General features: G+C 41.0%; 15 protein-coding genes across 34 annotated transcripts; 9 read left to right on the top strand and 6 right to left on the bottom strand.

Moving 5' to 3' along the window:
* The first annotated feature begins 28,329 nt into the window (after positions 1-28,329).
* Positions 28,330-50,798, top strand: LOC135262992 (apelin-like). Its single transcript, XM_064350503.1, has 4 exons — positions 28,330-28,827; positions 36,345-36,428; positions 41,123-41,291; positions 46,671-50,798. Exons 1-3 carry the CDS (start codon positions 28,761-28,763, stop codon positions 41,284-41,286), a joined length of 315 nt encoding a protein of 104 aa, XP_064206573.1. The 5' UTR covers positions 28,330-28,760; the 3' UTR covers positions 41,287-41,291; positions 46,671-50,798.
* A 15,277-nt stretch (positions 50,799-66,075) lies between these two features.
* Positions 66,076-78,864, bottom strand: LOC135262991 (desmin-like). The gene is made up of 10 exons (XM_064350502.1): positions 78,737-78,864; positions 78,026-78,167; positions 77,569-77,715; positions 76,752-76,871; positions 73,344-73,439; positions 72,271-72,399; positions 71,241-71,357; positions 69,228-69,338; positions 68,867-68,991; positions 66,076-67,817 (listed from the first exon to the last, which is right to left on the bottom strand). Exons 1-10 carry the CDS (start codon positions 78,823-78,825, stop codon positions 67,775-67,777), a joined length of 1,119 nt encoding a protein of 372 aa, XP_064206572.1. The 5' UTR covers positions 78,826-78,864; the 3' UTR covers positions 66,076-67,774.
* Positions 78,865-80,172: 1,308 nt separating this feature from the next.
* Positions 80,173-102,292, bottom strand: LOC135262986 (inositol polyphosphate 5-phosphatase OCRL-like). 4 transcript variants are annotated; one of them, XM_064350490.1, is made up of 24 exons: positions 101,711-102,292; positions 100,825-100,904; positions 98,770-98,861; positions 97,718-97,756; positions 96,880-96,993; positions 94,637-94,768; positions 94,287-94,533; positions 93,804-93,965; positions 93,469-93,570; positions 93,029-93,143; positions 92,530-92,646; positions 91,264-91,445; positions 90,855-90,966; positions 90,409-90,518; positions 89,630-89,765; positions 88,840-88,950; positions 88,184-88,349; positions 87,756-87,991; positions 86,430-86,453; positions 85,173-85,289; positions 84,977-85,061; positions 83,619-83,746; positions 83,102-83,213; positions 80,173-83,001 (listed from the first exon to the last, which is right to left on the bottom strand). In XM_064350490.1, the coding sequence occupies exons 1-24, from the start codon at positions 101,756-101,758 to the stop codon at positions 82,877-82,879; spliced, it is 2,892 nt and encodes a 963-aa protein (XP_064206560.1). In that variant the 5' UTR covers positions 101,759-102,292; the 3' UTR covers positions 80,173-82,876. The 4 variants fall into 4 exon arrangements, with proteins under 4 accessions (XP_064206560.1, XP_064206563.1, XP_064206561.1 ...); XM_064350493.1 differs by lacking the exon at positions 86,430-86,453 and having other exon boundaries at positions 101,711-102,291; XM_064350491.1 differs by lacking the exon at positions 100,825-100,904 and having other exon boundaries at positions 101,928-102,291.
* Positions 102,293-102,519: 227 nt separating this feature from the next.
* LOC135262988 (protein eva-1 homolog C-like) lies at positions 102,520-112,391 on the bottom strand. Of its 4 annotated transcripts, none has more exons than XM_064350499.1 (8): positions 112,216-112,391; positions 108,487-108,534; positions 108,332-108,384; positions 107,902-108,028; positions 105,564-105,716; positions 104,210-104,353; positions 103,758-103,829; positions 102,520-103,257 (listed from the first exon to the last, which is right to left on the bottom strand). In XM_064350499.1, exons 1-8 carry the CDS (start codon positions 112,319-112,321, stop codon positions 102,935-102,937), a joined length of 1,026 nt encoding a protein of 341 aa, XP_064206569.1. In that variant the 5' UTR covers positions 112,322-112,391; the 3' UTR covers positions 102,520-102,934. The 4 variants fall into 4 exon arrangements, with proteins under 4 accessions (XP_064206569.1, XP_064206570.1, XP_064206567.1 ...); XM_064350500.1 differs by having other exon boundaries at positions 107,902-108,025; positions 112,216-112,390; XM_064350497.1 differs by having other exon boundaries at positions 108,332-108,534; positions 112,216-112,390.
* Positions 112,392-114,712: 2,321 nt separating this feature from the next.
* Positions 114,713-125,812, top strand: LOC135262989 (chloride intracellular channel protein 2-like). Its single transcript, XM_064350501.1, has 6 exons — positions 114,713-114,999; positions 118,115-118,224; positions 119,285-119,410; positions 119,509-119,609; positions 123,930-124,111; positions 124,798-125,812. Exons 1-6 carry the CDS (start codon positions 114,946-114,948, stop codon positions 124,957-124,959), a joined length of 735 nt encoding a protein of 244 aa, XP_064206571.1. The 5' UTR covers positions 114,713-114,945; the 3' UTR covers positions 124,960-125,812.
* Positions 125,813-133,520: 7,708 nt separating this feature from the next.
* On the top strand, positions 133,521-138,825 carry LOC135262985 (C1GALT1-specific chaperone 1-like). 2 transcript variants are annotated; one of them, XM_064350488.1, is made up of 2 exons: positions 133,521-133,741; positions 135,589-138,825. In XM_064350488.1, exon 2 carries the CDS (start codon positions 135,599-135,601, stop codon positions 136,544-136,546), a length of 948 nt encoding a protein of 315 aa, XP_064206558.1. In that variant the 5' UTR covers positions 133,521-133,741; positions 135,589-135,598; the 3' UTR covers positions 136,547-138,825. The 2 variants fall into 2 exon arrangements, with proteins under 2 accessions (XP_064206558.1, XP_064206559.1); XM_064350489.1 differs by having other exon boundaries at positions 135,586-138,825.
* A 3,249-nt stretch (positions 138,826-142,074) lies between these two features.
* LOC135262987 (cullin-4B-like) lies at positions 142,075-157,568 on the top strand. Of its 2 annotated transcripts, XM_064350496.1 has the most exons (21): positions 142,075-142,469; positions 142,576-142,847; positions 143,481-143,596; positions 146,901-147,005; positions 147,615-147,683; positions 147,980-148,053; positions 148,800-148,962; positions 149,498-149,587; positions 149,688-149,770; positions 149,874-149,941; positions 150,110-150,228; positions 150,584-150,776; positions 152,658-152,762; positions 152,898-153,008; positions 153,229-153,314; positions 153,678-153,785; positions 153,875-153,988; positions 154,206-154,311; positions 155,476-155,648; positions 155,795-155,947; positions 156,352-157,568. In XM_064350496.1, the coding sequence occupies exons 2-21, from the start codon at positions 142,673-142,675 to the stop codon at positions 156,445-156,447; spliced, it is 2,307 nt and encodes a 768-aa protein (XP_064206566.1). In that variant the 5' UTR covers positions 142,075-142,469; positions 142,576-142,672; the 3' UTR covers positions 156,448-157,568. The 2 variants fall into 2 exon arrangements, with proteins under 2 accessions (XP_064206566.1, XP_064206565.1); XM_064350495.1 differs by having other exon boundaries at positions 142,075-142,847.
* A 3,557-nt stretch (positions 157,569-161,125) lies between these two features.
* Positions 161,126-175,234, top strand: LOC135262983 (lysosome-associated membrane glycoprotein 2-like). 3 transcript variants are annotated; one of them, XM_064350486.1, is made up of 6 exons: positions 161,126-161,285; positions 167,221-167,852; positions 168,233-168,358; positions 168,643-168,700; positions 168,791-168,958; positions 173,648-175,234. In XM_064350486.1, exons 1-6 carry the CDS (start codon positions 161,240-161,242, stop codon positions 173,788-173,790), a joined length of 1,173 nt encoding a protein of 390 aa, XP_064206556.1. In that variant the 5' UTR covers positions 161,126-161,239; the 3' UTR covers positions 173,791-175,234. The 3 variants fall into 3 exon arrangements, with proteins under 3 accessions (XP_064206556.1, XP_064206555.1, XP_064206557.1); XM_064350485.1 differs by having other exon boundaries at positions 172,646-173,791; XM_064350487.1 differs by lacking the exon at positions 173,648-175,234 and adding an exon at positions 169,842-172,478.
* Positions 175,235-178,960: 3,726 nt separating this feature from the next.
* LOC135262982 (protein ATP1B4-like) lies at positions 178,961-191,969 on the bottom strand. The gene is made up of 9 exons (XM_064350484.1): positions 191,785-191,969; positions 191,470-191,539; positions 187,244-187,478; positions 183,201-183,329; positions 182,992-183,099; positions 182,400-182,596; positions 181,281-181,337; positions 181,087-181,179; positions 178,961-180,858 (listed from the first exon to the last, which is right to left on the bottom strand). Exons 2-9 carry the CDS (start codon positions 191,533-191,535, stop codon positions 180,697-180,699), a joined length of 1,047 nt encoding a protein of 348 aa, XP_064206554.1. The 5' UTR covers positions 191,536-191,539; positions 191,785-191,969; the 3' UTR covers positions 178,961-180,696.
* Positions 191,970-193,470: 1,501 nt separating this feature from the next.
* On the top strand, positions 193,471-205,105 carry LOC135262549 (transmembrane protein 255A-like). Its single transcript, XM_064349563.1, has 8 exons — positions 193,471-193,857; positions 194,818-194,960; positions 196,024-196,188; positions 198,916-199,134; positions 199,474-199,562; positions 201,232-201,394; positions 201,726-201,869; positions 202,345-205,105. The coding sequence occupies exons 1-8, from the start codon at positions 193,803-193,805 to the stop codon at positions 202,480-202,482; spliced, it is 1,116 nt and encodes a 371-aa protein (XP_064205633.1). The 5' UTR covers positions 193,471-193,802; the 3' UTR covers positions 202,483-205,105.
* Positions 205,106-207,681: 2,576 nt separating this feature from the next.
* zbtb33 (zinc finger and BTB domain containing 33) lies at positions 207,682-212,434 on the bottom strand. The gene is made up of 2 exons (XM_064350471.1): positions 212,308-212,434; positions 207,682-211,302 (listed from the first exon to the last, which is right to left on the bottom strand). The coding sequence occupies exon 2, from the start codon at positions 211,298-211,300 to the stop codon at positions 209,339-209,341; it is 1,962 nt and encodes a 653-aa protein (XP_064206541.1). The 5' UTR covers positions 211,301-211,302; positions 212,308-212,434; the 3' UTR covers positions 207,682-209,338.
* Positions 211,587-218,585, top strand: LOC135262979 (NF-kappa-B-activating protein-like). 7 transcript variants are annotated; one of them, XM_064350474.1, is made up of 11 exons: positions 211,755-211,991; positions 212,784-212,857; positions 215,289-215,355; positions 215,617-215,952; positions 216,085-216,164; positions 216,349-216,413; positions 216,646-216,738; positions 216,833-216,875; positions 216,969-217,157; positions 217,290-217,439; positions 217,571-218,585. In XM_064350474.1, exons 4-11 carry the CDS (start codon positions 215,626-215,628, stop codon positions 217,743-217,745), a joined length of 1,122 nt encoding a protein of 373 aa, XP_064206544.1. In that variant the 5' UTR covers positions 211,755-211,991; positions 212,784-212,857; positions 215,289-215,355; positions 215,617-215,625; the 3' UTR covers positions 217,746-218,585. The 7 variants fall into 7 exon arrangements, with proteins under 7 accessions (XP_064206549.1, XP_064206544.1, XP_064206546.1 ...); XM_064350476.1 differs by having other exon boundaries at positions 215,286-215,355; XM_064350475.1 differs by lacking the exon at positions 211,755-211,991 and adding an exon at positions 212,324-212,465.
* On the bottom strand, positions 218,045-225,559 carry akap14 (A-kinase anchoring protein 14). 3 transcript variants are annotated; one of them, XM_064350483.1, is made up of 6 exons: positions 221,541-221,676; positions 219,639-219,721; positions 219,294-219,521; positions 218,954-219,133; positions 218,477-218,529; positions 218,045-218,396 (listed from the first exon to the last, which is right to left on the bottom strand). In XM_064350483.1, the coding sequence occupies exons 3-6, from the start codon at positions 219,369-219,371 to the stop codon at positions 218,312-218,314; spliced, it is 396 nt and encodes a 131-aa protein (XP_064206553.1). In that variant the 5' UTR covers positions 219,372-219,521; positions 219,639-219,721; positions 221,541-221,676; the 3' UTR covers positions 218,045-218,311. The 3 variants fall into 3 exon arrangements, 1 of the variants encoding a protein (XP_064206553.1); XR_010332365.1 differs by adding an exon at positions 225,431-225,559 and having other exon boundaries at positions 218,045-218,529; positions 218,954-219,152; positions 219,294-219,721; positions 221,541-221,713; XR_010332366.1 differs by lacking the exon at positions 218,477-218,529 and adding an exon at positions 225,431-225,559 and having other exon boundaries at positions 218,045-218,434; positions 219,294-219,721; positions 221,541-221,713.
* On the top strand, positions 221,402-226,343 carry si:dkey-251i10.2 (uncharacterized protein LOC562682 homolog). Its single transcript, XM_064350482.1, has 5 exons — positions 221,402-221,722; positions 223,050-223,162; positions 223,280-223,389; positions 223,606-223,670; positions 223,783-226,343. Exons 1-5 carry the CDS (start codon positions 221,515-221,517, stop codon positions 223,896-223,898), a joined length of 612 nt encoding a protein of 203 aa, XP_064206552.1. The 5' UTR covers positions 221,402-221,514; the 3' UTR covers positions 223,899-226,343.
* Positions 226,205-234,744, top strand: ccnb3 (cyclin B3). 2 transcript variants are annotated; one of them, XM_064350472.1, is made up of 13 exons: positions 226,205-226,343; positions 226,731-226,832; positions 227,119-227,202; positions 227,277-227,330; positions 227,703-227,806; positions 228,871-228,982; positions 229,716-229,814; positions 230,093-230,185; positions 230,309-230,446; positions 232,353-232,508; positions 233,543-233,692; positions 233,848-233,978; positions 234,172-234,744. In XM_064350472.1, the coding sequence occupies exons 2-13, from the start codon at positions 226,755-226,757 to the stop codon at positions 234,236-234,238; spliced, it is 1,266 nt and encodes a 421-aa protein (XP_064206542.1). In that variant the 5' UTR covers positions 226,205-226,343; positions 226,731-226,754; the 3' UTR covers positions 234,239-234,744. The 2 variants fall into 2 exon arrangements, with proteins under 2 accessions (XP_064206542.1, XP_064206543.1); XM_064350473.1 differs by lacking the exon at positions 227,277-227,330 and having other exon boundaries at positions 226,206-226,343.
* Positions 234,745-236,022: the final 1,278 nt, after the last annotated feature.

The raw sequence follows: 236,022 nt of genomic DNA, 5'->3' as shown, positions 1-236,022 counted from the left end.
GTGATAACCGGAGGGTAAGCTTGGCTTCCAAAGCAACATTAGCATTGTGACCAATCAGACACCCAGGAGAGACTGCTGAGTTAATGTGAACGATGGTGCGAATGGCAGAGATATTACCGCATCAGCCCTGCTGCGATTCTCGGAGAGCTTGATGCATGCTGATTGAGGATGATGGAAATTTTCACAAGGAACAGCTGCCTAGGCCCTCTTAGCCATCCAGCCAATTTCAAGATAATTACCCATGGGTGAGGAGTGTTAATTAGAAAATATAGCTCAAAAGTATATTTAGCCAAGACTGCCATTTGGAGGCCTCTGTTAGTCTACGCAAAGCATTTTACATCTCTAAACGTCAACTGTCAAAATGCATTTGTGTGAGGATGCACCCTGAGAATTAACTGTTTAAGTTCTGTTAATTCTCTATTACTCCAATTCATTCTTAGAAAATGTGCAAAAGAATGATTAAATATTTTTTTAAAAGCTGGAATGCTGATTCAGGACCATGGAGGAACGGGGAAAGGGAGGCTTTATCTGTCTCAGGAATCTAAACACTGTGGGGACTGCCATCATCAGCGAGAATGTCTTTATTGTGCATCTCACCTTCAATACCCTCCCACAGCATACTAAAGCTGTTTACACTCCTGTCTTCTGAGGACATGCTGAATCTGACTTTGGGCCTGTAAATGCTGAATATTAGGACAGATTGAATCCAATCACACAGGATTTAACCTTGAGAGGGTCATGTTTGAGTACTATCAACACAGGCATTGCTTTACATTGTCATTAGTTAGAGTGACCACTCACTAATACATGTCATTTCAGTACAAGAACAAAACAGGACCTGCATGTTTTTTTTTTTTTTTTTTTTTACTATGCAAAGGCAAGGATACATTATAAAGCAGAATAATTCAGTACAGACTTTAGGGAGGTATTTTATGCAACAACATCAATACGTGACAAAGACATATTAACCTTAAAAACAAGATTCAACAGGTCCAGGAGAGTCTTTGTCCTCACAGGAAAATCGTGCTAAAAAAACGGTACCATTTCAATGATTGCTGCCAGTGATGAAGTCAATGTTCTTGTCTCACTCACACAGTAATCCTGCAGCTAGATTTATATACAGTGATTTCTGCATGCCAAGACTGGTCTCAGATAGCAAAGTATTAAAGGTTCATTATATTAGTTTAGGAATCTGCATGCTTGAGCCTACGGAGGATGTGGTTGCAAACTCAAGCCTAAGTAAGAGAAATTTGCTCACCTGAGAGAAATTAGCTAAGCTAATATTTAGCTATATCTGGGGGAATGATGCATTTGACTGCATGAGACTTAACACTGTCAAACCCCAGAAGTCAATTTCTAGAAATCAGAGCATTTTCACCACATTCTCTCTCTCTCTTCATTCGGCTCTTTTGAAAAATATTTTAATGGTGCACCAATTTGAAAGTCTCCTCATGTGAGCAAATTTAGCTAATTGCTTGCCATGAGGTAGGAGCTGGGCAAAGGGGGAAGCAGCGAAGGCCTACTGCGCTGAATTTTCTGTCTGCTCATGCGTAAAGCTTGTGAGTGAGTGATACTGGAGTGAAATTGGAGCGAGAGAAAAGACCACCGCTCCATCCTTTCGACACCCCGTTGCACACTCTAGTCAAACTGTCAACTCCAATCTTCCATCTTCTAACGCTCTGCTCCTCTCACATGCTTTGCTAGAGATCCCACCCACCTCAAGTGGTCTTATTTGCTGAATTGTCATTTTTATAAGAGGAGTGCTGTTATTGCATGTCAAGATCTAGTTTGTATCCTATGCCTTGAGACGGTGTTGCAGATCCTGTTGTATGGGTGAACTGTGACGCAACACTGGCTCGTCTGATAGTTGATGTATTAACGCTTTATTTATCAACTGCAAAATTACACAGTCTGCTGGCTGCACTGGCCACCTTGATACCTGGGCCTCTGCCCAGCATTTCAGCCAGTCAAAACAAAGGAGAAACTATGCCTGAAAAACAATTGCAGAGTATATAAAGTCTGCAGGTAATTACTATCAGTGACAAACAGCGAAAGGATTCAAACAATGTCAAACGTCTTGTCCGCCAGGAAAGCTGAGGAAACAAAGACAAGGCTGACGAGTGACTTCCTTGACGCACGCTGCTTCACCTTGATGGTCCCTCTAGGCAATGACACATTTTCCAGCTTACAGGAATTCCAGGTTCCAGGCAGCAGGTGCAAGGTCAAGGTGGAATTTTCAAGGATGTCAAGTAAACAGAGGCCTCATTAAAGTCTTCCCCGGTGCACAGAAAACAAAGGGGAAGGAATTCAGGAGGAAGCAAGCCTGCATGTCTCAGATGGGGAGATAGGCAGAGATAGACAGTGCTGCATTGGACCTCAGTTTGGGGTCAGGACCTTGGGGGGATTTTCCTTGTTTGCTTGTCACTCGAAGCAGGTGATGGTAAAAATAGGAAACAGACTTTGTATGATTTTCAAACTATAGTTATTTATCACACATTACCACCACTGATGGAATTGATAAAAAATCATTCTTGCTTTAAGATACACAGTAAAGATAAAGAAAGATTTAACAGCGTATTTAAAACTTTGAAACCAAAATATTTCAGTGCAGTAATGGTTTTTTCCCCTTATTTGTGTGTATTTCCCCTAGTAACGCAGCATATGAATGAACAAAAATAACCAGGTTCAAAAAGCAAATATGGCTGAAAGGGCAAATATTCATTAAAATTCACACAGTTATACACTCACTCAAACCAAAAATACCCACTCATACTCTTATAGGTGTTATTAGTGAAATAAGACCATTTGCACCTCATCTGGTTCCTTTCTGACTTTAATAACAGCTCAGATATTGCCATGGTGATTGCTGGAGAAAGGTCTAAAAGCAAAAATTGCCCATAATTGCTCTGACTGAGGTCAAAAGTGTTCTTAAGCTACTGAGATTCCCAAGCGAAGCTGGCAAAACAGCAAAAACAACAACAACAAAAATATCCAACACAGAGACATGAAGTCAACCAGAAGTATATATATATATATATATATATATATATACATATATATACAGGTGACAGAAACCTGAATGAATGGGTGGAGAAACATAGTGAATGCAGATGCTTCCATACAGGTGTACTGCATGGTACCATTAAGCAATTAACATCCTATCACGTTATTTGGCATGCATAAAAATGCTGAGCAGGCCCAGCTGACCTCGATTTTGGATCAAGATGGCAAGAGGACAAGATCTAAATGACCTTGAAAAAGGATTTATTGTTGGGGCACAAATGGCTCCAGTCACAAAGACAGCAAAACTGGCTAGTCTTTCAATAGGAACAGTGATGAAAGTGACATCTGCATTTAGATTTATGAGAAAGACATCAGCAAATAGGGTTGGAAATTATGGTTGAAAGTGCACATTGCTTGTGCATTAGTTCACTATGTAAGGAAAAACAGAAGAGCAACTCTTCCTTGGGTGACTGAGAATGACAGCAATATCATTTTTCAGTTTGACACTGCAAAGCAATTATATCTGAATCTGCCAAAATCCTCAGTTAGAATGTCTAGTTTATTTCTCTTTGGCTTGTGTATATTGTCAACCTTGGGTTGGGTCACTGCCACCATGGCAGTGACCATGGCTGAAGCAATTGATTGATGAGTTCTGAGTCAGGACACATGGTGCACAAATCACCAAATTATTTTCAGTGTAGGAAACAAACACAATTACAAAACAAATAAGGAATGATATCTTCCATGCGACAACATCCTGGTGATAGCAAACAACTTGATCACAGTGGCTAACAATTAACCAGAGAACGCAGTCATGCATTGGCTGGATTATGTGGAATCAGACATTATTGCTGCTGGATTTATTCTGTCAACAGATTGTTGGAAATAGTGGTGGTCCATACCTCTATGGAGAAGGGGAGCAGTCAAACAGCTGTACTCACTTTTGGATGTTATAATGTTTCTGACAGTGAAGATTAAAGTGAGCTGCAAAAAACTGTGTGCAGGTAGATGAACCTCAAACAAAGGTTTCTCAAGGAAGCTTGCATGCATACAGTTTTAATCCATGCTAACTGCTAACCTGAAAATGAGTCTATGATTATTGCATTCCACCCAAATCACTGAACATATGAAGACTAATTCAGAATCATCAGATGTATCGCTGGATATAATCCTTGCACTGAGTGTGTGTGTACGTGCGCGTGTGCATGTGTGTGTATACGTGTGTGGCAATGGTGTTGGCAGGGAGGTGAAAGTTATGGGGTTGGCACACCTCCAAAATGAAATAGGAAATACACTACTCTATAATTACTTTTTTATCGAATGAAAAAATATGCACTGTTTCCATTCGGAAAGAAAAGGAAGCGTTTGGGAAAGAAAATGAATGAAACCCAAAAAACTACATGGCAGTACACTTTGCATATAAAACACTCATTTCTTTTTTTTTTTTAAGGAGAGTGGACAGTGTATTTAAGCGAAGTGAAGGGATCACAGCTGAGAAGGTGACATGGCAGCGAATCCTCCGTGCAGGAAAAGTCAGGTATGGCTCGAGAATCGGCCACCCTATGGACTGTGTCACATCTTGCCAAAACTTTTCATTTTTTTTAATGATTATTTTGACAATAGACCCTGTCAGAAATATATGTCTGATATTGTCATCAAATTTTGTCCTCTAATTGTTCTAAAACATGAACAGTGCAATGTACAGTATGTATAATAAACTTGTAATGAAAAAGTTGAACAAGCTGTAGTAAGTTAATTCAACTCCTTTTTTAGGAAAGCAGACATCCAAAGAAAATGTTTTGAAACGTTCTAATATGCACCTAGAACTTTTAATCTGTACCACAAGAGTTATTGGTGTATATAAAGGGGCCTATTTGCCATAACCTTCATTCAGGCCTTTATTTATTTATTAATAGAAATGGGAGGTCTAATTTGTTTTGCTGATAACTTCCATTTCAATATGATATGATCAATAAGATCAATGACTAACATAAATAAAGATCAATTCCTGAAAGGATTCTGAGAGGCAAATTAAACTTAATTTACTGATGATTACATATTTTAAAATTTAGTACAAAAGCAAGATAGTCTGCGTGTCTTAGAAAGTACAGGAATGCTTTAATACTTCTGAAATGTGCACATCGAGGAGGAAGCATTTGTTGGTTTTTCTCAGAAATTCAGGTTTGATTTTCCTGTAACCCCCAAAATACCAGGAAACCTGTTTTCTGTAAACATCATCGAACATCTGCCCTCGCCCCGCCGTCCTCCACCGCCGACATCCCTGCCTGTGTGGAAACCCTTCCCCTGTGGGAATACTAGCGCCCGGCCCTCCTCTTCCAGGGAGAACTCACCTCCTGCATAGCATCTCGTAGGTGCCAGTGGGCTACAGCTTCGAACGCAGATGGGAGAACGACGCTTTGATGGCTTCCATATGTCGCTCCATTTTTTTGTTTTTCTTTCCCTCTTTTCGTTCGCCCCCTCCCCCTCGTTTTGCCTGTAATGGAATGGCCAGAGAGGTTAGCTGCGTGCAATCGCTCTGAGGGATTTTGAAAAGGAATTGTGGCGCTGACATCAAAAGTCGGGCGGACCTCTCCCCTTTGAAACCACGGTGAATTGGGCTTTGCGTGTACCTTCAGATCTTTCTTTGTTGGTTCATGGTCCTTTTGGGATGTGGTTAACTGACAATCATAGAGCTGACATGGTTTTTAAACGGCCTCAATTTAAGCAATGTAAAAGTGATTTTTCTTTTCCTGGATAGGTGTGAAGTAACTGACAGGAGATGAGAAGACATGGCTTAATAGACCAGCAGTTTAGGCGACATAAAGTGTCGAGTGTCACACTGTATAAACTTGCTAGGACATGTTGAAATTGGCTTAGTGGGGCAGTAGTGTAGCATAATGGTTAGGGGACTGGGCGTGCGATTCTGAAGTTGAAGGTTCTACTCCCAGTGCTGTTGTACCCTTGAGCAATGTACTAGTAAATATACAGCAGTATAAATGGGCTTTGTATGTAAAAGAATCAAACTGTCGAAGTTGCACAGTGGAAGTAGTGTCTGATAAATGGCCAGAAAGTAAATACTGCACTGCAGAAGAAATAGCCCAGAGAAATAGGGAGAAACAAAGCCCCTCTGAACGTGCCGTCATAGGAGGTCTCCATCTTGCCTCCCACCTCATGTGAGCAGCAGTATCCCCTCTCAGATTTTAATCCCTGCGGTGGACCTCATTAGCCAGGCAAGCGCGGTAGACCCTGTCCGAAAAGAGGCAAAGGCGCTGTGCTGTCAGTCAACACCAATTGCATCAAACCCGAGGCACCGTACGAAACAATCCAGGGCTGAACCCTTGTTAAGGAAATGTCAGGGATTGCTCAGACTCTAAAGATTTCCCAAAAAGAGGTGTTGAGACATTGAAAAGGCAAGAATTCAGCTCTCAGATCTGAAATCCAGTTTTAACTGTTTTACTTTTGAAAGCTGGGGAAACCTGGCTAAGGTTTTCACTGCTGCTGACCAACACCAATCCTTTCATGGTAGCATTTCAGACACAGTGCAGTCACTGACTGCATGGTGTCCAGAGGGGAGCAGGATAACAGCTGCTCACATCACAATGTAAGCAATAAACAAAACCCAGCAACAAATCCTTCCTTACCAGAACACCTGGGAACAATACAATCAATTAGTCAAATAGCTGCCTGCATCCATGTGCACAAATCTAACAGTCAGTTCATGAAATTGGTGAATTAAACTTATTATGTAGAAGTTTTGTAAATGAAAATACCCAAAAACATACAGTACATGCACACACGGACATGCACATGAATAATTTTCATGTCAGGAGTTAATTGCTTTTCAAAGCTTACATTTTCAGGTGTCTATTATAGTGTTGCCTAAATTATATCCAATGTTTGAATAACCCCACTGTAATCCTGCATTTTAAACTGCTACTGCTGTGACAAGTCTCTAGGTTTGTTAAAGGTCAGGGCCTTGTTTCACAAAAGTTGACGTGCAAGCTGAGATATACGAGATGCAATTGATTTCTCCGGCTCATTTTGAAGCATTTCATGTAGAAATTGTAAGCCACAAACACATGTCACAAGTGGGTTCATGTAGGCAATCAATAAATCGCTATTGTTCTCATCCATCAGCCTCCTTTTGGTTAAATTAAAGTTTCAAGGGGTATGTGAGGAGTGGAAAAATTCAGCTTGCGGTCAGATTAAATTAGATTTATAGGCTTAAATTGTAATATAAAAATGTTATTTTAATGATTTATTTTATTTGAACTATTACTTCTCCCTAGACATAATATAACCTATACTTTATAATGTTTTGCTATTTGAAATATTTAAATTAAACTTCACTTAGAAGCCAAGCATCAGATGGGAATTTTCGAACTGTCAATTTTACCGAAGACTTTTGGAAAACTAGTGCATAAACGTTTTACATGACACCTGTGGTGGGGCTCGGTAACCTGAATGAAATCAGTATGTGTAATACTTTTGCTTTTACAGATGCACCTGGATGGAGGTTTTGCTTATTTCATTACAATGTCCAACAACCCTGAGAAATCTGTTGGTTACAAGGAAGCTGTCAGTTGCATAGAGCTGTCAACCTTTACAAATAAGTTTAGAAAAATATGCCTATAGTAGGCCTAAACTTTAACATTTCAGTTTTTGTCATGCAATCCTAGATTAGTTGTCTTTACTAGGAACCCGTTGCCTTAAACCATGTATGTTTTTGCATATGGTTAAACATAACTGGGTAAGTAGTATGTACTTAAAGTCCAAATTGAATAGAGTAGACATTTTAAGTGCAATACATTAATCATTAGTAAACACAGAGGACAGGATTTTCAGCTATAATAATAAGGGAGGACCATGAAATATGAAACTGATACAGTGCTGCTCTGCATACACATACTGTAGATAACCATATTATATAACCATGCCTCACAGGTCGACATGGACACTGTCAGACCACTGCCTGTAGAACAGGTGGCATGGAATACCAATACTATTATCAGCCCTGCTATTAATGTTAAGATCTACAATCTGTCTGCAGTATTGGTCTGTCTATACCTTGAGTCAAATCCATTGCCTGGGAGAGAGATTAAGAGTTATGCAAAGGGAAAACTAACTGGACAGCTGAGCCTCATTAGCAAACATACGGTTTGCTTTTGCAATAGCTTTAGCTTTAATTTGTGAGACATAGGCACAGAAAGCCATAGGCACAGAAATGCAAGTACAGCATTCTGTTCCCTAAAGCCCACAATTAGGAGTCTGAAAGGGAATACACTGTGTGCTAACACTGATCAGTTTTAAAATCAGTTAGTCATTTAGGTTGGACCAGTGACTTATCAAAGCCTCTTCTGGGTGAATATACTGTAAGAAAAGATTTGTGACAAGAGAATTTAAATAAACTGTAAAAAATAAAATGAGAAATAAAAATACCAATATAAATAAATGCTGAATAATAAGCTTTGGAGTTATAGGATCAAATACAGTCAGAACTGATTTCCCATGAGAATATCCATCCACTGGGACAAAAGCATGGTTGGCTTGCTGGGCTGAGTAAAGAAGTACAAACACAGGCTGAACAGTGCGTTACAGTACTTGCCCCGTATGCTGTGTGTTCATATGAATCATGAAAGATGATAAATTGAACAAAGTATGACAGAATGCCCTTTCTCCTGTGTTTTTCAGTCAGGATCGGCTTGGCGTCTCTCGAGCAATCGCCACTGTTCAAAGGCTTGCAGCGGCAACAGCATGAGGCCATCTTAATGCGAGCCCTGAGCAGCACACGGCGCAACCCACTGACCCTGCCACTTGCAATCAATCAGACAGGAAGTGATTTGATATCTCAGTGAAAAGAGAAGAAGCATGGTGTCAGAAAATCTAATAAGGCAAACGCTAATATAGAATAACACTGTCAGGGTTCGACACTGATGTGTGTGTGCGTGTGTGTGTAAGGAATCGACCTTGGAGCCGACTGTCTGTTGAGTTGGGGAAGATGGCTCCCGTAAGACCTTGCCACCTGGTTTGGGTGATGCTGAGTGGAGATCGGGCCGTTAAAAAAGCAGCCCCATTCTGCATATCGTCTTACACTGTGTGTGATGTTTATCAGTCCAAAGGGGCCGGATCTCAGGCTGACATACACACACAGAAGAGGTAAAGAGCTGCTTTTGTCTGGGGAAAATGTTGAACCATGGGTGGCAGGCTCTTGTCAGAAATGTAGATTGAAGCCATCTCCTCTACTTTGTGTGAGTTCTGAAATTTCCTCCATTCCACTGTTGACACATTTCATTTCAAAACTAATAGTAACCTTAGGCAGAGGTCATACGTTTTGCATTCTCACACAATGATTCCATATTCAGTGTAATGAAAATTGAGAATATAAAAGAAAACAACATAAACCTACCATGCGTAGGGTTACTGGTGTCTAGGATGGCTTTGATTGACTGAAATCCATTACTCAAACACTATTTCAAAACTCCACTTGGCGTGGTATTGTCTTTCTCTTTGTTGTACGTGCAGTATGTCATGTTCCATTTGTTGTGCCAGAAGTAATTATGCTCATGAACCACAGCACAATGCTCAGCTTTAGCAATTGATCCAGAACTAGGAGGAATGAGAGACCATTTTTCAGGAAACTGTCATCACTCTGCTTGCTGATTTACAGACAGCTGCAAATGACAAGAGGTCAGTGAGACTCTCCGGGCTGGTTCTTGTGTTCTTGTGTGCTGTGTCAAGGTCAGACCTTCCAAACTTTTTACAAAGCTGCCTAGACAGTCCCGGTTTTATGTGATGTAGTCTTATTTCTACCCCTGTTCTCTTTGAAGTGACTCCCCAGTGAATCCCCCCCCCCCCCATCTTCTGTCAGAGGTGCGCTCCACCGTCTCAGATTGCCACACCTGTGAAGATGTTACAGACACAAGGAAGAAAGCACTCACGGTATGGCTGGCAGGAAGCCAGGCCCATATAAACAGCTAGTTTCACATCTGGAAGTTTCACTGCAGCTGGATTAGGCTGCAGAGTGGGGTGGGGAGGGAGACAGATAAATGACCACAGTGCTGGTTATGGAAGGTCTTATTACTCCACAAGGGCATCTCAAATGTACCACTTGGATGCCCTCAATCCGTTACCCTCTCTAGGGTCACATGTAATAATTTGTCAATGCCCCGTCCCCCACTAACCTCAGGGAATGAAAGTGAATGAGTTATTTTTTTTGTAGTGGTGAGAAGGATGCTGCCACTTAGTGCTATGTGCCTGGTGAACACATTAGCTGATCTGACAGACTTTACTATCTGCATCATGAGTTAATATGTATTACAAGCTGCAAACAGGTGACAAATTAAAGGAAAAACCTGAATAAATGAGTGGAGAAATATAACGAATACAGATGCTTCCATTCAGGTGTACTGCATGGTACAATTAAGCAATTAACATCCTATCACCTTATTTGGCATGTATAAAAATGCTGAGCAGGCCCAGTTGATCTCGATTCTGGATTAAGATGACAAACGGAAATGATCAAAGTGACTTTGAAAGAGGTTTCATTATTGGGGCACAAATGGCAGAAGCTTCAGTCACAACGACTGCTCAACTGGTTAGTGTTTCAATAAGAACAGTTACTAAAGTGACATCTGCATTTAGATCTATGGGGAAAATATCAGTAAATACAGTATGGTTGAAAATTGTATTTGAAAGCGGACATTCGTGATTCCTGTGTATTAGTTTGATATGTAAGGAAAAACAGAAGAGCAACTCTTCCTCAGGTAACTGAGAATGCCAATGCAGGATATGATCAGACTGTGTCAGTAAGAACAGTCCCTCAACAAGTACATAAAGAGGGATATTATGGAGAGGTTGCATTGCATAAACCCCTCATTACAAAATAAATGCACATTTGAGAGTTCAGTAGTGCAAAAACTATAGGCACTGGTCTACAGAGATGTGGAAAAATGTGATATAATCAGACGAGTCATCCTGCACCATATTCTTTACAAGTGGGTGAGTGCATGTGTGGCATACAGAAAGAGAACCGTACCAGCCTGAATGCTTGACCCTAGAGTTGAGGGGTCCGGTGGCTCTGTTATTCGGTGAGGGGAATTTTCCTGGTATGGTTTGGGTCCACGTGCCCCCTTAGAGGGAAGTGTCACTGCAAGTCAATACAACTTATTCCGAGTGATCAACTTTATTCTACGATGAAAGATTTCTATCCTGATGGTAGTGGTCTCTTCCAGGATGACAATGCCCCAACGCACAGGGAATTAATGATTTGATGAGTATGAAAATGATGTGAGTCATATGCTATGGCCTTCACAGTCACCAGATCTCAACCCAGTTGAACACCAATAGGAGATTTTGGATTGGCGTGTTAGACAGTGCTCTTCACCACCATCTTCAAAACACCAAATGAGGGAATAGCTTGGAAGGTTCCATCCCTCTGGAGTTCCATCCCTCCAGTGGAGTTTCAGAGACTTGTAGAATCTATGCCAAGGTACATTGAAGCTGATCTGGTGGCTTGTGGTGGCCCAACACCTTACTAAGACACTTTATGTTGGCTCATTTTTCATTTTAGTCATTACCTGGAGGAATGGCTACAGGTCGGGGAAAAAACTATTTGCAGATGAGGGTAGAATAAAGTAAAGAGCTGTGAGCTGATAGCTTATTGAACTGCTTATAGGTCACTGTTTATAACTCATTCAGGAAGATAGAATGTCTAAGAAAACCTTTAATGGTGGACAGGCCTTACAGGCTGAAAATCATAGAGCAAGCGGACCAAATGAAAAACAGAAACAAAAAACACCTTGGCCTATTTTTAGAAACTGCGTCTGAATTTCTTAGATATACTGACACAATGCTGGGATCCAATCAACATTTGTCTTTTCATTTGACTAATAAAATCAGGGTAACTACAGTAACCTGACAAAATGAGGTTATGAAGAGAAGTTAATGTAATTCTTGTGTTTACTTGTAAGTAAAAGTTAAGTACAAATGTTGATTGAATACAGGCCAAAGATTCTCTGAGACAGATATGATGGAATTCAATGTCTATCCTTTAATTCCACAGGAGATCCTGCAGCTCTAGGAATTAGGCTATAATCAACAAATGCAGTCAGCTGGCCTGCACCACACACATGCACCATGACATCTCATCTGATCTCTGGCCTTCCCCTCTCTTACTTGTTTCAGATCTGTTATATGGAGAAAGCACCCTACTGTCTAATGCGGTACATCAACCCAGAACATCTCTGCTGCCCCCAAGGTGACATCTGTTTTGGGGGAACTCAATAGACATCAAAGGAAGAAAAGGGAAATATGATGCATGAAAAGGAAAACTGTCTGATGCTCTTTGAAAATGCTTGATGAAAGATGGTAAGACTACATTACTGATGTTTCTAGACATTATTGTCATCTGGAGATTACAAGATGGTCATACCCATTTTTTGCAAAGGCATACAATAATTCTTTAATTTGCTGTTCTCAAAATAGCAGGAATAAAATGGCTGGAAGACTTCCCGTCTGTTTACACTAAATCACAATTCAATATCCAAAGGATCGTGTAGCATCTGAAGTTTACTGTCTTAGCCATCAATCATGCATAGCAGAATGGTAGAGAATTAGTACTGGAACAAATAGAAAAGACAAGCTGACACGACACTTAAAATCGGAACAGCAGCTTGCTATAAAACAATTGCACGTGTGTATCTCAGGGTGTGCAACAGTCATTTACACTATAGTTTCTGACTTTCCTGATCTGTTTTTCCAAGGGTTTGTAATTTCTCCTCTGTGCTTTTTGGGAAAATACTTTACCCAGGAAGTTTAGTCAACACATTAACACCAGCTATAAATCAGGCCCTTAGTGGATTACTGGAGATCCTGTGGAACGGACCTTTGGACTGATTCCAGCTGCTGGAAGGTGCCTCTCTCAAAGGGGTGTCTCTCTTCAACCAGATGAAGGACCCCACTTGTTTCACTCTGAGGTTTCACCTTCATGGCTTTCTGTGTTTCCCAAGATTAACACTGTTGAGGTCAAGCACTGTATTAGTACTTGTCTAAGATCAGGTTTCCCATATTCATAACCCAACCTTATCTATTATTAGCTAAAAGGCCAAACATATCCTAGATCAGCAGTCCTACTCTGAGACTACGTGAATATGGGCTCATGTCTCATAAAATAATACCCCCCCTTTCTGTTTCTAATTTTCCAGCAATAGTTTATAGCAGTGTCATAATTCTCTAGAACATCTAAGGATCTATATGTTGTTCAGAGGAAATCGCCATTCTCATCATGGCACTTTGTCCCCAGTAGCGTCTAAAAACCTGTTAACAACATGCTTTAGTTAAGCTTAAACATGAAAATGCTTCTGGCCAATTTGACTGAACTATCACTGCCAGAAAAATGTGATGAAAGTTTGCTGTGAGTTCCAAGTAATGCTATGTGCAATATCCTGGATTCCATAATAAGACTATTGAGCATAAGCAGGGATGTATCATGGTGGCATATGCCGTCACAACTCATCTCCCCTGCATGACAGCAAAATCCCTGTGTCAAAACACAATTTTGGGGTGTGCAATACATGTGTTCAAACTCTTGGGTGGTGCAAACATGATGACTTATCCTCATTCATGGTAATAAAGGGTTCATATCCCCTTTGAGGATCATGTGATTACACGAGGACACATGGGGATCTTAAAGCACAGAAAAGTGTAAAACTGCTATGATGGATTTGCGGGCATTTTTATAAGTATGACAGACTCCAACTGATTTGTTGACAGCCTTTACCTCCGTCCCTTTCACACCCAGGAGCAGGTTTGGCTTGGCAGGTTTGGCTTGAAAAAATAAAACTAAAGGAGATTTGATTCAAATAATAATGTGAATAAAATGAAAACATGGCAGTGGTCAGGTTTTCAGGTGTGCACATGTTACAAACATCACACCCACCTCCCAGTTCAACAGGTGGAATATGTGCGAGAATTCTCTAGAATTGTTTTTTTTTTTCTTTTACTGGTTGTGTGAGTGCTGATGTCAAGCCCTGTGTTGGATGTTCAGGTAATAAAACACAGTCCCTTTGAACAGAAAACTGAGAAAACAGAAAGCCAGAAGTCTAATGGAGGGTGCTCGGCTGTTGAGAACATCACTTTGATGAGACAGAAATGGAGATGGAGCGGCCGATGGCTAAATTGGACCCGGTCAATAAGAAGCCAGATTGTATTCCATCAATGCAGAAGTCAGACTTCAATCTAATTATAAAAGAACCTCATTAATAATACCTCAACACAAGCCACCACCAGAAAACCTTTTTTAGACCCTGTCTTTGAATATTTCTTAATTCTTGTGTTTTTTCTCATTGCCAGATTGGCGTACCAGCACTTAACTTCAGACAGAGTGCTCCGCTCCCTCCCTCTAATCATCCTGGGGAAGGAAACAGATGACATTATTGGCTGCTGATGAGCTGCTCTTCCTTATTAAACCCAGGTCCTAATGAGAGGCCCTTCCTCTGTGAGGAGTTATCGTGCTGGGCGATGGCCTCTCGCCTCTCGCCCACAGTGAGTCAGCTCCTTGTGTTTTCCTCCAGATAACAGAAGGATGGCTCACACCTCACCCACGGATGGGACACAACGACATGCCGTCATCACGACAACATGGAGGCCAGGCCTTGCTGGGATGCAGCTGATTACAGCTCACCGGAAAGCAACAATGATGCAGAGTTCAAAAACACAACGCAGTGCAAAACAGCTAGAGGCCCAATAACGGAACGTTGGTGAAATTTTCAGTTGTATCATTCATTGTATCATTCTGCAAAAAAAGCTAAAATGTGTTTTTGTGTGTGGCCCGAGCATCCACACTTCACAGGCTGTTTAAGGGTTCCCCTTGGTCCACATAATCTTTAATGAGTGGGGGGCGCATTTAAACAAGAGGGTCAACAGAGCCCTTCAAATGCAGGCCATGGCCACTGCACTGAACCGAGAAACTTGACATTAATCCTGGGGGTAATGTGCGCCTTCCTGTGGCTAATGAAATCTGAGGCTTTAAAATGGCAGCAACTAATGACACTCCCTGACAGTTTTTGCATTAAGCAGTCCATAGCTGTTGGGAGCAATTTAAATAGCACACAGATGGCAGACTGTGAGCAATTGCATGCGGTTTTTATTTGTGAAACAAAGAGAGCTTCTTTCAGCATATCTATGGGAGTTTTGGTGGATTGCGTTTTATCGATTTTCACAAATAGCTGTTTTCATGTCAACGGATTGTCTTTTTCCCATTTTTTTCTATTGCTTTTCAGGAATTAAAAGTAGTTTGATACTATCAGAAAAGGCAGCAAACATTGCACCAGCCACTTCCATCTATTTATTTTGAAGCCTGTTGAGGATATTAAATTATATTGTGATTCCACCACAGTGCCCAAGGACCGTTTACTTGAATGACAAGGACAAAAGAAACAGGCCAGTAAATGCCATCCAAACTTTCATCTTCATGGAACATTTTGGTTTCTCTAATGTTAAAGCAAAGGCTTCTGATGGGTAATTTATTTAATCCAACTGTCTCATTTGGGTTTAAAAAACCAGATATGAAATTATTTTGTGCTGGCAAAAGAGTGAGATTCACATTATAGGATTCCTTCAAAAACCATTACTTCTGAGGCTGAGCACAGATAATGTATTTTCAAACTTTCCAAATATATTTCCTCCATTGGCCAACAAGTATGAACTTTGAATTATAATAAAACCATTTGATTTCCTGCAATTAGAAACTGGATTGTGTCAGTCTTGGCCAGAGTTATTTCACAACTTTCTGCAAGGTGGTATTGTTTCCATTGAAATGAATCTGGTATGGAGTCTGGTATGGATGGAGTGATTGAGTAACTTCTGGCCAATGACTAGTTATTCATCAAGTCATCCATCAAGTCTGAATGCCATTGCCTGTGGTTCAGCTTGCATTAAGCTAGAAATGTCCGTTTCTAATTTACTTGTTAATTGTTACATCTTCCAACATAGAAATCAATATTTGATGCCGTTAAAGTGTTACTATTTACTCTTTCGAAGTTCCACCAATGCTGTGATGTCACAATACAATAGTTAGAAATACAGTCTGATCTTAAATCAGAGAGAAGTGAAGCAGCTCTGCTAACCTTATAATAACAACCAAACTTTCACCCAAGTAACCATGGCAACGAACAATGACAAAGGTACCCTTTTACTGAAGACACAATCTTTTTTCTTCCTGTGTAATAGAAAATTTCTTGTCCTGAACTGACATTTCTAAATATTGCATGGACAAAAGAAGAAAATTGAACTTCACTGATAAGTATTCCTTTCTATTTTGGGAGAAAAGAGCATAGATACCATGCCAGGGCAACTGTGATGATGATGCTTTGGTGAAGACTAGGGCAAGATTGGCACAGAATGTCAAACTGAAAATCTTGCATTGACTTTCACTAAGTTCTTAATTTCTATTCAGTTACAAGCTTGGACCATATATATTCCCTGAACCATCTTCATTTATTCTTTTTGTTTTCGATTAGCATCATAATGCCTGTCAAACTGATTTTGTGAATTATGGTGAGACTAAACTTTGGGTCATCCTTTATAAAATTTTCCTCAACATAATATCCTTGGCAACATCAATTTCTATAACATTGCTTATAATCAGAATTCATTGTTTTAATTTCAACAAGATTCGACTGTAACAAATTAGGATATGTTTGCATTCCAGCAATGCACTTTTTTATTTGTGACAGTAAAAGCCTGTAATACAGTAAGCTTGTAATTAATATGGAATTTGAAACAATTTAACTGTCCTGTCAATAAGAGTATGCCTCCTCCAAAACTGAACTATTTTACAAACTAGAGCCTGAATCTGAAGGTCTGCATCGGTACAGCCACTCAAAAAGACCTAAGTGAAATGACATCTGCAGTGAGAGTTAAGAGCCTGTTCTTTCATGAGGACATTGTTTCAGCAAACTGCCACAGCACAATGCAGCAGCAGCCAGAGTAAAAACAGACTGTGAAACGGCTGATGAATAGAGGGGAGGAATCGCAAAAAAAAAACCCTTCAAAAGCTCCTTCCAAAAGCCACAGCCCTTCCAATAGCTTTTTTTCATTGTTTTTTATTGTTTATTAGTTCTCAGCAAAAGTCGCCAGCATTATTCCGAAAAACCACCACGCTATTAATTTGACACACAAAAAAAAAATTAAATAAAAATCATGTCACAGACTGGTTTTCTGCTTAATAAGAGACCGGAGGGCAAGAGCGTCTCACCAAGGTCAAATAAATCAGAGACACACTCTCTCTCTGCACTGGAATGAAAGCACAAGTATTTTGGCTGCAGTTAAGAGTGAGGATCAGGGAAGATAATGTTTCTCCGTGTTGGACGTGAGTCCACCTACAGCTGCCTTCCTGGAGTAGTTGGCTGTGTTCGCGGGAGAACCGATGACCTCACGTCCTTGCCTCTCTCGTTGACTCTCGCAGGCACGTATGAGTTAGGGCAGGCTGTCAGGACTCAGAGTGTTTGGAAGGGGAACTTACAGATAGCTGAGCATGACCACACTGTAAAACACTGTTCAGTGTGGATTCAACTCCAGCAGTGTTTACACTATATGAGCCCAGATGAGACCAAATGCAGTCTGTCAGATGAAAGTGTACTCTAACAGAGTTTGATCTAACGGTGAACATTTTATTGTGCATTCTGCTTCTTCAATGCACTGACACAAGACCAAAAAGAAAACCTAAATAACATAAATATACACTGTTGAATTAGACCATGTATAGCACACGGTCTGATATAAGCCTAGCAGTCATGTATTGCACTGTTATAGTCCCTGTGGCCTCTGAATTCTCTTCAGTAGCAGTGTCTCCTGACTTGTTTGGTGGACTGCTTTATGTTTCCTACATCACATGTGGATTTTGAATAAAAACCTCCAAAGAAATTTCTGGGAGTATTTCAGATCCATTGACGGACATAAAAGCACACAAAACCTCAATACTGTACACACATATCAAAAACTTTTGGTCCTGTCCAGCAGGACAGTAAATAGTGCGTTCAGCTTTCACACTGAGACGGGTTCTTGGAAGGGTCCTACATGAGCCCCTAGCATATCGCTGGTGATGGCAGAAAGTTGACCAGGTGGCTGGAGGGGTCAATGGGATATTTCCTTGGGGGTGTCTGCCAGGGGCCGGGCATGTGACCCTGAGGGGCAGGGGGGCTCCGCGCTGTCGGAATGTGGTGTGATCCTCGTGCGCGAAACCTGAGATGGGACCCCTGAGGTCAACTCGGCACAGACCCCAGACAGATTGTCAGAATCAGTCTATGGCACTGGTCTGCACTGCGCAGGGAACCAATTGGCATTCACGTATGAGAGAGCTCAGTCATCCTTTCGCTCTGTCCCTTCGTCCAAAGCGCTCATACTCTTACATCAGCGTTTACAGTAAAAGAGAGTGCAGCCTTGCGTGGGAGTGGAGGTCAGCTTTTAAAGGAGATGTACAAGCTGTTCAAAAGGGCTCCCTGTGCTAAGCTCACGCTAAGGTTTAAGCTCTTACCGACTTTACACGGACTTTGAGTTTTCTAAAATGTCATCGGCAAAATATAGTGAAAAATGTTCTTTGTTAATTTACCTTTGAGAAAGTTTATGCAAGTCTGAAATCTATGAAAATTACTAAATAGATTTTAGATCAGCCAAAATATAATCATGATATGATTGGTGGACTTAACTTTTTCCCCTCTGTAGAGAACATAATACACATCTGACTTGATATTTCAAGCACGTTTTGGAAATTACCAAGCAATAACATTCACAAAATTCAAGATTTTCTTCATATGGGATAAACATTTTAAATGGCATGAAGTGTAGATACTATGTAGTGATAATGGTAAACAAATCTAAAATCTGTACAAGGATCTTGGCACCAGGTGTTGGGAGTTTCCAAAAAAAACACTTGATTTGGGGACACATTATAGCAATCTACTTCTTTGGCAGGCGGCTTGTCACTTATATCAAAGCCCATTTTGCACATAAATTCCTGTTACATCTGGTAGCTTTTAAGAGTCTAGTACGCAATGAATAATGTTGATTATTTGAGAGATTTTGTGCTAAACACAAATGCGGTCCACTGTTTTGCATCTTGAGATAAGAATGATCAGAACTTTAGGATAATAATATAGATGGAAAGGTCTGGCCGTTAGTGGGCACTTCAAAGAGCAAAACAATGTGCTGCACTTTAAAACAGCAGCTTTAAAATGAACTGGACCTTGAAGAAAAACTTTAAAACCATTATTATCCTCCTTAGAAAAGTTACTTATTTATTTTACTTATCTGGAAAATGTAAAATATTTATTAAACATTCACAGATAAAAACCAACTGACACCCCATTCGTATCACTGAAAAGCTGGCTGCTCATTGGCCAGGAGCTGGATGTGTTTTACATTGTGGTTAGCTTTCTCATGCAAAGTCAGTTTATCAAATGGTGCTACCTGCCATACTCACAAAGGACACTTTCTTCATTTTCTACTTTCATCTTTTTCTGTCTTTTACTTGTTTTGCTCTTTTCCCTCTTTCTTCTCCCTTTATTCTTTGTCCCCATTCACCTGAGCTGGCCATCACCAGAAGTTCAAATACAGTCAGACTCAAGGGCAAGGCCAGAATGTTTATTCTGATAGGCTTTTCAAGAGTGCAGAACATTTTCATTATTTTTCTCCTATTACAAAACTTAACCTGCTGTTCTCACATACTACTCTGTGTGCTATTGTGATAAGCAGTCAGGGCAATTTAAAACTCAAAGTCAGTGGGCATCTTCATACTTACACTATGTGTACAGTGGATGGGTATGGATGAGCAAGACAGAAAAAGAAAGTATGATTTGACTAAATATGGCATAAAAAATAAATCAACAAAATATATTTTGAGGTGTCCCATTGTGGAAATTTGAAACTGTTTCACATTTGTGCTTCTGCAGCTTCTGTTGGGAAACTCCCCATGAAATGCCATCAGGAGCAGGTGGGGACCTAGAAGGGTGAATAACAAAAAAGGCTGATTTATGATTTTAATATTTGCGGCTCCAAGTTGGCCATGAAGCATTACGGGTCATTAACTGAATTGGCTTTCTCTTTCAATTGTTAATAGTCCGCAGCTGGGAGAAAAATGTAACAATTGTACGACCTACCGGCTTTTACTTTATAAGTGACACAACGTAAATTATGGTGCTTAATAAACAATGCACCGGGAAAACGCTAAATAACGGAGCAGACTGTTTTGTTATTTTCCAAGGAAACAACAAAAAAGTTCATGAAGAAAAGGTGACAGCACTTCAAAGCCGAATTTCACAGAAAGATAATGCTGGGTGTTGACAAAGAACAGCGAGTTCAAACCACCACCATGCATTTGCTCTTGTGGGGGGTGTTAGCTTCCCATGAATTCAATGGTGGAGACTTCTGAGCTTAATTTTTTTATGTTTTCAGGCCTTTCTTATACATTTTTGTACATCTGTCACACAATTTAGGTCTTCTACTGCATGCAATTTTGATTTTGTGATATTGTGTAATCGATTTTCTTGATGACCTAATTGGCAAAGGAAAAAAAACATTCATCCTCAAGGGTCACCAAACAAGCAGACAAAGACAATCTGATAACTGATTAATTTCTAACCTTATTTACATAGATCCACAATAAAACGTGCCTTTTTTTTACTATAAGGAAGAACAATCACAGCCTCATCCCTAGACATTTTTCTGCATTTGTATTGATATCTCCCCAAACTTTTTTGGTCCCTGACTCTGATAGCATTAATAAAAAGTGTCCCCCTCTGAGTTACTGGTACGTCAGTGCCTCTCCAATGCACCGTTAATTGAAACTAACAGGGCATGGCGGGTACCTGATTCACAGATTATGGCAAATGAACAACATAAAGAATCACTCACTGATGATAACTTGCAATAGGGTACCTCTGCACACAATAGTACATCATACTTAATGCTCATACTCAGTCACTTTTCCCGGATGATGTTCTTGGCCTCAGATGACAGTTTTCCACCCATTACGGCAGAATTTGGAATGCCTGATTTAAGTTTTTGTCCCATGCACTGCGCAGAATTGTTTTGTCCTAAAACTTTTAGAATCTCTCACCAAGAAAGAGAAGGAAATTCCGTGAGATGGTTCAGTGACTCACACGCAGAACCAGTGATCTATGGTCTCATTTGCTGTCGTTGGCCTAATCTTGGTGCTCATTCAAAGATTCAGTCAGTGAGACTATAAGGCTGTCAGCAAGACTTGTCATTTCCCTCAGAAGATATCATCTGCTAGGTGAAATCAGTGTATTCTACAATGGGCAAGAACACCAAGCTTGAGCATGCTCAGTCCTGTCTTCTGAAGCCCACAGCCTAGAATACAGAGATCCATAAGAAACCAGCAGTCCATTTCCAAACCTTGTGTGATTGTGTGAACTGATAGAAATTCTGATAAGCAGACACACTTATGCACCCAAAAAGATTTTTTTTTTTTAAAGATGAGGAACAAACCACCACATTTTGGACAGTTCAATTTGTTTTGACTCCTTTGATCTCGTACTACTATAAAGGGACTACTGAGGAGCCCTCAGTCTTCTTCTGGGGACAAAATAGAAGAAAGAAGAAGTGCACTGAGCTGCAGCGAGACCCCAACTATTTGAATTTCACCAGAGCGTGTGGAAAGATGGCCGCAATCCATTTTCTTATGTAGTACCAGCAGTGGCATAAATATATCTATAGTATTTATTTTAGTATGGTGGTTTAAAACATATTTTTGCTGTAGTAGCACATATGTGCAGATATCTCCTCATTTATTTACAATGAGGAATATTTACTTTTCTCATAATTACATATTCCATTGCATGGCTGTCTCTATGGCTGAATTGAGGCGGCCTCTTAAGTCTGTTAAATATGACAATGCTAAGCCACACCCCACAAACAATTGACCCAGCCTCATTCCATTCATCCAGTGTAAGTGCTAAACATCTTCACACAGCTGTGTGGTGCTCTGAAATGTCAGTCTACCCTTGGGACAGCTGTGTTTATACTAGCAATGGGCTTCTTACATCCTCAAAATAGAGTCAATGAGTTCATTAACCGTGTGGATATGAATGGGCATCCTTTAGCCCCAGCTGTAGGTTGTTTATCAGCCATCCTCCTTCTGTTGGGATTTCCTTTTAGGATACCATCGCTGCAAGTAAAGCTGTGTAAAGATAGGTCAGCTGTGCACAGGCGTGTACTTCTGATCACAATATTAATTATTAGTTTGTTTGGCTAACTTTACACTTATTAATTATGAATGGATTCTCTGTCATCTGTGCGATATCACACTTTTATATTCTTGTGACTAACATTGACATTCTCCAATTTGGAATGTCCTTCTGGATAAGAGCATCTACTAACTGACTGTAATGAAATTTAATGTGATGTTTTGGCTGAAACTTTAATAGTCCCATTTATAATATAAACTAGCAGTGAAACATGTACTACATGCTTAAACACCAGCTACCATCAACATGGAGGTGAAATCCTCTAGATTCAGCCCCTGGGTCTGCCCTCAGTCGAGCACAGTTGAGCACCTGCCATCTAGGAGAAAGAGACACATCTTGATGGAGTCATGGCTCAGGAGGGTAGGAAGGGTATGAAAGTCACAGGACATGACATTCTGAACACTGATGAAATCTGTCATTTACCATGTCTCAGATTCTACAGCTTCTTGATCTGGTATTTTGGATACCGTGGACCATGAAAACCACCGCTGTGGAGTCACGCAACATCACAGCATTGTGGTAACTGGCCCTGACAGGTTAAAATGATGGCTGGAAAAGCCACAAGCCACGCCATCGGGTGTGTAGAAATTACTCCAACACTGTAAATGCAGTACCCTCCTCCTTCCACGACTTTTCTTGAATATGTGGGCTTAAAATAACAGTGTTTTTAAAATTCTAAAAAATATTGACTCCGTAAAAATACATGCAGCTTGTGTTATTCATTTTCTTAAATTCATTTTCTTCTTAGACATTTTCAGTGACTCAGATTACTCTGACTCTGATGAGTCTGTAGAAGATATAATTGCTGATCCTGGTACCACAATACAGCTGTTCAGGTTTGAGCCAGAGATGCAGGGATCAGAGTTGGAGGATCCTTCCCAAAGCCAACAACCAGTAAAATTAGCTTTTTAGCTATCTTGCCCAGATTCATACAAGAAGACTGATACCAATTGTGTGCATGCCTGTGTGGCCAGTACAAGGATATTAGATATTAATAGGATGCATGCTAACTGTGCTAGCTGTATCAATGGCTGTAGCTGGACAGCAATAGTTTAGCTCCCACGTCAGCTCTGTGAAATTAGGGAGTTACGCCTTCCAAACATCTCCAAATGTATGGAACTTCATAGAGACCATGCAACAAACCAAAATTTTGGTCTCGTTATCTCAATATCACAGATTATTATCTGTTGATATCCACATAACGGAAGTTGTTTTCTCGTGATCACTTATTTAGAGTACCGATTGCAAAACCAAGCACACAAATTAGTATTATTATTTTCTTTTGAATTTTTATTGGTTAAAAATAGATATGATTTCTCCCCAACTAAGACATGTGATTGGAGCCATTGTTGGCACTCTTCTTGAAACTATACTGGGTCAAGGTTTTGCTTTTCTGAGTTTCTATTCTATTCACATACTGTAAGCTGTGAACCGCTCATTTAGACTATTGAGAGTTATACATGATTACATTGGAGCACCTAGCAATTTTCAAAGACGTGCAATTATTCCAGTTAAGCCCTGTCCACAAATGTTGTAACATTTTCCTTCTAGTTATGCTGAAGAGAAAAGTAATGGAAATAGAAATGCTATATTCTGCCTTTATGTCTACTTAAACTGTCATGCCACTGTGTGACATACTTAAATGATTTAATTTAAGAAATTACATTTCTTACAAGTATTTCGGTAGATATTGGTGAGCTGTCCATTCCCGGCTACAGCTTCCTGACTTTAAATGGATGTAATTTTTTGTTTGTGTTTTTTAAAATTATTTTTAATTAATCTTTTTTTTTTTTAGCAATAATATGTATTTAGTAACTTTTGTATTTTAGTTTGAAAAATGCTTACAGGTGTACATCAATAAAAACAACAATGTCTGATTGTATGATTCCAGACACCACTGCAATATCTAGCTGAGGCCAAAAGCTAGTGTGAGGGTCTGTCTTTTCTCTACGGAAGAGAGTTTTTTTTAGAGGGGCTCCAAATATAACCCCTTGATTAATCAGATATGTCATGTTCCGGACACACAAACGGAAATGGGATAAGAGTTCCTATGTTCATATGTTACTCCTGAAACACCACAGACTAACCTGAAAATCCGAGACCCCTCCAGGGCAGCTCCTGCCCAAACTCAATGTAATTGAATGGAGCTGTTTGCTCTTCATAAGATTCACCAGCAGATAAAAGCTTGGGAAATTCAAAAGGCCCCCATCTCGGTTCTCTTTCTATTATTCCAGATCAAGGAAACCGGTCGAAGCCAGCATACCGCAAGAAGAGCTCAGCGATCTGTAGCAGCTGACCTTCTGAGGAATACGTGATTGCAAAGGGCTTTTGATTGGTCCAGGAGATGTCCTGGGGGGGGGGGGGGGGGGGGGACTGAGTGCTGCTGCTCTGTCTCAAAGGGCTGTTGACAATGCTTGAATCTCAGTTCAATCAAAGGCAGTATGATAATGTTGTGATTATGAGAAAGATAAGCCATACTGCAGGTTTTCAGATTCCTGACATTTGTGATGTGAGGCACAAGGTCTGGACAGGCTCTGCATGTACTCTGTCATGTAAGCTTCTCACATGTAACTGATTTTTTTGATTCCCAAAAGAGCTTGTGCAGAATTGTTTTGATATCTGGACTAGTTGTCACTTTCCGCACCTGATGTCCTGAAAATATTCCTCTTCACATTTGGACTCAATAGAAAAAAATTTGAAAGTAAAAACAAACATACAAACAAACAAAAGGCTTCTGGCACAGTAAGCTCTAAGATGGAGGCTGTTAAATCGATTAGTATAAAAAATTTAAAAAAGACAGGCAAACAGCAACAAAACAATAACAAAACAAACAGGTCAGGTGCATACATGCAAATTTAGAACAGGACAATAAACAGGAAGAAAATAAATGATGACAACAAAAACAACAGAAAGGCTATATATATATATAATGGTGTAATGGAGGCTTTTGAAAGGAATGTGTCAATCTTCACCTGTTTGTCAATTATAAATGGAAACACAGGAAATAAAAATGTCCTGCTCTCCAGAAATCAAACTTACACTCGTCTGACTCACCAGCCACTGAAAGTTCAGTAAACAACCTATTAATACCGCCTTGTTTCACAAAGAATTAATGACGTTCCAACAATGACGCATTCTACAGTATTTTCATTGATGGAAGTTGTTGGAGTGGGTATTGTCACAGGAAACCAAACCTTGATGAAATTCAGACAATTTCCTGTAAACATCCGAGTACTTCCTGTGGAATTGGCAGATGCCAGGGAAATGTGGAAGGTACCCCAACATTCTTCTTGTGTGATTCAGACTAATTCTCCTGAGGTGTCAACACAAATTCTCAGGATTTTAGTCACCCCTATCACAAGTTAACTGCCACCTGATTGTCAATCTCAACGAAGCTATGACGTACAAGTTTGCAAGGTAAGACTTATAATAAGGTCACATGAATTGACATTAACTAATGTAGTTATTGAATGAATTAATGATGTACATTAATTAAGCATGAAATTAACTTTTCATTAGTTAGTAGTCAACAAATAGATTAACTAATGTATTACATGCTTATTTATACATCAGCAAAACACAGGATAAACTTATAATTAGTTAACTATTAACAAATACATTAGTTACAAATACAACTAGTTCTTTATTCCAGTATGAATTGCCATTAACTAATATAGTTAAATAATGATGTACAGATACATTTAAAAAGCAGAACAAGAAGATTGACTTTTCTGTAGTTTCAGTAGTTAGTAGTATGTATTCGCTACATGAATAATTATATATGATCACAGGCTGAATGTATATTCAGTTCACTGTTAAAAAAATAAGCATACTTTCAATATGAGTTGGCATGAACTAATGTAGTTGTTAACATGAAATCATGACGTGGGTGAGAGTCAGTATAAATGTAATGCATCATAAATGTGACACAGTCAATAACTTTTAGTACACTGCTGCTACAGTAGCCATTTCAGGTTTGTATATGCACAAATTTAGTCATTTACTGAGTGCAAATTTAGTCCTTTACCCTTTGACAATGCTTACCTGGTTGTTAAGAAACAAAAAAAATACCATTTTAGTCATTGATTTTGACTACCACAACTCACCTCATACAAAGCTGCTTGTGCGTCAAAGCTTTGACACGGTCTTTTTTCGTCCTGCAACTGTAGGTGAGATGACCTCCCATGCTATTTATTTTTGTTAGTTTTTGGGTGTATGATGCCATTCCATTTTGGGTAATTCAGATGATATTACTGAGTCAGTCTGCCCTTCTTATTATTATTTTTTTAACTCTTTTTTTACTATTTAATTTATTCAGCCAAGGAGAGAGGGTTATGGAGAGAAATGGAATCAGAATACATACAGTGCAGTGGGTGGGAAATGGAACCCGCAGCTACATGGGGGATTTGTATATGGCGTGAGAGTGGGCTGACCTTGTGAATACGAAACATGCTCTCTCTGCGTGTCAATCTGTAACACATTGGCTTAGGCTGGCTTAAGATGCTATCCTGTCCAGTGTTTGCATTTCTTCACTGTCAGTTTATTTCTTCAGGAAAGTCTAATTGTATACTGAACATGCTTGCCTTTATTCCAGCAGGTAATGTCTTCTACGTAATTGCTATCCATCAGAATCAGTGGCTGTAGTGCTGAAGACGATAATGAACGCTTGGCAGTCTAACGCGTGTGGAATATGCTTACATTATTCCTGAGGCAAGGCTCCAAATGGCATTGGGAATACCCCTACCCCGTCCATTAACCTGACATTTTAACTTTTTTATTTGCTTTTGACGAGAAGTATATCTCATACAACTGGTCATGTTGATGGAAGACACAGGAGAAAATGAATCTGAGTTCTTAATAAATGAAAATTGTATTCCAAACGAATGCATCTGTAGCATAATTAAACTAGCAGAGTCTGAAATTTAAGAAGAAAAACTGTATGATTCTACCACTATACTATTCTTATATCCATAGCACTTTCAACAATTGTAATATTGCACAATGATGTTATGTTACTGTCCCCGTGTTAAAACTTGGTCGGTATACTGCAGAAATAGTTTAGTGTCCTAAAAGAAAAAATGGCAAAGCCCCAAATCAGTCAACTGCAACTGGGCCATTTCCCACTCCTACAAGGAGTCATGCAGAACATTTTTTTACTGAGAAGCAGAAAATGGGAGAGTAGATGAGAACCTCACATCCAAGATTTGCAATAAAAATGTTTTGAACATTTAGTTCCATATAATTATGTATTTAAGATATGAAATAATTCACAATTTAAATTAAGACAAGGACACAACAACAAATAGCTTGTCATGACCATGGCAGAAAATGGATGCTTATAGTTTTGATATTCATCTTGTTTTTCATAATTCAAGTTGAGAAGTTTTCCGTTTATTGCACAAATTTGGAGTTTATGTATAAACTCTTATAAAAAACCCAATCACTGACATACCCCTGAACTGCAAAAGCCTTTTCTCACAGAAAGAATATGCTTATTGAAATTAAATAAACAAATGACCGAATCAATAAAGCAGAAATCACTGATGATCAGATCAGATACAGGGTGTGATATCTATTCCCGAGCCCGCCCAGTGTCATTGACAGAATGTGGAATTACTTACAAAATGCTTGCTCTATCTAGCTTCTATCTCTAGCTTCATGCGATTTGTCACAGGCGACAGGGTGAGAGAGGGGGCAGGGGGGAAGGGTCAGAGGGCAGGGACAGAAACAGGAAGACATAAGGACAAAAAGGAGGAAAAACAACCTGTTTTTTTCTTACTGTTTTTTGCTTCTCATAAAAAAAACAACCTTAATTACTGGTAGACTTCCTTCAGACCACTGACAGTGTTTTTTGTTTGTTTGTTTATTTTTGTACTAGTCAACATGTCTGAATGAACCTGAACAGAATTCACATCAGCCCCCCCCCCCCCCCCCCCCCCCCCACCATCTCTGTCGCTGTCCTCAGTGGGAGGGTCGGTGGGCGTGTGTATAGGAAGGGGGCGGGGAGGTTGTAAGGGGAGGCTCCCTTTTTTCTGACCCAGAGAGTCAAAGATACATAAGCCACATGACTGCTGGCTGGGCTTCTTATCCAAGGCAAACAGCACGCACACGAGAGGCTGTCGCTAGCTGACTCTCTGCACATTCACAGCTTCGCTCAACTTGGCACGTGCTGCTTTTCTCAGAGGAAATTAAAACACAGCTCCCCGGCGGAGCTCAGATAAAGACCTTCCTACAGTCTCCGAGTGGCGCTGTCACGCTTGCACACTGATACATAAAAAACCGCACATACAGACGGATTCACACACCCACACACAACGTGTGCGTACACGCACACACACGCACGTATACACACACAGACTCACTGGGAGACAAGCGCTCCCTCTCTCTCGCACACTCTCTCCCTTACAAACTCACACACGCACGCACAGACACACACACACACACACACCACTATAACAGCCAGTGCCTGACAGGGAGTCGGAGTGGAGTGCAGAGATGAATGTGAAGATCCTGACGCTGGTGATCGTGCTCCTGGCGTCTCTGCTGTGCTCGGGCAGTGCCGGTAAGTCAGGGAGAACGGGCTGCCACGTCCAGCCTCCCCACGGTGCGTTTCCTCTCCCTTAAGGCAGGGTTCAGTGGACCAGTTACACAGCGTGGTTAGGCACCTGCTCCAGCACTGCACTGCAGTGCTTTTCTTCTTATTGCTTCTGTCTTTTTTTTCCCCCGGTACTGAACTTTAACAGCCAGTTATTTGCTTAGTTTTATAACTTGCTTTGACATGCAGACACGCTGCACCAGTGGCTTAGTTTGAAATGGAGAGCTCAGTGCTTTGCGTTATTTTGATTTGTGTCCTCTGCTCAGCAGAGCAGTGTGGTGACTGAATGTACTGTATGACGCTCGACTGAAGCTGTACAAGTGTGTATTTGTATGTGTGTCTTGAGGCATCTGTGCTGATATTATTACAGCAGGCGTGCTGGCTATTCTTTAGGAGAATGCTTCAGTTGGCATTGTTTTATGCAAAGATGCCTGCGATAAGAGAAGCTGATAATGCAAGTGCAATGCTTTGTCAAAATGAATCCAAATTCAGCGTCCCTGCAGAGACGCACGTTCCTGTGTGTTATGAAATGGCATTGAGTAGCACTTTAAAAAAATATGCTGAGCATACCCTCAAGGGATGCATTTTAACATGTGAAAGGAAAGCAGTGGCTTGAATGAGAGAGAGCCTGCATTTGCAGGGCAAGTGATAATTTAAAGGGGAAAGAGGGAGGAGGGTTGTGAATTCCTAGATTGCTTCTCAGACCGAGACCCCTCCGCTATCGGCCGCTGCAGCTCTCGTAGGGAGGCGTTACCCCCTCGCGTTTCAGGTACCACAGCATGATGTTGGGCTCCCCCCACACCCCCTCAGCTTATAGAGGCACAGTGCATTAATAAGGTTTCATTTTTCTCGAAGCATCATGGGGTTACGAGGCTGCACGTGTGCATGAGCCTGTTATGAGGCTGCGTGGCTGAGTCGCGCTGAGCGCTGCGGTCGCCCATGGAGATGAGTGGCAGAGGGCGAGCGGCTCCGGGTCTCGGGTTGTCGCTCTCTCCCCGTCCCGGCGGTGCCAAGTCCGCCGGCGAGAGGCTGCGACGCTCCTCGCCATCCGCTCGAGCTGCGGCGGGGACACGTTGGTGGGGCGGAGGGGGCGCGTGGGGGAGTGGTGTGCCGGCAGTGGGCGTGAAAGCGCTCGTCTGGAGACCGAGCGGCTTCCCGGCTCGCCGGGGGTTTGCCGGGAAATCGCAGGCTATTTCGGTCATGTGCGTCTGGCCTCCGCGCGCGCTTCTGAGTGCTGGGTCTCACGGGCGAGGGGAGGGCGGGGAAACGGAACCAAACTAATAGCGCAACAGGCAACCACGGCAACCTCATTCAATATGTCCTAAGGCAAGAGACTGCCATTTAAAGAAACGAGGGAAAGGAAAGGCTGAAATGCAGATAAATGTCAATTTTCACTCATAGAAAGATGTAGCTTATTAATTAAGCAAACTCAAGCAGGTCGGAATATTAGAAAAATAAATGTCAAACTATATCCTTCCTTTATGGATGTGAAACCTTATAGTGTGTCAAAAAAGTAGCTGAATCACTCAGGATAACCATAACTTTGCCTTTCACTCTTTCACAACTACATAGGTAATAAACTGCATATGTAATATGTAACTGCACACACACACACACAAAATGGTTTTCAGATATTAAGTTTTACCTTCCTGGTTGACTTGAGTTTGAGGATCATGGTGCTCAGGTTCTAGTCTTCGACTGTTCAGTACTGCTGTGAGCGAAAGGACAATTTCGTGCAAGCTGTCAGCATCACTATTATTCGCCACAAAACTTTGATGTATTGTCGAACGGGGGTTTCGCACCAGCACAGCCGCCTCGGCCGAACAGCCACGCGTTCTGGGTCACCGACGCCCAGAGAGAGGCCAGGAAAATAAATACGCCGCTCATTAAGCCAGCCGCGGGCGCACAATGTTTCTTTTCAAAGAAAGAGGGAATGTTTTGAGAAACAACAAGGAGAGACCTACACTAACCGCAAGCAGGAAGCATTAAATCATAATTCCCACTCATTCAGCTCACTCTGCTAATGTAAAGGTGTCTGGGCCCATGGCTGCGATTATACGGGTCGTAAAGAGAAACAAAAATGGGTCCAAACTTTTCCAGATGTGCCACAGTAATGTAATGGCAGGCGAGTAACGATGATAGAGGGCGAGCTGTCAGAAGGTTATTGCAGAATTATATGGGATCGGTCAGCAGGTCTTTTGAGGTGTGGTGCATTTTTGGCAGGCAGTAGCCAAGTTGCCCCCTTCTCTCTGTGTCTCTCTCTTTCTCTCTCTCACTGAATCTCTCGCAAGGTCAGAGGTTCAGATCTATTTTGCGAATAACCTGGATTTGCTCTATATGCGGAGCAGGCAGCAAATTGCAACCAAACTGCAATTAAGTTAGCAACAAGGGCTTGTCGACGCTCTGCCTGGAGGCAAGAGTCTGCTTGAGAACTCATCAAGCTCATTACAGGAGAGCTGGAGTCCATCTGCCCAGCACTCACAGCAAATTGATTGGCTCCTTTTATTGGGTACTAGTTGAAAATTGCAGGGGGAGATGTATTGTCAGTGCGGGGTGGAAACATCTGCATGGCACTCCCTGTCAGCGGTGGCTATTACCTAAGAAAATCAAACGAATGTCAGTTTCGCCAAAGCAGCCAACCCATCCTGTACTATTTTATCTTTGGACAGGTACAGCTAGCGACAATCAATCAAATTTTATTTATAGAGCACATTTCATACAAGTGATGCAGCTCAATGTGCTGTACATAAAAATAAGAAAGAAGTAATTAAAAAGTGTTACAGTGGAGAAAATAGAAAACAGTACAAATAACACAGAGATACTAAAAACATTATACAGAGAGAGCTAAATAAAACAAAATGAAATGAAATAAAATTAAATTTAAAATTCAAAATTAAAAATATTTAAAGTTTAAAAATCGGGGGCATATGAGAGCATTCTATGTAAAGGCCATGCTAAAGAGGCAAGTCAGTTCCTCCTGGTTTCAGCAGGTCACTGTCTGGTATAAGACACACAGCTTTTGATGAAGTTAAACTTGAGGGCCGGCCACTTTGAGAAGTGCAATAATGTACTCTATTGTTCTGCTAAAGTAAAAGAGGTTCATTAATTCATTCTGAAATGAATGGAAGTAGAAGAACATAAAAGGAGGCCTCCTTAATCATTACTCCATTTTTGATAGGGATGTAAAATGATCCTTATATTAGAGAAAGTTTCATCTTGGTAAATGCTTAAGATGAGGTGACTACTTGTGGAGGAGGCTAAAAGTAATTCCTCAAATATATATAACTCACTGACAGTACAGTTGGGGTAAAATGAAAGGAGAGTATTGGGTTGAGAGGAGGGTGTTGGATTAACTCTCAAGAACAAGGGAGAGAAAGACAGAGGGAGAGAGTCAGCAGGAGGCCTGATAGACAGGGTCAAAGAGAGAGAGAAAAAAGAGACAAGGAGAGAGACAGCAGGAGGTCCGAGTTACACGGGTTCTGCAGGCTGTAGGCAGGGAAGGAGCACACACACTTTGAAATATTCAAAAGCCTTTAAAACTGCACAGCTGGTGGTCCTGTTTGCCTTCCCCAATTTGCAGGTGGATGAAGGAGTAAAGTAAAAAAGGCACATGGGGATAGTAAAAAAAGAAAAGGCTTCAAACAATGTGACGGCATTAAATCTTCTTAAGGCTCGCACTTCTGCATTGAGGCTGTAGCTGCAAGAGACTCGGCCAGGGAGTTGTCCCTGCCACTGCGTTAGCAATCACTCCATTCAACATCAAAACATATCCCCAGACTAGACCCAGAAAACTCCATTTTCATCTTCGACAGCTTAATTAAACCCAGATATTTCAAATGACCTACCATTTCCACCTGGGCCCAGTATTAAAATGATTTATTGCTCCCGTCTTGAACATACAAAGTTACGTTTAGAGCTGTTGCCAATCTGATACGATGAGAGTGGACACTTTTATTAACTGCAGGGCTAACTGCTGAATAAATATTTTAGGTCACAAAATGAGTGTGCTTTAATTATTTTTCCACGGTCCATTTGTAAAACGTAAAGCAACATATTCCAGCGTTGATGATTCTCAACAGGCCACTGGTAGCAAACACATGTTTACTAATGTCAAAATGCATACACTATCTCAAGAGCATGTTGTTGAATCTTTAAGCAAATGAGTGCAAGTGGCATTGATGACACCTTGGTTCTTACAAATAAGGGACCTTGATGGATGAGATTCATTCACAGGTGTTGGTTTCTGAACCACTGTCATAAGAACATGCGGTTCTTCATCTAGGTCTTCAAGTTCAATAATATGATTCTGTTCAGGTGACTTCAGTGTTGCCAACTAGTGGGGTCCTACTGAACCCCACACAGCCAAAAGATTTCCAACTAGCTCTACTTTTCTCATCTTTCTCATGTTGGTATAACCTTTTATAAGCATTTAAAAAAAAACTTTTAAAGCATTTATAATAAAATGCTAAATTATAAAAGATGTGTACCCATCTGGCCAGACGACAGTCCTTCAATACAACACAGGAAAATGTGATAATGAGCCCGCAAAATAGATTATTTTTTATTTTTGCAGTTGCTTCCTTGCAGGTGTTTATGTTCTGTTTTTCCCTGCTTGTGCCGCCGCATCAATCTCAGAACCGATGCTGCGACTGCAGGCGAGTTAGCATCCCGCACGCACATGTGAACTCTTTACTATCTGTCACCATCGACAGCAATTACACCGAGAAAGAAATGTGTGTTCCTCTCGCTCCAAACAGCAGGGTTCCAGGGAGAAAGTAATGATGTGTCAGACTCCTCTCTACTTCAGTTGTAGGAAAATGCTGAAAGCTTCACAACTTTTTTTACAAAGTTATTATAAAATATCTATCTTTTTCTACTGTTTGCAGCTCACCACCATGTCCCACGGTGCTTTTCTCCGAGTATAACAACAGGCTGAATTTATAATCACATTTCAAATCACATTTCTCATTTCAGGCCCTGTACTGCAGACTGCTGTTAAGAAAAGTGCCAAAATGAATATATCCAGAATTTGTAAATATATACACTAAGTAGTTTTCAAAGCAATATTACCATATATTGAATAAACCCTTACTGTAGAACCAGTATACAGTATGTACATGTAGATCAGCAAAACATTTTAGTAAAATGCTAAATAAATTTACAGTAAACATATTTTTGCTGCAAATCTTAATACACTGCCACAAAAGGCTATGTGACATTGCTGCCCTTAAAATTTGGGTCATTTTCAACAGTCATTTTGTTTCTATAGTTTTTGCCAGCACACCAATCAATCTTTCACAGTCTGCATTGTAGCCTACATTCCTTTATGAAAAGACTGTGTGAAAATTATAGATTCACATGTGAATTCAGCATGTGAAATGAAATCATTTTTCCCAATGTGAAAAGAAAATGTTACATGAACAGAAAATGTTCACATGCAATTGGCCTTTTTCACAAGTGAATGAAAATTTCATGTGACAGGCTTTTTCAGGTGTGAAATACAATTTTCACATGTGAAAATAAAACATGTGACTTGAAATAGCACAAGTTACCTTTTCCCACTGTCATCTTATAAGTGGGATTATTATAGCCCACATGTGTACTCTTCACATGTTGGGTGTTCCCATATAGTTTTTGAACCAGCGGCTTTCCTGGATAGATGATGTTTCAACAGCTGGCCACACTCGATTGTTCTCATGTGTAGTCACCGCCTTACTTTGCTAAACACCTTGAAAACTGTGATAGTAGTAGGTTGTCCACAGTGTAAGGCTAAATTGTAAGATAGATTTGTGAAACTGAAAATCTTGGGTTTATCCCAAAATGTTCTTCCGTATTTACATCTGCCGGCTTCATACAAAGCTGTGATGTGATTGGACAAGCTATGAAATATCAGCTTCAAATAAGGTCAAAGTTCAAAACTTGACATTAACTTGGGGCTGCGCGCCATGCCAGACTTAACATTGCTGCCAAGTCGGGCATCAACACTCCTTCCATCCGTTTTGACGCTGATCGTGTGCAAGCAGCTTTAGCCTACTAAATGCTGACTGGTGAATCTTGGGCCACACTCTAAGGCTGCTGTCCTCAGGATTAAATCCTCTTTTAGACAGCCTGCTGCTTGCTTGAGAAACCAATTCAGGAGAAACCTCACTTAAGATGCTTTGCATGACCAGCTCTCGGGTTTCTCTGCATTAAAGGGCCAGCCCACAGTAACCTTTAACCACAGATTCACCCCTTTGCGGTACTGAGAGACGATAAGTAAGCACACAGCAAACAATCTTGTGTGCTTAATTAGGTGCCGTGCTCAAACCCAGCATTTAGATCCCACTAAGCAATCTGTCACCTCATTGGCGAATGCATTCATTATTCTGGGTGCACACATACTTGTTGAGCCTTTAAACATAAGTCCAGTCCAGGAGGTCAATCTGCAGCAGCCAGCAGGCAGTACAACTCATAAAGTGAATTGAGGGAGCTAAAAGGGTAGTTATGATAGGTGGTGGGTGAAGTGTTAATTCTGAAACTAGTCTCTATATCATCACAACAGTATGACACAAAATATCAGCCACAAGACCTCACCATCAAACGCCTGCCCTTCACCCTTTGTACTGCAATCAGGGTAACCTGAGGCAGGGCAGGTGGGCCCAAGGACTCTTTAATGACACCTGAGGAGCTAAGCATGGGTTCCAGGCTTGTGTGCTGAAATCTGTAAATTGGGAAGCCTGACCCATGTCAATTCAGTCAATGAACTCCTGACTGAGCGTCATTCACTGCTGCAGGCATGGAAACGTGACCTGAAATCTGCTAGGGATTGGTATCAGTTCTTGAGAGGACCTACAGTCACTGGCTGGTAGGCTCCCGATAGAGAGAGAGAGAGAGCGGCAGGTGCAGAAATTCAGACCATTACCATGTATTTTTTCAACTTAAATATGATAGATCCTTAGTGGCTGAGAGTGTTGTATATATGCACAAAGCTGGGAGTGCCTCCGTGTGCTCTGCTGCAGGGCTGAGTCCATAGTTGCAGACAAGAAATAAGTACAAGAACTGCGAGTCATAAGTGCATGTTCACAGTCCCAAATCCAGCAAGATGGAAATCATGCTTTAACACTAACACACACACACACACACACACACAGTCCTGTACTGCTCTCCTTGTGAGGACTTCCCATTGACTACATTCATTCTGTAACCTCTAACCCTAACCCTAACCCCAACCACTACATGCCTAACCTTAACCCTAACCTTAACCTAATTGTAACCCTAACCCTAACCCTAAGTCCTAACCCCAAAACAGCCTCTTGACCTTGTGGGGACCAGCAAAAGGTCCCCACAAAGATACATTTTCCTCATCTTTCTATCATCGTGAGGACATTTGGTTCCCACAAAGATAGTATTACAAGTTCATGCACACACACGTACTGTACACACATGCACACACACACACGTACACCCACGCACTCATGTATGTTGCTTTCCCATGCATGCTGCAGAGGATGGAGATCATAAGGAAGAGCTGAGGGAGGGGACCCTACAGCCCTTTACCTTGGAGCCTCCAGTTTCTTACCAATCAACAGGCAAGTCCTCAGGCCCTAGAACCCCTCCCCATTGTGCTCCAGTGATGTACCACATGCACCAGTTAGTGAAGCACAGAAATGAGCCTGTATATAGTGTAACACATTAACAGGGAAGTGTGCAGTGCACAGCCCCACACTGGCTGACCTTTGCCACTGAAATTGTCTCTCATCTCAGATGAGGAGATGGGCTGTACTCTAGGGGTTCTTCAGTGATATTGTCCATGCTACTGTAAAACCTGGAGTGAAGGTAATTAGGTGTGCCTCTTCATGAGGTAGAGCTCATTACTTCCTGTCACCTTTGACTCAGGGTGCATCACTGAGACAGGCATGAATGGCAGTGGAGAGGGAAGGCCCACATGGCATCAGGCTGTGGGCGCATGCAGGCTGACTGCCCACAGACCCCCTATAGCTCCTGGCTGCTCGCCATAGCTACTGGAGCCTGCAGTCCCAGGTAGAGGTCGACATAGCCAAATTAACTGCTTACATGCAGGGGGACAAATAGACAGAAAGAGAGGTATAAATAGCACAAGATGGGAGGAGTGTGGACAGGATGAAGGAGGAGAGACTAAAGGATGCAGTGAAGGCAGTGGGGAGGACAAATGCAACAAAGACATTAAGGGCTGTGCTTTTGTGAAGCTAGTTTAAATACGTACCTGGTTTAGCCCTAGATCTAAATGTTTGTTTCTGTAGCATGTAGGTTTTTACGGGCTGGGGTTGCTAGACCCAAGCCCAACCTTCCACCATTTCTGGCTGCTGGTGCTTCGAGCCAGGGTCATAGATGAAATCCTTTAGACTATCACTTGTCAATCTCCCACCTCCCATCCTCAGTCTTTAATCTGTAGCTTTCAGTCCTATAACCTATGTTCCATCACACATTCCTACGTCCGTATGTCTGTAACTCCCTTGGTTAGTGGCACTGTGCTGTTCCACTAAGGCCTGCTCAGGAGTGTTCGATACACAGCGTATCAAATCCACCAGAGCTCCACCTCTCAGTCTTCGTCATCTGATGGACAGCTGTGGTGTGATGGAAAAATCCCTGTACTTTACTGACAGGCCACGGTAGAATTTACAGGAGCTCTTTGCGTGCCAGCCAACCCCAGGAGAACCAGTGAAATGGATGAATAAGGAAACCTGATAGATGGCACCTGAGAAATGAATGGGATACTATACAACGGCCTGTTCATCGTTAGTCCCAGGAGAGGTTCCTTTCCAATGTTTGTCTTCCCCTTTTTATCAGGGAGCAAAATGGTAGCAGAAAAATGGAGGCATTCCTGAAATTCCCCCTTTATTAAACTTTAATCAGAGAATTACCGACTAGGGCCAAACCTGCACTTTGCTTCTGCTCCAAGGTCAGATCTGTGCGATAAGCCTGAGAAACGCCTTTTCCAATAGACCTCCTTCTCTCGCTTATCGCTAATCTACAAAAACACAGGGGGGGAAAGGTCAAGGAGGGCACTTCAGTCCTTTAAAGTTCCTGAAAGCTCCCGGCAACTTGTTTTTTGTAGGCTACTTTTTGGAGTCCAGGGCTCCTGTATTGGAACTGTCAGAAGATTTTGATTCATTTCTCTTCCTAGCAATAAAACACCCCCAGTACGACCCACTTCCATCCAGGTGAGAACTCCATATGTAACAGCCAGGCTTATTGCTTTGACAGAATAACAATTTTTTATTTATTTTTTGCAGCTTTCATCTCACTTCCTGTGGCCAGACAGGCTGAGATTTTTCACCACAATGAATCTGCCATTCCTCCCTTTCGCGCTGACAGCTCAGAGCAGCCAAAGACATCTAAATTGTCTCATTATAGAGGAAGCTTTGACAGACAGAAGGCAGAGATATGAGCTCATGATACAGAGCCTTCCAGACAGCCCGTTTGTTCGTAATTGCAGGTGTGGCTTGCTGCAATCTGAGCTCTCCAGCGGTATTACAGTTCTGTAAGACCTGGATGTCTTTTTTTGGGTCGAATGGATTTTCAGAATTTGTGGTGGCCATTGTGGGTGTGCAAAGGGTTGCCTAGGTTTTCCACCTGCAGGAACTGCATCACTGATGAAGAGTGAAATCTGATGCCGGTTGCTAAACTCAAGAGCAGTGATGCATAGTCCATAGGGCAGCCAAGTGAAGCAAACCCCCCCAACCACCCCTCCCCCCCTCCCCTCCCAAACACCGCAGGTGATGGTTTGATCCCCACGTGGCACTTTCTCATCTGTTCACTTTTCTGCTGCCGACCTGTCTGAATAAAGCACAAATGTGAAAGTGTCCAGCTCTCCTTAGTGAGAAAAAAATCAATAGCACATGAGTTACAAGTTAATCCTCATAGATCTTTTTAAAAATGAGCAGAATGTATAGACTTCCTTAATTCGACTAGTATCTGGCATCATAAGAAGGGTGTAATGCAAGGATTAGTGAGAAGATTAGGAAGGTGGCTTTTATTTTTCTTCAAGATGCTGAAATTTGTTCTCCTGGATGAATGAATTAGTTCACCGTTCATTGCAAATGTACATAATTTTCCCAACAGAATATTAAGTAAAGAATTAATTTGGGCTGTCTGCCATTTGGGAACAGCCCTTAAAAAATATAGAATTTTGGCCTTTAAATGTATATTCCTTGTCATCTACTGTATGCAAATCTCAGCTCTTTGAAACTGTACAAGTGTGCTCTTCATGTGTGGAGGAGAAAAAGAAATACTTTTTATAGAAGTGGGTTGGGGTTAAATGCTTCCACTTGCCTTCCCTGCTACATTTATTTAATATTTTACTTTAAACTGAACTTTTACTCATAGTGATATTTTATGAGGAAGAAATGTCAGATAAATCTGTTATGATTCTGAAAGTCTTGAGTTTTTGACACCAGTCTCTGACAGTTTTGGAATGGGTCTGAATTGTGCCCACATTTATGATGAAACATAGAGCATTGCTAAAGTTTGTCCACGTTGGAATGGAACAGCCCTGAATATTTGGCATGAATATATTGGTCTCAGAAATAATGATTCATTGTTGTGTGTTTTCTTCTGATCTATTCATAAAGAAATGTGTATTTATTTTGATCAGTGCTAATTAAGTCCCTTGGTTGATGGTCTGTATGGACTCCAAGATATTTATCTTGGAAAAGTTACAAAACTAACAAAGTTTCCACATGTTTTTGTGAGTTTCTTAACGGCACTGTTCTGGTCCATATATAGTGGGAGCTAGAAATGTCTTCACACAGTTTGTGTGATGTCATTGAGGCTTCTGACAGAGAAGCCTGTGGGATTGTGTGTTTATTTTTGGGAAAGGGTATTTGACTCACTGTAAAAGATGCCCTCTTTAGGATTGTAGATATATTTTAGGGTGTAGGATGGCAGCTAAGGACAAAAAAAGAGATATTGTTAAATTTATGAGAAGAGGAAAAACAGTTGGGACACAAACAGGGCAGACATTTCAGGCTTTATGGAAGACGGGGAAACTGCAGCATCCACCTTAGGAAATTACCTGTGCAGATTCTGAACTAAAGTACAGCTTGGAAGCCATAAAATACAAAAGAACGTGCTTGATTCAGCAGCCCGAGTCCCTTCTGTTCCTCTGGGAAAAAGATGAGGCTGATGAATGATGATTTAGAGGAATGAACACCAGCCAAGCTCTGCCTCTGGTTCAGCAAATTGAAATTGTGAATATTTATAGAGCTCACCTCAGTAATTTTTCCCAGCTTGAGCTTTGGGATTTTTCCACTTCGTTGGTATCGCAATTTGTGTGAATCGAAAGCTTTCAGGGAATATCTGGAGATATCAAAAATGAAAAAGAAACCAAGCAACAGGTGGAGACTTGAAGTCAACAAAAAGTTTCTCTCCAAAGAGTTACATTACACTTAGGCATTTAGCAGTCTCTTATCTAGAGCAACTTACACAGCTTACAGTCTTTACATACAAACCATTCATAGAATTGGAAATTTCATTGAAGTAATCTGGGTTAAGTACCTTGCTCAAGGTTACAACGGGAACTCCTGAGAATTGAAATTGCAACCTCAGACTTACAATCCACTACTCTAAGCATTGCGCTACACTGCTGCCCTGCACTGCTGAGTTTGCAAGGACAGTGGCAATGGACCAGGCAGTTTGTCTGCGTGGGCCTTAAGGGATTGAGACGCTCTTATTGCAAGATGACTGAAAACATCTGTAGGCTCATGGACGTGAGCGTGCTCTCTTCCCCCTCTCTGTATGTGCAGCGTTGGGGGTGGGGGGTTGGTTTGACACTGGTCCACGGACAAATATCTGCATTTAATTGCATGATAACTTACAAGTGAGATGTCATGGCTACAGAATACTGCAGTGCTGAAAAAAAAAAATGGGCAAATTACCCATCTGCTTCACTTTGGTGGCACCCCGTCCTCTGCACATTGACTAATGATCTAAAAGGCTGGGTGGGCCCACACATGCCCGCTCCTTTGGATAATGATTAAGCTTTACGTGTATTGAAGGCTGCTATTTTAAGCCTTTGAACAGATTATTAGTAGGTGTGGAACAATAACAAAGTAGAGTGCTAATATTGTGATGACTCATAATTTGTGATAACTTATGTCTTATGTTTGCACAATATGTCTCAATATGGACAGTTATACACATGTGAATGAGCATAGATAGATAGATAGATTGCTAGGTACAGTAGGTGTACATTGATAGGTATGTGTAGTTCTGATTAATGTTGACAGATGTGTTCCTCCCACAGGGCCCATGACCTCCACAGAGCCTGGCAGACCATTAGAGGAGGGGGTTGTGAGGAAGGTGGCACAGCCAAGCCCAGTCAGGAGCGCCCAGAGCCACAGACCGGCCGGCTGGAAGAGGAGACGTCCTCGGCCTCGCCTCTCTCACAAGGGGCCCATGCCATTCTAGAGCAGGTCAGTGACGTGCGCCATCTCCTGTGGGCAACAACAACAACTTTTAAATTCGGTTCTCATCACAGTACACTTTCATCTGATGTAGTTGTGCACATCAGTCCCCCCTAGGCATATTTTTTTTTTTAATCACATCCGTAAATTATGAAGTAATTGTTTCCCATTGATTTAGCCGGTTAAACTACTCCATAATATGTAGGACACTTTCATCAGCATCTGACATTACTTACTAATCTGGTTATTCAGGGGTTAAAACCATGGAAAAAGAAACTATCCAAATGCTTAGATCGTAAACATTTTCATTTGTTCAAGGAGCCATTCTACAGCTCTATGGAAAACAGATTATCTCCATAAACGTGGATACAGCATGACCCCATCTAGAGAAATGTCTGCATTCAACTTTTAGAAGTACTTGGACGGTTTGTCTGGGAGTCATTGAGAAGCTTGTAAATCTGACTGTTCTCCCAGCACAATTGTATGCTAAGACTGTGAGATATTCGAAAACAGGGTAATATGAAGAAGGGGTAACTTTAAATGTTCACAAACCCACATCCCTGCCCACAACACAGATGCATTATTGTTGGCAAGGAGAAAACCACATCTTTATGAGGTTATTGGACTTCAGCCTCTCCTTTCAATATCCCCAATAACTCCTTAGGTTTTATTTACAGATCGTGTAACCCAATACATTGCTGTGGGTGGCAGGCTTTAAGGCTTAGAAACTGCACTTAGAGTACCTATGTCAACTTTTGAGGGTGAAAAGTCCTATTCTATTCAAGCAAATTCAATCACAGCCATTTACCAAAAACAATATCCTGGAGAGCCCAGTTTCACAGAGAAACTTTCTCTCTCACAGAATCACTCTCACTCTTACAAGAGGATGTTTAACTTTTCATCTGAGCTACGATTTTCTTCGCGATATCTTTAATCAGAGGAAAGCTGTAGAAAAACATATTTCCATTCTGTTTGCTCAGCCTTAATGTCACAGGCTCCAAAAAAGCCACCAAGTAATTTAATACAGCTCAGAGGAAGTTATTTCACACTGCAACTCTCTAAGAAGGGACCGGTCATATCCCAGAATTTCTATGAAGTGGCTCATGTCTGTGGTTGCTCTTTTTTTCAAAATTGAAAAGCAGTCTTCTATGATGACAGACTTAAACAATGGCATTACAATTAGGAATCATAAACGTAACATCTTGAACCTGTATCAAAACCCTATGGTATTTCAGGCTGTAGTTCACTCCTCACCTCACTTGAGCGCACCCCTTTGTTAACTTGACTTTGAAAAGGGAAAAACAGCTTGGGTTGGAGTGAACCGGAGCGGGTTCCATTTGTCCCACTGCTCATTCATTCACATTTTTATCTCATGCTTGTGATGAGACAGGAGATCTCTGTGGAGGGCATGACCTTCCCGCAAGGGAGCTCTACTATAAATTCTCCCACAAGAAGAAAACCTCTTTTGTTGTTCCCTAATGAAACAGTTAATCGCTTTCCAGGTTTATGAAAGAAAGGAGGTGGGACTTTTATTTCTTCCTCACTTTCACAGTCTGTTACTTATTATTCTTTCAGTTGCTTTTTTGTGTTTATTTTTAATGGATTTTATAAACCCCTCTGGCTACAAAAGCAAAACTGAACCTCAAGGGAGTGGACAGAATTTGGCCTGAGCCAGACCTTCAGGATTTGAAGGAAAAGTGACACCTCCCAAGTACAATTCATTGCTTGTCCATTAAATCCTTAGCATCTCTTCTCAGCACGTTTAGCGGTCAATGCTCGTTTTGAGAGCTGGAATGCTGGCCGGACAATGATAGAGTCCACAGGATGTTGTGTGGCTGTATAAAAAGAGACGGCTCAGTGACTCACAATACCACTTCAGCAATACAAGACCAAGACATTTTTGAGAGATTCCTCCTCTTGCAGCTTTCATGCCTGGTTCATTTCATAGTTCATCGCTTTCAGGCTTTTTGTTCCAGATCCCTCAGACACAGTAACAAGGACCAATATACTTCTCCTGCCTGCAAATTGAGCCTCAATGGCTACTGGGCAATGGCAGCTCGTAAAATTGCAAATCCCCACAGTTAGCATTCAGGTTGGTTTATCTGAGGCATCTGTAAGAACCTAAAGTGATTTTTAAAAAACACAGATTTTCTTTTATATGATTCTCTTTTACGTCTCTTTTTCTCATTTTACTTCGGTCAAAGTTCAGCACCAATAATTAAGAAATTATCTCTAAAATTGTAATTATGAACCTGTATCAAAATTGTACAGCCATTGCAACTTCAGGGCAGGCTAACTGGTAGATATATTATAGCCAAATGGATGTCTATCATAGAAATCATACTAAACAAGTAATTGTTAAGCGGAGTGAAAATCAAGTGGTCTCAGCCAGGGTGGTCTGAAAGGCACAATGGATAGAAAGGAATGTGACTATTTTTCCTAGCCTGGTGAAAAGCCCTCGGTATGGAAGGGCTCTGACACGTAGCGGTCAGACCACTTTATGTCTGAAGTACTGTAACGTACAAACGATCTGAAGCAGGGCAGGGCTAGAATATATCATCACAGGGGGCTTGGTGGGTGAGAGCAGTGCTTTCTATTGGTTCTACTGACCAAAATATTTTAAAATTTATGACTGTAAAATAGCCGATAACTGATTTATGTTTATGTTAGGTTATCATCACATACTGAGGCAAGCAGGCCTAGTGCATGTCCTGATAATACACAGTGGATTTTTGCCAGAAAGCATGTGCTCAGTGACACAAAAAAGTAAAAACAGGTTGCCAGCCACAATACAATTTCTCAGCATCAAGGACAGCAGACATGGCTCTGGATTGCATGGATTGGTGAATGATTCAGCACCCCCATCAGCGGTCCTCTTTAAGCTCAGTACACAAGACCTAGATTCAAAGAAGGACACAAAGTGGTCTATAACACTGCCACTATTCAAAAATACAGTTATATCTGTAGCACCATAGGTTCTACCAATTCAAAGACAACATAAACATGGCAGTCTAGAACACTATAGATCTATTCAAAGATAAAGTAGACACGGTGGCCTGCAACACTATAGCTCTGTATTCAAATATAAAACAGACATGGTGATCTAGTGTTACAACTACAAAGCAGACACAGCACAAGCAATGAAGACACACAGGCAGTCACACACACATGCCGAAATGCGATGAGGAACGAGTTGATCTTTTTATATATTCTTTCCTCTTAATCTAATTTGAAGTAAATAAACAAGACGTTCCACTCACCGTGTTGTTGTCTCTGCTCAGTTGATGTAGCCCAGTACATGGCATTTTTTGATGCATGCCATGTTCATTCCATCATCATCAACAGAAAAAAGTACAATCCAAACAGATGAACAAACTATGCTCTGAACACAGGCATGTATTAGAGTTAGTACAAGCGGCAACGGTTGTATTTTCCAAGCAAGTTGACCTGCAAAGAGTAAAGTAATGAACACAGCTCTGCTGCAGAGCTTTATAAAATTAGCAACAAGAGCTTTCCAGGGTTTCACTAAATCAAATTATACACAAATTTCCCTTGTTTTATTTATTTATTTTTCTTTGGTCTTTAGTGCATCCCCATTAAAAAGTAATAGCCATTTGAAACAATAAATCCTTATGGAGCTAATAGTGGGGGCCCTTCTGAGGGTAAGGACCGGGGAGATCACACCTTTGCCCTCCCCTCCCTCTGCTATTGATCTGCAGTGATTTCTCAAACCTTTATTTGAAGAAATTCCCAAAATTCCTTATTTGAAATGTTCTCTTTTCTGGGTGTGATGCTTGCAGTAAGATTCATCCCTACCCAGGATAATCTTCCCCATGTTTTAGCTTCACAGTCCATTACCCTTCACTGATGGGTAACCCTTTTTCCAGAAACTGTTGGGCCAGGGCATTCTCCCACCGCCCTCAAACTGAACAATCCAAACTTTTAACAGTTAAGTGAGGGGAGAGAGCCTTTCATGCTCATCCTCATTGGTCCATCAGTATTGAACCCGTTAGTGAGTCTTTGAAGAGAACCGGTGCTTTGTTAGAGCCCTGACCAAGTGACCATGTACTCTTGCTCACTGACCAAATCCCCCCTGGGCTTGGAACCAAGATGTGATCCAAATGGCCTCTTCTCCAGCTGTGAACCAGTTTGGATGAGCAGGCAGGGACATGAGCTCAGCCCTTTTTGCTGTGCGCCCTGTATGTAATGATGAGAAGATGCCAAGATCACCAAATAATCAATTCGCTTGAGGAAATTAGTTTTTCATAAAAGTCAGATGCAAATGCTATGTTTGCATGCTTGTTTCCACAACAAAATTGTAGTAATCTTGCAACAAAACACTACCCTGGCTCATGAAAGTTACTGTCCGCTATTTTACATGTGGCTGGCTGTGATGTGTCAGAGCAGAACTTTAAAGCATGGGCACGGTTTACTTCAAAACTAGTGGTCCAGTCACTCTGCAGTCATAAAAGTAAGATGGCACATGTGGAGACTGGCCTTGGGAAGGGCAAAGACAGACCAGCTGCTCTCTCACACAGAGGGAACCAGCAGTGGGCTCCAAGCATGTGTCCGGGTGGGAGACTGGCTCTGCTTATTTACTCAATTTCACCCTCCATAAACTCCCAGGCTCAGCGAGGTGCTGCAGGATTATGGGAGAACTATCGCCTCCAGCAGATGGATACTTTTGCCATAGATAAGACAGCAGAGAGGATTAGTGTTAATCAGGAAAAGGGTTGTAGAGACATTTTCTGCAGGATCCCAAAGACTTTTGGGAGGAGGGAGGATAAGAGAGGCACCAGCCGGCCTATTAACCTTACTAGAGGGAGTAGCAGGTAGAAGAAACTGTTCACCTGTCTCTGCTAGCCTCCACTGATCTAACCAAAACATTAACACTTGTGCAAAAAAAATCATAGGACCACAGTATAATTCAGATACAAAATCCTTTAATAGCATGAAACATGTTTTATGCCATATAGATATGCACCATCAGCCTTCTATTGCTGCAAATTTATGTCAAGGTAGATCAAGGTACACAGGTGAGTTATTGTATAATAAACTCACATGCATATTTCATTGAAGCACAATTAATCACCAGCTGTGGCAGAGGGCATTGATTACCTTTCTAAATATGGCAGCCTTCATTCAATACACGTAACACGGCTATAGTGTTTCCTTTCTAAATCTAGTTTGTAGCAGGCTTAGATTTTTAAAGGTAATACTGTGGGAAAGTCATATTAGGTCGTGTTACTGTATTTTCAAGCCAGTGGAAAAATGGCCGGAACACTTTTTTCCATCAGGTTTAGTGCACAGTAACCTTGTGCAGTATATTGTGCTGTCAGGACCAGCAATGACCTTACCAGTGCTGTTCCATGTCTTTGCTTCCCACAGGCATGGCCAAGAACAACCACCCCCAGGTTCTGACTTCTGTGCTCCTGTTCCTCTACACTGGAGGCCGTGCAACAGGGGCCTAGGTCAGGCCAGCTTGAAGAACTCCGTGCCTCCTGGTTCTTTTAGCAGCTTATTTGTCTGCCCAAGAAACTGGACAAGCTTTTTTGCCCTCGGCTCTGCAAAGGACTGGTGGGGGGTGGGGGGGAGGGCAGGTTACCTACGCTGTAAGATTCTCTCTCTGTTTTTCCCCTCTTTCCTCTCCCTGGCATTGCACACTTTGCATGCCTTCTGGCCTGTGGGGGTGTCGGTTCCAACTAGTGTTAGTCTTAAAGCGTCAGATGCTTCCTTGAGGTGTGGTGTTCTGTCTGGTATAAGGTGATCATGACCATTAATTCCATACCCATATGACTGTTTATATTAGGAGTGGCAGGGGTGATGGCAGTGTGGGGGGGGATTAGTGGTTGAGTGAAGTAACTGTAAATGGACCCCACACTTGGGTCTGTCTGAACTCTAAATCCAGATCAGATCAGGTGAACTTCACAAAGGCTCTTAAGCAGCTTAGCTCAACAACAGACTTTCCTCAAAAAATTAAAGGAGCTGAACCTGTTATTCTGCTGTTACCCTGTGATCTTATTTAGTTTTTACAATGGTGATTGTTACTCCAAATGAATAACCATAATGAGGTTAAGTGAACTTGAGAGGAATTTATCCGGGTCGTAAATGAAGGTATTTGAGCACCTCGTGCAAATGAAATGCAAACCCAGACACACACCCTCCTTAAAGCTTAGCGGTTCATTTGTTCATAAGGGAGATGCTATCTAAAAATTCTGGAACGCTTGCATCCCACCGTTGGTTCTAATGCACAATCCCAAGCCCTGTCATAATATCGCAAAGCCTCACCTTCTGCACACCCAGATCCTGCACAGCTGTTGTATATGACTGTTAACATGGCCAGGAGTAATCTGCAGCACAGACAAACTTCTCCTGCATTCAGTGAAGTGCCAAATGATCATCCATTACACAACACTGTCCGGATGAGACAGGTCACCTCTCGTTTTAAAGAAACCATTGACGCATACAGTAAGTGGGCATTTTTGTAAAAAAAAAAAAAAAAAAAGGTTAATGTTCTAAATTTGACTGCATGCTCAAGGGAGGATGTATGAAAAAATTGGACCAAAAAAAACTGTTCAGCACTTACTTGACATTTTGATATATAAGCCACCTTATTCAGCCTTCCCACAGTGCACCTGTTCTAGAGAGCTGGCACAAGGGAGTTTTTACACCTGACTCACCTCCATTGTGGGCCGAGGCTTTTTGATTGGTGTGCCCTGATGCCTTTTCATTTTATTGAAAATTGTTCTGATTTTGCTGATTTTGGATTTTTCTTTTTCTTTTATATAAAGGTGCTTTGATTGAGGTTCGTCGAAAAGCAGTGTTTGATATGTGCATTATGAAATTGACACACATACAGCGGCATGTACAGCATATATACTTACTCTGCAACCCTGTCCGTGCATGCGCTGCTAGCCCTGTGTCCGGATGCAGTCCTTACTGAACACTGTGTCTTTGGTGCAGCTGCAACTTAGCTTCATCCTGCAAGGCACAGGTGGTCCCACCTTTGAGAAATCGGGTCATAAAAACCCAGTGGATAATCTCTGTCCTACGCTAGATAAATCGTTTCATTTGACTATTATGGTGGTTCACAAAACAAAAACTAAAACAAATTCAAATTAAATAGAATATATAAGCGCAAATTGAAGAGGAAGTGTAGTTCAATTGATATTTACACTGCTCGGGAAATTTGTCTTTGTATAAAGCTCTGATTTTCATCAAACAAGTGGACCTACAGGACAGCACCGCCAAAATTACACACCTGGGGCTCTTAGGTCTTCAAAAAAAGAAAAATGCAGGGCATACAGGATTCCCCCTCTAGAAACAAGAATAAAAAGCTGTTCATTTTAGCTGCCTCTGTCTCCTGTGGCAGCACCTCTTATTAAGACAGTGTCAGTAATCGCAGGGGTAATGCACCCAGCCAAGCTCACCTTGATTAAAAATGTATTAAATCTGAGGGCACTCCGAATACTAATAATTTTCACTCCCACTATCATTCACTCCTACCGTTCAAAAGGGAGCTGGAGGTTTGATTCATGTGTGTCCTTTAGGGTGCTGGTGGGGGTGGTATGAAAAGGGGATGTGTCACCGAGAGGAGTACAGACCAGTCAGGTCCCCATCTTTCCTAGGGTGTGCCTTTTGTGGTGCTGAGTTATCAATGTAATCAATGCCCTGCTTTTGACGCGTGACTGTATCAGCCCCATTTGCATTAGCAGAGCTACCTATCCACAGAACTGGAACCAACTGTTGCGTGACAGAAAAGGTATTGGCATTCCCTTTTGTGCTGTCACTAAAAATGTAGCCGCGACGCTCTCTGAGGAAAACACCACCAAGATTTCCAAATCAATGGCAGCTCAGTGGAAACGTTTTGTATCCGCTCCAAGTTCCCCATTCCCCCAGCCATTGGCCAGCTTCCCCTCCGGACCTCTTGGTATGGATATGCAGAGCAGCGCTTTTGCAGTTGGAAAAGGAAAGAAAACCTGAAAATTCTTCCTTTGCTGTTTAATGTTTTTTCAATGTACAGTGACTGTTTTTTGTTGCCTTGCTGGCTGTCCAAAGCTACTTTGAATTCAGTCTGGAAAGCACTATTTGCTATGATAGCACAGGTTTAGACAAGGGCCTGCAGCACAATACAATATGTGGCAAGTACATTAAAGCTTCCATGCATTTCACTGTACAGCCCACAGTCTCCTCGAAGGCAGCAGATTAATGGGGCTTGGGGCATAAAGAGGCTAACACATCAAGGCTCAAGCCCAAATGATGAATCAATGCATTACGTGCAGAGAGCAGAGGTTTCTTCTTAATGGACTTCCAGCAAAGCTTTACACCAGAGAAACGATTCCCGATTTTCTTTCTCTCTCTCTCTCTCACTCTCTCTCACATTCTTCCTCATTACATCACAAGGCCTGGGTAATATTGTTCCTATGCACAAAAAAAAAAAATGTTTCATGATTTAATGACTGATGTTTGGGGTTTTAGCTCTTGTTCACTCTTGGTAATGTGCATTTGGCTGGGGCTAGGATTGGCAGGATTGTGAGAAATATGAAAAGCCCTGGGGAAAGAGGGTAGAAGGCAAGTGAACCACCAGCATGCAAAGTGTGGCAAAAAGCCTCGCTCACTGTTTTTTCTTGTGGCTCAGCTGCAGACACCCACACCCCCCTCCCCCTTCACTCATGAGAGACCATACAAACCTAATGGTGCCACAATCCTGGCCATAGGTTGTCATAGCATTAGCTTTGCTGGCACTTTTTGTTTCAAACAGTATAAGCTTCACATGTTCTGCACATGTGAAACAGAGGAAAGGCAGGAAGGCAGGTGTGCAGCATGTCTCATTTATTTGCTGTTAATAATAACACAAGCTGTGGAATCAGCCATTTGAAATCCTACCACTATCCTAAGACCACTAGCTGAACAATCAACCGGATAACTAGATTGGATCTCCCAGAGGAATGACATAAGTCCTAGAATTACCTTTCATTAGCCCCAGCAGCTTCTGATAGGATTTAAGGCCCAGAATAGAACAGCCTACATGTGGCACTTTTTCGTATGGTCAGTCTGTCTCACACCTTTACTCCACAGTGTGGAATGAGGGAAACAGAATAAAGAATTTTGGCCCCTGCCATCCAGTCAGTATCACAGCATTACAAAGCTAATGTTCCAATGCCACTGTAATATTACTCCCAGTCTCTCATCTTTACTGTTGAAGATATGTGCTCATATTAGCCAACTGGGCCAAATGTACAGTCAGTCTCTGTCTCTGTTTTGGTGTTGAACTGGGCAAAAGTGTAAAAAAAGAAAATTAAACTAAAAAAAAAGAAATGTATCAGAAATGTTTGAAATACTATGTACATATTTGAACTTTTGGTTTCTAATTTATAAATGAAAAGCTTTAGCTCTTGGAGTACTTTCATTTCCTTTTCATGTGTAGCTTTGTGTTTTTAATTTCTATTTCTGTAAAGTGTGTAAATATATCTTTATGATAATAAGTAATATTAAAAATATCTTATTTTAAGAAAATATTGTGTCAATTGTCCTTTTTTGTCTGGTGGTGTGATGGTAACAATTTGAAAGGTTTCTAGGATACAGACATGCTGTAAACTGTTGGTGTGTTCATGGAAGCTACAGTAATGAGCAGTGAAGCATGGAAATCCAGTCAACCTAGAATATAGATGCCTTCGAAACCAGGGCTACAGTTAGAGCTGTGTGTGCTAGGAGATACTGTACCTGTCAGAAAATATCATGTAATGAGGAATTCATACTTACCCCTGCTATCACCTGCTCCCTCTCTAGTGACAGATGCTCTGACTGCATGTGTTGCATATTAATGCAGCATGTGTTGGTATGTACCATAATGGTTATTTTTATGTTTTTTGTAAACCAGCAAAAAAAAATCCACCAATAGCACGGTTCATTAGCCGCATGAACTGTACTCAACCCTTCCCTTTACTGTTCATGCTTTGAAAGCACAGCACATTGTCACTGTTCCTCCCGTGGAAGTATGAAAGAAGAAGAAGAAAGCCACAGGAGAGCGATGTGTGTTTCTGTGGCACCTTCCAAATCATTTTCAAGAAAACGTGACCTCTGCAACAGAAAAGAGGCAGTGGAGGGGAGGGATTTCTCTTGCCATGCTGGACTCGGAGGGCAGTCTCTCAGGGATGGGCTCAAGGAGCCCTGGGTCCCACTTGTTAAAGTGCCAAACGTCTGTTAACAGAGTCTACCCCAGCCCACACACCGTAGCACCAGGGGAACGCACACCATAAAATGAGAGGAAAAGAAAATTGAGGGGAATAGACAGTAGCTTGGGGAATAGTAGGCTAACCCTTGAGTATTCTCAGGGAAGTCTAAAGACAGCGCAGGCTCACCCCTGAGTCCCCACAGGGCAGTCTAAAGACAGCGCAGGCTCACCCCTGAGTCCCCACAGGGCAGTCTGAAGACAGGACAGGCTCACCTCTGAGTCCCCACAGGGCAGTCTGAAGACAGGACAGGCTCACCTCTGAGTCCCCACAGGGCAGTCTAAAGCACATTAATGGAGGACAGAGAAGAGGAGAAGTATACTGATGATACAGACAGAGTTGCACAAAGATCGATTCAGCTGTCTTTTAAATCAAATAATCAGACAAACCAAAATTAATCCACCTTCTCATTTCTACCTCTCAAACATGCAATGTTCATATTTTATTTAGCAAGTATAATTCTCTTTCTTTGGATTTTCAGTTTTCTTGTTGTTTTTATGGTACAATTCAAATGTTCCACTATGATAAAATAATTTGTTTTACATTCTAATTACATAAATATCTGCAGGCGGTTCATTATGCAAATTTGCTACTATTTCATGATTATACAAATCATAATAAAACATTTAATAAGAATGCAAATGTTCAACCAATCAGTGTTTCTTAATGAGGCTGTTGTGACACACTCCATTGCTGGCAACAACGTCTCTTTATTTTAACAAGGAAAAATTCAGCGGCTGTCCAAAAATGCTGATTTGTTGGCATCAAATTGAGAGATGTGATCAGCATACGTGTTTGACATATCTGTTAATGTCCCAACTGGCAAGGCAGATGTACATAATCACCAGAAGCCAGATCATTATTTTGTCTGGTTGTCTTTTGTTTCAAACACTCCATTTTGCAAAAGTCTTTTTTTCATCCCAATGCTGGTTCCATAATTTTGCATCATTTGCATTTGTGCAGAATAAACTAAAATTACTATACTGATTGTGCAGCCTCTTAGATTTTATTTTAATATATTGCAACTATCGATTCACAACAATTCAATAAATGCATTTATGAATGTATCTAGCCTACAGCTCTAGTCTATGAGTTACACAGTGTAAGATTTCAAATATAATTTGTTTTCTAACTAGATAAATACAGCATCAAATATATTTCCCTCAGGGCACATGTGGTACTATACCTCAGAATTTGAGCAGGATAATAGTAAGAATGGAGTAATTTTGAGGAAAAGGCATTGGCAGTACATGAAAAATAGTCATGGATGTGTTGCCTGCAGATCAAGATTCTCCATAAATGATGTGTGCCAAGCATCAGAGATACTAGTGTTACTGCTGTGCATCTACTATGGCCAACTTCCCTGCGGCTGTCTTAATTACTGATCACTTCCTGACAGCAAGGGAAGACGAAAAACAGAAAGAACCAATGGCTGTCTATCCTACAACCCCAAAATTCTCCAGAACCCTGCCGAGCAGCAACATCTGCATTGCCTCCGGCGCCGAGTCGAGCCAAGCCAGGCAGGACGGGGATTTAATTGGCGCCTGAGACACGGCAAGACAGCCAACCAGCTGAGGTAAGAGAGGAACCATTTCGCCCAGTAAATGAAGCTTGGAATCAGGTGAGAGGCCAATCAGTGTGCCTCAGCTGTGTTGGCACATGCTACTCTGCAGCAGGGATGGATCACTGGAGTGGTGAAAAAGACAAGACCTGCTTCACAGAACCTGCACAAACAAACATGGGGTGGAGACAACGGTACAACAATGGTCGTACTGAGAAACCAGCGTTCTTTTTCTTTGCTGTTAATTAGGGGGTGGGATTCTGACTTTCATAAACAAATCTGAAACAGATGCAACAGTGGGGTGCGGGAACACCTGTCCTTACGTTCAAATTCTCCCTCTAGCAAGCAAGAAAAAACTCTGGGGTTCATTACACAATAAACAGCTCTGCCACATGACACCTCAGCGACACACCTCCCTGCCCTGGGACAAAGCAAGCGCACTGCAGGCCTCAGTACCTTACCATTCCTATACCGCACACACAAGGCGAAAGGCATTTTTGACACAGCATGTAATTCAGGGTTGAGTGAAAAACAGAAGTCACATCTATCAGGGTGATGAGAAGGTGTTGCTTTCATTTTACAGGTGTATGGACTGGGGGTGCTCTCTCTGGTATTATAGCAAGGGCACAGTTTGAAGAGGGCAAACAGGAGCAGTGCTAAATTGTTGGGTCTGTGGGGGTGGGGGGGAGGGGTGGCGTTGCAGTAACAGAGCTGTAACCTTTACTGATGCATACTGGGCCATAAACAGCACACTCCCAGGGGTTCCATTGTCACTGCCCTGCAATTATTATTATAAACATTATTATTCACGTGAAACTTTTCAGAACCTGCTGTTTTGAAGAAAAAAATGGAGACATTTATGGAAGCATATGTGTACATTCCTGGCTAAAAGGAGTGTCACTTAACAAGATGCGCCCAGTGTAAACCATCGCAATCTGTGGTCTGCATCTCACAAAGGGGTGATTCCTCCTTGTTTCCTCTAACAGGGGGCCCCGATGAGACTGGCTTAGAAAGTGTGACAGGAGAGAGGACGGCAAAGGAGAGATCTCTGCCCGATAGTTTGCTAGGAAACATCCGGGGTTTTTTTTGTTTTTTTTTTTAGAAGCGCGCTGATGGATTCCATTCAAGGTCACTTTGGTTAAAAGTGAAAACATTTGAAGGAACAATTTGCCACTAATCAGACTGGGCTTCGAGCGTTATTATCTTGTTAGGGCGGATAAGAGGGCGCTCCTCAGAGGCTGAGCAGAGCCTCTCCACACTGCGGCCTGTGGGCCGCCAAGCGGTCAGAGAGGCGCTACCGGACCGGGCAGCGCAGACGCGCAGCGCCACGAGTCGCTGCCCTCAAGGTATTCTACTAATCTTTCAAGCGGGAAATTAATCTCCCTTAACCTGTCACGCCAGGGAGAATAATGAATGCTTTTGTCCCAATGGAGTTTACAATATTTAGCAAGTGCTTACGAGAAACGAAGAACGCGGTTGTTGGTGGGGAAATTACAGGAAGTGAGTTGACTCTGCTCTGTGTGTTGTTTTGTCGGTCGTTTTATATTTATACCATGAAAAAAACACCCCAAGATACAATATTAAAGGTCCCTGAAACGTGATTCAAATTGTGGCTATATTCCCTAGAACAATTGATTGACAATTGATTGTTTTCTTAATATTTCTTTCAAGTTTTTTTTTTTACACTATTTTATCGATTAAATTGCAATGAACATGATTAGATTATTGTGACCTGTTCAGGGTGGGCATGTATCCTGCGCTCATTAATATTCACGTCTGTAAGACACTTCATATGTAAACCATTCTTCGTCGCTAGGTTAGAGCAGGTTGTCCAGTCCAGTAACATTAGACTGTCAGACAACACGAAAGAAAGCAACATAAGTTACGCTTTACCATCGTATAGTTAACTTGCAGATCATTCATGTGTAGTAACGTCAACAGCAGTCTCAAACACCAGACATTGCACTCAAATAAAGAAGGCTTTGTTTCCACAATCACAATTTCACAATTCTAATTAATGGTAGGCCTACTCACCGATCCATCATGTATCTGTTCTGTGATAACTAGGAGTGTCACTAGCTGCAAAAGTTGGGAAGGAGGTGAAGGGAGGGAAGGCACTACACCATCCCTGAGCTTGCTAGCTTTTTAACAAAGCCACATTGTTTTTGTAGATAGTTGGTGAAGTTCTCCTCACAAAATCGCCTAACCCTAACCCTAACTACAGACATTAACTGTTGGGGTTATTACAGTATTGCAGTGCTTGTGGGCCTCCAGAAATTAAACCCATTTCTTGTGGGTCTCTTCATATTTTTCAGAACTAAAAGGCGCATTGGGTTTTCTGTGTCCAGAGAAGTAACAATGCTTAGGCATTACCAAGTTACCCAGCCTGCACAAAAGTGGCAAGAGCATCATTTACATAATACAAGTCAAAAGGAGTTCACCGTCATAGTGTTTTAGTGACGTGCATTGTACCCAGCTAACCCCACCCACTGAAAACCTGGCGTTTAGCCAAGAGGGAAAGCAAGCCAATCTCAGGCAGTTTTTTTTTCTTTTTTTCCCACAATATCACAGATAGTTAAAAGATATTTTTGGGTCATTTGTGAATGCAAAAAAGTATAAAAACAACACATCAGCAAAGACTTCACAAATTTCATTTGGACTTTTGAAACTGATAAAAATAATCAATGTTCAAAATCCAAAATAATATATATTAGGACAAAGGACAAAGAAAACATTCATTTAAAAATATGCCAAAATGTCAGACTCAATAATATTGAAAACCCACAAGCACAGGGGACCCTTCAACAACATGAAGTGGAGAAAAAACAACAGATATCCGGAAGAGTGAGCATGAAGGCAATTACAAAGAAGACAATGTTGCTGAGACACATGGTGACCTATAATTGCTGTCAGCTCAGGACTGGAGCCCCACAATTGGCCAACAATCAGGGCCAATGGTCTCTGAGGATGGGAGCCATCAAGGAATTGCACACAATAAGAAAATCACTGTCAGATGGCCACTGAGGTCAAGGGGGTGAGGAGGAGTAATATTTTAAGATTTCTTAAAGAGACCATTTCGTATACATGCACTTTAGAATCAAACTGGAGTTTGGATTCAGACATCATTTGTTCTTAACTTTAACTAACAAGCAAGAATTTTTTTTCTTCTCAAAAAAGTTTGGTCAGTTCTGCAATCACTAAAATTAACTTACCCAACTGAGTTACTTGTCACAAGTTACAAATTGGAGCTGCAGTTTTGGGAGTTGAGCAGACAGTACTAATCTGCCAGCATAGATTATGCCTCAATGAAATCCATGATGAATTCTGAAGGTGACTTCTTAAATCAGCACCAAAGCAGCACCCTTTAGGCTTCAGAAATGTTCATGGACACCAGCAGCCTATTCATCAGGCTCCTTCTGTTCCAGGAATACACCGAGAGAGATGTGTGACACTCATGACTACAGCACACACGACAAGCAGACCATAATATCATATACCAACCACAATATCAGACACACACACCGCACTACTCCTTCGTTTTGATATTTTTTATACCATTATGTATTAGTTGATGTTATACATGCTGCACACAAGTGCCATGTCATGCCAATAAGCATTGAATTGAATGATTGAGGGGCAGAGAGAGAGAGAGAGAGAGAGAGAGAGAGAGACAAAGACAGAGAGAGAGAGAGAGAACATGGGCTAGTCTCTGAGCACTGTCTTTCTCTTCATGTAAAAGGCTCCCTCTCGTTTATCTATTAAAGCAGCAATTTGAGCAACATAGAGGTGCCACTCTCAAAGCAAGCCCAGTTTCCTTGGCACCACTCCCCCCATTTAAGGAAGATGAAAAAATAATCAGAACTACATTTCTGCACCTAGCACAGCAGAGATTAGACAGTGCCAACAGCTGCTGGCCAATCGTTTCAGCATCCAAGAAACACTGATTGCATTTAAGACAGTGGCCAGACTCCCCCCCCCCCCCCCCCCCCCACACCCATCTGCATTTCTTTCCCTGCAGTTCTATGAGGACAAATCTACATTCTTTCTGAATAAATTATTCAGAATATTATAACGACAAGCATGTACCTGTGATTACGTTTTTGCTGTGCACTAATGATTTTCATTGAATTGTTTATTAAACAAGTTCTGTTTTCTTTCCATGGCAACTCACTAAGACTGCCTCCAGAGAGAAAGTTTCGGTGATTTTTTTTCGGTGTGAAATATGAGCGTAGAAAAGAGATGAGCTGAAAAGGCTGTGGCCATTTGAGGTGGAGCATGCGGGGAGACGACAGAGGAGCATTCCCACAGTTCCAATGGCCCTCTCTTCCTGCTAAATGTAAACTGAACCTGAGCCAAGGCCACAGGGCAAGCGTGCTGTGGGGCCTCCAGGTTGGCCACAACCCAGCCAATCAGAGCGCATGCAAACAGAGAGTCTTATCAGGCATACACAAGCACAGCGATAAGAGTGGCAGTGAAGTGAGGTAAATCGGCAGATGAAACTGATCTCAGATGTCAAGTACGCATGTCAACACTATCAATTTCGAAGATGAAGCCAACGACTCTAATTTGGATGTACATGGTTATCCAATGCCGTATTTTGCTCCACTGAAAGTTATTTGAATCTTAATAGATTGTCGGACCATCCTGTGGCAATGAGTTACAATGATTTTATCACAGATCTGATACATCATAAACGTCATGCAACCTTGGAAGAATATTTATCTGAACTTTCTTGTATGACCATCAAGTTTGGTATCACAGAACAGGCCAACAACAGGTTTCCTTGCAATGCTCCTATTTCTGGTCTGTCAAATGTTTATTACAATAAACATGTGTAAAAAAAAGTTGAAAGATGATACATGTTGCAGATGTTTGCTAGGACGTCTACTAATGGTTACAGTATATTAGTGAACAGAAAAACTTTAGTTATGGTTACCAAAGTTCAGGACTGACTCATTGACCCCAGACACTTTGAACTCTCCCCAGGCGCAACACTGTGCCCCAATTGCAGGATTTAAACAGCAAAGCAAAGAGAAGATAAAACAAACAAGCTAATGGCCAAGCACATTAAGCCACTTCTCTAAAAACAAAGCCAACCTCTGCAGGAAAAAAACAGCGGCTTGGGTGCCGGAGCTTCTGCACGTTAGTGCTCCATTTCACACACTTCATTTGCAGTCCGGTAAACACGCCGATGTTCAGGGCCACCGCAAATGGAGTAGCGCGATAAAATCTGCAGCTCACGGCAAACGACGGTCAGCTAGTGCCGGAGGCTTTCTTCAGCCGGACACGGCATGCGAGGCTGCCACATGCGTACCTCTTGTTCACCGCATCTGTCGTCAGCTAATCGACCGGCCGTGGAAGTTGAGAGAGTCCAGCTGAGAAGCGTAAGATCATGTTGGATGAAGCGGGGTGGGGGTCTCAATCACGTCTGCTCCTCTGACCCAGCGACTGCAGGGAAGCACATCAAAGACCCTCCCTATCAGAAACTGGCCTGATGCTCAGCATCCACCTGGCTTTAGGACCAAGAGGTCAGAATTATTAATACTTTTCAATTTGGCAGATGCTCTTTATTTTTAAACATTTGCTTATCCTTTATATAATCAAGTGATACACCTTGAGCTATAATATACTGTTTTCCAAGTGGTCAAGAAGGCAGCTAACAGATACCATGGTCCCTACTCTCTCTTATTGATTCACCAGGTAATATTTTCATTTTTTATTTAGTTGCCTTTGAAGACAAAAGTCACGAAATAATGCAGCCTTCCAGAAACCCCTAGCAGGCAAGCTGCCCCAAGTACCTACAGTCACACATCAGCCCCTGAACCTAAGTGTCATTTTTGATCCCACCCTTTCTTTTGAAGCCCACATTAATCAAAATTTTATAAAATCTGTCTGTTGAATGTTAAAATTTCAAAGATGACTTACAGTATCCCAAGAAGTTTGTAAGTCTTTTCATGTAAATAATAACAAACAAGAAATATCCATGTTTTTATGTTATCAGTTCACCATTCTCTAAAAGGACAGGTTGCAGGTCATGTTCCATGGTAGTGCATAGAGATGTTGCAGCCTAAGACCAGGCAACACAGTCCTGTACTCTCAACACCAGTGCAATGCAGATGTTTAACATGTAGTACTGATACCTTGCACCTGCACGATACCTTTTTGTGTTGTGCCACCAGTAATAAGCAAGGTGACCCGCAATGTATACTTCTGAAGTGTACTGCAGAAATAGTTCATGTTAAGATACATTTGTATAGCCCTACCAGCACAGTAAAACGGTAATGGTAATGGACAAAGGTAAGTCTTCTGTGTGAATTTATTATAGCTATTCACTACCATGATACACACTAACTGTTGTGAAATACATGTCGGTTCTTCAAAGCAGAGTTAATCTCATTGTTTGCTAACTGTTAATAATTAAAAAAGAAGCTTTCATGACTGACTTATGGTTTTAAACTAATAAATCAAGTGTGACTCATTACATTACATTACATTACATTCATTTGGCAGACGCTTTTATCCAAAGCGACGTACAAGAAGTGCATTTTCATGATCGTAGACAACTGCTGAACACGGGTTCAGTAAGGTACAATTACTTATTTTGTACAGCTATTTCTAGCTGAGAACAATGAACCCTATCCTGGTCTAACATCTGCAAGTGTGACTCCTAAGGAGGAAGGGAGGGGGGTTGTAGGTAGAACTAGATTCTAAGCAAAGACAGTGCTCTAAATCATTCAGTTTGAACAAAAAAGAACAGTAGGTTTATTTTGTGTGATCTTCTAGTGCAGATCCAAATTCAACATTAACCTGGGTGTTGTGACTCCACAGAACACAACCGAATCCTGTCATCATACATTTTTACACAGAATATTATTACAGAGTTATGGGAATAGTGATAAAATGTATTGTGTGAAAATGACAAGAGGAAATGGGAGTTAATGAAAAAGATAAATGGATCATGGAAGTTTTTTTTTTTACCAGAGAACATGATAAATCCTTAGCTAGAGGTTTTCACTGCAAGAGTCACTGCACACAAAGAATACTTTTTTACTACCTGTGACTGAAGATAACCAATTTTTCCCCTGTCAAATTTCACAGCTGGTTTAATTTCTAATTTTATAAAGGTTCCTAAATATATTATAATATAGTCTATAACTGTAAATCCAGAATGCTGTCATAGGACTGCACAACTAAATATTAGTAACTTTGGTACCTTTTCTACACACTCTCATTGTTACAAAGTAATAATCTACCGCCAAAATATAGGGTGATTTTTGGATGTTTTACAAGAATTGTCTATCATAATATAACACTAACACCCTGCCCTGTCCCCATCTACAGTTCCCATTCTCTGTATACCCTCTTGTTGTTTTTAACGTGATTTGACAGGCCATTCATTAGGTAAGATGTAGATGTTTTGTTCGTTTCATAAGTCATGGAAAGGAACTGACAGTGAATGTCTGTGCTATATGTGGGCTTTATGAAGTAATGTCCCCAAATTCCATTCAAAACATATACACTCTACCAGGGATAGATGGAAGTGAAATAAAACTTTAAAAAACTGTACCATGGTGAAAAAGATTACAATTCTTTGTTAAGGTTGAGACAGCCAGAATTATACCAGTGTACCATTATCCAACACTGTCCTCACACAGGTGTGATTGATGACATCATTAGGGAAACCAATATAGCTCTTAGTCATACATGTATGAATTACCACTCGAACAGTACAAACTACTATCTATATATTTCTTATTAATATAACAAAAATATTGCCCCGAAACGTATTAATACTATTTTCTAAATTCTGGTTTTGAAAAAGGCAGCTTAAATAATATTCAGAACCTGTGAAATGAAATATTTGTTTTTGTCTTTTGGAACAAAAAGTAATTTAGCTGCTGCTGAGGATATATTTATTTATTTAATTATTTATTTATTTTATAGAAATCTCCAGATGCAACATGGATTTGACACTAACTATCTAAGTGCCATCCTATTCTAAATTTTAATTAGAGAGCAAGTAATTAAAGCAATGATTTGCAAATTTAACTGAAACTTGTTTGCTGAGATTGCAACTGCTAATTGTCAGAACTATTATACAGATTATGATTATTTTTTTCCAGTGAAAGCTCCATTTGTCAGCAACACTTCAACTATAGACATGCATGTGCTGTGGGCTACAGACCATTTCGCATAATAAGTTGTGCTTATGATAAACCTTATATTTTTTTATACAGATGCAATGACAATTTTGTTAATGTATTAAAAAAAGAATAATATAAACAATAATATAAAATACCCTTTTTATTTTTTTATTAGACTAGGGCAGGGCCCTCTGGCTAGCCAAACAACTGTTGAACCATATTCAAAACAGGGGCTAAACCATAAATGTAGTCAAGCTATAACTGTATCTCCACAGTCATTTATGGACATCAAGCTGATGCTGAAACTATTGCAAGCATGATATTGTAACTGTTGGCTTGCTAGCTCTTGTAAATTTTCACTTTATTTATCGAGTAATACCAATGTGCATTAATAACGGTGATTGCCGGGCATATATGGAAAAATAATGATGCACATGCCCAAGCCAATCAGAATTGAATATTCAGCCAAGCCATTGTAGGCAACATTTAGATTAGGAATAAAATTATATGTATAGTATCATATCTGATACAGTGACTGTGTTTATTAACATACCAGGTAAAGCATGAATACTTTCTTATGATGGAAATACTTTGGTATTGGTGTGCATTATTAAGCCAGCATGCATTTTCTATACAACCAGTTGCACACCCAGCCATGATGCATTGTAAGAATAAGATTCTTCCCCTTGAGAGCAAATGATTTGACATCAAGCAAATTATGTGATCACTCAATCTATGAAATAAATAAAAATCACCATTCATAGTATGTATGTATTTGTGCATGGAGATCTCTTGCTACAGCAGCTGAAAACCACCAGGATGCAAGTCTTAACAAGCTTGTGCTTGTAACTTATGCTTGAACCATTCTACAAGCTCTTGATCAAAAGCAACTGAAAACCATGTAGCTTTATAATATATTATGTCACCTTTGGCATCAACTTCTTATGTTGGGGTGAAAGTACTGGTCATTTTTCCATGATTTTTTATTTAAGCAGAGCAATGTTTTAAAAAAAAATGAAAATCACAAATAAAAGTGAATAGGTTCGACATAACTAGGAAAAACACAGTGGTAAAATGTGTATTAAAACAGCAGGTTGGGTCTGTCCTTTTTGAAATTACAATGCAGAACACATTAAGAGATCAGTATCCCCCCTTAAATGTTCTTGCACACATTTGTCTTCATCCCAGGTAACTACCGAGTAAGTCCTGGCTGGCCTTTCTTTATGATTAAATGCTTTTTGATTTGAGGGACTATCATGTAAACTTCCTGTGTGGCACTGTGTCAGGACTGCATTCTACACCATTTCTCCCAGGAGGGCACACACACACACACACGCACACACACACACGCACGCACCGCCTGCAGATTCCCAGCCTTCCGAATCTTAAACAGCACTGAGTGCTGGAATGTCCCCTAAATTAGCAGCAGATGTTGTTAGGGTTTGGCTAAGCGCTGTTTTGTCTGCAATCTGAGCTGTACAATAACACAAGGCTGACAACTCCACTAGTGACCTTTCATAGGACAAGGCTACCAGGGCCAGAGTGGGCTCCGCAAAGCTTTACTGCCAACGAACTACACACACCTTGCCCACTTATCAGGCATTTAAGGAAACTAAACATTTTTAATGACAGAAAGGATAGGACAGGCTCCTAGGTGGATTAATTTAAAAAAATACAACTCAGTGAAAGCATTTCACTGAAAGGGGCAATGATTTGATGTGCACTAAGGATGTCTAGACATTTTCTTACATTTTCCTTGAAGTGTTCAAATAAATTGTAAGCTACAATTAGATATGTCAGTTGACTACTTAGTGAAAAGTACATTAATGATTAAAACCTGAGCATTAAAAACACAACAATGATCCAAAGCATAGCAGATAATCTTTCTACTATTACAATGTAATCTCTCTTTGATCCAGAAATTGAACTTTTTTGCATACCCGGCAATATGCTACACAGATAAAGTCATCAGCTCTGTTGTTGTAGCTTCTGTCTGTTGGTCTCATCTCAGAGATTAAGTCGAGACAGTATATTCGCAACACCACCCCAGCCAACTTTAACCTCTCTTCAGGTAATGAGAGCACAGTTTTCTGTTCACATGTAAACAAAATCCTGAGCATCCTGGTTACCTGCAGGCCACATCAATGCTGAGGGAAACCAGACCCATTTGTTGAGACTAAGTCTGGCTGAATGACAGGAATTGTGGGGAAATTCTTTGGGTAACAAAGATAACAGTGTGGAACATTTTATGTTAACACCGTGGAAAACCCACGCCATGCAACTTTTATGACGTCTGCAACACCCCGCGAAATTAGTCAGCGTGACTGACTCATCTGCTTGCAGACGAGGAGGATCTGCAGAGCTGGAATTTCAGAATGAACAGCGCAAGGACCAGACAATGAAACATGAATGAATAACCAGGGTAGGGTTTTTAAAATCAATAAAAATGAAAACCGTACAATTAATCCTAAGCTTTTAGAAAAGGTTTCCTAATCGAGTCTAATGATAATGTTCCTGCACAAATTGGCTATAACGTCATGACAAGGTTCTGAAGTAATAATCTAAAATAAGTTCCAGGCATGTTGTATACAGACTAACAGGCAACATCCCCTGATGGTGATCATTATTCATGAAAAATCTTGTAGGAGACATGTTAATTACATTTTAATACAGTTACTAATGTGTTTTGGTTACCCAACTTAACGTTCTGGTAGTCAAAAACCTTTTTTGCACCAATCTACATCTTTGAAATGTAGGACTAATTCATTCTGGGACCCTAACTGCTGTTAGATACTTTTTACTTTGTATAGTTTTATGTACCAGACTGGAAGAGTCATATCCAATCCAGTGAAAGGGTAGCACTTCTGTCACACATGGTGCTGGAGAATACGGGGAGGACACAAAGACTTTAATGCACTTGCTCTATTTATCTCAATGCGGTGGTGCTGTTGGTGGTGTTGATGATGATCACATTGCTGAAAATGGCCTCTTACTGAATCCAGCTAGGTAAAAGAGATCTTTCTGTCAATGTACAGAGATTTCATGCTGATCACGATTATTGTCTACATGACTTTTTAATGGTATACTACAACTATTAATTCAAATATTCTATGTGGCCTTGGGTGTGTGTGTGTGGGGGGGGGGGGGTGCACACAGCCTACGCGGAGGGGAGTCTACGGCCCCTTCAAAGTGTGATGCCCGTGGTCCCTCCACCCTCATCCCTCAAGGGAGACCCCCCTCATTTATTAGGTGTTCTGCTCTCATGAAGGAAATACTTTCTCAATTGCCTCTCCACTTTGTATATTTTTACTATTCTTTTCTTCTTCGTTGCTGTATAAACGGTGGCTCAATCCCCGGCTTTCAGCCAGGGCAGCGTGGACACGGTAAAAAAATAACCCCTCTCTGAAACACTTCCACTAATGTTATTGAACAGAGCCGACTGTTTATTTACCCAGTGACTTTGGTTGCCATAAGGGTCTTGGAGTACCTGTCAGTAGGTGAGTCATACAAGCTGTCGGGGACCGTGACCCCAGCCGTAAACTCGACAACATTTATACTGCGGCAACTGACGGTTGGTCTTGAAAGGCACTCTTCCAGAGCTCTTCGGTGCTGTCACTCAGTAAAGATTGCATACTCCCCCTGTGAAACTGCACGTTTTGTCCGTTTAGGGACAAATAAAATCAGAGGGGGGTTTGAGGACAGACCTGTTTACTTATTTTCCTTGTGCTGTACGTCTATTAGTGGTTTTTAGTGATTTTCTGGGGGCTGCCAATTTACATTACCAAAGCTTTTAGCTCTGTCAGGGCACAATGCATCAAATGTGAAAACCATTAGCTTTAAAAACAGATATTACATTTACACAATTAAAAATAAGCATAATTTTACAGCCTCATGTTGTCTCTAAATATTTATTAAAAAGGATGATTACCCACTCTTTACGCCTTAATTTAAATTAAAGTAAAGTTTGAATGTTTATTCACTGTTGGTCTGCACCTAATTAGTATCTGGGTTCTCTCTTTTATAAAAGTTCTCCACAGAAGTTTTCAAATTTTGAAAAACAGATCACGCTTACTGTCTCCAAGGGCTTTGTTGCAGAAAATCCCAGAATCCTTCCTCGTGAAATTTCAGCATGTTTACATGGTTTTTTCAGTAAGATTTAAGATCTTTAATAAACACACAGACAAATAATTTTAACATTTACCAGTCTACATGACCCGAATAATCACAGATCTCTGTTCCACTCTGTGATTGAGTGTTAAAGGAAAACTCCAGGCTAAAACACTTAGGGCCAGATTTACTAAGCATGCCGCAAATTATTGTCAGGGCCACACAATTATTTGGAGCTGCATGTTTTCAAATTAATGGGTATTTACTAAGACTGGTTATGTAAATAAGCTCAGCCGCAGCGAGTCCACTTAAATGCACTGCCAGTATATAAGACGTGTCTTGCGCATTGCAAAAAAGCAAAGCAATGGAATGCAAAAGAAAATGTGAGGTTTCATACCTCCCATTTTGTGTATAATGACAACTAGGTGTTGCAGCTCTGACAACAGATTGAAAAAAATACATTTTAAATTGTTTTTGCTGATGCTTGGGATTTGGATTCTTTCATTCTGAAGGCCAACCCACCCCCACCCCCCTTCCACCCGCCCCTTTGAATACCAAGGCCAAAGATTAAAAGGCCACCCTAAGCACTGACCGATGACCTGTAACTCTTGATGTCTTGATGACTGCTAGACAAGTCAAGAATGACCAGGCAACAAGCCTTTCAGTCACTGGCCTACCCTTGGGGTTAACAACCATTAGCCTGAAACCCTTATGAGAAGTTGCAGAAAAAAAACACGGGCTAACACCACTCCATTGCAAACAGCACTGTTAACATGCTTAAGCTCTTTATTCATGATTCCACCTATCATTTTGCCAATCTTTAGCACAGCAATTGAATCAGCAGTGAGAAAGCTTTAACTGCTCACCACAAATATACGCCCCCTCAACAGGAATATTTATGCGCATGTTTAGTTGGGTTTCACAAAATGTTTAGTCTACTAAATTGATTCCTTTATGAATGCAGTTGGCTTCCATGCAGCGTAATTCATGTGGTCATAAATGCTAATTGTTCTGCTGCTTAGAATTTGCCCAGAAGCCAACTGGCCAACAAATAAACAAACAAAATGATTGGTTTTCTCGGTTTCCCAGCTGTCTTTGTTCCCCTGTGAGGCTGAGATGGAAGAGTTTTGGCTTGACTCCTGAAACCTAAATCCCGCCAAAGACCTGGACCTGACCCCTGAGGTCATGGTCTCCCCCACACCCTCATGTAAAATCCTTACTTTTCCCTTGGGTGCAACAGGAGTCATGCCTGCTTATCAGCCCCTGGGGGTTGTCTAAAGTGGAGGGACGGGGTGGTCTGGCCCGCAGTAGGCAATGCTTTAAGCTGAGTGGATCAAATCATCTAGTGCACTAGGGATGATTGGACGCCACAGTTCCAAAGCACATTCGACTCATTGTGAATTATCTTATCTGCTCAATTAATGAGGACTTTGTCATCTTCGCCACACAGTCAAAAATACTTCCACTATAAACTCGTACTGCACTCATTTGTGAAGGTTACAATTTGTTGTGAATGGGCACAGGAGCTAAGCAAAATTACCCCCATGTGCACTGAGCTGTTCATACTGGGCTAGGCTCCATACGGCAGGTTTATTTGATCGAGTGCTACTGTAATACACATTCTGTTTGGTTGATTTGGTGGCAGTGGGATAAACACAACTACATGTCTTTGTGAAACAAAAGAAAAAACAACACAACGGGAAAACAATCACTTGAAAATGAAGGCACACATTTCACATACTCTACATAATGAAGCTACATCTTTGGTTGTGAAGATGTACATTATGTGTCACAGGTATTAAGAGAAATGCATGTACAGGGTATGTACAGAAACCATGTAAAAGGATGGCACATACGGAGCATCTCCAGACATACGTGATAGATGTGACGAGCAGGTAGGTGTGGGCCTGAGAAGCAGACCAATGGAGAGTAAATCAAGCTGATGAGGAAGAATGGGTCGAGACCCTTAAGCTTGAGGCGCCTTATCTCAGCATGGAAGCCGTGCATAAACTCAAGAGACAGAGGAGAGGTTAAGTGGTGCAGCCCCTGGGGGGGCTAATTAGTGTCACTCTTCACTCAGGAGGCAGTTGAGCACGCAAGCAGGACTCGGTGACTGCCACGGGCCAGGGAGGGATGGACTGGGGCAAGCTCCAAGCACTGAGGAAGAGCCGTGATCTTCTCCAGGGCCTCCCACACAGGTCTCCACTCTGAACTCCACCTCACACGCTGTCTCTTTTGTAGTCAAGCACGGCTCAGAAGGCCCATGACCATTTATCAAAGGCCCGGTGAAGAAGAATTTGTGCGAATATGTCAAAGCGACCCACGCATTAACACGCGTGGCCAGGCTGTTGCACTGCATGGTGATTGGCTTTTTACCAAGGTTGCTCTAGGGAGTGTGTTAGTTACTCACATACGTTCTCCTCCTGCTGCAGCTGACCTCATCTCCCGCTACAGAAAGTGCAACCGCTCTTCTTCCACTTCGACCAATCCCCTGAGTGACAGCATTAAAGGAAGACACATCTTAGTATTGTGATGCAATATCAGTTTCTAATGCGTTCCTGACTCTCCACTGAATCCCCCTTGTCATTCTAACAAGACAGTGCAATCACTAGGGCATCACGCATGTATTCATTTCTTAGTTTCATAATCTAGGTTGAGGAACGGCCACTGGGGACCGCAATCAATGAGCATCTGTTTAAAAATACTCTGGTGGCCTCCTTAATGAATTCTACTGGCAAATGACACTCATAATAGTGTCATTAGGGTATGATGTTCAGACAGATTTTGTGAACAAAATTGAATGAAAAGGACCCAGACCTCATCTCTTATTTGCAGTTTTAATCAAAGAAGACAATGTGCCTGTGATTTTAAAATAATGCCGATTACTTCCAACCTGTTTTTTCATTGTCATTGACCATCAGTTTTAAACTGGGGTTAAGACATGAAAGCAGGTCGCTTGATATGCTCTGTCTAGAGGACACAATGTGTTCACAGGAACTGATTCTGCTTGCGGATTGTTGTGGACCAGTGAGGGCAAAGGTTGCACTGCGGCTCAGACATGCACTTCCTGACACATGAAACTACAGGAAGGCCTTCGTCAGTCGTGTTCGAGGAGGGTCAGAGGTGGAGACCTAAAACGCTACAATGCATCATTCACTATACAAGGCACTTTTTATATAAGGTTGACTTTCTAAACAAGGAATGGCACAGGTGTCTTCAAAGCAAAGGAAATTACATCACAATTGGCATCACCACCTTGCAATCTACTTCCTGATGACCAGGAAACCTAGGAAACCAATTTCCCTCCTTAGGAATGCCTGTTGGCAGGAAAACATTGCCCGCACGATAACCTCTTGCAGACAATGATGTCAGAATGGTGAGGCCCCAATTCTGCCGTAGAGAAGTTGCCAACTTTAAATGTCGTTGGCTTCCAAAGCACACCCGGTCACCAAATCGCTAGACAGCCTACAGATCTGATCGAGATCATGACAAAAATGAGTTGGAAAGCTTCCCTAGATCTATGTGTCACTGAGCCTTCACCTGTAGTAGACGATCTCCATATCCCGGGCCATCTTCTCAGTCAGCAGGTCCTGATAGTCTCCGCACTCATCCCTCATCTGTGCCTCCAGCTGGGCCTGGGCAGCCTCCAGCTCAGCCAAGCAGCTCTGCCAATCAGAGCCGGGCGGGTGAGGCACATTCAAAGGTCACCAGGGAGAGACTGACTCCAGTCTTCCAACTGATAACGTCAGTGGAGCAATACATTCAAGAACGGCATCTGGCAGAATCTAAAAAATAACCTGCGAGAAACACTGCTTCTAAAACAGCAAACAATCAAATAGATTTTTCTGCATGCGAGTACATGTACGTGTGTGTGCGTGCATCTGTCTGTCTGTGTCTTTACCTCCAGTTCCTCAACCTCCTCCAGGTAAGCAGCTCTCCTCTGTAAGATTTTGTCATCGAGTTCCTCTCCGTATCTCTCCAGGTCTGCTAGCTCTTTCTGCAGCTCAGCAATCTGAACAGAGGCACACAGATGGACACGATTACGCACATATGAACTGATAACGTCTACGCTCATAGAAAAGTCTGCTACTGTACAATACGCACGCATACGCTGTCAGCACACAATTACTCAACAAAGAAGGAAAGCAGACTGCATGCAGACCTTTGCCTTTGTTTCAACCTCAGCATTGAGTGGATAAAAATCATTACAGTCCCTCTTTGATGCAGACAGACAGGTAGACACATTGAGCCAAATGCAGCATCCCCAGGGTAAGGATAATGAGGTAACTTCTAGATGGCTTGATCAAACACATATGTAAAAGACATATTACCGCTGTGTTTGTGCACTGCATCACTCCGTTTGGGATTTGCAAAACAGGTACAATTAATTTTCTTGTGTCTAAAAGTAATATACTTGTTATCAATCTCGATGCATTTTGTAACTGCATACAGCCCAAAACATTCAGAAGAAAGGTCAAATCATATTAATTGTCACCTTGCAAGAAACAACACATGAGACCTTCGTCAGCACAGCCATTGCTGTGAATAATTACAGTAATCAGGCAACTTAAACAATGTGCAGTCAGAGATGAATGATATTTCAGGGGCTGGTTTCTTCCTCTCCTGGATCAGAGAACACACTGACCATGGTTATTAACGGGGTGCTGAGAGCCGCATCACGGTTGCCCCTATAAGCCTGACCTCCCACCTCCTACGTCCCTCTACCCGCACCCCAAAAAGACACACAAGCTCTGAATGGCCCATCTGTGCTGAGCTGTGCAGACCCCACAGGCCACAGCTGCTTTTTCACATACATTGCAAGGGAATGTTTCCTTGGGGATTGAGAGTAAACCACAGACACAAGAGGTGGGGGGGGGGGGGGGGGGGGGAGGGGGGTTTTGGGGGAGGGAGGTGAAGTTAGGGGAGATGAAAGCACCATCTTGGCTCCATGTGTATGGCTTACAACAGAAGAGGACAAGGGTCCATGAACATCCTTGCGATTTGAAGGGTAATGTCTTATCTAAAGAGAGGGGCACAACCCTGTCCATTCAGAGCTAAGGCTAGCACGTTTGTTATAACTCATGTACCAGTAATCACATTCATTGCGTATAATTTTTTTCAGCTGTGCATACAGCACGGGCAAATTAAAGATTTATGACACGCGTCTTTCAATGACTTCATGATAGTCTCAGACTCAGAATGTTGCAGCATCTAGTCCACGGGGTCAGTGTTCTCTCTCCATCTGGCTTAATTATTTGATTTCAGTATGATTTTTGAAGCAAGATTCTTGAAGCCAAGAGATATATTCAGTTGCAGAAAGATAAGACAAAGCTTGTACCATGTGGCATTAATTGTCAATAGAAAGCAGAGGAAAAAGACAAACCCAACCTTCACATCAGCTGGTTAAAGCTCTCAGTGTAAACAATTCTGTCAGTCACTTGGTCACTGAAGCATTTAAACAGAACATTTTTTGTTTTTTTGCCAAGATATTGTACCTGTTTATCAGTAAGACTGCTAATTTTTTTTCAATATCTTTTTCACTGTCTTTTCTGAACCAGATTTGGTGGCCCTGTCAGGTTACTATTAGCATTTCTTTTCTCAAGTTAAGCTTCACTTTGGATAAAAGTGTCTGCCAAATAAATGTAATGTAAAATGTAATGTCTAATACCGAACTGTTTAAAGCTGCCCCTCACAGCAGATTTGCTGCCATCTTGTCTGCAAAAAAATGCCAGGAGCAGGGTACCTAAGCTTCACAGCTCCAATCAGCACCTTCACAGATGTGTCGAGGCATTTTAAAGCAGGTACCAGGCAGCAGATTTTCACACATATCAGGAAAGCACCAGTTGGTAGTTGGACATGCGTGTCTGTGAGACACCACAGTGATCAAGCATGTGTGGGTAGGAGGGTTACTCACCTGCATCTTCAGCTCGTCAACCTTGGACGCATCTGTCACTCCTGTTCCGGAGAGTTTGGCCTTCTCCCCCTCGCCCTGCTCGCCCACAGCGATGCCGGCCACTGCCTTAGACTGAAACTGAGGATGCACAATTTTCAACTAAGAACACAAAATTTCACTCATTAGGGGGAAAGATACCACTTGCGTCCCCCTTGTGCAATTGCCCAGAGAAAACAAGGAAGTAAAGTGCAATCAACTTGCCCTTTCTCCATCCAGACCTCTCAAATTAACCATAACCCACTGTTAATTTCACCCCAATTACAAGCTTCAGAGGAACAAGCCGGAAAAACAGTGAATCGCTTTTGGGTATCCAGGTGTGCCAAAGTTGGTCAGTAGTCACAATTACAGCTGAATCCCTATGTGCAATCACTTGTGACTGAAACAACTGTGCCTTGAAGTTAACTAATTGAGTCCAGACCAAGTCATCAGCACTGAAATTCAGCTGGCAGACAGCAAAGAATGGAAAGAAGGGAGATGGATGGAGGGAGGGAGAATCTAAGTTAGGCAGGATGTTGGTCCCTGTAGATTTGGGCCAGGGCCAAAGGGCTCTCCTCTCCACATCTCAAGATGCTCTGCCCAGTTTGGACCCACTAACCCATAGCCTAGACACTCTAACCCACTAATCCAGACCCTCCACACTAACCCAGAGCTTCCACACTCTAACCTACTAACTCACAGTCTCCACACTCTAGCCCACAAACCTACAGCCTCCAAAGTCAAACCCACTAATCAACAGCCTCCACGCTCTTACCCACAGGCTCCACGCTCTAATCCAGTAACCCACAGCCTCCACAGTCTAACCCACAGCTTCCATACATTAACACATTAATAGATAATTATAGATAGTTATGCAGGTGCTCTGTACAGCACACCCAGGACTACCAGATCTTGATTCTGTGTTGTGCCAGTTTGTTAGGCCACAGCTTATCATACAAAATCTCTCTAAGCTGATGGTAGGAGCAGTTTGAAGGCTTGTTGGTGGTGCGAATACCTGCAAGCTTTCAGCCAGCTGGCTGAAATATTCCTTGATGTCCAAGATGGCAGGGGTGACATCAGGGCTGAAGAACTCCAAGGTTACCATGGGAACAGCAGCAGCAGGTTCGGAAATTTTCTCAACTCTCTGCGGACAGTATGAACATTAAGTGCCCCGCATGCTTGTCTTCAAGTCGCAATACCTATCAAATGATTTATAATGCAAAAATACGGGACTTAAGAAAGTCACATGCAATCAAACACTCGGCTTGTCTGCTATAATAGGCATAAATGATACCTCAGTAAATTTATTATGGGAATATGAAGTGTATGGAAATACTAGAAATAATTATGGGTAATAAAACAAGGAGAACTTCTGTTTCATTCCATACAGTCCAACATATTGAGTTATTGTTCAAGTCTCAGAGGGAGTGTGCTAAATGCTGTGTAAGTGAGTTTTAAAGAAAACCCCAGTCTGACTGAAAGCTCAGCTCCTTTCTCCCGTCTCTGTAGCACTTATGCCCTCAGCTCTCTGATCAGGTGAACATCTGTCAGCAGCAAGGAGGATGAAGAGCGAGCGAGAAGGAGGAAAAGACAGATAAAGTGATGAAGCGAGAAGCAGGGGGGGAACGGCGAGAGAGAGAAAGAGAGAGTAAGAAAGAAAGAAAGAAAGGAGAGAAAGAGACAGACAGAGAAAGAGAGATAATGGTAAGGAGAGGAAAGTGCTGCCTGTCAGTATTCTGCCCAGTTCGTTGGCTGGCTGTCTCATATCTACATTCTCCAGCATTTGGCTTTGCTGCGGATCACAGCCACAGGATCCTGCAGCACCACATGGTGATGCCCGGTCAGCACCAATGCTGGGCCCATCTGTGACACTCTGTTGACGTTCTCTTAAACAGTGTCACATGAATGGTTCTTAAGTGAGGCAGCTGCCGATCAGTGCACCTTGTGCCTAATAGCTACAAAGCAAATATTTATTCTCCCTCTGATCAGAGGTTTTTCCTACTGTACCATCATCAGCCAATGGAAACATAATTTAACAGATTTTGTTTACCATTTCTGCATGGGCAGGAGGGGATTGACAAATCTCACCGACTCATACTCCACCCGCATCATGGCCAGCTGTTCTTCGTAGATGGCCACTTGGTCCTTCAGGGCCAGGCAATCAGCGGTCACTACATCAACATCCTATCAGAGAGCAAGGTAAAGTAAAACACCCTCTTAAGGGCACTTCCACACAGTTCATTCTGGTATGACTTGCATCCCAGTGCTCTGCCAAACAAATTTAAGATATGATTGGAAAAATTTAGTCTAATTCCTTTGCAGACGAATTTAAATTTGTTTGTTTAGTCAATGACATACGGGCCTATATTCACTCATTTTCAGATTAAAGCTCTTCATTTTCAAATTTTCATTATTCTATTTCACCTGTTGCAGAAGTAGCAGAAGTTCCTGGAGGACACATCATCATGTGGACTATAGACGCTCAACCTGCTGGGATTTTGCATTTCCTGTGTGCAATTTTTTTTTTTTTTTATGATTGAACTACAACAGAAATGAATATGAAGAAAAAATTGCCTGTGGAAAACATCTGTCTTTTTGGAAATCATTCATGAGTGATATCTGAGGATGAGAGCACTGAAGAAAGGTAAATGCTTCACTTCTCAACAGGGTCCTCCACAGTTGTTGGTGTCCTGTCTAAGCAGTTGCAGTGTCATGAAAAAGTATTTGCCCCTTCCTGATTTTCTCTATTATTGCATATTTGTCACGCTGAATTGTTTCAGATCTTTAGACAAAATGTATTATTAGACAAAGAAAAACAGAGGAAATACAAAACACATTTTAAAAATAATTTCATTTAGTTAATTAAAAAAGGTACTAAACGCCCATGTTACCCATGTGAAGAAGTAATTGTCCCCTTGGTTACTCAATCAACCAATTAACCAAATTCAATTGATGATTTCTGTAGATTCAGCTGATTCAGAATGAAGTAGTCAGCACAAAGTTTCTACAAGCACATGCTGCCCTGATCATAACCCACTTTCTGAAGAGGTATGGAAAAAAAAGGTGTTGAAATATTAGTCTGGAAAGGGTTACAAAGCCAGTTCTAAGGTTTAGTAACTCCACCAAACCACAGTGAGAGACATTATCTCCAAATGGAGAGCACTTGGGATACTGGTGAATCTTCCCAGGAGTGGCCCGTCTGCCAATATTTCTCCAAGGGCGCAGCAACAACTCATCCAGCAAGTCACAAAAGATCCCAGAAGAACATCCAAAGACCTGCAGGCCTCTCAAGCCTCAGCTAAAGCCAGCGTTCATGACTGGGGAAAAAATGGGATTCATGGGAGAGTAGCAAGATGGAAATCACTGCTAACCTAGAGAAACATCAATGCTCCTCTCAAATTTGCAAAAAAGCACCAGGATGATCGCCAAGCATTTTGAAATAATGCTCTATTGACACAAGAGTGTCAAAAGTAGAACTTTTTAGATGACATGGGGCCCATTATATCTGGCTTAATGCAAATATAGCATTTCACAGTAAGAACATCATGCCAACAGTCAAACATGGCAGTGGTAGTGGGACGGTGCGGGTATGCTTTGCTACCTCAGGACCTGGATGGCTTGCCATCATTGAAGAAATCATGAATTTTGCTCAGCATAAATTGGGTTATGCGGCAAGACAATGATCCAAAACACAAATGCATGTCCATATCTGAAAGGCTGAAAAGAAACAACATTAAACTTTTGGAGTGGCCTAGTCAAAGTCCTGAATTGAATCCAATAGAGTTGGATGCTGTGGCAGGACCTGAAACAAGCAGTATATGCTCAAACACTCACCAATTCAAGCAGTTCTGCAAACAAGAGTGAGCTAAAATAGTGATGTAAAAGATGGATATCAAATTATAGGAAGTGTTTGGTTGCAATTGGTGGTGCAAGCCAGTTATTAAGATAAAGTGTGAAGTTACATTTTAACATAGGTGATATGAATGTTTAATAACGTTTTTCATTAAATAAATGAAAAAATGATTTTTGTGTTTACTTGCGTTCCCTTTGTCTAATATTACATTTTGTCTAGAGATCTGAAACATTCAGTGTGACAATAATAGAGGAAATCAGAAAGGAGGCAAATACTTTTTCATAGCACTGTAGAACTCAAACATATTTGAATTCATACTGCACACAGTTGGCAAACGAACATTCCAACAATCGCACCATGGAGTTCAGTTCCGACTGGTTGAAGGCCACCCTTCCACACCCTAGTGTCAGATAATATGCATGCTCCGAACTTGCTGAAACAAGCTTGTATTTTAATCAAACAGTCAACAATCTAGGCGTGAAAGCATCCTGCGAGAGCACCCCCCTCATCATCCAACCCCCCCCCCCCCCCAATTCTTTCCCACCCCACCCCCTATTGCAGGGGGGTGAGGGGGGCTAACTAGGCACAAATACCTCTTTCTTCAATCCATTCTAGTGCAGATAGAGCTTATAGCTCATCCAGCTTTTTAAGCTTCTAATTAATTGATGATGATTTAAATTACTTTGGATTCTCTGCATTGGCATTTGAATGTATTGGAAGGATCAGGGAGCTCAGAAGCCCCGTGCGGTTCCTGAACATATGTGTCCCTGATGAACGAAGCCTGGGCCGTCTGTTCCCGTTATCTCTTCACAAACACAAGCCGGTAATTGGAGACAGTCTGAGCTCTGTCTCTGTACTCTAAAGAAATCCCCCCAATATCCTGTCTTTCCCAAATGCTTTGGAAAGAGCTTAACAGGTTTTGAACAAGCCTTCCCTATTGTGGATTTTGAAATGTAAAAAAAGCGACAGTGGAGTCTCCAGCCATCTATTCCCATACTTTGGGGAGTCTTCGTAAGACTGCTGTTCAACCAAACCAACCACTGGCAGTCACTGAACACAGTGGAGGGCCGACACGGCACACCTCAGACCTGCTGATCCTACTGTCTCCATATGTGGTCCAAGTGTTCAATCAGAAGCTTCCTCTGAATTAGTGACAGACAAGCAACCAAACGCTGCTTGCGATCTGGTATTTGAGATGGCAAGTTGAGGTTTATTGTGGTTAGTGGCCAAGATCCAAGAACTGGCTGCAGGAGTGAGTGAATTGGGAGATTAGCAGTCGTGTTGATGTGTTGCCGAAACATTTTATTACTCTAAGAAACCGCCTAAACCTGGAAATGTTGATGCAGTACAAAAGGTACTGGACCAACAGTGCCACCTAGTGGGGCAAATATTCTGCACCTTTATTGCTGCTTATTATTAAAATGGAAATACAAATTGGGCAGAGTAATGCTTCATTGCTTTTTTCTTACTTGAAGGAAAGTGTGTTAAGCTAAACTAATCCTTGTTTGTTTACTGAAAACGGCCTCCCTTGGCTGGAGTGAAGAGGATAGCTATTGTTGTGTCTAGCGTTTACAAAAACAACAAAGGTTCAACAGAAGGGTAAAAAAGGAGATAATCAGCTGAAAGGGCCACTGTGTCATTACCAGGGCAACGTCCTCCCTCTCCAGGTAGATCAGTGACCTCTGCTTGACTGCCTCGGCATGCTCCGCCTGCAGAAGGTCCAGCTCTCCCTTCAACTTTGCGACGTCACACAGGATCTGTTCCTACAGTGCAATGAGACAACAGTCACTAGACCCCTCTGGTACATATTCTGTAGTATACTCATAGCCTAAATGAATTCTCTATAGAATTTCTACCAGTCCTGTGGATCATTTTTCAGTAGGGGAGCGGCTGCATGCATCCATCCATCAATCAATCAATCAATCAAATTTTATGTGCGCTGGGCATTTTACAAATAACATGTCACAACATGCCACCTGCTCCATTCAGAACATCTAAAAGGTATGTCTGAACATGAGATTTCAGTATTTGGGCTCCTAGGAAGGAGATTCATGAGGACGGCAGCGTGAACTCTTGCTAAGCAACCTAAGTGGCACCTGTAGCTGTGGTGCGAGACGTCTCACAGCGGGTGACTGCTGGCTGTTTGGCACATTTGGCACTCCACCAGCCTCTGTCAGCACATCCCAGAGACGTGTGTCAGCAGGCTGACTATGGACAGCAATCGGTGCTCAAAATATATTCTCGAAACAAGGAAATGCAGCTGTGCGCTGTTGCAGTGCCATCTAGTGACCAAGCAGGGAACACTCAGGTGCTTACACAGGACAGCTCTGCCTGGTTTTCCACTAAGATAAGGGAATTCACTATAGCAAAACACTGTAAGGACCAGGAGTGTGCTAGCAAGGCAGGCTGAGTTTGAGCCTCAATAATCTCAATGACGGGGTGCATTTTTTGGCGCAGCACCTTCTCTCTGCGCAGTCGCTCCACCACCAGCTCCAGGCCACATTCAGGCACCCCAGTGGAGCTGTCAGTGTCCTGGCTGCTCAATCTTTCCTCCAACTCCAGGATCTGGGCCTCCAGAGACTCATTGTCTTCCTCCAGACAACGGGCCTAACAGAACGATGACTCAAGTCACAACTTCCCGCAACACAGGCCCACAGTGCAGCTGAATGTTACAGGTTGGAGTGTTACACTGGTGACTGCCAAAGCATGTATTCCCACAAGCGGACACGTGGGCCTACGACAACGGCGTTCATGGCACTGGTAACACTCTGGAGACACCTCATACTGTTAGACGACTTATCTTATTACACTGACCTTACTATCATTTACATACACAACTTTCACATACACGTGTGCACTATACCTGAAAATTATTTTGTACTCAAATTTCTCTCAGCGCTCTCTCATTTGGCCTCACCGTTTCAATCAACAGGGCCAGTCGGTCATTGAGTTCAGCAATCAGGACACGTTCCTTCTTAAATCGAGACATGCTCTCTCTGTTCAGAGCATGGGCTGCTTTAAAATCAGGCTCCTGCCATTGGAACTCTGTGGTCCCACCTCTGCTAAACAGACATCGAGTGAGCACAAGTGTATGTAATACAATGCAGCAGAACAGCTTGGTCACGTTTGGAAATATCTGTAACATGCATATCATTGATGTTTCTGGTTCAGATGCCATAAAGGTATAGGCGTTCTACACAGACATTTTTTTCCAAGAAAGGCAACCTATGGTGGTTGCATTCAGTTGGTCTTCCACGGTGACTGAAAACCATCATTGTAACCTACTGAACAACTACAGAAAATACAGATAATAAATGTTGAAGCATAAAGCTATACTTTGTGTGCAAATGAAAAATATTTAAATATAACACAAAAGTCCACACCCTTCTATAGTTATACAAACAGCAAAACAAGAAAAATATACCAAGATCGTTCTCCTTTTCTACATGGCAACAGGTGGTTGGTTTCCTCCTGGTGTTCAAACTACAGTGATCTCACCTTTGGACACTTTCGTTTGCCTCAGCCATGCAATTTCCCATTTACTATTGAGGTATCATCTCTAGTCCAAGACAAGCACACCCATTTATGCCACTGTGAACTGCACAAGTAACCAGAGGGGGACACTGACCTCGCGGAGGAGAGGTACAGCCCTCCAGACTGTTGGCTGCCCCACGGTTCGTCCTCAAACAGCTGGCGGTATGACGATACTCTCAGCATGGCGGCGGGGTGACTGTGCAGCAGGCTCTGGCACCGGGGCAGCACAGGGGCTTATGTACAGGCGAGAGTGGAATCTAACACACAGGTGAGAGATCTCTCACCCAGCACATACTGAGCCCATAATAGGTGTGACACTAGCAGGCAGGGATTTCGCAGAGTGCAGACACAAGGCAGAGGCCATCATCTACACACGTGCAGTACATGGCCAAAAGTATGTGGACACCTGACATCCAACATAACATCCATAGTTATGGGCATTAATATGAAGTTGGTCAACCCTTTGCTGCTATATCGACCTCCACTCTTCTGGGACGGCTTTACACTAGATGTTAGAGCATTGCTGCAGGGATTTGCTTCCACTCAGCGCCAGGAGCATTGAGGTCGAGCACTAATTGGGCAGTTAGGCCAGGTTTGCAGTTGGCTTTTCAAGTGATCCCAAAGGTGTTGGGTGAGGTTGAGGTCATAGTTCTGCGCCGGATAGTCAAGTTCTTCCACACCATTCTCAACTAAACAATTTCTACGCGGACCTCACCGTGTGACTGGGGGCATTGTCATGCTGAAACAGGAGAAGGTCTTCCCCAAACTTTTGGGGAAGCACAGAATCATCTAGAATGTGACCATATGCTGTAGCATTAAGATTTGCCTTCACTGGAACTAAGGGGCCTAACTCAAATCATGAAAAGCAGTCAAAGACTAAGGAGAGGCAATCAAGCGACAGAACACTAGCAGGTACTCACAATTGAGGACGACCTAAACATTAATTTAACTTAGTGACTTTTAATAATAACCTTCTCACCAATGGGATTCAATACTGGACCATTCTACACAGGTAAAGCCAAAAGACCTCCATATATAATCAAGGTTATTTATTTTTTCCTGTGGAGTAAGTAGGATGTGACACACCTGTATATGCTACGGCAATTAAATACGCACATACCAGCAAACACCTAAAATCATGTTGTGAAAATATCAAAAGCTTGCTTGGGCACCATTTTGTTCTCTTCTTCGAAGGCTAAGATGCAATAGCATGCTCTCAAATTTGTATGAAATGTGTATGCAAATGCTTTTCAAAGTAGATTGTCCATACAAAGCATGTAGTTCTACTTCATGCTTCTAAAATAATTTTATCATACAGAACATGAGTTCTTGGCCGAAACCACTTCCTTGATGCCTGTCCACACAACTTTCTGGGTTAAAATGAAGCTGAAAGTTGGCTGCACGCAGAAAAACCACAGGAAAAGAAATTGGTGTTTTTCCTAAGGAGCACATCTTTTTATTTCCATTAAATAAATAAAAAGTACCAAAAAAACTGACAGACACTTTTTTATGGGGACTGTGCAAGAGGGATTGTTTTTTTTTGTATTTGCATATGTACCACAACACAGAGCGTTCTACAACCACAATTTGCAGAGGTCCATGGGGGAGGAAAGAACTCCCGCACCCACATCTGCAAACACACACATAGACACAGTGACATCTCCCAGTATGATTGCATGCTCGGTCTGGTGCGGACACTGCCTTGTGTACACTGACTGCATAGCCCATGGGAACAGATCCGTGGCAGGCTTATCCCCATGATACCAATGGCACTTTCTACAATGGGCCGATTTCTTCTAAAGCCTCATCTCCTGAAGGCAAGCCTGGGAAAAAACACTCAAAGCTATGTAGCTGGTCAGAGCAATACAAAGGACCCCATTCCTACCTCTGTCATGTGCAGTGCCAAGTATACAAAGGCAGCATGGGCCCTGTCACCTGGCAACACAGTTCCTGGGGCAATAAGTCTACTGCCATGGCGATCTGCATTGCTGAGCACTGAGAAATGTACGTAGGTAATGTTTAATTAGAATATGGGCCCTTGAAGGTATTCAGCCATGGAGGTGTTGTGTCTATAGTCAACAACAGCAAAGCACAAAGCATTTAGTTTGCAAGTGAGATACTGTCCACCCTTGGATTTAAACAAGTACACATGTAGTGGTAAAAAAAAAGGCAACACCATGGTGAGAAACATTTTTACATTTAAAAAAAAAAATGCTTTTCTCCCGTTTTCCTCACCAATTTGTTATGGCCCAATCAGGCTCCGGCTGCAACACTCACTGCAACCTCTGTTGTCAAGAATGCAGAAAAGCACACACTCCTCTGAAGCATGTGATGTCAGCCTTCGCTTATCGCAGCAAAGTTCACTAGTTGGGGCTCATGAGGAAGATTTTAAATGCTGCTCAACACGCAAACTTGCAGGCGACGTCATCTCATCCGGCTAAAATCCTCCCAACCACAGGAGGCGCTAGAGTCATGTGGGCGTGGCCCTTAGGGGCTGCTGGCTGCAGATGGCACTTGCATGGCCCGAAATAGAGACCAGACCGTGCGGGTCACCCACACCACCCACCAGAATAGTACCTTAATACGAGCCATAACCCAGGGGATGAGCCACTCTGCAATACTGCTTTCATGGCTGTGACAAAACTCACAAATGAAACGGAATATGCAAGTGTTCAGAGCACAAAGCCTAATTAGGCAGCACACTGAAATGGAGCTTTACTCAGAGAGAGGCTTACGGAGTAAAGGAAGAGAGGCTTTTCTGAAGGCTGCTTCTCAAAGCCTCCAGCCAAGTGTGCTTTTAACACAGGAAGGAATTCTGGGAATGTGTCGACTCACAACAGGGGCCCCACAAGCGGCTCCCCTCTGACTGGAGGCCGGTGTCCTGCCGTCACAGACCTCCCTCGCGCTGACATGCGGCTGCAGTGCACTGTTATCTGTGAGAGCGGGATTTGCATGTTTCCACCGACATGACACACATTCCTATACATGAACAAACGGGGGACAGACAACACGTTCTTGCACAGTTACACGGAGACCGACACATTTGAACATAACACAGGGAAACCGCGTACAATGGCACCATTTACACAAGTTAAGATGTCAACACCACGTGTCATGGCTCGATGTGCATCACTGCATGTTCTTTTGACACCGCAGAAGAAATAGGCAAAGGTCATGTCAGCTGGAGAGTGGACAGTAATGGAATGAGTTCAATACGGATACACTTCTAGTTTCTTGGGACGTGCTAAGAGAACATCGTGGGTAAGCAAGCCCTACATTTCTCTGCCTATCAGCCTTGTTTCAAAACAACACTGCTAGACATTCAGCCAACAGTACACAATCTGCAAACACATGGGTTGACAAGGGATCATGGGATAGAATAGTGATGTAATACAGACGGCTCAAGAAGTCACTAGGAATTCCAGCACACGTTAGGTCCCGTGAGGATACAGATCTGCAGGGCAGTGAAACTACTCGCTCAGGCCTACATAGGACACATCTTTAAATACATCTTTTAAAACTGCTTGTTAAAAATCCCAATGATATTCCAATGTCTCCTTAAACCTCTGAATGTAAAGTGTCCATTGACGGTTTGAGAGGGGAAAAGAAATAAAACAAAAAAGAATGGTGCAAAAGGTTCGCTAAAAAAAGAAAGAATAAAAACCTCGGGCGATACGACGGCTGTTGGTCACCACATGCCACCTGATGAACGTCCTTAAGGCAGGACAGAGGTCCTCATCAGTGGCCGATGGTCTCGGTCTCAAGCGGAAAACAGCCCCTGGGCTCGCTTTTATTAAGAGCAAGCGTTCACAGCTGCTTTCAGTTCATGAGTTCAGTTGAAATACACGTGAATCCACGAGGAGAAAAAACAATCCTGACAAGCAGCATGAATCAGACTGTTCCCAATGCCATTTTAGCTAGAGTAGTCCTTAGTGTCGTACATGATCATTGCCTACATAATCTAACTTGAATACATACATTCAAACACATCAGAATAATCACAGGGAGGGCCTCTTTTGGCACACAGCGTCACATAATGTCACCTCCTTAAGAAACGGGTAATTCAACAATGCAGATGTGCCGTTTCTGACCATTGGTCAGAACGGCGATTCTCTGTGGTAAAGTGCGGTGAATGCAAGGGTCGCCCAACGAAGTGACAGTGACCACCACAGCGCAGGAGGCAGGAGCACCGCTTGTCCCCGGCCGCGCCTCCTTCGGGTCCTCCTGCTCCCGACTACTCGTCGTCTCCAGCCATGAGGAACCCCAGGATGAAGTCGATGGCTTTTTGGCGGTCCTGCGGCGTCTGCCTGCCCATCAGGTTGGGCGGGGGCCGGATCAGAAGGCTAGCGAATAAGGGAGCTGAGGGGAGGGGGGAGGGGAAAAAACACAAGCATTCATACAGCGGCGTCTATGGATGGATAGCCAAGCTGCAAATGTGATGATTGGCAGGAGCACTGACCTATGAGGCTGGGAGTGAGGTTGTTTTGGTGGGAGAACTTGAGCAGCTCCCTCAGGAAGGCCATGAGGTACCGGAACACGTTGCGGTGAGCCCGGGGAAGCTGGGTAATCAGCTGCCATTCACAGAAAGTAAAAACATATATAAATAAATAAATAAATAAAATCAACAAAATCCCACACAAGTGGAATAACAGCACTTAGGCTTGTTAGACCCGCTCTCCAAATGACAATAAAGCTGACGCCATGTTACACTCCACCCACTAGCATAGGTGTTCAACCCTGAACTAAAAGCAGCTCATTACAAATTATAGGGTTAAGCGCTGACCCAGGAACATAAATCCGCAAGTCCCACACTTCTGAAGTCCTGACATTAAAACGTTTGTAATAGTGTACTGGGGGACCTGTCTTTTTAATACGTACTCAGGTTTTGCAACTTAATGATGAATTAATGATGAGTTTTATGGAAGGCTCCAGGGACTGGGGTTTTGTGCGTGCGAGTGAAGGGGAGTTTCCTGCACCTGTCTGCACTGACGGTTGTCCGGGGACCAGTCGATGCAGCGCTGGTACAGCTCGTAGCACAGCACCGGCTCCGGCAGGGCCTCCAGGAAGATCAGCAGGGCCTCCGCCACAGAGTGGTTGCTCCCGGCTGACGCGCGCAGTCAAGGAAACCCACGCAACGTGAGCTGAGCGCTACCCCCGCGGCACGCAGCTAGCAGTCCAACGCACGCAAAGAAGCCAGGTACACAGCTAACACACCCACACACAAATCCTCCCACCTTCTCATAGTTAGCATGGCTTACCTCAGCTAGATTAGCATGTGTATGCTCCGTGTTGTGTATGTTTGTGTAATAAATTATTTTATTAAACCTGTGTGTTTTGATGTTGCGTAAACGTGAGAATAGTCAAAATAGTCTATCCACATTCTTCAGGTAATCCATTAAATCTTTGACTTCATTATATTTGATCATTAATATTTGTCATTTTAATTATAAACAGAAGTTCCAACTTTATGGTTGTATATTTTAGATGCCCAGAGTGAAAATATAGAGGTATATTCCCTACAAAAGTGGTGCCCTATGTAAGGCTAGAGAGTTATTTCCCCTAAAAACTATTTTTGAGTTAGATTATAATGAACACCAAGAGTATGGGATGAGAGGGAGAGAGCGACAGAAATGTGTGGCAGTGTAATATAACTGGTAAGAAACTGGGCTTGTAAACCAACGGTTGCAGGTTCGATTCCAGGTTCACTTAACCTGAGTTGCTTAAATATATATCCAGCTGTAAAAATGATGCTACGTAAAAATACTAATTGTGAAAGTCGCTCTGGGTAAGAGCATCTGCTAAATGCCCGTAATGTAATGTGTGTGAGAGAGAGACTGAGCTTACAGAAGGTAAATTGAGCACAGAAACCACAATTAAATCTGTTCACAAGAAAAAGGGGAAAACAGAAAACTGGAGGTAGAAACAGAGAGCAAGAGTGGCAGCAGGGCAAAGAGCGCGAGACATGGAGGCTCATGCAATGAAGGCAGATGCCATCTGCGCCAAGAGCTCTGAGACCCTGGCAAAGCACTTGCACATGGTAACAAGAAACGCTTTAACAGACTGGCGTGCAGCTTGTTGAAGGATAGCTCCCAGTATGCCATCTGAGAGTTATTGTATTTACCCTCCTTTTTCTGAAGCTTGCCAACTCTGCTGAAGGTTCATTTTATTAAAAAATAAACAGTTCGCCCCATTTCACCAACAAACGCCAATCCCAGTCTACGCTATCCAGGAACAGCAACACGGGTGGGGGAAAAAAAGACTGCGGACATTTGCTTTAAGGTTAAAGTATCCTCGTGTCATCTGAACTGAAGCAGAGCTGTTCTGGAAAGGATACGGATCGTCTCCGGAATGCTGGTGTCGAGACATTCAATGATGTTCTGCAGCTCCTCCTGCATTCCTGGGGACTGGAAGAGGTCCTCCTGGAAACAGATTGATAAACAAACAGACACACAGCACAAGGTCAAAGAGAGGTTTGCTTCCCACATTTCTCTTTTCAGCAGGACTGACTGCTGTACTTCCTGGCCTCTCACCTGTTTGCAGGACTTGGTGAAGAGGTGATCTACTAAAAGCCACACTTCCTTGGGGATCTTCAAGGGCTTGTCCTCTGTCCCAGCGTTGTCCACCAGGACGTTTATTCGGGACTTCTCCTGGTGGGTCACAAAGCCGATCCCAAAATTAGACACAAACATCTTTAGTAGCCGCACACACCAATGACCACAAGGTTCACTGAGAGGACATTGCACCAAAGATCCCACTGTAATATTCCTTCTTGTTTCAGCACGGACATTATGGGACATCCATTCCACATGCTTTGCCTGACATTGCTAGAAGTATTTGGGGATTAGTGAATTAACACAACACATATGTGGATTTAGAAGCAGTGAACCGAGAATATAAATTTATGATATTCATTACATCCCCTTTAACTTAACGGAGCCATACAGTTTTACAGCCAAGTGCTTCATTTCAACCAAAACATTTAAATGGAAATATATTTCAGAGTTAAATTTGTAGAGGGGATTTCAGCCCGTGACATTCGTCTCAGTTCAGCAAAAGTCCAGACTGCTTGACAGAGCGCGCTCCAAAAATAGCGTCCTGTGGCAGGACCGCACTGACAGGAAACCCGAGAAGGAAGCACAAACGGCAGAACGCATGCTAATGGAGGGAGGGGTGTGTGTGTGTGGTGGGGGGGGGGTTGCCTTTTAAAGTCTCACCAGACCAGCTCGCTTTCTCTGACCTTGCAGGCACAAACATGACTTTCAATACTGGAAGAACCAGCTCATGCGTTGAGCCTGGGCCTCACACGTCTAGTATTCAACTCCCAAGTTGCCTCAAAAAACTGAACACGGTATGAGATCAGAGAGAGAGAGTATGAGCCACAGAATTCACCTGAAGCCTCGGACTTAGTGCTGAGTATCGATTAATAAAAATGTTTTGGTTTTAGGTTTCCGAGAGGAACCTTGCCCATAGGAACAACTGGAATGTGACTAAATTGCTCACGACACTGTTGAACTTGGAACAGGTGTGGCCAGACCAGTGGTTCTCTTAATCACCCTCTCATTAGTAATACAATTCTGATAACCGTGCACAATGAGGGTACCCTGCAATATGAGCTATGAGTTCACACAGCTGAGAAAGGGGCAACTGAGAAGCTCGTCCCATTAACGAGCTGTTTGGACAGGCCACAGGGCGATGAGCCGCTGGCTCAGGCATCGTTATTTCAGCCGTGCACCTTAAGGCCTTCCCTCGCTTGGCCCACCCGCGCCGTGTGTCGCGTGCGCGTTTACCTTCTCCATGTAGCCGTCTTCTCCCTGAACATCAAGCAGCCCCAACAATGATCGACAGCGATCGGAACAGGGAAGGAGAGAAGTGGGAAAAAGGAGAAAAGGGGAGGAGAGAAACAGTCACTGAAGATTTGTTCTTTAAGCAGAATACGCCCGAGAGCGTACCGTAAATATGGCGTCCATAAAAGGTTTGCAAAAAACAGGGAGCAGGCCCAAACTTTTAGATCAAGGGAGGAACTGCTTTTTGGGTTGGCGACATGCTTGAACGATGCTCATGAATATTAACAGCGCCGGAGCAAAGTGCAGCCAAGGAACCAAAACAGCATAGCTGCATTTCACACTTAAAACCCCCTGTGCTTTGCAAAGAAAACAGAAGTACAAGGTCAGCGGTCGTAGAAAAGGCTCTACCGCAGAAGTGAAGAAACAAGCAGAGGCCATTCCGCAAGCCGTGCGAGGAGAGGAAGAGAATAAGGAACCGCTGGTGCATTTGGTTTTACGTCCAGCCCCCACCCCATCCCCCCACCCCTTTCCCTTCCCCCCGCTCCTCAGGAAAGCCCTGCGTAAATCTGTCACGTTATGCCCCATGTTCCGGCTCTGAATGCGCTTCCGCTTTCCGAAAATACCCCCAGAATATCACTCTGAGGACCCCCCATAGCCAGAGAGAGACCTGACCTGGGGCAGAACTAAACACAGAGCCTCAGCTCAGTCAACATTACTCAGTGTGAAACTGTTGTGATCTGAACGTGACTGAAACTATCATGTCAGAGGAACCTACAAGCTTATCCTCTACAAAGCAGGCTTCTTCAACAGATTCTTCCACACGGGCCAGTCTTTTTAAAACCCTACGTATGGGCCAAACATTTTCATGCACTATTCATCAAAGTCCCGAGAGTAGATGGTGAAAAACTGAAGTCTTTGTTTCACCTTTACTTTGTGCACTTTTTACATGAGCACACATGAATAAATATGTATTGTTGCATGGGTACACATTTGCTTTGAATTTTCTCCTCTTTATGTCAGTGTGCAGGTTTACTTTTCATTTGTTTTCCTTCATGTACTACTATAAATCTGTCTGAGTAAGATGCATTGCACGTGTGTAAATGAACGAGATGCCTTCTTAATGTACAGCTTCTACCATTATTCGGCTGCAGGCGTGAGGAATGTTGACGTAGACGCGGACCTGCACAGTCAATACTCCTCACGATCCTCAATAGTACTTCTTTGTTCCTTCTCAACGCAAAGGTACTACTGCAAACCGTGTTTGGCACGATGGCCACCATTTGAGAGACCTCTGAATGGCAGAGCCTGGCTCTCCCAGGAGCACCCTACCAGGTCGATGAGCTTGGTGATGGGGATCTCGCGGATGGGCTTCTTCATGCGGCACAGCGTCTCCAGGGACGTGCCGAAGCAGCTGGGCAGGTAGCTGCCGGCGATGGTGATGAAGTAGTCCTTGCCCCGGTCCAGGTGCAGCACCAGGATGTCCTCGATGGAGTCCTCGCCCGAGTTGAGCAGGGTCACCGAGTCCTTGCTGACGTACACCTCCAGGCTGATCTCCAGGGTCTCGTCTGCACGGGGGCGGGGGGAGGGTGGTGTCAGAGAAACAGGGTTACGGGGCGGGGAGGGAGAAGGGGCGTTTCCCCATCCCACATAACCAGATGCAGCATTCCGTTATGTGCAATTTAGCCACGAGTGGGAAAAAGGCGGGAACTGGCGCGGTAAAACGCTGTTAAAACGCGGTAAAGGCAGCGCTCGCTCACTGGGCTCCAGGAAGCCGTCGCAGGGCTCCGCGCGCAGCCAGGGCTTGCAGTACTGCGAGTCGTTCAGCTTGGGGATGAAGGCGAAGTGGCAGGGCACCTGGCCGTCGTTGGTGATGAGGAAGCGCGCCCGCTGCAGCTGCCTGAACTTCACCTTCTCAAAGGTGAACTGCGGGGGAGGGAGAGCGTCGGGGTGAGGCGGCGGGAACCAGGAATCACACACACCCGCCCGAACAGGCTGAAACCTATTCATATCCCAACTAGCAGCTGCCATCAAACGAGTGAAGCCATCAGCGAACTGCCAAAGGCAACACTGTTCCAACCCTCACGAAGGCAGGGTACATTGTTAAATATTGCAAATATATGGCATTTTAGAAAAACATGCTAAGTATATTTCACACCAATATATTTTTCAAAAATATATTAATTTCAGCATCTGAAAGCAGAAAATAATTAGCCTATCAGCCAACATATTGCAACTTGTCCTGATATCTTTAATGAATTTCGGCAGAATTTGGGAGGGGCACCAATAAAATTATTATTATTTTTAAGTGTTTTTTTTCCTCCTATCAGTGAAGGGAAATGCTCCTGGAGTAGCTGGGCACGCTCAATGTCCCTGAGAGTAAATCAGTGCTGCGGAGCTCAGTCTCTCCTCTCACCTCCCTCTGAGACAGCGACAGGGACGGGAGGAATTCGTTCTCCATCCGGTCCATCATGCGCACGATCTCCTCAAACACCTTCTTGTGCCGCTGCTCGTCGACCACTTTGACCTGCGAGGCACACAGACACGTCCGTCACCCTCACTGCGCTCCCGGCTCTCTCCCAATGCCGACGCGACAGCAGCATGGAACCAAGGGATTCAGGCAGGACTTCATTCCTACGCCATGACCTTCCCAAATACTCTGCACAAAGTAAATGAATGCTTCCAGTCTGCTCTTCATACCAAAAGAACAGCTGGCTTCATACGAATACACATACATACACATTCCATTTTATTGCCTGAGGCACTAACATATCTTGTTCACATTACATTACAGCCATTTAGAAGCCACTTATCCAGGGTGACTTACTGTACACAACATTTGACATTGCATTGCACTTTACAGCTCAGTAGAGACATCAGTGGGAAACCGGCTCAGTGCTGAAAGGCTCGCTGTATACATCTGAGCTCAGTGTGGGCGTGTCTTACCCAGTGCTGAAGGGCAGCTGGGTCTGAGTGTAGGCGTGTCTCAGCTCTGTGTGGGTGTGTCATACCCAGTGCCGAAGGGCAGCTGGGTCTCAGTGTGGGTGTGTCTAAGCTCAGTGTGGGCGTGTCTTACCCAGTACTGAAGGGCAGCAGGGTCTCAGTGTGGGTGTGTCTAAGCTCACTGCGGGCGTGTGTTACCCAGAACTGAAGGGCAGCAGGGTCTCAGAGTGGGTGTGTCTAAGCTCAGTGTGGGCGTGTCTTACCCCAATGCTGAAGAGGGAGCTGACAGGCTTGTGGTCGCTGGTCTGCAGCTCCATGTGGCTGCGGTACTCCAGCTGCTTCACGCTGCTGCCTCTCCACAGGATCCGGTCACACCAGGCCGGGACACGGCACTTCCCACTGAAACGCACACAGGCACACTGCTGCCCAGTCCAAATACACAGCGTGCTGCTCACTGTGGCGTCAGCTGCATAAAAGGCCCATTACAGGCCTACTACAATTCACATTGTTGGAAAAATATTTTTATATTGTAAGGATTTCGATTTGTTGCAGGAAGGAAAAAGCATGTTCATCCGATTCCATTCATTTTTCGAGAACTGTAACCGGAATGTTTAGGACGTTTTGTTAGTGAGAGTGGGGAACAGAGCAATAAAAACAAGATATGCCCAGAGATAACCTATGTGTACGCTTTGGGGCTAGGCAGTATACATGGCACCAGTATCCACTCGGGCTTAGTCTCAGAGGTCTGGGGACTTGTTTTTGACTTGTGAGAAACTCACGAGGTCTGAACTTGTTACGGGTACCGACGGCATAGGCATAGAGGATGACTGCGTACAAAGAGGACTCCTATAACTTGAAATCTATTGTTAGAAGTCTCTTGAGACTTGTTGCTCAATACTCAGAGGCCTCTTATGACCTTGAAGCTAGTGCTTTATGAATTGTAATCAGGCAACAGGAAAGACAGACAGCGGTGTGTGCAGGCACTCCACATAGACAGCCAAATGCATCAGGACCTCAAAGGCCAGAAACACAGAGCCATTACCTTGAGTCCCATCGGTCGGTTTTGGCATCATATTTATAGGTGGGTATGAAGGTGATCTCTCCCTCTACAAAATCAGCAAATGCTCTCCGTGTTTGTCTCTGGATGTTGAGCTAAACGTGACGCAAGAGAAGAAGAAATAAACTAACAAACTCTACTCTGAAATACAGAAATAGGTACAAAAATAAGATCGTTTTGATTTGGATATCCATCAATTATCAACATTCAAAGTGTTCTTCCCCAGCATATCTGCTAAGCCATAAGACTGTACTCTGCACATTTGCATTCATTGAAATGAAATGCCATCTAAATAACTAAGCTGCAGTCTACATGTGCAACAAACAGAAATAAACAGGCTTTTGCCACACATGCAGTGAACAGTGCAAACACACTCCCAGGAGCAGAAAGCCAGCTGCCAGGACATCAGGCAGATGTTACACAATCCTCACCTGGTCGCATTCCTGCAACTTCTTCAGCTCCTTTTTGGATATGCGGTTTTTGACTTCGGAAGCGTCGTAGACACACAGCCGGTAGTTCAGGTCTCCCAGCCAGATTACCACTCTGAAAACAAAAACGAGAAGAAAAGCAGAATAAGTCACGCAAATCAAATTACCACGAGCAAAGAACCCAATGACAACATTTAACATTCAGTTGGTTTTGGATGTGGGAGCATACTGATCCAAGATGGGTTGACTGGCGTGTCATAGTCTAAGATATGTTTTAATTCAGTACTTACAACATCCAATAAAACCATGAATGTTACACAATGATAAGACGACGTGCAGCCATTTTACCAGCGCTATAGCTATGCAAAATAAGGCGGGCCGCGGTAGAGAAACGGGCGGCGGGGAGCCTCACTCGTGTTTGACGATGCTCAGCGGCGGCTGGTCCGGGACGGAGAAGCTCATGCGGGCGCAGATGTCCTTGTAGTCCTGGTTACGGCGATCAAACTCCTCCACGTGCGCCGCCAGGTGAGAGTTCACCAAGCAGAAGCTGGTGTTGTGGAACACGAACCGCACCGCCACACCCCCCTTGTTGCCCTGGAAATGCAAATGGGCCGCGATGCAAATTCCGTTCTCAACGAATCTCTCTTTTATGTGAGCGGTTATGAAAATGGCCTTCCCTGGGAGCTGTGCCTTACACTGGCTACACGGTCCACACAGTCCCATAAGCGAAGTTTTTAAAACCGAATCCAGCAATTAAAACGTTTCAGATTAAAAGCTTAGGCTTCAAATAAAAACATTTTTAAAGCCAACACTTCTAAGAACCAGGATGTTTCACAACCACATCAGGAAGCTGGGTCTGTTAACAAAGTATATGCTAGCAGATATCAGACAATAAAATTACACGACATGAACATAATGGAAAGGAAATGATGGTGACTAATGGTACACTGTGCCCAGAACTAACTACTGTTCTGCTGTTGTACACAATTACTGGAGAGAAGGATATACTGGCATCTAGACAGTTATGTAATACTGCATAACCAAAATCCCTTTATTCTGTCCTCTTTTCTGTACTCCTGAGTTAGAAAACTGCCTTCAGGTATGGAATCTGCATCAATCAGCAGCACATTTAAAGTTACAGTAACAGGGGCATAAAGACACGTGATCTCTATACACCTCCCATAAGGCTCACTGCCGAAATGTTATGAAACTATATGCGGAGTAGATGTTGTGCAGCTGTGAAAGAGGAACACCTGAAAGAAACCACGTTATTCCGCAAGCAAGGTTCATTCAGAAAATACCACCACTACTACCACTACTAATAACAATGACAACAACAACATCATCAAAACTCAGATCAGACTCAAGCTATTGGCTGGCTATCGTGCGTAATAAGGTGCACTATTTTCTATGTTCTTTCTCTTAACCTTGAATGGCCACCACTTAACGTGAGAATGCTGTGAGACTTTGGCACAGACCAATACGCACCCACAGGTAAATTAACTATCAGTCGACCATTTTTCAAAATGCAAGATGCTCAAGTAAGGGTTAGACACCTTAGAAAGTATTGTCTGAATATATTTCGGACTAATATAATATTGAACTCTCGTCCTACAACTTGAAGTAGCAGAGGAAGTGTGGCAACAAGACCACTTGTTTTGAATAACCAACTGCGTACCATTTTACCCATGATGCCTGTGCCAACAGTCTCTGCTGCCACGTCTCGGATGTGGCTCCTGTGCTCTTTCTTGGCGAACACCACTAGCATCATGCCCACCAGCCGGATGATGCGGATCTGCAGAGAACACGATGAAAACACGGCACAGTTCACAGTGAAACATACGAGTTTCATCGAAAACTCATGTTTTGTATGTCTTATTTTTATGTGCACATGCATGCTCTATTTTTTATGTAAGTGCCGGGAAAATGAGGCATCACAAAACCCAAACGGGTAGAGCTATAATATTAAATCGGTAAAGAGCTGATTTGAAACAATAATCAAGAAGTTTTTCTGTGGCGTGCAGTTCTCACCCTCACACATTTAATGAAAATGAAGTAACTGAAGTGTTTTGTGCATTTTCTTCTGAACATATGGAAACACACAGACATGCACATACATGTGCGTCCACAAGCACGCATTCAGTCTGTGTTTCTCCTGTACTTCGCTCCTTACTCACCCGTCTGTATTTGCCCTTCGGATGCAAGCTCCGCTCCACGGCCTCCACCCACTGCTGCTCCTTTGAGGAGTCCAGGTAGAAGAAGGCCTCAGTGCTCAGGTCCAGCTCCTGGAATCTGCAGCCCCATGGAGTCCCCCCAGAAACATCACACAGAAATGAAAGTTCATTTACGTCACCTCTTCACGGTCCAGCAAACTCAACCATGCTGCACGCTTCACAGACCTGACCTAAACTTGAGTTATATGTCTGTTGTAATAATTATGCAATTATGCAAACGAGCACACAAGTTCCACAGCAGAGGGTCCAGACTGAAGAGCCCTGAGCAGAAATGGGGAAATGCCAGTGCTCATTAACTGGAAGTAACCACACAGCCTGTTTTCTCACAGAATGTCTTTCTACTTCAGAGGCCCTTGCTCTGGGCCCATGGTCCTGGCACCCACCCCACAGCGTAGAAGTCCGGTGGCTCCGAATCGCAGCGAAGCCAGGGTTCCAGGCTGCCGTCCGGAGACTGCCCGTTCACGTTCCACGTCCCTACGAAGAACCTGCGAAACACACGGGCACACACGCCCATTAAGTGACAGAAGAGATACACAGCACATCTGCCTGTTCAGTCTTGTAGAGGTCATACAAATCAAATAGCAGCACACTCTTCATTCCAGCTATTGCTGGCCTTTAAAATGATTAACTGAAAATGATCTGCTAAGATAAAAGCATGCCAATTCTCCTTGAGCTCTGCTGGTTTGGTAGAGGGCAGCGGCAGCCCGGCGGAACTCACCGGAAGTTCTGGATGTCCACGTACTCCTTCTCCTTCTTGGCAAGGCGGTGTCTGATGAGACCCTCTCGCTGCCCGGCCAGGCTGGAGAACATGGCCTGCCTCATGGTGCTGCTGGAAGGGCTTTCATTCCAGCTAAACGACCTTTCCATTGTGATCCTGTTGCTACAGGGCGACCACAGCAGCATTACACTCATGTTTAACTGACATCTTCTGCAGAGCACCATTCCAAACTCAAGCTTTAACTTGTTGCCTCTTTAAAGGGTTGGATTCCTAATGGAAATTTCACTGCAATGCAGTTGGGCCCCCTGAAGCCCAGAGGCACATAACAGGCTATAAACTACACCGCAATATATAAATCCAATGCATACAAAAAGATATTCAGATTGGATTTATAAACTACACAAGCCTTTCTGGACAACTCTTGTTTACAATGAGCATAAACTACTGATTATATTTGGACTTCTTCCAGGGGGCAAAACTTACTCTCTGCTCGGAGTAATAATAGAGTTGTCTTTGACCGGAGCGGGTGGGGCCCGTTCTTTCGAAGCCGGGGTGCTGGAAGGGTTGGCAGAGCCCTTTCGGGGCGGCAGTGGGGGCACCGGCGGAGGCGGAGCTTCCCGAGAGGCGCTGATCCGGTTCTGCTGGTTCTTCTTCTCCTCATCCTTCGGGGTGTGGTTGAAATGCTCCTGGATGCCGAGGTCAGCCAGAGTCAGACCCGGGCCGTCCGCGTCTGGCGAGAGACGGTTACGGTTAACACGGACAGCACGCTACACAGGCACGGTAAATGAGTCACTTTATAGCACACGGAGGAGGACCTAAGGCCTTTTTCACACCTATGGTTATCGGGCCGGCGTTGGGATTGACGGAGAGGGAGTTGGCAGGGGCTACCTCGCTGGCAAGCATGCTGCCGACTCTGGGGGGTGCAGGAGGCACAGGGTCGGTGGGGTCCATCGCCTTGGATGACACTGCAATACAGGAAAACATCATCTCTCAGCAACATCAGCAAAATGTCTCGGTCAGTGGGAAAAGGCGTTTGAGGCCAAATTCTCAAGAGCACAAGGTTTGAAGCAGGGGTGCACAACAAGGTCCAATCAGTATTTTGGGCCAAATTCTGCTCTTCTTTGATTAGCTTGATCACATCTTGATCTGACATTTGTGTAAGCACCAGCTAGAGCCGCAGACTGCAAACCTAAGGTAAACTGGTTGGAACCAAAACCAACACACTAAGCAGCCTTCCAGGACTGTAATTGCACACATTAGGTCTGCAGACTTGCATTTCAATACAGGGCACAAGTGGGCCTACAGCAAACCAACAAATAATAATGCATGCTTATATGAGACAATGTCTCAGTGCTGAAAAACTGAGGAGAAAGTATGCATCTAACAAAAGACATCCAAAGAACAAATCTATACGGTAAACCCAATCCGATATTGCTAGCCTGTGTTCATTAGTAGATGTATGCTTGCTCAGACCTAATAGGTAGTTATGCAATTTCACCTGACCCTGTAAAATATGGCACTGCAAATACCTAATAAAAAGCGGCAGCAGCCAAAAGGAGTTCATCCTCTTTCTAAATGGAGATAAGAGACCTGGTGAGTCATAATTACATCCTTGAACACACAGGCGTTCTTATCTATGCAGCACTTATATGAAGTATGTTTGCGATAAAGGCTGGACAGAATGTACATGGAACAACAGAAGACCAGGCAACATCTGAGATTTCTGACTCACTGGCCTGTTTCCACATTTCCACACACTGTGACGTCTTTACTACAGATGTCAGCTCTTCATTAACAGTCACACCCCTGCTGTAAAAACCTGATTGGCTGCTTTTTTTTTTTTCCTTCTCCAAACACACTCACTGCTGAAACTTCACCCCTGCTCTGTCCTGAGGCCACCTCTTTCCCCTCGCCCCACAACAATCAGGCATTACCTCATTAATGTGTAAGATCACGCTGATGTAACAATCACTACCGGAATTTTAAGCAATGGAGTTTGAGAAAACCAACTTAAAAACAGTAAAACATTCCAACGATTCAAAGGGTTAAGGGTTAAAACATTCCCAAAAACTTACTGGACAAATTAACTGGACAAAACCTCTAGCGAGCAAATTAGTCTAGCATAATGTTGATAACTTTCTTATTCGCATCAATTGTAGGTCAATTTCTTTAAGGAAAAAGGGGTAGCTATAGCCAATTTGACAGTATCACACTTCCTTATTCTATCACATCACAAAATACGATGTAGGTGATCATTACGAAGATTGTTCAAAAAGAGGTGGGGCAGAAAAGTAAGCGATTTGATCTTTTAGGGCTTATTTCTTCCTTTTATTACAATAAAAAAAAAATTTAATGGTGAGAATCATAAAATAGGACAACATCAATTTGGCTGGTGTATTTTATTTTTTATAATATCTGGTGCTTACCCTTTAAGTTTGGAAATATTAATGTAGCGTAGTTAGTTATATGGATTAGAGTAAATGACACAGCCGACTGTCTGCTCACAATACCGGAAGCTAAATGCATCATACCAATTGTTAATGTGTACTTTGTTTTTTATTATAAAATCTTTTCTCTTTTATTATTTTTTTCTGATAACCAACAGTGATAGACACCTCTGTAGAATCCAAACTCCAGTGCCATCATTAGCAGATGAACTATATTTAGCTAATAGGTGGACGTGTATACATAATGGTTTTAGTTTTGCAGTTGACAAAAACATTTTTAAATCTTTTTTTTATTTTAGTTGTAGCCATGGTATGAGATATAAACCACTCCATGCCTTTGCATATACAAGAATATATGGCACTTCAGGGTAGTTAACAGTGACTGGTTTGCTCAAGGTATGACGATTCACAGGGAGTTTGCATTTGACCAATCAGTGATTTGCAGGACTGCAAGCTACACCCATCAGTTCCTGGCATTTTAGTTTGTTACCTCTCTGGAGGACTAGCAAAATTTAGTCCAGCGATCGATCTACGCTTCTGCTGTCAATGGAAACTCATCCAGAAACCATGATCTCGGTTGCACAGTAGAGTTGCAGAGCAGCTCCACGCTGAACTCTGTGGTGCCTCACCTTGCTGCTGGGCCTTCTTCACCTGCGACAGGAAAGACTGGGTACGCTTATCATCCTGCAGCTCCAGCAGCACGTCAGGGGCCTGCTCTCCTTGAACCTGCACCCGAAGGCAGGCTTACCGGAGGAATGTGTGAGAGAGGGGAGAGAGAGAGAGAGAGAGAGTTCACTCTGACATCTCCCTGAGAGAGCAGTTGCTCACGTAGCAGGCTTTGTCAACAGATCAGGATAGCACAATGCATGCGAGAGCTTAACACATGCAAATCTGCTATAGAACCAGCTTCAATTAAACAAATTATCCCATGATGCAACAGACCAGTTTTCTCCTTATCACTGCCATTTATGAAAATACAGATGGAAAGGAAACTAGCAATAGACTCCCAGCACAGGGAGTAAGGGCAGTACGATCAAGACCGATCACAGCAACTGAACAAGGATAACACCATGTCGTCTTATCACTGCCATTTATGAAAATACAGATGGAAAGGAAACTAGCAATAGACTCCCAGCACAGGGAGTAAGGGCAGCACGATCAAGACCGATCACAGCAACTGAACAAGGATAACACCATAACTACCCACTCTTATTATGCAAAAAATGTCTAGGAACAAACTGTCTGAATAATATTATTCCATCCACTTCTCTTCTGACTGAAGTCTAAAAACAGTGATTTATGAGGTTAGATTTTCCACGTTGCACTGATATATGGCATATAGCTAAAAAATATTAAATAAATAAATTAAATGACTTTACATGGACAAACCTTATGAGCTGACAGGTATGTATTTGAATTGCTATGCAAAGTTTAGTTTTAAATTGCAACCTTAACGCAAACACTTACGATTAATTGGGATGTCAATGAGAAGGGCTTCTTCTGCCTCTGAAAGAAAGAGATTTTTATTTTGTTTGTTTGCTTGGTGTTCTAAACGAAACAAGACAAATGTTTGGTTAATTGCAGATCAGCAAGTCAAATGGGAGGGTAGCCTCATTTTTCCGTCAGTGGGGAAGATTCCTAGAGCACCTTTCTGAAAACAGCTGTGATAAGTCTCCCTGGGGGGACGCTGGTCTGCACCGGTTCCATATTTCTAATTGCAGATTCCCGCACACCTACTACAGGCCCAGGTAAAGACTTCCTCAGGAGGAGCTACCTATATAAGGTGGACTGGAGAATTTCAGGGGCTCCCTCTCTCTTTTGTTTTTGTGCTCGCCCACTGGGCTTCTTTCAAATCAAATCAAATCAAATTTTATTTGTATAGCGTATTTTACAGCAGTTGTCACAATACGCCTTACAGACAAACCTGGCCTAAACTCCCACAGGAGCAAGCCTAAGGCAACAGTGGCAAGGAAAAACTCCCTGTGGCAGATGGGAAGAAACCTTGGAAGGAACCAGGCTCAAGGGGGAAACCCATTCTCCTCTGGTCGGCTCAGGGTGCCGACTGGTGACCAACATGTCAGTCAGTTTTATAAGGTTCACGATGGCTTCTTTTTATTCTCCCTGGTAGCTTCTGTAATAAAACCATTTTCTTTTTCTCTCAAACCTGGCGTCGGCTTTGTTATGTTTACAGCGGCTCAAATGCAGCCATACCAAGCAGCTTTAGTCGAGTCCACCAAAGACTTTCTCTGATTAAATATTGAGGACCTTGAGGTGGAACAAGAAAGAGAAAACAAATGGCCCAGGAATGCTAGCGTACTGCATCCCTGACACATGCAGCCACTCAGAATTCAGCTGCAATGCACAGCTAACACACACATGCACACATGCTCATAGAACACTTCCTCCTTCAGTGCAAGTCACTCGCACTCATGAGTACATTTCAAAGCAATAGCGCTCAGAGGCACCAACAGCAAGAATGGCCATTTGACACAAATGAGGAAAAGGCCCCAAGGGATTACCTTGCACAAGATGAAAGTGACCGTTGATGGGTACGGAGAGCTGAGGTATGGGACTCTTCACCACCTCGTCAGGGTTAGCCAAAACATCCAGCCTGCAAGAGAAGCAGAGCAGAAAAGAATCATGCAGCTGGACCAGGCCTGATTAGACACTTTTACTGAATTTGCATGTAGCCTAATACAGACGATATTCTGAGCATGTTAGCGATATCATTTTTGTCACTATCTACTTCCTCTGTGACAATGCCTCATTTGTCCATGACGGCTCATCACAATTCATTTTCAAATAACCTCCATTTGTTGGCAAACCTCCCCTTTAATTTTTTTTTCTTTTTTTACAAATGATGCAAAATACAAAGTTATTCCCTTAAAAGGGTTAATAGAGGAAAATTTGACTCTTAATATAGAATCTCCATTACAAGGAAGATCATGCCGAGAAAGCAGTAAAATAAATAAATACTGAAATTATACAATGACAAATAACAATATACAATAAAAATACCAATAATTAAAAATAATTATACATTTCCAGCATAGTGTGCCGAATGATCAAATAACAGACAATATTATCACAGACTTCTTTGCGCAGTGACCTAAATCATAAGATATAACATAGGCATGCTTTTAAGACAAAGGATGTAGAAAGTGAAAAAAAAATGTGAAGAGCATCAGGGCTGAATGGCGGAATAAAGGAGACAAGATTGAACCCTTCAGAGGACATGGCTTCAAGCTCAGCCACAGTGTGCAGCCATTCAGACTTCAGGCCTTTGTGCTGAGCAGCAAATTCTACATTAGGAACAAGTAGGCTAATTCAGGAAATGTGTTAAATGGACCCTTTTGTGAAGTCAACATTAGCCTACTTGCTGGCAAACCCGTGCCCAGTCACTGCCTAGGGTAAGTATTACTGCAATGGTATGATAAGGCAGAAACACTTATCCTAAAGTGAGTAGTGTTCTGTCACTGTAATGGAACATAGGCCGGCAGTGCAATGGGTAAGGAGAGGCTGCAGGTTCGATTCCCAGGTAAGACACTTCCGTACTACCCTTGAGTAAGGAACTTGACCTGAACGGCTCCAGTGTATATCCAGCTGTATAAATGGACGCAATGTATAAGTTATTTAGTTGTGTGTAAGTTACACTGGATAAGAGCCTCAGCTAAATGCCAGTAACGTAGTGTCATAATATCACCAATGTAACATTTACAATATTCTGACTCAATCTTATGGTGCTTAGAAGCACACATTCAATAACAATATGTAGCCTAAAGTCCCAGTTGTGAGTAGATACATACATGCATAGCATGTAACAAGAGCCAAAAGGAGTAAAAGAAAGCAGAATCTGAGAAACTGGCTGCACATGCTTTTCAGGACTGGCTCACAGGAATGCTTAAATGAGACATGCTTACACAAGCAAATAAAGGGTCTCACTTTTCATATCCGTATACCAGAAAGCTGACGTGTAAGCTAACAGATTTGGTAGCTTGGCAGCCTAGAGGTCTACTGTATGGATCTATGATTTTTTCAACCCTGGTTGCTTACTGTGTCATTATTATAGCAGCTGATGGTGAATTAACATCGCTGGATTCCAGCCGCATCTCTCTGCCCACTTTGACACCACCGACCACACACTTTCAGAAAATCAATGTTCAAAATGAATGTAATAAATATTATTTCTATCTGCTGCCTGCTGGCACCACAACAATTCTCATTTCTTCTGAACAGAAAAAACACCCCTCTCACAAAAGTATACAACATTGTCCTCTCTAATGAAGGTAATTATTTCACAAAACAAACGTCACCGTGTGCAGGACCGTGCATTGACTGGTCCACAAAAAAAGCTCGTCAGTTGACACGGTCATATTAAAATTTTTAACACTATAACAGGAGTCCGCATCAAACTCCAGAAATTACTTTTCCACAACCGCACGCATTTCATAATTCAGTGTATCACTCACTGTGCAGCTTTGCAGTACCCAACCCATAAAGGCAAACACCAGACAAACCTAACTGGCAAACAGTGAACTGGACAAAGGTCGTTTTAGAAAGGATAATAAACTCACATATATTCTCCAGAGCGCTCAACCAGTGACAAGAGCCGTGGTTCCCTCAGTCCTGCTCGGAGCTCCTGTGCTTTCACAGTCTGGAACTTCAGTTAAGGCACTTCGGTGACCAATATGGTTGGGAGGAAAGCCGCTCATCCAAAAACCACAGTCCATTATTTGGACCAATAATTAGTCGAAATTGCATACATGATTACTTGGCAATTAATAGATTTTAAGTAACTTGCGTATCGCAAATACTATTCTGTTCAGTCCAAACCTCTGCAATTCATAAAACTTTAAGAAGCACATGCTTGAAGAATTACATACTAACAGTGGCTTTAAATAGAATTCTTCCAGTGTACTGTGAAATGTCCTAAATCATGAAAGGCCCCTGTCAGTAAAGCCAAAACCAGATAACTATGATACCAAATGCGAATCGTTCAAACTTGGACCCTGCTCCTTTTTACTGACTATACTCCATGACCACTACGAGTCACAGTGTCACACAACATTTCGGAAAACCTAACCAAGCTGTAGTACTTACTTAGCGACATCGAGTTTTACTTTCAAGTGTTGCATTTCAGTATTAGTTTGCTGGTTAAGGACGTTCATAATGGCAGTGTCAGCTAACCAAGTTACTGTGAACCAAACGTTAGCCAAGTACAACGATTTAGCTATGTACTATTCGCCAGCGCTAGCGGGCCAGATAAACATCAATCCAATTCTTAGCTAGTTTAGTACAATGTCGTAACCTAGGCGAGCTAGCTAGATATTTTCGCACGAGATGGTTTCCAGTTAGCTCGTTACTTAGACAATGTTACTTGATCAACGGCACAATTAGCTAGCTAGACAAATAACTGCCAAGTTACGAACAATGACAAGAATACTTTGCGATAAAGGATATTATTATGCATTTATCTTCACATAACCCGAACTGCGAGAGGGCATCCATCAGACAAAAGCAGGCAAGGAAGTTTTGGTGAATTGCTGGAACAGCGATTTTATTCGAATCCGACTGTACTTCCAGCCAGCCAGCACAGGAGGTATAACTTATATATATAAAATATATCGGCAGCTAGTTAGGTAGCTGGCAAGCTAGCCAACTAGACTATCTAAGTTACCTCCCAAAGTATCCGGCCTTCCAGTAGAAGCTAGTTAGCCAACTGTCGGTCTTCTCAATTCCAACAATATTTCGATTTTCCTGGAATTTCTCAAGCCGGTCTTCTTTTCCCTTCATCTGAAAGTGATAATCATCGTCCCAATATCTCCAGTAACACTGAAGAGTTCAGACCGCCAACGTTAGCTGTGTACATGTTCACCCATTAGCTGCCTACCCTAGGTCGCTTGCCAGATAGCTAGTTAGCTAGCTAGCAGATTTTTTCCTAGTAAAACCCAGGCCCCGTGTGAAGCTAACTAGTAAGCTGCTACAGTAATAAAATTCGCCGATAGGGCTTGGGATGGGAACTCCTCCGAAAAGCAAACACAAACCCGGGCAAACCCAGTTTGGCATGAGTATTAAAGAAACGCACGGGCGCCCTCTACCCTAGGATGACCGTATTTTTACTACAGTGCTGCCTGTTATGTCAGAAAATCTCATTGATATTTGAACTACTTCATCAGCCCTTTGTTCAAACCAAAGAATAACCGTTTGTTGTTGGACAAAATGCATTATTATCTGAGGCTTGTGTACTCATGAACACAATCAAAATCAAATGAAATTGTAACATAATATGACAATCTTTATTTGAGATACCTTTTCTTACAATTACACAATTAAACAGGAGAGAAACACAAACAAACACAAATATTTGAAAAGTAGTTTCAAAGACAGACTGCAATAGCACTGAAAGTGTTGGTTAAATAATAGAATGGATTTGTATAGCCAGTTACTTAGCACAGATTTGTCGAGAAAGAAGTTTAGAAGTCATTGTGAGAATGTCATTAAATTACAGTAGTCAGGCACACTATGCTAACCTAGATGAAATAATAACACACTTTGTTTACACAGCATAAATAAACATCAACTATGCACTGATCATTGTGACATAATTTACAGTATCTTCTTCTAGATAGGGTTAGACAGGCTAACTTTCTTGTGGAAGACATTAAGGCTGGATTCCTCATGGAGCTAAATAGTTCCTTTGGGCTGTTCTTTCTCTTCCGCATCCTCTTCCTCCTCCTGTTCCACCATCCGCTCTGGGCTGAACATGCTGGCCACCCGGTAGGAGCGTGTGAGCCTGTGGAAGGATGACTCAGATGAGGTGCCATTGTGGAGGTCCTCCACCAGCTCAGGACGGGAACTTGGGGTGCCCCTTATCTCGTCTTCCATCTCTGAGAACAGGTCTTTAACATCCCGCACCAGTGTTGACTTCAAACCAAACAGACACAGCAGGAAGACCAGGCCAGCGCAGATCCCAGACACAAAGTACAGAACTACAGCCTCCGGGAACCCTGGGAGAAGGGATACATCTGTCTGTGTCAGCAATTTAAACAATTCTGTTCAAACAAAAAATACATACATTCTAAAATGGTGTAGCAAAGTAGATCATAAAGATAAAGGCTTTAATTTAGGAATTTAAAACCCTTCGCGCAAGCTCCCTCGAGCTCAGGGTGCAGCATCCTGTGATTGCTAAAATCAGTCATTCAGTGCTCCTGCAACCAAACATTTATTTTTACCTAAATTGTGAATATAAACTAATCTAAGTTAGTATTGTAAATGGTCAAGTGTCTTGCTTTATCTGAGGCATTTTCCCAGTCTCTGTGATACTCACATTTGGAGTTATAAAGCCTTAAATAAAACACTTTCTAAATGGGTGAGAATTGGCCAGATTTGGCATCTGTGCAAAGGCGTTAATGGTTTCAGATGGCACTGGAGCAAGCATAATACAATTAATTGTGCATAAGGAGTAGTTGTAGTTGTACTAAATGTAATGTAATAGGGCAGGTCTTACCACGTGTGTAATCAGTGATCAAGAAAGGATCCGGAGGCCTGCGTTCCAAATCCTCCAGGAGATTTCTGGGCACTAAAAGAGACAGGGGAGAGTAACAGGAGGCCTCTTTGTCATTCCCAAAGTGTGCAGAATATTGTAGTGATAAATCCTATTTTTCATCTTCCATGATTTTTTGTTTCCTCGTGATTACTTAAATTCTGAAATATTTATGATACATTTATGAGTGTTTTGGCAAAGTAGATACAGTACCTGCTGAATATTCATTCATATTATGGGAGCAAATCATGTTTTATACCTTGATGAAGATCACAGTGGATTTACACGGGAATTCAAACTGTAGCCCACTGGTTATAGATCCAGTCTTGTGAATATTTTTCTTTATTGTGACTTAAGTTGACCCCATGTTTTTGACTGCTGTATAATGCGGTGTCTCCCATTCCTCTGCTACTCACCACATGTGTAAGACACCCGTAGGTGCTTCCTTACACCAGGGAAGCAAGGATCCCCAAAGCTGTGAGCGTCAGCCAGCACAGAGCAGTTCATCTTTCCATGACACCTACGAGACACCCTCCTCAGGGCGGAAGGGGACAGACACTCTGAAAATACAAACACACACATGCCCTCCATAACGTTTCGGACAAAGTCATAAATATTTTTTATATTTTTTTATTTGGACTTATACTGCACAGTTTTAGATTTGTAATCAAATAATGCAAATGTGGTTAAAGTGCAGATTATCAGCTTTTGTTCATTACATATCAAAACATTGTGGAGTCCAGAGCCAAATCAAGAAAAAAAGATATTTCTGTCCCAAATATTATGGAGAGCAGGTATTTGTTTATATTGTTTGTATGAACAAATACCATTTAGAAGTTTCATTAGACCTAAAAAAAAATTGACCTATGAAATTTCACTGCCTGCTGGAGACCACATTTCAGGAATCCTATGTTTCTTCGAGCTGTTATATTAACACACATACACACAGCTTGGCTATGCCTCTAATTGGTGTCCAAATCTGACCTCCTGGGGCCATTTCTGCCACTTAATGTATTTTTCAAATAAGAATGATGAATGAAAAACCTCCCCTCTGTCGAAACAGGCCTAAATAAATTAATCAGCCGAAGACACTTATTGAGGTTCTGAAACCGTTGTATCTTGGTGTATCTGACTTGTTTCCTGTCCACTAGATGGCGATCTTGACAAAGATGCGTAGGCGTTATTTTCTTGCGGATTTAAATTACAGATGGGTGAGTCATGGACTTCCGCTGAACCCAGCAATTCCAATGAAAAGGAAACAGGAAAGAGTTGCCTCATCAAATCATGTTTTAACATTGCTTCCAACCCTGTCCAATGGCTATACTGCCTGCCCCCTCCTGCCAATGGCTATTTTCCCATGGTTCTCTGTGACGACCCAACCCCTTTTGGGTTGTTTCTGTTCATTTCGGTTCTACTTTGTAGAAGGCAGAGCTGAGGGCGTATACCTGGACCCGGGCATGTCCTCCAGCATAAAGGCTGCTGCCAGTTCCCGGTGCGGGCGCTCTCCACCCCGCTGCACACGTCATTAGTTTGGTTATTGTTTGGTTCACACCTTGCAACACACACAACATACTCTATACGCACACACACACACACACCTACACCACTGATTCTACTGACGCTCATATACATAACTTATTTTATGTAGTTCATTTCATTACTTTTGTTAATAAATTATTTGATTATTTAATGGTTTCATGTGTCTCCCATTCTTTGTTGCAACCTGAGAGCCAGGGGTTGTAACAAAAAAATAAATAAAACTGAGGTTACCCAGGTCTGGTGCTGTGCTGTTCTCCTGGGGGCAGGCAGGACTCCCATGCAGCAGGTGTCCAAATGTAGCGGAGTAGATGGCTAGCACTGTGCCATTCATGCAGGCCAGTCGCAGCCTCTCATTCTCACAAACCAACTTACTGCTGTGGTGTTCTGATGAGAAGACAAGAAGGAAACAGTACAATATTAGACTCATTATGGTAACTTTAATTCTGTTCCTATTCATGCATACAGTACACATGCATTTCACAGCAGATTCACTGAGGACATATCTCGAACCAAGATTGTGCCAGCCTGGCTGACTTCTCACAGCTTTAATGACAGTGACTGCAGTCTAACAGGTTGCATTCAAATATAATTTTGCATATCGGCTGATCTTCATCTCATGTGGATGTGCCCAGTGAAGGTGATAGGCTTCACAGGTGATTTCAGGATTAGTGAATTAATGTGACACACCTTGCAGAACATTGACTATAGTCCAAACATGGGACATGGGCATGTCCTGCTTCAAGAAAACAATTCACAGTGCCCTTAATTTCTGTGTTCTTCTCCAATAATAATAACAATAATATAGTTCAGGGCAGAACAATGCATTGCTAAAATTTGTTATTTAATTATATATGTTTTAATAGTCAACTTCGGCTCATTCCATTCACTTATTTTACCCCCTTGCTTAATATCCTAGCTCCTAGCTCCACCAATTGGAGGACGCAAGGAAAGGACATGGGGACGGAGGAATTGAGAAAACATGTATAAGACAATTGGAAGGTCCTTGCTCACATAGGAGATGAATGGTAGTGGGGAAGTGGAAGAAAAGAGGTGATGAGTGAAAAGTAATGAGACGCACCCCTCATCTCGTACCTGGAAGTATGTGGAGAAAAGGAGTGGAGTAAAGGAGAGAATGACGGAGGTGTGAACAAAACTAGGACAGCTTATCTGCTTCTCCATCATCAAAGTTGACGTCAACTATTGATGAAATAGCCCTATCATAATTGCTTTTGCCGAGCCAATACCTCGTTGCCAACACACAGATCTTACACATGGCCAGCCCATTTAAAGCTGCAGAATAACTTCTACGTTTACAGCCTATACAAACATTGACCTAACGTTGCAGTTTGCGTGGAGACACCAATTAATATGTAATCAGCAACATTACCTCAAAGTAAACATTACCTCATAGCAGTTCCTATACAGACATTGCAATTTACTTTAATTCCACAATCCCAACGTGCGCAATGTCTAAACATACCTTACAGCACTAATTCACCTCTTATATTTATATTGTAGTTATACTGCAACAGCCTACATTCTATTGCTGGTTCATTGCATCTCACATAGGCTAATTCTGAAACATTTCCACAGATTAGTGAAACAGTTATTTCGTTTCATATTATCTGAGTTATTTCCCAATGTTCAGTGTTCCCACTGACAAACAATTATCTCCCACTGTGACGTTTGGAATCTAATTTATTGGTTAAAATAAAAAAACCAATTGGTTGAATAAATTAATTCACACATATTTGCATACTGAAATAATGGTACCTGCCATGCTTATTTATGTTTAGAGTCATGTTTGTTGTATCAAGCAAATAAATAAACTTGCTTCCCTGTCTTAAATTGCCAGATTTGTCTGTTGGATATGAGAGAAAAGAAAGAAAAAACTGACATTTTGTTATCTGTTGTAGGAAATCTAGGCCGCTATGTGTGATAACCTTTTGAATCCCACACAAATTTAGTTAAATATCTTGTATAATCGGAGGAATTCAAGTTCTCAGCCATCTCTGAGCCATCATCTCAGCTTTCTAAAGTTTGAATGTCAAATTCTGTGGGTTGGTCTTTCAATCTCTATGGGCACGAGCACGATGGTGTCATACACAAATGTGAAAAGACTTCTGCAGTAGCATGCATCGATGTATCCTTCACCGGGGGGAGGATACGAGCCAGGTGTGAGGCTGCTTTGCTCGTCTCCTCCAATATTGGGACACTGGAGGGAGGGAGGGAGGGAAGGAGGGGCAGGGAGGAGACAAGGTGGTAGTGCGGGAAAGGAGTTTCTTATCCACAACTTTCTTTGGTGTTCGCCCACTGGGAATGAATGAAAGGACAAAAAGGTTCATTTTCTCTTAGTGATTGAGCAGCAATGAACACTGCAAGCTTTTTTTTTTGCTTTTGATCCACAGTCTTGTGATATGAAGAACTAACTTTGGCCCATCCAAAAATGAAATCCTAGTGCCGCAACTGCCTGTAATACGCATGTAATTTAGAAAAGGAATGGTACAGTGGAACAAGTCTGGTATACAGTTATAACAGTGTCAGCCAGAGCAGTGGTTTGCATTCTAACCTGGGCGGCATTTGTAGGAAACAGTGAGGTACTTGCTGGTCCCCGGGCAGAGCTCTCGCCCAAATGCATCGCTGGTGACGGGGATTTTACAGGCATGCCGATCCTGACACTTGTACATGACCTTCTGCTGATGCAGAGCAACACAAAAACATATCCATGATTACAACATTGCTATCTGCCATTGTCGTCATTCTTCGGAATTTGTTTATAGAAGCACAAGCACAGCGTTTCATTTAAACTAAATCATTTTTGCTGTGGAAAGCGTTGTTCCCAAGTATTGCAGATGCCGATATTCTGCATGGCTCTGAGCCCAGATGCACTTCCTAGGAAAGCGTTTTCACTTGGTCAGCTGACATCGCTCTTACGTACATAAATAATATGCACAAAGGCACAAAAGATGTCTCAAAGTTCGGAATGAGCATCTGTTTACCTGGACTGCTGTAAAGGACACACAGTCCGTCTTCTCCTCTGTCCTGTTTCTGTCTGTGGCGGGGCACACAATATCACTGGAGGCATGACTGCCGTAAAACGCAGACAGAATGGCCACGGCCGTTTTGGAGGGACAGGAGATTGTGAGTGTCTCACCGTTGCAGGCTTGAGCAGTGTGGTTCTTCAATATCTTATGCACGTATCCTGGAATTGAATGAAGCAGCAATGTAAAACAGCAATTTAATTTAGTAACACAGTAAAATGTCCCATGGTAATTGAGTACATTTGAGTCATATGAGTCCTAAAGGGACACACAATGTACCAATGTACTCTGTGAGAGTTGATTTAACACACTGAAGAGTTTAATTTGTACATGTACACATACATTTTGGTACTAGGCCTACATTAATGACTGCTCTAGATAAGGAAATAGCTAATATCCAAGTAAATGCCTTACAATCCATTTACTTTGCAAGACTTGTAATATGCCTCAGGAAGCACACAATAAGGTCATTTTATGAAACGTCATTTAATGACAAATGATTTCAACTTTAGCTGTCGAATGGTAATCCACAATCAAACTTGTTTTGATTCTTTTAATAAGGCGGTTCACTTATAATTAGCTATTGCAAGATCAACTTAAGGTGAATCACAATTGAAGAATGATATTTTTTGGGACCAAGGAGTAATAAAACAGAGAATGACCTTACAGCTGCTGCATGCAGCTGGATGTTTTAGGACAAAAATCTCGAAGTTAAAATTAATTTGTGATCCCCGGCTGCAGTACATCCGGCTTGGTCAGACGTTCCTACTAACACAATTGGCAGTGTTCATGGGTGGGAAGCCGGTGAGGGTATGAGTCCTGATCGTTGCATTAGCGACTCCTACTGGTTGGTTGGGGTGCCTGTTCAGCAGGGAGGGGATCTGGGGGAGATAGCGTGAACCTTCGCAAGCGTTACGCTCTCCCAGTGAAACTCCTCGCTGTCAGGTGAAAAGAAGCGGCTGGCGACTCCACATGTATCGGAGGCTGGCATGTGGTAGTCTACACCCTCCCCAGACCGACAGAGGATAGCGCATCGACCAGGACTGTGATACACACGGGGAATTGGTATAACAACTAAATTGGGGAGAAAATGGGAGAAAATGGCACAAAAAAAAAAACATTTGTGATGAAATACTGAAATCATTCACCAAAAACCCCATCTGAAAAAGGTTATCTGTAGCGACTCCTAAATGATTAAATATATATATAACTGGACATCTCTAGAAAAAACGTTCGTTGTTAAGAGCTTGTCCATAAATGTTTAGTCCTGTGTATCCAAGCAACACAGTCTGACTAATGGGAAACTCTTGTTTCCCCTTCCAGGTAGTGCTATCTCAGGGAGGGACGGCTCAGTCATAAGGAGATATGTTATTTTTTCAGAGACCAAGCAGGAGCTTACGATGTGGTTGCTGGCCTGCTGCCCACGAAGGGCTGAGTTTCACCAGTCGAGGGGCAGCCAACAGTGAAGGAATGTACCAGGCTTTCACACACAATGAACTATTATTAGCCAGAGATGTGCCTGAGACAGCCTACCACGGACATTGCGTAGCCTACCCCCAGGGTCAGATAGGAAGTATAAGCAGTGATAATGTTTATCACCACCATTAGACACACTTGTATACGGTGAGCTCCATAATATTTGGGACAAAGAAATCGTTTTTTGTTTTTTTGATTCTGTTTTAGATTTGTAATCAAACAAATCTAAACAAATATTCTAGACAAACAAATATTCTAGTTTTATTTACGGGCATTAAAATGCCTTGGTTTCACCATATCCGAACTGCAGCACTTTTTATACATCGCCCCTCCACCTATCAGGGCACCATAATGTTTGGGACCCATAGACATCACCAGGTGCTGAGTATCTCCTCTGGTGATGCTCTGCCAGGCCTCTACTGCAGCCATCTTCAGGTGCTGCTTGATTCAGGGGCTAATTCTCTAGAAGTTTTCTGTTCAGCCTAAGAAACACATGTTCAATTGGATTCAGTTTGGGTAAATAACTTGACCAGTCAAGAATTTGTAGTTTTTTGCTTTGAAAAACTATGTTGCTTTAGCAGTTTGTTTTGGATCATCTTGCTGTAGGATGAAACGCCATCCAATGGGTTTGGAGGCATTTAGCTGAACTTGCTGAGCAGATAAGATGCTTCTGTGCACTTCAGAATTCATTCTGCTGTTGCTATCAGCAGTTATATCATCAATAGAGACAAGTGAGATAGCAATCATTCTAATGCAAGTGAACCTTGGTCTCATCTGTCCACAGGAACTGTTTCCAGAACTCTGCAGGCTCTTTTAGGTACTTCTTACCAAACTGTAACCTGGTAATTCTGTTTTTGTAGCTAACTACTGGCTTGCATCTTGCAGTGTAGCCCCAGTAGTTTTGTTTGGGATGTCTTCTGCTAACATTAGTCACTGACACATCCATGCCTGCCTTGCAAAGAGAATTTCTGATTGGACAGGTGGTCTTTATTCATTATGGTGATAATTCTTTGGTTATAAACTATAGAGGTTTATCTTAACCTACCAGATCCTTTGTGATTACTGAGCTCACCAGTGCCCTCTTTCTTCTTAATGATGTTCCAAACAGTTCATTTTTGGTAAGCCTGAAGTTTGGCCTATATTTCTTTGACTTTTAATTTTAAGCAAAAATTTCTCTGTCTCATAATGGCTTCCTTGACTTCACTGGTACAGCTCTGGTCCTCATGTTGACAAATGCTAATAACAGACTCCAAAGTCAATCAAAAGTATTTAGCTAGATTACATACTGATAGCTCTCATATACCTGCACTGAGGAAGCAATTGAATACACCCCACTCATCAGAAACACCTGTGAAGCCATTTCCAAACTTTATGGTGCCCTGAAATGGGGGACTATGTATAAAAAGTGCCGTAATATCTGTATGGTGAAACTAAAATGTATTTAAAAAATAAAATTGAATAAAAGCTGAGAATTTGCACTTTAACCACAGTCAAATTAAGAAAAAAATATGTCTTTGTCCCAAATATTATGGAGCTCATTGTAAATGAAGAGCAGTCCTCAAAATATAAATAGTTTTTAGTAGGAAATTTATGATTTGGGTATTTGCTCTTATGTCAAAGAAATCGTTTTTATATTTATTGTCAAAGTTTCCTTCTGGAAATTCAGAAATTCCTTGTAAGTCCAAAATCAAATTAAATTGGTTGCAAACTTTATAAGACACAGTTGCCAAATTTAAGTGAGCAATGGGATTCATTCTAAAGCATTATACTCCATCAACTCCTTCTATAACAATTGGATCAGTAATGCCTACATTTTATACAATGTCATAACCTTGAACTGATGACTCATTTATCCTAATTATTTCCATATTTGAATGAATAATCCTTAACCAGGGATAATACTCACACCAGATACAAGAACTATTTGAAATACACTAGTCTTATAAACACAGTAAATTTAAACAGATTCCTGGCAGTTTTCAAAGAAACATATCTTCATCAATATTCAGAACAAAGGAATGTTTTAAAATGATATCTGTAGTTTATCTATATCCGAGTTCCCTCCCCATATTAAATTATGGAGGATGATGTGTGAACACATTCTGAGTCTCTAAAGATCTGTATTTTCACCTGCACAGCAATTTTCTGAGCAAACAAAGAATGAAAATCTGAGCATAGCCTCATGACCCAGACACCTGGCTTCCCACACAGCTGTTTGGCACAGGATACAGAGCATAGAGATAAGGCGATTCACAGAGCTGTAGCCTCATTTACTGTCCCTCTTTGGGCTGACGAATGCAAAAAATTTAAATAAACATATATAGGCACTTTATGCATTAGAGCATTAGTGATATAAGAACACTCACCAGTGAAATCTGGAGCTGCCTGTAGTAGGTGTGTATAAAGGGCCAGACAAAAGCAGAACGACAGAAAGCCGGAGGATCTCCTGCATCCCAGCACCACCAGCATCATGCAGATCTCATAATGTCCAAAAGAGGCTGGATGCTCAACATGATCATGTAGAAATGAACTACTGTAGACTTGCAGCTGAACGTGAATGGTCAATGATGCCATTGTTTTCTCATGACAACAGTGCCCTTCTTTGGCGAACCAGCTGCCTTTCTCAAACTACCTCTTCCTATTTTTGCAGTTTTGCCTTTAAGCACAGTGTCCCGTGTTTCCTATTTCTTAAAACCAGGCATTGGTCTACACTGGCTTTGTGGTCAGTTCATAAAGCTCAGTTGTACAAGTCAGTCACACATTTTTTCTTGTTTGTTTGTTTTAATATGATTACTATTTTATTTTCATACACACTGCACCACTGATTTTCATCAAAGCATAAGCCAAAAATAGAAAATTAATATGTATAACATGGGAGGAGCTGTCTAACACCAACCATGTTTTTAATAATTGTAAGGTAAGTGTTATTACAGCATAGGCACGGCTCATAAATGTGCATCGGATTGCAGCCAGCTGTTGATAGTGTGGGAGACTGGAATGCATGTCTGCATGGTACCGCAGGTTCTGTCTATGCTGGCGCAGGACTCCCTGTCATAAATCAGCACTGATGGGGATTCAAGAGGAGCTGCACTCCTACATGATCTACTAATGAGTTTGATGGAAAGCACTAGAACCAGAGTGGAAGTTTGTTGTGCTTCTAGGGCATGTCAGAATTCCACTTAATGGTTGGATAGGCCTTCAAAATTATTTAGACATACTTAAATTCAATGAAACATGTATCTTTTTTCTCATAGAAGAGATCTTTTTGTTTGGTTTATCAATGTGATGTCAGAGTTAAAAGATGATATGTGGAATACTTTAGCCAAAACAGGGATTAGAGGAACTGCCCATGTTGTGAGGGGTCCCCTGCTCTTCTCTGCTTTTAGAGTGGATTGACTGGTTCACAAACCATGGGAGCCCATAATTTTACATGCGGCAGTCCCATAATGTGTTTCAGTGTCTGTTAACCCGTGGAATACAGCACATGGTGTTTTGCTGCTTTTTATTAATGTCCTCCTTTGTAAATTGAAACGGTGGGGTAGGGGTGAGGGATGTTTTGGGTCAAAGGGGTCTGGGGGATAGGGGGGCAGATAATTTGTGCTCCAAACAAATTTCCTGCCCTGTGTACACATATTCTGCATGTAATTTCTTGGATTTGTAGTGAGTTTCCACTTCAAGCTTTCACAAGTTTTTCGTCCTTGCTCTTGCAAATGAAAAGGAGGAAAAACTTGTTCCTATCCTTCTTGTTCTAGTCGGAAGATGCTTACAGACTTAAATGGCTCTGTAGTGTAATGTCCACATGACCATGAAAAACATTCTCTTCAGTTCTTTCACAGTGAATGAAAGAAGTGGACCTTTTAGGGCTCATGCTGAATGCACCGCTATGCAATGTTACAAGTGAAAGAGCGCTAACATAAGGTAATCGGTTTCTCATGGATTCAGAGTGGCCATATTTATGTGTAAACCCAATCCAAATGTTTATTTTCAAAAAAGCCAAGCTGACTATTTGTTCACTTCTGGTGTACAGACGAGGCAACACCATGTTTTCCCATGATAGCTTGTATTCATCTATTCTGACAACGTGCTCTGCTCAAATTAAGCACAATTAAATGTTCCATTCTGTGCACATAGCCTGGGCTTTGTTTGAAGTGAAGACTGGCCTTGTTCAGGATAATGTGGCTTGGCCCTGCGGTTACACACCCATTCAAGGCTGTATCTGAGAACTGGAAACCTGCCCAGTGTCCCATGCTTTTTCTTTATAGCACCCCAGTCTCTGAAAACTGTCAGCCTTTTGGGGACCCCCTGACTGAAGAATCTCAGGGAAATCACAACATGTAGTTCTTTATTTTATCTGGACTTTTAATAATGTATTATTATTATTATTATTATTATTATTATTATTTTGCTTGATTTTGTCAGCATGTAAAGAGTAAATGGTCCTGTAAATAAAATAGATTCAGTTCCTTTGTTCACTTGTTATTGTTGCTTTCCCATAAACACGTGATCCATGCCACTACCAAACATAACCAAAACAGCATCAGGTGTCCATGTGTTTGGACCCTGGAAAATTTTAACAGCGAGGCTGTACTCTGTACAGTTTGTGTTGCTTTCCAAGTCAGGTCACAATCAAGCAAATCAAAGCTGTACAGTATGTCCATTGTGTGAGTGACCACGGAGCTCTGTATCCTGAGGACTCTTTAGAGTTATTATGTGAATCATACCGCCTGCCACTGTCATTATCAGCTTTCCTTCAAAAAAGTGACAGGACCTATTTTCAGCCTAAAAGATTGGTCCTTTGTTTATATTGGAGAAGTCCCACACCCAACCTCTGTGCCCTCCTCCTCAGGGTTTTTAAACAAGTGTATCTGAGGCAAGGAGACACACAAACACTCACAGCCTGGCCAAGGGAGGTTACACACTGCTGCTTGGATTCTATTTTCCAAGCACGAACACTTTCACTCTCAGTCTCTCTCGCACTTAACGGTTTAGAGCTGAGAACCCTCTGTGTGAAGATAAATCTCTCTCTCGCCTGACGGTTGGTGCATAAGTGGTTCTGCTATTTACTGGGACTGACTGGAACAACACAGTAGGACACCATGGCACTCAGACAAAACTCTGACAAAGAACCCAGCATTGAGCTCTTCATCAAGGTCAGTACTTTGTGCTTCTTTCAACAAATTTGAAGTATAAAGTTGCTGACATATTTGCTGACAGTTTGTTTGTGCTACAATACTTATCCTACATCAACAAGTTTCTCAATATATCTATAATGGCACTGTCTTTGCAGTAATTACATTTGGATTAATAAATGTAGTTATTTTTGTAGTTATTTATTGATTTTTTAGATTATTGTCTCCTGTACTTAATAGATATCTATATTGTATGGAATTACTAAGAATGTATGAATATACTGTAGACAGTATTTATCTATTACAGACATTGACATCTTGCTCCATGAAAGCTGTCAAAGATGAGATTCTTGCTTTTTTGGTATTAGGGTTAGGTAGTTTCTCAATCAACCTACGTCTAGAATGTATGCACACGTCAGCATTATGATTCAGGAGAGAAATTCTGTTAATTGGTCTCAGGAATTCTAACTGGGATATATTGTATGTCTTCATATTGTTTCCAGTGCAGAAGCATTGTGCATGAGAAGCATAAGTATTTTATCAGTGCCAGCCGTTGCTAATTGTGGGCTTTGTGGGGTGGTGAGCATGGATTATGGAGGTGTTCCCTTAGAGATTTCAATCGGTACGCTTTATCACTGCATACAGACAGCCTAAACAGAGTTATCCCTTATCGTGTCGTAGGAAGTACACCAGGAGCCCTTTTCTGCACTTCACTGATACGCCCCAATACAATGCATGCTGTTGCTGTCTAGCACACTGGCCTTCATGACTTTACTTTCTGCCGTAAACACACAGACCAGTCTACACCCATCTGCTCACTGCCACACCCACCATGACCAAGCTGTGCCGTGTATTCACTGCCACACCCACAAAGACAGACCTATACCATTCTGTTCAGTGCTGTTCCTATGGAAACCAAAAGACACAATTCTACACAATGCACAATCCACAGAAACCACCCTACACCATTCTGCTTGCTGCATCACTCACAGATGCCAAACTACACCATTATGCTTGCTGCAACACACACAGTACACCTGCACCACTTCATACATTGTGATACCCACAAACACCAGCCTACAGAACCAGAGAGAAGTCCAGATGCTAACCTACACCAGTATGTCCACTATACACCTACATCCTTTTTCTTGTATTTTTTTCTTAATATTGTCTCAATACCTGTGCCAATTAAATTGTTTGGTGTACAGCAGGGCTATTAGACTGGAGTCCGGGGGGCCAAATGTGTTATAAAACAGACAAGCTCAGGCCCTTTGATCATTGGGAAGAAAAAACAAAAAAGTATAAATCAGATGCATTAAAAATTGTGTCTATGTCCAGGTCTGCATCAAGAACAAACAAGAACAGTGTCAGCATAACACAGAATAAGAGCTATGCATAGGTCTAAATTTAAAAGACATTTACTGTATAAATGCCCAATATGTATTATTCAGACATTGTTTTGTGAAAATGTTTGTTCCATATTCCCCATTTTTATTAATGTGGGCCCATGAGGAAATGGTTGAATAGCCCTGGTGCACAAGATCACAGAGAGATAATATCATCGTCTTACCGGTTCCAAATGGGCTACTTTGAGTGCTGGATATCAGCACCACTTCAAATCCATGATGGAAAGTGTTGTGTATTTACATGACATTTTAAACATTAAACAGACAGCATACAATATAAACTGATTGCTTACTGGAGCAATTCAGGTTAAATGCCTTGTTCAAGCTCACAACAGCAGTGCCCGACCTGGGAATGAAAGCTACAGCCTCGCAGTTACAAATCCAGTTCCCTACACAATCCTGCCAGCCAGTGCAGAAGAGACTTCAGGAAAGAAAGGGAGGGGCCATGTTACTCATTGCCTCCTTTCTTTACTCGCCCTTTCCTGCGACATCAAAGAGCCAAAGTTGTTTTTCCTGCGCAGTTATCCAGAAACACAGCTCTACCCCTTCCAACCGAGGATGTAATAATTAATCTTTTTGATAGAACGCAGGAGTAATGAAAACAGAGGTGTTATAGTACCACCGCTGAGCTCAGAGGACGGCTCCTCCTAACAGACCCAGATTACCACATCAGCACTTTGCTGCCAAGAGAGGTGAGGAGGTGTCTTGTGCAAATAAGGGCGTTATTTGTCTTTTTTCTTGCATAGCTCTATATAGAGTCATTATTCTTTTGAATGAACAATTTCCTAACACACACAATATGTTACATATAGCAAGTATTTCCAGAGCTTTTTTTTTTTTTTTTAATCTGAGACCTCTCTCATCAAATACAAACTATGGGCTGCTATGAAATGGTTCTCGTACTGTACATGGAGACTTATGTAAAACACAACATCAGATATATTTAGTAGAATACAAACTCTGTCACAATATTACCACAGATGTGTAACCCACACTTCTTTTATGAAGCAGGTTTAATATATCTGAAAGTCAAAAATGGAAATCATACTTTTTTCCATTTCTGAGGACCCTGGGACTCCATCAGTACTCCCTATACTGTATATAGCATGGCTTCAAAGCAGTCGCTTCACAATAAAGACACATTTCTGGTCCAGGCGTATTTTGTTGTAGCAAATTCTGCATCAGGTTCCGAAATGATTGCGTAAGTTTCTATCCAAACCGCTCAGTTGGACAATTTCTGAAGAAAACGCAACCTTGTGAAGCATTTCAGCCATCTGTGAAAGAAGGCCTATCTACCTAGATTGAGCGTTTTATTGAATGGTACACAAAAGAATATATCCATTGATCACCAAACAAAGAAAGAGAAACAGTAAACACTGGCTGCACACCAGCAGGTGTTTCTTTACTTTCATTTCCTCCTGTCCTCTTCTTTTCTTTCCTGTTTTGTCCTGTTCTCTCCTGCTGTGTTCTGTTGTGCTTTGTGTTCTTGAAAGAAGAGAACAACAAAATGGCTTGCTATTGCATAATTTAGCACATACCTTGGTGCCATTCAAGAGGCTTTGTTCAATAATGGCACTGATATGAAAGCACAGTGTGGCACACAGGTTGAGGTAACAGGGAATTCACAAGTTAGTATAAATGTTTCATTTGTTGCGCTTTCATGCAGAAGCCAGTGAGTTTGCTTTAGGCAGCGTGGGTGTAACCATGTGTGCGCATGTGTTTGTCCTCAGGCTGGACACGACGGGCAGAACGTTGGAAACTGTCCCTTCTGCCAGAGGCTCTTCATGGTTTTGTGGCTGAAAGGAGTCAAGTTCACAGTGACCACAGTGGACATGAAGAAGTGAGCAATGTTGGTTAAGCACCATTATCAAGGGGACAATAACCAAACAATTTATATAACCATAGCCACTAAATAAATAATCACTACATCACATATTACTGTACCTCACATAACCACTACACCACACTACACCACAGCATCACACATGACCACTCCATCACACATAAACACTACACCACACATAACCACAGCATTACACATAAACACTACACCACACATAACCACAGCATCACACATAAAAACTACACCACACATAACCACAGCATCACACATAAACACTACACCACACATAACCACAGCATCACATAAACACTACACCACACATAACCACAGCATCACACATAAACACTACACCACACATAACCACAGCATCACATAAACACTACACCACACATAACCACAGCATCACACATAAACACTACACCACACATAACCACAGAATCACATAAACACTACACCACACATAACCACAGCATCACACATAACCACAGTATCATGCATAACCACATGTAGTCACTACTCCACTCTCCAGCACAGCACAGTACCACATTTTGTAACGAATCATGGGTAAAACTTTCAGCAGTCTTGCATACACGTCCGTAGCAACAGGAATGGAAACTGGAATTGGGCATAGAGTTGAACCTGAAAATACATAGGATACTGGGGATACCGATTAGGTTAAAAGCAGAGATGAAAGCTCATACTCCCAGCACAAAACAATTAATGTGGTGTTCATAAAATACTAAATCTAATCTGTCATTTCTTGTAATATTTTTGGCAGAGGCCTCAACAGCATTGTTGCTGTTGGACAAACATGCTGGCTTGATTAAAAAGCGATGCCTCTAAGTGAGTAATGCAAGGAATGCAAACACACACCCCACCATTAAAGGCCACTCACTCGTGCCCTGTGTTTTTCGAACTGAGTCAGAGGGAATCAGAAATCAATTATTCATCAACATCGATGACGCAGAGGCGGATGTGGTGTTCCGTAGCCGATAAATGACCTCGCTCGACCTCCTCTGTCTCTCACTGCCTCCACCTCCACTCCCCAATTCTTCAGGAAGCCCGCAGAGCTGAAAGACTTGGCCCCAGGGACCAACCCTCCTTTCCTGTTGTACAATGGGGACCTCAAGACCGACTTCATCAAGATCGAGGACTTCCTGGAGCTGACACTGGCCCCACCGAGGTATGGCATACTTAGCATAACAGCTATTAGAATGCCCCGTGGACTGGCATAGATCCAATCGAGTCAGACTAACCTCTGTCCCTCACTATTCAAACCAGGTATCCCCACCTCAGTCCCCAGAACAAGGAGTCCTTCGACGTGGGCGCCGACCTCTTTGCGAAGTTCTCAGCTTACATCAAGAGCACCCCCACCAACACCTGTGAGTGATTGTGAAAGACAGAGCACCAAGTTAAATAACTGTGCTCTGATAAAACTATGACTCCCTGCGCAGTATGATGGTGATCCATCAGATTGAGAGTGAATGAGCGGAACACTGACAATATTTGCTCAGTCATGAAATTCAGATTTGAAATGACCTGTCGCTTTTGCACTGACCCACCTCATACCTGTGCCATTCCGATCAAGCCTAATTTGGCAAATTGTCAAACATTATGCTCAAGTGCTGCTGACAGTAAAATATCATGGGAGTTCAACCTTTTTCGGACCATCTGTACCTCTGTGATATAAGAAAACGCAAACTGTGATCACGCAAACTGTGATCACCAAATATATGTGCTTGCTCATTTCGTTACGATGGTAGTGTCAGACCAGTAGGATTTTTAGTAGAAGTTTAGGGTGTGGAAGCTCTGAATCCAGCTCTGTCGGCTATTAATTATCTCCTCTTAAAAGGTTACCCTTCTGAAATGGCCCGAAAGGACAAACAACAACAGAAGACTCCGAGATACAGTACATGTATTGAAATATTAGACAATTTAAATGATTCATTATTATTACAAATAATAATCTCAATTTAAATCTTTTAATTCATTGATAGATTTGTCGAACAGTAACATGGTAAAATCAACCAACGAGTCGAAAAACCAACTCTTGATTAGGTCTTAAAATTAAATCATTTTATTAAGTGGACAACTTGATAGACTAATTTGAATAATGAACAGAAATTATACATTCATAAATGAATGTACGCTCCTTACGTATAATTTACAAAAAAAAAGCATTAATTTGAAATTACAAGTAAAGAGAGAGAGTCTGATAAGCCAAAACTGGCCCCAGAGTATTGTCCTCTTCCTGTTTCAGTGCAACAGGAACAAGAGGAAGCAAGCTAGAAAAACTCAGATGTTGTGAACACACAACCAATGAACCACCATCCAAACAAGAAGAGGAAAACTCTTCTACTTCAAGGCTCCAAAACCAACAGAACACTTTTTCCTTCAACCATCATAAATACCTTGCCCAGCAGAGAGTGAGAATGTTTGCCCTGATTGAACGATGTTGAGTATAAACGTGGAAGGGGTTAGGCTCATTTATTACAAGGACAGGATTATTTTGGCAATGTTATGTTGCTGAAAGCAGGGCTAAAACCATGATATTATCACCGAATCAAGAATTCAGCCCCTTCTAAATGAGACTAAACATGAGTACATTAGGAGGCAATTCAGCTCAGCTATTGCATACCACTACAAAATGGAAATTTATTCCTGCTTTTAACAAACAGGGAAAGTTGGAGCCAATTATTTTTAAGTCCTGCCAGTAGTGCAATCTTCACCTTGAGGCAAAATATCACATTCATTTGACAAGGCCAATCGTACTACATTGACCTCTTGAAACCAAAGCTGCTTCTGAAAATTTAAATTCCAAACTGGCTTACCTCAACAACCATTGTCTACTGAGGGCTCTATTTTTCGGAATCAATGTTGCACAGCGCAAGGCCCCAGTCTATGGCATAGCCAGTGGCTAGTGAATGTTGGCTGCCATTTTCCGTAGTTTACGACAGCAATGGAAGACGAAGATATAGCCTACTAACACGATGTTGTGGGAGGCACGGAGTTGGGCTGTCACATTTTTCAACGATTGAGTTCGAACAGATCTCATAAATAAGTGAAATTCATTCGAATTTGTTGTAATTTTCTTCCATCTGAATTAAAGAAATTATTTATTATTGGCCAGTTTCAATTTTTCATAACTAGGAAATAATTAAACAAAATAAAACCAGGAAGCTCGTACAATATCATTGATCGGTTCAGAGCAGTAAAATGGCTCGCTGGTGCTCGAAAGAGAAAGTACGATGCACGAGTCCAACATTTTCGCAATAATAGCATGGCTTAACTGAGCGGGATTGAATGAGTAGTGGATTTGTCATGTTTTAAATGCACTTAGGCTATGTTTACACCACCTGGTAAAAGATGTAAACAGACGATCAAAAAAATAGGACACGTTTTAAAAAAATCGGAATTGGGTATCAAGACCTTCGGTGTAAACGTATCCTGAAAAAAAAAAATAAAAATAAAAATACCTTCTTAAATATGAGCATAAACTTGACAAAGCCGGTCAGATGAAATAGGAAGTTAAAGTGGGTGTGTATTGGGGTGTGCAGCGCAATTGACAGAATGCTTGCTTGCTTCTGTTCGGGCGAAAACATCACCTAACAACTGAACCCATGTCACAGCAGACAACGCTCTCCTCACCATAGGTAGTGGAGAGGGTAGAAGGCGCTGGGCGGTGAATTCTTGGAAGCAACAGGAAACCGCGTCTACTGTGCATGCTTGAAGGCAAAAGAGCTTGCTGCCCATTGACTTCAATGTGGAAAACCGAGGTGATTTAACAACCAAAGATGTGTGTTCATAAATTTCAAAATCATAAATTTGTAGAGCAGTAGCCTATGTGAAATAATGGTTGTTTTGGTGCAGAAGTCTTGAGAAAATATTTATTAAATATAGCCTGACATATTTTATTCCATATTACATATTTTATTTATAATCTGCTTTTCATATGAAGCGTAACCACCGTTAATCGAGTTTCAGAATATGGGGAACTTTTATTGTACCTTCAAAACTCCGATATTCCCCATTAAATGTAATGTTTTGCCTTCAGCATGCGTAGTTCAGATTTATTTCTGGGATTGAAGGCGTGCCGGCCTCTCTAGTCTGTTTTCAACAATAACCACCAAATTTTGGCGGCCCCAATATCCCCTTTATTACTTTTGATGGCGGCAGAATTATTAGCTATTTATATTAAGAACTGTGACATAGCCCAATGAAGGATCTTGGACGAGCAGATTGTCATCAGTCAATTGGCAGATGACACTGCCATATTTTTAAAATGCAAGGAACAAAATGCTGCGATATATTAGATTTTTCAAAATTTCCGGATTAACTTTAAATCTAAACAAATGTGAATGAATGGAAATCTATGACTGCCCTCTAGTGGCCTTTCATGGAATCCCCATTAAAAACAACAGTGTAATATCTCGGTATCCATACAACCAAGGATAAAAAGTGAAAGTGAAAATCTAAACATTTGGACCAAATTTAAGGAATGCAAGGTTAGACTTCTGGATGCGAAGAGATATATCGATTTTGGGTCGTATCTTTCTGCCAAAAATGGAAAATTTAGCTAGGTACATTTACCCTGCTTATTCCTTGGCTATTTCTAATAATAATAATAATAAAAGACACTAAAATGATTAATCAAATTAACTTTGATTACATTTGGTAGAAGAAGGTTCATTATTTAAAGATATGTCTTTTGGTCAAAGACTTTGAAGATGGGGACTGCAGGTGCAAATCAACTGGCTAAAATGTTTTTGAACCATGGCAATAATTTTTGGTTTTGCATACCTTCAGAAATAAAAAAACTAGGAGTAATAGATGTGACTTCACCATTCAAGACTGTCAATGAAACTGCTGTCCTTTCATCAGCAAGCATTAATCTAGCATTAATCTATTGCAAAATATTGTTCAAACACAACTTTACCCCCACAATATGCCGATCTGGAGTAACAGATGTGTGGTTTTTAAAAGCAAATCTCTTTTTTATGAAAAGTGGGCAGAGAAGGGTAAATGGTCTGTTATGCATCTCCTGGATAATACAGGCAATATTCTGTGTCATATATTCTCTGCTTAAAATTCAAGTTAATATGCAACCCAAAACAATTCAAAATCACAATTATATCCATTACTTAATCTGTCTTCATGATGGCTAGACACATGTTAATATATTCCTCATCTACAGTTCCATCTATTCCATTATAATAATTTTAAAAAACGTCTGTGGTCTTGGGGGGATAATTGATAATTGATTGGATCTTTAATCTGATTGGTCAACATGCTATATTCCCCTTCCTTCTGGTAGCTTCTCTGTCTTGTCTCGCATTGCCTGCTTGCCTCGTGTCACCAGTTATCCCAGCATGCCTTGCGCACATATAGACCCGGGGGTTCATTCCAATCCAAGGGGCCAGCTTTTAAGCTCTCAGTTTCGCCACTGATTATGAAGTGGCCCCCTAGTGAAACCCATATTTTTGCTCAAAAAGCCTATTTTCCCATTAGACCCCATTTGGTCACTTGGCGCAGTGCGAGTCATGAAATTACCAAAGTGCTGAGGCACGTCACACGTGTACTGGCCGTAAAATAGAGCCCTAAGACTTTCAAATGATGGTCTCCATTGAATGTCACTCTCAAAATTAAAATATGCCAAACTAGCACAGTAGTCTTATGCAAGTCCTTGCTTTGAACCTCTATAGACCACGAGAAGGCCCTGCTGCGAGAATTCCACCGATTGGACGTCTACCTGAACAGCCCTCTCCCACAGGAAATAGACCATAACTCCACGGTGGATACCCTTGTCTCAAAAAGGAAGTTCTTGGATGGGGATCGCCTCACACTGGCAGACTGCAACCTGCTTCCCAAACTTCATGTCATCAAGGTGCTGTAAAGTAGCAGTTATGCCCTACTTCTCAGTGTTCTTCATGTAATTGTTTCGGATTATAGAATTTAAATTTAATTTAAGGACAAAAAGACCACAGAGGCAATCCAGTAACATAGTCAAAGCATGGAGAGCACTTACCTACTCTGCACATGCACAAATTGAAATTTCCCTCACCCTTAGCCAACACTAATTTATCTTTTAAAAATACTTGCTCTAATTGTGTGGGCAGTAGTTATTATGTCCTGAGAGTTTTTTTACTTGCTACATTGATGCAGAGCTTCTTTTCATACTTAAGTTCACCTTTGTAAATTGATCTGGACTAAAGTGTCTGTCAAAAGCTTCACATATAAATGTGAAGAGCAGTCTTGAATAATCAACAGTTTAATTAAGTTCACTCATTGAATATTAATCACTGATGCAGTTCTACACAAATTCAGTGAAGCAGAACAAGAAGATAATGGTTCAAACTCTCATCATCACATCACATTACTCTGTGATCCATTCTCCTGGGTAGACCATGATGTAAACCATGTATTTCCAAGCTTCATAGTGGGCCTTGTGGCATAACACACCTCTTTGCCTTTATCGATAATGTTAAGTGTAGATCAGTCAAATTTTTTGTATGGGAATGTAGTGCAACAAAGGGTATTTTCTTTGCATTCAACAAGATTTCTTCTTCTCAGATTGCAGCCAAGAAGTATTGTGACTTTGACATCCCAGTCCAGTTTACGGGGGTGTGGCGCTACCTGCAGAACGCCTATGGAACAGAGGAGTTTCGTCACACCTGCCCAGCCGACATTGAGATTGAGAAGGCCTATCTGGATGTAGTGGGCAAGAGGAAATAATTCTCTGAACTCTCCCCTCTTCTCAAACCTCTCCTCTGAACAGTACCCAACCCCAGCTCACTATAGCCTGAACTGAGGTCTTCTCATATAGTAGTAGGGCCACGAGATTTCTATGGAAAGTGTTGCTTTTGTATAGTAATCCAGTAGTCAGCAGAAACCCATCTCACTTCCAGGAACCTATGTGATGAGATGTGGATGAGATTTAGGTGGGGAACTTTGATTGCCCGTGTACTTCTTTTCCAGGGGATCACCTCTGATCATTATTGTATGGCCAAAGGTAAAGCCAGGGTCTGCGTTGAGGAAAGTTAAATTATTTTATCCATGGATATTGGCCATGTTCAGACAGCTAGTAAAAAGACAATCATATCATCTCAATAGATGAATAACAGCAGTTTAAGTACATTAACCACTCTGATCTGACCATTTTAAAGCATTGAAAGCATAACAGAATACTGAATTTATGGTATACTATTTACTATATTCATGAGACTTTTAGAAAAATGAATGGGCCAAGTTGATTGAGCAGCCTTTTATTATCACAATTATTACATTATCACAGTCCTATCCTGATTAATTAAATTTCACATATGCGGTAATGACAATGATGATGGTGACAATGGCATTGATGAAAACATGTATAGTTGTATTACATTTTCAGAATATTTGATGAACGCTTGAATTGTAGTGAAGTATTAAAACGCCAAAGAATCATTAAAGATGTCTCTTGCTTAGCTTTCCATCATATTTGCAACATGTTTGTCTCATGCTAGGGTAAATGGATTTTTTACCTATTTTGTATCCTGCAACATTAATATTCTTCACAATTCTGAAAAATAAAAGCAGTTCCAATTTACAGTGTGCCTGTGTTACACTGTGAGGATGAGGAACACTGAACTTCATCTAGTTTATATGTGGTGAAAAATCGCACGGCAAATGCTTTCTCCATAAACCAGTCACATTTTGACTGAAGGGGGCAGTTATTCCAAAACCATTCAAGGCATGATTTTTTATTTTTAGTCCTGGAGGGAGTTCTATACTTTCATTTTTGTATTAATAAAATTAGAGTTTGAACCTGACATGGGACAAATGCATAAGTTTTGAATATTTACATTTGAATTCACATTTCCAGATGCACTACAATCCTGGAAAACATATATTTAAAATATATATTTGATGTATGCATATTATTTCTCTATTTTTTCAAATACAGATAATTTTGATGAATTTGATTACTTTCAAAATCAGCTTCAATATAGCAACAATGATAATTACAAATGCTGTTCACTCTCGGGTAACTGCTTTGACACCCTGATGTTTTTAAAGTCTTACATGGTTCACATGGTTTTGAAATTAATCTTTTATGACTGTGCATTTGGAGAATACGTTATATTATGTTTTAATTAAACAGATGTGCAAATGTATAAAGATGTGTTTTTGTGCCACACAATTACATATTCAATACAAGTATCTGTCTGTGATTTCAAATGGGCCCTTTATTTTGAAACACAACACATCAAATAAAAATAAAACACTTAAAGGTGAAATATGAATGTTTTTTTTTTTCAAATATTCTCCAATACTTTCTAAATGTTATGAATGCTACTGCATTCAACTATTCTGTATTCTGGTTTGAACCCATTTCTCAGCCTCTGTAACTCAAAAAAGAATCACCTTCCAAACCCACTGACTTCAAATTAAAACAGGTAACAATTAAGAGAGTTTTTCAGTGGCAAAATATAGCAAATATGCAAAAGAGACTCACACGCAACAGTGGAAGCTTAAAAAAGACAGACGGTGCTCTCAGTATGGGACCATGCATGTAACAAAATATATACCCAGGCTCTTCAGAGAGACTACCCCAAGTAGACACTGGAACACTCATACAAAATAAAGCATGTTTGTTTAAATAAGATTGACGTTTCAACTTAGCCTTTTCTTCAGAGTCAACGTTGAATAACGTTATTTGAGTCAGTCTGACTCAAATAAACATGCTTCATATTGTATGAGTGGGTAGTCTCTCTGAAGAGCACAGGTATATATATTTTTTCAAATATGCGTTTGACAACAGAAAGCCTGAATAATTGCATGTGAAAACTTCTAGAGTGGAAAACTGTTGTTTGACACTTTGTTTGTCCCAAAAACAAAGCTCTGTCAACAAAACCACATCACGCAATTCTCTATATTGTCTGGGGCAGTATATGGCTGCTTCCATTTGGATAATAAACAATGGATTGTTTCAATTGTTTATACCAAGTTCTTTACACATTCTGGACCAAAAGCTGAAACTTGAGAGTGTGAGGCATGAGAAGGGGGCAGGTGAGATAGCTATGGGAATCAAGCTGTGTTTGTACAAGGCACAGCTCTTTACCCACGTCAGGGGTGACGCTGCTTTTAGTTTGTCACGCAGTACTTCCAGAAACAACCTGTATAAGAAACAAACAAATGGAAACAAACAAATATTTCACATATGCTTTGTTCCCGGAACTAAATATCACAGTTGGAGTATTGTCCAGTGCATGATGCATTCAGTATGTGCATATCCCATACATGTCCTGCATGGGTAAACGTTAACTTCATAGTAGTCAAATACATAATTCTGTCATATTTTGTATTTACCCAAAGGGTGGTGCTCTGAATGTATTCCATCCAGCTGAAATACCCCATACATAACAGCCAATGGCCAAATTTGTACATTTATAACAGCGGTAAGGAGAAGTAACAGAACCTCTGCCCTAAATAGATTAGAAAATTATACAAGTTTTTCTTTGTATTTCTTAACATCCATATAATTTAAGACTGTAAAGATATTGTAAAAATATTCAAGGAGAGTTGTTGAACTTGATGATTTGTCATGGTATGCTACTGTTTATAGCATATATCTTACTATCTCAGAGGTAATCTCCAGATGACATATAAATGCAAGTGCTAGCCAAGACTTGCATTAACCTACTGTGTGCAGTGTAACTGTACTCAGAACATCGCTCTTTATTAACCATGTTTGTTTTGCCTGCTTCACTTACTCTGCACCTGTTGTGTTAGGCAAAGTGACAGCTGTCAAGTATCCTGAAACTTCATAAAGGCAAGGTGAATTATCTTATCTGAAACAGACAGGTGAACTCTCAGTGAAGGGTCCATACGTCATCAATAGGCAGGACAACACCAAATTTCTCACCTCTCTTGTTGACGCTGGGTAATCTTTGATCAGAATGGAGGAAGCCATGTGTGGCAAGGCTGCCTGCTGCTGCCAACTTCAGCAGCACTGCCTTAATATCATCCTCCTGGGAGTAGAGCACACAGGCCTGAACATGTAGCATGTTTCACACCCACGCATCTCTCCCTGTGCTCCAACAACAATACTAATTGTGTTCATAGTAGCAATTGTAGTACTAAACTGTACAGGCAAATGGTGATCTATGCATTCTGATCAAGGACATTCTCTAAATTGTTGAGGCGATCAATGTTATCTTACCATGTTGTTCAACTTTTCCTGTTTCAAAGGATCTTTCTGGCCTGGAAAGAGAAATGTTATTTCAAAATGTACCTATGTTGGCTCTATGACGGAATATAACATATGTAAACTGGATGTACCACTAATTCATCAATCAGCCATCAGCTATCATCATGTTATAATTTAGTTGAGGCTTTTCAAAATTTTCCCTGAGGTTTGTTTTCAAAAGCTTACTCTTGTTACTTACTCTAAAACTCTTGTTCATGATCTTTCTCTTAATGTATGATCTCTCGCTTAGCTCTCTTAATTAATTAACATCCTTATGATCTCTACCTATTAGAATATAACCTTAAAGGCTATTAACATTAAGAACGCCAGCTTTGGTACAGTAACTACCCTTAAAAAATCTTACTCAAAAATGTTCTGTTCAAATAAAAGTGCTTAGAATTTTTCGAGCAAAACACTGACAGTTAACCAGTGAGTGGTCAGGCTGGTTATGCCTTCACCTTTCATCCAGGTGTTCTTGCCACTGTCCAGCTGCAGTAGGAAGGGGTGCATAGCTTTGATCTGATGGTGGTTCCCCACATCCATGTGCTCTGCCAACTCAAGCTCTGGCTCCAGCCTCTGGATCACATCTGCTGAGACATTGCCCGGTTTTCACCCTTTTCTGTACTGACCTACAGTATGATGATCTGCTACACCAGGATGCTGCACCTCACATGACACCTACAGATCTGCAGACATCCTGTGGCTTTAACACACACCACTGGCAGTATTTTAGCAACTTAGTTCCCGTTAAAAGGCTGCCAACAAAGGTTGTAGCAAACAATCATCCACATTTATGAAGTGCCAATATTTGTGGATCATCTGTGAATTCAAAGGAATTCATGCCTCCTTTGAAGTCAAATAGAGACCAATGAGACAAACTCATTCCTGAACCCAGAATAAATATAAATAAAGTGTGATCTGAGTCATACTCTGTCACATCAGCTGTTGATCACAGCTGACGTCAAACCGCATTAGTCACCTGTCAGCATCAAGTAAAAAATGAATTAATTGGGCAAGTCTTTATCCTCAACAAAAGTGCAGGTTTTCCATGGGAACAGGCAGCATTTAATGTTCAACTTAAAAGACACTGAAATTCTTTCAACTGCCTTTCAATTTATTCTTTTTTTCCTCTGAAAATGCAAAATACTTGCCCAAGTAAAAAAAACAACACCAATGCATGTTTTTCATAAATTACATTTTGATATGAAATCAGTGCGGGAGTACTGAAAAAAAAAGAAAATATTGAACCCTTGGATTTACAGCTAACTGCAGAGCAATATTGGTCTTCATCCTGCACATCGAAATTGCCATTTGATCACAGACTTTGAAATGAAGATGCCGTTTAAAGCAACGTGATCACAGACTAATATCTCATGTTGTTTTGTTTCCAAATCCAACAGATGGAATTTTGTATTGCATCTCCAGGAATCTTATATATTATTTTGAATGGATTTTAATTGATGAAATGTGTATTTTGTATCTACTGAACATGCAATATTTCAGCCAGTCATCTCCATATTCAATCCAAATTTTATAAAGTACAACCGTAGCTCAATTTCCCAAGTAACTATGTAAAAATAGATTTTAATGAATCACAACAACTCAGCAACAAAACAGCTAAGCCGCTCTCCTTAACTTGTGGCAGACTCTTTGATTAAGAGCAGTATGAGGTGGCAAGAGGATGCAGGTGAATTATGAAAGACGAAGTGCATGTGAAAGTCAAGCAGCTGCACTGGCCTACCTGTCCACGGCTCCATGTCAGTACCTGAATATAGCGGGAGTGCAGGAGTCCGCTGTGCGGTGTACACCGCGGCCAGAATGCAGCACAGTGCCCAGGACAACATAACGGCAGTGTGTCAGGTGACTCTGGTCTACTTTGTGTCTCGCTGAGGGAATCAGACTTTTATACCTTCCAGGGACATCTATCTCGAAGAGATCAATTCATTATCATGTCATCTCTATTTGGTGTTAATGGTTTTAGACATGATGGCTTTCTCATCATAAAAGCCATTTAGGGGGTGTTGTCAATTTAGACCAAGCCTATCTGTACCAGCACAGAGAAGGACAAATGTTTACTCCAAACTATCAGGAACTGACAAGCCAGTTTCAATTCTTTATGTCTGATACAACATTTTTATGTGCTTATCATCCCTGTCTGATCTATAAAAAATAATGGGATAAAAATATATTTAGCACTTTTATTTGTGGGTCTATCTTCAGTGCAGTATGTTTCAGCCCTCATAAATCGAATTAATTTATATCCATGATTTTCAGCTTGTGCTTGAAGGACAACAGGGAGAAAATGTGTTCAGTTCAGTTTCAATTTGACACTGAAAATGAACAAGCTGCTAAAAAAAATCTTGCGTTCTACAAAAGTGACAAATGACTTTTATGGCAGGATGCCAAAATCACAATATTGGAATATCTTGTAGAAAAGCAGATGAAGTCATTTGCAGACTGTAACAGATTTGCATATTCAGAATGTATTTCTTCAGTGTTCTTCAGCGTACTTCAGATTTGATGCAATAGCCACATTCTGTAATTGCAACTATGTATTTGTCATTTCAGTTTTTTCCTATCAGATATCTTTATCCATTGTGACATTATACAGTGTCTAAAACTGCACTCCAATTACACATCTAGTGGCATTAATACAGTTGAGGTAATGTACAATGCTTGCAAAGTGGGTGCAGCAAACTGGGTCCACTATTCATTGGCTCAGTGACATCCCTTACATGGTGGAGTTACACAATATAACCATTTTTGTTTTACACATTTTGTGAACTATCTATAAAGCAGCATTTTAATTGCACAAGCATACAATAGTAGTTTCTCAGAAGCCATTCAAATATGTAAAGTTTTAAAAACATGATGGGAATTTATGTAGCTTTATAGAGTGTATACCTGATAACAGAAACTGATTATACTGGAGAATGTATATTTTTTCTTCTCACATTGTAAAAAAAACTTGTGAAAAGAGCTTCATGTTAACTGAAGAATTGAAATAGAAAGAATGACTGTGGCACATTTCATAAAGAGTTGAAAATGAAGTTACACGAGGCTCTTTATCAAATTGAAAGGTTTGTAATTGAACAGGAAAAAGCATTACCAAAGATCAAGAACTTAGTGATGGATGAAGCTGTCTAGAGGCTGTGGTCCTGCCATTAAAGACACCAAAACCATCCTCATTCCTCATCTTTGATGAAGAGTAGTGTCTATACATGAAGCTGGACACAGACAATGTACTTCAAAGGAAGGATCCATTATTTACCACATTCTTTTGATTGCTTCAGGAAATATTGAAGGACAGCATAGCTCATACAGAAATTCTTGGAAATTGTTCTTTGTTTCCTGTCTCTACTGCTGTTCATTCCCAGAAAATAAAGGCAAAAAAAACAAACAAAAAAATCGAGACATGATTTTTGCAGTATTACATTCTTTGTGAAAGGTTTATTGCACAAATAACTTTTTTGTAAATACAACTAATAATAATAATAATAATGATAATAATAATAAATTATTTGCAAAAGAAAAAATTATTGACCCAGAAGTGTATCCCTAAGGGCGAGTGTACATTATACATTTTTTTCTCATGGGTTACGACGTCAGGAGGTCGGATGCCCTCTCACACTTAGCGAGGCTCAGATTGTGACAACAGGTCGCATAGACTATGCGAGCACCTGACCAGATCAGACAACTGAAAAACAGAATCGGCTCGCGTGACCTCTTGCACCTGACAAAATTCAAGCCAATTGTGCACAATTTTTTTTTTTAGGCATGTCAAAAAACAATCGGGACCCTGTAAGAGACAGATCGGTTCAGAATGGTATCTCATGCCTTGCGAGTTGTGACATTACGACCAGACTGTTTTCTTACAATTTGGTCCCCAATATGAAAAAACAATCTGGAGCGCACGACTCATATAATTAATGTATGCCTGCTCTGACACATGCAGCCACTCAGAATTCAGACACACACACATGCTCACACACTCTTCAAACACTATCACCTGCAAGCAAGGAAAAGGCCCCTAAGTCCCCATTAGCTACCATACAATGTTGTCACAACATTGTCACAAGGTTGTGGAAACCTCATAGAAAGTTGTCGCACAACGTTCAGACGACATTGTAGAATGTTGTGCAACAACGTTATTGCAATATTCTGACATAATTCATCTTTATTTTGTAAAAACCTTGAGACAACACATGGCCTCATATTTTGACAACTCTGTGGACAGCGTTTCGGTGTTAGACCAGTTAGGCTGGAACTGAATTTGCATATAATACAATGCGAATATTCTAAGAATGTTTGCAATGCCATTTCTGCCACCATCTATTTCCCCCACGAAAATGGCTCATTGGAGCATGTTAGCTCTTCAAAATTCACTTTCAAATAAACTCCATTTGGTGGCAAACCACATTCTTGACAAATGATGCAGAACTAAAAAATATTTATTCCCTGAATTTTTCTTACAGAGGAAAAATTGACCATTAAAACCCAGAAAAAGTTGCCCAAATAGAAGATGGTTAACAATCTTCTTACAGAAAGAAAAGAAAGTTCTGTTATTATTCAAAAGCATACCATAAGACCCTTATCAGTATGTAAGTATAGCATTACCAAATTTTATTTTTTTATTTCACCTTTTTTAAAAACCAAAAAATCCTGAGTGATATGCAATCTCTTTTGCAAGGGAGATTTAGTCAAGAAATCAGCAAAATATTATACATGCCAAATACATTTTTTAAAATACCAATCATTAAAAGAACAATTAAACGCACTTCCAGCATAGAGTTCTTTTACATTAGGATAGCAGCCAGGGCATGCCCTATTAACCCAGCACGGAGAGTTTTGCACTCCTCGGGGTTTCCTACAAAAATAAACACAATGACCACAGACTCCCTGCCCTTAATGCTTTTGCATTTTACCATCTGTAGAATTTTGATATCAAAATGTATAACGGAGGCCAAGATTTTGCGCGAGTTATTTCAGGATGAAAAAAACTTCTATAACTTTTTTAGTCACGTGGCCCATCTCCGTACCCGGATGTCACCGGCTAGACATGAGCTGATGCGGTCTTAAATTCAGGTAGTGAGCGATGCAGTCAGTGAAGTTACTGTTACGTATGTAGTGAGGTGCGTTGGTTCATATCAAGCCTGGTGCGGTATATCTGAAACGGAAGAACATCTGTAGAGCGCAGTTCCTCGGATACACATGTTTCCTTATCGGTGTAGCTAGAGTGAACCAGATAGTGCTACTGTAAATTAGGCTACGTGCACTAAGAAAAAGGTAAGACATGGTCTGTTGCCTTGACGAATTTAGCTGTGTTATCGTTAACTGTTAGGTTGAAGTTAAGGTATTTTTAGTAACACATGTATTGTTATTTATCGAAAGCTATGAACTTTATCGAAACTAATTAATCGCCAACTTCATCGGGTATATTAGCCTAATTTAGTAGGTTGTAGCTGTTGCTAGATATGGATGAGATTTATTGTATATTGTACTCATTTCTGAAGTTTTTTTTTTTTTCTGAAGTCGCTAGCCCCTGTCCTGTATGGTAACATACGCTTTCACCTGGCAAGCGCACGGCATTGACTAGCTGTCACTGCCGTTGATGTGCATCGGGAAATATGAAGAACGACGAGATTTCTTAAGTATTGGAAAGTAAGATCTAGCATGGGGAGATGCTCGCTTTCGCGCTAGCTGCCTAGTTATTATTATTATTATTATTATTATTATTATTATTATGCCATTTTGGAAAACATCTTTACACTGAATCTTCTGACCTAGCACCGATGAAGTGCCGTTAAATGTTTATGAACAATTGCATGATAACAAGCTATGGCTGGACCTGCCCAGAAATAGCCGTTGTTATTATTCGGATGTGAACATACACAATATGCAAAACAGGGCTGTGAACAATCCTGTGTTTTGGAAGTGAATAACGTCTTTGTGCTGTTTGTATGTACACCTGCAAAACTGGATTGGAATTCACAGTCTTACCAGACAAGACTTTACAGCCATATAGTTGTCAATGAGAGTTGACTTTGTTGGCACCTTATAAAAACATTTTTTTTAAAGAAAGAAAGAAGTCAAGTTGCTATAACCCGCTCATTAATTGGTTGTGAGCCAAAGGACGAAATAGGTGCCAATTGAAAATCACCGTGACAGAATATTGTTGTGACAACAATAGTTCAGGTGGACTTGCCAGAAATGGAGCCAAGTCCTCAACAGCAGTTAAGGATTTATGTTGGTCTTACGTGGTGTCGGTATAATGGTCTTGGAAGTACTGTTTAAAATGTCATTTAAAAAGTGTTCCAGTGGCAAGCTGAATGCCCTTTGTGACATTTGAGATTTTCTGCATCTCATTTACAGCACATCCAACAGGTTCATCCGGATATGACAGCATTCCAGCTGTACTATGCCTCTCATGTTGCTATAAACATTTGTGGTGTGCCAAAAACAAAAGTTTAAATTATCCACTGTTTCTGCCATGAAACCTGTTAGCAGAAAAACAGGTCTACTAGTTTGATGTCAGTTGGGTGTGGACCCAATGACTGGGCAGATTTTGAAATAGCAATATATGAGTGTTGACACACGCTCATGCGTGTGTCTGTTCTTATGCGAAAGCTGTCATTGAGCATGTTAGAGGTGTGTTATATGAAGAATTATGTATTCAAATGTAATTGGGATTTTCTTAATCTTGTAAAATAGATTTAAATCTCAATAAGACATTCTGTATAAAGTATAAATAAAACAATAAACAATAAAATAACTTAAAATAATATTTTTAAAGTCTTACAGTAGAGGTTTTGGTTAAAAATGGCATTGTGCTTGTTTCTTAACCTGTCAGATCATGTGATTTGATTTACTAAATACCTGTCATTAGAGTCCTAACTCATTCAACAAAGGCATAACCTGAGGTGAATTTCTACAATAAATTAACAGTTCTGAAGGTGAATTGGTGACATTAAAGCCCCTCTACAGATGCAGCGAGCAGGTGACAATGAACCTGTATTATGATATTTTTAAGAGAAGCAATGGATATTTTAATTTGTATTTACAGTAAGCACTGCAAAAAGACGGTAGGAAGATCCAGCCTGTTGATTATGTTCTTATTGTCTTTCCCGAAGTAGAGGCCTAAACATGCCGTCGCAGAGCAGTTCCTTCATGAAGGGCATGATTCTCGGGGCACTCTTCTGCGTGTTCTTGTCCCTTTTGGAGAGCCTGAGCCCGGGGTCGAGCACTGAGCTTCATCAGCACCACCATGTCAGGGCCCCCAGCAAGGTGGACCTGCAGGGACTCTCAGAGGCCAAGAAGCTAGAGCTGAGTCAGAAGATGCAGGTGTACTGCGCCATCATGGTGCAGCCCAAGATCCTTGCGTTCTGGGCCACCGCCAATAACACCTGGGCCAAGCACTGCGACAAGGCTGTGTACTACACCTCCGAGCCGGACAAGGCCCTGGAGGCCGTGGACCTGCACGAGAAGGACGAGTGGCTCAGGGTACGCAAGGCCCTGATACACACTTTTCAGAATGCCGGGGAAATGCGCTGGTTCTTCTTGGCGAAGGCCACCACCTTTGCCATCATCGAGAACCTCAAGCTCCTCCTTCTGGACAAGGACTCCAGCCAGCCCTTCTACTTGGGCCGCGCAGTAAAGTCCGGCCAGCTGGAGTACATCGAATACAACAGCGGTGTCGTGCTGAGCTACCAGGCCCTGCGGCAACTGGTGCTGGCTTTCCAGGACCCTCTCAAGTGTCCGGAGCAGGGCCACAGCCTGTGGAAGCTGAGCCTCGAGAAGGAGCTAGCGCTCTGCCTGAAGTACGGGGGGGTGTTCGCTGAGAATGGGGAGGACTTCCAAGGCAAGATGCTCTTCAACAGTAAGAACATCAATGGCCTCATCTCTGACAGCCGGGCCAAAAACCCTACGAATGTGGTGGAGGGCTGCTGCTCTGACATGGCCATCACCTTCACCGGCATGTCACCCTCTCAGATGCAAGTCATGATGTTCGGTGTTTACAGACTGCGGCCCTATGGACACATATTCCATGACTCTTTGATATTCATGCCTCCTGAGGGTTCGGATAACGATTGAAGTCTTAATTCTCATACATGGATTTTGTGAGTATTTCCATTAAATCCAAATAGGTATAAATCTTAAGCACCATATATATATTATGTGTGTTTGTGTGTGTATGCAAAAAAAAAAACATATATATGAAAATACAAACCAAAGTAACTACTGAGTGAGCCACTCCACTACTAGTGACTACAAAGTCACTACAAAGCAACTTGAATTTATTTTTCAGTACTTTTTTGTGGTTTTTTGCCCTGTTTTCACTATCATATGTTACCTACTTCAAAAAACTATTGTCTACAGTGGGATGGACAAGGAACACAGCCCAAGCCTTTTTTGTTATTTGTTCATGAATAACCTTTTGGTTCCCGGATTTAAAGTTCCTTTATGCTCTTGTGCTTTGACAATAAATGCTTCTGAAAGATACTGAAAGATAAACACACCTGTACTTTTAACTGTCTCTGCTCAGTTAACCATCTTTGTTTGCTGATTTCATAAAATATGATGTAGAGTTCCTTGGTGAATGCACAATGCCTTCACAGAGTAGTAAACACAATTTTCTCAGTGCCAGGTGAGAGAAGTATATTGGATTTAATCTGAGTTAAAATCATCTAACACTTCTTGGTACAAAGTACTTAAAAACAAACAATCAACTCAACTAACACAGGATGGGTAATGTTTAAGAAAACTACATCCAAAGTAATTGTTTGACTGTTGTATATCATTAATTATCACTGTAGAAAATGTTTATATGCAGAAGGTTTTCTGTTATTAATTTTTTTAATTAAATTTCTGTTGTATTATGCATAAAAGTATATTGTCAAAACATAAGGTAAGACACTTAAGACATGAAGTGAACAGAGTTCACGAAGGTACAGTAGTACTTTAAGGGACAAATTGAGATAATATGAAAAATTCAAACCCCAGAGTTTCGTGGCCTGCTGGTTTTGGGTTTTAAATTAACATCCATAACAAATTCAGACCCAACAAACCACATTTGGTGAATTAACTGTGCAAACAACAGTTTTAATTTATCAGTCAAGTACGAATGAACACAGTAAATAAGGTACTGCCAGCTTAATTCTAGGGAAAAACCCATTGACAGTTTCCTCCTGAGAGAAGGATGGTACTTCCTGTGGGATGGAACTGCCTACACCTGGGCCAGTACCATCCTTCTCTCAGCATACAGAGGAAGTGTTCAGGTAAAATGTGAATGGGTTTTTCCCTAGAATTAAGCTGGCAGTTCCTTATTTACCTGCAGATGTGTTGTAATGTATGTAGTCTAAAGATGAGAACTGGACAAATACATTTGATGCCATAAATTATAACCATAGTCATATCTTGTAATATTGACTTTTGGCACGTTATCATTTCATAATCATTATGTCATTTTCTTAATAGTTATAATCACAGTCTTCATCCCTTAAATACTGAAGAAATTTCCACCCCAAGTTGTTTCCAGGGAGATGAAGGTTTTCAGTCACATGGATGTATGAGGTCAATGTGCAACTGAAATCTATGTGTATGTTATTGTTACTCAGAAGTTGAAAGTTTGGTTTGTATTTATGCAATGTATTATTATTATTGCCATTTAGCAGACCATCTTATCCACGGTGACATATACAGCTTTTGTATGTTTACAAAGTATTTTATACAGCTTTATATACACCAAACCAATTCAGGTTATGTACCTTGCTCAAGGGAACAATGGCAGTGTCCATCCCGGGACTTGAACCTGCTATCTTTTTGTTACAAGCCCAGTTCCCAAACCATTATAGGACACTATCTGCCTGTTATCTTGACATTGATGCTGCTCCTACATGTTGGCCAGCTTTAAAAATATTTTCATGGCACAGCAGTGTATCTACTTGAATAGTACTGAAGATCGGTTTCTGTATCAAATGAATACTAATGTTTCATTTTTACCAATCATGTTGCTACTGATGTAATTATTGTTTAATTAGTTTTTTTACTAGTTGTGTTAATGCTCAAATGTGTTTTCTGATAAATTAGGATATTTAAAGATTAAAATGTCCTTAAAAAACTAGAAATTAATCAATATGCACCTTGTATAGCAATAAAAGTATGTTTGAGAGAGAATTGTACATTTTTGGAAGAAATATATTTTGAGTAATTTATTGTATAGAATGAAATGGTAATGCATCTCTGTGTAATATGTTTTGTATGATTTGAGGTACTGTCGGATTTGATATTAAAATAATATGATACAATTAATTGTATTTGGTTGTTCTATGCTGTTTCTCCATTTTGAATAAAATTCCATTGTGGTAAAATCATCTTGTTTGAGATATGAGTTTAGACCATGAAGTATTCTAAAACTACAAAATTATTTTATGCACTTTGTTTTTAATCCTAGCTCCTTTAGAAAGTTGTTTTATGATATAACGACTGTGAGCCATGAAACTGTGTGCAGTATATTGATTTTAATAGAGCAATATGATATGATAACAAGTATGTGCAGCCCTGTACTGAAACTAAACAACTCAAAATTCATAATTAGGTTTTACAATCCTCTGGCAAGGGCAGGGAAGATGTAATGGTTGAGTGAAAATTTTACATCACAGAGTTGCACACAATGCATTTATTTGAATGGCTAAAACTGAATTATCATGTTGGCGGAATAACTTGATCCAGTCCGTATCATTGGATTACTGTAAGATTTTACTGATACATGTATTCTGATAGTGAGCCTTTCATTTTAACCTGAACAGCACAATTGGCTTGACACCGTTACTGAGATCAGTGTGCGCACAACACTGTGGAGGCATGCCTGAAAGAACTGGCCCATTTTCTGTTTTCATAAATGCTAAGGCATTGTTTGACAAAGGAGAATCGGATGCTGTGATTTGGTTGACACAGTACCTTCACAACTTTGGTCTAATTGAGAACATTTAAGAAACCTAAGAACAATGGAAATTTTACCTTACGCTTTGTTTATCAAATAAAGGTGTGTCGGCCTTCCAAACTCATTACAAAAAAAAAATTACAAAAATTACAAAATAAAAATGCACTGAGGCCCACAATCCAATAATAAGAAGATCCTTAAATGGGAAATGTTTTGGATACATACTCAGGGCACTATGTCACCAGTTGGGATGAACAATGAATTCAGCCTCGTACTTTTTCTGTCCTAAAGTATATGGTAAACAGATAAATATAGTCTATAGTCTTATAGTCAAATAGTCTCTTTGTAGAGTCTTCAGTTATTTATTAAATGAAATGGGGGAAAATAAATAATTTCTATACTTTTTTCTGCCATGCCAGCAATTCCCTGGTGATAACTGTTTGTTAAATAACTGAAGAAGGCATGTTCTTATGTTTCCCTTAGCTTTTCAAAAATAAGCTTTATTGTAATATAACTGTCCTAATTATGTCCTTCGTCCACACTATATTCAAATCAAAACTTATTTCTGCCTCTGCATATTATAGTGTAGGGCAGTTAACGAAAATGTAATTGTTCATGTGCAATACAGGGTATGCACATGACGTCACAGTAAGTGGAAGTCACTGCGGTTACACCCACTGAGTGGCAGAAAGCCTGAGTGGCAGCGTTAGCGTTCAGCTTGAATGCCGCCAAAACACAAAAAACACATCTAAAATTGGAAAGAGCTGTTGTGCGGTTGACTGTACAAATAGATTCAACAAGAAATCGGAGCTATCTTTTTACAGACTGCCGAAAGATAAAGAAAAGAGAAGCAAATGGATCGCTGCAATTCGCAGAACAACTGGAATCCAGGCACCGAAACCTGGATTTGCGGTTGTCATTTTGTGTCAGGCATGTTGGATTTTTGGGTAAAATCATACCTTAAGTCATGTACTGTATTGACTACTCATCAATTAAATACTTAGCATCTTTCATTTATATTCTGTGCAACTGTAAACATCCATGATGATGAGCCTTGTGTTCTACAAACAAAGGGGGGATGGCAGTGTTAGCTAGACAAGCATAGGGGCGACATAGCTCAGGAGGTAAGGAGGTAAGACCGATTGTCTGGCAGTCGGAGGGTTGCCGGTTCAAACCCCGCCCGGGGCGTGTCGAAGTGTCCTTGAGCAAGACACCTAACCCCTAACTGCTCTGGCGAATGAGAGGCATCAATTGTAAAGCGCTTTGGATAAAAGCGCTATATAAATGCAGTCCATTTACCATTTACCATATAAATTAAGGTATGATTTTACCCAAAAATCCAACATACCTGACACAAAATAACAACCGCAAATCCACGTTTCGGGCCTGGATTCCAGTTGTTTCTGCGAATTGCAGCGATCCATTTGCTTCTCTTTTCTTTATCTTTCGGCAGTCTGTAAAAAGAGCTCCGATTTCTTGTTGAATGTCCATGGACCACTGGTTCTTTGGTAAGTTCTATGGATCACTGTTGAGTCCAACTGCCTTTAAGCAGATAATTGTTTGTTTTACTCCCGGTTCTGCAGTTTCCTCTACTAAAGGCAGCCATGTCGCAGCATGTTTTGCCACTCAGTCCGACTGAGGGGGCGTATTCCGGTGGGAAAGTGACGTCAATGCATGCCCTCTATTGAATGATTAACGTAGCCTATCTGTCATGTGACATATGTTTTTGGAGGTGAACGCGTCAAACCGCCCTGGAGAGGGCATGAGCCAATATGTCCGCTTTGAAAATAAACATAAAATAATTTGTAATCTTTTGCTTGGTTAATTGGAGAGTGGGCCTCTGTGCATTTTTGTTAACATTTAAGACATGTTTAGGTAACATTTAAGAAGCATTTAAGCATCAATATGGATAGTGATGATATTTATTGAATTAATATTGAAACATGGGCTTCAAAACTTATGGTCTGATTCGACGTGATCCAACATGATCGCCAGCAGATGTATATGCTTTACTTTATACATAATGCAATAACTAATTTGTATTATAACATACATTACCATATACGTTCATTAAGAATATATATAAGCAATAACAACAATACCTTAATAACATTTTTATTTCCGCCCGTTGCTGTTGTATGATTTACGTTATTGTGTAGCCAAAGTTACGTAGTAGCCTACTACGAATTGTGGCTTCACACATCCATCCTCAGAATTATACCCCACACATGCACTAGCCTACTTGGCTAGGCAAGCATGTCGCACATCTGTTGCACCAAGGAATCAATCCACTTTCCGTGGATGAATTTGCGAAGCTGACGGCGAAAGTTTTCAACGGGCATTCATGTAACTTAGTTTAATTTAATTTCCCCAGCACAATTGCTTGTTTGGCAATGCTGATAAAACACAGGTAGGTAGCTTACTGTTAGGAAACTAACCTGCAACTTATAAGCATGACACATTTTAAAGCCTGATAATAATTACGAACATTTCCTGTGGATTATTATGAATAAACAATTTGCAGTAGGGCTTGTAGATAGAGATATTACAGGCTAACTTTTAGGTTCACAATTGGCGCGGCGCCATCTCCCGGCAAAAGCAGTTTCTACTTTGCGGTGTAGAGCAAAGTACTTCCGGGAGGTCAAAAAAAAAATATGGACGAACTTTGTTAAAACCAACTGCCGACGTTTTATACTGTGTTTATACTCACAGAATTACCTATATCGCGTGTGCCTGAGCTTTGATACATAAAGTATAATTAAACGCTTCACAACGTAATGAATATGAGAGTTGTCGGTAGGAAGTAATAGTCCGCCATCTTTTTCTGCCAATAACAAGAAAGAGAGTGGAGCTGTAGTTTAATTTTATTGTCTGTTTCCAATTTATAATAAACGTAGACGATTATATTTACCAGGGATTTGGCTGTAAGAAACAAACAGGGGCCGTTAACCTCGAGGCTTTTAGGATTAATAGACTAGCTATTTGATTTTGTAACAATTTTCATGTTTCCAACAGGTTTATCTTCCCCTAATCCCCTACCGCCAGCTCAGGAGGTTAGACCAGCAGCTTCAGATGGTAATAACGACAGCAGTAACAATTCAGCGTCCAAAAAGAGAAAAATAAACAGCTCCGAGAAGGAAGGCTTTGATTCAGTTTCTTCATTTTCCACCAAAATTTTTAGCAACATCTCTTCTTCCTCTGGCACTTCCTCTTCGCATCTCAGTCAGAAGAAGTTGAGGTTCGAGGACTCTGTTGATTTCATTGGACTGGATGTAAAAATGGCTGAGGAATCCTCCTCCAGCACGTCGTCTTCAAACAAGACTAAAAACGTTTTCTTGGCTGCTGGTGTAGGGCACCACGCTAACGGACTTACCAAGACTGTTGGTTCCACTACCTTCTCAAATAACAGCAAACCTGGTGCAGCAAGAAAACTAGTTATCAAGAACTTCAAAGGTAACGTAAGTGGGCTCGCTGGTTGTTTTTGTAATTGCAATATTAGTTATCTAACAGTTACACTGCTTACAAGCTATCTGACGCCGGCTAAGCTGTTTTTCTTGTTTCACCACTTGTCCCATTTCAGCAGGGCGTTGAGAGATTGTTGTATAGCTACCTTAGTTAAGTTATACGTTGACCGTTTTGTACATAATGTACGACAGCATTTTGTATCGTCGATTACGGATAAGTTAGTCTGTTGCTAATTTAACATTACCCGTTGTATTATTTCCAGTAATGCAGTCTGTTGGCTGAAAAGTGTCTAGCTAGCCGCCCTGTTACCTGTCAAAAATGAAATCCCGGAGAACTGCCTCTGAACACATGTTGAACTTTGTGTTTGTTGTGTCTTGGTGTAACTGCTGGTTGATATTGAGGCTTAACTGAAGCGTATTTAAAATGCATATATATGTTCCAAATAATGTTTAATTTTAGTGTGCAATAAAGTGATGTGGTTTAATATGTAGTGTTGCCCTTCGTGCGTTTAAAATAGTTCCATCAAGAAACGCTGTTGGTTCTGAGACAAAAGTACTACTTTTTGAGTGCGCAAAACACCTTTGATTCCCCGGAATGACTCACTAATCTGTCAATTTTCAGAAAAGCCGAAATTGCCAGAGAACTATACAGACGAGACGTGGCAGAAGTTGAAAGAGGCAGTGGAGGCCATTCAGAACAGCACCTCAATCAAGTATAATCTCGAAGAACTCTATCAGGTAACAGGTCGCAGTGCTTAACCTCCCTTATGTTTTGATCACATGATCAGCCGTCCTCTCTCATCCCCCCCATCCCAGTCAAGAGCCGCGTTTCCACCGAAATTACCCGGAACTTTCAGTCCCAGGAACTACTTTACCAGGAACTAAAAGGTTCCTTCAGCCAATGGTTGTCTGCGTTTCCACCGGGGTCTAAAGTACCGCGAAGATTAGGCAAATTAGCCCACTGACGTATGAAAAAGCAACGTTGTCGTCGGTCCGTCTGTCATATGATTTCTTCCGTAACCCCATACTACCACCGAAGTAGCCTACATTGTTTTCTAATAACCGGGACAGCCCGGAGGGGTTTATTCCACTTATACAACGGGTTACCAACAATGACTATATATGGTTACTTTTGTATTTATTGATTTTCATATATCCTCTCAAACACATTCATTATGTTTTTATGCGAACATTCGCTTTCATGTCTTGACATCCGAAGCGACAGAATGCATTCACATTTATATGTATAACTGGCAACAACAGCAGAAAACATGCACACGTTGTAAACAATTTGCTGTTTGATTACTTTCTCGTCGTCAATTCCATATAGGCTAATGGCAAAATGACAAGAATAGAACGAAAACTCGGACTTGCGTGAAAATGTAAATTAGTAGTGGTACAGCCACCGTTTGCTTTCCTTCGAAGTTACTGCTAGCCGAGCAGCGAAGTGTGCCCTCCAGATGCGAACTATGCACCATAAATTAAGCCGCGTTTCCACCAAAATTACCCGGAACTTTCAGTCCCAGGAACTACTTTACCAGGAACTAAAAGGTTCCTTCAGCCAATGGTTGTCTGCGTTTCCACCGGGGTCTAAAGTACCGCGAAGATTAGGCAAATTAGCCCACTGACGTTGTCGTCGGTCCATCTGTCATATTTCTTCTGTAACCCCATACTACCACCGAAGTAGCCTACATTATTTTCTAATAACCGGGACAGCCCGGAGGGGTATATTCCACTTATATACAACGGGTTACCAACAATGACTATATATGGTTACTTTTGTATTTATTGATTTTCATATATCCTCTCAAACACATTCATTAACAGCAGAAAACATGCACACGTAAACAATTTGCTGTTTTATTACTTTCTCGTCGTCAATTCCATATAGGCTAATCGCAAAATGACAAGAATAGAACGAAAACTCGGACTTGCGTGAAAATGTAAATTAGTAGTGGTACAGCCACCGTTTGCTTTCCTTCGAAGTTACTGCTAGCCGAGCAGCGAAGTGTGCCCTCCAGATGCGAACCATGCACCATAAATGAGTCCATAGTCTTCCTGGTCTTTTCGTGGAATTGAAAAATGGCAGTAAAATTGAGTAAAATTACGGCAGTCTGAAAAAGCTAAAGGGAAGATTACTAGAATTAACCTGTTATTTTACCCGGATAAAAAGTGCGGAAGGTGATTTCCAGTTTGCTTGTACTGTATCACCAATGTTAATTATGCAGAACTACCGCATACCTCACATAACTGTATCAAACGTTTTGAGTCAATTACAACGGGCTAACAAAGAAAATCCGGAGGAAAATATTCAGCAACCGAATTAATCCGTTTGAATGTTTTGGTAGCCTACGTAATATGCTGTCCCAGCACGAATGCTTAGCATTTTATAAAACGAATACTAAAGCAAGAAAAGAACAGAAGAGCACACGTTATAATTCCAAGACGTTGACAGGCTATAACCAAAAGTAGGCTACTGCGCCGCATAACATACAAGTTTGATTTGAAGTTATTATGAAAATAAATTGGTTTGCCGCTGCATATTTTCAAACATGGCGGGCAATGGCGGAAAATAAATACAACACAAATGCTACGAGTACTCGACCAATCAGAAATGTTCAGCGCTGCAAGCTCCACCCAAAGGTTCCTGTACTTTCGGAAAGTACTACCCCCGAGCAGGAACGTTTTGGGGGTAAAACAAAGCCCCCAGAACTAAATTTAGACCCTAGTTCCTGCGGTGGAAACGCACTGAGTTCCTCAAAAGGTTCCTAGTTCCGGGGTATAGTTCCTGCGGTGGAAACGCGGCTTTAGTCCATAGTCTTCCTGGTCTTTTCGTGGAATTGAAAAATGTCAGTAAAATTACGGCAGTCTGAAAAAGCTAAAGGGAAGATTACTAGAATTAACCTGTTAGTTTACGCGGATAAAAAGTGCGGATGGTGATTTCCAGTTTGCTTGTACTGTATCATCAATGTTAATTATGCAGAACTACCGCATACCTCACATAACTCTATCAAACGTTTTGAGTCAATTACAACGGGCTAACAAAGAAAATCCGGAAGAAAATATTCAGCAACCGAATTAATCCGTTTGAATGTTTTGGTAGCCTACGTAATATGCTGTCCCAGCACGAATGCTTAGCATTTTATAAAACGAATACTAAAGCAAGAAAAGAACAGAAGAGCACACGTTATAATTCCAAGACGTTGACAGGCTATAACCAAAACTAGGCTACTGCGCCGCATAACGTACAAGTTTGATTTGAAGTTATTATGAAAATAAATTGGTTTTCAAACATGGCGGGTAATGGCGGAAAATAAATACAACACAAATGCTGCGAGTACTCGACCAATCAGAAATGTTCAGCGCTGCAAGCTCCACCCAAAAGGTTCCTGTACTTTCGAAAGTACTACCTCCCGAGCAGGAACGTTTTGGGGGGTAAAACAAAGCCCCCAGAACTAAATTTAGACCCTAGTTCCTGCGGTGGAAACGCACCGAGTTCCTCAAAAGGTTCCTAGTTCCGGGGTATAGTTCCTGCGGTGGAAACGCGGCTAAGTTAGATCATGTAGTCTCCTGCACCAAGTCCTGCTCCACTATTACCCTTAGCCTGTTTTGTTGCATAACATCTCCACCCCCCTCCCCCTCCAATCCGTGGGCATGGCCATTGAAACCGAAGAACCCCTGATCCCTTTACAATGGCAGGACGCAAAAAGAAACCTGCAACAGGGATTTTACTGCATGCACTGTGATAACCCCCAGGGACTGGGGGATGCCTTTAAGAATAGGTCATTATTGCCCTATGTTTTTTTAAATTCTCTAATAAGAATGTCAGTGTTCCTGCGAGAATTGTATGGCACGTCTTACATCCTCACTGCTGCCAGTGGTAACCAAAGTTGTTCACTTTTATTTTAGAAATTATTACATTTGGTCTTGTTGATTTGGTTTTCTACAACTCTGCATCACATGTTGGCCTGTGTCTGTATTGTAAATGTTCTGATATAGCAAGTGCTATGAGTAATTCTGCCTCTCTTTTTCTGTACAACAGGCTGTTGAGAATCTCTGCTCCCATAAGATATCTGCAAAACTTTATAAGCAACTGAGGGTGGTGTGTGAAGACCACATTAAGGCCCAAATTCATCAGTTCAGAGAATATCCTTTTGTGTGTTTGTGTGCTGGGACTTTAGTACTTGCACTTACTTCTTATCTTTTGGGGAAAACAAATATGATGATAAATATTTAGTGAGCTCATTATTTGAGACATAGACGTTTTGTGTAAATCTTGCCTTCGCAAGGTCTAGAAGGTCTAGGCACTTTCAGTCTATCTCATCACAATGCTCTGAGGAAGACATTTGCCGAAATGTGTCCGCATTGTAATTACTCTGCACAATTAAAAAAACATCACAATAATTTGGGTGGTAGATCCTTTTTGTGGGAGTTGTGGACCACTTTTTATGTATGCATGTATGCATGCGTGATTCCCAATTCTACATTTGCTGTGATACTATATATATATATATTAAATGTTCTGAAAGTAATTGTCATAGATTGAAGCCCCTAGAGGCTCACACATCATACGTTTCCCAGTGAATTTAGAATTGGGGATCTGACATTTGTGAGCACTTTTCATTGGAAGGAATAGATGCAGTGTAGATGGTGCAGAATTCAGTACAGATAGGGTTCCGAAGTGGAAGTGTGCGCTGTTCGCTGGAAAGAATAGATGCCGTGCTTGTGCATTTGCTTCCTTAACTCTTACTTTACAGAGGCACTAGACAGTGTCCTCTTCTTGAAGAAGATAGACAAATGCTGGCAAGATCACTGCAGACAAATGGTAAGCTGAATTATTAAATATTGGCATTGATCGAGTTGTCATTGTATTACATCAAAATGAAATCAGTAAGTGGCGTTTGCTCAGCTACTGGTTAGTTACGTTCAGCTATCTGTTCAGTGTAGTTCCATTACTTTCTCGATCGTTTTTTTTTCATTGTAATAACGGTGAATATTTATTTTTCTACTCATTGTACTTAGTTTGGAAAGGTTAGCCGGCCATCCCAGAAGTGTTGTTAATTTTTTATTTTGCTGGTAGTTAGTATTGGCTGTTAATGTTACAATTCTTTGTTTTTACAGATCATGATTAGAAGCATCTTTTTATTTTTGGATCGAACCTATGTTTTACAAAATTCAATGCTGCCATCTATCTGGTAAGTTGTATCTGTTTTAATAAAATGCTCTATGGTGTATGCTACATAATTGCATGCATTTTAAACACACTTTCTGTATTTGGCAATTTGACAAATATTGAGGATCTGAAATAAAATTACTTCTAACTTCCGTTCTTCAAAACTCAAAAGAGAGGGAATTTAACATCTTTGATCCCTTATCCATTTGTAATAGTATAGTTTAAATGCAGTTTGCAATAGCTTTACATTAGCTTTACTAGGTGATGTTATCTAGAGCAACTTACTCAGAGGGCCAATGTACACCCCTTTTTTATATATTGACGGAGGATATCATGGTTTTCTCACAGTTGGTGGATGTTGTATAATTGAGTAAACATACTGAATTCAGGAAATATATTTTTAATGGCCAAATAACATGGAATTGCATAGCTGATAGACAAATAGCGAATTGGAATAAACCGGCTATATCCTCATAGATTGTAAGGTGTTGGTACAGTCAACAGTAGGTCAGTATATCAGCTGATAATTTCAATAATGGAAGCTTTTGAATATTTTCAGTTCAATGCATGGCTGACATTTTAGCAAAATAGTTTTCTTCCAGTTTTGGACACAATGCAAGTATGGTTTGATAAAGGCAAAGAGGCCACATGCAGCCAGAATATTATATTTCGTGGCCTTGGAGTTTGGGAACACTTGTATGTGGCAGCTGTGTAGCCCTGCGTGCTTGGCCGTCTGACCAACACTAATGTGACGACACCTACCCCCAGGGACATGGGCCTGGAGTTATTCAGGTTTTACATAATCAGCGACCAGAAGGTGCAGAACAAGACCATCGACGGGATCCTGCTGCTCATCGAGAGGGAGCGGAACGGCGAGGCCATCGACCGCAGCCTGCTGCGCAGTCTCCTGAGCATGCTGTCTGACCTGCAGGTGCGGCCTCCCAATCCACCCGGCCCCTTACTCAAGCAGTTCTCACCGGAACTGCAATTCAACGCTTCAGTTTCAATTTTATCTGTATTGCGCTTTTTACAGAGATCTGTCACAATGACACTTTACAGAGTATCAAGGTCACACACGCACGTCTTTGCTTATTGACTGCCTGGTCTGGATCTGGTACACCAGGCAGTATAGTGACGATGAGCAGAAAGATGATGTTTCCACTGTTTGATGTATTTAGTTTCCAGTACATCAGAAGCTGTGGCGTATTTGCAGAGCAATCAGGTTATGTATGAAGCCTTTATTTAACAAGTCAATTTTCAGTTGAAGGAAGAGCTTTATGTAGTACTTGGGTAACGCAGACCTTCTGAGTTTGAGAGAACAGCGGCTTCCTTCGGGAAAGGAACCTGCCTGGAAGAGGGAAAAATGAAGGTCTGATTTATCCTGTCAGTGCAGGTCAAAGTGTTAATTTTAGCCTCGCTTGAGAATTGTCTGACTAATGAAATGACTGATTCTCTCATCCCGGCAGATTTATCAGGACTCGTTTGAGCAGCGGTTCCTGGAGGAGACCCACCGTTTGTACGCAGCGGAGGGACAGAGGTTGATGCAAGAGAGAGAGGTGATTTATTGGCATTCAGCGAAGAGGTGACTGTGTGGCTTCTTAATGCCTGCTCCTGCTGCCACAGTTTGTGTATTAAATACCCTTCATTCCTCTGTAGGTTCCTGAGTATCTCCATCATGTAAACAAGCGCTTGGAAGAAGAAGCTGATAGGGTGATCACATATTTAGACCAGAGCACACAGTGAGTTGCTCATCTATGGAATATTTTTTATGTTGGCGCAGGGCAGTTTAATTACTAGTTTTGTGATTTTTGGTGTGGTTAACTGTCTCTCGTTGTCTTGTAGGAAACCTCTCATTGCGACTGTGGAAAAGCAGTTGCTAGGTGAACACCTGACGGCCACTCTCCAGAAAGGTATATCTCCTAAAAATAAAGTGGTCATTGTACTTCACTTTAAGTTGTTAATTAGGCTAGCATATATTTGCTGGTAATACAGTAAGCATGTTTTAGGCAAACTAATGTGACTAAGAGAATGGAATGACATGTGGCGTTTGTTTGTCGTCTCTGTGTTGTTGTATTCAGGTTTGAATCACCTCCTGGATGAGAATAGAATCCAGGACCTGTCTCTGCTGTACCAGCTCTTCAGCAGGGTGCGAGGAGGCGTGCAGGTCCTTCTGCAGCACTGGATTGAGTACATCAAGGTAGGCTTGCCATTCTTCAAAACACTTTGTGGAAAAGCAGCAAAGGTTCCACATAAATTGAGCATTCTGGCTTGAAGAACCCTGTTTCAACCCAAGCACAGGTATCAGACAGGCTTCTCCTTGTCTATTATGTGTAACAGTGGGTACAATGTTATGAGAAACCTCTTATCAACAGAACAGTAGGAGAGGCATTGGATATATGATTGGCCTCTTATTTTTTATGAGTACGTAGCGAATCCTATAAAGTACTTCTACAACAATCTGATTGCATTTCTTTAAATATTTTTGAAAATAAAGGGACTTTTTCTTGTCCTCTCTGAAGACTTTGAGAAATTTTTTTGTTCTTGTTTCACAGGCCTTCGGAAGCACAATAGTCATCAACCCCGAGAAAGACAAAACTATGGTGCAGGAGCTGCTGGACTTCAAGGATAAGGTGGATCACATCATTGACATCTGCTTCCTGAAGAATGAAAAGTTTGTCAATGCAATGAAGGAGGCTTTTGAGACCTTCATCAACAAAAGGCTGAACAAACCGGCTGAACTCATCGGCAAGTATTTCTTCTCAGTATCTGCTGTAACTCTGCGATTGTCTTTGATTGATTGGTAGGAATGTCCCGATCCAGTTTTTAAAAAGTCTTCTGATCGGAGTACAGTACATTCACTATCTGTCAATACAATGTCTGATACCTTTTTTTTTTTGGCATTTGTCTTTTTTTTTAAATTATTCAACAGCTAGCCTACACACTAGAACGCGCCCTTTGGCTTAAAATCAGTTAAACAGTTCAAGGGTAGGCAAGATAAGCCTAAACAAATTTTTACAGGAAACAAAAAACAATATGAAGGGATATTTCACTTTTGTCATAAGTCATTTTTGTGGAGTCTACCCGATTGTTTATTGAATACTAGTAACATGATGTCCCTGTGACTGTTAGCGGCATTGGCTTTCCTCCCGGTTGTCCGACTCCCAATTCGCTTCCTTTTGTTTTTGAGACCTTGCTGAAATTAATATTTTTAAAGCTCAAACTAACTACATAGGATAGTAGATCAATTAAAGAGAGCACTAACATCAAACATTTTGATTTGATATCTGATGCATTTTCAATGGTTCGTTGCCTTAGAAAAAGAATATCCTGTAAGAAGGTTTAATTATTTATTATTTAAAATTGTTTTATACTATTGTAATTATGTATTCTCAGTGATATGGAGACCTATAGTTCCTACAATCTGGGACAAAGCACTTAATTTCTGAATCTGGTGTCTTCAAATTATTGTCCAACTAACATAGAATATTGAATATACTATATACTATACAATAGCTTGCCAACATTTTCTTTACGCTCAGTAATCCACCAAGTACAGTAGTTGTGTCAGCCTACTTCATGACATTTGCATTTTTATGCAGTAGATGAAAATTGTTTCACCGTATAACCTATAGCTAAGATAAACCTGAAAACAGCTTATCAGCTAACAAAAAATACCTTTGATTAAAAAAACAAACAAAAAAAAACATCGCATTAATCTATTATCCTCCGGAGTTTCAGCGAGGTCTCAGAAATGAATGGGCTGATGTTGCTAGCCTTCACGCATCACAAATGGACTACAATGGGGTGGCTCCACAAAATCAATTATGTTATACCAAAATGAAATATTCCTTTAGCACAATAATACCTTTGATCAGTATAATTTTTTATTAATTTATTGTATGTTCTGGCCTTGCTGCTTTCTTGTGGAAACGTTTCCTGTCTTTCAAAAGTATTCTCCAGTGTTTCCTGCTAGGCTGTGGTCTTGTTTTGGGTGCACTACGATACGTGGGCATACTACTTTGAATGCTGTTTCTTCGGACGCTTTTTCAAATTCATTGTATTGTAAGAAGCTGTGCTAATGGTGCCCCTTGCAACACTGGTGTTGCAAATGTTGCAAGTGGCCATAGGGCTGCTTTCGGTTTCCAGTTTGTAAAAGTTCCACGCATCAGATATCTTAGTAGATAGCGACTTATTTCATAAACAATAGCCTCATGTGTGGTGGCGACCAGATAAGGCACAGAAATTATGAAGGTGAAGTTTTGCGACAGACAAGAATTAATATGCGTTTTAAGTGCTGCTGTGTCAGAAAGGATCGGATTCAGATTGGGTGTGTTAACGCCAATGCCAATACTTAACCTATAGTGGTATCGGGAGCATGGATTGGATTCAGACATCCCTACTAATTGGGTCAAGGAGAGCAGTGATGTAATCCCAGCTAGTTTATTTCACGGTGCACTAAATCAATTTCAGCCACTCGCTCCATAATTGCGGATGGGTCCGAACCAATCCCAGCTCTGTGCACAGATTGGTGCCCCCGGAAGCCCTGAGTTTTGTGTGGTTAGTCCCGCCCCTGCCAAATTGGCTGTACTGCTGGTGGAGAACTCATATAGGATATTGCTTTTGCAGCCAAACATGTGGATTCAAAGTTGAGAGCTGGGAACAAGGAGGCCACAGACGAGGAACTGGAGAAGATGCTGGACAAAATCATGATCATATTCCGGTTCATTTACGGTGAGGTGCTCCAGACTTTTACCTGGCTGTTAAACTGCCCTGTTGGTTTGCCATTTCCCTACACGTGGTCCAATTCCGATGTCAGTTGTCAGTGATGAATTTATGTGGTCTTATTGCTGTAAATATCTTTTACAGGTAAAGATGTTTTTGAGGCCTTTTACAAGAAAGATCTGGCGAAAAGGTTGCTGGTGGGGAAGAGCGCATCTGTGGATGCAGAGAAGTCCATGCTGTCTAAGCTAAAACACGGTCAGTTCTTAATTGAATCTGATTTTGCAATTTAAGGCATTCTCAATCTGTTCAGTATTAATCCGGTGGTTCATGTTCTTCCTGTGCAGTACGTTTTTAGAGACTAAAACATTAGAGTGGTAACCTGGCCTTTGCCTGCTCTCAGCAGCTTTTGTCACCAGACAAAGGTCTTTACACGTCTCTTTTGTATTAACATCCGGTCTTTGTTTTATGCTGGCAGAATGTGGTGCAGCCTTCACCAGCAAACTGGAAGGTATGTTCAAGGACATGGAGCTGTCCAAGGACATAATGGTGCAGTTTAAACAGGTAACATATCTCAAAAACTAGAATACCCTCGCCTGTATGTTATGTGAGGTTGTCTAGCCCAAAGACGATACGCTTCTTATGAAATAATTCAGTTTCAGTGTTCCTTTGTGAGAGCACTGCTTAATAGAACACGTGGAGTCGATTCAAGCAAAGGAAGTGGTCTCACAAGAAGATTTCTCTTTGCAGCAATCGCTCATATCCAAGACTTTTCCAAGTGAAAAGAAGAGACTTGAATTGTAGTGACAGCTGTTTGTGTGCTAGACACTGGCATAGGCTTTTCTGGTGTTTGCAAATGTGTTGCATTTCATCTCATTTGCTATTTTTAGGTGACTATTGTAAGAAATGCCTCTCTCCCCTCTCCAGCATATGCAATGTCAGAATATCCCTGGCAACATTGAATTGACTGTGAACATTCTGACCATGGGTTACTGGCCAACCTACGTGCCTATGGAAGTGCATTTACCTCCAGAGGTCAGTGTTCTGCTGGTGTAATGCCACTTAGACTGTGCTGACCCCTGTCTGTTTTGTAAGGCATTGATGTTTCTATTTCATTTTCCCAGATGGTGAAACTACAAGAGATTTTCAAGAGTTTTTATCTTGGGAAGCACAGTGGGCGGAAACTGCAGTGGCAGTCGACACTGGGGCACTGTGTCTTGAAAGCTGAATTTAAAGAGGTTTTTTTTTTGTTTTGTTAATATGTTACTATGTTTCCATATATGAAGTGTCACATACTTTAATTTTGTGATTTTTCTAAAATAATAAATAAATAAATGAAAGTGTGAAAATGTAGTAATATCTTATTGAAGTTGTTTCTATTAAGATCTGGAAGTTAAGTGCTGTTCAAGAAATGTGGTCACGCATTTATTCATTTTTGTCATTTTACTTACATAGGGGAAAAAAGAGCTGCAAGTGTCCCTGTTCCAGACTTTGGTGCTTCTCATGTTCAACGAAGGAGAGGAATTCAGCTTGGAGGAAATTAAACAGGCAACAGGAATAGGTTTGTGTGTGGGTGTGCATGTGTGTGTTTGTGTTTTTTTAAAACTGAACTTTTGCTTTGCCTGAAAAACTGCTTTGTGGTCCTGCTTGTGTTATTTTAATGTTTAAGAAGGAAAACAAATGTTCTTTAGACTCTGGTTAACCATAGAACATTCTTATCTTGAGAACAGACCGTAACCGCTCACTCCCTGTGGAAATTATGCTGACAGAAGATGTTTAGTGTGGTTGACAGTTTATTACATCATCCGAACAAGCATATTTTTAAAATAATCATTGTGCCCAGCACTTGGGTCATGGAGAATGTTTTTGAGTATACTCATTTTTTCTAAAAATTGATGCTAGCATAGATCAGTTGACTGGTGTGGTACACTGCTTCATAAAGGTCAGGTTTACCCTTATACATTTCCACATTTGCCCCAGTAAGCCCTGAGATGCATACACCATACAACCTTTCTGTGTCTTGTGTCAGAAAAGATCTATACTGGTCAGACTTGGGTCAAATACGTATTTGTTTTGGATTCAAATACTTTTCTGTGCTCTATTGATCTTTCCTGGTGTAATTGAGCTTGCTAATATGACCAGAAGGCGGGTTTGCACTTTTCGAGAGTATTTCATTGGTTTCAATAGACCAGGCAAGATCAGCAAAATGTAGAAAAGTATTTGAATCCAAAACAAATGCATATTTGACCCAGGTCTGATACTGGTATAAACAAGAAATGTGTTATCACCCTTCGTGCCTGCAAAAAGAAGGCATGAATTGAATTCAATATTCTACTCCTACCGTCTCTGCAGACGGAGAACCTCTGTGGCATGTCTGGTTGTCCTGGATGCATAACGGATTTACACGACAATGACAACATCAATATTTAATTAAATTTTACTCTAGTCAGACAGTGCTCTGTAATTTCTTTCCCCCTAATGCCTCATTTCCCCCAAACTGGTTAGTTTTTGCATGATTGTGCACAAGCAAAAGGAAACCATTGTGGGAGATAGCTTGACTCAGCCTTACCTTAGGCTACAGAGAAAAGTCTTTTTGTTTTTCCTGCTATATAATTCTATGAACTCAGAAGCCATGTGCAGCAAGGACAGCAGTGTAGCAAGTATGTAACGTGTGTGTGTGTGTGTGTGTGTGTGTGTGTTTGTGTTTGTGCATGCGTACACGCAGAGGACAGTGAGCTGCGACGGACCTTGCAGTCCCTGGCTTGTGGAAAGGCCAGAGTCCTGTCTAAAATCCCAAAGAGCAAAGATGTGGAGGACGGCGACAAATTCTCATGCAACGATGACTTCAGACATAAGCTCTTCAGGATAAAGATCAACCAGATCCAGATGAAAGAAACAGTATGCTGCCTCTTTTTTCTCTCTCATGTCTATTGCTTTCACTTCCTCTGTCACTCCCTCCTAGACCCTGCCTCAAGCATCGGGCAGCTCGTCCAAGTTGGCCATATATGTGCCATTCATCAACCCAATGGTGGGGTTTTTTTCAGGTGGAGGAACAGGCCAGCACCACAGAACGTGTCTTCCAGGATCGGCAGTACCAGATAGATGCAGCCATTGTGCGGATCATGAAGATGAGGAAGACTCTGAGCCACAACTTGCTGGTCTCTGAGGTGTATAACCAGCTGAAATTCCCAGTCAAGGTGAGCAAAAATCATCTTTTGTGTGACTCATTGTTTGTGCATCTGACTGTTAGTATAAATTAATGCATTTGTTCATAAGTTACATAATAACCCTGTTGTTTACATGCTTATGCTAAGAAAATCGTCAGTTGTTTCTCTTCATGCTATGCTGTAACACAGCATGACTACGGGAGTTAATGTTTGAGTTATTTTTCTTTCTATTGGGGAGGTTTTTTTTTCACCTCACTTGCTGTTTTTGGGGGGTTCAGATTTAGTCTTGCCCAATTTGCTTTTTTTATAATAAGCAATTTTATATTTTTCTGTGTAACATCTTTGTGACTATAAAAGCTGTAATTGCAGTCAAAAACGAATACAGTGTCTCAAGGTCATGATGTTGACTTTCTTATTTTTCCATTTTATGGCAGCCTGCTGACCTAAAGAAGAGAATAGAGTCACTCATCGACAGGGACTACATGGAGCGTGATAAGGAGAATCCCAATCAGTACAACTATGTGGCATAAACAGAGGGGGTAGATTCATACTGACCATCAACTGCTTCAAGTACTCTGTCATCCAGGCTCAAATGGATGTTACGATTACCCTATTAAACCAAGCATCCGACAACTGAATGGATATGGCCCTTCCAAATGAGACTGGGTCAGCTGACTGCTTTCCTGTGGACTGCATGCCCATTAAAGAGAATATTGTCCATTTTCAAAGTGCTTACAAGAAGCAAAGGCCATCCTGAACAAGAGCAAGACAAGTCAAACCTGGCCTTTTAAGGAAAAAACAGTATTTATTTTGGAACATAGATATTTGTGATTTGCTAGCTTATGGCATTTTTCTCTTTTTTGTTGTTGGTTTTTTTAAGACTTTTAAAAAAAATCAGTTTATCCCATGCAGTAGATCTTTGACTTTAATCATACCCATTTAACAAAAATGGATGAAAATGGAAAGTTTTAATACATTGGACGTTCATCTGTTTTGCTTCTCATTGGATTAGTGTTATCAGTGGAATTTCATGAAAAAAGGTTTTGTGTAAGTCCCTCTACTACGCTTTTTTTACTGTTTGAAAGGATAAGATGAACTTAAATTAAGTATCTTCGGCCCATGATTCGCATACACAGAAAAGATAATATGGTTGTTTTTCGGGTTAAGACATTTTAATAATGTGCCAAAAAGACAGCACATCATTTGTTTGTAGAATTTGTTAATGCTGCTGAACATTTTCACTTGTAAATTGTTATTCATTCAAATATTTGTTTCAGCTCCAGTGCAACTTCTGTTGTCATTTTGAGTTTTTTTTTTTGTATATACATCTTTTTATGGAAGGTGGAGATTGAAATAGGGAGGAAGACTGCAGGGCCATCTAACAGTCCATGTCTTAAAAATTGGAATTGTACTGCAAATTCTGGCTCCTCCTCTTTTGCCCAAGCGCCCTTAATAGGCTAGAGATTTATATGCTATCTGATTCTGTTGTGATCACAGTTTAATTAAGGAACTCTACGCAACAGTGTATGTTAGTGATGGGCATGAACAGTTCTGGGATTGATGGTGTGTAAAATTATGCTGACTTCTGTCCATGTCTGTATCATTCATAAACTTATTTTTTGTTACTACAGATTAAACCAGTTTCCATGTTTTCCCTGTTATCATTTAATATTTTTATGTATTGGTAAGGAGGTTTTTGACATCTTTCTCAATGCTACAATCAAGTGTGAACTGTTTGGGTGGATATAATTTCTGCACTGTCCTGTCAGTCTACATTTGAAGCTTTTTTTTGTTGTTTTTGTTCGGTTTGTATTGCTGCAGCATTTTCAAAATGAAAATATGTTTTGGTGTTTTCAAGGCGCACTTCCCACAAAAATGGAACACAGCCTATGAACCCTTAAATGTTTTATGATTGAAATACATGCAGAATTCAGATTAATTAATTTGTGTTATTAGTTGTTGGCAGAGGCTTTTTTGGTAACAGGAGGGTGGTTTGGGGTCATTTTAAAAAGTCCACCCAAACAATACAGGAAAGACAGACATTTTAATTTGTGAAAGTGTGATGTCATGACATGACATTGCAGGCCCATGTGTTCTTCTGTTTTTCCACTGATCTTAGTGGAAGAGGTGCCAAAAAAAGGGTTTTAACATGTGGCATACATGTGGCTGATAAGAATGTGGAAACAAAATCCTGAATGTTGTTTGGCAATACTGACATCCTCTAGCAGTTTACAAGTTCAGTGCCAATACCATAGTTATCCACTAGACTCCAGTCAGAACCATTCATCTCTGTTCTGTTTTGTTTTGTTTTCCCGTTTGGCCTGTGGATATTAAGTTTAAGTTAAGTACAGGTTGGGAAGGCGTAATTAGGATACAGATCTCACTGTCCAGACATTCAGCTTACCTACTCAGTTACCTACGGTCATTCCATGATTTTCCCTTTTAGATGACTATGCCATCCCATATACTCACAAAGACTGCAGATGAGCATGCACTAGCTGTTGCACAGCCTGTGATTCTTTAGCTAAGTTTTTTCTTCTTTCTTTTTAGTCAGATTCCATTATTTGTGTACTGTTTTAAGACTCCATGTTTCCAAATTGGATATATATATTTTACAAAAGGTTCAAAGGAAATGGGCATGTTACACAGTCAACAAACAAAAGTCTGCAAAAGCAAAATATAACATTGGATAGTCTTTTTAATACTTCACAACAAAGGTGATAAGGGTATGTTATATACTGTATATAGATATTCCCTAGGAGAGAGTGAGTCTGTATTTTAGTTTGTGTCATAAAATAAATATTTAAAAATCAAAGCAAACCTTCTGTAATCATTTGTTGATGTGTTTTTAATCTTCCAAAATTGTCATAAGCTTTATGTTTATTCTGAAGAGACCAACCATAAATATGGGATGGCGTAAGGCTTTGCTCATGCTTACATGATATAGGCTGTTGGGTGATACCACAAACCTATATAACAGCTTTACACTTTTTTGGGGGGTTTCCCATGAAGTAGCTACATTGATCCCAGACTCTCATTCCTTACACATACAGTGAGCTTCAAAAAAAAGAACTTTTTTCTTGATTTGGCTGTATACTCCACAATTTTAGATTTTTAATCAAACAATTCACATGTGGTTAAAGTGCTCATTCTCATCTTTTATTTCAGGGTATTTTTGTACACTTTGGTTTCACCGTGTTGCAGCACTTTTTTTATAGCCCCCCATTTCAGGGCACCATATTGCTTGGGAAACATTAATGTTACGTATCATGTTTAGTACTTTTTTGGTTACAAATCATTTGTATGCAATGACTGTTGAAGTCTGTGACCCATAGACATCACCAGATGCTGAGTATCTTCTCTGGTGAAGCTCTGCCTGGCCTGTACTGCAGCCTTCTTCAGCTCCTGCTTGTTTCAAGGGGTAGTTGCCTTAGGATTTCTCTTCAGCATATGAAATACATGTTCAATTGGATTCAGATTGGGTGAATGACTTGGCCAGTCAAGAAGTTTGGAAAAACGTCTTTGTTGTTTTGTCAGTATGTTTGGGATCATTGTCTTGCTGTAGGACGAAGTGCAATGAGGTGGCTTTTGCCTGAATTTGAGAAAATAAGATGCTTCTGTATACTTCAGAATTAATTCTGCTGCTGCTATCAGCTGGTACATCATTAATGAAGGTGAGTGAACCAGTATCTGTGGCAACCATACATGCCCAAACCATAACACCCCCACCACCACATTTCACAGAGGAGGGAGGATGCTTTGGATCTTGGGCAGTTCCTTTTCACCTCCACTCTTTGCTCTTGCCATTACTGTGATACAAGAGAATCTTGGTCTCATCTGTCCAGAAGACCTTTTTCCAGAAATCTGCTGGGTCTTTTAGGTACTGTAATCTGGACATCCTGTTTTTGTGGCTAACTTGTGGTTTCCATCTTGCAGTATAACCTCTGTAATTCTGTTCATGAAGTTTTCCCTAGACAGTAATCACTGACACAGCCATGCCTGCCACCTAAACAGTGTTTCTGATCTTTTTGATAGGTTCTTTGGGGTTTTTCTTCATTATGGTGGGAATTATTTGGTCATCAACTGTAGAGGTCTTCCTTGGCCTACCAGGCCCTTTGTGATTACTAGTGCTCTCTTTCTTCTTAATGTTGTTCCAAACAGTTATTTCAGTATACCTAAGGCTTGGACTATGTCTGACTGTTTTTTTCTTATTATTTCTCATCCTCATAATGGCTTTCTTGACTTTCATTGGCACAACTCTAGTCTTCATGTTGACAAATGCCAATAACAGACTCCAAAGGCAATCAAAATCCAAGGATGAATTACCACATCCTGAAAGGTCTCTTATCTTGCACTAAGGAAGCACTTGAACACACCTGATTAATCAGAAACACTTGTGAAGCCATTTGTACCAAATATTATGTTGCCCTGAAATGGGGGACTATGTATAAAAAGTGCTGTAATTTATACATAATGAAACCAAAATGTATAAAAATACATTTTAATAAATGTTGAGAATCTGCACGTTAACCATGTGTGAATTGTTTGATTACAAATCTAACATTGTGGAGTACAGAGCCAAATCAAGAAAAAACTATCTCTTTGTTCCAAACATTATGGAGCTCACTGTACTTCCTTCTGTAAAACTACTGTGTAGGCTACAGCCCTGCAGAACAACACATGGTTATCATTAACACAATCTCTTTGCCTGCAGTTACAGTTCATGTGTTAACAGTTACTGAAATATGTATTTTGATTCTTAGTATTTGTACTGTTTGCACTACCAGCATCTACACTGGTAACTTGAATATTGTGGAATTTTATCAACTAATAGCCTCACCGTGTAGGCTACATGGTCGGTGGTATGATTGGACAATGCACTAGTTTTCTAAATATAACAGATATACTGTACAATAACTATGGTACAGTATCTGCAACAACAGGGCGCCTGGATATCCTTCCACTCACTGTATTGTAGTTTTTCCAATCATAATCTGCACTAATAGTCTCTTACATTGTTGGATAAAAGCGTCTGCAGCGTTTACTTTATTCGCTATTATTGTAGACTTAATGTTCATTTTGTGGCATATACCACCAATGTATCACGGGTCTTGTGTGAACAGATACCTGTAAAGGCAGTCAGCAGCCTGAGCTGCAACGCCGGCTTGTAGCCATGATTTCCTACTCGCGCTGATTGGTCAGCGATAAAACCTACGCATGCCTTGGAGGTAGTCATATGACTTTAATTTTCTCCTGATCTCCGGTTGCTCGGTTCTGTTATTTAGGCACAGTTATATACACTGTTTAATTTAGCGAAACACCATGTCTCACTATGCCTTTCTGGTTTTGCTCCTGATTTTAGGAAGCGGTGAGTATTCTGCTTATAGGTTATCGTTTTGTTTTTATTTTAGTTTGCGTAAGGTAACTTTTCTTGGTTCAGGCCTTCTCGCTAGCACATCTAACGTTAGCTAATAATTATTAGCAGCTCCGCTTTGGAGTCGCTCTTGTTTAAAAACACGTTTTTTTCTAGCAGTACGTCGCCGTTTTGGTCTAGTATCTGGTTGGATCGGCCGTTCAAATGGGAAATAATTGTTTATAACTGTAGCTTGATCGCTAGCTATTTCTGAAAGCTAACACAAACATGCCAGTTGTTTACGCTTACTAGCTACAATAGCTAGATGGTGGTGGCAAGATGAACGTAGCAGGCTATCTAGACTATATCAATCATATCACTAGCTACCTATGCGCGTAATTTAGACTAATGTTGCTTTTAATGTGAATTGTTAGCTTTATCAATTTTTCATACTCAATCCAACAATTACATCAGCTAAAGGATTTTAGTGAAATGTTCGCTGCTTAGCGAACATGCAAGTTAAGATAGCGCTAGCTAGCGAGCTTGCTCGGGACAGTTATGTAAGTGAAATTACCTTCGCTAGCTAGGCTATCTAGCTCCAGTTATAGGTTTGCTACCTAAATTCAAATTAACAGTTTGGCACGCCAAGTTGCGTAAGAATGCAAGTTATCTAGTGTTATCCAAGATTGCTAATTAGCTGGCCAACCTTTATCGTCATGCCTGTCTGTTTTCTAACGTTAGTCTGGTCGGCTAGCGAACGTTTTACGACATTTAGTCTAGTATGTAACCAGAGTAGATTAAATCGTTTTAATTGGCTTAATCATGCAAGCTGTATGATGTATTTTATTAGATAATGTTTAAAGGATATGTTTATTTCCAGTCAAGTCGGAGACATGGGCGCAGATTGCTGATTCACGTTTATAGATTAGATTGCTTATACTAGCTAGCAAGCAAGCAAGTTCGGTCAGTGCTGCAGTCAACCAGCCGAGATGGGGTTTCAGCAGTAGCAGTCGTAGGTATCTGTCTTACTTAGCCAGTATTTTAGAATAACTAGCCAGAATGCTGTTTTACACGAAGTTATCATACATGCCGGCATCACCAGTAACGATTAATCTAAAAGAAAACACGACGTTTATTAAAAAAATAAAATAATCACATTCTAACGTGCTTTAGACATTGATGAGATGTTCTTTCCAAAATTATAAAAAGCCATTTAGCTAATGTTTCTCTAAAACTTAAAACAATGTAACAATATGGCCTTTGTTGCATAGAAAAAAGGAAACGTACCTATGAGAAGTATTTAGTGCAGTAGGACTGTAGAGGCCTAAATTTGCCGTGCCAGGGTTTTGTCTGAGTCAGAATAATGGTTTAAACTTTAGATGGTGGCTGTGTGACAGCGACTACGGTCGGTCCGGCTTTACTGCCATGGTCGTTGTCAACTTTACGCGTTGTCTTCTTATATTTAGCAACATTTAGAATGTGAGGTTCTGGTCTCCAAGAGACCACCGCAATGCATTGAGTGGTTATAAAAAATGAAACGCGTGACAAATTGGAACGCTTTAATTACATATATTGAAGGGTTACATATTGTAAGTGCCCAAATTATACATTCATTCAAAGAATGCTTGCACGATCCTTTTTGGTGTTACATTAAAGGCTTTTCACAGTTGTATTGCCCAGTTCAATCTGCACAGATAGGCATAGACGGTGTAGGTTAATCATACAACAGAATGCTCTTAATTACATAATTGTTATCGCATAGGCTTATTCGAGTACTTAGGCTAATTGCCAAATCCCTTACTATTACCTATGCATTCCATTGTAAAGAGATCGCACATTTACATAAATCATTAGCGCGTATTTCGATATTTTCATTATTCTTTTCCAATGATGATAAGAATATATATATAGATATATGTGTGTGTGTGTGTGTGTGTATATATATATATATATATATATATATATATAATATCTCTTAGGGTGATTACATGTGTCAGTTGTTGTTTAAATGTGTGAGTGTGTCAGACTTTAGTTGTCTAGAAGTCGTCTAATGTCTGGGAGGCATAAGTAGATTGAACTGTTGTTAATTCAGCGTGTCTAAACTTGCACGTAAGCTTGAAAGCTGTCAAAACCTAAACAGCTTGAAATGCAGTAGCCTATCATTCACAACCAATACATGCACAGACCTTTTCTATTTGTCTTACAGGTGCTTTTTTGCATACAGTTTCTTCTATAGGCGGTTTGAAAAAAGAAAAAAAAAACACTTAGGCTAGGCCGCTCACCTAAGACATTTCAGTGCAGGAAAAAAACTGCTTGCGCATGCTGCATGCCTGAATATGGTACTAAGAGGAAATGGGAGGAAATCCTGAAGAACAGTCTGCACAGGTGATTGCCTATGTCAGACATTTTTCTTTGGTCTCTGAAAGGGGAAATGGAGGCAGATGCAATGCATACATGTGATTGTGTCAGCTGGTCTCTGTGGTCATAGTTCAGGGTCCTGCCTGTCTGCCTTGGCTGATAACAAACTTCGTAAAATGCAGCAGCATTTGCTGAATGGCATTAACCCCTCAACCCACTTGAGGATTTAAAAAAAAAAAAAAAGAATCCCCCCCGGAAGTCTTGCTTAGTAAACATAACGGACATTTATTCTGAAAAACAACAAAGAAATCCAAAAATCATTCTGTATTTTCTTTGTGTACTTCTGACACAGGACAAAATCAAATTTATTTTTTCAGTTGTACCCGAGGATGTGTACAACACCAGGATAAAAGTTTGGAAGAGTGGATTGAACAAAGCAGTAAAATTTGACATGAGTTTTCCCGAAGGTTGGCCCTAGTGTCTCTCAACCTCTCCAGATTTGAATGTGCATAGCTTTTTTTTCCCAGCCATATTCTACTTCCAGAAGCTAATTTTATTGAACGGGTTACTGTCTGGAACTCCACAAAACAAATATTTTTTATTTACTCGTTCTCTCTTGGCTAAGCCCTGTATTTTAGTCAAAAGATGTCCTTTTGGCGAGTTTCTGTGTACAAAATGGTTACTTATCACACACACTTAGAAGCAATCCAATCACATGGTTTTACCTTGCTGTGCCCTCTGAGCTGTGCTCAGCTGTCAAGCTGCTGTAAGTCAGGCTTGTCAGAAGTAGTAAGTAGGCTGCTGTAATTTGCATATGCATACGGTATGAAATAATGCAGAGCATCCCAGAGCCCCCTTTATTGGTTATCAAAGCTTACAAAGGAATTTCACTGCAAAGTGGGAAGTGAAAGGAACTTATGTCTTTTACCAACAGCCTCACACACACACACACCTACACACCTATGTGAGCAGGTAGTGCTCTTTATAATAACAGTTGATTTGACTTTACTGACCTCTAACCTTAGACCCGTCCACAGTGGTAAAAACCTGCCTGGGATTTCAGTCGATAAAAGCATGTGCTAAGGTTCCACTTGTGTGCTATGTGAAATCAGAAAGTGAAAGTAAATGTGGTATGCAGCAAGGCCAAGCAGGTCAAAATGATGTGAAATGTGTTGTTAATGTGAAAAATCAGCATGTTGACAATGTGTGTTTTCAGCAGTCAATTTCATGTATTTTTTAACTATATAGGGCAATGATGACTGTGCAAGAAATTCTTTAAAATGGACTTGGTGAAAAGCTCTTACTGCAAACAGTACTGCTAAATGTTTCATTTACTGCGAACAAGATGATCTGTGGCCTTTTGTCAGAATTCCCCTGAAATATCTGGAGTGTTTTTCAGGGCCTAATCGGCTAACCCACAATGACCCCTTTTCTGGAAAGGTTAAATTCTCCTCTGTGTTGATTTGCAAGCAGTGAGCTCCATTGTCATTCTTAATTAATCAATCTATATTTATTCATTTGAGTTTGTTTGGAAAGCTATACACACCCACATAAAACTTTCATTATCACCTCTCTGACCAGCTTTGAAATGCATCCGACTGGATGTGTTGTTCTGGTGTGGAAGTGTAACATGACAGTCATGGCAAGCACATTTGACTCATCGCTGGCAAACTTGTAAAGACGTGTTAAGAATTTGTTGCAGAACATTAGAATTGAAAGGGTGCGACTCTGACTTTGTTTGTATGATAGACCTGATCTGTAGAGACACAGACAGGACGCTGTTGGTGTAAACTATCAGTTTCTTTTAAGAGATCTTTGTTCAAAAAATGTTTGTATTCGGTCTTGAGTGGAATATTTTCTGATGGTATAGCCGAGGACTTGGGAAATGCGGAGCACCATGTTCAACTTCTTGTAGGCAAAATGACGTTGCAGAATTGGGACACCTGGGATTTTCTGACTTTGTATTATAAAGTCTTCTTGGATTTGCATGTTGTATTTAAAGATGCTATACAACTTTAACATAGACAAATGATTTAAAAAAGTCATTCACCGAGCTTGCAGAAAGATGCTGAGTAAAATGTTGCTTTTCGAATTCCTTAATTTGTGAATTCAAATATTTTACGGTCTGTAAGCCATGTTGTAGTTATGACTGAGATATGAGATACTCAGGTTACCACCTCTATAAACACTCCTGAGCAAAAAGAACACATTTTTCTCACAAATAAAATGCACAGTAAGTTGCCAGTTAGTTTCACTGAAGAAATGGCTGACTTTGTTGGGTTTTAGCAATGACCTTCCAACGACATCCAGAGCCTTCAGCATTTCTGGACGAATCTCATCCACCCCTGATGCTCTGTCATTGTCATCTGCAATAGATGTTTTGAATCGGGTCCATTCAGACTACATGTCCCCAACCTCCTCTGGGATAGGGGCGAGGCTCTCTCGGAGGTGGGAGTTCAGTTGATGTTATTGAGCTGACATTAAGCCTTCAGACCTCCCAAAGCTTGCTTAAATAATGGGTATGTTCAAATGGTCCCTATTTGGGGGTGCATTTTGTCCCAGTATAATCTTAGGTGTTGATGTCATGAGTGAACCCATTCAGGGGAAAAAGTGCACATGTCAAAGCAGATGATAAAGCTCCATAACCAGTTCTAGCCCATGAGACGTCAGGGCCTTGACCCAGGGTACATTTCCTAGATGACGCATATGGAACTGAAAACTGCATTTGAGCAGAAGTGACATGAGTCTTTTGAAACTAAAGCTGGATACAAGCAGAATGGAGCAGTAAGTCTGTCCATTTGTAGGGTGCTCTGTGTTATGGATTTTATTTTCTAGCCAAAATGGTAATACATTTAGTTAATTAATTTATTAACTTATTTATTTGACTGATTGAGTGAGCTAGCTAGCCAGCCTGCAGTTTGGGAATGCAAATGAATTTTGTCTTTGTAGGTTTACATTTACATTACTCTGAATAGAGTCATCCTGGGGAAAAAAAATACACAGCGCTTTTGGTAGTTCTGAATCCTTATCCTTGCTCGGTTTTGCAAACACCTCTTTCCCCATGCTCTTTATTACTGGTCAGGGTTGTAGACACTTTAATCCCCAGGAGTGGCCCTCTCTGGCCCTGGAGAGTCACAGGGTCAGCTAGTTTCTGTTTTTACCTGAAAATTGGCAACCAGTGTTTAGATCTAAGAATGCAGGGGTTTTTGTGCAATGTGAGGATAAGGAGCTGGCTGGCTAAGTTTCATAAATATTTTGAAATGATCTTCATCCGTTCAGATTTCATCTTGTTGATAACACTTCTAAATTTTAACCAGCTAGCTCCTTAATCCTGCCTCCCCCCCCCCCCCCCCCACCCAGGCACGATTGGTTGACACTGACACTAACATTTAAAAATCTAGCCTAATTACTGCCTGACAATGATAACAAGTACGCGTATGCCCTGTAGATCTCTGGGATCCCCATTTGAAAAAGTTTGCGTTAGCTCATGTCTTGTGACTTGCTGTTTTAGTTGTCCCTGTAATTGTGCAAATAGATTTTCCTAACATTTGCATGTTGTCTTGTTCTGTTTGTACTCTCACTTTCTGTACAGACACTTTGTACGCCGTAGACATAAGTGGCACCCCGGATCCAGCGTCTGTGACTGACCCAGCTCCGGTACCAACAGGCCCCACCACAGTGCCAGCAGTTGAGCTGACCACCGCAGCGTCAAACAGCACCACAGCGCCACCACCTGAGCCGACCACCGCGGCATCAAACAGCACCACGGCACCAGCACCTGTGCCGACCACCGCAGCGTCAAACAGCACCACGGCACCAGCACCTGTGCCGACCACCGCAGCGTCAAACAGCACCACGGCACCAGCACCTGTGCCAACCACCGCAGCGTCAAACCGCACCACAGAGCCACCACTTGTGCCGACCACTGCAGCGTCAAACAGCACCACGGCACCAGCACCTGTGCCGACCACCGCAGCGTCAAACAGCACCACAGAGCCACCACTTGCTCCGACCACCGCGCCAACAAACGCCACCACTGCGCCACCACCTGTGCCGACCACTGCAGGGAATGGCACAACCGCACCGCCACCACAGACGACCACAGCTGCACCATCTCCCATGCCTCCGCCTTCCGTCGGGAACTACAGCGTTCGGAATGATGTGAACAGCACCGCCTGCCTGATGGCCACCATGGGACTGCAGATCAGCTACAAGGATGGCGAGGTACTTTGAGGCAGGAGATCTCTAAGCACAATGCTCCACACCATTAGAAGTGTTCATTTCTTTGCACTGAGCTGCTAAAAGATATTTACAAAGCAAATTCAGTGCTATTGACAATTATGGCTAAAGCTGATTGTGGAATATACACCATAGCGGGCATATTGAGTTTACTTCTGTACGTTGGCGCTGATTAATTCTGCCATGTTGTCATAGCAACACGTCTCCCAGGTGTTACTGTTCTTTCTTCAGAGGCTGGGATGACCAGCGACAGGGATGGAAACGACTGCAGAGAATAATTTGTAGTGAACGCGAGTGGGCCCTCATGGCCCTTGCTTACTCTTGGCACAGATACACTAAGGTAATTATCTTCCTTCCCTTCTCAGGTTTTTAAGACCATAAACCTGGATCCCAACGTCACCACAGCCACAGGAAAGTGCGGAATTAACGGAAGCGACGCCTCTCTGCTGCTGACGTTTGACAAATCAGCTGTTGCATTCACATTCAGCGAGGTAAGCTAGTCAAAACGATCCAAAGAAAGCCAGGCTCCTCTGTAGATGGAACTACTGGACTATAACTTGGGAACACACACTCTGACCTGCTTCTAGTAAAACATTGATTGGATCACAGTATGAATTGAGGGCCATAACTATGTCGGTCCTCACAATTTGAAGTGGTTATCTGGTGTGTTGGGATAGGTCTTGTTTCAATCGGGTCTATAAAGCCTGTAGCAGGTTTAGGTCAGCACGAAATGAAATCCAAATGACGCTTCTTGTTTATTTGTGGAATTTTTCAGGAAGGGGGAAAATTCCGCTTGCACGGCGTGAGCGTCACCCTCAACCTGGATGCTACTGGTAAGCGGTGAGCTTGAAGGATTATGTGACCCGCACGGCCGAGGTTTCATTGCAACCACCCTAACTGAGCCTTTCACCTGTGTGATCCAGGCACCTTCTACTCAGGCAACGCTAACCTGTCCCTGTGGGAGGGGTCCTTGGGCAGCTCCTACATGTGCAGAAGAGATCAGACCTACAACATCACAGATGTCCTCATCCTCCGCACCAGGGACCTGCAGGTGCAGCCCTATATGGTGGAGAATAACAGCTACTCCACAGGTAGGTGACATCTCCGCTCATAAGAACGCACAGTTGGCCAGTACGTCTGTGACCATTTGCAGATATGAGCAGGGTCCATTGGGGTTTATTTCAGTTGAGGCAGGAGTTAGGTAATGGGACGACTGCTGAGCCCCACACAGGTATATCCACACATACACTCCATGGCCAAAAGTATGTGGATGCCTGACATCCAACATCCCATCCAAAATGATAGGCATTAATATGTAGTTGGTCCACTCTTTGTTGCTCTAACAACCTCAAATCTTCTGGGCATGCTTTATAATAGATCTTGGAGCATTGCTGCACAGATTTGCTTCCATTCAGCCAGAATGGCATTAGTGAGATCTTGCACTGATTGGGCAATTAGGCCTGGCTTGCAGTTGGCGTTTCAGATGATACCAAAGATGTTGGTTGCTGTTGAGGTCAGGGCTCTGCAGGCCAGTTGGGTTCTTCCACACCGAGCTTGACAAAACCATTTTGTATATGGACCTCCCTGTGGTCGGCCTGAGGCCATTGTCTCACGGCCTGACAAACATGAATGGATCCTGCCCCATTGTTGCCTGACGACATTGCAGAAGCACAGAATCGTCTAAAATGTCATTACATTAAGATTTGCCTTCACTGGATCTAAGGGGCCTATCCCAAACCATGGAAAACAGCCCCATACCAAGGGGTGTTCAGATACATTTGGTCATATAGTGTAGTTAATTGACATTAACCAGCTTTGATGGAAGGGAAGATTTGCTAAAACCTCCTTTAGTAAAATCTGGCAACCCACATTAGTATTCCTCATAGTCAATTATAATAATATTAGCTTGCCTTTTATAGTGCTTTACAAATTTTGGGGGAGTCATTGTTTTAAGCTTTCTTTCTCTGTCTACAGCTCATGATTGTGCAATGGATGACACCAGCATCTTAATCCCAATAGTTGTGGGTGCGGCTTTGGCTGGCTTGATTCTCATTGTATTGGTTGCTTATGTGATTGGTAGAAGAAAGACCTACGTTGGCTATCAAACCCTTTAAAGCCATCCTGGATCATTAAGGCAATGAATTCACCCTGTTATTTTTTCATGTTTTGTTGTTTTTTAGTTTTGTTTTTGTTTTAAGGAGCAAGTGCAGGTTCTTTTTGCCTCCTTTTAGTAGATGTGCGCTAATGCATGTGTGCGTTTTACTGGACTTGCCGTTCAGTGTTATGTAAAGATAGCGATTGCATCGGATGATGCGCTCCACTCGGGCACTAGTCTCTCACAGTGAAAATCTGTGCCGTTATACTTATTGGGAAAGGCCTAACAATTGGAGATGGGGGGGGCTTGACCTAAAGATTAATTCTTTGGGGGTTCTGGGAGCAAGAGCTAAACCAAAACGTACAGCTCATAGGGAAGCCAGAAGCTCTGGTAGCTCTTGTTTTTTGGGTCTAAATGTTTATTGAAGCCCTTTCCTTTTGCCTGGATTAGCAGGCATTGTTGTTCCTACACCCCGTCTCTGTGCAGGTGGGCAGGATATTGTCCCATATCAGAGTAGTGTAGATGTGTGAGGAGCCTTGACTGCAGTGCATGACCCCGCCCCCGCCCCCCCGCCAAACCTTGCTCCAATCACCAGTCACTTTAGATCTGACTGAGTCTAGCATCACGAGTGACCAGTAGTGGAGTCGTCCCTGAGCCTGCACTTGTATCCTCCAGTATGCAATTATTTTCTTTTCACATTGGTGTGATTCTTCTATCCATGTATATATGTTGGTAAACCCTTGTCTGCTCGTTTGACTCATGCCCCCCCAAACGCAATCCGACTGTCGGTGGCCGTCGCCCGTGCAATGCCAGTGCACAGGTTGTCACGCGCGCTCCACAGGAAGAGGACGTGGGTCGCAAAGGTTAATTTTATTCACATGTCTAAAACGCAATGCTCAAGCTGGGAAGTTGCAGTGTGTATGGAATTCTGTTGGACATTGCCTTTGCAGAGAATCTTCCCTTTTCACCAGCCTATGGTCATAGGCAAGGTTTTTGATTTCGACTGAGAGACATTCCCACGTTATAGCGGAGCCTGCTTGCGTTTGGGGTGGTATTAGACAAGCCTGAAAACAAAAGTTGATTTTTTTTTTTTTCTTTTCCTCCTTGACATGCTGTTCATTTATTGGCATTACGTTTATAAAAAGGGATAGCTCCACAGCGTGCAGCAAGCTTCCATCAATTCCGTAAAATGGCTCCTATACTCTGGTGGAAGCCATTCCCTCCCTCTCCCCTCCCCCTCTCCCCAAAGTGTACTCCTGACTAAGCTGTGTTCCACTTTCTCATTAACTGAAACCATTTCTGCTTGGTTCAGTTTCCCATTGTTCGCACTGCAGTACTGGAGCTGAAATCTGCAATAAAAGCAGCACTTTGGATCTGCGCTATTATGAACGTCTGCAGCATGAGGGCAGACGGGGGTTATAATCTTTATGATCTACAGGGAAACGGTGCACATGCATGTTCTAAAGGTGGAGGGACAACATTTAATCACAAATTTTCTTGAAGTTGATCTTGTGAATTTCTGCCCATTGGCCTAATTTTTGATTGGCACCTCTAAAAAGTGCTTGAGCGCGTGGCGACCATGGACAGTGATCAAGCAGTTCTGCCCATTCGTGTTGCATGAATCGTTCGGATGCAGTTGTGTGGTGGTTGGAATGGGATTATGGTTTAGCCTTCACAGAACACAGGGGCTGGTTGTGGCGGTTTGTTTCACATTTGGAGAGTGGTCAGTCAACCCCAGTGCACACTATGTAATTTGCACAAGGCTGTAAATGCCTTGTGCAGTTGTGGCGCAATCAGACCCTGTACCCCTCTGTGTTATGGGCATTGATTGAAGTAATTGCTTAAATATTTCCCTTCTTCCTCTTGGTGTTCTGATGTAAACTGACAAAAGGTATTGAACAGTTTCACTCCACCTGCAATTGACATGCATTTAGGTTTTTCACTCAATACAGTACTGAACACATCGGCAAAAGCAGCGGGTTTGTAGTTTTCGGTGTTTCTCACAAATCCGCTGTGTCAGAGTTTGCTTTTGAACTGGAAGTGTCTGATTATCATGAGAGGCGTGTACCTTGCCTTGCAGAATTAAATTGTCAACTTCTCTGCAGCATGACTGCAGCTAGGAGAGTAAGATGGTTCTTTCGTATTTGCTGACACCTGAAAGGTTTTGCAGGATTTATTCTCGTTTGGAATAAAATTTCAAGGAATGTATTTTTCTGAAAAGGGAGGCCGCACAGTAGCATGTAATTCAAATGAAAACGGCTTGCTTTTTGTGTACGTGTTTCTGTCGGAACAAATTTCTCTACCCGTATCTTAAGGCACATGGCACTATGTTGTGGGTTTCTGTTTTAATAGATTCTCTGATCTTTTAAAATTGATGACCGAGACAAAAAAAAAAAAAAAAAAACTGCAAAACCTTGGTGATTTTCCTAAGGGTTTGTGTTTAAAATTGTAAGGACCATTTTATATTTTTTAAAAAGAGATGGAAATAAAAAATGTGCTTCTTGGTTCCTCTGAAACGCTGTTGAGTAATTTGTTTTTTTTCTTTCATGAACCCCGTTGTGCTTCCGAGGTGCATTTTTTAAAAACGTGTGCCCCTCAGGATGTGCTGTTTGTTCATATTTCTCCTTGGTGCTCTGTTTTGTTTGTTTGCCTTCACCACCCCTTTGTCTTTATTCTCACCCAGCTGAGGATTGCCCAGCAGATGCAGATGAAAGCTTCATTGTCCCCCTAATTGTGGGAGCTTCCCTCGGTGTTCTGACTCTTATTGTGTTGGTGGCCTATTTGGTTGGAAGAAGCAGAAGCCAGAACAATGGATACCAGTCATTATAATTTGTTTCAGGGGGTCCGGGGGGGGGAAGTGATTGGGAGTCCAATTCATTACGCAGAACAGATTTCTGATCCCCCCCTCATACCCCTCTCCCCCCACGCACACAGTACACTGTTGAAACCCTTGGCTTAATTACTAATGTACATTGCACTAATTCACCCTTTCACATTTTGATTTAAATAGTTTCTATTAAATTGTGGTTGAATGGTATGTCCCTCCAGACAGGTCAGCACATAGCAGATAATGGATCGATAGTGTTTATCATAAAAGGGAATGGTATCACTTTAGGTTTTTAAATGGATAATTGTAACTATTACCACATTGTCATTTTTTTTCTTTGGTTAGAAAGAAATGGTACCAGATTTTATTTGACCATGGACATCATAGGGAATCAGGACAGTGATGTTCTTGGCAGTATCACTTGAAAAGGGATTTTGTTGTTTTAATTTTCAGATGTAGTCTTTTATTATTATCAAATATTCCTGGCCTTAGCTTTGACCTCCACCTTTTCTATCTGGTATATAAAATCAATTACAGTAATAATGACAAGGCGTTTTGAAGTGGCCATTGACACTAAAAGTTCACGAGAAACGGAAATGGAAGATTTTTCCTCAAAGAAAAATTTTCCTGAAATGTTTTCTCCCATAGCTAAGGGGAAGCTTTTGGCCTTTTCAGATCAGTGTGAACAAGGACCTGACGCTCCATCGCTGTTCCAGGCCTCGTATTTGCTGCTCTTGGCTTTTCCCCTCCCTGTCTCAGCTCTGTGCTGGGTTTGAATTCTCTTCTGTTTGATTAACCCTCGATATTTCCTGACTTGTAACCACTGCTCTCCCTGCTCTCTGTCTCTCTCCATGCCAGCCGAGGAGTGCTTCCTGGACTCTGATTTGACCTTTCTGGTGCCTATCGCTGTGGGCGTGGCTTTGTCCTTCCTAATCATCCTTGTGCTTATCTCTTACCTGATTGGGAGGAGGAAGAGTCGCACTGGCTACCAGTCTGTATAGTGCCTCTTGGCTCTGATTTTCTGTTTGTTCTAAACCTGCAATCTTTACTGTTTCTCTTTTGCCATGCGCCCCCTCCCCCCCTTCTGTTTGTGAGCAGTGAGGTTAGAAGGTCTTAGCAATCAGGTGGTGAATCCACAGTTGCGAATAGGTTGCAGAGGAGAAACCAAGCAAATACTGCAATTTTTGATGATTACTAGACTCCAAAAAGAAGCAGGTAGCTCTATATTTTCTGTATGCACAGGCAAACTGAGATTTCTATTTTGAAATTAACTGTTGCTCCAGCAAGCATCCTGAAGGTGAATGATACATTTAAGACATACCAATCTCTGATACATGAATACTTCAAATATATTATCTATTATGAAATGCATGAATTATCACCTACTTCATTTCAGTTAAACCTAGCTTTTCTTCCTTCTCAAATACGTTGATCAAAGGGCTTCTTTGAGATGACAAGTCAGTATTTCTCCAAATACAGAACCCCAGCTTCCTGAGTTTGTATGATATTCATCTTTGAGTGACTGTTATTTTACTGAATGTGGAGTTCTTAAAAGTACTCTGGTTTTGAAATAGATTAATGTAGGTTATTGTTTTTTAATCTTTCACTGGTACAGTTTCTCAAGTGGGAAAAAAACATATTCCTTTTTCCAAAAAATTGGTTCACTTTCTTTTTTTGCAAACACCCATTAGAAAATAGAGCAGAAATGGTCCTGCTTGAATAAGAAAATCTCTGTTGATATCTTTGTTTTAATTTGCCTTTCCGTTGTTTTGTGTGGCAATACATTTCAAACTTTTCCAGCAATGGAATAATTCTAGTAGAATTTTACTATTGAATCATGAACAAATTTGCACCAACCAAATATTAAAATTTAGCTATAAAGAATGTCAAGTCTGAGATACATGTAGTTTGTGAAAAGAAATGTCTTTTGGGACCTTTCCCCTATTGGCATTCTCTCAGGTAAAAGATGCTGGCAACCCAATAACACATTTCCAGAAGAATGAGATAATGCATCATTTCAAGCTGACACTACAGATATTATTTTTCTTTTATACAGAAATTGGGACAAAGTACATTCAACATCATTCGATTCAGAAAATTCAATAAACCTCTTCAGTTAATTGGAAAAATCCTCTTACTACATTGTGGGCTTTTTCCCCCAGGTGATTCGTTGACTTTAAATTAATTTCCTGAATTGGAATTGAACTGACCTCAAACCTAGTTTATGCTTCAAATTGAGATTATGATCCTTGGTTGGATATTGGATGTTTATTTTGTCGTGGATAAAGCGGGTGAACACAGCCCAGTCCCAATTTCTGTGCCTTTTTGTTTTACTTGCTTTCCCCAAATACTAACTGTCAAATTTTCAAAGAATTCCAGGATGTCTTGACTTGTTGAAATTAAGTTGATTAAGGGAAAAATTAAACTTGTTCTTTTTTTGTAAAACACTGTTTTGTGTGGTCTATTTGTTCTTTCCCAATTATCTGTGACCGAGAATGTTCTTTTCCTCCTCTTTGTGGACTGCTGTAAAAATAACACTTTTTGAATTGTTATGCATCACCGAACAATGTCTAGTGGATGACCAATCAGGTCAAGGGTGTTGACCTGAGAACTAAAGGCTGAGGAGATATGAACATGTATAGCGCCTTGGGTCTGTGTGTGTGCACGCTAATCTGGTCCTCACTCGCTTTATAAATTATCAGCCTTATTTTTGAAATTATCAGTCTAGAGGAAAGAGACCTCTAGTGGCAGCAGAGGTACAAACAAGTTGTCTGGAGATTGATACTGACTGGCTGTATGAACTTCTTCATATAACTATACACATTTCAATGTCTAATTTCAAAGTTGTTGTTTTTCTCTCATTCCTGTGTAAACAATTATTGCCTTTAATTATTACGCTACATCCACTCACTCAACATGACACAATGTAGAATTGGGACCAATCTGCAGCTTATAACACAACATATTAGTTGATTTATACAGTAGGTTCATTAGTAGATTTCTAAGTTTTCCTCTGACAGGTTCTTGAGTTGGTGTCTGTTTTAAAATTAACCGGCAAGAGACTGATTTGAGAACAGAAAGCTTGTTTTTACTACTTCATTATACTGCTTAATGTCCCTGCTGATATAAACCTCTGCTGATAGCAGCCTCAGTCCATGTCATTTGAATTTAAGTGTCTGGTATGACAATGGATGTGCATTACAGGTTTGGATTTCCATTCCTTTTTAAACCAAAAATAGATGGATGTGGTTACATTGTAGATCAATAGATGTATCCAGGTGCTTTCTGGATATTTTATTTTCTACACCACTTTCAATATGACATTTCAGTTTTAAAATTAATTGGTTTGTGAATTATCATTTTGACTCTCAGGGTTTGGTTTTTCAGTTCCCCCCCCCCAATGTACTTTTCTGCCTGTGAAACCCATATCAAATTATACATTTCAAATCTGTAAAATGTGTACACCGGTATCATTTTCAGCAGACCAGAAGAGTCTGAAATTCTGCCTAAAATCTCTTTGGTTCTGTTAAATACTGATGAGATTCTAGGCCTTTTCTTCACCATAAAATATTTTGCATATTTCATAATAGCAGTACCATTTGCAGGCTGTGGTAGGATTTTAGGTCACTGACTTGCTCCTTTTGCATTTCTTTTCCAATTTAAAACTGACATTAATATGATCCAGTTTTTTTTTCACTCGCCATTGGGATGCATAATTTTCTAGAAAGGTGTCCCTAATACTTGTGCCTATTGCCTAATAATACAAGTTATTTCTCAAATAATTGTACGTCCAATCCTACTGGAATACTTATGCTTTCAAGTTAAGCAATATGTGTCTGTACTTGTGATGATTCAAAGTTTTAAACAACTCTTAAGCAGATCAATCTTTGAACTGAGTTCAGGGCACAGTTACTACAGCTTAGTAGGTTGTAAAGGGCCACAGAACCACCCTGCATCACACTGGGTATTTTCAAACTCCATTTTATTCTGTTTAATTCTAAGCCAAACACTTCAAGGCAGACTATGCAGGATTTTTTTACTTGAAAATATTATAAAATAATTATGCTAAGGCATATCCATGATACACTGTCAATCTTTGTTTTTACTTAGTTTCACCAAATGTCTGCACATTTTTCCTGTATTTGTTATTCTAATATTCTTTTGGGATGTTCCTGAGCATGGCACTCTTCTGTGTGGGGAGGAGTGGGCGTGGCTACAGAGCCTGCGGTTTGGGATCAGATTCCAGAAGTGCTTGTTGCTTGTTAGCTGCTGCGATGACGGATGCTAAGAAGCCTAGATACAGCAAAGCAAAAAGAAAAGCTGACGGTGATCGTTCAATAATTACAATCAACTTTGCGATTGCTTTTCCTCGGTGGCTTCAGCTGAAGTTCGCTCAGGGGATGGAAAGTGATGCGGAGTTAGCCTGGTTTCTGTTGGACCTGTAAGTAACTTACTTTTAGCTAGCTAGTTATGTTAGGCAGCTAGATGCCCGAGGGACCTTTTGTATTGAATTCTGTTCTCCCACGAAGATGCCTTCCTCCCTATGGGAACTGCTGTTACTGTTTATAGTTGCAACTTAGCTAGCTTGGTAACTCACCAGCATGTATTTAAATTGGGAACTGAATTGCATGCTATCTAGCTACGTGTAGTCACCTTCCCTAACAAAGTTGCAAATAAAGACTTCCTTGTCCTCTTCGGGATTCACTGATGATAAAACGCAGCATAACTGCCTAGACATTTGTCGTTCACCTGCATTTATTTCAATTAGGGGAACTGAATTCAATCCTACATGCATGCCATCTAGCTACCTGTAGCCTTCACTTCGCTAACAAAGTTGCAAACAAAGAATCGTCTTCATCAGGGTTCGCTGATTATAAAACACAGCATATCTTAAAATATTTCAATAATTTATTTTTAACGCTATACTTCAAGAAAATAATAATAATAGTAATATTACATTACATTTAATTTGGCGGTGGCTTTATCCGAGGCGATGCACAATAACTGCATACTGAAGGACGTTGGAGCAACTACAGAACACAGGTCAGCCACACTTCACATAAAGTACTGTTATTCGTAGCCAAGAACATATACATATTATGCTGTATTTGAGAGAATAGAGAGGATAATATTTGAATAGGATACTGATAACTTTGTGAAAAAGTCATTCAATTTCCAAGTGTATCAACCAGCAATAATGTACCTATGGCCTGCTAATGTTACTTATTCCACACACAATTCTACGTTTACATCCCAGTTCTCACTAAATGTCCAGAATAGCTAAATACCAAATGAGAAAACGCACAAAATAGCTGCACTACGGAGTACCACAGGATGTCCTCACAGATTAAGGGCTGCACTCAGTATAAAAGATTGTTATAACACTGCCTAATTAATGTTACCATCTAGGCTATATGGAATAATTCATATTGCTAAAAATGTGATTTTCAATATCTCTGACCATCTCGCCTCGTCGCTTGACATTTTGCTTGTAGTACTCAAGGGTGCATCCTTAACGGAAGTATGGGTGGGGTTGAGGACAGAGGAGGAGACAAACAGAGTCTAGAAGGGCCGCAAAAAACCTGCATAAGATACCTTGAAGTTTTATTGTGAATTTGTAAAAGAAGCGGCTTGCTGCAATGCTGTACCTATCTGATACAATACCTGGTCATCACCTCCATTCCAGGTATTTAGTTATAAAACTGAATAATGTCCACACCTCCAACTGTAAATTCAACCCAGAAGACAGGAAAGCAGAAAATTGTGCCACTCTCTTTGATTGTTAAGAAATCAACAGAAATACGTCCTATAAATTAAAAAATAATAATAATAAAAACAGACACATTGTTTGTTTAAATTAGTCAATTTAGTTCCACGTGTTTACTGAATTGCTAAAACAATGTTTTAGGAATTTTTAAATACAAAATGACGCACTCCCCCCTACAGAATAGATTTTCATGTTCTGAATCTGCTAAATGTTCAAATCTTTTTATAGATGACCTTTACTGTGAATTACCCCAACAATTTGGATAGTTATTTTTTTGGAGCGTGAACATAAATAGAGTACTTAAAAAGGTGACTTCCCGGAAAAATAGTTGAACAGATGGCTACAGTACAACCAAATAAATTGAGAACTACCTTTCAACACAAACGCTGACAGTAAGTCCCATCTAATAAGGAAAGATTGTGATACCTTTTATTCTTGGACAAGAAAAACTGAAATAAGTGGGTAAAAAATATACATATTAGTGAAAATAGTTATGAAAAAAACTAACAGTCAAAGAATTCTAACGGTCATAAAAATAACAGCAGTGTATTTAGCTGTTTTTGCATAATGCTGTAAGTATTTCATCTACACCTACAGTCTTTCATACAGCAGTCATATGACCACTGCAGTGACAAAAAGCCATGTGTGGTTTAAAATGGTACATCTATATTTATGAGGCAATAAAAACATTAGAGAAATATAACCTGACACAGAAGCAAAGCTTATCAGCTCAAAAAAGAATAACCGTAACAGGACAATTGAAGTGTATATGCTGCCTTGTTGAATTCTTTTTTTTTTTCTTCTTTTTTCTTTTCTTTTTTTTCTTCAGGTAAAGACAGTAATCACAGTGCCTTCCAAAAGTATGGTAATTTTAGAGTGAAATTAGTTATTGTTGCTGTAGACCTTAGGCATTTGGATTTGAAAACAAAAGATGAATATGAGACGAAAGTACAATCAGCTTTTATTTTATGATATCTACATGAATATATGCTTTACCATTTTGCAGAAACACCAATTTTCAGCTGTGCAAAATTAAGTTAACATTTAAAGTGGAATGTTTTGGACTGGCCAATTCAGTCACCTGAGTTAAATCCAATCGAGCATGCATTCCACTTGCTGAAGAGGAGACTGAAGACAGAAACCCCCTGAAACAAAGATCAACTGAAAACAGCTCTAGTGAAGGCCTGGAAAACCATTTCCAAAGAAGATATGAAAGGTTTGGTGATAAGTGGGTGGCAGACTTGATGCAGCTATTGCATTTAAGGGCTATTCAACCAAATACTAGACTAGTGCTTTAAGTTCATCCTGTAACATAGTTTTTCATAGCTGAAAATGGGGTGGGGGGTTGGGGGGGGGGGTACTGATTGTTGGTACTTTTGCCTCCTGTTCATCTTTTGATCTCAAATACAAATGCCTAAACAAAAACAACAAATTTCACTCGACCATTACCATACTTTCGGAGGGCACTGTATAAGATGACAGTTAATAACATAGAATTGTGCTGATGTGAACAAGAAAGAAATGTTGTGTTAACTGTGTGTTCTGTTACTTTGTGACTCTTCTCTGGCCCTCCATTTAATGAAGTTAGCAGAGCAGTCTGGTCAAAGGGCGAAATTGAAAAGGCACTACCAGTCATGTCATGTGTTGTTCTGGCATATGGTTGGTAGTATACATTTAACACTTTATAGCACTTAGTGTGAACATTTCAACTACATTACTACTGATGTAGCTGTAGCAAATAGAAAAAAGAATTAGTAGATGACACCTATGAGACCTCTGACATGCATTAGCTATTCATGGGACTCGGGCAAAGCAATGTATCATATATTTTGCTGGGGTTCTTATTCTACCAGTTTTGTTCAGCAGGATCATCAGTTGACACAAGTCACAGCAAGATAACATTAGATCATTAAGGCATATGGTGTAGCACTGAGCAGGCATATATATGTGTCTGACAGGGAAAAGAGGGGGCTGAAGGATTGTTTTCAGACAGTGTAATGCATTTGGGTGGGATAGAAAGAGGCCTTTCTAAAGAATTCATGTCCACCACTCTAGATCCTCTTGGCTCTTCCATAGCACAATGTACTCCTATCTAGAAACTTCCGGCCAGTCAACTTCCACTGGTCTGCAATGGTGCCGCCTATGCACCCACCTCCAGAGAGAAGGTGACGCTGCCCAGGAATCGGTCAGTGGGGGAGTCATTGATGATGCCCTTGCCATTCAGCTTGCACTGCACACTGACATGGGTGTCCAGCTGCACGCTGGGGAAGCGCACAGCTACCAGGGGGTTGGTGTAGTTCACCTGTTGGTTATAGGGCAGAGAGTGGCATGTGATAACCACCATTGCACTAGCTAAGGGTACTTTGTTCAGAACAGGCTTTAAGTGTAACCCATTAAATGGTTTGAGTTTTACACCACATTAATGCAAGTATACAGTTCTTGTGCAATGCACCTTGTTGAGGGAGACTTTTTGGTCCAAGTGCACTTCCTCAACATGCTCACCAAAAGCCTGATTTGAATTCATACTTACATGTACTCTCTTTCCATAGTAGGGGTAGTACATCAAGTTAAAAATGCTTTCGGGGAAGAACTCAATATCTCCAAGGTTTTCTGGCCCTCCTCTCTGACAGTGAATGAAAAATTACTGATGAACAATCAACCCGTTTCTTTCATGAAGTTCAGAGAGGTATTGAGACAAATCAGCAAAGGAAGATAATTGGTTACCTTAGCTGCACAGGTCACATTGATTGGAGTGCCGTCGCCTGGTAAGTATCCAAGAATCTATAGGGGACAGATGCAGAAAGTAGTTGCATATCAATTAATAAAATGGAAAGGATGAGTTGTAGGCCAGTCAGGGTTTATTTTGTCAGCTGGAGAAGCTCCTGGCTTATAGGAAATAAAGATAGCGTGCTTTCCCAACTGGGCAGCCTGTTTTATTTTTATGAAGCCAATGAGGGCGTTGAAAGAACAGACTGAGCCGATAGGTTCCCTGCTGGCTCCACCTCTATGATGAGGTCAGCAGTCTGCTGTGTCTTGTTTCAATGTCTGGAGATGAGAGAGATGGATACCATTAGCCATTAGCCCCATTGTGTGCATTTTCTCCATATGCGGGAGGGAGCAGGCCAGGGTTAACCTTAGTCCCCTGCTGGCGAGACACTCAGTTTAGATGTTTTTCAAGTTCAAGTCTGCAGCTTTAAAAACAAGCAAGGCTTTCTGGCCTGTTTGGGTCAACAGTCTGAAATACCCTCTATTGTGCGTGGACAGGCCTCACAGACCACCTCAGATGAGGTCACAGGGGGAGTTCTGGCCCAGTTCAGGTCCCATTAAGCAAGCTTCCCAAAATACTGTCACATGTAAATAAACACACAGGGCTGGTGACTGCCATCTGCTACATGCTGCTTTTGACCAAAATGATCAATGCATCTCTCCTACAGCCATTCACAGTTTTGGATGCAGACTGTACTCCACTTAAGATCAGTTTGGATTGGTGCAAATGTCTATATATTATCACTTTTTGTGGTGTATTCTCCTTGCTTAAGAAGCAGTGTGATAAAATCACCAATGTGTAGAAATGTACACAAAAGGACTTGTTTTCATACTCACCACTAGATGGCCCTAAAAGCCTTAAAACCTGCTGTCTTTAGTTCTGTCAGTGAGTGTCCATTACACCCATGGATATTGGTATAATAACATAACACCACTATGGAGACCCAACAATGTCCTGAAGCGGCAACCGCCTATGGAATGATGACAATGTGTGACAACATAGTCTTTCTCAAGCCTTCCCATGGCACCGCCACTAAGGTAATTCTGTTTCCATCTCTTCACTCCCTCCTCTCTTACCCGGTTCATCTTCAGGAGAATGCAGGGCTTTCCTTCAGAGTATCCGAAACTGGGGTCCTGGAGCCCCGAGCACTTCTGCAGCCAAGACCTTTTGAACTGGCACGCCTTCCGCTCGACGCTCTCGTCGTCGTTCTGCATGAAGTACGCACCCTGCGTACATTGAATGTTCCGCTGCTCCTGAATGGGGTCATCGTACGCTGTTGGCGCAGATGAGGAGGAGGAGAAGGAGGAGGGGGGGTGGGGAGGAAGGAGGAAAAAAGGTCCTATGAATATAGTGAACACAGGCTGCCGTTTGTTGGCCTCCGCCCTGGAGTCCAGCGACCCAGCACAAAAGGAGAGCTGGAGCGGAGCTGAATGGAAGTACTCCGTTCACAAAGGCCTTCCGTCCCAGCTTTGCTTTCACTGGCTCGAAGCCTGGAGAGCAAGGTGAGGGGGGGCCATGAGAGGAGGGCCCCCCTCACCTTCTTTCTGCGACCATGAAGGTAATACTTTTTTTTCATATGCTTCCTAAACATACATTAAATTGCCTCCAGCTGAGCATTCGGGCAAAGTGTCACAGGGTTTACACTTGGTAGCCCAGACCATGACTCACAATTTAGGGAGGCCTCCAGGGCCTCTACGTATTTAGCCCAGGAGTTTCGGTCGGAAGCGTTGAAGGAGATGTCGAATCCGTTCGGCCCCCGTGGTGACATCATCATACCTGCCAAATCGAGCACAGGCACAGTCAGCTGCCCCAGCAGTTGAGCAAGGGCAAGCGGAAGGGAGCATCAGAAGGTGGAGCAAGAGGGCATGAATCGTTACCTGGTGGCATCACCCTGTCGTTGTAGGTGGGGGCATAGGGGTTGATGGACCACATCAGAGCCCACATGCAGGCTGCGAACATGGCCGCCAAGAAGATGTACAGCGCTGAGTAGAATAGGAGAATGAGGCCTGCGGGCCAAAGAGGTGAGGTGAGAACCATGAGGACTTTACAACAGGAAGTTATCTAATGCTGTCTGTCTGGCTGTTAAGTTGCCTTTCAATATATAACTTCCCAGTCAGACCTTTCTGCCTCTGATCATCCAGGGGCTGTACTACCCATTCTGTTTAAACCTCATCTCTTCAGACAGAGTACAATTTCAGTCCTCTTCAGCAAAACAAACAAAGTGTTTTGTTCTGCTGGTGGCCTTTGCAAAACTCTCATTTTCACCTTTTCCTGGGTTCAATCAATATCCCTCCTCAATTTTGACTCACAATTAAATTCTAGTGTTTGTGTTTTTAACAGGTCATTACCTGATAATCATCAAAAGGAACTTTTCATTCATCAGTCAAAGCTAAGGACAAATGATGATTTAATACAAGCCTTTGTCTCTGAGAAACACTGCTTTTGCTGCTGCAAAAAAGGGAAGGCCAACTTGCATGGTAAACATATTGTGGGAACATTCAAGGATTGTGGCACACAAAGGTTCAGTGAATATCTTTGTAGTACAAACTGAAGTCTGAAGTTTGTAGTTTTAATTGAAGAGTATCAAATCTGATCTCCAGGTAGAGGTACACGCTTTGCTCCAAATGCGCCTGACAGTTTAAGACACTGTCACAAACATGTTTGCTCCAACTGAGTTAAGCGTGAGTAGGAATCTCACAGACTTGTGTCTGTTATTTCAAATAATCAATAAAATATAATGTGTGGGGGTGGAAACTTTTTGTATACCATTTTGTAAATGTGTGAAAAAAAACAAACAATAAAGTACTTTTAAAAAGGAAACTTAAAAAGAAAAGAAAGAAGACATTTTCTGGGAGAACAGACCACCTAACAGCTCTTTAAATTTCAATCAACTGTCCATTAGTCAATAATCAAGCTAAATGCATCCCCTGGATTAAATGGCCTTGGCTGTACAGGCAATTCACAGGAGCTGGTGGCAGCGAGCATAGCGTCTCCCGGCTACAAAGACCTTTCTGTTTGGGCTTGCTGAGAATCCCCCCAACTGTTCTTTCATTCAGAAACGCAGTGAACCTCCGGGTGCCATCACAGCAACGGTGTCTCGCAGTCACACAAGACTACCACTGCGGCTGGGGAGCTTGCTAGAGCTCCCAGAAGGCACTCCTGTGACAGGACACACAGCACCGACACCTTGTACAGTACAGTTCTATCTGCGCTCCCACACGTCCAGCAGTCGTTATGTCTGGATTTGATTAACCAACTGCTGTTTCTTATTTGATTAGGAATATTTGTATGGGACGGGGGAAAGATCTGTTAATTTGGTATTTTCAAAAGGGGGACCACAGTTTTGAGACAGAAATCTGTGTTCTCTCTGCATTCTCTAAAGGACACTTTTTCCCAATTTGGTTTAATGAAACCCTCTTTGAGTCATCTATTTTTGTCATTAAGAATGCACCAGACCAGTGGGATCAAGAGGCTACTCCGTCATCACTGACCCCATGAGCCATTTCAGGAAATTCTTTGGAGACCTCTTTGGTGGCAGAGTCCTCAGCTGTATGTGCATTCACTCTGGGCTGTGCGTTTGACAGAAGGCGCGGTGGCCAAGTGCCAGTGTGGTGGGTTTGTGAACATGTGTGAGCCAGCCTGGAGGTTGCAGGCTGAGGGGGGGGGGCGGGGGGGCGGGGTGTTGGGAAATGAGTGCAGAAGAATGAGGCTCCCGGCTAGAACACAGCCTGTTATGGATTGGCTTCGAGGGCCACCTGTGTTTTTCAGGACTGGACTGAGTTATCTGTGCACCTACACAAACACTGAACTCTGACACATACACACTGGGATGGGGACAGAGAAGGGCTCATAGTCCAAATGCTCCCCCCACCAAACAGCACATGACCTGAATCTCTTTTTTCCTTTGTTCAATGACAGACAAATGACAGTTTACTTGGACAAGAAAACCTCATTCCGATCCAACTATATGGTTTCAAAGGAACTGCCCTTTCCTAGCTTGAATAAACAGTGGTGGTCATCTGAGGGCACCGTTCAAAAGGATGGCAATATCCCATTCCATCTGGCAATACCCACCAACATGCACTCGTATGGATGAAAACTATTTATATCTATACACCTCAACCACAAATGGCATTGTTGGAGATAATGCACATATAATCAGTGAGCCGCAGCAAAAACAAAATGGAGAACACGTGATGACCATGCATTCCAGTAAAAAGACATTACCTCAACTTTCCAAAAAGTAAAACAATAATACCTTGTAACATGCTTCCAACCAGTGAATTTGCATTGCGCTTTGCCTTTCATTAATTTAGTGTACAGCCATGTTTGATTTAGATTTGATGGAAATTAGTGATGAGATGGTATTCTGATTCTCTTGTTCTTTGTGTACTTGGAGGAAGTGAAAAATAAAAACAATAAAAACTATAATAAAAGCCTTCCCATGAAACTTCAGTTGAGAGCCTGCAGTGCAATTTACAATGCAAATAAGCTCTAGTATTTGTTTGAGACCAGCTATTGTTGGAGCATCTGGAGCATCTAATGGACATTTTACAGTATATTACTAACTAGCTGATTATAATGGCTTCACTAAGTTTATTAGATATGTCTAGCCTTGCAGACTTTAGCCAGCCATAAAGCTTTATTATTTGTTTGCTAGACAGCCTCTAAAAATGTAGCTAGCAAATTAGCGAATTTACTAGCTAGGAAGCTAGGCTGGGGTGGAAATAAAGGTATTTGGCGAATTAAGAAATCATTCTTTACCTAGTAATTTAGCAAGCTGAGGTGAATATATATATATATATATATATATATATATTAAATGCATTTTGTTGGCAATTTAGTTGCCAAGGGAATAGGACAAGGTAGTGATAGCAATTTAGTTGCTAAGGAAATAGGGCAAAGTAGCTATCGAATGGTAGGCATTGCACAGACCCTGGAAATATTGATGTCTAATGTTTGAACATTGAACTTAATAAATAACAACATATTTGTGATAGGGTGGCATGGTGGTGCAGTGGGTAGTACTGTCGCCTCACAGCAAGAAGGTCATAGGTTTGAATCTCAGCTTGGGGTCTTTGTGTGGAGTTTGCATGTTCTCCCTGTGTCCACGTGGGTTTCCTCCGGGTGCTCCGGTTTCCTCCCACAGTCCAAAGACATGCAGATAGACTAATTGGAGACTCTAAATTGCCCATTGGTATGAGTGAATGGTGAGTGATAAATTGCTGGCCTGTCCAGGGTGTATTCCTGCCTCTCGCCCAATGCACGCTGGAATAGGCTCCAACACCCCCCGCGACCCTGACCAGGATAAGCTGGTATAGATAATGGATGGATGAATATTTGTGATTGGTATTGGTATTTATGTATTCACTCATTCATGCCAAGGCATTGTGGATTTCTTGGCAAAAATTAATAAACTCCCAAGCTCACAAACTGATATTGATTCTACCATTTAAATGAAAATGGTACATTGAAGAATAAAGTAATACAAAACATCACAGGCAGTATCGATGGAAAATGGCAAAGAAATTGTGTTTAGCCCCATCTACTCAAAGTGGATTAGGACATCATTCAAAATGTGTCCTTTTTGTTTGGAAAAGAATACAGTGACTTCCCACTTAAATGGATTCCTCATGGCTCCTGCTTAAATTCAAATAAGGGCATTTCACTCTTCTATGCGATGCTGAGAAAAGTAATTGCACATAAAACAATATGAGCATTTTTCATGAGCCCTGTGATACTATACACATTTGTCGGCAATAAGTGGCATGTGTGCTGCCTGTATGAAAATTCAAGGCTTCTGCATGTGTCTCCAACATACAGACACAACAGCATGTTCATGGACAGTAGCATAACTGTAGCCACTATTGTACAGTTATCACTGCTTTTTTTTTTTTTTTTTGAAAAATGTTTAACTTACTCCAGCTTTTTCCAGAGCGGCCCATGAACTCTCGTGTCTCAGGGTTCCACAGGTACCTCTTCACCTCATTTATCTTTTGGCTGAAGGTCTTCTTGGGTTTTGGTTTAGGTTTCCATTTCTCAAAGTCGAGGTCCTCTCTCTCCAGGGGCTGATGCTGTGCCAGCTCTTCCAGTTCCTCTTCCTCCACTGAGGCTGGCACCATCTCCAGCTCAACCTTTGGTTCACTGTCACCAGGCTATCAGAGGGACAAGGACAGAGCCATAGAGTGCATTTCCTGTGTCTCCAATGACACCGCGTAGATTCTACATTACATTGAGCCATAAGCGGATTTAAAGACGTAGACTCTGTTGAAGAAATAGCTGGATAATTGGTGAATCACTAGAGACCTGATTTGCCAAGGCTACATCACTCTCATCTCATGTATAGTGAGCTATAATCCCTCTAAAAACCTCAACAACTTTAGACTCTGCACAACTGACCTAGCACATCCTTTACAGACCTTACAGTCGACATCTACCATGCTATACTCCACAGCTAGCCTGTACTACACTCTATAGCCATAGTGACATGTCACATTCCCCCAAGCTACATTCTGCCACTCCCGGCTCCAGGCAGCCAACCACTACTACTCAATGCTTCACACAAAGGAACTCTGACACCACTATGATGCTCAGAGTTAACCTTTATGAACACTCAACAGCAGAGATGGGGAGTCCTGGTCCTGGAGTACCAGAGCATTTCTGGATTTTGCTCCATGCAAACTCCTAGCTGCATAGTTGGATTAAATAGGCTTAACAAACAAAGGTGACCAGGAGGAACTCTGTATCATTTAGACATTGACTATTCGGGCTCAGATACCTAATACTGAATTAAGCTGTACAATCAAGTTTGGACTTAAAACATCTCTGGCACTCCAGGACCAGTGTTGCCTACCCTTGCTATACACCTCTCAATGCTCCTATATTTACTTTCACAGCTAACCTCTATGACACTACAATCCACATAGCTAACCTCTAGCACATTATACACCAACTGCTCACACACCCTATCCTCCTATCAGGTAATTACTTCTTCACACTCTGTCGCTCACAGCTAACATCTATTGCTCTGCCTTCCACGCAGTTAACCTTGGACACACTGTAAACACCTTGCAGTTAACCTATATTATTCCAACCTCCACAAAGCTGACTCTTGTGGTATGCTGTCACTTACAGGTAACCTCAACCACAGGCTCCCTGAACTTGATATCCACTACTCTTGACTCTCCTTGCAGTTAACCAGTACATGTATATCGCATGCTCTTCAATGTTAACCTTTACCAGAGTCTAGGCTAGTAACCTCAAGAAGAATCTGCACTCCTTGCAGGTAATATCCATCACCCTCTGGCAGAATATACAGTGAGCTCCATAATGTAATAGACAAAGGCATATTTTTTATTTATTTGGCCCATTACTCAATAATTTTGTAATTGTAATCAAACAATGCACATGCGGTTGCAGTGTACATTCTCAGCTTTTATTTAAGTGCATTGTTACACACTTTGGTTTCACGTTGTGTAACCAAATTTCATGTAGATATTACAGCACTTTTAAACATAGTCCCCCCCCCCCCCATGTCAGGAAACCAAAATGTTTACAAATGGTGTCACGGGTGTTTCAGATACGTCAGATGTATTCAATTGCTTCTTTAGTGCAGGTATAACAGAAGTTTCAGTATCTAGTCTTAATGATTCAAGCTTTCAATAGCCTCTTGAATCAGTTATTTGCATTTATCAACATGAGGACTACAGTTATGCCAGTGAAAGTTAAGGAAGCCATTGTGAGGCTGAGAAATAAGTAAAAACAGTTTGAAACATATGCCAAACCTTAGGCTTACCAAATTCAACTGTTTGGAACATCATTAAGAAAAAAAGAGAGCACTGGTGAGCTCAGTAATTGCAATGGGCCTGCTAGGCCAAGAAAGGCCTCTACAGTTTATGACCGAAGAATTCTCACCATAAGGAAGAAAAACCCTCAAACACTTGTCTGACAGTTCAGAAACACTATTCAGGAGGTCAGCGTAGATGTGTCAGTGACTACTGACTGAATAAGACTTCACAAACAGAATTACAGAGGCTACACTGCAAGATGCAAACCACTAGTTAAGTGGAAAAACAGGGTGGCCAGGTTACAGTTTGCTAAGAAGTATCTAAAAGAGCCTCCAGAGTTCTTAAAAAGGTTTTATGGACTGATGAGATCAGGATTTACTTGTATCAGAGTGATGGCTAAGCAAAGTGTGGAGGCCAAAAGGAACTGTCCAAGATCCAAAGCACCCTCCTTCATCTGTGAAACATGGTGGTAGGGGTGTTATGGTTTGGGCATATATGGGTGCCACAGCTACTGGCTCTCTTGTCTTCATTGTTGTAACTGTTGATAGCAGCAGCACAATGAATTCTGAAGTGTACAGAAGCATCTTATCTGCTCAAGTTCAACCAAAAGCCTCCTTATTCATTGGACAGTGCTTCATTCTACAGCAAGGCATTGATCCCAAACACACTGCATACATCAAAGCCAGAAACGGGAAACTTCTTGACTGGCAAACTCATTCACCCAATCTAAATCCAAGTGAACATGCATTTCATATGTTCAATTGAAAACTTAAGGCAACTAGCCCCTGAAACAAGCAGGATCTGAAGGTGGCTGCAGTACAGGCCTGGCAGAGCATCACCAGAGAAGATACTCAGCACCTGGTGGGTCTATGTCAATGGTTCTCAGACTTCAACCAGTCATTGCATGCAAAGGATATGTGACAAAGCACTAAACATGACTACTTTCATTTACAATACATTAATATGTCCCAAACATTATGGTGCCTTGAACTGTGGGGGCTATGCATAAAAGATGTGATTATTTCTGCATAGTGAAACCAAAATGTAAAAATATACCCTTAAATAAAAGTTAGGTATGAGCACAAAAGCCACATGTGAATTGTTTGATTACAAATCCAAAACTGGAGTACAGGGCCAAATCAAGAAAAAATGTCTTTGTCCGAAACATTATGGAGCTCACTGTAAAGATATCACTGTCTACCATCTGTTGATATGCAAGTCTCAGCACTGGGACTGCCAATGGATGGCAAAGACATTTTGGGACAGAAAGAAACATTTAACCGATATTATTGTTATATTGTTAATGTAATTTTACATATGTATTCACTGGGTATAGGGCAGCTACAGTAGCCCAATTCTTATGTTCAATAATTTCTGTGAGGTACATAAGCCCCCTACTTCTCATATTTCAATTTTATAATAATAGGTTGTTATAATGTTGATTATGTTCTTTTGGGAACAAACACAGTCTTCAGTGGACTAACCATGTACTGAATAAATGATGGTATAATAAAATAGGTTTCCAGCTACAGTAACTAATGTAGGTAATTTGTATTTTATGTTAAAATCTGAACTTCAAAAATAATACAAAAAAAAAATTAATTTGCTTTGGTGTGGAGTCGTGATGGCTATATTATTCATGTGCTCAGAAGTTGTACTACTAAGTACTACAGCACAATACTTACCAAGGTTTTACATAAATTGATGCAAATGGCTGATCTGAAGAAAAATTGTGATAGTGTATGATGCATTCAGAATTCAAAGTTCGATCACAAATGTAAAAATATAAAGAGACTGACGTAAAGTCGTCGTCGTCGTCCCCCCCCCCCCCCCCCCCCCCAATTGTCTTAATGGTGACATGTCTTCTACTACTATATCAACCGTATTATCACATAAGAGTTTTAGCGCTCAATAAAAAAAATAAAAAACACAGCTTCCAATATTGTAGAATAAACATTCTGTCAATGATTTCAGTTAGGGAAACAAAGCGCATAATAGATTACTCAAATCCCATACTTCCATAACTTTGACAGTGATTCCAGGTAGTTCACAATGTGGAGTCATTCTCCAAAACTCTTTTAGCATTAGGCAGCATGTAACTAACTCTGATCCACATCATCCCGGATTCAATTCCCTCAGTATACTCGAGGCAAAAAATTAAGCAACGAGGGAAATCATCAAAGTAGCCTGTTCATTTTTTAATCATATCTACAACCATGCAAGCAGAACTCGGTTTGTTGCGACTCCAATACTTTACAAGACAATTTTTAGACTACCATTTTAAATGATCGACAGCTATGACCGATGGACTTAATGGGTGACCATAAGAGATGAGCGCTAGCTGCTTATTGGAGCTCACCGCATTTGCTGGGTCGTCGCCATGGAGCTGTTCATCAGCTCCGCCCGCGGTGGTATTCGGCTCCATGATTCTACAGAGAAGAAAAAAGTATACTTGTTAAACCAATCACATCTCCCTTAATCCCCAGTGAATCAGAGGCACCTCTAGTCTCATCGTGCATAAAAAATCCTGGTTTAATTCTAATGAAAAACAAAATAAAACTGAAATAAGCATTTTTCTCTCACACGCACAATGTAGTTTTGTAAACGTGCATTGATTTTTGGCGATTTCTTATAAAAATAAAGTTTCAATTAGTAATGAATAATAACCAGAGACCTCGAGTTTTCTTCTGCAGCAAAAGTCAGATGGGTGTCCGAAGTCAACTTGACCTTGTTAGAAACAAGTTGTATATTAGTCAAAAAAGGTTTTCTGCTTTCATCAGAAAATTGGACACATGCAACAGGAGCTGGGCAAGTAGGACCTCCTCTCAACTAAGCGGACATCATAGTGAATGAATTCTTGTCTGAACGAGAAACTGGGGGTGGGATAAGTGTGAGAGTTTTTTTTCTTTTTTTTATCCTGCCTCTGAAACGTTTGGCAGTGATACAGTGCTCTGTTCTGCGGTATTCCACGCACGCACGCTTTAGCCCCTTTGTCTGTTGAGAGGAGACTAGAATAAAACCATGCGCTTTTAAAGATAAGATTGTGTTTATCCCAACACAGTGTGTTTTTGTTAATCAGCGCAAGCTCCTTGATTGACTGAGGGGGAGTTTTCGACTCAGACTTGCATCCTATTTTCTACGTACTAAGCTTGATCAAACCGAGCACCTGGCGCTCATTTCCTCTAAGTTTTCCTCGACACAGAAGTATGTTGTAGAGCTATAGATACAGCTCTTTTGAAAAAAAGTACAGGAGGTCTGCAAACTTAAATTTCTAGCCGTGATACCCAAACGCACTTCGTGAGAATCACTGCTCATTCAGAAACCCGGGTGCCCACCATCTATTTGCATCCTGGTCACGTTGCGCGCTCTTCGTCAGGAGACCTGTGTTATTTTTTTTTCTTTTTGAAAAAGGGAATGTCGTCATGGAAAAGGAAGCTCCGAGGGTCTACTTTCTGTATTCTCCGGTCTCCCCATTTCTAGAAGTTGTCCTCCACATTTATTGACCCGTTTTATAGCGCAGCCAGAGATATTTTGTTTTAAAATATGTTTGAAAAGCCCCCAAGTGAATGCAAACCACGTCATTGCCTTCTACATGGCAATAATAGAAATTATTTATAACTATGTATAAAAGACGGCAGCTGACCTCAAGTTCAGTCTCATTAACTTTTCAAAAATTAAGGTCATCCATATTTTAAAGTGTGACTGATTCTACGTCACAAGATTACCTATGTTTATGAAACATATATAGCGCAAGTGTTGTCGAGTATTTAATAGCAACGGGCTCAGTGGATAGCAATACGTTAAGTACAGTAGAAGAGGGTAGCCTATTTCTAAATTTGGTGGAGGTGGTGGTATAGGATGCACGTTACTATTTACACCACAACGTGGCGCTCTTCGTCAATTGCAGAGCCCTTTTTTGTCTTTTATTTCTTCATACTGGAGACACACCATTGCATACTTCAAATGAACAGGCAGAGCATGAACAACACTATGACTGTTGGAATAATGACCATAAATCAAATTATTTCGAACCAGACAGTTAGTCACGGCATGAAATAATCACTACCCTCAAATATCTAATCATTTTTGAAAATGACACACCTTGCATTGCGTATAAATATATACAATATGTATGCATTTGTACACACAATAATACGAATTAATCCGTATAATATATGTATCTTATTTCATCACATTTTTACAAAATTTCATTACTTGGTATGACATGGTTTCAGTTAAGTTATTTAACAATACATTTATTAAAATGCTGGCGCAAGAAAATTGTCATTCAGCCAATAATGTTTGGCAAAATGAAAAACCTTTGGAAAGACTACAGATCTACTTCAGGGAAACGTGAGTCACAACAATGGCTTGCTTTGCAAATGCATAGGCTGTATATGCTTCCTTTAGTGGTGAACGCTTCATTTTGGAGAGACTGTTGCGTACATGCGCATCAGCTATCCGCGAGTGTGCCGCCTATGCCAGCGCTGAGAAGAGAATGAAGTCCGTGCGCGGGCATGGCAACAAGCATAGATGAAGATGAGACAGTCATAGCAGAGGCTAGGATGTCGATCACAGCGGTAGAGCGTGCCACTCCGAGCAAAACATGATCGAGCGATGACGGAATAGGAATTCGGTCTTTTAATCCCATTCACCAGCCGTTCTGTTTTATTGTTGATAATAATACCAAAAATGCGTCCCGGGCTGAATCAACAAGCCAATGGACTAAGTCTCTCCGACACCGTGGGTATGTAGCTACAAGGTCAATATAGTGGATGCACAGAGTGTACAGTGCGCTCCTTTGTACATGCTGCTGTCTTCTTGCTGTTATGGACTTGTGTGAATACGTGTGCATGAATATGGCCCATGCTATCTGAAGCTGTAAACACATGATAATTAGAATTTAAAAAATGATGCTGTTTTTATTTCTTTATGTGCACGAACAGTTTCAAGTCACCTGCTAACGCCTTCGTTTCATTGGCTGTCTATAATTTAAAGGAAGATGTTCATTGAATGTATTTAAGTAAAAAATATAAAATAAATTATTCATTTCAAAACCCATTCGATGCGTTTGTTCAATGTTAGTACTGTGGGCCGTCGGCTGTCTGAAATGGTTCTTATAAATTGCTGCGATTTCTTGTAAGCATATTGTTCATTGAAGAATCACGTTCTACAAGGAGGAGTACAGGTTGATTTGTTATATTGTCATAATGTTACGCCTGCCAGTTTGCTTGACGGCTATTCGTGAAATGCAGTGGTCACCGTATTATTATTGTTGTTGTTGTTAATGTAATATCTGTATTCTCGTTTAAGTGTACAGCCTTGTGCTTTGTAGTTGGAACCCATGGATGACTTGCTAACAGGACTGCACACAATGGTTACAACAATTAAGGATTTTTGTTCTAGCACTCATTAATAATGAAACACAAGCAAGTATGATTTTAGCTCAACTTAGGCACGTTATGTGGTTTTGTATCAATACAGTTCACAAGTTAATGTGTCTGCATGACTTTGCGTTATGTGGATGGGCAAGCATATGTGCTCATTCATGTGTTTTGCATAGAATATTTATTATTAAAAATGAAGCACTGGCTATTACAAGTATGGAATAGCATGCTGATTTACGTATAAGGCATGTTCTTCTTTACTGTATATTCTCAGTGTGTTCTGCAAATGTGAATTGGTGTGTGTGTTGATTTCCTGGAAGATCCGTTCAAGAGGAGCAAGAGGAACTCCATCATTGTGACAGCATTGCTGTTCATTGTGTCCATCCTTATACTCGCCATTGGGCTGGCCGCAACCACCAGGACTAAGAACATCACTGTGGGAGGGTACTACCCTGGGGTCATTGTGAGTATACATGTAGATGGGCTAATGAAGATTCCTACCTCTTGTGTCATAAAAATAAGCATGGAAAGTCAGTACCTTTTTTTGAATGTCCCTGACACTATGCTAATGTTGCTGACACTAAAGTGATTTTAACCATTTCATCCAGAACACACAGTGTAAAAAATATTACATTTCCATAGTGGCTTTCATGATTAACTTGTCCAACAACCTCCTTGTTTAGTACCAGGTTGTGTGCCACACTTTCTTCAATATGGAGAGGTATGGTATAAATCTAGAAGGAGAAGCTTTTCATGGCCCGTTCCTCAGCTCAGCAGTAGTATCAGGGCCTCAGAACTATGTGATATCCAAGACAGCATGTAAATCATGACCTGTCCCTGGAGAACCTTAAGCTTATACCAGTGATTGGCTGCCTTGAAGTCGTTTACACCACACATTAAACTGTCAACTCAACAATGTTAATTCAACTCTTAACATAGTATATGTGAGTCCAATAGGGACAATATGTACTTAGTAAGAGCTGATTTAACATGGAACATTTTACTGTCAACCCGTTACCATGTTACCTTACTGTTACCTTTAAGTCACCAGCTCCTGAGGGCCTATTTAGTCTGTTTGCTTACAGCTATCTGGGTAAATGTCTTTGGATGAATGCCTTTAGACTTAAATCATAGAACTTTTCTGTCTTTCATTATTTACTGAAGGGTCAACAAAGTGTTGTTACTGGGAGCATTTACTTTTGCAGCTCATAGAAATGAAATGTAACTTGCACTACAGTTGGAACAGGCAGTGTCCTCCCCATCAGCAGTACTCAGAAAAGCACAGACTCCTGTAGGTGTTTTTGGGATTTCTAAACTCATTTCTAAAGTAAAAATATAGATCACCAAGAATATATATATCCAAAATATCAAGATCATAACTTTTGAAGTTGGTAATTAATGAAAGAGTTTGCATCACCTGATAATTGTTGCAAACATAAACCAATAATGTGTTACTAGTGAGTAATCACTGTCCTTATTTAATTGAATTAAGTGAACATCTTTTCTCTGTCTTCTTTTTTCTCCAGCTCGGTTTTGGTTCTTTTCTCGGCATCATAGGAGCCCACTTGGTTGAAAACAAAAGACAGATGGTATGTTTACACTTTGTGTGCCTTCCATATTGCACCGTCCATTTCTGGCCTAAAGCTGTTTCTTTTTCCAGTGAATGGCACTTTTGTAATGTCATGTTCCAAATGATAAAATAACAGATTAATATTTCATGAGAAAATGGTTTTCCAAACTAGCCACAGTCATTTGTCACCTTGTCTATCATAGTCACCATTTTGTTCTGGGAGGGGTGGATAGTGGTTTGGTGGGAATATGTTCCTTGGCTGTTTATGAGGTCAGCCCAGAAATAACCTTCTTGAAACGTAACAGTGTAACAGGAGGAGGGCCCAGAACCAGACAGGAATACTCAGAAGAAGCAATGATGGGTGCGTGTGTGTGTGGTGGGGGATGTTGGTGTCATGGAGTGTGGTGGCCTGTTCTTGGTTCTGTTAGCTCTGTCAGCTCAACTGTACATATATGGAGTGGGTCCTTGTCAAACCCAGAGTATGTCCATAGCTCACTTTGAGAGGGTATGGGGAGTAACACGTTTGTTAGCGCATTCACATACACTTCACTCTAGGATAGGGTGTGCTTTTATAATTAATTTCATCTCTGTCCAAGCTAAATTAGAAGACCATCCAAGCCTCTGGAAAAGCTGACTTGTTTGTTTTGGGGGCGAAAATTAGCTGTGGACCAAGTACAGGGGACCAGTCTGGGAGTGCCACAGCATCGGCTGTGTTCTAGCACTTAAGTGCTCCAGGTATCGATTGGCTTAAGAACCCGCACACCTTGCTTCCATGGCCTAATTGGTGGCTGATTAAAAGAAAACCACTGCATATAGTCAGCATATCCGAAGTACAATGATGTGCATTCTCTGTGTACTGTGGAATGCAGGAAATGAGAGAGTGCTCTCATGAATGGCCATCCCTACCGTGGCTCTAGGCTGAGGGATTTGGCCCTACTCTCCAGTGGAATTCGGTGTGACCCTGATGTCAGGCAGTTTCACTATCCTCCCAGAGCTGCAGAAGAGCATATTGAATCATTCAAGTCTTTTTTTCAAGGAGAGAAGGAGAGCTTAGTCCTTGAGAAAGAGTGAGAGGAGCCAGCCATGGGACACTGCTTAAGCTGATGCCCAGAGTAGTCAATCACGTTTTGACATTAGTACTCTTTTTTATCTAACTACTATCCTCTATAGTTAGTATTCACGCTATACAAATACCATGTGGTAAGCTCCACAAAATTACTTGTGTAACACCGAAGTGAAATATTCCTTTAAGGGTGATTGCTTAGAGAGCCTATATCAAGCCATCAGTAACTGCGGGCACTAATCTATTTTAGATTAGAAATAAGACACTTTCAAAATGCTTTGCACCATTTTACAGAATGCTCTGAAATGTTACGTCAGACATTTGATAATTTTGGATCCTTGGACAATCTGATCAAATATCCAGAGGTGGGCTTTTTCTTTAAATGTCACATTTGTTATTTCCATCTCTTCAGAGTATTTAGCCTGCATCAATGTATTTATATGAATGCTTGAATGGAGACTCTTTGTGGTGGCAGTACTACAGCGCTCCACAGATCTGCTGATTCCACAGTCTCATTTGGCATGCCCCACTCTCCTGGAGTTGCTCGAGTCTGCCGCTTCAAGCATCGACCACACACTGCCAGTCAGACGAAGTGAAACTGTTGTCTGGAGAAAGTGCTGGCCAGCTCTTTCTTCCGATACGATGAGTATAGACTGCTGTCCCGGAAATCATTGCGCATGATTGCAAGTGAATATATCAGATGGACTGTTCAGTGGTTACGCCAGCAGTGATTCACAGGAAATAGGTACGAACTGCGTGCTCAGGGTTCAGTTTGCGACGGAGGCTACGTTCGGGTCAGACTGGGCCTGGTGATGACATGAGTCCTCACCCTACCTTTTTCTGTTTCTGCTGCAGTTGGCCCATTGTGTCATAAGTCGGGTTGTAGCTGCATGTGCTGTGCATCGATGCGGTATGCTGCAGGCATATAGTGAGAGCTCACGACCGTGGCTCTTCAGAGCCCCATGCATGCACACAGCCAGATCGGCTAACCAAAGACCTTGCACAGAAATGGTGGCCTGGTTCATTGATAGTTTGTATTATTACAATTGATTACACGTGTTTCCATACATGAATTTTCAGTGGCCCAAATAATCTTTAGGGCTTTAAAGCCTACTATGTTTAGAGGTTGTAGTATATAATATCCAAATCAGCATAAGATTGTCTGTAAAGACCATTCTGCAAAAATAGTGTTGGTTTGGGTCTTTGCATTATGATCATTCTGTCCTCAACGAGCGAAAGCCGTATAGTTTCATTTCATTGAGACATGGCCAAAAATGAATAAATAAAATTGCCCTAACACAAAATATAAATAAATAAATAAATAAATAAAGTGCCCGAACACAAAATGTTAACTCTGTCTGCGCAGCAAAATTTAATAACCTGTTGATAGTTACAATACAGTTTAATAAACAGCACAAGCAACCCGGAGGCCTGAATGCCCTGGCCTTTTTCTTGGTGCTGCATTTTTTACGTTTATTCACTTTTCAGAGGCAATTTTTTTCAAGGATTATTTTCTAGTGTTTGCCTACCTGCCTTGCCAACAAGCATCTGTCATTCCTAGATCCAAGCAGTGCTTCTTTTTCAATTGTTTTATTATGTAATTGTACACTTCCCGGAACACAGGCAAAGTTTATGTAACAAGTCAGTCCATTAAAATATGTGTGGGCTGGGCTCCTTTTTTTGCAATGGTAATGTGCTTCCCTTTCCAAGACATAAATCCACGCAAGCATTCAGTCCCTTGTCTTGTGTCTTCTTGGAAATGCAATATAACTTCCTGTGGGCTTAAAAGAGATTTCCCTTATGGAGCACAAAGCCTCGTACATGGAGAACCAATGCATTTGTGTTTCTTTATTAGTGTTTTTTGTGACAATACATTTTTGTTGTGTTACGGTTTCCTCATATAGTGTAAAGTTGAGCAGTGATATGTGTTTGCTGCAGGACCTCAGACCTTTCTATGCTGGACGGTGCGAGTATTACACAAGTTCGACATCATTTGACCGGGATGTAAGTGCAATGGTCTTCTGTGAAGTTTAAATCTCGTCGAAATGCTATAATCCAGGATGACTTGCAAATGTGCATGCAAAAAGGTTAGGCAAAGAGCACCAATGACTCTTTGCTGCCATACTACTAATGTAGAATGCTACATTACAGAATATCAGAAATTTTTCTGTAAAATGTAATTATCAAAGTTATAGACTTGTTTACTAGTTTGACATAAACCAACTGTTCTGAGCATGTTTCTGGTTTAAGATATCTAAACCGTAACATTCTTATGGGTTTGCGGAAGTGAAACGGTATTGATTCAGTGTGTGCGTGTCTGTCTGCTTTCTGTCTGTCTTCCAGGTGAATTGTCTAACAGCCTCACGTGTCTCCTGCAACCTGCGTGTAAAGAGCAACACCTGCTACTGCTGTGAACTGTACAACTGTGGCAAGTATGTCTGCTGGTCTTTAAAATTTCTACAGTCATAGGCTTCAGGATAGGACCACAGATGAGGCACACGCCCACATACATGCAGTTATTCAGAGCAGCTTACACAGACTACATTTTGACATACAATCCATTCATGCAACTGGATATTTACTGAAGCATATCATGTCTTGTACCTGTCTGAAGGGTACGACAGCAGTGTTACAGTCCAGTTCCCTAAGCTATATTCTACACTTGACATTATGCACTCTAAAGTGTACATTCTGTGCATCTGGGACACAGACCTTCAAAAGAACAGTATAACAGCTCTCTTTTGTTTTGTCTTTTGAACATTTCCAGATATTTTTTTGTCCATCCTGTTCAACTCATTGCATCTGAATCAATACAGTAGACCCCAGGGAAAGAACAAGAAAGAAACCTTTTCGTTGTGTTACAGAGATCATCCTCTTTTGGGACTTCAAAATAAAGATATGTTGACAAAAGTTTTAAGCTATTTGTGTACACACTGGTGTTGGCAGTATGTGAGCTATACTAAATCAGTGCCTTTACAGGTCAGATTTATGCATTTCTTTATGGTTAGCATTCTCTTTTTTCCATTACAAAATTTAGGAAATCTTTGATTTGGAAGTACATCTCCTTTATTCAGCTTGCCAGTGCAGCCTGTGCTCCGTTGTGGTTGGTTGGATAAGACAGCATGGCTACGAGGCTTGGAATACAGATGACGGAATGAGCAGAGTTGCCCTTTTGCATGTCCTGGTTCCCCTCAGGAATAATGAAGAGCTGATAAGACACATGTAGTGTTGCCTTACTCTACAAGCTCCTCAGGAATATGTATCTACCAGTAATTATCGACATTGTTTTATTTGTTGTTACTAACATACCTTGTGATTGGTGGAGCTCCTCTCTGGTTTCTATTTGAAAGGTGATAAACATTGAATGTTCTAGGTGATGACATCAATACCCCATCCCTACAACATACACCATTTTCACCATTATTCAAAATATTCTGAAATTTGTACATTTGTACAAAATTGTACATTTTGGTTTGTAACATTTTTTGTTGAACATTTTCAGGAATCTGCAGGAGTGTTTCCAAAATCTGCAGGCATCTAAAGAGTTAAAGAACTTGACATACATTTGACCTGATTTGACCTGATCTTATGTGCATTCAAGAATGTGCGTTTACCTGCATGCTTTTCTCTGTCAGTGATGTGTTTCGTGAAGGTGCTTGCTGCTTTGCAAGTTAGATTGTTTACACAGAAATGTGAGAAGAAGGACGTGGGGAGAAAAGGGAGTGGTGCCATTAAAACACAAAAAGAACACAATAAATGATATACAGTGAGTTCCATAATGTTTGGGACAAAGGCAATTTTTTTCTTGAAATGGCTCTGCACTAATACTTTTAGATTTGTAATCAAACAATCCACATGTGGTTAAAGTCCAGAATCTCAGATTTTATTAAAGGGTATTTTTATAAAGGTTGGTTTCACCATGTAGAAATTACAGCACTTTTTATAGATTGTCCCTCCATTTCAGGGTACCTAGGGCACCTCACATGCAGGTTATATTAGTCATAACCTATAAGCTTGTGTGTGCACATTAATATTATTCAATTCTCTCTCTCTCTCTCTTGATCTCTCTTTCGCTCCCTCTTCCTCTCTCTCCTGGCATAGCCGGGTTGAGCTGATGGGAGGTTACCACGAATATACGGATGTGCAAAGCTGCCAGGATGTGGTACATCTCTATCACCTGCTGTGGTCAGCTACCATCCTCAACGTAGTGGCCCTCTTCCTGGGCATCATCACTGCTGCTGAGCTGGGAGGCTTTAAGGATATGGTGAGACCAGCGTGTGCACTGAACAGACTGCTTCAGTTCTGCTGCCCATTCACTGCAGCATTCTCAGAAAAGAATTAGCCAAAAATGGGTGTTTCTGATGACTGCGAGAGTCTATATGCTGCCACTTGGTTCTGCTGCTGTCTTGTGTGTGCAAGGAGTTGGTCGAAGACAGAGGCATTTCTGCCCCAGATGTTTGACAGCTGCATTCCTCTTCATGATTTCTGTCATTCTCATAATCACGGGGGTTTCTATTCCCGTTTCTGTGGACTGAGTCCAGCGGTGTGAAGAAAGGGTCACTGTCACTTGCTGAAGCCGTGTTCTTTTTGGACAGACTCCCACCTCAGCCTCTGACAGCTGCGAACCAGAACCCCTTCCTGTCCCTGCCCCCTGTGAACCCCCACCCCCGACTACTTCCTACAACTCCTACTTCAGTGGTGCCCCCTGCTTGCCACCGTATACTCCCTATGACCCACAGGTAATATTAGTACCACTCTCTTGGTTCCTAAATAAACCATGGTGTACATTTTCATGCAGTTGTGTAAATCAAGGGATCCTTAGTCATTTGTATGTACAGCCATAGAACTTTAGAAGGATGCAAGTTATTCTTGGCACGCACATGCTCTGAAATAGTATTATCTCAGTGGATTATATGTGGTGATACAAGATTAATCAGCCAGGTAGATCAAAATTAAGAAATACAGCTGGTGATTCCACACAATATGTACACACAATAAGAACAAATAGTATCTGCATAATCATAGGTACTGTAATGACCATATTAAACTTTTATTCATGAATCTAGATGGGATGGCGTTGTTGGGGAAAAGATGATAATGTGAGGTGGTGTTCACTAAATAACTGGTTTGAATATCTGGAACCAAGAGAGGTCATATGTCCCAATGTATTGCTTGACTGCAGAAACCTTTGTACTTTTTCCCGGTCTAAACTAGGCCTGCAGCACCTTCCCAGACTCCTCGGGCCTGTCGGATGACTCTGGAGCAAGCTACATGTGGCCAGCTCAAGTCCCTCCACGCTACTCTCCCCCTTACTACCCCCCTGATGAGAAGCCTCCTCCATACTCCCCTTAAATGGAACTCTGCTGGGGAGGGCCTGATTCTCCCCTTGGTACCACTCTGCTCTCCCCTGGGAAGCCCAGGGTGAGATGAGAGAAGGAGAGAGGAGGAGAGAGGAGGGGTGGCCATCTCTCTCTGTCCCAGCCATGACATGATTGTGAACCTCTTTTTGTCTCTGGCTGTCAAAAGGGCATAGGGGGCTAAGGTTGTTTGTGGACCATGACAAACACACTTCTGTTGTACATACGTATAGGCAATGGGGCTGTCCCTGTTGGCATGGGTTTACCAAAGCAGCACTGCCTAATCTGCTCTGTGCTAAACAGTACTGGGGGGGTCATAGTTGGAGGCAGGGGAGATAATAATCACAGTAATAATCTGTGATGATGTCTTTGTGTTGGGATAAAGCAGGGGTGCCAAACTCAGTATCTGCAGGTATTTGTGGTTTCCTTTCAATCAGAATCCAATTAAGGCCTTGTAAACAAGGATTCTTTAGCCTATCCACGACTTTAAAAATCACAGGTGAATCACTGGTGCTGAAACACATCGAAAACCTGCAGACACTGGAGACTTCCAGGACTGGAGTCTGATACCTGTGCACTAAGGTGTCATCAGATTTGATTTCCTGCAGTACTGAATACAATCAGGAACACATCACAAATTACACAATCTATCCGGTAAGCCATACCAGAATCTCCCATCACCCTCTCAGTAGGGCCCAGACTGTTTACAGATCTACATTAATGACTGATCTGCTGGTCTGTACTGGATCACAAGTCCAGCTGTGAAATCCTCCATGGAGACACTCAGTGAAACTTGCCTCTCAGTACCACTTCTTGCATGTGACCTTAATTTCCTGTTTGACTCTACCAATTCCTTTTCACCACACTTAATAACCTGACTATACCACTACTGCTTAAGTTCTCTTTATTACCACGGTTAATAAAGTAGGGTTCAGACAGACAGTGACATATCTGTGCAGCTCCATTTGCTTATATGGCTAGGTAGCTTCTGCTTTGGCACCAATGCATGGATACACCAGTCTTACTTAACCCATTGTTGCTAATGCCCTTCACAATTTATCTGCCCATTGGTCCCAAATCGTAAAAGGTCCACCACTTCCTGTTACCACCGCCTCTTTTCAGAATTAATTCTGAAAGTGCCTCCTCTGTTGGTTCCACTGCCTTTTCATATACTGTATAGTGTTGAAGAAATCGGAAGCTGGAGTCAGTTAGATCATACTTGCAAATCTTCCCACATTTGCAAAAATGTAAATTAGATCGGTTCTCTGTTTTACTTCATACTTGGCAGCTAGATACTAATGACTGTAGTGATGACAGCCCACATTGTGCAATGCTATGAAAACTGAAATATGTAAATCCTTCTTTGTAAATTCATTGGTCAGTGTCTCCAAATGCATAGTATAGGACATATATACAGACTCACATATTTAACAGAATTCAGATATGTTAGGAATTAATTCCTTATTTGTGTGAAAAAAGGTATCGTTGGTATCAAAGATATTCATTCTATGTGCAATATGCATTGTTCTTTACTGTGAATTGCAAGTATCTGAAAGTGTGACAAACAAAAATGATAAGCCTGGTGGCCACCATGGAAACAGGAAAGGAACAATGCTGTGTAAGGATCTAAATTTGTAATGCTAAGCACAGGTACCTTTCATTCACTTTGAAGAAAGAAATGGTTGTTTGATATGTCAGTACTCCAGTGCAACAAAGTCTGCATCAATGAGGAGGAACTCATTTTGAGCACAGCGTAATTGATCTTGTCTTTTGTCTTGCACTAAAATTCACTGTATGGTCTTTGTGCTTGTTGATACACAATTAAACAATGTCTTGTACAATCCAAAATATCAAAATCCTAAAACATGCATAATGTGCTATAAAGATATATTGCTTTCTGAAGCTGAAGCACGGATACCCCTGTATTTCTGAGTGACCACAAACATTTCAACCTTCAGTGTTGAAAGAAAAGAAACAAGGTGAAAATTCAGGAATGTGAGGGCTCCAGATGACATCAGAGTTCAGTTGCCTTTGTGATGGTCTTTTTCTTACTTCTTAGTGTGCTTTGGTAATGTAGTTATCTGTCTTCGAGTGGATTTATACAAGAATCTGCCTTCTGACAGAAATACAATATATTATTTATGGTGTTAAATACCAATTTCTCCCTTTCCAAATATGTCTTCCTTGAAGTTATAATAAGATACCTTTAAAGGAAATTCTAGTGTGTAAAACCAAATATTGAACCCACTGCCACTAAACTACCTTTAGATGCAGAAGTTATTTTTCCCACAGTCACTGCTATGATAATGATGTGTACCTGCACTGTGCAAAATACACCAGTGTCAACTGGAGTGAGAGATGTCAGACAGAACTGGAATGTATTCTGCCTTACTCCAGTTCTGAGTGACAATGCCAAAACAAAAAAGAAACATTTGTATTTGAATCAAGTCTTAGAAGGAAAGCAAACTACAATGAAGGAGTAATTCAAGTGGCACTTTGGTTTTAATATTATATTGTAAGCACTCAACCATGGCTGTGTTCTTCATTGTTGACCTATGTAATTTTTTTAAATAATGCATAGTGCTACCCTACAATAAACTGACAGAATACTTATTTCACCCAAGTTGCTTGCCTCTTTCTGTGTGGTTTAAACTCACACTGCCTATTTGCAAAGCAACCGATTATTACACCATTTAATTGCATGTGTCGTTCAGAAACAAATGTGAATGTACAGATCTGTTTATTGACAGGACTCGAGTAGCAAAGAAGAAAGGGACACAGTTTTTTTTAAAGGAAAGCAGGAAGTCTGCCCTCTTATCATATTCTTGCTTTATTCAGACAGATAGAAAGGCAGAGTGGGTAACAGAGAAGGGATCACAGCTGAGAAGGTTGGAGATTGAGCCCCCAACCATGTGGAGGGACTTGTATATGGCTTGAGATGCAGCTGTCCTATGGACTGCACCACAAGTCATATTTGATTGTGAATGTTAACGTTGCACATTTTGTATTTCTTTTTCTTTGTCACGTGCAAATTCCCATCATTTGCACAGAGTGAGTAATAGCTTAATAAGTGCTGTTGATTCCCTGGTGCCAAGGTTTAAGATGTTTATATTTACTCATTTCATTTCAACCAATAACCTATCAATTTCCTCTTCTGCTGAAAACAGATCTTCTCATTGGATATGCTGAGATCACACCAGCTTCATTCAATTTAATTTCTATTTTGAATTGTTCTAAGAACTGATAATGTTCTCTAATGTAATGGAAGCCCATTAACTGAAAGGGCTTCTAACACATCTATTTATACTGTACATGTTTGTGTTGGAATGATAAAAGTGCTCTGAGGCTTTGGTCTTACTGGTATACTGCAGTGTTTCCCATGCATTGGGCACCCTGCCAAAATAGATTTGCTCCTGCCCAAAAATATGTTTTTGTATTTAACAGATTTTGCGGTGCTTGTAACAACGTGGGGTAAGATAGGATTCAGAACACAAAGCAGTGGTGGAGTTGTTTTGTCCGTTTCTCCACACGAGTATTGGTCCAATTCACATCAAATTGTTTTGGTGTCTCGGAGAGCCAATATGCAACCACAATCATAAACCTCATTCATCAGGACAAAAACTGCCATTGGATGCCATGGCCACCTCCCCGTTTTGTTTAAACATTGTGGGTCAATTGCAGTGTGCTTAGCTGGAGTTTAAACCTCATGTTTGAAACCCTACACCACAGAACTAAATGTCAACTGGAATACCTAATCCTTATGCCACAGTTTTGCACAGGTGCTGCAGTTGTTGTGCAGTTCTGTAGTCTACCAGAGCTTTAAACTCCAGCTAAGCACACTGCAGTTGACCCCGGGAGTCTACGTTAGTTGTTTATTTCTGTAAGCAACACACAGGCCGAATTTTCTATCCATTATTTTTTCTTTAAAATATCAAAGTGGCATACAGGCAACTGTCATTTCGCTGAGCGAGCTGTCTGTCTCGAATGTTGCCAAGACCACTCATTATTTACTATATTATATGCTGAACAACCGCGGTCGTCTTTTTAAAAAAGTCTATGTTAAATTTAAGGAGTCGAGGCTTGATCTCCGCCGGTGCCCTGTAGCACAGAGCCCTGAATCCATCTCTGCCTGTGCCCTGGAGCACAGAGCCCTGAATCCATCTCCGCCTGTGCCGTGGAGCACAGAGCCCTGAATCCATCTCTGCCTGTGCCCTGGTGCACAGAGCCCTGAATCCATCTCTGCCTGTGCCCTGGTGCACAGAGCCCTGAATCCATCTCTGCCTGTGCCCTGGAACACAGAGTCCCGAATCCATCTCCAAGCCAGCTTCAAAACAAACCAGCCATTCCCCTCCCTGAGCCAAAGAGCTCCGTCGCTTGGTCAAATCTGCCAATAGCACGAGCTGCAAAGAGAAAGTTCAGGTATACGGGAGGGGGTGAGGGTGGCTTCTTGCATTCACAGCAACCAAATTTGACCACACAAACGGAGTCAGCTACCGCAAATAAATTCTTAACCTGAGAACTATGTACTCGATAGCTACTGTGTGTACATATGCATGGAGGAGGCATATATTTTAACTACCTCTAAAATTCAAACTGCACACCCAAGAATCTTAAGAGCTTTTAATGCAAAATCTTTTTCACCTAGCAAAATGAAAATTATTCTGCATTAAAATTAAGTGCAGTAAAAATGTGTGAAATAAACACACTGAATTATTGTAAAAACATTAAAATCTCATTTTAAGTTGGTTTAAATATTATTCACAAAAAACATTCATATGTGACAAATTGAATGTGTGCTATGTGCATGTATTTAAATATTGGCCAAGTTGATGGTATCTTGAGAAGCTTTTCCAGGTAGCATATGCCAGGCAGCATGGTCACATTTTCTTAGTTTTATTGCCTTGCGATAGATTGGCGGCCTGTCCAGGGAGTATTCCTGCCTCTCGCCCAATGCATGCTGGGATAGGCTCCAGCACCCCCCGTGACCCTGCCCAGGATAAGCAGGTATAGATAATGGAAGGATTAATTTTTTTCCAGTTTTGTGCTAAGAAAAAATATATATGCATTTCCCTCACTTTCTGTAAGCCAGATCGGCTAGTTATCATGCATCATTCGCCATGATGATATATGATGAGTTATCATGCATCCACCATCTTTCTGTGCTGGTCACAGAAGCGGATCAAACACATTTCGGTAAGTTGCCTTGCTCTTTTATTGACAAATACTATATATGCCATGTGCAGTCTGTACCAAAAAGTATGAAGGGTCTGTTTGAAGGGTCAACAGCAAATCTGAAATGGACAAATCGTTGAAACATATACACACACAGCTTGGTGGAAACGGTACTAACAGTCTTCTACAGTATATTCTTAAAATTGCATATTATAAAGTCGAGATACTCTTTGACTTTTGCCATTATAACCCATACACGTCGACACTGAAAATATGCAGCTACTTCTTGCTTTTCAGATCTTTTATCACCCCATTGCATTTTCATTAAAATGAACAGAACAAATGAAAAACACAGCATGATATCGCATACATATAAAACATAACAATATCCATTGTAATTATTCAGAAGTGTTACAGGAAAAACTGAAGAATAGTATGGCTAAAACAAAAGTTCCTTTCCAGCAAACTGGTTGCCAATCTTGCATGTAATGTTAAATGGATGTGTACACCTTACAATAAAATGTATGATACTGTCAAATGCAGTAAGTATTTTTTTGGTACTAGTAGCCATCATTTTTGCCTTCTTATAACCTATTGGGTCATTGGCTAACTTGTAACTGTCAATGGTAACTTAAGAATATGAGTGATATTTTCTGCTCACAAAAATTTGAATGCAAGTGTTTGCAAAAATGGTGTTTTCACACATTTTTATTAGTCAGTATATTATTAATTTGAAATGATGTGTCATGAGACCTGGAGAACATCTGTCCTGAATGCAATATTCTCCTTGGAAGTGGGCATTTATGTGTGATATGATGTTAGCAACATGTACTGCTGCTCCAGATTTTTCATACAGTGGCTTCTTTCCATTCTACATTCTCAGATTTAATACTTAAAAGCAACACATGACATTAGGAACAGCCAGCCAATTGAAAACTCAAACAAAAAAGGCATAAATTATATTTTGAAAAACATCGGTTTTACAGACTTATTTTACTGAATGTATGAGATGCAAATAATTCAGTTTATAGGCCTATTACAAGTAAAATGAAGCCAAATTCTTCAGAGGCGTATTTGTTTTGCTTTATTACAATTAGCTGGCTTCACCAGAGATCAGTTCCATTTTCTGTTTCTACTTCTGCAACGGAATGGTGCATTTTGTATGATTCCCTGATAACGCCATTTTTAAGCCAATTCTTCATTATAAATCACAGATTATAAAACATGTTCATGAAAACAGAGCTAAAACAAATGGGTAACAAAATAAAAAAATGGAACTAGTTCAAGTTAACCCATAAACTAAAAACTGAATGTTAATTATTCACACTAAAATCCAGGAGTAATATTAAACGTGTATAAACTATTTATGGCAAAGAAATCAGTATCACCATGGCAGTGATGGTTTCAGTACAAAATGTCAAGCAGCATATGACATAAAAACAAAAATAATTAATGAAAGCCTAGAAAAGCTTAGCAACAAGTGCTACCACAATAGTGCTTGAGTATGAGGGAGCTTCCAAAATATACAGTTAATTAAAAACAAACAGACATCAAAACAAAACAAACATCTAAACAGATATAAGTACAGACATCTGCCCTCGACCCCCTCCCCACCCAATAAAGAAATAAACAAAACCCTGGCTTAAAAGGCACAATTCCCAGAATACTCAGGCTTTGACTCAGTAAGTCTCTGGTATGACAAATTCAAACTCTGGTGTGTCTTCGCCAGGGTTCACACTAGTCTCTGAGCGGACCTGGGACCCGGATTCCACAAAGATATCGTCCCAGTTCATCATTCTACCATGAATTGTGGAAGAAGAGTCTGAGCCAGCAGTTAGTCCCTCTCTAGGGTCCACATGGTAGACAATCCCTTCCTCATTAATCATGGGAATTTTGCCATCAGGCATGTAAGAATATGATTTGATCTCCAGGGTCTTACAGGGTAGCAGGCGATATAGGTTGTTGTCTGTGTATTCCTTCTCTTTTCTGCCTGAGGGGTCCTGGTTGTGGGCCTGTTTGCAGTGAGAGGACAGCAACTGGTAATTCATGAAGACATCACTGCACAATAAACACTGGTACCTCCGCTCACCTGTGTGCTGGATTTCATGCTTTGTTCTGTACTCTGCTAAAGGAAAGACCTTGTCACAGTAATGGCAGGGGTACTTCTTCTCCCAGGAGTGCACATTGAAATGACGCCTCAGACTAGTCAGACACACATAGGGACGCTTGCACACAATGCACACGTAAAAGGTTTTCCCATCCATGATCAGCTCATAGTGGTCATCCATCCCCACTTTAGCCCTCTTTTTTCCCTGCTCCCCAGGGGGAGGTGTGCCTGGGCTATTAGGAGAGGACAGCAATTTCCTCCCCTTCTTGGCTTTAGAGTCCCCTGCTCTTGGTTTGACTATCATAGGAACAATGTCGTAGGTATCCTCCTCAAAGTTCTCACTGTCCTGGCTACCAGATGAGACCAAATCCATTTCTGAATCTTTCTCAGACATAATGGTTTCTGGACTGTTTACAGGCCCTATATCAGAAAGCTTGATTTTGAATTCCCCAGGTCTTTCTGTTGATGCTTCTAAGATGGTGGTCATTTGTTTCTTCTGGACCCCTATCACTTCATGATTATCTTTTGATAAAGAGAGGTTACAAGGCTCCTTGGGAGAGCCATCTATCTGTGGTGGAAGAGGCTGGCTGCAGAGGCTGTCCCCGGAGGAGGAGCCCGCAGGTGAATGGGGCATACTGGTGCTGGTGTCAGGGCGCTCCTGCTCCATATGGGAGGACAAGGAGGTAGAGTCAGGCTGGGCTTGAGAAGAGCTGTTGAGCTTGGAAATGTTTCCTTCCTCAACTTTTTCAGTCATGGGCTTCTGGTCTTTTTTCTCCTTGCTGCTTTCCTCTTTTACTGCAGTACAGCTTGTTTCAGGAATGTCTGCTTCCTCTTCCTCAGAACCCACGGCTTCTGCAGATGATTCATCTACATCGATGACTGCAGAGGGCTTACAGCTCTCTTTGGTGCTGCTAGACTTCCTCGTTTTCTTGGGTCCCTGCTTTGAAACAAAGAGAACGTCATCGTTGTCTGAGCCCCCATCCTTACAGCTGTCACCTTTGAACTCCTCTGCAGATAGAGAAAATGCCTCAGTGATGATGGGCATGGCTCCAGACTCCAATTCTTGAGAGATACGGTCACTCTTTTCTGGAACATGCACAGTACTGTGCTGTGAACTTTTTACATTCCCTTCAGCTTGATCTTTGGACAAGTTAGATAAGCCCTTCACCTGGGAAAGTGGGTGGCCAAGATTGGCAATGAACTTAACACCCAAGATCTTGCCAGACTTGATGAGGTCCTCCAGCATGTCAGAGCGAACCCGAATGATCTTGGCGCTATAGATATAGTTCAGGATCACCTCAAAGATTTCTGCCTTGATAAAATTCAGTTCTATGATCTGTCCAGCCACTGAGAAAAGTTGGTGGAAATAAGTACTGGATGCTGACAAAATGTTCCTGTGGGCTTTAAATGTCCGGCTCTGTACAATTATAGTGACATCACAGAATAGTCCATTGTTCCGCTGATCACTGAAGGTCTTCAGTAGTGACCCTGCATACTGTGTGTCAGCTGCAGAAATCAACTTTATGCTTGACATACCTATGAAGGGAAAAAACAGACATGGCAACTTTATGACACAGATAGCCTTACAGTACTTTTAATTGTGTCCTGAAGTATCATGGCAAAGTTTCTAGACTATTACAACATTTCTGCAGACTGAACATAGATTTGGACATAAATTCATTTGTAATTGTCGCTGGTAAGCACTAAGCAGATAATCTACTGATCAGACCTACAAACACTATCTGACGCTGTGTTTACATTCGCTAGCAAGCTCTAGCAGGAGCTAGCTAGTTAACTTGATTAGCAGCAAGCTATGGTGGTGCACTCAAGTCAAATAGGCAAAATTGTTAGCTAATGCGCAGTTGGTTGAATTTTCTCTGTAAGAACAGCTGCCAAAATTCGATTCGCACAAAATACGCTTATCAACACCAAACATAGCTGGGTATAAGTTACCAACGCTAGCCAGATAGCGGCACATGCTATAATATCAGCAAGAGTGGTAAACAATGATTGTGAGTGACGTTATGCTATGGCATACGAAGAATTGTCAAGTCCACAGTAACCAGCAACCGAAAATACACAAAAGTCAAGTTATATCTTTATATTTAGCAACCTAGGTAGCTAACTAAAATAATGAAAAATAATTTGTTTCTTCAGATTTAAGCAAAAGCGGACGTTATTTTGCTACCAAGCTAGCCACCTAGCAATGGCGTGGCACCTATGACGTGAGTTTTTCGTGTAAACGTTACTGCTTTTGCTCTTTAATAGCACAGATCTTTAAATGTTATATCTATCGTTGTTCTACATCACAGCTACATGAAAATGCGCCATCGTGGAAAATTAGTACAGATATTAAAGTAAACTGAACAAATTGATGGTTTCAATGGACTTTTCTTCCTGGTTCATACCGGTGAGGGCCGTATCTGCCGGAAACAGTAATCTGCTATTTTGAGGCAGCTAAATGAAATGTAACAATCTAAATAAAATATCGACGGGAAGTAGTTAATAGCGTCATTATGTAGTAGATTGTGTATTGATTACCTGCAAAACAGAGCCTGTGCTCCGGTCTTCCAGCGTAACTTCGACACAAAAACACAGAGCTTCTTTCTGACAAATTACACTTTGTGACTTACTAGCACACGACCCAGAGAGGGCGCCCTAGTTTTTTTTTACACCAGTGCTATTACTAAGAACTGAAGGTATATTCTGCATTTGTTGTATTATTTTAATAGCAATGTACTGCAGTTTCTTTGCTTAATGTTACCATATAGTTTTCAGTTATAGAGTCAATACAAATACTTAATAGTGTTTATTCAGGAATTTGTTTGCTATGTTTAACGCACAACAGCTATTGTAGATTATTTCAAATGACTGGTAATGTTTCTCTATTATTGTGAATATTTCTGAAATATTGAATTCAAGGGCTAGCTTGCGACTATATTAAAGATAACAAGCGCAACGGACAGATAACTCGCATTCTTCAAAAGGAACGAAAGTACATGTCTTGTGTTGAACAGGAGAGAATATTCAGCAAAGCACAACGTTCTTGTACACAACAACAAAAAAACTGTCTGAAAAACGTGACGTTTCGGTGAGTACTAACGTACTCGTTTACACGCTGACGCTTTCATTCTTGCTATGTACAAATATTCTGATTAGGTGTACCGTTATGTAATAGATTTCGCTATATGTAATTTGTTACTCTGTCTGCGTTATAGCTCTGACATTTTTGCAGTACGGCCTGGCTCAGAGCTAATCCACATCAGGTTACATATGACTATAGCTAACGTTAAGTTAGTCATTGTAATAGGCTACAGGTATTTTAAACTGAGGGTTAACTATTATTTATTTATAAGACATGGCCTAACCTTATGTCCCGGTATCTCATAGGCTGTATAGATTTAAGTTAATGAAACAGTAGCCTATGCAATAATAATAATAATAATAATAATAATACATCTGTAGAGCCCCAAAGCATTAAATGTTGTTAGCTAGGACGATAGGGACTTTGTTACCAGTAGCAGTGGAAAACAAAACAAGGGTTGCTTCGCTATCCGTGTATGTCTGCTTGCGTACTTGGATTTCTTTATCGTTGTCTCAAATTCATTCATCTGTCATCAGATCTTACATTTTTTCTGGTAACTTGCTGTAATGTAACGTGTGATAAAGCTAGACGTCTGTCCCCATCCTTTAATTTTCATTTAAATGGTTCGCTTTGAGTGAAATATGACAAGCTTTCAGATGCTCACCAGAGCATGGATGGAATATGATCCCCTGTATGCTAGATCTAGGAATATCGAATAACAAGATATGAATTTACTCCCAATCGTACAATTTAACAATATTATATAGCCAGGTGTTTTTCACATGAAAAACAAAAATCAATCAGTTTTGAAAAACAATAAAATTAAATTTAGTTTTGATCCAGTTTTAAAAAAAAAACTTTATTTACAAAGTACGCTAATCTTCATTCGCAATACACTGTTGTTGTTTATATATATATATATATATTATATATATATATATATATATATATATATATATATATATATATATATATATCATACAACCTAATGTGCCATTACCATATCAAGTTAATGAATCCATCCAATTGAAATATTTTTGTCTGTAAGTAATACCGTATTAGTTATAGTTATTTTCATGTCAATGGCACCCTGTCAACAGTTCTACATGGTATGTAGACGACTGATATTCTATGGTAAAACAATTTATTTAGCCTAGTTTAGGGGTGCACAAAAATGGCCAATCCTTTTCAGGATTTTGTTAGTATTTTATTATTATTTTTTGTCCATTTTTTATTTGTTATTTAATTAGCTTGATCATATCTTGATCTAACATTAGTTTAAGTGCCAGCTAAAGCCGCAGACAGCAAGTTCATCCTAAGGAGTCTATGGAGTAAAATTGATACCAACAAATTCCACCATCCTATTCCACCCCTCTATACATCATTCAGCCATCTCAACATCCCCCCCCCCCAAAAAAAAAAAAACAAAACAAAAAAAAAACTAAAATCGATACTATTTCTCATTTCTCTAGATAAAAGCATGGCAATACCAATAGAAAAACGGATATCAGACCTTAATATACAATACTGACACTACATGGCAAACTATATGCAATAACACTTTCTCCAGAACTCAAAGAGTCAACTTATACAGTACACGATCCTACATAGAGCTCACATGACTAACCACAAACTACATCTCATGGGATATGCAGACAGCAACATGTGCTCACACTTCCCAAACACGATACACAATTACTTTCCCCCTTTGGGGGGAGGGGCTTTGCCCCTCCATCAAATCATTTTGGTTGGAGATCATGAGCAAGCTGAAGGTGATCCTTGACATCAGCAACCTTATCAGCCCAGCTACCTCACTGCTGGGTGACCTATCCACAATTCAGACATTCCTTCAATACAAAACATGTATACTCAAATCACTAATGATGGCTAAAAAGGTTATATTACTCAATTGTAAAGACAGAACAAAACTATCCAAAATCCATTGGCTCAGCTTATTAAGAGAAAAATCGTGCCTATTAAAACTTACACCAACACTAAAAGACAGAATCCAATCCTTCTGTGATGCCTGGGCTCTTTTCCTGCAATACATTTAGAGCTGACACCTCTATATGCCCCTCTCCATTTTCCATATACCATATCCAGCCATTTTAATATCTCAAGCACTTCTGGATCAAAATGATAAAGTGTAAACAAAAAAACTATTGTGCAGGAGTGCACTGCTGTAGTTTATAGAGCTGTCAGAAAATGACTAAGGTAATTGGTTGTAACAAAAACCAGCATGCAGACCTGCCCTAGGACCAGAGTTATGTACCCCGGCCTAGTTCCTGTATCGCAAATAATCTGTTAGAATTCATATAATAGAACACAAAATCTAAACCTAAATCGATAAATAAAGAGAAAGAAGTAAATAAATAAATAATGTAATTCTTAACTGACTGATATTGTAGCCACTAATGCAACTCTTGTCTCCCAGTAGCCAGGCCCGATTGGCTGAAAAAGTGGGTGGATGCGCCAATTTCAAGATAGACCATAAGAGATAAAAGGTATCCCATTCACTAATATTTTAGACGAGCATCCTGGTGTTAGTATTGTTATTTACTCAGCAGGCTGTTTTTGCTACTTATTATGGTATCTCAATAATTGAATGGGAAAAACAATTAATCTATAACTATAAACTGATTAAAACAGTATTTCAGTGCTATTTTTTAATGTCTAAAAAGGAGGGTATTTAGGTGTATGACTACACTTTGGGTTTAATGAATGTATCAATACTGATATGTCTCCTTTTTTGGAATGTGGCACAGATGTAAGGCATGCCTCCCACCCATCGGTCAACGAGTCGCAGTTCCGACCGGGTGAGCAGTCCGAAAAAAGAGCGACGCAGCCGGTCCCGCAGCGGCAGCGGCAGGAGTCGCTCTAGAAGCCCCGCAAGTAAATCCGGCAAGCACAACGGGAACTCTGTCAAAGAGGACCGACGGGCGCGGTGGTGTGACTTCAGGGATAGGAGCGGGACAAGGTTTTACGCGGGGAACTCTCGAAGCCGGTCCCGGTCCCGGTCCAGGGAGAGAGATTCGTGGCAGCAGCAGCAGCGAGACGGGAGACACGGCCACGGATCCCGTTTCGACCATTATAGCAAAAGGGATGACGCTATACGGCAGCGACAAGATGTTTTAATTGCTAGGTTATCGGAAATGTCTTGCTGATGCTGTGCACCCCGGCGAGCTTACATTTTGTAGACCTCGCGCAACATTTCGCTGTTTTCCCACTACAGGCGGCTGCAAGAAAGAGAGAGGATCGGGGAACTAGGGGCACCAGAAGTCTGGGGCTTTTCGCCGAGGGTTAGAGAACCAGAGTAAGCAAAACACCTTGACTCCGATTGATGTAAATGCATAGAAAGGTTCAATGATGGTCTTTTCTTATCTGATATGGATGTGTTGAAAAGTGTTTATTTCAAAGATGCTAGTAACATATTTGTGTAGTCCTCAAAATATTTGTTTTAGAACGTTGTTTTATTATTGTTGTTGATGTTATTTCAGTTCTGATGAGCATACCCCTGTTGAGGATGATGTGAAAAACAACAGCACTGATTCGAGCTCAGAAGGTAAATTGTGCTTTTATCATTAAAGCATAGGTGTACAGGCGCAAGAGAACCGGAAGGTTTGAATCACAGGTGAATGTGCATTACCGTTACACATTATTATGCATTACACATTGACTTTAGCACTGAGCTTTAGGCCTATTCAGCCTTGCACATTAACAATAAAGTTGGAAAATTCTGTTGGATCAGACAATTGACATTTTAACTAAGACAAAATAATGTTCACAATTTACAGAGGAAAAGAAGAAAAAGAAAAAGAAGAAAAAGTCCAAAAAGAAGAAACACGGGAAGCATTCAGAGGATAGTGAGTCAGAGTGTGAATCTGACGGTAAGACACCTATCAGTAATCACCTTGACAAACCCATACACGTGTGCTGTATTAAGCTGATTTCAAGTGAAGTCATTTTGTTTTGGTTCTACAGAAGAGAAAAAGAAGAAAAGGAAGAAAAAAGGAAAAAGCAAAAAGTAACCTTTTTATTTTTCATTCATACTCACTTTTGAAGCATGGTTACAGCCCGACACTAAATTGTTTGTGCTGTTTCTTTGCATCCCATTCAGGAAGAAATCAAAGAAGAAGAAGAGTAAGCGTAGCCGGAAACAGTCGAGCGATTCCAGTAGCGATCAGTCTGAAGACGAAGAGGAGGACCAGAATGGGGAGCTGTGGGTGGAGAGAACCTGCAGTGATGAACATATTGTTGGTCCTGAGGCTCCCCTTACCCACCTGTCCCAGGATGACAAACCTCTCAAGTGCGTATCTTTAACATGGCCAGTTAATACCATTAGGTGATTGATTCAAGAATAATATGTACTTGTGATGCAGGTTTGAACACGTTTTCATTAGAAAGCACTTTAATATTTTCTTCCTACTTCCTGTTGCAGCTATGGCCATGCGCTGTTACCAGGTGAAGGCGCTGCCATGGCAGAATATGTGAAAGCTGGAAAGCGTATCCCTAGAAGAGGTGAAATTGGCTTGACCAGTGATGAGATTGCCGCCTTTGAGCAGTCCGGATATGTTATGAGTGGAAGCAGGTATTCACTCACACGTGCAGAGCACACCCACCCACCCACACACACGCACACACATGTGCATGCACTCCTCCTCTCAGTCTCTCTGACACACACCCATACTAACATATTAACCATGCTAACTTTAACTCTAGGCATCGCCGGATGGAGGCTGTGCGTCTCAGAAAGGAAAACCAGATCTATAGTGCAGATGAAAAGAGAGCGCTGGCATCCTTTAACCAGGAAGAGCGCAGGAAGAGGGAGAACAAGATCCTGTCAAGCTTCCGGGAAATGGTGTACAGGAAAACAAAAGGCAAAGAAGAAAAATAAAGCATTCTCCTACCACAGTACCAAATCCATTTTCCTTATAATTTAAAATGTTTTGTTATACAAATACAGATTTAAATTATTCTTATGGTATTATTGTCATTTTATTGATGTTACCCAACATTATATTATTTACAGAGAAACCCATGGTATGCTGCCCCACATTGTGTTTATTTTATCACTGAAATTTACAGAAACATATTTGTAAATATTTCAGTATTGGAAGGGGTTCTGACTTAAGTTTAAGGCAAAATGAGGACAATATTTACAAAATAGATTTTCTAATTTAAGAGTATTTCCCCAGAACATTAATGTGTATTTTTGTGTTGTGTGTACATAGTGAACAGATTCCCAAACCTTGTAATCCCAGAATTGTTTTAAACATTAATATAATTTTTTTCAAATGAAAACCATTTTCAGCTCTCACTAAGTGATCTGTAATCTCATAATACATGGTGCACTTACCAATAAAAATGCATGCATCTGTGTAATGCTTACAATTTCTGCAATTTTCAGTAATCCTGTAAATTATCCTGTTTTTTGATACAGGAAAATGATAATGTATGTTATTAGAAGTTGATGGTTTCTTGAAGTAGAGTCTTGCTCTCAATGATGTCTTTTAGCCACTTTTCTCTAAAACTTGTTTTTCCTGGCCTGTGAAATGGGGAAAAAAAAGTCATCCGGAGGAAGTTCTGTATTGAACAGAGAAAAGACAAGACGTGTTTAAGATATACCTGTGTCTCAGCCTGCATGCTTCCACAACATAATACACTTCTACTGGTAAGCTCTACAGGTAGAGGGAAAAATAGATGCAAATGTGAGTAATAAATTATTTTACCCGTATTGCTTTTTGTCATATGCATTTGTTTTTTCCTAGGGTAAATTATGATTTAAAAGTTTTTTTGATGTACTTACATGCTGATGTTCCTGATAAGATATTCTAAGGGTTCAATGACTTTGGTTTGTGGTCAGATTATCAATGACTTTACTAATAAGTTCTCACCATGCTTTTCTGCAGTTTCAACTCAACCACCTCTCACATAGTTCTCTACACAGTTGCTTTGACCTCAATATCTGTGTAATGTTTATTACTAACTGCTGAGATGGATTAAGGAGCTATCATGTAAATACAATTAAATACAATTAGACTTTTTTGACTAACAGTCCTCTGCAAGATTAAGCACCCCATTATTATATCATGATTATATTACCTGTGGCTTGATCTTGGAAACTGTTATGACAAAATAGACACATGCAGTGGCCTTTGGAATTGGAGTCTGTGGAGTTGGGATGCTCCATAGAGTTCTGTAGTGATACTGCTTGTGAAATTCCAGGTCCTTCTCCTCTAAGAACACTAAACTATACAGCCAGCTTGGATCCAATCCCCACATCTGATTAAAGAAACACAGGCTAAAAGACAACAGCAAGTTCATTTCTCCCATGCATGCTAATGGTGTTTTATAGATGACGTTTCCAACTAAGTTAGCCAGCAAGATAACAGGGCTGATACCATTGATAGTTTGAATGGCAAACATTTTGTTGTGTACTTACATTGATATATTTTTCAATTTGTTCCTTTCCGAGGTCGATTGTAAACTCCTTGCAGGAGGTCCACTCGATATTTTTCATTTCGTATTTATTTGGGACTAAAAATTGTTTGGATAGATATTTTTTTATCGAACGTAGTTTTCACTATTTTACAGACTTTTATATTTCGAAGAGAAGTCAATCCTCTTTCCATCCGTGTAATTTGTAGATGTATCGATAACTAAGTTATACCTGAAATATGAGGAAATAAAACGTGTAGACAGTAATGCTTGAATGTATAACATTTATTGTGACGAATGTATAAAACATGATAGGTACGCTGTTAGCTAAAGAATCGTATAACGTTACCTTACTGTTGGAGTGTTTTCAAGGACTGTGTTGTTGCCGTCGATTGCTTCCAAGGCAACCAAAACGCTTCGGAAACTCGATCGCTGAGAAAAAGGGACCATTCATATGGTCACGTGGTGTAACAGATGCTAGTGTAACAGATAGTGTTAAAATGCAAGTTGTCACACCTATTGTGTCAAGTTTGTCTAAGAATTTTATTTGTAAGTTTCAGATACTGCATTCTGTTACTAACGTTGAGATGCTTTGTAGTGGAATAACAGGCTATTTGGCTGATGGGAAAACAAGCTAGTAGAAGTATTAATATGTGCACAGTACTACAAACAGAAGATACATGAATTGAAACATGCAGATTATGAGATGCTACACACTTATTGTACAGTTTCACACTGCGATCATGCACTTTGAAAAAGCTTGGTCAAGCTATGTGCACCAAAAATGTATTGCATTACTCTGTACGGTAACCTGGTTGTGATGCAAATGTACAGCAGATAAAGTTTCTACCTGCATGCTCAAAAATAAATAAATTAATACTAAAAAATGAAGTCCTGTGGGGTATTTCACGAAGCAGGATTATTGAGCTGGCTAGATAACTCCGAGTAAAACCCGGAACGGCTCTTTTTTTACTTCAGTCCATGTTCCAGATTTGGGAGGGTACTGGCTTTTACTCAGCCCAGTTATCTGGCTATATCCTGCTCTGTGAAACAGGGCCCTGCTTCCCAGGTATTCTTGCAAAGATATTTGTGTATTTTTACTCCATGAATTTGGTATAGGGTTGGCTAGGATTTTGCCATCCCCTAATTCCAAATTCCTCCAGTAAAAAGAAAGAATCTAGACAAGTTTAGGTGCAGGTAGCTTGACCAAGCTTTTACAAAGTGTAGATGGCGTGCAGTAGTTTCACTGTTATGCTTTTTTGTCTCATGAAGTATGGACTTGCTGCATTCCAATTTCACAGAGGGAAGTTGCTCTTTCTTTTGTAAATGCTGCTGCTATTTGAATGCCACCAAAAAGGACAAGTAGAAAGGTAAACCCATTTTTCTGATTACTACCTTAAAAAGAAATAAATGAAAATACATTTAACAGTTTCAACACTTTTGGGTACATAAAAATGTCTTATTTTCTCATCTTAAAAACAAAAACTTGCATTCAGTAGTCCTTCATAGTACAGTTCCATGAAGAAACATAAAGGCCAATATAAATTCAAGAATCCACAAGTTTCAATTTCATGCTTACATGGGCTCAAGCAAAATGCTTGGTTAAATTACTCACTAAAACAGTAATTTTATTTGTAAGAACTTAACTTGAGTAAGTATATGCTACAGTATAAAACGTACAAGATCTTGTCCTTAAAACTAAAGCGAGGCAGAAAGCGAACTATATTATAGTACATGCACTGTCATAAGCTCAGATAAAGTGTATATAACCTTATATATATCCTTATAATACCTTCATGAGCATGAGTATTTTGTTGGATGCAATTTTACAATTGATTTTTAAAATGTCCCTAGAATTTTAACTTCTAATTTCAGCTGAACAAAAGTGACACTAGTTCTTCTATTGTGACAGGTGTATTGAAGTCTGATGTATGATATAAAAATATCTTAGAGGCCAAATACCAAATTCCAGCTACAAATTTATGATCTTTGTGCCATACTTTGACCCACACATTGGTTGTGCTGGGAAAAATAACTGCAGAGGATGCAGGATAAAAAGGAGAAAAAAAACTGCCACAGTGACTCAGCAATAACTATGAACAAAAGCCATTGGCTTGGCTAAGCAGTGTGCTGTTCAGCGCACCTGTATTAACAGGAGAGAGCGTGTGAGTGTGGACTGAGGTGATTGTGTATTTGCCAGAGATTTTGGCGAGGAGCTCTTGTGAATGAACATGACGGTGCGGATGGGTACCTTGCTGCTGAACGTGCTCCTTGTGCAAGTTCTCTCTCTGACGGTTGGTTACCCTACTGGTGCCCCATCCTCTGCCTGTGAGGACATGATGCCTCGCCATGGGGTCCAGCCCCAGCCCTCTCCAGCTCCCTACAGCATCCAGACCAGCAACCGCACTTTTCAGCCCGGACAGCCTGTCACAGGTAACAGATACTGTTGCACAGCTTTTAACTCTTTCCACCAGCATGCTTTATTTGAAAGTGCTATTTGGTTTTCTTTATTAGTTGTAGGATAAGTTTACTAAGTCATTGGAGTTCTGTACAGGTGACTTTCGGGAACACAGCGAAATCTTTAGCGAGAAATAAACTGGGATAGACTGCTTTTAACTAGAGCGTATATTGTCCCTATTTGGCTCAGCTAGAATTTTGTTACAAGGACAGTTTTACAGACATTTGTTTGTTGTTTTTAATGTTTTCCCAATAGATTTTATGTAGATTTCCACAACTTTTTAAAGAAAAATAGCTTGAAGTGAATTAAAGAGATCCCAGTATCCCAGTGTTGCAAAATAGAAAACTGTACTATCAAACAAAGTACTGTTTGCAGTTCCTTCACACCTACAGAATTGCATGTATAATGATGTTAACGATGAAGCAGCAGCAGCTCATGCTATGCTATAATGAACTCTTTTTATGTGACTTTCAGGATCAAAAAATTCACAGATGCTTAGAGTCAACAAACAACATTGTCTCATGCACTCTAAACCTACATACATATTGATTGAAAAAAAATATGTAGTTCAACATGTAAAAGGTCAAATTAATTTTAAATGCCACATTTAAAGGAACATCTGGAAGGTGTTCAGTAATTTTATTCTGATTGCGCTCCTCTCAAAATTATGATGAATAGTAATAATAATATAAGAAGGAATAGTTTTAGAAAGATCAGTTTTCAGAAAGTTCTACTTTTAGAAAGATCAGTTTTTGGATATATCACAGAAATGTATGAACGGTATACTTACTATAGGCCTGTATGTGGAAACAGCTTCAAGAAAAATGAAAAATTCTGGTGCTGGTGCGGGACACGCTTTGCTAATTTTTCAAAGAAAATGCACAAATGTGCATTATTTTTGATTGAGGTCAACTATTATCTGTAGCTTCCTCTTATAAGGATGGACTCCCATTACTCGAAATGCCTTTTATTATGTCATGTGATGACTGTTCCTGTTCACTGATAAATGTGACTTTTAGTTAAAAAGGGAAAATGTGTATGAATATGTGAACATATACAGTAGTATCTTTGGCAATGCATAGAAGTAAATATATAAAATCCATTTTTGATGCAAATATCTGCAGATTCTCTGTAAATAATATGACAACAGCAATGTCACAGTGGAGCCTTTTTTGTATTTGACCTTATTACAGACCTTGTTCTGTTGCTGTCAGCAAAAGAACTGGGAGGCAATGGTAAACCTGCAATAGCTGTGATGGTTGTTTTGTCTCTCTCAGTCTGCCGCTCTCATTATTGTTTCAGTGACCATCAATGGCCCAGACTACGCAGGTGTGCTGTTGGAGGCTCGCATGGAGTCCACTGCCAGTGCCCTGGGGACCTGGCAATCCCTCCCAACAAACACCCAGTTCCTCCATGTGGGTCACTTGTCTGCTGAACTTCTTGATGTGGCCCATAAGATCAAGTTTCAAAACAGGTTAACTTAAGTGGCTTGTATTTTTAATAGGACTGACTGAGATGTGTATGTTTTGCAGTGCTCAGGTAACCAGAAAAGTGCCATCACCCATTCCAACACCAATGTGAAAGACAACTCTACTGTTTACTCTTGGATGCCCCCTAGTGGGATCAGCAGTATCTACTTCATGTGAGCAATCCAATACCAGATTATTTAACCTAAATCCAGAAACGTCCAGGCAGTTATATTCATTACTTATATAACTCATTCCATATAACTGGTGAGTATTTTCTGTGCTGTAACTCTCCAGACTGTCAGCTACTGCATATTCACTGCATAGCAAACAAGCCGTTAGATGTCTGAAAGCTCTAATCCCCTTTGTATCCCTCTATGTCTGTGTTTCAGGGCTACTGTGGCACAGCAGCGCACTGTTTTCTGGTTGAACGTGAAGTCAGACACTCTGACCAAAGGTTTCAAGAGAGCTGATAAATTCAACACTGAATTTTGTGCACAACTAATATGAAAGATGATTCCTCCACCCTTGTTTATTTGTCTGACCCCTTGTTGTGTATTCTCTCTCAGGTGTGGGAACCGGAGCGGATGGTTCGCCTTCGGGTGTGAATCCTGTGCTCTGGGCTAAGGCAGGGCCACTGTGCATGGTTCCCAGCCTCATCTTTACATTCATGTGTTCCAGATAGTTTTACAGGGTTCAGGGAGGTTGTGTTTAACAGAGGTGCAGGGGTCCAGGGGTCACAAAATAAAAGTCCTGCTATGTGTTCCTTCCACCCATGAGCTCACCCAGCTGATTTCACTAATTTGCCCTACCTCCTGGACAAACAATTGGGGTATTTAGTAAACCCAGTTGGTTGGAACAAAATACTGGGAAGGATTTTTACTTTCTGAAGCTGGATTTACCACCTCTGGTGTTTACGTAACTCTGCATTAAACACAGAGATGCACACAGTGCTTGTAGGTGAGAATGAAAAGAGCAGGAAATAATATTCCATCCTTAAGCACTCTTAAATAATGGCATGGTGTTTGTATTTTTAATCGTGGGCATGTAGCACAATTGTAAACATGAAGTTTGATTTGTTATTTAACTTATTATTGCTTAATATTGCAAAACACTTTTATGACTATCCAACATGTTACATAAGTGAGCTGCAGTACAGGTTTTATAGTATCTGAAATGTAAATCAGAAACTGAATAAAATTACAAAGAGTAAAACAAAACAAACATCTGTCATGCTTTTTAAAAAATGTAATGTAGAATACAACCCCAGTTTCAAAATTAAACTACACAAATTACAGCCTTAATGTCTAAGAAAACGTCCATGATAAATGAAAACAAGTACGCATCCATGGCTACTACACGATTGTACTGGCAGTAAGTAACACCAAGATTGTGCCCCAATTTGGGGATACCAGGAGTCTGTATCTTTTGTGTTACAGCTGCCACTGGCTTCCCAGAGTTAAAAAACACACACACAGCCTCTACTGCGCACGTTGAGGGCAAAGAGTTAGCTCATCGAAACAATGTGATTTCACTAATAAAACCTCGTCGGTAAATTTTCGCCGATCAATCTTATCGTCTAACTATGGGTGGAGAATTTCCCAAAAGGAAATATATATACTTTTTAGGCTTCAGGACGTAATATGAAACAGTCTCTTTTTAGTCTGTTCTAAGTGGCCGAAGCCGAGTCGCAGAATACTCACAGACAAATTAGACTAATAAGAATGTGCACGTGATGCTATTTCAGCCTATATAGACCACGTTTTTTGTTTTAAGTGGAAGCTCACTTGCTTGTTCTATCTCGATGTTGTTAACTAATAAAGAAAAAAATTGAACTATTGCTTTTACATCTGTATAATCGGTGTGGGAAACTCATTGGCTGAAATATGTGAAACAATGGTTGTTTCGGTCCAAATGTGTTGGGAAAATATTGATAATTTTTTAAAACATATTTTATTAAATATGACATACTTCACAATCTACTTTTCATCTTAAACGTAACGATCGTCAATAGAGTAGCAACCATTGGGGAAGATTTGTTTTGCATTAAAAAGTTAGATATTCCCCTTTCACGTTAATGGGAGATCCAACCATTTTCCCTAAACAAGCGCAGTACAGGCTTACATCCGGGCTTCACAAGTTGTGGGTCTGCTGAAAGCGTGCTTTCCTGTCTTGTTAAATGCACGCATTTAATGCAAAGGTATGCATGCCTCTTACCCTCTCCAGACATTGACTGTCTCCAGATCATATGTACGCTCTGTGGCTCTACGGGATCCGAATGGAGGCGCCTTTTTACATTAGGTTAGCCGTGCAGCATAAGTCATATATACACCGATTTAAAATAAGTCAGTTTTGAGATACGGAAAACCCAGGGTTAAAGTTTGGGTTAGGTCGCTAACCCCGTAATCTCACTTGGTAGTACACCACCTGGACTGCGTGTTGTTTTTCCCCAACCAATTAGCTACTTTAGTTTTAGTTTTCTGACTGCTCAATAAACTGCGATGCCCCACTCCTGTACTTGAGCACAGTAACGTTAAAACATTGAGGGTAAATCTGTGGCGGTAGCTGCTGCTTATACAAATGTCAGATTAAGATAATACATGATTGAGCGAATTAAATAATCAAGAGCAGAAGCTCAAAATCCTTAACAGCCACGTTCCGACAACCCACTAATCTTTATATGAAATAACTTCACGTTTCGACAACCTTAACGTCTTCATATATAAAACAAATGAACAAAGGTTACAGTACTATCTCACATGATAAAGTTCTCTTTAAACTGTAGATTAGATTTTGGGTTTGTTTTGGGTTTCTCCCTTGTTTACATACGTCACCACGCTTCTTTTTTTTGTAATAACGTTTATTGACGCGTACTGTTTATCCGATTCTGATTGGTTGCTAAGGAGTTTGAAAATTCTAGTGACCCCGCCTCTTATCAACGGCATCGTAGCTCAACACTGATTGGTTTGGTCTTTGTGGCTCTAAACCAATTGTGTGATGTCTCAGCTTCGACACACTTTTTCAGATTTCAAATCGCCCTAATGCAAGTATTTAATAGGTGCTTTGTGGTATGTAGTAGGATTTTGTATAAAACCTTGAAAAAAGAAAAAAATCAGGTCAATTGTAAAAGGTAAGTTTATAGTTATTTTATTGCCGGACTGTTGATCTTTCAAGCATAAATTTGTTATTCAGTTGCATTTCAGTTATTGAACAGTAGATTAGAGCGGATTCGCTAGCATGAGGAGGATTGTTTGTTAGCTAAATTGGCTAGCCAAGGTTGCTCCGTTTTTATGTTGGGTGGTGGGGAAAGTGACAAACTTTCGCTAACATTATTTAATCTTAAATTTCGATTTGCTTCCAGCCGCGCTTTTGCTTCATAATCGGTATCACTGGTTACAGTTACTAACATTATTAACGTCAAGCTAACTATCTAAATGGCTGGGGCAGGCACATGTAGCTGTGTATAGTTACTAATGACTAAAATTCCATTATCCACAACGATTGTTTTTCAATTTAGAAATAAAGAAAACCTCTAGTGAAAATGCCATTTCCAAGGGGGAAAAAGCCAAGTAGCTGTTTCCCTAAACAGCATGCCAACGTACCGAGTGTGGAGAACCAGGTAAATCAAGTCGGTCATTCTAGCTGGGAATTTCTTAGGTTGTAATTTGTCATCATTGCTATGGCAATATGATATTATGATTTGCCGCGATTGCTTTTGAGAGATGGTGGGCATATTATCTAGTTAATCGCTTTTATAAGCTTCAGAATTATATGTTGGCCATTTATAACGTATTCATTCTGTATAGATGATGTTATAGCTATCTTCAAGGAGTAACTGTATGCGGACTTTACCGGCTAAACACAATGTTGGTTAGCGATGTTCTAAATTGCGTTGTGCATCCCAGGAAGAAGCTTTCCAAGTTAAGAGATCCCCCTCCTCTCCTCAAGGAGCGCCTAAGAAAAGATCAGCCTTTGTAGACATCACCAATGTAAGTACGCATGTGTGTTCCTTTCGATCGTGAATTGTGCAGAAAAATTAATGCGTTTCATTTACCCAACCTAGGGTCTGACCCTGTGTCTTTCGGATCATGTTGATGATGCTGTGGCCATCAGAATTGTAAGTTTACAGGGTTGGTGCAGCTTGCACCCCTAACATCAATGTTTGTGGTGTGTTAAGCTTAAAGTGCACCGATATGAATAAGTGAATGCTACAAATTTTACGACACCACCTTCTAGGTTTTCTTTAAATTTCTGGGAGATTTCACTGTAGTTACCCTTTTTCCTGGAACAGGTGTGCCTTGGTTCACAATGAGATATTACTTTTAATCGATAAGTGGTATGGTCATCATTTCTACTTTGGGGAGAAGAAAAGACAGGGACCAAATTTGTGCAGTTCTCAGTTTTTACTTTGGTTTGCTCAAGTGCGTAATGGATGGTGTCACTCTAGTGGTAATAAGATTCTTCATGTCATGTTTATCGATTTTAACAGGCTAACAAGGTCCAAGCCAGTAACCATACAAAGAAGGAGAAGACCACCAAGAAGATCCAGAAAAGCAGTATAGTTACTGTGAAAAATGAAGCCAACCAGAAGAAGTGATTTATTATTATATTATTATAGTTATTTTCTTGCTTTGCTTCCCCTCTATCCTCTACAGGATGAGCTCATATTTTGAGTTTAAGCTTAATTGTCTAACTGAAGTATATTTGCAAATATCATATATACATGGCCAAACGTATGTGGACACTCATATCCTTATGTGCTTGTTGAACATCTCATTCTAAAACCATGAACATTAATATAGAGTTGGTTCCCCCACTTTGCTGTTGTAACAGCCTCCACTCTTCTGGGAAGGATGCGCTTCCACTGCTCCATAGTCCAATGGTGATGTGCTTTACAGCACTCCAGCCAACACTTGACATTGTGTTTGGTGATCATAGACTTGTTTGCGGCTGCTTGGTCATGGAAACTCATTTCATGAGTTTCCATGACCAACGAACAGTTCTTGTGCTGACGTTGCTTCCAGAGTCAGTCTGAAACTTTGTAGTGTGTGTTGCAACTGAGGACAGATTATTTTTAGGCGCTACGTGCTTCAGCACTCAACGGTCCTGTTCTGTGAGTTTGTGCGGCCTACTGCTTCGCAGCTGAGCTGTTGTTTGCCCTAAATGTTTGCACTTCACAATGACAACTCTTACAGTTGACTAAGGCAGCTCTAGCGGGGCAGAAATTTGACAAACTGACTTGTTGGAAAGGTGGAATCCTATGACAGTGCCACGTTGAAAGTCACTGAGCTCTTCCATATGATCCATTCCACTTCCAATGTTTGTCTGGTGATTGCATGGTTGTATGCTTGATTTTATGCACCTGTTATGGGTGTGGCTGAAGTAGCCAAACCCACTAATTAGAAGGGGTGTCCACATAGTTTTGGCCATGGAGTGTACCGCTTGAAAGCAGCTTGACTCTGGATTAAAGAAAAGATTTTTTAGAATCTTGGAATAGTTATAAAGATATATAATACAATTCTTTGCACTGCTAATAATCCTCACTCGTTAAGAATACTCTTACAGTTACAAAAATATCTGCTGGCTATTTGTCCTTAAGTGTTCAGCCTGTGGTCTTGCTCTGACCAGGCAGTTCCTCTTGTTTTGTCCTGTTGTAGGTTGGGCTCTCTCACCTCAGAGGGGCAGTCCGAACAGGTAAAACTGGGAAAATCTCCTGTACAAGAACCAAAGGCATCCCCAGAACAACCTACTAGGGATCAACCTGGGCAGGTGAGGACAGGTTCTGTTCATTGGATATTTTTAACATTACTCCAAGTTGAGAATTAATTGTTTGTTGTAAAGATGGAGACAGGTGGAATTCTCAAGGGTGAATCTCAACAGACTTGAGATTAGTAAGTAAATGGTCACTCGTGGAAGCCATATAATAAGCAAAGATAGATATTCCTGCCACTGTTTGAATAATTTTACCTCACTTACTTTAACTGATACATGTTTGGGGGAAAAACATATCCGATAACAGAAATTTAGTCACTTTACCTATACAGATAGAATACGCTGCTGTGGCAAGCATATTTTTGACAGTGAAAAGATCGGTGAAAGACACCAGTGGCACTGTTTGTTTACTTATGTCATTGTAATAAGCATTACTATGTGTATATGATGGAAAGTATAATATATAATACTATATGTGTATTATTTTTGTGCACATATACATTTTTCCTTTTATAGCAGGTTATTCTGTACAGTGCCTAAGCATTCTCGGTTTGAATTTTATGACAATGGATGATGTGCTGATGTCATACTTTGGTGATGCACAACTGTTGTTTTGCTCTTGACCTCTTGCCTCACATCACCTGAGGAGAAAAGAGAGGGAATTATTCATCCAATGAAATGGGATGCTGGTGCGAGTAAGAGGGCTTATGTGAATTTGGAGAGGGCACAGCGACTGTGTTTTAAGTTTAAATGTAATGTTTTTTTACCCACACACACAATCTCCTTACAGGTACCTGAGGAGTTTGACATTGATAAGGAGCACAGCAAGGACTGCTGCATGACATCAGAGTATGCCAAGGAGATCTTTGACTATCTGAAGGGCAGAGAGGTCAGCTTCTGTTTGAATTCTGAGAGAGGGGGGGGGGGGGCTGTTGGGGATAACTGTATTGATCAATCCTTTCATACTGTGGTAAACATCAATATGAGGAGCTGGGGGTTCAAATGAACATGTCATCCTAGAGGGCAAGTTGTCATGAAAAAGGAATCTGATGTCCCAACCCAAAGGATTGCATGTATACACCTTGGGTTTTTGCATTGAGAAAAGATGGAGAAAAGAGATGACGTATGAAATAACCCACCATTATCTGTCACACATGTCTTCCACAGGAGAAATTTGTCCTGCAGGATTACCTGCACAAACAACCTGACCTGAATAAGGACATGAGAGGAATTCTGGTGGACTGGATGGTTGAGGTCCAGGTGAGCAAATGAGATCGTGGTGATGCTGGTTTGTTTGATTCTCAGTCCTTACCTTGGCTGACAGCCTGGTGTTGGTCATACCTGCTTAGTCCTCACATAGTGCTCCCTCTGCTTCACATGCAGGAGAACTTCGAGCTAAACCACGAGACGCTGTATCTAGCTGTGAAGCTGACTGACCACTACCTGTCCTGCACTGCAGCCCTCAGGGAGTCTCTGCAGCTTATTGGTTCTACGTCCATGCTCATCGCCTCCAAGTTTGAGGTGAGAGACCAATGGAAAAACGGGGGAGTGGTATTGTGAAAGCCAGAATGGGACGAGGTTTAGCCAGCCCAGTGGATTTTTCAATGTGCTGCAGAAAATTTTTATTTTTATTTTTTTAAAGGTCTAGGAAATTGCATTTAGCTTGTAGTTATGATTTCCAGAGGTTACAATTGACTGTCTTCTTAAAAGTGAGAGCAGTAACCTTACACTACCAGACAAAACAAAAGAAAGCAACATAAACTAGGTTTTACCTCATATAGTTAGACCTGGAGATGATTCAGTGCATTAACAACATTAGACTATATTGCTGTCTCAAACACCGGATGTTAAACCCAAATAAAAAAGTATTTGATTCCACTTTTTAAAGTTTGAAAGCCATTTAATTGTTGCTAGCTAACAGCAGGCCTTTCCAATCCACCAAGTTCTGTGACTAACTACTAACTTTACAGGTTATTGCAATATTGCAGTGCGGGTGAACTCTAGAAATAAAACTCATTTCTTGTAGCTCTTCATTTTTGTGAGAAGAAAAAAGTGTGTTGCTTTCTCTGCATTCAGAGAAGGGACAATGCTTGGGTATTTTCAACTTGGCCTTACCCATACAAGTGGCTAAAAGCGTAATTTACATATTACATGGGGAAAGGATTTCACTGCAATTAAGGTTTTTGTTATGTAACTAACACCCATTTAACCCACCCACTGAAACCCTGGTGTTCAACCAAGGTGGAAAGCAAGCCAGTTTCAGCACAAGCTTTTATTTATGTAATTTTTTTTGTTGCAAGAATCATTTAAAACTATTTCTCTGGCATTTCTGAATGGAGAAAAGTGTTAAAGCAATACATCAGAAAATAATTAACACATTTTAGTTTCCTGGAGCTTTAATGCATGTAGTTTCCACTTACCGAAGTAGTATCTGTCCTTCCACTGTTTCGCTGAAATGTAACATGCTTTCTTGTTATTCCCTGCTGCTCACCCTGATAAAACGCACCTCACCTGTCCATCTTTGCGTGGCCTGAAATGCAGCAAATTTTCATTTGAAAAATTCAACAGCAACGTCTCTTTACAAAGTAATTAATGGTTGCAGGGCTTGACGTGAACACCCGGCAAATGCACATATAATTCTGCGGTGGCGTGCAGCTCATACGCTCATACTAGCCACTTTGGCGGGTGACCTTTCGGCAGTATTTTCTATGACAAACAATCATTTGTAGTTGCCATCCAGTTCTCCCTCTCGCTCTCCCTTCCTCATTGGGAGAAGTCAAAAGAAATCAAAAGTCTATACCTACACTCATTGCAGCTTCAAAGTGTTTTTTTTAGAGACACTCCACACCAGTGGCGAGCACTTCAGATTCTCCAGTTCTGATCGGAAAACACGAGTCGCACCGATTGCAGAAGCAAATAAAGGAGACAACAGTGGTTTGGTAAAGGAGCATTCATTTTGCCCACAGACAGATCTGACATGAATGGAGGGATGTCCATGATTTCAAAGTCACTTCAGTTTATTTAGCACTGCAAACAAAGAGAAAAGAAAGTGTTCTTTCTTTCTGTTGCAGTGTTTGGTTTAAACGGTGGCATACAGTGTGTAAGCCTACATGGGTGTAGCTATTGCCATACTGCCAATATTGGTATTTTATTTACAAATTAAGTAAAAAAAAAAAAAACCATGAAGATGGATGCGCATCAAGATGGTGAGTTTTATCAACATGAGCTGCAGCGTGTACCTAAACTCATCACATTTCGGCGAAACTGACATACTCGTCCGGGTAGTACCTTCATTTCATTTTTGGATGAACTTCCCCTTTTTAACTGGGCTGTTTAATTTAATTTAGTTTAGTTAAATTTTTGTTTTCAATTTTAACCCATTCACACAGTTTCTCTCAACTCCAATATTTTCGCCCTCTTTCACTAGGAGCGCAGCCCACCCTGCATTGATGACTTCCTGTACATCTGTGATGACGCCTACAAGCGCGAGGAAATGATCGCCATGGAGGTCAACATCCTGCAGATGCTGAAGTTTGACATCAACATCCCAGTTCCCTACCGCTTCCTCCGTAGATACGCCAAGGTGATTGCTCCTGCTCTAACCATTCTCAATTCTGGAGTTAAGCCACTTCTGCTATGCAAATTATATACAGTGAGCACCATAATGATTGGGACAAAGACAGTCTTATTTGATTTGGCTCTGTTCTCTATGTAATTTTAGACTTTTAATCAAACTGTTTGTGCACTTTGACTGTGCATTCTCACCTTTTATTTAAGGGTATTTTTTATACCCTTAAATGTCTTTTTCCCTAACATTATGGAGCTCACTGTATATATATGTATGTATATATATATATATATATAATAATGCATGCATGTATGCTCACAGAGGGAAATTAATGAAGATCTGACTGGACTCAAATTAGATTTAGTGTAAGAAACCAGGAAATGCTTGGATTAGCAGTCATGATGCACCACTTTGGACCATTAGCACTGCCTGAACAAAGAACACCACATTCACCTCTGACCTTTTGTCTTCTTGGAAAGTGAGAGCGCCTTTTACAGAAGCCAGCAATCTGCTAGCCAGGCCTCCTTCACTGGATCTTTTTTTTTCCGTTTTGTCTTAAATATTTATTTGGAATTTGTTGCAGTTATTTATGCCTACAGTGCCTTATTTATTCCTCCACTTTGGGAATGAGCTTATTCCCAAAATCTTATTTTTGAATAAATTTGTCTTCATATTTATAATTTGGCAATTTGCAGAGGACCTCATGTTCGGTTTCTAAATACTTTGTGCAGCTTTGCATTTGGCAGTGTTAAGATATGTTGCATGTCTAAATAATTTTGGAGTGCTTGGCTGCATTAAAGGTCTATTTTGTGACAAATCAAATGGCTGCTGTGATCTAATGGAATTTAAGCTGCGTATGTACCCTTGGGTGATCCTTTTAAATATAATACTGCATCTAAAAAGCAGCAGTTGATACAGGTAAAACTATCTTAAATGTTATTTCCAGTTTTTGTTATTTGCTGGCAAAGGTAAAAGATGACTTGTCTCCGTCAAGTTGTTTTGGTCCCCTGTCGGGGGTGCTATCTTACTGAGGATCTTTGCCTCCCCAGTGTGTCCAAGCCAACATGGAGACTCTGACGCTGGCGCGGTACGTGTGTGAGCTGAGCCTGCTGGAGGTGGAGCTGATCCCCGAGCGAGCGTCCCTCCTGGCTAGCGCCTGCCTGCTGCTGGCTCTGATCATGAAGGGTCTGGGAGGATGGGTAAGGAAGCGTCTGCCCAGTACTGCTTTTGTTTCTCCTCCAGGACGTTTGCCAATTAACCCTCCCCCATGCACCACTGCAAAGCCGGGCTGGGAACTACTGCATCGATTCAGCCTGTTCATTGGTGTCTGTGCCTGTGATTAATTTCCCTACAGACGCCCATTCTGGAGTTCCACACAGGATACACGCTTTCAGATTTGGGCCTTTTAGTGAGGAAACTCCACTCCATTGTGGCCTGCCCCTCTGATGACAAGCTGAAAGCTGTGAGAAGCAAGTACTCCCACAGGTGAAACTTCCCCGCTGTTGATTCCTATTTGTAATTGAGCTATTGGGATGGGTGTCTGTGTTGGGCCTCTGTCCAACAGAGCCTTTTGTTTATTTGTTGTTTAAATTTAAGCGACCAGCTAGTATCACATACACTCAGTTCCGAAAGTTATGTCACCGACTTTAACAAAAGGGCATCTGTTCTCTCCCTACAGCGTGTTCTTTGAAGTGGCAAAAATTCCGGCTGTGGATATTCCGAAACTAGAGGAAGCCTTGAAGTGAACAGAAGTGAATAGTGGACGAAAAAAAAATAAAAGAGAAAAAATAGGCAAAACATTGTAAATATTTTCTATTTATCCTGTATGTTATTAAGCCAGTTTTGTTTTATATATGTAAAGAAAAGGTTTTGTAATTAGATAATGGTTTGTTTTCAATATTTTTATACATATGATAATTTTATAGCCTTTTTCCTACGCTCATTGTATAATTTTGTTAAAATAATTAAATTAAAATATAGGTCATGCTTGCAAGAAAAACATTATTTCTATGAAACCAGAATGGAATGAGATTTTTTAAATTCCAGTTTTTATGTGACCATAATGCCATATGCTAGTGGAATAATTGAAGTGTTTCTTGTTTGTGTCTGTCTATATAAATGCAAGTACGTTTTTTACCGTTTATCATGTCACTGTGGCTTGGCCCAGTAACTTGTGAATAACACGCAAATGTTTGCTATTTTTAAATGGCTGAGTGTTTTGTAAATAAAGACGGTTCTGCCCTTGTTCATATTTATTTGGAATGTTGTGAAGTTTTGAAAATGTTTACTGGCAATGCAATGTTTTTGGCCAGTAGAGGGCAGTTGCATTGCATGTTTTAACTGGTTGTATATCTAGAAAAAAGAAAGGTGTAAATCATGAGGTAAATCGTTTTTAATGTCTAATTTTGCAGATGTTAAAATGAACAGGAGTGTTTTGAAACACTATTTTCAGTGAAAAGCAGAAGACCACTTGAACCTCAGATTCAGGAGGAAGAATGTGGATTTTGTCCTGGACACTGAAGCACTTTTTTTTGCCCTCACAGATGAACAAGGGGGCATGCAAATTTGCTAATCCTGTCCACAAGTGGTTTATGGATTTAGAGACTGTTTATGACTGTGTTCCCTGAGATGTCTTATGGAAAATGCTGCAGGGTTATTGGGGGAGAGCCATTTCGTCCTTATACACTCGGAGCGTGAGCTGTGTTCGCATTCTTTGCTTTAAGACTAGCTTGGTGTAAATGCACTGTTGGTGGATTAAGTTTGTTTCATGTTGTGACCATTTTACTCCTCACATTTGCAGGGCTTGGTAAGGTATTGTTTGGTCTTCCATGAATAAAGTGCTGGAAAAGATTATCTACCGTTTGCTATCGAATAGTTGTTGAGATAAAAAAAAAAAAAAAATACTATTGCAAGGTTTGGTACTTTCTTTAAATTTATTTGCTGGGTAACGGTAAGCTTTGACCAGCTTGAAAATCCACCTGGCTAACTTATGTGAATAATGTTTGCAGCAGTGTTAGCGTACTGTTAGCAAAATATTGGTTGGAAAGTGTCATTGAAATTCAGTCGATTCAGTGCTGTTTAAGGGGGATTCTCATGAACTCAAAAATATTTTAGAAAAAAAATTTATGAATGAAGATGGTTGACATAACATGGTAAACCATGTTGTCAACCAAACTTCATGTGTGTGTAAAAACGATGTTATTTGATGCTGTAGTTAAAGGATTTGTTTTTTACCATTTTCCCAAAACTCAATTACTGTGGCAATTTTAAGATCACAGAAAAACCTAAACTTATACTAAATATTTTTTTAAATCTTTGTATTTATCTTTAGTGTTGTATATTTTTAAGATACCACAACATTGTGAACTTATCATAAATGTTTTATTTTTTCAATTTAGTGTTCTATTTTGATCAATTCTCATTACTACCTGTGAAATGTGTTTGAAGAAGTACTTTCAGCAAAAACTTATATGATAAAAATAATATACTATTACAAAGGCCGAAGTACAGGCTTTTCATGGGTAAGTAA

The sequence above is a fragment of the Anguilla rostrata genome, chromosome 9, assembly GCF_018555375.3.
Source record: "Anguilla rostrata isolate EN2019 chromosome 9, ASM1855537v3, whole genome shotgun sequence".
In the NCBI taxonomy this organism is placed as follows: Eukaryota; Metazoa; Chordata; class Actinopteri; order Anguilliformes; family Anguillidae; genus Anguilla; species Anguilla rostrata.
Note: the sequence above shows the minus strand (reverse complement) of the source record. Positions and strands in the feature narration are given on the sequence as shown.

Bases quoted from the DNA above. Each gene is read 5' to 3' on its own strand.
- LOC135262549 (XM_064349563.1), top strand. From the start codon at position 193,803: ATGCGTCCCGGGCTGAATCAACAAGCCAATGGACTAAGTCTCTCCGAC. The intron at 193,858-194,817 runs GTATGTAGCTAC...ATTTCCTGGAAG, and splicing joins AAGTCTCTCCGACACCGTGG to ATCCGTTCAAGAGGAGCAAG. The intron at 194,961-196,023 runs GTGAGTATACAT...TTTTTTCTCCAG, and splicing joins GGTACTACCCTGGGGTCATT to CTCGGTTTTGGTTCTTTTCT.
- LOC135262982 (XM_064350484.1), bottom strand. From the start codon at position 191,535: ATGGAGCCGAATACCACCGCGGGCGGAGCTGATGAACAGCTCCATGGC. The intron at 182,597-182,991 runs GTGAGTCATGGT...CTGCGCCAACAG, and splicing joins CCTGGAGGCCTCCCTAAATT to CGTACGATGACCCCATTCAG. The intron at 181,338-182,399 runs GTAAGAGAGGAG...TGTCCCCTATAG, and splicing joins TTCTCCTGAAGATGAACCGG to ATTCTTGGATACTTACCAGG.
- LOC135262989 (XM_064350501.1), top strand. From the start codon at position 114,946: ATGGCACTCAGACAAAACTCTGACAAAGAACCCAGCATTGAGCTCTTC. The intron at 115,000-118,114 runs GTCAGTACTTTG...GTTTGTCCTCAG, and splicing joins GCATTGAGCTCTTCATCAAG to GCTGGACACGACGGGCAGAA. The intron at 119,610-123,929 runs GTGAGTGATTGT...GAACCTCTATAG, and splicing joins GAGCACCCCCACCAACACCT to ACCACGAGAAGGCCCTGCTG.
- ccnb3 (XM_064350472.1), top strand. From the start codon at position 226,755: ATGCCATTTCCAAGGGGGAAAAAGCCAAGTAGCTGTTTCCCTAAACAG. The intron at 227,203-227,276 runs GTAAGTACGCAT...TACCCAACCTAG, and splicing joins CCTTTGTAGACATCACCAAT to GGTCTGACCCTGTGTCTTTC. The intron at 233,693-233,847 runs GTAAGGAAGCGT...ATTTCCCTACAG, and splicing joins TGAAGGGTCTGGGAGGATGG to ACGCCCATTCTGGAGTTCCA.
- si:dkey-251i10.2 (XM_064350482.1), top strand. From the start codon at position 221,515: ATGAACATGACGGTGCGGATGGGTACCTTGCTGCTGAACGTGCTCCTT. The intron at 223,163-223,279 runs GTGGGTCACTTG...TATGTTTTGCAG, and splicing joins CAAACACCCAGTTCCTCCAT to TGCTCAGGTAACCAGAAAAG. The intron at 223,390-223,605 runs GTGAGCAATCCA...TCTGTGTTTCAG, and splicing joins ATCAGCAGTATCTACTTCAT to GGCTACTGTGGCACAGCAGC.
- zbtb33 (XM_064350471.1), bottom strand. From the start codon at position 211,300: ATGTCAAGCATAAAGTTGATTTCTGCAGCTGACACACAGTATGCAGGG.
- LOC135262979 (XM_064350481.1), top strand. From the start codon at position 215,626: ATGCCTCCCACCCATCGGTCAACGAGTCGCAGTTCCGACCGGGTGAGC. The intron at 215,994-216,083 runs GTTATCGGAAAT...TTCCCACTACAG, and splicing joins CAAGATGTTTTAATTGCTAG to GCGGCTGCAAGAAAGAGAGA. The intron at 216,414-216,645 runs GTAAATTGTGCT...CACAATTTACAG, and splicing joins CACTGATTCGAGCTCAGAAG to AGGAAAAGAAGAAAAAGAAA.
- LOC135262987 (XM_064350495.1), top strand. From the start codon at position 142,397: ATGTTTCCAACAGGTTTATCTTCCCCTAATCCCCTACCGCCAGCTCAG. The intron at 149,588-149,687 runs GTGATTTATTGG...ATTCCTCTGTAG, and splicing joins GGTTGATGCAAGAGAGAGAG to GTTCCTGAGTATCTCCATCA. The intron at 152,763-152,897 runs GTGAGGTGCTCC...TATCTTTTACAG, and splicing joins CATATTCCGGTTCATTTACG to GTAAAGATGTTTTTGAGGCC.
- akap14 (XM_064350483.1), bottom strand. From the start codon at position 219,371: ATGAAAAATATCGAGTGGACCTCCTGCAAGGAGTTTACAATCGACCTC. The intron at 218,530-218,953 runs GTAATATAATCA...CTCTACCTGTAG, and splicing joins TTTCCAAGATCAAGCCACAG to AGCTTACCAGTAGAAGTGTA. The intron at 218,397-218,476 runs GTATATCTTAAA...CCCATTTCACAG, and splicing joins GCATGCAGGCTGAGACACAG to GCCAGGAAAAACAAGTTTTA.
- LOC135262986 (XM_064350490.1), bottom strand. From the start codon at position 101,758: ATGGATGCCCTCTCGCAGTTCGGGTTATGTGAAGATAAATGCATAATA. The intron at 93,966-94,286 runs GTAAGTTTTGCC...GTCGCCCTGTAG, and splicing joins ATTATTACTCCGAGCAGAGA to CAACAGGATCACAATGGAAA. The intron at 88,951-89,629 runs GTAAGACACGCC...TGTGCCTCGCAG, and splicing joins GCTCCCTCTTCAGCATTGGG to GTCAAAGTGGTCGACGAGCA.
- LOC135262983 (XM_064350485.1), top strand. From the start codon at position 161,240: ATGTCTCACTATGCCTTTCTGGTTTTGCTCCTGATTTTAGGAAGCG. The intron at 168,359-168,642 runs GTAAGCTAGTCA...GGAATTTTTCAG, and splicing joins TTGCATTCACATTCAGCGAG to GAAGGGGGAAAATTCCGCTT. The intron at 168,959-172,645 runs GTAGGTGACATC...ATTCTCACCCAG, and splicing joins GAATAACAGCTACTCCACAG to CTGAGGATTGCCCAGCAGAT.
- LOC135262991 (XM_064350502.1), bottom strand. From the start codon at position 78,825: ATGCTGAGAGTATCGTCATACCGCCAGCTGTTTGAGGACGAACCGTGG. The intron at 72,400-73,343 runs GTGAGATTTGTC...TACTGTCCGCAG, and splicing joins TGCGGGTGGAGTATGAGTCG to AGAGTTGAGAAAATTTCCGA. The intron at 68,992-69,227 runs GTAAAGACACAG...TCTGATTGGCAG, and splicing joins AGGAGGTTGAGGAACTGGAG to AGCTGCTTGGCTGAGCTGGA.
- LOC135262988 (XM_064350497.1), bottom strand. From the start codon at position 112,321: ATGATGCTGGTGGTGCTGGGATGCAGGAGATCCTCCGGCTTTCTGTCG. The intron at 105,717-107,901 runs GTTAGAATGCAA...TCTTCTCATCAG, and splicing joins TTCCTACAAATGCCGCCCAG to AACACCACAGCAGTAAGTTG. The intron at 103,258-103,757 runs GTAAGACCTGCC...CCCTTCTCCCAG, and splicing joins GATCACTGATTACACACGTG to GGTTCCCGGAGGCTGTAGTT.
- LOC135262992 (XM_064350503.1), top strand. From the start codon at position 28,761: ATGAATGTGAAGATCCTGACGCTGGTGATCGTGCTCCTGGCGTCTCTG. The intron at 28,828-36,344 runs GTAAGTCAGGGA...TGCATGCTGCAG, and splicing joins GCTGTGCTCGGGCAGTGCCG to AGGATGGAGATCATAAGGAA. The intron at 36,429-41,122 runs GCAAGTCCTCAG...TTCCTCCCACAG, and splicing joins AGTTTCTTACCAATCAACAG to GGCCCATGACCTCCACAGAG.
- LOC135262985 (XM_064350488.1), top strand. From the start codon at position 135,599: ATGCCGTCGCAGAGCAGTTCCTTCATGAAGGGCATGATTCTCGGGGCA.